The sequence below is a fragment of a genome, unplaced genomic scaffold, assembly GCF_019419815.1.
Source record: "Pyrus x bretschneideri cultivar Hongxiangsu unplaced genomic scaffold, Pyrus_bretschneideri_v1 Contig20, whole genome shotgun sequence".
Classification (NCBI taxonomy): domain Eukaryota; kingdom Viridiplantae; phylum Streptophyta; class Magnoliopsida; order Rosales; family Rosaceae; genus Pyrus; species Pyrus x bretschneideri.
This window is the reverse complement of record NW_025999502.1, coordinates 3916013-4203353: the sequence shown is the minus strand read 5'-3', so window position 1 is coordinate 4203353 and position 287341 is coordinate 3916013. Positions and strand designations below refer to the sequence as shown.

Sequence of the window (287341 nt, the reverse complement as noted above, 5' to 3'; positions counted from 1 at the left end):
CCGAAGTCTTCTGACAGCTACTCAAGATTAAGGTAACGAATATCAAATTTAGCAGCAGTCAGTTGACATCGAAGGCACAATAAGGATTCAAATTACATGACCATGAGATTCAAGTTAACGTATTTCAAGATCGATATGTCAGAGCGTGTAGATGGTCTGAAGATTACCAAGGATTAACAACTCTGTAGTTTCATGTACTAAGCATGTAACTGTATTTGAAAAGTGATATCCCTGAGCATCGTAATTGCTTAGCTTTTTGTCCTAAGCTTTTACGATAAGCAAAAAACAGCAGTGAATAACATCCAATCCAAACCAAAACAAAATTCAGCTAGACCTGTGACATGACACTTCTGTAGCTGTAAGACTGCGTGGGAGCACCGTGAAGAAAGACAACTGTTCCACGTTCGCTCTCAGCTGATCCTGCAAAGTAAAAAAATCTTGTAAAGTTACAAAGAGCAGAAAGAGGATTTTAACTAATGTCGCAGTTGAAATATTTTTACCAGTTTCTCTCACAAACCATACATACTCCCCTGCTCTGAAGTATTTACCATATTCCTTCCCCTTGTCTTCTATCCTCTAGATTCAAAAACAAGAAATTAAATGTCTCAACGATGATATAATAACAACATTAAGAAAAAAGTTAGAGTACACTTCAAGATGAGTAGAAATTTAAGGACTCCAGTCACGATGAAATTGCAATTGCATACTCTTTCATGGTGCATTAATGGACAACCAAAATCCAATTTTGAGCTTTCAACTTTCGATCAAGCTACGAGTGATTCCAAAAAAAAACATTTCCTCAACTACAGTCCACATTTAAGACCTTGTGTAGTTCCTTGATAAAGTGCAGAAGATTTATAGCATCTATTGTAATCACACGAGTCTGACTGAAAGTTCAATAAATTAAACGATGAAATCGATATCCATGTTTTATAGACCATCATGCAAACACTTGCATCAGTAGCTTGTGAAGGAAGTTGTTCCACTCCAAAAACCAATTGGCAATAGGCGGAGTAGCACATCTCCTTGTAAGCACATGCAAGGTCACTAAACTTTCTGATGTTGGACAACATTCCAACATCCTCACAGTACAATTGTCCCAAAATGATACTATTTTAATTGAAACGCACTTGATGAATTGACAATATAACAAAATATACTCATCAAAATCCACCAAGAAAAAACCAGAATAAAGTAAATAATAACAAGGAATTCCAGACTTGGAAACTGAAAACAGTGAATTAAGTAAGAGCAGAGCTTACATAAAGCATTTGGCCAACATTGCCAGACTCTGCAGGGCTCTCACTGATCTGAATGGCACTACGGCTTGATGGGTTATCGGTGACAAAGCCAAAGGGGTTGAAAGCCGGTGAGTCTGAGTCTGAGTCTTTCTCTGTGTCCTTGGTTTTTTCTTGGTCTGCAGCACTGGCTGTGACTCTTGCTCTTCTCCTTCTGCTTGTAAAAAGGGGGATGTGGGATTTGGGTTTAGGAGAATTCGGTACGGCGGAGAGAGGAGAAGAAGAGGCTGGGAGGTTGAAGGGCAGAGAGAGCAGAGCCGAAGCCATTCTCACTAGTTGTGGCTGTTGGAGCTTGGAAGTTGAGAACCAACGGTTTTGAATCAATAGATTAAGGGCTGGTTTGGTATTGCTGTGCTTTGAAAAAAAGCTGCTGTGAGAATAAGTGGCTGTGCTGTGAGAATAAGCGGCTGTGAAATAAAGCCAGCAAAGTGTTTGGTAAACTTTTTTGTAAAAGTGCTTTTGGAAACAAAAAGCAGTATCATAGTGTTTGGTAAACTTTTTTGTAAAACAGCTGTGACTGTGTGAAATGACCAAAAAGGGTATATTACTAGATGTGTTATTAATTTAATTTTCTTAATAAATAAAAGTGAATTACTAAATATATTTTATTTTTAGAAGAAAAATATTTATAAACTTTATCTTAAATATTAATTAGTATGACAAACCACGTGGCATGTTGTTCCCGGCACACCTAAAAATTTCTCCCTTCCGTGACACCTTTTTCTTCTTCTCCTTCTTCTTTTTCTTTTCTTTTCTTTTCTTTTGTTTTGGTTTGTCTGCATCTTTCTTTTTCCTTTCTTTTCGAAAACTCCTCCCTTTCTCTCTTCTTCTTCCCCGTGACAACACACACACACACACACAAATACCCACAGTCGCACAACTCAGGGAGAGTCACCATCATCGCCGTTGAACTGCTTCTCTCTCTCTCTTTCTCTCTCCCCTGCTCGCGGTGCCGGAGTACGCCGAGCATCTCCGGCGAATTTTAGCTTGTTTTCCGGTTGGGTAGGCATGGTTTCTCCCTTCTTAGTCTTGTTAGATGTTGGTTAAATGTAGTTACTGAGTTGGGTTCATGAATTTTCAAGGTTTTGGAGTGTTTTTGGCAAGGGTGGAGGTACACCCAATTTTCCGGCGAGTGCGTGTTTTCCGAGGGATTTTCCGGCCACCACAAGCCGTTTCACGGCGAACCCAAGGTATAAAACTACTCCTCTTGGCTAGTGCTTCATTTTGATACCTAGATCGGGGTCTAGGTTGTAGTTTTGACGTGCGAGAGAGTTCTGGAGAAAGGTCGGTATATTTCATTAAACCTGGACACTGTTCACCCGTGTGTGGGTGAAAATAAGCTGCTTTTGGAAGCTACAAATTGCAGCTTCTTGTCATCTCTTGGTTTTGGGCTTTTTTTCACCCTCAACTTTGAAAAAAAGCTGCTTTTTAAAGTTTACCAAACACCAAAAATTTTCATAGCTTTTTTTCATAGGAGCTTTTTTTTTAAGCACCTCAATCCCAAACAGGCCCTAATACATTAGACACCACTTTGGTCTTTTGCCACGTTGGACTATACTCATCTTTATTTTTGGTGAGTGGTGACCAATATTTTGCTATTTTGGTGATTCTTTCTTGAAGAAATGATAACGGACACTCTCAAAAGTGATACTTCTTATGGATTCTCTGTTACCTCACAATTTGATGTCAATTCTCGTGCCAAAACATGAGGTGGCAAAGAATATATGGAGAGTCTCACTTTTGAGAAAATCTCATTAACAATTCTTCATTTCTTGAGTGGATTGGAGCATAGGTCATGAAACATTATCAATTTGTATATGAATTTCATAAGATGTGAAATACTCGTTTTTGATGTTAATTTCCTGAGAATTTTTGTGCGTTAGATTTGATGGAAGTAATCATGAACTTGACGTGAAAGACAATGCCCCGGATTTTGTCAAATTCATATACTTAAAATAAAGACTTAATTCATGAACCAAAACTACAATATAGTTCAAAACAATGCTTAAATGTTCTCTTTTTTCTCAATTATGTCTGTAATATGCAATAGGGTGACGTTGTGGCAGTTTCTCGAACTAATCACATACACATATGGAAAAGTTAAAATGCGTTATTATAGTGACCAAAATTTATCAGCCAAAGATGGGACGTGTTAATTTTAATCTCCCTTAGTTGATTTTGAGACTAGTGTTATGCAAACTTATAAAATGATACTCTGCTAATATATGAACAATAAGTAAACGCACCACACTTGCATACTCCTTGTATGATCTTTGTTGAGAAATCACCAGCACTATGGAAAATAACAACTTGGTTACAAGAACTTATTGAAAACCCATGGTAAACCCTGGAACCTTGCTTTAGATCTCTCTGTCACTCTTGACTCTCTACTCTTGTATTCTCTCTTGTGTGAATAAATAGCCCCAACAAACCTATTTATAGCATATAGACCGATGGATACATACCTTTTAAATCCTTTTAGTGTAGAAAAAATTAACTTATTTTCTAATCCTAAACTGATTGGGCTTACAAAGAAAAATTTATTTTCCTACTCCTCACTCATCAAAATTGGTGGGCTCCAATGACTTAGCCCATCAGAGGGTGAGGAGGTAGGGATTTAGCTCAATAGGGCAAGATTAGGACGATCTAACATGATCATTAATGGTAGGCTTGTTAAAAGGGTCGGGACTCGATTGGCTGGTCCGAGCCCAACCATGTATTTTGGGTTGCGGGCTGGCCCAACTAGTTTTAGGGTCGAGCTTTATCCAACCCGATTTTAAATGGGTAGGGCCTAGATCTTGCATTTTAGGCTCTGGGCTGACCGTTAACACTGTTCTTAGGCCTGGCTCAATATGTCCTGGTGTAATTTAAATACTTTTGAACTTTCTTTACAAATAATTAACTTTTTGTTAATACTTATATATATATTTTTTAATACATTGATATTTTTATACTAAAGGGAGAAGAAATTCAGCAAACAAATACTTATATAATTTAGTTGACTATATTAACCAAACAAATACCTTAGTTCAGATGATAATTGAAAACTAATTAAAATAAAAATTTTAGGCTCAATTCTCAACAACATTACTTTTTTTATAGTTAAATGTAAATGATTAATGGGCAAAAAATTGGGTTGGGCCGGGCAGCCCGCTCATAGGCTTGAATTTCCAAGCCCACGGGTTGTCCAGGGCCTTACATATTTGACATAGAGTTGGCCCAAAAATTAAGGTCTGGTAGCGCTTAAGCCTTGACCTTTTAGGATCGGGTCAACCCTACTTGAACTAATTTACAAGTGTGACTTAATGTGGAGTTGAAACAACTACTCATGGAACGACATGCGTGACTTAATGAACCATCCTCAAGTTCATTCTTGCTACTCTATAAAGGCATATTCACCACCCATTGATAGGTAATTATTTCTTGTTTGAAATGATAGCGATTCGGATACTACTTCTCTTACAACAAATCACATATAATTAGTATTAGTATATCATAATTTTATCACCATAATTTATTAAATAAAATAAACCAAATAAGATAAAATACTTATCTTTTGTAGGTAAAGAACGCTCTTTGTTGATCCTTGATTAGAACATGATTTTAGGTTGAGGCGTGTAGTCACTGTCCTTAAGAGTAGATTTCACATGTCTAAGACAATGTCTCGGTATAACAGGTTATGGCGCCTTACCCTCCAGGATACAACAACCTATGATCCTTGTAAGCGTACACTCAATACATGGATCGAGTGAACAACTCGATTCTTTCCCTTGGCATATAAGAGGTGGAAATTATAATAGCATTTGAGAGAATACATGAGATTAAGAGAAGAAAGGACGATGAGATTCTTTTCAACTAGTGGAATTTGTAGGAAAGAAAGAATTTGAAGTTCAATGGCCAAAATCTATTCAAGGGAAAAAACAAATAGAATCTATATATATATGTGTGTGTATGTGTGCGCGCGCGTGTGTGTGACAAATTACAAAAGGACATTGGAGGATAAAAGAGATGATTGATTAGGCAACACCACAATTGTAATTCAAAGTCCATCAATTGTGATTCAAAACCATTCATTATACCTCAACGTTATAATGCATCATTTTTCAGTTTTACAAATCAAAATTGAAATTAGGAATTTGAAAACAAATTGAATAGTATTAAAGTGACCAATGAAGAATTGTATTTTGAAATACCTAATTAAAATTCTAACAATCCCCCACATATTTCAAAATATAAATCAACTCGCAAGAAGAAGGGAATTAGAGAAACACAAGTATAATGAGAGGACAAGTACCAAAGGAAAAGGAGAATCCAACACATTAGAACTGGTGTCTTTTGGACTATGAACCAGCCTTAGGACGAAAGCCGTAACTCACAAAAATTTGGTGAAAATTAAATTTTCTATGAACCAAGATTTCTTTGTGATGAATCATAGAACTAACCATCCACAGTGAATCCTTGGAATCGAGCTTGTTCTAACGGGCGCGCCCACCTGGATATTCATGAGTGCTCTAGAGGACCTGACTAAGCTCTCATAGGAAGTGGTCAAATAGGTGAATCCATTAAGTGTGCACTGTAGTCAAGCACATCACCTATATATCGGCTATGGTATTCATTAAGAACACAAGTTCAACCTTACACACTACAGTAGTTGCACTATCTACACCATAGGGATAGACGCTCAATAAAGTTATTGACATAAATTGATAATGCACGCCCAATCAACAAGCGACTTGTTCTTACCCATATGAACCTACTTCATGGGATCTCCATTCACATAGGTTGGGTTACCATCACTCGTGATCGATGTTATAGGCACAAGTCTCATCCCCCTTGATGTACAAATCATCACTATCATTTAGCTTAGTGGATTTGTCAGAGGATATCCTAGATCCAATTTTGACCTCAAAATAATTATGTAAAATATATATGCATAAGTCATTTAGCTTACACTCTTATAGCTATGATATCACAGATGATGAACCGGTTTATCTCTTCCACAAATAGTGGGATATCTCAAACCAAATAAATTGGTCTATCCACAAAGGGATATCACAATATTAGATTCAAAGAAAGTTGGTCTCTTCCATATAAAATGGGATATAACAAAGAGGTTGTTAAGCCTCAAATAAATATCTTTTCCAACGAGTGTCAACTCATGTTCCAATCCAATGTGAACCTGCATATCTATTTAAGATATCTCTCCCTAGCATGACATCTCAACATATATGGCATTTGCGCGTATAACATTACCATAAAAATTTACCATTCATTTCTAATTAATATAAACTATAGTACCTCAAATATGTAGCATTCAGAATATGCCTCTGCAATGGTCGATGGAACTTTTCAATACATTGCCTAAATCCTTTACATCTCACTGAGTGTTAGTATCATAGATTGGTGAGAACAAAATTAGTTCCTAATGTATTCAAGATAAATCTAATGCCATGCATATGAACAAAATTTCTAAGGCAGATATGTTTGCCAGGGTCACTAACAAATCTAAATCATACGTTTTATAGAAACTTACAGAAACTTAGCATACTCCCACATTTTCAAGCATGTCAAAATTTATCTTGCATACCGGGCTCTCCTAAAAGATGTATAGTAAAGCTCATTTATAATATTCACAATTACACAGCACAAAGCATCTAATTAATTCCTCCAAGCAAAATTGAGATGGAGAGACCCCCACAATTTAAAGATGTTATAAAATTTATATGTCAATATTGTTTCTTTATTAAATTGTATTGAAATTGTGGAAAACAATATAGCGACCATGAAGACCAATGAGGAAATGCGAATTAATCAATTTAAAATGTAACCTGTCTTATTCTCTTAGCCTCATTACCAGAAAATAAGAGAGAAGGAAGATTCATATTAATTATATCAAGTGCATATGCATATGGTAAATAAATTTATATTTAGCTTAATCTATCATAGATAGGCTATCAATACACAAAGACTTAGATAAACTTGACCTCTTCCGTAAAGGGAGATACCTTTTATGTATTTTGTACCCAGAAGCTGAGATGTACCCCCACATTTTTCTAGTATGTCACTATCTGCAAAAGGACTTTTTTCGTGAAGGGGCTCTCCACCCCCACAAGTTGAAGATATAGAAATAATAATTTGCAAGTATTGAACATATATCTCAGAAATATTATAGCTTGTTAACCATGAACACCCCCACAAATTCATAGTAACAAAATTACAATATAATATCATGTCATATTATGTTGTAATTCTTATTCAATATATACTCAATATATGAATATAAAATATCACTTGAAAAATAATATTAATCAACATACTTAATTGGCATAAACTAATTAAAAAATTTGTAACTCCCACATTAAAGCTTTTTAACCAAAATTTGTAACCCCCACAACTGTAACAAGCATCCAATTTTTCAAAATGTTGAACAGAAGCTATCATTTTTCAATAGCTCATAAATTACCTTTACGAAGTAGAATGAGTTTGTCTACTTAAAAAAAATAAAAAAAAATAAAAACTTTTGATCCCAAGTTCGTTTAACCATGAGTAAAGTTAAAGACTGGAAAAAGTTTGTATAAACAGACTATTAACAATAATAGCACTTAATAATTGAATGGCTCAACAACAAGAAATTGAAAACTCCATTAATGGACTAAAACTTTTGCCCGAACCGTAAATCCAGTCGAGAGCATTTTCCCTTTTGTTACCAATCATGATTAGAAATTAAAATCATCCAAGAAATAAGAACATTGATAAAACAAAACGGATAGGACCCTCGTGAATTCTCATTTGAATTCAAAACTAGATTATATTTCACATGAGTGTTAGGCATGCAAGATATGATGTCAAAGTAATGATCATGAAAATATGGAGTACACCTGTTCAAGATATATGCATAATTTGTTAGCCAAAGAAGCTATAAGTACCAAGTATTCTAGGATGGACTTGCTCCCTTATTTCTCACTTCAAATGAGTGTTGTTGGCATCAGATCATGACTGCAAGCTAAGATCATCTAGGTATCATTTTGGTTCTTAGTACAAAGATTATGAGAATAATAATATCTCCACCAAAAATTTCAATACCAAGAACGTAATTAATCACAACCAATTTTCATATATCACAAAATATATAACAATGCCAAAAATGATTTTCCGTATTTGATTCCTCTATCCCATTTATAACCATGAAGTCAATAAAATTACTATCGATATCCTTCATAAAGCAAGCAGTTAAATTTCGATAACCCCCACAATCTAGGCATACACAAGTTTGACTACTGACCAACAAGTTTTATAAAACAAAATTGAAATATAGTGCAATTAAACCTAGGGGTGGGCACGGGCTAGGGCCTGCCCCAATTTTGAAGCGACCTGATCGGACCTGGGTTTAAAGAAAACAGGCTGGGGATTACAATTTATAATATAGGAACCGTACCTTATCCGGCCCGGTTGAAATGAACCGGTTCAGGCTGGGTCCACAAGTCCTTTTTTTTTTTGAAAAAAAAAAAAAATAAAATTTGCATTGCAAACTGCACAGATTTGCACAATTTGCAAAACTGCACATATTGCAAAACTGCAAAACTAAAACTGCATAGATTGCAAAACTGCACAGATTGCAAACTGATTGCAAACTGCACAAATTTGCATAGATTGCAACTGCACAAAGTAACAGACTGCATTTATGCAGATTTTGCACAAATTCACCATTATTCACATCCAATATAAAATTCTAAATACAAAGTCCAACATTCAATGTGACATCCCATATCGCCTAGGGGAGTGATCCTTATATATATATATATATATATATATATATATATATATATATATATATATATATATATTCCCATCTCTACCTAGCACGCAGCCAGGGTTAGGCTCTGATACCAAATTGTCACATCCCGCCCGCGGCCTGGGGCGAATCACTTCTCGGGCCTGCTCCACCACCGTAGCATGATATTGTCCGCTTTAGGCTTATCATTCCCTCACAGTTTTGTTTTTGGGAACTCACGAGCAACTTCTCAGTGGGTCACCCATCATGGGATTGCTCTAGCTCTCTTCTCGCTTAACTTCGGAGTTCCTACGGAACCCGAAGCTAGTGAGCTCCCAAAAGGCCTCGTGCTAGGTAGGGATGAAAATATACATATAAGGATCACTCCCTTGGGTGATGTGGGATGTCACAATCCACCCCCTTAGGGGCCCGACGTCCTCGTCGGCACACATGCGGCCAGGGTTAGGCTCTGATACCAAATTGTCACATCCCGGCCTGGGCGGGACCATTTTCCGGGCCCGACTCCACCGTAGCACGATATTGTCCGCTTTAGGCCCTCAGCACACCCTCACGGTTTTGTTTTTGGAAACTCACACGAGAACTTCCCAGTGGGTCACCCATCATGGGATTGCTCTAGCCCCTTTCTTGCTTAACTTCGGAGTTCCTACGGAACCCGAAGCTAGTGAGCTCCCCAAAGGCCTCGTGCTAGGTAGAGATGAGAATATACATATAAGGATCACTCCCTATCACATTCAAGTTCATAGATTAACAATACATCCAAAATAACAATATTACATTGTCCAACATCTAAAAATCAAATCAACATACAAAATATCAAGACATCCGTAATAAATTCCAAATTAACATCCAAAACTACATCCAACGTCAAAGTTCCAACAACAATCCTCATTGAATCTGTAAGCAAAAATAGAATATAAACATGATATTTTTAACGTCCAACATCATATTATCCTCATTGAATCATTGAAATTTAAAGTTTATTCATTTGAGTTTAAAATATTACCACAATACCTTTTCCTTTATTCATTCGAGTTATTTGAGGAGCTTCAATTTCAGGAACACTTGGTGAGATGGTTGAACTTGTAGATATAGTATTTGCTCTTCTTCTTTTATATTCTACAACAAAGAACAAACGTTAATTGTAAACCAATTAATATAAAGTTATAAACCAAACTATACAAAACAAAATAATTACCTTCTTCACACTCTTGATAAAATTCAAGCTCTGCGGAACTTGATTCATACTCAATGTTGCTATTGGTTCACTTCTTAACCAGTTTTGGAGACATATCAATGACTCCACTATTTGATGATCTAAAAGGGTCAATTACTCTCTTTCCTCCACTAAATGCACTCTCACTGGCAACTGTTGACACTTAAATTGGCAAGATATCTTTCGCTATCAAAGCAAGCGTGGGATATGTGCTCCTTCCTTTCAACTTCCATCATTTCAAAATGTCAAATTGTGAACCATGCGGTACTTTCTCTACAGTGTCAAGGAGATACCTATCCACCCTATGTGCAAGCATAATATCCTCGGTGTCTTCTAGTTTCTTCTCTCAATCATTCATGATTTGACTAAATATCATTGGATTTTCTGTTGGCACACTAGAAGATGATTGTTTTACCCTTGAACAAGTAGTGTCAACAACTAAATCTTCTCTACCCTTTCATTGTGTTTCTGAACTGAAAGCTTGGTAAACATATTCGTCACACATCGCCTTCAACAATGTCTTCACTTCATTACTTTTTTATTGAATCTCTTCTTCATGAGCTGTAATTGCTTTCTACACAAGTGCATGTAGTGCCTCAATTTGAACCTTGGGTCTAAGATAAGGGCAACTACAAATATTTGATTAAGGGACTCGATTGAACCAAAATACTTTCGATATTTGGCTTTCAGTGCTAAATGCCATATCACGTAGCACCAACTCTACACTTCCTCCAATAGGCTTTTCAATCTCGTTTTCCACAACAATTACATCATGAACAACTGTATTAGATGTGGGATACTTACTTGCACTAACTTTCAAAGTTATAAGATAAAAGACCTTCAAAAATTTTACAAACACTTGTACACCATCCCAATCTTCCTCCTTAGGTGGTCCAACCCTCCCTTTACTCGCCACTTCTTCTGCTTCATCATTAAGCACCTTTTCCCTAAAATAGGTGGAGTATATATTGGCTTCATCATCTTCGGACATCCTTTCAAATGCTTTTTTAAACTTCAAGCAAGATTCTAACATCATGTATGTGCTATTCCACCTAGTAGGCACATCCATAACAACTAGACCCTTACTATCCAACTTCTCATTCTCCACACATTTCTTGAAATAACTAAACCTTCGGGGACTTGATCTCACAAACCGCACGACATTTCTAAGAACATCCACACTTGTATCTAATCTTTTCAACCCATCTTTTACTACCAAGTTGATAATATGAGCTAAGCACCTCACATGCATAAATTTGCCATTAATAATAATTTTACTATTAGGCCATTTCTGCATTTTACGAACAACATACTCAATTGCCACCTTATTAGCCGATGCATTGTCAACTGAGATACACATTACCTTTTCAATCTTCCACTCAACCAAACATTGCTCAATCATCTTCCCTATTTCTTTGCCTTCATGACTTGAAATGAAACAAAAGTTTAGAATCCTTTTGTGCATATTCCATTCATCATCCACAAAATGAGCAGTTAGCACCATGTAGTTCAAATTTTGCACACTTGTCCATACATCAGTAGTCAAGCTCACTCTATGATTGTGTATCTCCCTTTTTAACTGATCTTTCATGGTATCATACATATTGAATAACTCTCTCACGATAGTTCTCCGAGATGGAACATGCAATCTAGGCTGGACTTTGCACATCATCTGCCTAAACCCTTCACTCTCCACAACACTAAAAGGTACCTCATTGATCACAATATACTTAATAATACCTTCCACACTTTCTTCTTGGCTCCACCCTTTAGCAACAAGCATGTTTTTGACATCCCCAGAAGGTCCAGAACTGCCTAGAACCTTTTGCAACTCATCAGTTGGTTTATATGACTTGCAATGTTTATTGATATGTTTGATGTAAGTACTAGTTCCACCCCCACTAGTATCATATGCAAAAAAGGCGTAACAAATTATACATAATTTGTTAGCCAAAGAAGCTATAAGTACCAAGTATTCTAGGATGGACTTACTCCCTTATTTCTCACTTCAAATGAGTGTTGTTGGCATCAAATCATGACTGCAATCTAAGATCCTCTAGGTATCATTTTGGTTCTCAGTAGAAAGATTATAAGAATAATAAAATCTCCACCAAAAATTTCAATACCAAGAATGTAATTAATCACAACCAATTTTCATATATCACAAAATATATAACAATGCCAAAAATGATTTTCCGTATTTGATTCCTCTATCCCATTTATAACCATGAAATCAATAAAATTACTATTGATATCCTTCATAAAGCAAGCAGTTAAAATTTCGATAACCCCCACAATCTAGGCATACACAAGTTTGACTACTGACCAACAAGTTTTATAAAACAAAATTGAAATATAGTGCAATTAAACCCCCACAATTTAAGTGTTGGTCTCTTATAAAATTGTATGGCCACTGCCTCCAAAATAACTCATAATGTGATGAACCGTCCCTAATTCTCCATGTAATTTCCTTCCCAAGTGTGTAAAATGATGATTATGCCCTTATTGGCAAAGTGGAACTTGACGTGGATGTAATAATTTGGCTTTTAATTTATTTTTCCTATTATTGTAATTAAATGGTACCCGTTGTTACGAATAGGTGAGCATGAGTAAAGCCTGAATCGGATTTGTAACGAAAAAGTTACGTTTAGTTAAAGTGCATTAACAACGGGTAAAATTGTACATGTATGTGTTAATTATTTAGTGTTAGAATGACTGTTTTTGATAAAGTGCACCAAATCTTATCACTTCTCTCTTTAAATTTGTCCCGTGACCTGCTCTTCCTCACCAACCAATTAATCACTCTCCTCATTTCTCTTACCCAATCAGACAGCTTCCCTCTCTATTTTGTCCAATCAGAAAACCCATCTCTCTTCTTCTTCTCTTCTTCACTCTGAGCCTCTCTCTTCCTTTTGCAACACAAACACCATCACTAAACCTCACAAATTGGACCTCAAACCACCATTATCATACTCTCCTCATCACCAAGAGTTCATCCGTATGAATCGATTCTAAAATGATTGAGCTTTGAGCTTCCAACTCAGAGCAACTCGGAGCTCCGACTCGGGTGTAGGTTCACCGACGACTCTCTGTTCGAGTTACAAGGTTGTGGATGGTGCAACTACATAACTCCCTGGAGTCCCTAGCTTAAGTTTAAAGTTGAGCCAACGTGTAAACACGTGGTTTTGAGACGACAAAAATAGGTGCAAGACTTTTGAGGCTTTTTTAGTCCATTTCCGTCCACTTTTTAGACTCTCAAGAGGTACAACCTTGTTCTTCTTTTCCCCAGCTTCATTTCCGTATAAAGTACGTTAAAATGGTTGAGAAATAAGAAAGTTATGAAGTTTTGATGTTTTTGCAAAAATTTGACCAAATTTTCCAAAATTCGGTGAACCAGACGGTGGCGGAGCTCTACCAGAGAAGAAGGAAGAATATTCCGTTAGGCTAACGGAATATTCTAACGTCGTTAAGGTATTTAACTGATGCCGTTAGATTTAACGAAATATTCCCTAGGGATCTGCCAACACGTGCAGGCACGTGGGTGCGCTTGTGGCCGCCACCTGGCAGCGAGTGAAGGCGCGTTCGACATCGTGGCGGCGCGTGGTAGACGTGTATGGGTCCGTGACGTCGCATAAAATATTTTCGTATATTTAAACCCTGCGTTTGAGCAAACTATAGGAGATTTTCCTAGCCTTTTAGTGTATGTCCTAATTAATTAATTAATTAGTATAGTTGTTTCACATATATGAGAGAATTACCCTGGGGAGGTACCAGGACAAGCAAGGCTAGGAGGCTACGATCCGACTACGTATTAGTGAGTGGGCATTTGTTTTTATATATTATATATAAAGTTTTATAGTTTCCACAAGTGCTTTTGGATTGATTTTATGCCTATTATGCCATGTTTTATTTAATTTTAAAAATGCCATTATATTGTTGAGTTTTATGTATTGTCATGTCATGTTCATATATATTATACTTGCTCATCATGCACGCTTGCACCAGTGTAGTACTCGCCCTGGGCCAGGGCTAGGCTTCACATGTATGTTCACATTGCACTACAAGCTCACCTTAGATCCATTATAGGTGCCAGTCATGTCCTAGTTTGCAATAGGCAACTAAGACTTGTATTTGATGCGCCTGGTGCCAGTCTTCACGTGATTGTAATACTATAGTGTATATTATGATTACACCCAGTCCTGTTCATGTCAGAATCCCTTTGCATGAACTCTTGTGTTAGCATAGATTGATAAGCACCTGATTTTCTTATGCCACGGTTGAGATATAAGTATTTGTGTATTTCTAGAATTATTGTTGATTTACATTTGATTTCATACTTATACGTAATATGACTTTCTGGAAACTATACATGTTTTACAGCGAGGTTAGTATGTTTAGAAATAAATGTGTTTTATAAACCTTTGTTTTTGCCCACTCACACCTTCTGTTTGTGCCTCTTCAGGACTTAGTTAGCTGAATTCTTGTGGCGTACGAGGAATCTCTAGCAATTCTGACATATCCCTAAATAAATGTAGGAGCCTATTTTCGGTTGTGTAATAAGTACCTTAACTAGATTCGACTGCTTTATTTATGTCGTATTGTCATCTATACTCTGAACACTTGTGTTTATTGGGTTCTTCCCACCACTGCACACTCTCTGTATTAGTTTAAATAAATCCTAGCTTTGGTTTAAATTTATCCATATTTTATACATCACATTCCTTTTGGCTACGTTACCTTTGGGTGTTGGCCGACTTCGGTCGGGGTGTCTCAGTTTGGTATCAGAGCATAGATTTTGGCAATCCTGTGTTCCTCATATGTGTTATAGGTCTTAATAATTTTTGATCTTTTATGTTAGAATCATGCCACCTCGTAGAGTGCCACCTGTCCCTTCTGAGACAAACTTTCCTGGTTTTGGGCAACTCGGTAAGGCTATCACCAGCGCCATTCAGACAACACTTCGTTCTCCCCAACGGACTACTTTAGAGACCGTATCTTATCTTTAGATAAATAATTTCTTTAGCAATGAGTGACCCGAGAAATCTGAGGCTTGGATCGACCATGTTGAAAAGACTTTTCGCGTTATGCAATGACAAGGGAATCTTCTAGCCGAACGATGGGTTGAAACAGTGACGTGGTTCTTTTGTCTGGGAGCAGAATCATGGTGGGCTCAGGAGTCACGCCTGTTGTCTGCTTAGGATGGCATGAGCTAGGATGTTTTCAGACACCTATTTGAGGTCAGATTCACACTTCCTGAATACAAGGATTGAAAGAGAGGCGAGTTCACGGAGTTGAAGCAGGGTAAAATATCAGTCACAGAGTATCAGTGGAAGTTCACCGATTTATCTTGTTATTGTTCTGTTATTGCTGAGAATCCCAAAGAGATACTTCGTCAGTTTAAGAAGGGGACTCGTAAGCGACTGCGTTCTTTGGTGGCTTCTATATGCTCCACCTATCAAGAATTCTTTGAGATTCTGCTTCGTGTTGAAGATTCCAAAAATGGCCTTGATAATGATGATGATGAAGAGGATAATAGTAATACTCAGTAGAATAACAATATGGGGCAGTCATCCTTTGGCCCTCGAAAGATTCAAAATTTCAAGAAAAGTGGTAATAGTTCTAGATCGTCTAGTAGGGGTTCAAATTTTAATACACCTCGAAGGGGCGGCAAATCCACTGGTAGTTCACGTTTTCAGAATCAAAGGATCTCTAACAATTCTTGTGCTCAGTTCTGTCACCGGTGTAATAATTGTCATTACAGTGAGTGTAAGAGAGAAAATAGTAGATGTTACACTTGCGGTCAGATGGGGCACAGGTCTAATCAATGTCTTCAGAATAAAAAAAAATCAGCCTCCTACACTACCACCTGCAGTTCCTCTACAATAGATTCCTGGACCTGATACCTACTAGCAGACAGGTTATGGTGGTGTTTTCCATTATCAGGGCGACGTATCCCGATATTCCAGAAGAGCATACCAGTACCCACCTAACGTCCCATATTACCAGGGTGGCTATCAACAGTACCAGGGATGTTATACATGACACACCCCGATCACGATCAGGGCGTGCTGGCCGCCACGTGGAAGTGACGTAGCTATGTGCACGGTGCGGAAGCTAATAAAATAATAATAAAAATAATACGAATAAATAAAATTCGGCTTAACACAAGGTAATGTCAAACATATGCAAGCAAAGTGTGGAACAACGTACAGAGCACGACAACCTAACGCAGTCCAGAAGAAAATGACAAGACAAAAGTACACCCGAAGGTGGTCCTACATTAGTGTCAGTCTGTCAGATATGCCGGGGAAGTCCTCGGGGAAGCCACCAAACGTGCTAGCCAACTAGAACCTAAAGGGGCGCAAAACAAAAGCGTGAGTGGGCAAAAACAAAGCTTTTTCAAAAACCATTTCAAAACAAATTCTAAACCCTCGTCGTAAAACCTGTATACTTCCCAGAAACATAATATACATATATAGATATAATCATGCTCGGAAAATGTGCCATGCCAAATGCCTCAAATATATGCAAGTGCTCATGAATGTCAAATCAAATGCCCTGAAAACTGTCGGCTGGAGTCACCTAACGTGACCTGTACGGCTGAATCTAGAGCTCAAATCTCCATCTCACTAACTATACCTGCACACGAGTCGGAACCACCTAAAGTGGTCTGTATGACATGCCTGGGTGTAATATAAGTACGCTCAAGTTCTACGATCACGTGAAGGCTGGGCGAATAATCGCAAGTCACCTACGAGTCGAAACCACCTAAAGTGGTCTGTACGATAGGACTGTGCACCTAACTTGGATCCAAGATAAGCGTGTGGTGCGGGAGGTGAACATCACGTGAAGGATTGTGCCCAACTCTGGGCGAGAGCACTAACACCAGGGGTGCAGGTTATGAGCTCACTATGTCTCTAGAATCATTATTGAACGTAAATGTAAATCATACTCACCTGGCACTTACCTGTGCGTCCGCAGCGCCAAACATATATATATATATATATATATGCAACTAATAATGCATAAATGATGGCAAACAATAAACATGGCATATAAACGAATAAACATCTCAAATCAATTTCTGGGAAAAATGAGTATATAGGTATATATACGGAAAACCAAAAGCCCACTCACTGGTACGTAGAAGGGTCGTAACCCCCTTGCCTCGAGTGACCACGCTCGTCATCGGGGTACGTCTCACCTATATGCGAAACAACTACAAAAACGTTAATTTTAAAGCACATAACAAACCTTATGAAATAACTTCTCATACATTGCTCAAATGGTGTGTATGAATACACCAACGTGATCTACTCAACCTCAGGAACATCCCCAATGCTAGAAAAAGACTTGCTTAAGATCTACTTTCAAAAAGACTTCATTGACAGTCGATCTTCCTCCTAAAGATCCAACATGAACACAAGTATGCTTGAAGATATTAGTGCTAATAGGGACCAAAAAAAAATAATTATCCCTCAGATGATCTTCCGCGAAATGTTACTAAGGAATCAAGACTAACTAAGATTTCCAATCTCTAAAGGATCAATACTAACGGTGGTAGGACAATGATAGAATTAATTGGTAAAATCTCTGGCGATACATGATTATCAAAACATTAATTTAGGTCATCAACTTGCCTCAAATCTACACTTTCCCCCCTCAAGGGAAATCCTCGTTTTAATACTAAGGACATGGCCAAAATGATCATCTAAAATGTCGTGAAGACAACATAATTGTCCAAAACTTAAGAAAAGTTAGCATATTTTTCCAAATTTGACGAGGTGGCATCATTCGAATGTCAAACACAAAAACCAAGAGTGCTCACATCACGCGTGTAATGAACACAATACTGCCCAACATATGCTCTGATACCCGGCCTGGGACGGATCACTTCCCGAGCCCGCTCCACTACCGTAACACGATATTTGTCCGCTTTGGGTTGGATGTGACAATACACCATATCAAGGTGGCAAAGAACAGTGGTATACTGGATGATAGTATCAGAATCTCGATGTAGCTTCTAGCAATGGTGGCTCAGGCAGGCAAACTAACCAAACAAACCAAGGTCGAGGCAATCAAGGACGTGGCAATTTGAATCAGGCGAATAGAGGTCATAGAGGTAGACAACAAGTACAGGGTCGCATCAACAACATCACTATACATGATGCTCAGAGTATTCCCGACTTAATCATGGGTATGTTGAATGTTTTAGGCCACTTTGCTAGAACTTTAATTGACTCGGGTGCTACTCACTCGGTTATTTCCCATATGTTTGCTCAAAAGACTCAACCTCACCCCCACCCCCTTCGGTTATGATTTGGAATTCTTGATGCCTAGAGGTGAAATTTGCTATGTTAGTTGGGAGTATAAGGGATGTCCTGTTCTTATCGAGGATATGGTAATGCCAGCTAATTATGTTCCTTTGGACATCTTTAAGTTCAATGTTATCTTAGGCATGGATTGGTTAGATTACAATTATGCCATGTTGAATTGTCGCTAGAAAATTGTTACTTTCCATCGACCAGGTATGCCTATTGTAACTTTTGTCGGTGAACGTAGTGGTCTAAAACACAAAGTTATCTCTGACATGAGGACGAAGTGAATGTTGAGAAATGGTTGTCAAGGCTACTTAGCTCATGTAATGATGACCGAGGACACTCATGCGCATGTGGAAGATGTTGGAGTAGTCAAACATTTTCCTGATGTTTTTCTCGATGATTTACCTGGCCTACCACCGGATCGTGATGTAGAGTTCATTATCGACTTGATTCCAAGTACCGACCTTATCTCTCCAGTACCTTATCGTATGGCTCCTGCGAAGTTGAGGGAATTAAAAACCCAGTTGCAAGAACTTGTTGATAAGGGGTTTATTCAGCTGAGCATTTCCTTTTAGGGAGTTTCAGTCTTGTTTGTGAGGAAGAAAGACGGAACATTAAGGCTATGTATTGATTACAGATAACTGAATCGGGTGATGATTAAAAACCGTTATCTGTTGCCTCGTATCGATGATCTTTTTTATCAGCTTTGTGGTGATTGTGTTTTCTCAAAAATCAATCTAAGGTCCGGTTATTATCATTTGAAGATTAGAAGTGATGATGTTTTGAAAACAGCCTTCTTAACTCAATATAGTCATTATGAATTTCTTGTGATGCTATTCGGGTTAACTAACGCTCTAGCAACTTTTATGGACATGATGAATCGGTTATTCCTTCCATACCTTGACAGGTTCATAATTGTCTTCATCGATGACATTCTGGTGTATTCCAAGGGCGAGGCTGACCATGTTAGACATTTGCGTTTAGTCTTAAAAAAGTTAAGAAAGAATCAACTGTACGCTAAATTTATTAACTCCCAGTTCTGGCTGGATCATGTGTCATTCTTGGGACACTTGATATCAACCTAAGGTATTTTCATGGATCCTTAAAAAGTAGCAGTAATGGAAAACTGGGAACAACCACAGACTATCATTGAAGTAAGGAGTTTTCTTGGTCTTGCTGGCTATTATCGACGCTTTGTGAAAGACTTCTCGACCATAACACTGCCTCTAACAAGGTTGACCAGGAAAGAAGTTAAATTTGAATGGAGTGATGATTGTGAATAGAGTTTTTAACAGTTCAAGTATTATCTCATCATACGCTTGTTTTGGCACTTCTCGATGACAGTGGAAATTTCAAGAGCTACAGTGACGCATTTCTGAATGGTCTAGGATGTGTGCTGATGCAGTATGGAAAAGTGATTACGTATACTTCGTGACAATTAAAACCCCATGAAATGAACTATCCTACTTATGATCTTGAATTAGCAGCTATTGTTTTCGCTCTAAAAATTTGGCAACACTATCTTTATAGGGAAACATGTCGAATCTTCACTGACCATAAAAGCCTCAAGTATATCTTTACTTAGAAAAAACTTAATCTCTGGCAATATAGATTAATGGAATTGATCTGCGATTATGACTGCACTATTGAATATCACCATGGTTGTGCGAATACTGTAGCAGATGCTTTCAGCAGGAAATTTCACAGTCGACTCAATGCTTTTTTATGCATGTCGTGTTCCTCTTCTGACCGACCTAAGATCTACTGGAGCGGTTTTGGGAGTGAATCACTAGGGAGCCCTACTTGCCAACTTTCAAATTAGACCAGTTTTATTGGATCGTGTTCTCGAGGCTTAGATGAATGACTCAAAATCCCAAGAGTTAAAGCAAGCAGTGTTGAATGGCAATAAGGGAGATTTTGGGATTCAAAAGCCTGATGTTATGCTCATGCAAGGCGATCGAATGTATGTACTGAATGTGGAAGAACTAAAGAAAGAAATACTCGATGAGGCGTATATCTCAGCTTATGCGATATATCCCGGAAGTACTAAAATGTATCATACTATCCGACCCTTCTACTATTAGCCAGGAATGAAAAGAGAAATGGTTGAGTACGTGAGTCGTTGTCCTGTCTGTCAGCAAGTCAAAGCAGAAAGAAAGAAACCATTCAGGTTGCTACAGCTACTTCCTATACCTCAGTGAAAATGGGAAGATATCACAATTGATTTCGTGTACAAGCTGCCTTGTACACGTAATGGCTATAACGGTATCTGGGTGATTGTGGATCGACTTACCAAGTCAGCACATTTTCTACGTGTTCGTGAAAATTACCAACTAAGTCAGTTGGCTGAACTTCTCGTCTCTGAAATTGTCAAGTATTATGGTGTTCCAGTTAGTATTATTTTTGATCGGGACCCCATATTTTATCATGCTCCGATCCCAACATACGTCTAAGATCGACCCGTGACATCACCAATTACATGTATATCTAACATATCCTGCCTTCGAAATATGTACTATGCACAGTTTAAGATTCGAATTGCGTAGAAATTTTCGTATACTTTATAGTTGCATTTAACCTCCTCATTAGACTGCCTACATACCTAGACATGGATCAAGCCATTCATAGTTCGTCTTTGCTACACTCGAACATTTATCACATAAACCACTATGTCCCAACATAATACCACAATTCAAGCATGCAACATCTCAAGGAACATTCGACGAAACACAATAATATTCTCTAGTCATCTTGGTCAACGAGTCTAATTATACTAATAACAGCCATAACCAACGTCATCTAATAATCATACCAATAAATAACACATACAATACATAGAAATGCAGGCCTAGAGCAACACAATTTGACCAAAGCCTACATCTCTGAAGCTGAAGTCAAATCCAAGGAACCAATAAGTCAAGTAATGCAATTTTGGACCACTCAACGAAATTCATCAACGTCGGGTTCCGAACCATTCAACGGAACCAAAACACCAAGTGAGATTCCGGACCACTCAGCGGAATCCAAACCAGGATATGATTCCGGACCACTTAACGAAATTGCAGAGTATAAGGATTCAGGACCTCTCAACGGAATCCGAGTGGATACAATTTCGGTCCACTCAACGGAATCGTGGAGTACACTAGATATTAGACCACTATACGAAATCCAAGCTAGATACGATTCTGGACCACTCAATGAAATCGCGGATCACAAGGGATTCCGAACCACTTAACCGAATCCAGACAGAGCAGGAACTGAACTACTCAATGAAACCCCAGCAGAAACCCAGTTTTGGATCACTTAACGGAACTAAGCGGAAGTCCAAGGAATATAGCAATGCTCGAAAAACAAGACATGAAACAAATACTCAAAATACAAAAGCTCAACGAAACAAGAAATGGAACAAAACATAATGTACATAATTAGAACGGCTCAACAAAACGAGATACGATATGTGAAACAAGTCTCGAAGCAACAAATCCCATGATGATGGGTTCATGGTCCACTCCTAGCCCTCACATTTCATCACATCAGGCCAATCATGCAAATCAAATATCATTTCAAATATGCACGTCAAATTACTTTTCATCGAATAATTCAACAAACACTTCGAATCACATTTCACAGATATCATCAATACATAAGTCAAATCACGTTTAATAAACATAGATCAATGACTACTCACATTTCAATAGATTCACGTTATAAAATCAAGTGATATCCAACCAAATTATGATCGTCTATCGAAATATACCAAGTACAACTAATCTTCATCACCCCTATAATGCATATGGTCCCCCATCGCGGATATACCAAGCAGAACCATAAGCATAATCTCATAATGCAGGCAATGATCACCATCGTGGATATACCAAGCATGATCAACCCTAAAATACATACGGTCCCCCATCGCGGATATACCAAGCGACCACATCTTAACTCTAGGTAGTGATCACCCATTGCAGATATACCAAGCATGATCACTCCTAGAATGCATATGGTCCCCCATCGCGGATATACCAAGCAAAACCATAAGCATAGTCTAATCATGCAGACGGTGATCACCCATCACGGATATACCAAGCATAATCACCCCTAAAATACGTATGGTCCCCTATCGCAGATATACCAAGCAAAACCATCCATGTACCATTGCTACATGGTGTAGTAAATTCAACACACTACCTACCCATACCTCTCAACCCTTATGAATTACAACGTAGTCATCTACACCATCATCTTCTCATGGCCACCAACTAATATGTCACACAAGCATATAAGTTCTACAGAATACTTCTAATAGGATTCTAGGATCATATTGTCATAACATTTATCATACTTATCATTCACATTATTAAGAAGTTAAATAAACACACACACACACACACACACACATATATATATATATATCACAATATGACGTCTTATACACATAAACCGATGTATATATTATCGAGGATAACTCACTAACCAATATAGGCCCACTAAGCCCTACATAGTCCCTAGTAATACTGATTTTAATATTTAAAATCAATCCGTAATATATTGACCAAAAGTCAAGTCTCTGTCAAAGGTGGGGTCCACAACCCTATACAAGTCAATCTGGAACATCCGCCTATGGATTTTCGATCTGTAACTTTCTAAGGTTCTCATTTATCTTCTAGAACAATATTCTAAAATTTCGGAACGATCCAACGGTTAGATCTCCACCAATTACTAGAATTATGTTGTTATCAACGTTTGGTTTTACAACTTGGAAATCCAATTCGGGAGGATCCGTACGTTGGATTTTTGATCCGTCAATTTCTATTGTCCTCCAATATTACGTACTATTACATATTAAAGTTCTGTGTTGATCCAACGGTTGGATCGTCAATTCATATTATTATCAAGTGACGGCTAACTAAGCGGTCAACTACGAAACTATATTAAAACATTGGGATTTCACTAAATGGATGTCAAAAATGGAATTGGGGCATCAAATTTAGCCTAGGATGGATAGGTCAGGTCTCAGCCCCCCAGTGCCGCCGCCACACGTCGCCCAAAAAATTTCACCTACTTTAAAAATTACCAAATTTTACAAGCAAGTAGATCTCAGTAAGGGGAGAATTTTTCATACCTGGGCCAAAGTCCATTCAGCCGAGAAATGCCTAGAAACCTCCTCAATCCGCTGGAGCCCTAGAATTTGGGTGTTCTCAATTCGACCTCCATACAAGCTTCGACGCCTCTATCATTGCTTGGGCTTTGTTCCTGAGGTTGAGGGGAGCCTATTGGTAGTGATAATCGATGGAGTAGACTTCAAAAATGGTGGATCACCTCCGAGACACCATCGCACCCACCAGTGCATTTCATGTGAATCCAAGGCCAAATTGTATGAATTTTGGGATGGAATTGGTAGAATGAGAGGCGAGATGATGATTGGGAGTGGTAGATCGGTCCAAGTCGTTAGAAATCCGATGGAAACCTGTTGGAAAATATGGAGGAAACGGGTCGGTCACATGGGTCAGAAAAAGGATCCGAATTGGGTGTTTTCTTCCCCTCATCCTTTCCTTCATTTTTCCTGTCGCCTATTCGTCAGTTCCTCTCCCCCTTCTCTCCTAATTGGGCAATCCATTCCCCCCATCTCTCTTTTCTTTCCTCTCTCATCCATCCATCTCTCTCATTTCTCTCCTCCACTCATCATCATAACCATCCACGTGGCTCAATTAGATTACTCCAGAAAATCTGGAGCCTTTTAGAGTGAAGGTTCAATTTACTAAAATGACCCCAACTTTAAATGTTAATATCTCTTTTGTTATAACTCTAAATTACGTTCTGTTTGCGCTCATGCGCTCGTATCGACGAGTACTATCCAAATACGTAAAGAAAAGTAGGAAATTATATGCAAATCAAATACATCCTTGAAAATTCTGTTTAGTCCATTAAGGGTGTTTTCGTCCTTTTACTTATCGAAAATTTTATACGCCGTAAATATATAAACATTGAAACTACGAATACGAATATGAAATAAGGAATACATAATTTTAAATAGTGAAATCCAGGACAGGATTTCACAAATTTACTTCAAAATTTTGGGTATCTTTTCAAGAAGCTATAGGTTCGAAATTACTCTACAACACCGCCTATCATCCTCAAACCAATGGACAATCAGAGAAAACTATTCAGATGCTGGAAGACATGCTAAGATCTTCAGTCCTGCAGTTCAAAGACAAATGGCACAAACGCTTACCTTTGATAAAATTTGCCTACAACAACAGCTTTCACTCCAGCATTGGTGTGTCACCATTTGAGGCGTTGTATGGGAAACCTTGACGTACACCATTATGTTGGTCTGAGGTCGTCGAAAGAGTTTTGGTGGGTCCTGAAATTGTAGATGAGACGACGCAGAGTATCCAAGTGATAAAGGGCAATTTGAAAGCAGCACAAGATCGACAAAAGAGTATAGCAGACAGACATTCGACTAACAGGGTATATGTAATTGGAGATTTGGTGTTCTTAAAACTGTCACCATGGAAGGGTGTTGTGCGTTTTGAGAATAAAGGAAAACTAAGTCTTCATTACATCGGGCCATACCAGATCATTGAGCGTTGGTGAAGTTGCTTACCGACTTGATCTACCTCTGGAATTTTCAAGAGTGCATAATTTGTTCCACGTGTCCATGCTCCGGAAATACGTCTCTGATCTATCACGTGTGATTCCTCCTTAGCCGTTAGAGATTAACCTAGATTTGACTTATGATGAGGTTCCAATGACAATTCTTGATTGGAAAGACAAAGTTCTCAGAAACAAAACCGTTCATATGGTGAAAGTCTTATGGAGAAACCACTATGTGGAGGAAGCTACTTGGGAGACAGATGAGCGTATGCGGGACCTTTATCCACGTTTGTTCTGTAACTATGATCTTGAGTAGTGTTGACATTTAAGGGATGAAATTTTCTTAAGGGGGTAGGTTTTGACGACCTGTCCTTAATTCTATATGTAATTTCCTTTCCGAGTGCGTAAAATGACGATTGTGCAATATTAGCAAAGTGGAACCTGACGTGAATGTAGTTATTTGGCTTTTAATTTATTTTTCCTATAATCGTACTTAAATAGTACTCGTTGTTGCGAATGCGTGAGCATGAGTTAGGCCTAAATCGGATTTGTAACCAAAAAGTTATGTTTAGTTAAAGTGCGTTAACAACGGGTAGAATTGTACACGTGTGTGTTAATTATTTAGTGTTAAAATTACTGTTTTTTATAAGGTGAGCTGGATTGTGTAATTTTATCACTTCTCTCTTTAAATCTTTCCCATGACCTGCTCTCCCTCACCAACCAATCAATCACTCTCCTCATTTCTCTCACCCAATCAGACAGCTTCCCCTTTCTCTTTTGTCCAATCAGAAAATCCTTCTCTCTTCTTCTTCTCTCCTTCACTTCGAGCCTCTCTTTTCCCTCTGCAACACAAACACCATCATCAAACCTCACAGATCGGACCTCAAACCACCACCATCGTACTCTCCTCATCACCACGAGTCCATCCGTACGAACCGATTCTAAAATGATTGAGTTTTGGTGAGGATCCGTAAATCGTGTTCGTTCATCGTACATCTTGTAGTTAGTTTTGTTAAGTACTGTTTGTGTTTAATTTTAAATAAAAATATATAAAATGATTTCTGAACGCACGATGTACGATGAGCGAACACAATTCATAGATCTTCGCAATTTTCACAAAAAGAATTCTGCGGGATCAGGATTCCAACTTCACCCACGCAATTTGAAAGGACTATCTAACGGAAAATCAAAAAATAGATAAAAATAAAAAATAAAAAACAAATAAAAATCAGCGGTCCCAGCAGTTGGGGCAAACTAAGGTCACACAAGTTTGACATAAGGCGAGCTGAAAGCTCTCCGCCAAAACCATGAACGGCGATGGCTCTTTCTCTCCGATCGTCCAGGGTTTGTCAGAAGACCATGACATCCACATCACCGTAAGTTTCCTAAGTCAGATCATCTTCTTCGCCGACTCTTCTAACAATCTCTCTTACATTGTTCACTCTCTGTTTGATTTGTAACAAGATTAGGGTTCAGAAGTTGAAATTGGAAGTAAAGTTGGGTCATTTTTTTCAAATTTGTTTGAACAACATTTGGGATTTAGAATTTGAAATTTGTTTTGTGGTATAGGATTGGGCACTAAAAAATTTTAGAATTTCAGGTCATAAGCAATTGAGCAGTATAATTGGAACTCTAATTTGTGAGTTATTTGGGTATTATGACAATTTTGTTAGTTTGGGGAGTCGAATCGTAAGGCCTAAGATTTTATTGAACTTGTTCATGAATACTGTATGTGCCAAGTAGTGGTAGAGCAAGTAAAATCATACACTTTGGAAGAGGGGGAGAGGAGGGTAACAAGGAATGTGGGTGACATGTAAAGTTCTTAATGATGGTTGAGCAAACGCTATTTGAGCTACTGAAAGAAGCACTGCAGAGTAAAAGCGCTTTATAGAGAAGCACGAGGTGTGTGGTTTAGTGAATTGAGCTCATTGTATCTGCAGATTGAGCTCTGCCTGAACAAACCTGGGGAGGTAATAATAAAAGCTTGTTAGGAAACCACCTGCGATAAGTTAATCAATTAAGTTTTGGAATTAGGTCCAGATAAGTGTTAGTATATTACACACAAGAAACTTCGGCTCAAACTGACGTAATGAAGCTTCAAAACTAAAGGATGTTAATGTTAAAATTGGATATTTGGAGCAGTTAATTGAGCTTGGATGGTGAAGCATTAACATATATACTTAGACAGTACGTTAGAAATGTCTGTACTATCAGTGAAGGATGAAGTAAGAGGATGACCATTAGCACACTCAGGTTTGGCTATTAATGGAAGTGGCAAACATGAATGGCCAACATATCAAAATGATGGTTGATAGAATAACAGCAGCAAAAGTAGAAAATGAATATTTAAGGGAGCTCGATACGACAGACAAGAATCCAAATTTTGCATCTGGTCTGTGTACATGTAGAGAATATAGATGGAGAGTACTGATCAACCACACTGAATATTCTGAATTTTTTGAGAAACTATATAAACAATCATAAAGTGAATAAGATTGTGACCTTGCTGTCACTTTGCAACAACAACATGCGTAATTTTTTTCAAAACAAAAGAACAGCCAAAAAACTATATTTAAGGGTCTATGAAGCATCATAGTTTTGCATATGGTTGGCACGCTATTTATTTTTTATAAGAAACAAGGTGAACAACAGGAACAATGCATGAAAAAGGCAAATAAAGAAACTTGGTTGGCAATCCGTTGCTTCATATTTCTTTGTTATCTTTCATAAATGCTGCTTGTATTTGGAATATCTTAAGATTTATTGGGTTGTTTGCTATTGCAGATAAAAGAAGGTTCTCCAAACAGTGAGCAACTGCTGGAGGACGAAAACAATGACCTTGAAAATGATTGCGAGCAATTGTTTGAGATTGAAGGCAATGAGGCTGAAAGTGAAAGAGATGATACAAGTGATCAATTTTTTGACATTGAAAGCAATGACCATGAGAATGACCAAGGTGATATCAATGAACAATTATTTGAAATTGAAAGCAATAACCATGAAATCAGCAGGGATGATAGAACGTTAATTGATGATCAAAATGGTGGATCTCAAGAAAAGGACTATCCCCCACCCTTTGTGGGTTTGGAGTTTGATTCATACGATGATGCTTACAATTATTATAATTACTATGCCAAGGCACTTGGGTTTGCCATCAGGGTGAAATCTTCATGGACAAAACGTAACAGCAAAGAAAAGCGTGGTGCAGTGCTCTGTTGCAACTGTGAGGGTTTTAAAACAATTAAAGAAGCAAACAGTCGCAAGAAAGAAACAAGAACGGGCTGTCTGGCAATGATAAGGTTGAGGTTAGTGGAATCTAACAGATGGAGGGTGGATGAAGTCAAACTTGAACACAACCATTTATTCGATCCTGAAAGAGCTCAGAACTCCAAGTCGCACAAGAGGATGGATTTTGGGGCTAAAAGAAAGATGGAGTCAACCCCTGATGTTGAAGTGCGTACGATCAAGTTATATCGGACACCTGTTGTGGATGCTGTTGGTTATGGAAGCTCAAACTCCAACGAAGGAGAAACAAACAACCAGGTTGATCGGTTCAAGCGATTGAAACTCAAAAAAGGAGATGCTAGAGCTATGTACAATTATTTTTGTCGGGCTCAGCTAACCGATCCGAATTTTTTCTATGTGATTGATCTGAATGATGAAGGACATATGAGGAATGTGTTTTGGATTGACTCCAGGTCTAGGGCTGCATACAGTTATTTCAATGACGTGGTTTCATTTGATACTACATGTCTGTCAAACAATTATGAGATTCCACTTGCTGCATTTGTTGGAGTAAATCACCATGGGCAAACTATTTTGCTTGGTTGTTGTTTGCTAGCTGATGAGACACCAGAAACATATACATGGTTATTTAGGGCATGGCTTACATGTATGTCTGGCCGCCCTCCACAAACGATCATCACAAGCCAGTGTAAGGCCCTGCAAAGTGCTATAGCCGAGGTTTTTCCTAGGGCTCATCATCGTCTTTGTTCTTCACATGTTGTGCAAAGTATTCTTGAGAATATGGGAGCTATACAAGAACATGAGGCATTTCAGCTGATTTTGAGTACGACTGTATATGACTCTGTAAAAGTTGATGAGTTTGAATTGGCTTGGGAAGATATGGTTAAGAGATTCAGGATTAAGGATCGTGAGTTTATTCGAAGTCTGTTTGAAGATCGAGAGCGATGGGTTCCAGCTTACTCAAAAGACACATTTTTTGCGGTGATGCCCAACATTCAAAACGGTGAGTCGACGAACCCATTTTTCCATAGTTATATCCATCCGCAAACTTCTTTGGAAGAGTTCCTTAGTGTCTATGATGTAATTTTAGAAAAGAAGCGTCAGGAAGAAGCTCATAATGATAATGAGTCCAGAGAATTGAGTTCAATGTTACGAACAAGATACTATTATGAGGTGCAGCTCTCTAAGTTTTACACAAAAGATGTATTCAGAAAGTTTCAAGATGAGGTTGTGATGATGTCTTCTTGTTTTAGTATAACTCAAGTTCACACAAATGGACCAATTGTAACCTACATGATCAAAGAACGTGAAGGGGAGGAAATTCTGAGGGGTGTTAGGAACTTTGAAGTCATGTATGACAAAGCGGGAGCAGAAATTCGTTGTATGTGCAGCTGCTTTAATTTAAATGGCTACCTGTGCCGGCATGCCTTGTGTATCCTCAACTATAATGGTGTGGAAGAAATACCGTTTCAGTATATCTTGTCGCGATGGAGGAAAGACTTTAAGCGGTTGTATGTTCCAAATCTTGGGAGTAATAATGTTGATATCACGAACCCAGTTCAGTGGTTTGATCATTTGTATAGAAGAGCAATGCAAGTTGTTCAGGAAGGGATGATTTCTCAGGATCATTATATGGTGTCTTGGCAGGCATTCAAAGAGACTCTGAACAAGGTCCGTCTTGTAGCAGACAAGCATGTACAGTAAAAAAATGTGAATATAGTCTTCCGTCATTCTCTTTAGTCCTGGAGAGATGCTATGTAGGAAAGACCAGAGACAAAAAGGCTGGCGATCTGCTGCATGAATTGAAGGGTATAACCAAGGAAGACAACAGAATGTACGGAATTCAAAAGGAAGGATCTCCATAGGTAATTGTGTGCTTTCTCTCCTAGCATTATTATTTGTATGCTTTGAAAAAATTCAAGCTAGTTGTTGACGATCTAGTGGTAACCAGTAAGTGGATGCCATCACTCTGCTTGGAGCCTTTACAGAGTTACTTGTACTGATTATACTAGTGAGTAGTGACTAGTGACCCGCCTAAGTTTGTTGTAGAAGTTTTTGGGATCAATAATTTGGCCATCCAAACATGCAAATTAAATATACCTTTTCTTGGATAATCACTTGTCTCGCTTTTCCTTTTCATTCCCTTTTTGTTTTGAAGCCGTGTTTGTATTACCATTGACTTTATGGCATGTGGGTTCGTTTAATGCTCTGCAAATAATTTTTCGGCTACATTGCTAACCCTGTGTTATAGACTGCAGGTGATTTTGGCAAACGTGCTGGAAGATATGGAAGAAGTCGTTTAACAGTATAGAAGGTGATATACCATAAACACAAAGTGCAGAATCTTTGAATGGATCAAACCATAATCCTACCCTTCTTGCCGATCCTCCGTCGCGCTTAGGGTAACCCCGTTTGACGTTTCTGTAGGTAGTTTGAGCTGACGTTTCTTCGTCTCTGCACTCTTCTTAGCTTCTTCCGTTGTAATTTGAAGATTGTGCAACTACTCTTTTGAACCCTTGTATATTGAAGATTGAGGATTGTTGTTGGATCGTTGCCTTTGCTGCTTCTCTTGTTCTCCATCTATTTATTTTTATTTTGAAAAAAATAATGATCCAAAAAAGTACCAATGAAAATAGTTCTTATAAAAAAAGGGTTCGCATTTGCTAAAAAGGTCTATTGGTTGGGAAAGTGAATTATTTGCTTATAAGCACCAAATTACTCTTTTTACTTTTTTTTCTTTTTCTTCGGATTACAAGCTATATTCTAAACTAATTTATTATGCTAAAAGGTGGAGGAGGGTTGAACAGAAAAAGCCCAACCAAACTTTTAATGTATTTCTTGCGTACCATGGATGTCCCGTAGGTTTTGCTTGCTTAAAATATAAAGAAAAAAGCTTCTTTTTTTTTTTTTACCTAATTGCTTTGAAGCCTTGATTATTATTATTTTTTTTTGGCAGAAATTGATGTCATGAAAAAAACAAAAAACCTTATTGGTGGTTAAGACTTTCCTTTTCAAATTTATTGCATCTCAAGTTTAAACAATATATTTCATTTTAATGTAAAATATTGCTTGTAATTAGAAGAAGAAGAAGAAAAAAAAAAAAAAAAAAAAAAAAAGTAAAAAAAGAGGAATTTTTATTAACGAGGCCCTGCTATGACGTGTCGAAGACTAAAATATACATCTCCACTTGTATTTCAGACTTGAGATGAAGGGGAGACCCAAGTGTAAGAAAACGAAATGCAGGGGAAACCGAACCCCAGAAACAAAATTCTCCTTCGCTTCGACCAGTGAAAAAAGAAGCAGAGTAATTCAGCGCTCTTGTTACAGGCGGACCGGCGAAACCGTTGGCTCGCGGGTTTGTGGATCTTCTCTTTCCGGTCCGAACCCGTAAGTACCCTCGACCAATTGCTCAGGATTTTGTTGTCAGTTGCTCGTATTAATTAATTTGAATTTATTGTCGCAGCTTTCTTAGGGTTTGGATTTTGACTCAAAATCTTCAAGGTTTTGTGAGGAATTTTAGGAGTTGTATGCTTGCAATTTTCTGTTTGGTTCAGTAGAAATTGAGATAAAAAGTTTGAAAATTTTGAAGTTTAAGAGGACAAAATGGTTGTTTAGAGCTGTTCTGAGTGTAGGATTGAGTATTGAACTCAGACTTAATTATGTATTTGGATTGAGTATTTGATTAAGTTGAAAATTTTGTTCATATCTTCCATTGTTTTTCTTTCCTGGGTTTTGTGTGATGCGAATGGGGCTTTCGCGTAATATGAAGACAAAGTTTAAATTTTTCAGGTAGAAGTTGATTGTTTTAAGTCCCCTTTGGGTATAGAGAATGATATAGTTCGTTTCCTGACAATTGAATGGAAAAATTATGGTAAAGTTTCAAACTTTGTTTGACAGTTTCTTTTCGGAAGCAATTTTGTGATAACATGACTTGTGACGGTTAAAGTGAGTACGTTTTTTTTTGCTCTAGTGATGGTTTGATCATTACTTGTGTTTGGATTGTTGGCTGGATGGTGTTTTATGTTCGCCGGATATCAATTTTACAGAATTATTTTTTTTATAAAATTAAAGATTATTTTACTCTTTTTGTGAAAGTTGGTCTATTATTCTAAATTTCTTGGTAGATGGTATATGGGATTTTTGTAAGGGTTCACTTGTCTTTCAGATGGAAGTAGCCTCTCTTGACAGCGAGCAAGTACCGGATGGTGAGTGCAATGAGATCGTAACTGATGGAGATGGTGTTTTGACCGAATCAGATGTTCAAAATGGTGTCACTGAAGGAAGAAAGGAATTTGTTGCACCTGCAGTGGGAATGGAGTTTGAGTCTTATGATGATGCTTATAATTATTACAACTGCTATGCTAAGGAAGTGGGATTTCGCGTTAGAGTGAAGAATTCGTGGTTTAAGAGGAACAGCAGAGAGAAGTATGGTGCCGTGCTTTGTTGCAGCAGCCAGGGTTTCAAAAGAATTAAAGATGTGAACCGTTTGAGAAAGGAAACAAGAACTGGATGCCCTGCAATGATAAGGATGAGATTAGTGGACTCCAAAAGGTGGAGGATACTAGAAGTTACACTTGAGCATAACCACTTGTTAGGTGCTAAAATGTACAAATCAATTAACAAGATGGGAAGCGGAACTAAAAGGAAGTCACAGTCAAGTTCAGATGCAGAAAAACGAACAATTAAGTTGTACCGAGCACTTGTAATAGATTCAGGGGGCAATGGGACCTCAAATTCGAATATAGCAGATGTCAGGACTTTTTCTGATCATCCGGATCAGTTGAACCTTAGAAAAGGTGATACACAAGCAATCTATAATTACCTTTGCCGAATGCAGTTGACCAATCCTAACTTCTTTTACTTGATGGATTTTAATGATGACGGGCTGCTAAGGAATGTGTTCTGGATTGACGCTAGGTGCAGGGCAGCATGTGGTTATTTTGGTGATGTGATATACTTTGACAACACATATTTGTCAAACAAGTATGACATCCCACTTGTGGCGTTTGTAGGGATCAATCACCATGGCCAGGCAGTATTGCTTGGTTGTGCTCTACTTGCTGGGGAGACGACGGAATCTTATACTTGGTTGTTCAAAGCTTGGCTTACATGTGTATCAGGACATTCTCCACAAACAATTATTACTGACAGGTGCAAGGCTTTGCAGAGTGCAATTGCAGAGGCATTTCCAAGATGTCATCATCGTTTTGGTTTATCACACATCATGAAGAAGGTTCCAGAAAAACTGGGAGGGTTGCGCAACTATGATGCCATCAGGAAGGCATTGACTAAAGCAGTTTATGAAACTCTGAAGGTGATCGAATTCGAAGCAGCCTGGGGGTTCATGATTCAGCGTTTTGGAGTCGGTGATCATGAGTGGCTTCGATCTTTATATGAAGAACGGTTTTGGTGGGCTCCGGTTTATTTGAAAGAGACGTTTTTTGCTGGAATGGCGGCTGCACGTCCAGGTGAAGCCTTAAGTCCATTTTTTGACAGATATGTACACAAACAAACTCCACTGAAAGAATTTCTTGATAAGTATGAACTGGCTCTCCAAAAGAAGCATAAGGACGAAGCTCTTGCAGATATCGAGTCAAGAAGCACGAGTCCCACATTGAAAACAAGATGTTCCTTTGAGTTACAGCTTTCAAAAGTTTACACTAGAGAAATATTCGAGAAGTTCCAATTTGAAGTGGAGGAGATGTATTCTTGTCTTAGCACCACACAGTTACATGTTGATGGGCCAATCATAATATTCTTGGTCAAGGAGCGTGTTGTCGTTGAGGGAAGTAGGCGAGAGATAAGAGATTATGAAGTCCTGTACAACAGAACAGCCGGTGAGGTTCGTTGCATTTGCAGCTGCTTTAACTTTTACGGGTATTTATGTCGGCATGCATTGTGTGTGCTTAATTATAACGGGGTAGAGGAGATCCCTTCGAAGTACATTTTGCCGCGATGGAAGAAGGATTACAAGCGTTTATATATTCCAGATCAAGGGTCCAGTAATGCTGACGCCACTGATCGCGTGCAATGGTTCAATCAGTTGTATAGAAGTGCCTTGCACATTGTAGAGGAAGGTGTGATTTCTCTTGACCATTACAAAGTAGCATTGCAAGCATTCGAAGAGTCGTTGGATCGGGTTCATGTTGTAGAAGACAAGCATGAATAAATTACCTGTAATGTTAAAGGTTCGAATTTTATGGAAGTAGAAGGGGTAAATGTAGGGTTATTTTCCTCCTCTGTTCCTTAACCTGTTTATGCAGTTGTAGATTCACCCTTGTTTAGGATTGTACAGTGATTGTCAAAGCGATTTTGCACATATTCTAAGCTTGCATTTTCAGGTCCTACTGAAAACATTTTACAAAGGTGAAAAAGGGAAAAGAGAGAGAACCCCTCATATGAAATTGCTTTTAATTCTTCTATGCCTATTTGGAAGTTCTTTTAGATAAAAATACAAACGTCTTCGGATTACCAAGAGCATTTTTTACAACGTTTAACATGAAAAATTAGAGCTCGTTTGGGAATGCTTGTAAAATTATTGGAAGTGCTTTTAGAGAAAATGTTTATGGGTTTAAAAATCACTTAAATGCTTTCTCGAAGAAGCATTAGTTATGTGTTTTTTTGTTGAAAACACTTTAAGTGTTTTTTCAGAATTCACTTGTATTTTTACTAAATATTAGTTTTAAAAATATTTTCATAAAAAATCCTTTCAGTAATTTTAAAAGCAATTCCAATGAGCCTTTAGTCGGATTAAAAGAAGCTGCCAATCGAGTCGCCACAAAGACATTAGCCACAAACTTTGACAAAACTAACTGCGGACTGAAGATTAAAGATAGTTTAGTGTCACAAATGATGGATACTTGACAAAACTAGCAAAGTCTTGGCATGGTGCCTAATATTTCAAAGCCCTCTTGCTGCTCATATTCTCCCTGAGTTTTCACCCTTCTTGCTCTCACATATAGATGTATGATAATTGATGGTATGTTTACGAATGAGCTCTCCACACTATTTTATAGCAAATGATGTGAAGTACAAACAAAATAGCTTCGTTAGTAATTTGTTGTAGGTGAGTTATCCACCACTGTCTTAGTAGTTTGTTGTAAGCTAATCATCCACCACTTTGATAGTGATTTATTGCAAGTGAATTGTTGATGACTTTGTCATCCACCGCTTAATTTTTCTTCTCTTTTCAATGTGTGGGCATCAGATTGTTACAACAAATTACTACTTTTATCCACTAATATTTTGGGAACATTGGTGGTGCAATGAAAGTGCTTTTGGCTGCGTTGTTAGAAAATTAACAAATCATTTTTGAGGACTCAGAGAGAAGCGAAAAGAAATATGGATGTCTAAGCCGGATGGCAGCCCAACGAAAGAGGCCCAAACCTTGCACAAAAGGCAAAACCAACGAAATCCCCACAAAGGAAAAAACTCGGCTCGCTGAGACAAAGAGATCGCCTTCTCTCTCGGCCAGGGGAGTTTCCACCGTTACATTTTCCTTTCTTTTCCATTTTTGCAGGTACAAAAACCATCACAGCTGAGGACGATGAAGATTTTAAGAAGCTGAGCAAGTTCTCGTGGGAGGTGGGCGAGGTGGGCACTGAATCCAGGTCCGTGTTATGTAGGCTCAGCTGGGTTTGTAGAGTTTTTTTTTTTTTCTTCACCTTTTAGTTAAGTTAAATTTATGTTTGCCAAATATACTAAAGATTTGAACTTTGTTTGGTTTCTGAGAAAATGAAGGAAAATCGAGAAATGGGTTGTTGCCCTTTTCGTTTTTAAACTTTGAAGTGAAAAGAAAATATGGGTTGCTGAAAAATACCCAGCTGAAGCTGAATTGGTGATTCTATATAATCTAAGAGTCAATGGAGGTAGCTGATTGCATTAGGAAATATTTTGAGAGATTATTCTGCAAGAGTTGGGAAGTGGAGGGCCATGAATTTTGTAGGTTAGGATTAATAGAAATTATTTATGCTTTTTTGTTAGGGTTCCTTATCAGTTGGTGTCTTGGTTTCGTATCGGTTTGAAGATGGATGAAGTTTCACTCAACACTGAGCCTGCGGGCCAGGATGATGCTGATGAATTTGAGATTGAAGGAGACTGCGCAATGACCGATTTTATCAGTCAAACCGGCATTATTCAAGGAGAGAACCCTCTCCCACCGGTTGTTGGAATGGAATTTGATTCGTATGAGGATGTATATTACTTCTATAATTGCTATGCCAAGCAACAGGGATTCGGGGTTAGAGTCAGCAATACATGGTACAGAAAAAGCAAGGAAAGATACCGAGGAAAGCTTAGCTGCAGTAGTGCAGGTTTCAAAAAGAAGAGTGAAGCTAATCGCCCGAGGCCAGAAACTAGGACCGGTTGTCCAGCAATGATAAAGTTTAGGTTAATGGACTCCAACAGGTGGAGAGTTATTGAAATTGAGCTTGAGCACAACCACTTGATCAGTCCAGCCAGTGGAAAGTTTTATAAATCCCACAAGGCCATAGGTGTTGGAACTAAAAGAGCGCTGCAGATGGATACTTCTGAAGACGTACAAAAGATCAGGTTGTTTCGAACAGTGATCGTTGATTCTGAGGGTAATGGAAGCATGGATGGTGATGAAGGAGAATCTGGGAATAGAGTTGACTACTCCAGTCAGTTAAAGCTAAAAGAAGGAGATGCCCAAGCCGTTCAGAATCACTTTTCTCGGTTGCAATTAATGGATCCAAACTTCTTTTATGTGGTGGATCTGAATGAGAAGGGATGCTTGAGAAATTTGTTTTGGGCTGACGCGAGGACTAGGGTTGCTTACAGTTATTTTAATGATGTGGTTTCCATTGACACTAAATGCGTGGAAAATAAATTTGAAGTCCCGCTGGTATCATTTATTGGAGTAAATCATCATGGCCAATCGGTGCTGTTAGGTTGCGGTTTAATTGCAAGTGAGACAGTTGAATCCTTTACGTGGTTGTTTAGAGCTTGGCTTACATGCATAATGGGACGCCCTCCGCAAGCCATCATTACTAGTCAGTGCAGAACATTGCAAACTGCCATTTCTGATGTTTTCCCTAGAGCTTCTCATTGCCTTTGCTTATCACATATAATGCAAAAGGTTCCAGAAATTTTCGGAGGACTGTTTGAGTATGAATCAATTAAAGAATCTTTGAGTAGAGCTGTTTACCACTCTCTGAGGGTGGAAGAATTTGAGGCAGCTTGGGAGGATATGGTCCAGCACCACGGAATAAGAGATCATAACTGGCTTCAAGCAGTTATATGAAGATCGGAAGTGGTGGGTTCCAGTATATTTGAAGGATATATTTCTGGCGGGGATGTTCCCAGTCCAACCAAGTGAGGTTGTCCCTTCATTCTTTGAGAATTTCTGGATAGAGATACTCCTTTGAAGGAGTTTTTGGATAAGTATGATCAAGCTCTGCAAACGCATCATCACCTGGAAGCCTTGGCAGATTTGGATTCAAGAAACTCGAGCTATACGTTGGAATCAAGATGCTATTTTGAGCTGCAACTCTCAAAATTGTACACTAACGACATTCTAAGGAAGTTTGAAAAGGAGGTAGAAGGAATGTACTCTTGTTTTAGCACTAGTCAACTAAATGCTGACGGGCCAGTCATAACATACGTAGTGAAGGAACAAACTGAAGTGATGGAAATCGGAGGGAGACGAGGGACTATGAAGTTTTGTATAATCCATCTGAGATGGAGATCCTTTGTTTCTGTGGCATGTTCAACTTGCGAGGATACTTGTGCAGGCACGCACTGTCAGTCCTAAACCAAAACGGAGTGGAGGAAATCCCGGCTCAATATGTTCTTTCACGATGGAGAAAGGACATCAAGCGGAATTACATTTTTGACCATAGCTGCAGCGGCATTGATATTAATAACCCAGTTCACAGGTATGATCATTTGTACAAATGCATAGTGCAAGTCGTGGAAGAAGGGAGGAAATCAGAAGGCCGTTACAAGGTCGCATTAGGGGCGTTGGATGAGATGTTGAAAAAGCTTTGTCTTACAGAGGATCCTGCCCTCTGAGAATCTGAGGTGATGAAATTATGTAGAAATTGAATGGTGTAACACAAAATTAGGGCAGTCTCTTGTATAGCTGGAATTTTGTGTACAATATATATATATATATATATATATAAGCAATCTCTCTGTCATTTTCTATTGATTTTTCTTCATGAAATTCATCGTCTACTTACCCGGTGTTTGGGTGCGGAAAGAAAAACTCGTAAAAATCAGAATTTAAGCTTGGAAGTCCTTTTCCCTTGTTTGGCAACAGCCCTGGAAATCAGCAAATGACAGAATTTCGGAACTGAATTTCTGAGAAAATAATCACCATTCTCAAAACCCTAAGACAGATTACTTTCAAATTTTCCTTGTTAGGCAATTTAAGACATTTATCCATTCCGAAGCACAGAAATATGGACACGAGCAATAATCTTGCAATACTCTTGGCAAGAAACTGAGCCACCACCACTCTTATCCTACGCTCACAGACACAATGTACCTGCAATTCTGCAAAATCGGATCTTTATTTTGCCAAACATGTTGAAAGCACAAGACGTTAGATAAATCTTCAAACTTCAACGAAATTTCTTTCCATTTCATCATTTCACGATTCATAAGCAGCACGTAGAGGGATGTGCATGCATACAGAGAAACTGATTCAGACAAGGATAGCAAGTAGAGCCACTGAAACGAAAATCACAAATTGCTTTCTCAAAGATAATACCAAACTGTCTATTTAAACCCGAGCAGTAAAACTCAACCATGAATGGCAAACCTGCATAACTCCTTTAACCCGATCCTTGGTCAAGTACAGGAAGTCTGCAGTGTAGACTGATGGACTTATCGATTTGATGAGAACCAGGAATGAAAAATTGGAAGATCACTGTCAAGCAAGCACCTTGTGCGGCAATCCCATAGAAAGCGCAGTCCGGTTTAGCCAAGTGGCACTGAAGGCTCTTACCAAAATGCTTCACACTCACTTGCACAGATTGAGCATCACCCCTTAAAATAGCCCTTGCCGACCGAGTCTGAGCGGTCAGATTTCGATCTTCAGATGGAGCATCAGCTTGCTCACCTATGACCAGCAGCTTCTGAAACTCTGCACCAAGTGTGATGAGTGTTGTTGAAATCTGAATGTGTAAATCCCCATACTTGCTTATGGTAACATTGAGCAAATCACCAATATGCCTCATCCGATCCACAAAATTTTGCAACTGATTCAGATCGGGAACCTGAACCAGAGTCTGAGGCAAGTCTTGAGCTGCATCAAGAGCAGTTTGAAGTTCCAGAACCTGAGCTCTGGACAAAGGTTTTGAGATTGGTACGTCCTGAATTACCGCAGATTTATAACCCTTGGTCTCGAAAGTAAGGAAAGGCAATGGTTGGGTAGAATTTGGAGGTAGTTTTTTAACCAATCTAATCTGGAGGCGGTTGGCTGTCGGACCATTTCCAAACTCAGTACATATGCTGACACTGCTACGAAGAGCACGGTGGAGAAGAGAGATGTCTACTGTAAAGGCAATGCGGTCCTCATTCTGGCTGGAGATGCGATAGTCATCAAAAAGAGCTTCTTTGCGAAACTGGGCAATGGATTGAATTCCATCACCATTAAGAAGGTTGTGGAGGAAGATAGCATGGTCTCTGTTGAGGTAGAGATGGCATATCTTTCCCATCTTGTCTAGGGCTGGTAGGAACCTCTTTTCCAAAAGATTTACACCATTCTCTGTAAGAAATGCCTTGAACTTCATCTCTTGGTGCGTGTCTGTTCTCGTCTCACTTCTCAGGAAAGATGGCTGAAGGCAAGCCAAGAAGGGGTTAGTACATGCATTCAATACAACAAAATGTGTTTAAATTGCAATCTTAAGATAGTTCTTAAAAATATCTATTCAGACATCGTAGCAATACTTCCTGTAGACCTGTCTTATCAATGAAACTGTTAATATGTTTCACAATTTTGGATATTGCCTGGATTTATTATCTCAGAAACTACACAGAGGAGCCCAGCAAGTAGCAACAAACTGCACAATTTCGGAAGTCTTACTGTGATATCATAGTTTGGTCAATTTAACCTCACAGATTATGAACTTCTCCCAACTAATTGAGAGTCTTTTAACACGGTACACCATTCACGGTCAGTATCAGTATCAATATACATTAAGGGCCTAGTTACAAAAATTGTCCTAGCACAAAGAAACCAATTTGCTTTCGACTAATCAGGCAGTTACGGTAGAATAAATTTCTACAGAGTCCGATAAGCGCTCTTCTGCATTCTATCTGCGCCTTTTACTCCCCTTTCAATCTATCTATCGTGCATCACACTCCAACAATATTATCTCCATTTTCTGAATTTACCACTATTTCTCTTCTCTTCCATGTTTAAGGGTGTCTCCATAAATTAGCAGTAAGCACAAAATGCCCTAAAAATACATATAGCTATAATCTTATACGAAAAACAATAATAAAATCAAATAATCGTCACAAAACCAACCGGAAGCAAAATTTCATTTTCTAAGTGACTCTTAATTTGAAATTCGACTATATATCATTACAAACAAAATTATATTGAATTACTGACTGACATGGATTTCTCTGAGCTAAGAAGCTAATACACAGATAAAGCTTCATTTATTTAGCTTCTGTTTGGGTGCTAAGAAAATTAAGCAGTTTTCGATTCTACTATTTAGTTTCAAGGGCTAGAAATTTAAAGAGAAATCTATTGTTACATTTCCATACATTTTCTAGGGAAACAAACACATCCGGATTTAGGGTTTTCGAATCTAACCTTTTGGAACTTGGGATCCGTCAAAAGATGGGAGGTTTCGCAGTCACCGCTGCCGCTGGACTCCGAGAGACTGGAGGGACTGGACTGGCCTGGCGCCAAAGCTTCTGGTAATTTATATAGGGCTTTGAATTTTACAAAAAATTACGCGTTCTAAAGGCTCCCTTCGTCTAGCGACAAGTCGTTTTGGATATTGACGAGTAAAATGTCGTTAATTTTAAATATGATTACAAATTAGATGGAAACGACAGAGAGGAACAATCTTCTCAAAGCAGCTCTAAGAAAGGTCGGAATAGTTTAAAGGCACTTACCAAGTGCTTGATAAGGTTAGAGAAGTTAACTTTAAGAGGAGAAAATTAAAAACTTTCAAAATTTTTAATACGTGTAGCATACTGTGTCAGACTCTAATAACAATATAACATGAGGTCATCTGTCATTTTTGTATTAGAAAACTGCACAAAATGACGTGTGTATTCATAGTTTTTCTATGATGAATGTATTTGTGTTTTTTTTCCATTCTATGGTTGTAGTATCGGCTTTTCAAATATTAATAATAATACAAGTATTGATATTTACAGAATCTTTACTTGCCGTGCTGAATATTATATCTTTAATACAGGTGAGACTTATAGGTTCTGTACATGCAAATTCTCTCTCTGAGACTTATAGGATTTATCAATTAAGAAAGCAAGTTAATCATCAAACATTTGACCTATTCTAATCCTAACTGATTCTCCCGCCTCCTTGGCCGCGTCGGCTAAACTGGCCAAAGGTCCTTTTATCAAACCGTCACCAATAATCTTTACACGAACACGAACCGTGTCTAAAATGGTGGAACCGAGTTCCATCCCTAACAATCACTTCTCTATCATAAACTCTGGAGACCAACTTTGCCATGCTGTGACAATCCACACAGATTCTAAGGTTCTTCATGATTCTAATTGTCGCCCCATCTCCCAAACTAATCAGCCCAAATGCCATTGCTAATTTCTCACTATGCCTGCAAACTGCACTCTCTTTATCCTCTCCCCTACATCAAGGAAAACCTCCGATGTATCCAGCGAATACCCGACAACCTTCAAGTCTTCAATCGTCTTATCCAACTTGGAATAGATTTTTTCGGATTGAGGGTGTGACCGGTCCCCGGCAACAAACTCATGAACATTACCATTCACCTCTATCGAGCTGCAACCAGGCGTCTTATTGATTCCCCTGTCCATCATCAGTTGTCTTACGTTGCGCAAATTGTCCCATTTACTGCAAGCTGCATATATATTGCACAAGAGAACATAAACAGAACTGTTATCGGGCTCCAACTCGAGCATATGTTTAGCTGCAATTTCAGCCAGTTCTACATCTCTGTGCATTCTACAAGCGCCAAGCAGAGCTCCCCATACAGCTGCATTTGGTTTCATTGGCATGTTCTGTATAACCTCAAAAGCTTCGTTTAGATTCCCTGATCGGCCAAGAAGATCCACCATGCACCCGTAATGTGAAACTTCAGGCTGGATTCCATGTTGGGTGGTCATACTATCGAAAAAGTTCCTTCCTTCAGCTACCATTCCAGAGTGATTACACGCAGAAAGAACACCGATGAAAGTTATCCTGTCGGGAGTTATCGAAGATTCTAGCATTCGAGAGAACACGTCAAGAGCTTCCTTACCATGTCCGTTAACAGCAAGGCCAACAATCACAGCCGTCCATGTAAATTTGTCCCTTTGAAGCATTGCATTAAAGACCCTCAAAGCTTTCTCAACATTTCCACACTTGAAATACATGTCTATTAAAGCATTTCGAACGAATACATCATTCTTGATCTTGTTCTTGTCAATGTAAGTTTTTATCCACTCTCCGAGTTCAAGTGCTCCTAGATGTGCACAGGCTGTTAGAATGCTTACCATAGTGTACTCATCTGGCCTTACATTCGAAGTCTGCATCTGGCGGAAAAGTTCCAGTGCCTCTTTGAACCGGTTCACCCTGAGGTACCCATCCATTATTGCAGTCCATGAAATGTAGTCTCTTTCAGGCATCTCATCGAAGTAGCTCCGAGCTAGATCAACTTGTCCAGAACTGGCAAACCCCTTAACAATGGTAGTCCAAGAAATTACATCCTTTGTTTTCATCCTTTCGAAAATCTCAAGTGCAACGTGCATTTCCCCACAAGCTACATACATATCAACCAAAGCATTTCCCAACACCAAATCAGGTTTGATCAGGCAATCCTTGACGTATTTATGAACCTGCTTCCCGGCATCTAAATTCTTCAATTTGGAGCACGCTGATATCACCGAGACAAGTGTGACTGAAGTGGGCAACACTCCTGTTTTCTCCATGTCACTAAAAAGCTTCAAGGATTCATCAAACTTCTTGATTCGATTGTACCCAGAAATCATTACATTCCAAGTTGCAACATCCTTCTCATGAATCATATCAAAAACGCCACATGCCATATCAATTAGGCCACAAACAGAATACATATGCACCAATGCATTTTGAACAAAAACATTAGTATCAAGTCCATACTTCAACACATGAGCGTGCAACTCTTTGCCACATTCCAGCGCAATTTCACGTGTGAATCCCTTCAACAAGAACGGAAACGTGTAACAGTCGGGCTTGACACTCATCCTCTGCATTGCTAAATACAAAGAGACCCCGTCTTGAGGGCATCGTATCCGACTATAGCCTCTGATCATGGTGTTCCAAAGAAACGCACCTGGTTCAGAAATTGTGTCGAACACCTGACGGGCATAGTTCACATCACCAAATTCATCAGTACAACAAAACACGATGATTCTGTTACGCACGATCGGGTGCGATGTGAGGCCTGTTTTCACTGCTTGGGCATGTATTTGCTTGATGTAGTCCATGGAATTGCAGTTTTCAAAGAGAGCAATTGGTGCTGGGTTTTCGAAAGACTGAAGCTGGGTATACGTTGACAAGTGGGTTGGAGTTGCAGATGCCATAGCGATCCTTTTCATGAAGTTCAAAGAGTCATAGACTGACAAGCTTAGAGATGAGAAGATCCAGTGAGTTCTGGAAGCAAGAAAGAACATCATACAAAGAGAAAAAGCATTCCTCTCTACCGCCGGCAGCGTGTTCGCACCAGCACTGACAGGTTATGGAAAATTGGATGGCTTCAACAAATTTATATGCTTGTATTCGAATTATCAGTCAGACCCAGAAATTCTACAATACAACGGAGGATATATCCCTCGACTAAGTAATGAGAGAGATACTAACAGCGGAATATACCGATGATTACAACAATTCATCATAAAAAGTAGACAGAATCAACTTTCTAAGAAGATAGGAAAAATGGAGAAAAAATTATACACTGGGGCAATTTATCCTGCGGCTAAATTACTAACCAATAATGTAAACAGTTGCTATACTACAACCATAAAAGTTGGAACCGTAAGCATTCTATGACTGTCGGAAAAGCAAAATTTAACTAGCACCGCTGTTTACCATCTAAAAACCACCGAAAAGGGCCCATCAATGATCTACCTAAAGGAAGAAAACAAATGAAACCTATGGCACTAGAATTCCATTTTGACAGCAGCATTAGACTCTTGAAGTGCTGGTGGTTGTGGTAACGGTCCATACTGAATCCAATCCTTGGCGCAGATAAGGGCTTCAAGAGTCGCCGTACCCAATGAAGTCCGGTAACTGTCCATTCTTTTTATTTCGGTGTCAAACACAGCGTCGGGGGCAACAGTAGACACGGGTATTGACAAGATATCGGAAGCCATCCTGGAGAGAGTTGGGTACTTGTGTCTGTTAAGTCTCCACCAACCCAGAACATCAAAGTCTTCCACCCCATCAACCAATAGAAATTCTTCCTCTTCCAGATACTGATCTAGTTCTGACTTCATTTGCTGGCCACCTGTGATATCAGGCATAAAGAAATCAAAATCTTGCAGCCCATCTGCAGAAGAGAGTAGAATCTCCTGAGATGGTATTTCCGGTAGCTCTGTTTTCATGATGCCGTCGTTCCCTTCTTCTATTGGTATTTCTGGTAGAGTAAGCATTTGCATCATGTATTCAAGGAAGAGATCATGAATACCACCGTCAACAATCCTAATCCATGTTTCGGCATTCTCACCATATATTTCAGAGAAGGTTGACTCTACATGTTTCATTTTGAACCTCGGATCCATAATAACAGCAATAGCTAAAACAAGGCAGCAGTTTTCCCAATACTTGTCAAACTTTTCATACAGAGGTCTGATCAAGTAGCTGACAAAGGGATCATCACTCATGGCCGCATGCATCAATGCCTTCTGAATTTCTGATACTTTTGGAAAGAATGCATTTGCAGAAGGGTATGTTGGGGCAGTTAAAATGTTGGCTGCATCGAAAAAATACATTAAGTATGTACATAGAGTTTCTACCTGCTTCCATTCTTCCAACGATATGTTTATGTTATAATCAGGATCATATGTATCCAAGCAAGCAAATACTTCCCTCAATTCACAAGCCGCAACCAGCATATGATATGTTGTGTCCCACTTAGTTAGGTTGTCAACTGAAATGTTCTTCGAGCTAGGAACTTGAAGTTGTTGCTTCAGCTGAACAAACTTTTCTTCACGGGATTCTGAAGTTTTCACATACTTGACGCTTTCACGAACTTTCATGATTGTCCCGCTCAATGCCCTCAGTGCATCTTGTGCAAGACGACTCAGAACACGAGCATAGCAATTTCGTATCAGTAATTGACTGCTGAGCATGTGTGGGTTCTTGACTGAAAGAAGCCCTTTAAGATTTCCAATTATGGTTTCATTCGATAGGGATTGATCAAGTGTGATGGTAAACAACCGACCTTCCAGATGCCAATCGGACAAGCAGGTCAAAATAGCTTGACTAAAAGTGTCACCTGAATCAGTAGACGGTACCATTACAACATTAAGGATTTGACGATATGAATTCCAGTCACCATCAATGAAGTGTCCTCTCAAGAAAACATAGCCCAGGTTCTGATTTGAAGTCCACAAGTCCACTGTAAGGCTGACTCGTCCAGGAATTCCACTGATATGATTCAGAAGATTCTGCTTTTCTCTATGGTAAATAGCCACACAATCATCTTGAACAGCCTTCAAGCTTACCATATTGAACTGAGGTTGCAGTGTTCGAACAAAACTAATGAATCCTTGTTGTTCCACAATGTGAAGTGGATACTCATGCATAATTATCATCTTAGCAATCTCATGGTTGCAGCGTTCCTGATCAAAAGAAATTTTCGCATATCCAGAATTTGCTCTGGGGCGTCGTTTTGGTGCATCAGTAGCACCAGTCTTGGAGCTTGGCGTAAAGGGAGTCATCTGATTTTTTTGACGACTTACTGGGCAGATACCCAGGGCAATATGTCGTTTTAGATGGCTTGTGCCTGCCAGCTTTGAACCAGTGATGTAAGCAAAATATTTCTTGCACTGCTTACAGCAAGCCCTAGTATTTCCAACCCCAATAGTTTCAATTGTGAAGTGCTCCCAGACAATAGACTTCTTTCTCCTGCGCTTGTTTGGCTGGGTTTCTGAACTAGGTATGCCATTATTATCAGTTGGGGTCAGAGGAGTATTCATCTTCCAGTAAGCAGGTCCAGTCCTAAAACAGGTCGACATGACCAATAAGTGAATTACAAGATTTCACAAAAAAATATGAAAAAAAAAAAAAAACAGTTGATCTAGCAGTAAAGGAAAAACAGACAAATTCAGCATCGGAAAACTTAAATTAAGAAAAGAAAAATAAATTTCACAACAGGCACATGTAAGAGGGGTTGGGGACAAACGGCTAAAGCCATATTTCACCTCTTATGACCTGGTAAGCAACTTGGTTATTCCTTCTCACTCACAATCCCAGTCTCATAATCCTAAACATTACACATTATTAAAACTTAAACATTTTCATCTAAAAGCCCAAATTTCCTACTTTTAGATCATGCTAAGTTCCTAATACTAGTCTGATTATGTCAACTATTTTGCCACCATTTTGTTTTAAGCAGCAGACATGGCGAGTTTCAGTAACCAATATGTGCAACACTGAGAGTATTCACAGTGAAGGATTGGTCAGTAGAACTATGCATGAAAATGAATCCACAAGAGCACTTCCCAACAATACAATAGGATTATCCTTTCATCCCACAGCAATGAATTTTCATGAGCATAACTCAACAAAGAAAGAAACTTTTTTTTTGGTTATTACATTAAGCTACATCAACAATCAACCCTGAAGTACAGCAACAATCAACCCTGAAGTACAGCAGAACAAATCCAACATAAATCGTATGTTTCATCTGCATGCTTACAATAAAACCAAAAAGTAAATACGTGCCAACTAAATACAGACCAAGGATTTTACCTACATGAACCAAACTACATACAGATGATTTAATTGGAAGTCAGAAAATAGCATATTCTAATAGTATCAGATAAACCCTATTAAGACTCAACTGAAAAATGCAAAATGCATCACAAAAAGCAGAATAACAAACGACGTAGAAACAGTTCTTGAAACAATAAACATCACCGAAAATATTACAATTGTCATATTTTTTTTTACAAGTCACAAAACTTCTCCATCCTATAAAAAGTTAAAAACCCAGCCCTGCTGCACATGAATTGTACCTAATGCAGCAAGTACAATCTGCTTTATGCTGAAAGCAATTGTACCTTGAAATGTTCAAATAATATTATCACTAAAAACAGATTAAAAAGAGCAATCCGAGGTTACTTTTGAAGTTCACGACTGACAGTAATAAAAATAAAAAATAAAAATAAACCCTAATTAAAGAAATTAACAGATAATTGGGTCAGCAGCAACCAAAACTATAAGCTTTAACCCTAAAATCACAATTACCCGTAAACACATACAATAAAAACACAATTACCCGTAAACACATACAATAAAAACACAATTACCCGTAAACGCATAGATTACGCACAGATATACACACATACACACATACATACGCACATACACACATACGCGCACATACAGATACAGCCAAAGAAACTGAACAATGACAAAACCCTAAAAAAATTTAAATCCAAAATTTCAAAGAATGCTAAAGAAATTGAACAAACCCAGAAAGATCAACAGTCCAGAGGCATCTAATAAATCAGAAAATCAACAAATTCAAGATCCAAAATTTCAAAAAAACCGAAGGAAAAAAAAAAAAAAAAACCTTACCCTAAATCGCAGCCCCGAAGACGAAGAACCGGCCTCTGCGACACGAAATTTGGAAATTGTTTACTTTCGGGCAAAGAAAAAAAATAAAAATTTTGAAAATTCGAAGGTTGAAGACGGAGTTGATGGGCTTGAGGTTGAACGTACAGAGCTTTTTGGGGATAAACCCTAATGGACCTAAACCTCGAGAATTAGGGTTCGGCCTGTGAGGATTTTAGGCTTTTTTGGGGGGGTGTTTTTATGAAAGCGAAGCGAGAAGGAATTATTAATTTAAGTTGCGGCCTTCGGGTCCAATTTATAAAGGGTGCTGCCTCCCCTTGGCTTCTTGCCCACTCTTTTCTATACTTCAATATTTTACCAATAAAATAAATACTTTAATATTTTTACTTTTTTTTTTTTAAAGCAATTAATATTTTTACTTTTTAGCATGTAAACTTGCTTATACTTTCTAAATCACTGATCCTAAATGTTGAATTAAGCACATAAGAGCAGCTCCACCGGAGCTTTTTTTGCCCAGCACCAAGTCCAAATAACAGCCCGGCATGCTCCATATGTGCTCCAGCCCGCCAACTTGCCTGGCACCCAGCCCGTGCCAGTCAAGAGCCCAGCCCAAAATGGACAGACTCATTCCCCGGTCTGTTTCTGGCGCGTGCACAACACGCGGGGGGCGCGGCGCGTAGCCGACAGCTTTGCAGGCGCTGGGGCCCGCGTGCAGACCCACTTGCAGTCGTCCGGGTGAAGGAAACGTGGCCTCCTCAGAGCCGTTGGATTTCCAACGGCTAGTTTTTTAGGCCGTTGGATTTCCAACGGTAAAAAATATTTAAATTTAAATTTTAAATTGGACCGTCCGATCACAGATCAACGGTCCACGTTTATTTCACCAAAAATTAAAAAAAAAAAAAAAAAAAAAAGGCCCAACGGTCAGAAATTTGACCGTTGGCCACGTGGCGTAATGAGTGCTGTTGGATTTGATTATTTTTCAAATCCAACGGTCCCGATTAATTACAACATTAAAATTTATTAAAAATTAATTAAAAAATGTCAAAAATTTTTAAAAAAATACAGAAAAATTTTAAAAAATTAATTTTTTTTTTCTATAAATACCTAACCCTCATCTTCCACCTTACACCACATTTCAATATTTTTTACACTTTCTACATTTGAATATTTTGTACACTTTGAGAGAAAAAAATGACTTCGTGGAAGCTCAGTGAAGATGTTACGTTGTGTGAATATTGGGTTTGCACTACTCATGACCCGATTACGGGTAATGAGATGGATAAGCGAGAAATGTGGAGTAAAATTACGAAATCGTTCAACGATGTACATGGAAAAGATGCCAGATCTAGTCAAGGTCTTCAAGGTCGTTGGAAAAAACTCAACGCATCCTTTACTTGTTGGAAAAACGCCCTCTCTCATGCTTCTGGTAATTTGCGTAGTGGGACAAGTTTAGCGGATGAGGTAACAATATTTTTATTTATTTATGTGCATTCCACCCACATCAATATTTTAATTTATTTAATTTCTTATATGTAATTTTTATGTAATATGCATTCCAAATACTTATGTAATTTTTATATAATTTTTATGCATTCCACAATTCTTATTTAATTTCTTATGTAATTTTTATGTAATATGCATTCCAAATACTTATGTAATTTTTATGTAATTTTTATATAATTTTTATGCATTCCACAATTCTTATGCAATTTTTATAGACACTACAAGCACAAGCATTCTACAATGCAAAGAACCATAACAAATCATTCAACAAATGGGAATGTTGGCAAATTGTCAAAGATTGCCCTAGATACAAAATTGTGGCAACCGGTCTAGAAGTTGTCATGCACGGTATGGGTCTACACAGTTCGCCAGAAGCAGACACAGCCGAACAAGAAGCCAACACATTTGAAGACACGGAAGGGATGCCTGAACAAGTGCCAGAGACCCAACTGACTCGTCAGTCCCTCAGGCCTCAAGGTAAAAAGGCATCAAAGAAAAAAGGTAGTTCTTCCAAAAATGATTACACTAAATATATGGAGGAACTTACTCGTCAAGGTGAAATGAACATGGCATGGGAAAAGGCTAGAGATGAGGAAAAAGCTGCTGCTGTGGCAGCAATTATTGCAGCTACTGAGGCTCGTGATGCGGCGTCTGAGAGATAAAGAGAAATAGTTAATCGAGAGAACGAGATGATTAGAGAAGCACTTCATCGAGAGAATGAGATGCTTAGAGAAGAAAGGATGGCTCAAACAGATCGTGACACTATGAACAAGTCTCTAGTAGGACTGTCTCCGAATTCAAAATATTTTTGGACATCAGAAAAAAGAGATGTCGTGCGAATGAGGCGTGCAAGAGATGCCGAAACAAGTCAAGGGGGTTCCAGCTACAGAAATCCTAGCAACCAAGATCCTAGCACCACATATCCTAACTCCACAGACTTTATTTAATTTCTTATGTAATTTCTTATCTATTTTTAGAACTTTATTTAATTTCTTATGTAATTTCTTATTTATTTTTAGAACTTTATTTAATTTCTTATTTATTTTTAGAACTTTATTTAATTTAAAATTAAAATTACATAACCTCACCATTTAAACTTAAAAAAAAACCATTTAAACTTAAAACACCAAATAAAATTACATAAAACACCATTTAAACTTAAAACACCATTTAAACTTAAAATTACATAACCTCACCATTTAAACTTTAAAAAAAAAAAAAGCAAACACACTAAATAAGATTACTTAAAAAACAATACACTTTATTCTTCAACCACAAGCCTTATTTTAATTATCTTCGCCTTCGTGCAAGCTCCACTGATGCTCAATCAAGTCATTCTGGCGGGCTATGTGCCAGTATGGCTCTTGCAATGAAGTGTATCGTTGAACGATCAATTCATTGTAACGTCCATCCCGTTCCAACGGCTCGTGTTGCACGGGATCTTCGGTCCGGTCATAAGCATAGTAGATTTGTGTTCTTGAGTTGTTCATCGGATCCGGCTCGTATTCATCGACGGCATCATAATCATACTCGTCTTCAACAATCATGTTGTGGAGAATAATACACGTCATCATGATGGATCGAAGAGCCTCGACATCAAACATTCTAGTTGCAGCCCTGACAATGGCCCAACGAGCTTGCAGGATACCAAAACAACGCTCGACATCCTTCCTACACCCTTCTTGACACTTTGCGAAGTGTTTCCCTTTTTCACTCTGCGGGTGTGGCACTGTTTTGACAAATGTTGACCACCTTGGGTAAATACCATCTGCAAGGTAGTATGGTCCCTCGTATTTAGTACCATTAACCCAATATGTGCATCTCGGCCCACGCCCTTGTAGCAGTTCGTCAAACACTGGAGATTGGGCAAGGACATTTAGGTCATTCTGAGCTCCTGGAACACCAAAAAAAGCATGCCAAATCCATGTATCAAAAGAAGCCACCGCTTCCAGAATGATGCTTTTGGCTCCTTTTCTGTCGCCATAAGCTCCTTGCCACGCACTTGGACAGTTTTTCCATGTCCAGTGCATGCAGTCGATGCTTCCAATCATGCCAGGGAAGCCTCGCATCTCAGCCTTCCTCAGAAGCCTTCGCATGTCCATTGGCGTGGGTTGCCGAAGGTACTCATTGGTGTAGAGGGCTTCAATTGCAGAGCAAAACCGCATCAGGGACTCCAGAACTGTTGTTTTTTCCATCCTTGCGATCTCATCCACTTGATCTGCAGATGCTCCATATGCAAGCATTCGCAAGGCAGCCGTAATTTTTTGCTCAGGAAGAAGACCTAGAACATGAAAAGCATCCTCTTTTTGCACAAAATATGGATCATGGTTGCAAACATCACTCATGATTTTAGCGAACAAACTTCGTTGCATTCTAAAACGACGTCTAAAAACATGATCAGGGTAAACGCTGTTGGGAATAAAATAATCTTCCAAGAGATCTTTACCTCGTCTTTCCCTTCTTCTATCGATGTTTGCCGCACGTCCGGGTTTGGCTATCTGACCCATAGCTTGCATGATACGGCGGGAATGTGAGGCCCTCCGCCTTCTATGGTGATCATCGTCATCCTCCTCCATTGCGAAGGCCTCATCTCCACCTCCACCTTGGTCAAGATTGACCAATTCTTCCTGTTGTGCCAACAACCTTTTCTGCTGCTCTTGCAACTGTTTATACGCTCTCCTTGAAGAAGACATTGTAAGAACTCAAGATTTGAAAATGATAAAGAAGAATTCTGAGCTAAAAAAAAGGATTGAGTTTAGTGTGAGGATGGATGTAGGGATGTAGGGTTTATATGGACAAAAAAAAAAAGATGAGGTTCAGGACAATGCCACGTGGCACTACGTGATTGGTTGAAAATCTTAGCGGAAATCTATTCAAAAAATAGTACGTTCGGATAATGACACGTGGCGTGATGAGATTGGTTAAAAATCTTATCGAAATCTTGCCTAAATTATTGTAAACAGGAAGTGACACGTGGGTTGTCGGGATTGGTTGAAAATCTTAGCGGAAATCTATTCAAAAAATAGTACGTTCGGATAATGACACGTGGCGTGACGAGATTGGTTAAAAATCCTATCCGAAATTAAAACTATTTTTTTTTATTATTTTATAAAAAAATTATTTAATATTTTAAATGGACTGGGTGCCAGCGCATTTTGTAGGGGTGAAGATCGTTTGTGCCAGCGCATTTTTAGACTAGGTGCCAGCACATTTTTTTTTGGGGTGGAGATGCTTTGGCCTATTACTGTTCATTGAGTTTGTTACTGTTCAATTAAGTGGATAAATGGGCTGGGTGCTGGCGCAAAGTGGATAGGGGTGGAGTTGCTCTAAGAGCAACTCCGTCCCACTACAGGAATAATTGCCTATTAATTAGGGGAAAATTTGTGTGGAACTCGGCATGCTACTAAACTTTGCTGAGTGACACTCCAAACCACTCAAAAGTTACCATGTGGTAAATTTTAAATAAAATTTTTCATTATTTTTTATATTTAAATTACATGTAATTATTTTTCCTATTAATTAATATACATCATGAGATTGAATGAATAATTTATTCATTTTTTTCTATTTCTCCTCCCTCTCTTTTTTCTTCCCGGACTCTCTCCGGTATGTAGCCTTCTCCCCAAACCATCTTTCCCTTCTTCATATCCAACTATTATGAAATGAAAAATAAAATTCCGGCAAATTTCTTTTTGTTTTTTTGAAAAAAGTTGTATGTTCTTTTTTTTTTTTAATTATGAGCAATATTTCGTTGAAATTTGTTATATATTAGAGAAGTTGTAATTGTTTGTTTCTTGAATTTTGTACCTGGGTTCTTTGTGATATTTCATTGCAATTCCAATCCATTATTTCATCATAAGAAAACTAACGTCCATGACAATTCTAATCTATTATTTCGTCAAAATATATTCCTATAAAAATTTCTAATGAGTCGTTGTTAGAGAGTGATCAATATGTTCTCACCTTGTACACATGGAACTCTTTATATATTATTACCAAGTCTGAAATTTAAAACCAGTGTATTAAAAGGCCGAGGCGTTCGAGGGATAGACCCGCTTAGGCGTGAAGTGAAGCCTCACGGGATTAAATTTTTTTAATACATATGTTTTATATATTATACATATGATTGTATAAAAAATAATATTTTGTAAAATAAACATCCGTTCTCAATTTATCATTCAAATACATAGTCATTCAAAAGATAATATCATCTAAATTTATGTTACACCCCATATTCGAAAATAACGATGATAATCGAATTAGGGCATGAATAGTATCTTAGTAAAAAAAAATTTGAAATATTACAACAAAAGTAGGATGGAACCAGGGACATCTAAAAGTTCATTTAGATTTGTTTATTTAATACATCTTGAGTTTAAAGAGTTCCACTCTTACCACACACTCTTAAGATACTAAGACACATTATTTTAATTACAACTAGGAACCAACACACATATGATATGGCTATTCATCTAGTGATAGGTCATCCTCATGGTCCTCCATATCGGTACCTGCAATAGCTAATAGGGCGTAAGCATTTCATGCCCAGTAGGAACCATATACCCTTCAAGTTCATTTATCACAATTAATCAAAGTGTCATGCATCAAACAATATGGTAAAAAACAAATGATATGACAAAGAAGTACCCATGAACTCACTCCCTTCTAATCCCACTAACTTATATTTATGGCATCCAAACTCACACGTCCTATACCATGCTTATACCACCTGGTTTTGAACACCATAGAATATAAGTTAACTCTCATTCCTCCCTTAACCCCAAATTTTATTAGTAGTTTCAGTTTCACTAATATGGGCCCTTCCCCCGACGCCCAACTATATGTTAAAGCCCTTCCCCCCGATGCTTGAACATATATATAATTTTCCAACACTTTGTTTAACCAAAACTTTACACAACCCAACACTTGACTCTATATCATGTAATGCAACCTGAGCATTTCAATTTCACATATACAATTGTAAACCACAACATATTCAATCCAGCAATTTTACATAGCTCAACCATTCATCAAAACATAACAACATTTAACATAGTTGATATATAAATTTCATCGGAAAAGAAACTATCAACCCATAACACAACCATGACAATCAAATGATTCAATTTCATCCAAGCATTTCATTACTACTGTATTAGATATAATTACTAATATCACAAAGATTAAACATGATATAAACCTATCATCGAGAAATAGAGCCCATACCTCGTGTCCAGCTAACTAGAATACCTCTCTAAGCCTCCGAAGTGTTCAAAGTCACTACCAGGCATAAAATCACATAAATAATAACAAAAGTTAGCATAAAAGTGGAATGAAGATTCATTTTCAGCCTATCAAAAGTTTACCCAAATTTACCCCTATCACAATCTCGTGATGGACCAAGCTTAAATCCCCATATTGTGACCCCATTTTCATCCCTCAAAACTCCATGGAAAAGGATGAAATTACTTGGATTTTAAAGTTTAACAAACCTAGTTTCTAATCGACTAATAGTTTCTCAAAACGGATTTAAGAGAAGAAAATAATCAAGCTCCAAAGTTGAGTTCACAAACAGTTTTTCTGTAGAAAATCTGCATATTTCTAGATTTTTTTTTCACATTTTCAAATCATATTTTTCCATAGAAGATCTCAACCAAAATCGGTGAAATAAATTGGGCTTTGTTCCTTGTCATGTCTAATTTCAAATATATAAGAAGACCTTTTAAAAAGGTGTAATGGATTGAGAGAAAACAAGAGCCAAAGTGAGGATCATGAACTGCAGTTTTCTAGAAATCAAAGTTGCAGTGGTAAGAAAATAGAAAATTAACTAATTTGAGCTAACCTTTTGTACCAATTGAAAAACATACCAGGCACCCTCTCAACTCCCCTCTTTCCGTTTTCCTACTTTTCCTTTCTAAAACCTATTTCTCTCCTCTAGTTCTTCGGTGAGAGTTAGAAATGCTCTCACTAACCCTATCATTGCTAGAATGCTTACTCACCCCTCTAGACTACCCACATCACCCCCAAAATTTATGAACAATATCAGATTCTCTTGGCTCCCCACCGTGTGATGGTTGGGAAGGAGAATAAGAGTTTAGGATGTCTACACATTAGCTCATCATTTGTCTGTTTTGTTTTGTTTTTTTTTATTCTTATTTAATATTTAAAGGCTAAAATAATTTTACTACTATTATTTATATGCGCACACACACACACACACTTTCCAAGTGTTACAATTCATCATTCAAAGGTAATATCATCCAACTTCATCATTCAAAAGGCAATACAAACAAAGAAATCATTCATCCATCCAAATCCTCTTCATCTAAATCAAAATACAAACAAAGAAATCAATTATTCATCCAAATCCTTTGATCTAGATAAACATGTACGGTATGTCATCAATTCATCAAAAGATTCTTCTAAATCATACTCCAAATTTCTTCAACTTGAGGATCCTTCATTACCTCGTTTTCTTTTGTACGTAATAGGACCTCGAGGTTGAGTATACTGGCGTGGAGTAGTAGGCTCACGAAGAGGAGAAGACTCTCTAGGCTTTTGAATGTATGGGCCACCTTCATAAACAGGGGGTGGCACATTCCTTACAGCCTCAACATTGTACAATGACTCATCCTCGAGCCATGTAGGATCTTCGGGAAGAATGAGATCTTCTATCTCCGTTATCCATTCATCATCGAAAGCAATTTCTTCCACAACAATGTGATTATGCTTCTTCCTCCTTTTATGACTTGTCTCTTGTAAAGCTAAATTGTACTTCACATAGGCTAAAGCATTAAGCCTTTTGTGTTCAAGCCTATTCCTTTTTTTGTATGAATATACAAATAAATCAATTATATTATTCAAGTCTAATCATCTTAAGCAAAAATGACACTCAAGATACTAATAATATATTTACTTACAATTTGAAATGTGCTCCAATTCCTCTCACATCCCGACGCACTACAAGTAAGGCTAAGAACTCGGAGAGCAAATTCATTAACTCGGGTGTATTAGTCCCAAAGCGCTCCCACCAAGCCGCTAAAAAAAACAATATTAGTAAGGTAAGTAATTTAAGGGTTAATGATTAAAATATATTAACAATTGACTAATTAAATCTTACTTGGTGTTCGCCTCTTAGTTTGCATAGCCATAGACTTTGTAAATTCACCAAGCCTACAATTATATAAATCCAATTGAATATTGGTCTCTTCACGTTCTTTCCTTTTCTCAAGCATCCTATCTATACAAGCAAACAACTCATTTCGCACTTCATTACTATCTGAGAAATTTTCCTTACATAGAAATTGTCGGTTTAAGTAATAAATGAAGTTGATCGTTCAATCTACGATTTATCTTTCTTCAAATAGGCATATATTTTTTCTCCACTTTGTTAAGATTGCAATTTTCCTTTTTGCGGCATCCATCAACTCATATATAAAACTCATGGAGGGTCTCTTCTCCGAATCAACCTCTCAACACCCAAACTCACGATCATGTAGCACATGATGCTTTAGCCAACTTTGCTTCACGAGATTTTGCATAAGTACTTTCTGACCATTCTTGAGAGGCAAACTAAGCAACAAAATTTTCCTTTTGCTTTTGTAAGCTTTGAAGTGTAAGGAAAGAAGTGGCAAACCTAGTGACCGCCGGACGAAGAATTTCTGAATTGTTGGTGTACTTTCCCATCAAAGCTAATACCTATTGATGCCTATATAAATACTTTGAAATACACCTAGCACGTTTGAGTCATCAAATCAATGCCATGAGCCGCACATGGAGTCCACCACGCCTTATATTTCTTCTCCATAAAATTTTGCCATGGCATTTTTGTAGTTTGAAGCATTGTTGGATATAACTTGAACCACATTCTCCTCCCCAATTTCTTGAATAACATCATCCAAATAGCCATATAACAAATCTCCATTCTTAATAGAGGCTGACACATCAACCGATTTCAAGAACCAAATACCTTGCAGGCTATTGACAAGAAATTTGATTAAACATCTACTTTTGCCATCCGACCATCAATCCGACATAATAGTGCATCCATCTCTTTCAAGCATTTACATGTTCTTTCATCATGCTTTGTACATCCTCAAATTCTTCTTTAAATATCCAAGTCCTATATTCATGGCTTGGAGGAGCATCAAAGTTAGGACCAAAATTGGATACCGTTTTCATTACTTTAACATAATATTCATTGTTTGCCGCATTGAATGGAATGACACTAATGTAGAACCATCGCGCAAGTGCTCGGGATGCTTGTTTTCATTTTGCTTTTTTGAAAGGCGTATTCAATGTGGTTTGGTCCCTTTGACCTAGGTGGGAGAAAAGAACCGGTTTGTTGTGAAGGTGTGACACTCACACTCCCACTCCCACTACTTACATATTGTGTCCTTGAGTCTATATCAACACTTTCACTTTCTTCTCCACCACCACAATACAACTCATGTCTAGCTTTATTCTTTTCTTTAGTTTTGAGAACATTAGCAAAACATTGTTCCTTCACATTGGGTGAGACTTTTTAACAACTAATCATTCCTCCCAAACTTACACCACCCAAGTGATGTTTGAATCTAGAAATTGAACTCGTGCATTTGTGGTTACAAAAAACACAATAGAAGTGCTTCGTGATAGGATCCAAATCTTTTGTCCATGGCCAAGCAAAATCTTTCTTAAAAGAAGCCATATTCTTCAAGGCCTAAACAATAAACATTCGATGCATACAGTTAATCCATTTTTGAATAAACAATAAACATTCCAATGCATATTATTCAATGCCTAAATAATATATAAACAAAACTATATAAACTATATAATTAGGCATTTATATGTCTTGACTTCACACTTGCATAGGGACCATGAAAGTATATGGCTTGACTTCTTATAATTATATGAACATACTATACAAAGTTACAAACAATATTAGGCTTGTTTTGTAAGACTTATATATAAAACCTATATATTATGCACAAACTATATACAAAAATTAAAAAATCAAATTGCAAACTTTTTCAAAAACCTTAACCTCTTTAAAATTAGGGATTTGTGGGCTTGTTGACGACGATGTTGCTAGGTGACAGTGGCGCTGCCCTGAAGGTGGTGACAGTTGTTGCTCTAAGCGGGCGACAACTAATGCTACTGTGTGTTCTGGCATGCGGGAGAAGTAGGAGTGAAGAAGGTAGATGACGTGATCGAAGGAAGAAAAGAGATGAGATAAGGTCCGTATGGATTCTGGAATTAAAAACCCCTACCCAATTAAATGGTGTCATTTTGGGTTTGGGAGGTTTAAAAAAAAAAAAAAAAAAAACCAAACAAGATGCCTGGAGACCTTGAAACGCGCCTCTGCCGCCTCGTCGTTTCTAACAAAGCCTTCCGTCCATTCCCTCAAAACAAAGGCGAGAACACTGAAGCCCAACCTCAGAGGCCACCTAGGCGCTCCCTGAGGCGAGCCTTTTAAAACACTATTTAAAACACATGTTCTTAATATAAAATTTACTAATAGCTCTGTAGTATATTAAAACACATGTTCTTAATATAAAATTCACATGAAATTTGAATTTGACAAATGGATTCACATTTCCAACCAACCAAACTTTATGTACAATAGATTTATCAGTAACAAGGTTTGTGCCACAAAGAAAGCAAATTACATTTAACCATTTCGTCCAACACAACCAAGTAGCCCAAGGGTGTTGATGGTGCATTTTATCTTATGTATGCAGTTATGCACATCAATTAGATAACAACTAACAAAAATCACTCAATTGGTTATATGCATTTCCTATGGCATTTCTAGTATATACATCATGCAAAATTCACAAAAAAATTTTAGCTAACCTTTCACTTAGTGATGCTAGTGACATTTGCCATGCATTGATGATATCTAATCTCATCATTCACGGTAATATGCTGCATCACAACAAAACATTTATCTTCAACATCTTCATTTGTTTAGGTCTCCAAAGCAGCCCTTAGTTCAGTTATATTGAGACAAGCTTGAATCACATCAACTCTATTTGGTTCTACCATGTCTCCATTGACATTTTTCTTCAACGTGTGCATAATCACAACCCTTGTTTCACACTTCATGGTCTCCACTTCCAAGTCCATCTGCCTCTTATGTGCCACCATTGAATCGGTCTGCACTTTCCTCAATTGTGCAAGCACATTTGCTGACTTAACCTTTTGCCTTTCCTCTTTCTTAACGGCCGCAATCCGAAGTCTCCCATTTTCAATATTAACTAGCTTGGTTTGCAGTTTCTCTTTACTCATCATATGATGCTTTAAGTGCTTAAAGCTCTCTAAAAAATTTCTTTTTTCTCAGTTATGATACCTGGCACATTAGACCACACAACACGTATCACAAACCCTCACAGTTGCTTCTCTCAAGCCCTTATAAATCAACGTATAAAGAACCTCATTAGTTACCATATCAAACATGTCCTTTTACTTTTTTTAGCCTTTTATTGAAATTATTAAACAATTACGTGACAAGATTAACTACTAATGTATATGCACTCCATATAAATTTGTAATCTATTAAATCATAGATATTTCAATCATGCTTCCATATTACTTGATAAGTAATATGAGTGATTGTTTTGTTTTTAGGCCTATGGTGCATACGAATAAATTCATATACATGAGAATCTATTTCACAACTCCACTGTATTAACTAATGCAAGTTGATTTTGACTTATGATCTCTATTTACGCGTTATTTCATATCTTAACAGCAATATTTCACCTTAATCACATTTGCAATAATATGTATTTAAGTTAACATAGTGCAAAACAACTGGGAAAGCCTTACATATGCATGTCTGATTTGTGCAAATCCTGGTTCATTTTATGTGATTGTTTAGAGTCTTTCTATCATTTTTAGATTATGTAGCACACTTTTGCATGTGTCAAACTCATCATTCATTAATTAGATTTTGTTGAAAGAAATCTTTCCGAATCCCTAATTCATATAATCCAGACATTTATAAACATAATTTATACCATAACTGAATCAAGCATGTCTGGTGGCTAAAAAATGAAAAACATTTGTTGATTGCATGTGGTACATGAGTGTTTACATTTTCCCATAGTTGCACTAATAGTTTCCATTGGCCTTGGTTGACACGACCATCATCACAATGGAACTTCTTCGTTGAGAGTGGGTGCAAAAATGACGTATAATATGTCTTCTTGTAACTTGCATTCTAATGCTTCCATCTATCATTTAACTTCAACTCACAAACCCAATGAATTTTTTGATCTAATTCTACCATTATAGAATCAATCCAATCAAGAGTCACTATGCCAATTACATATATATGATATTAATTGTTGACAATCATTCAATATATGAAATATGAATATGTACAGTCACTTTGTAATGCCCCTTCATTAGGTTTCAAGTATTTTTCTACTAATACATACGTGAAATAACTAGATATATATATATATATATATATATATATATATATATAGGAATACCACTCATCTTGTAATGCCTCTAGTATTTATTTACCATAGTCATTTGCCAAGCACAGTCTATGTTTAAAGTCTTGTAGAAACTCTTTCAATTGACTACGTTAGTTGGAAGGTATGATGATTCTTGAGATAACATTCTTAGAAACCTGGAAAATCTTGCAACAGTATGAGTAGACTTTATCACCTGTCATTTGTCATTAAATTTCATCAGCTCATTTGTATCATTAGGTGCCTCCTTAACCTATTTATTCCCCTAGGACTTTGTGTTCTATGCGTCATAAGACGACGTTCATCCACGGCCCCTTCGACATTGTTTGGAACCCTTAAATGATTTTCATGGTTATGTTCTATCAGGTCGTTTGGCTATGGTTGAGCTTCAATGCCATCACTAAGCGACATTGATGCAGTTGAGTTACTATTCCTGAACCATATTAGCTTTGTCAACTTCCTTCATGTAAATAGAAGACAAAAGTGTTAAATACATATGTAAACAAAAGCATTTCCATTTAAGTCTACAATCAATTTTCAGGTAAGAAGAGAATTGTAATAAATACCTTTTGAAGTTGCTTGAATAGAACCTCTCTACCTCATATGTTTTCTTGTTTTGGTTGATAGCCTTGAAGCAACCGAACAAGATAATTTTATGTAGGCTGACAAGTATTTTTTTCTCCAATGAGTTAAGGTGAGCACGAAGTTTTCCTGCTCAAATGCCCCAATGTTTTATTAAATGTTATAGCTTCATAATTGGAAAGCTCATAGCCACACAAATGGACAACATAAAGTGCCATGTTTTTTTTACTGAAAAAAAATTTGGCCAGTTGTCTGTCATTTGGTAGGAATTGAAATTTATGATGGATGAGAATAACATATATATTGTGTGATGAAAATAATATGTATGTTGTGTGAATAGAATGATCATATTCATGTATAGGAAAAAACAACTTCAATCTCTTTTATCTTGATTTGTAATTATTCCACTTGGAGCATGACTTGGCATATATGAAAACCATATCTTAAACAGCCAAATAAAAGAGTCAGTATTTTCTCTTGAAATCAATATGTATCCTAGTAAGATTGATTGACCATGATGATTAACAAAATGAGGAAATGACATTTTGTACTTATTAGTCAAGTACATCGTGTCAAATAGAGCAATATCACCAAATTCATTATAAGCTACCTTACTATTTGCATCTATCCAAAATACATTTATTAAACTACCATGTTTGTTTAAAATCAATTACATAGAAGAAATTTGCATTTTGAGCCTACACTCTTACAAAGTAGTTTTGAACTGCAGTAGCATCCTCTTCCCCAAGTTGTAAGCGTCGTACCTTTTCGATATAACTTCTACAATTTTTTTTTTCTAAACATTTCAATGTCTCATAACTTTTGTTTACCCTTCTTCCAACTTTATCGTTCACTTCAAACTTTTTTTTAATGTCCGAACTAATCTCTCGGTAACACCTCCAATTACGAGCTTTTGTTTGACTTAAATCATGATTATTATCTAGCTTTATAGTATCTACTCTTCACTTTCCAGTACCCAAGTGTAAACCTACTCTAAGAATATATCAACCATTCTTTATATTTGGATGTGGCTTAAGAGGATTACTTAAAGTAATTTTTGATGTATCTGATCATGCATATGCCATAGTAAAATATTTCAATTTATCATCTCTCTTCATTGATTATCCTTATCGCTGGAAACCCTGTTTGTCTTTCATATCTCTAGTAATATCTAAGCACCTCATCTAACTATCAAAGAACATTCGAACTTGAGGCTCTTGTACTTTTTCTTCCACATTCATCATGTTCTCATTGTCAGTCTCATTATTTTCTATGTCACATTTGTTGCTTTATATTTTAATGATATTAGAATTCACTTCGATTACATTTTCTTCTTCTTCTTCAATCATCTCATTATAAGATGTCCATGTCGTACAAAACATAATTATACAAGCTGATATAATCCACCCAATCATCAAGAGTACATGCACAATCAAAACAACGATTCTTCTAATAAAAAGTAAATTACCTTGATGTATTGTATTGTTATTCATGTGGTTAATGCTCTCTAATTCATTGGGGGATGTTTCAATCTTCATTGTCATCAAACCAATTTAGTGAGAAAAGCAAACTAAAGCAATTGGGGATGCTTAAATTCAGTCTACAATGATACTGGACTTCTCATTAACATTCAACAGTTGACTAGTATAAAATAATGATAGCCAATAGCAACTCGCAATAGTAGAGATTAAGAAGACGATTGAAAAGATGAACTCAACAAAAGTACAATAATCAACACGATTGTGGATGAAAAAACAATAGTCTGCAACAATGAAGAAGGAAAGAAATTGCATACAGACCCACAAAGGGGAAAAAAATTCAATGAAAAAATAACAATCAATGCTTACCAATAATTAAAGCATGGAGCGTAGTGGAAGCGGTGTTCTCGTAGGGCATAGGGAAGATGGTGACTAAGAAAGCGTAGAATGAAGGAGATGGAGAGGACAGCAGAAAAAGAAACATTAAGTTTTACGTTTGCTAGGTTTTACTGTTTTAGGGCTTTTCCTTTTTGTTTTTTTTTTTTTGTTTTTTTGTTTTGTTTTGTTTTTTTGTTTTTTTTAATTCTCTTTAATTGAATAAAAATTGATATCATTTAAATGTGGTTTTCCACCTAAGATGCCACATAAAATGGTATAATATTATGATACTGTTTGGGCCCAAAATAATATTGTTGGGCCGAGTGTAGGTTTATGCTCGGCCCAAAGCTGTTTTAGATATACTATGGGCTGCTTGGTAATCCTCGGCCATTCAGCAAGGATGGTCGAGTCCTATCGCAAGAAGGAGTAGTTCGAATAAGCAAAGGGGTTGAAGAAGTCCTAGTGTAGTTTGGCTTCTCGACCAACAATGAATATAGCCTCAAAAAGGGGGAGAGTTCAAAGTCCTAATAGGGGTAGGATTGGTCGAAGTAGAGTTGGAGCATAACAAGAAGTCCCAATCCAGATATGATTTTGACTCGATTTCAAGGAGGATTTGGTGCTATAAATACAAGACTTCATGCAACAATTGAAGGACCTCCAATTCAACACACAATTGCCCTGCGCAAAACCTCTCAAACATCTTGAGATTTTTTTTATTTTATTTTTCTCGCCGACACATCTTCAGTTTGGATAAACAGCACTGTGAAGGCAATTGGCGAACATCTTCAGTTTGGATAAACAGCACTGTTACTGTAGAATCAGCCGACCGAGGAGCACCTTCAGTTTGGATAAACAGCACTGCGTTGAGGCCGACTGGTTACCTATCCAAGTCTCGGTCGAGGAGGGTTTCCAAATCCTTATTGGCAGAGGTCATCTTATTAGCCTTCTCGGAGAAGTAAGGTGTTACGAGTTACGACATTCGACGTATTGAACGCCAAGTGATTTTATGATTGGATACTCATAAGTGAGTTTCAGAGTTCGGCATTCTGACGGCCGAATCACATTCACCATCAAGACATACATCACTTTTGAATACTTGTGTCCATACAGTCTGGTGTCGATTCAACGTGCTTATACTCTCACGAATATAATCACTGTGACCAAATCCGGCGTCGACGATTTGTGAACTTCGCAGAACTAGTAGCCTTGTCTTCAGGCTCGAGAATCCAAAGGCCGAGATTTGTTCTTTCCCCGGCTGAAGGCAACATCAACAAATTTTACTCCTCGGCCAAGTTCGGCCGACGAGTTGGCACGCCCCGCATTCAACCGAAGGACGTAATTAGCTTATTAGTTACTCGGCCTGCGCGCCACGTAGGCTTTGTAATTTTTAGGATCAACATATACAAATAGATAGTAAATGTAACACTATTCTTATTTAATAGTAAATTGTTTGCTAGCATGTGATTTTATTTAATTAAAACTTAGCACTAGTTGACTTCATAACATTTTTGTGTTGAAAAAAAAACTTTAATCTTTTAATCGAATTGAAATACGTAAGATGTGTGAATATGCAAAAAAATTAAAACTCTTAAAATGATAAATGTTTTTTCTTAAATCTTTTATGTTTTAAAATAGGCTTAACTGTTCGAATCAAACCAGTTAATTGAAAATAAAAATCAATAAACAATAGTTTGATTTCGTCCGGTTCGGATCGATTTCAATGATAAGATAAACAAATCAGACCAAATTGAAGCGGTAAATGCTCGTTGATCCGGTTAAATTTTTAACATCAAATCGGATCGCGTCCACATTACATGGCTTCAAGCCTTCGTAGTTCGTACTAATTGCGGTAACACCAGGAACACAGACAACAACGAACCGAGAATGAATCTGTACGCGCACGATCTCTCTCTCATGGACTTCAACTCCTACGATTTCTCCGATCCTTATTCCGATCCCTTCTCTCACCGCCCTACTTCTTTACTCTCCGATTCCCGAACTGCCCCTCATCTCACCGACGACGTAGCTTCTGATGCCAGGGACGATTATGACATCAAAAGCACCACCAAGCGCGTGGAGCGCAGTCGCAGCCCTCCGAAATACCGCCACGACGGCACTTCGCCTCTCCCTCTGGGCATGGATTGGAGCCCTCCTCCTCGCAAATGGGTACTCGAACTTTTCGTTTTCTGATCGTGTTTTGTTTAGTTTATGGCTTTTGGGGACACCCAGTTATGAAGCTTTAATTTTGCTTTTGAATTAATTATTGGATTTGGGTTGGAATTTAGGTAAGTAGGTTTTGGTGATTTTTTCGACTGGTTTTGTGGATTAATTATGTGTTAAAAGTTTGAAATTTGATGAAGTATATGATTGAATTTAAGCACTTGATCTCAGACCTAGGTGATTGAAGTTATTTTAATTATGTTTTAGAGGACATATCATAACTAAAAGGGAAAAGAAAAAAAATAAAGTGGACATATAATTTGTTTACTGAAAATACGACAATTCGGAGTGGCGATGAGAGAATAAATTTTGATCCATACCAGTAGTGATGGGGTGCAAAATAATGGAATAGGTATGTCTGGGCTTTTGACAGTCCCACAAGCCTTAAGTAGGAGATGTTTCTCACAGTCAATGGGTGTGTATGTTGACAATGTTTCTCTAAGGGTGTTAATGATATGGTATGGTTGGTCGGTCTGGGATGGGATGGAAGCTCGGGAAGAAGTTTTGGGGGAGAGGACACTGTTGGATGTAAACTGAAAGATATAAATGGGAAGGTGTAAACAGGTGTAGATGATTGTAAAGTATTTCCAGGTGTGGGAGAAGGGAAGTGAAATAGAAACCCTCTGGAGAATAATTTTATATTTTTTATACTGCAAAAGAGGATAGAAAGATCGAATTGAAGTAATATGTTAGGATGCTGCACCTTCTATGCGCATTTCACTTGGGGAAAAAGGGGGGTTTTAGAACAAACAATGTCACAGGAACCCTATGAATTGGTTGTATGCTGCTTCTGAAATTCACAATTGAAGAGATCTACCAAAAACGGTGTTGAGCTATTATGTAGGGTTTTGGTGGTTCACCTACATAAAGAAGTTGAGGCCTAAATTACTGTAAGACCTGAAAATAAGTATAACAGATGGTATTTAAATCTGGATTTTCATTTTCACTGAGAATTACGTTTTGCTGTAGTTTTTGCAGTTATATGCTTAGATTTTGAAGGTCCAAGTTTAAATATCATTGATAAATTTCCATCTTACACGACTCGAAATGTTGGTATAATACTTTTTTTTAATCGTGTATATTTCCATCTACGTCAGGTAACTTATTTAGTTCAGTTTTCTCTGTTAAGACAAACATACCTATTGGTGTCTGCCAATCATCATAAATATGGTGAAATACAACATGGGAACTGTTAATTGCAAAAAGGTAGAGGTTACCTCCTCCCATTTGGCCTTATTTTTGTGGGGTTAACCTAGACCAGTACTTCAACTATATAGTGAGTGAAATATGTCACTGACATGACCTGTATGCTGTAAGTTAATCAGTTTTGTTAGTATATGACAGATTTGGTTTTTGCGGTACAAGATTCTGCATGATTCTAATTTAGATGATTCTGTTTTTTTCCCCTTCTTGTAATAATCTATTTTGGGTTTTGAATGAAGGATGGACGATACTCTGTTTGGCCACATAACCCACATACAGGATGGAGTTACTGTGTCACTGTTCCTTCTTGGATGTTCCTGCCCAAGTCAAGAGGTTCAGATCCTGTGGTGGTATATATATTTTTTTAATGAGAATTTTTAGTTTTAAATTTTATACTTATTTTCTGTTCTCGATTGTGACAACATTATCTAGATTCTTGTACATTTACTTGTGCACAACTATTCTTCCATTGGCATTATAGTTACTAATGTGTGTTAAAGTGATCATTTAGTTTGTACTCTGTTCTTGCAACATCTGAGTTGTTTACTTGTTACTTGTTTTGTTCAATTGAAAATTTTCATTTGTATCTGTCATAGCTGTTCTTGACATCATCTATAGGTGACATGAATCCCCTAATCACGACAAATACAAATTGTGGAAATAATTTAAAAAAGTAGTCAGAGATGAAAAGGCATACCAATATTTATGTGGTTCAGAGTAATTATGCCTACGTCCAGACTATCCAACTTCACTGGAAGAGAGAACAAACAAGTACAAGTAAATACCACTCAAGAGTTAATCTCTAGCCTGGACCTTGTATCCAATTGGATACTCTCATATATCATGAAGGATCCATGAAGGACACTCTTGCTCCGAACTCTCTCTTTAGACAATTTTAGTTGGAATGCTGGTATAACTCCAAGGCTCCTTTCATAGTCTTCCAAATTGAAGATTGAGAAACCCTCCACTTAATGCTATTATCAGCAGTATTATTCCAAATTAATTGGCCAATGAAATTGGAAGATTTTCATTGTCCCTAATAAGGAGGGATTAGATCCAACATCTTGGGTTAGGCAGATAATAGGCCACTGTCTATTGTTTACCTGCAAATTCTCTCTCTTCACCTTCTCTCCATACTTTTGTATTTTCTTATAATTTTAAGTACAGATATGTATCAGTTCTTAACCCATGTTCTTTAATTTTATAATTTGATAATTTTAAGTTTATCTTTATCTACATTTGGACTTTCCTGTGTAGCAGTCCATTACTTAGTAGTTTGTTTATTATACGTGGTTATACTGAAGCACTTTGCTTAAGCATATGGGATTTTCTTGTTGGTTCTTGGACCATCCTAGTTTGATTTTCCACCATAATCAGCAAATCTCTTAGTTCTGTGTCTTTTGCAAGGTTTCTTGTCCTTCATTTTTGTCATATATTGTTCCTGTTTTATTACTACTAGTATAATTTTTATCATTATCAGTATTATCATTATTTTATTGTTAATTTTTAATTTTTATAGCTAAATCATCATTGTAACTCACTCTAATTTGAAGGCACAAAACTACTTTGAGTTGATTTTTGGCTCGTTAAGTAATGCATTTAATGATTGATTTATGGTGATAAATTAGGAATATGTGGTTGTGATAAATGATTATGTAAAGGCGAGGACAACTTTATTTAAAACTCACATAGAGAATCTAAAAGTGTTCAGCTTCATTGTCGAGTGCCTTAGTAATTTTCTCTGAGAACTTTGCTTGTGGATTTTCAACAGTGTAGTTCCCGTCTTATTGTGTTCGATATACGAAAATAAATATCTCTAGGGTACCACCTTAGTAATTTTCTCTGAGAACTTTGCTTGTGGATTTTCAACAGTGTAGTTCCTGTCTTATTGTGTTCGATATACGAAAATAAATATCTCTAGGGTACCACCTGCATTTTAGTGATTCCAGTAGTTGTAATAGCTTGTTATCTAATTTTTCAAAAGAAACAAAAAATGTAATTTGATATTTATATTTCGAAATTATGTGATTAGAAATGGCTGGAGATGCTAATGTAATGTTGGTGAGGATTTCTATTTGTTCTCTTGCAATGTTGGTTGTGCTTTATTTTCTGTTAAATGTGTACCTGTTTTAGTTAGTTTCCCTTTTAACATTTATAGAGAACAGTTTTATAGGGTTCAAGTTGGTATACAATCGCCTGAAGGAATCACCACTACTCGGGGGATATTACGAAGATTTAACGATTTTTTGAAGCTATGTTCCGAAGTAAGTGACATTTCTTTTGGAAATTCCAAAGTACATGAAATTTCATTTTGGAAAGTCTAAAGTACATGACATTGTTTTTATGTTAGTCAGAAGTAAGGGATAATTCTATTCTGTGTATCATCTTAAAATATATGTGGTGAAAATTAATAGAAATGTAGATAGTAAAATCCTTTACAATATTGAGGATATACGATAAAAGAATACTAAGTACATTATAAGTGTGGTTCTATTGAATTCTCACACGCCTATTTATTTTCCAATTTCCATGCACATTGTTCGGCTTAGTGGAAACACTGTGAGTGGCACCTATTAGTGATAATACAGGAGATATCTGGCTTAGTGGTAGGACATATGTAACTTAAGGCTAGAAATGCACTTATGATTTGTAATCAACCTTAGATTTGTTAAAGTAGAAGGTAAATAACGAAAAGGGTAACCACGACTAAGACTGACTCTGAAATAAATAATAAACTATGATGCATGGATACGGCAACTTGGTCGCCTATCTCGTATCAGATACTTGATGGGATATGATAAGTTACCGGTACGCTCGTACGTATTGGGATCGATGGATACGTTGTTAACTGATGGATATGAGTATCCAGCATTTAGGATTCGGGTATCCGACTTTTCGGATACGTATGATGTTGAGGAGAATAAAATTTTAGGCTTTTAGCCTTGAAAGCGTGATTGCAGATCATCGCGAGGAAGAAGATGACAGCCACTTCAAAACGCTCCGTTTGAATTTCATGTGTTGGACTCTGTTATTTCCCACCGGCCCACTAATCATACCCACATGGAGAGGTGGAAAAAAATAAAATGCAATTAACATTAAACTATGTTATTTCATCGTCCAATTTAAAAAGAAAACTATGTTATATATTTAAATTTGTATGACTACATCTTGTAAATATAGGCAATCATTTATGACTTGTAAATTACCAGTAAATTCTTTATGATATCTTTTAAATTATCATAATAATAATAACAACTAAATGTTAAATGTTTAATATTAATTCCCGTATCCATGCTGTATTATATCCTTGTTTTTTAAAAATTTGTCATATCGCCGTGTTGTGTCATATTGTATCGTATTGCCATATCCATATCCATGCTTCATAGATAATAAATGATCAAGAAAAATTAGGAGATGTGCAGATCATTCCATATGACTGGAATAACGGTAAGGATGATCTTCAATTGTGCCAATTTCTTATCTCTTATTGGCATAAGGCTGAGATGCTGTTACTAAAATTAGCTACTTCTTCGTATAGACAGGCAGACACGTTTATCTTTATATGTCTTTTGTGTCGTAGATATTAGAAATTTCCTTGTTTGTTGGACTGTTGAACGATTTCATTTGGTATTGTCTTCTGTAGCTTAAAAAGGAGTTCCCCACAAAAGATCTTCCCCCAGCTCCTCCAAAGGGGTTTCTGAGAGTGAAAAGTCGGACACTATTGGAAGAGGTGGGCTACATCTGTCTCTGTCTCTGTCTCTCTGTCTCTCTCTCTCTCTGTCTCTCTCTGTCTCTCTCTCGATCCAAATATTAGTATATGTATATTGGAATCAGAAGTAACTTTAGTGTAACATACATGTTGAGATACATTTTATAGCAATACCTCATGTCAGAAGTTTTAATTGGATCATTGGTTTTCTCAGTATCTTTATAGTTAGTTGCGAGGTTACTTGCACACAAAAATGGTAGTTACAGAGCTATTTTGAGACTTAAGCCAGGTTTTCACTGCACCCTTTAAAATCTTGAAATCTTCTATTGCTTGGGCTTTTTATCGGAGGCCAAAGGTTTTCTTGGTAAAAACCTGCATATTATTCATGTGTAAGCAACAAATGATCTAAGCATTTACCACAGAAAAATTACAAATGACCTAGGCTAAGAATTTGCATATGAGCCGTTAGGTCATTTATGGATTGATGCAAACCATCCACTGTGCATCTCAGCAGCCCCTATTTGTTGTAATGGCTGAGGTTCAACCACTCAAGTCCTTAACTGGAGCCTATATTTGGACTGTTATGGGGGCTTTTAACCAGAATATATGCTTGCACATGTTTTGCATAGATTTGTCAACTTCTATATATGACCAAGTTAATGGTTATTTAATCATCACCAGTATAGCTATACAAATATCTACACACACACACATCTACACAATTTGGATCTGAATAAAATACGTTGATGCAGATGTAGCTTTACAAACATTAGGTTTTTCTTATTGCTGAAAAAGATTTTGTTATGCCTTTTATTTTTCTAAAGTGTTCATCCTCTTATTCTCAAATTGGTTAGTCTGTTGCAGCGAAGGCGTTCTTTGGAGGATTGGATTGAAAAGCTATTATCGGACATTGATTTATCAAGAAATGTCTTGGTTGCAACCTTTCTTGAGCTTGAAGCTGCTGCAAGGTCTTGTATGTGTGTATCCTTTGTGCATCTTAGAGATGGAAATCCTATCATGTATAATATATTGATTTTGTCCATTTGCTTATATTAATTTTTGGCTGTCATACTTTACAGCATTCCATGAAGTCAATCAGGAATCTGCAGATGTAAACTCTTCGACTAGTGGCGCAGCTCCATCATTTCTGTTACAAGCTCATTCAGATCTTTCCATTGTTGCTGCTAGTTCATTTATCACATCTAGATTATGGTAATGATACTCCCCTTGATGTATCTGAGAATGGAACACCAAGGCATGGAGATGATAACCATTCTGATCTTGGCATGGAGCATTCAATATCTGAACATGACTTAGCTGATTCAATGGAAAATTCTAAATTTGGCATATTCAACCGGAATTTTATCCAGTCAAGCCTAGAAAGGCTGTCCTAGGCGCAAAATGCCTGGCAGAAGTTATGCCAGTAGTACAGATAGGGACCGAGTAAGCGAGAATAACTCTTATGCCAAACCTCTTTGTATGGATGGAACAGAGTTCTTTTCAGAAATAGAGGATGACAACCGGGATGGCCATGTTCGAAGGCTTTCAACGGAGAGTTTTGGTAGTGACTCGAGTTCTATGAGAGTTAATGAAACATCTAACTTGGGAGTGGCCAATTTATTCGGTGATGGCTCCCTTGATCTTGCAAAAGGTTCTGAAGCTCCTAATGCTTTTGTCAAATCTGATTTAAGGCTTTCAAGGGACTTAGTAGTTGCTCTTCCATCTGAGGAGCGACATAAGTTAAACAGGGTTCTAACTACATTGCAGCAGAGACTAGCCACAGCAAAAACGGACTGTTGAGGATCTTATTGCTAGATTGAATCAAGAAGTTGCTGTGAGACAATTTCTCACAACAAAGGTATAATCTATGACAGCTAATAAGTCTTTGTTGCTAATATGGTACTAATTGACAATTAACCTATAACAGTTAGTAATTGTGCTGCTAATGTGGTACTGATTGACTGTATTATAGAACAAAGTCTGCTTCTATTCCCAGCCATTGGTTTCTCCATACTTAGATGGCTGCAGTTGGGTTATCCATTAGTTGCAGCTTTTTCTTTCTTTTTTTTTTTTCTTTTCTTTGGAAGATATATATTAGTATTTAAGATTTTTAGTGGTATATGCACCATTATTATTTTAGGTCATATCCCAGCCATGTGGGGAAGTAAGGAATCATATTCAATAAACAGGTGAGTTAGTAAGAGCAAAGCCAAACCTAAGTCAGATGCCACATTAAAGAATGAATTTTCTGACGATTAATTAGTAGTTGTAAGGAGTCCCACAAGTGGCAGGAAATAATTATTGATTCAGTATAGGCTTGCATTAGGAAAATTGTTACATCACCAAAAAACTCAAGTAAACCTTTATTTTTATTTTTATTTGTGCTGTTTCTGCTGTTGTTTTCAATGTAAAAAGGCTGATGGATTTGCAAAAGAGATAGAGGGTTGAGAATGATTTTGAAATCATGAATGATTGTTTTCTTGTTCTGTTATATTTTTGTAACTTTGCTGAAATTTTGTGTTGCTTTATGGGAATTTTCTCTTGTAGGTCAAAGATTTGGAAATTGATCTTGAAACTACCAGACAGAATTGTAAAGAAAACATGCAGCAGACAGTTTTAACCGAAAAAGAAAGGTTTACCCAAATGCAGTGGGATATGGAGGAACTCCGTAGGAGATGCTTGGACTTGGAATCAAAATTAAAATCTGAGCAGGTTTTATTCGTTCTGCCACAAATTATTTATTTGTCTGTGTTATTCAATGCTGAGGTCCTTATGTGGATGATGTTCACGAATGTTCCAGGACGAAAGGATGCATTCAGAGTCAACAAAAGTGTCCATCCTTCATGAGAATGATGTGTTACACCAGGAGTTGGATGCCTCTAAGCAGCAACTTGAGAACTTGCAGAAATATCATGAAGAGTTTGAGTCAAAGTCAAAGACAGATGTAAAGCTACTTGTTAAAGAGGTCAAATCTCTTCGGAACTCACAATCAGAATTGAAGCAGGAACTTAGTCGATTGATGAAAGAGAAATTAGAAGTAGAGGTAACGTCGCTTATGCTTCATTTGATTTTTGTAATAGGTTCCCAAACTTCTCACATATTTTAATATGTTTTGGCAAACCTTCGATAATTTTTCGTTCTCTGCATAGATTCATTTAATTAAAATTGCGTATATCTCCTAACCTTGTGGATTTAAGTAGGGTTAATTGCACTTTTCCTTAAAGAAAATACAATTTTAAATCAGCCAAATCTTGTTCTGTTTTTGTCTTTCAGAGAATTCTTCACAAGGAAAGGCGAAGGACAGAGTCGGCAAATACTGCTAATGCAAAGTTGTTACATGAATGTGAAATTCTTCTCAATCGGCTTCAAGAATGTAGCGTTAATTTCCTTGTTGAAGAGGAAGATAAGCTCATTATGGATACTTCATCTCCATCTGATGCTATAGATTTACTGACAACTTCTGACAATCGAATTGGTCTCCTTCTGGCGGAGGTATGTTATGTACCTTTAGTTCTCGTCCTCGTCTTTTCATCCATTTAGTGAGTTATATTAGGAATCTGTATCCATTAACAATCGCATGCTGGTTCATGACGGCATTTATATATATGACTAAACTACATGTTCATTTTTTCATTTACAAGTCTTATTTGCTTATAGTACTGGTGCCTCTGGTCCAGATTATAATGGTTTATGAAACTGGAACAGGCACAGCTCCTCGCCCAGGATGTGGAAAACACTGTTATGGCGGTAGATGAAACTCACAACGTCAATGGTAATGATAGGAAGGCTGATGATGAGCTGAGGAAGATGCTGACAGATCAGTTTGTCGACAATGCCAGATTAAGGATGCAGGTCAACTCGGTAATCCGCTGTGCGTTGTATACAAATATGAAAGCTGAAGAAGATGATGAAGACGGAGATACGCATCTAAGGAAAACTGTTCTAAGCAAATTCTTGGAAAGATGACATGTGAGCAGTAATACTTTAGATATATATATATATATATATGTATATGTATATGTATGTATGTATGTATGTATATCCAAGTTTTCTAAATCCTTGTATACGGTGGTACAAGTTGCCAATATACTTTGTACTTCTATACGACAGGTGGCTGCCTGGATAACATTATTTGTAACATATTATTAATTAGGCTTAATTGTTGCAATCGTCTCTCAACTACACTATGCCTGGAAAACAATATGATGTGCATTTGCGTCCCTGAATTTTAAATATTGATCTATACCTTCTCCAATTTGAACAGTTGCGCTTTTGGTCTTCTCCGTCAAGTGTCGATTTTTCCCTTAGAAATGATCCATTCTTTTAGATTAGATAATATCCGTGTGGTATTCCTTTTCACTTGGAAGTAAGAGGTGTTAAGTTCGAATCTCGTGGATGACGAAATTGATACCAAATTAGGCTGCTCATTGTATGGTTTTGCCGAACTCTTCTTTCGCTTAGTGTAAAAATGTCGATGTACTTAAAAAAAAAAAAAAAAAAAAAAAAACCCACCATTTAAATGATTAGATAAAATAGTAAAAAAAAAACACAACTCAAAACATATGGCTTAGACCTAGTCGCCGATTGGGGAATGCCGGGAAGCGTGAGTCGCCACACAGCCTGTATCATAAGCGGCTGCGTTTATATTGAATAAAACAAAGTCACATTGGTCATCTCACAAAATAAATCACAACTTATATCAAATAGTTCCACTTATAGTTTGTTTTTTTCATAAAAACCTCGTACTTATTTTAGAGAGACGGACCCATTAATTTTATTTACCACACTAATCAGAACCAAAAGTAGTTTATCCGCAACAAAGGAGATTTTTGTTGGCGGGACCAGCAGTTTATGCATTGTATCTTGGCGAGAGTCTCTTCTTAGAGTATGGGAAGGAAAAACCAACACATCCCGAGCCCCCGCCAATGTCACTGATTGCTGGCCACAAACTTGGGCCAGACACATTTCAAGTGGCAGTTGCAGGAAGGCCGGAAAATGGAGACTATGATGCATACAGAGAAGAACACGTCCGGTAGAAGAAGTGTCCTAAACAAGACAATAAGGTAATGAATCGCAGTTTGCTAAAAACGTATCATTGAATGCATTGCGAACATTGATGACTCCCCTTTACATTTATCGGTAAAACTTACAAGGATTGCTTGTATGGAAGCCTTATCCCGTGCCTCACAAATGCGTTGTTAACAGTTTTCGGATCCTTCTCTTTGAGATTGTTGAGAGGAGAAGACATCTTCCTGTAGATGCAAACGAGCCACGGGAATGGCTTCCAAAGCGGACATGGGAAATGCATAACAAAAATGAATGTTATAGACGACTCACATATATTATAGTATTTCAGAAAGGCATGTGATTCGTCTCTACAAGCAATTTTAATGTCGCGTTGTGGGATCAAAGAGAAGACATGGAAAAATCGGAGAGGATGTTATTGGTAGCTCTGCTGTGCGTTCAGAATGCAAGACCTCTCATGAGCAATGTGGTGAAGATGTTGCAGGGCGATAAAGAAATTACTCCACCGCCTTCTCCTTCTCCCCATCGAAGTTTAACCCAGCAGAGTGAAACAGATGAAGACTCGAATACTTCTGAATCAGGAATAAGGACTTCCGAATGCCCTTATCAAAGTACTTTCCATGGAATAAATGAGATTGAGCTAGCTACCGCTAAATATGATTCAGAATTTCATGTATTCGTGTTAGTTTTTGACATTTTGATGGCACAAGTTTTGTTTAGAACTGGTTGCGGAATGTAATGAAATGTATTTTATTGGTGAGATACGTGTACAAGAAGAGATCACCGCAGAAGCGACAGAATTCATAGTTGTATCCTCGATTTTATCTTATGTAACTGAAAAGGTTGATACAGAAGTTAAATAGCTTTAAGGAAAAACGATAACAGACGACTATCAGAAGATTAGGCAAAAGAATTACATGATCAGCATCGTGGAAGTGAAAACTATACAATGAGGATGAAATTGTCTGGAGAAAAATATAGGAGATAAATTGGCACTGTATTATGCAGAGGGCTATTGCTCTATATTTCCTGCTACATCAGATTACGCCGTTGCTCTAATAAAAAACGCACACAAGAAAAACATGACGGCTGAATCAAGTTACAGTATACACATCACAGAAAACTAGTGATAGAGGTTAAGGTTGATGCCGATTAGCAAATAAACAACAAAGACTTGGATACATGAAGTGAAGGTTAGACATGTAATTGAAGATTTACACAAAGAAAAACATGATCAAGTCAATATTTTTCCCGTAATTCAGAGTAGAAACAGACTACATAACTATCATATGCGATCGAGAATGACTAAAACAAATCAGATTTCTCCTTTGTAACCACCAGACCCAAAATACATCCCTGATCTAGAGGCGGCAATGGCCATTCTTTTCTGATTCTCTAGTTTGGGGCAGTCACCAATCCGATGACCAAGCCTACCGCAGTTAGCGCAGCCCTTATCCCCGCTTTCATTTGTTATTGCAACGTCCACGTAGTCTCCAATTGGATTGTTAAGCTCTGCTAAGACCGGTGGAATCCTTTGCTTTGCCTCTTGCAGGAGGTGCTTCAAGTCGAGCAGTGTCGTCTCACTTGTGATTCTTGTTTATAAACGTCGTTGCAATTCCAGTCTTCCCACATCTTCCTGTTCGTCCAATCCTGTGGACATAATCTTCAATTTCTGGCGGCATGTCATAATTTATGACATGTTGAATATTCGGAAAATCCAAACCCTTTGAGGCAACCCCAGTGGCAACCAAGACATCCTTCTTCCCTGCCTTGAACGAAGAAACGGCATGCTCTCTCTCCTCCTGACCCTTCCCTGCATGAAGGGCTACCGCGTCCACTCCTTTTAACAAAAGATACTCATGAATGTCATCCACATCTGCCTTGTTTTCGCAGAAAATTACCACAGGCGGTAGGGTCTTTTGCAGACACTCAAGAAGGTACACAATCTTAACCTCTTGCTTCACGTACTCAACCTCCTGAATCACGTCAAGATTTGCAGCTCCGGCTCTTCCCACATTTACGGTTACAGGCTTTACCAAAGCACTTTTGGCAAAGTTGAGAATTTTCGCCGGCATTGTGGCTGAAAACAAGAGTGTCTGCCTTTGATCTTTAAAATGGTCGAAAACTTCTCGTATATCATCCTCAAATCCCATATCCACCAATCTATCAGCCTCATCCAACAAATCCCATATCCACCAATCTATCAGCCTCATCCAAAGTTAAATGTCTACAATTATCGAGATTCAGCTTCTTCTTCCCCAACAAATCCTTCAACCTCCCCGGAGTAGCAACAACTATATGAACGCCTTTCCTTAGAATCTCCAACTGCGACCGCATGTCAACTCCACCAATGCAGAGCAAAGGCCTAATCTCTGGATATCCATCCTCTCTCATAGGAGCCAAATACTCCTCCACCACTTGATAAGTCTGCTCGGCTAGCTCCCTGGACGGGCAAATAATCAATCCGAAAGGGCCTTCACCCCGAACAATTGGCATCATCATCTCCTCCTGCAATGCCACCATGATCAACGGCAAAACAAAAGCCAAGGTCTTTCCCGAACCTGTAAACGCAATGCCAATCATATCCTGCCCGGATAAAATCACCGGAAGACCTTGCACCTGAATGGGGGTCGGTTGAACAATCCCCTTGGCTTTCAACTTCTCCAAAATTGGTTTCGGAAACCTCATATCCTTGAAAGTCTTAATAGGCAGCGGAACATCTTCACCACTAACTAGAATATGCCATTGCTTTCGAATCAAATCACATTGCTTCCTCGCCATCCTCCTTATATGCAATGGAGGCTTCCAGCCCGTCGGTATGGGATCCGTATAAGTGATTCCCTTTGCCAATTCACCAACTGACAGCAGCGCCTTGCGATCGGATAAGCTTTCAATGATCTCTCTCTCTTTTTGCACCATCTCTTGTGCTGGAGTGATCTCCGGAGCATCGTGCTTCAACTGTGATGCTTTGACAACAAGACTAGGAGGTTTAGGGGGCTTAGGCTTTTCTTGAGCAGCAAGTTTCGACAACTTGTACAATTCCTTTACCTTCTTTTTCTTGGTTCTGGCCGGCTGTAGCTCCTCGCCTGCGGACTTTCTCTTCCGCTCAAGTATTTTCTGAGCTTCGATTGCTCGCCGCTTCGCCACCGGCACACTCAATATAATCATCGTCTTCTGCTTCCATCGACATCTCGTGCCTCATCACCGTGCATGGAAACGAGAAAATGACAATTATTACAAGCTTTATCGTAGCCTTTCCCAATAACAGCGCCCTGTGGCTGTGGGACGTGACTCCCATGCAGATTTGAGATTTCACATCGACCGCGGTGGTACCAGGGTTTTGGTTGGGTTCTAGCAGTTGGTTTCCATTTGGATGCGGCCATGGCTTCATCCGAGCCATGGCCGTTCAAGAGAGCGAGAGAGACGATGGAGGTGCAGGTGGCTCCTGATGATTGATAAAAAAACGCTAAACCGATGAAGTTCAATTTCATTGCCTCTAAATCATTCCAATTCTTTCAATCACGAAAACGACTAACCTTTTTTCCTTCCTTTAACCAAATACATACAAAAAGATTTAAACATTGTGGACCCTTCAGATTACAACTAATGCAACCGTGATTAAAAAAAAAAGTATCTTAATAGATGCCGGGCCTTCTGGCAAACTAGTGAGTAGTGTCAACTTGCGGACAGACGTCTGTTAACCTCTCTGGTTGACAAAGGGAAATCCTTGGAAATAAACTTGAGATCACCACCGTAACTGTCATTTTCTTCATCAATATCTACTTGTCGCCACCTCCGAACATCCCCATCATGTCTTTACCAGAACCCATTTGCTTCATCAAGCTTTGTAAGCCGCCCATGCCACCAATCTGCTTCAGCATCTGCGGGGGTAGGACTTTGCTCATGTGCTGTGCATTCATGTTTCGGGATAGTGCACTCATGTCGCCCTTCTTCGGAATCTTGAGTCCTTTCATTTTGCTCCATATCTTGGCAAGGCGCTTGTACTCTTCCATCATGTCCATTACATCTCTGACCTGGCGACCAGAGCCTCGTGCTATTCGCATTATACGTGATTCATTCATGAGTTTTGGATTTGTGCTATCCAACTCTGCAAGATTAGTTGAGATATTCAGAACAATCAAATCAGTTCAGCATGATGAATTCAGTAAAAACTTAAAAGTGAGGTTTCTCATGGCTTTTTCCCCCCCGGAGGAACTAAACATGACAGTAATTGCTCAAGCTATGTGGCTTATTACACAAAAACAAAAGGAATGGCCTTTACTTACCTTCATTCGTCATTGAGTCCATCATGTACATGTAACGCTTGATCTTTGCCTGGCTTTCCTTTTCACGGCCCTTTGGCATTAATTCAGCACTAAATCCAGGAAGCATTGAGAATACCTATACAAACCAATTAAATTCTTAGCATTATAGCTACTTTTCAATTGTTTTATGAGGCTCTATAACCACAGAAAATCATGAATGTGACTCCGAACTTCCCAATCTTTTATTATTTGAGACTTTTCCATTGTTTTAAAGGCTAATAACATTATAACTACCTTTCAATTAGAATTAAAGCTACTTATCAATTGCTTTATAAGGCTAATAACCCACATCACTGCAGTCGTTTTTTTTTTTTTTTCTTTTCTTTCCTTTGGTTGATATTGTTGGTTAAAGAATTTTACTCAGTGCACCACAAACTATTCATGATTTCAGTATATGGTTTCTTGAATCCAGTTACGACATTTTGGGGAGGGGAATTTGAAGACTACTTTTATAGAGAAGCTGTAGCTACTGAGTCGGACTAACAAGCAGCATTTGAGAAAAGGGAAACACCCAACCAGATTTAGAGCAAAATTTGTTAATTTCTCAATTTTGGGAAAGCTGTTGGGAAGATATAAGGTGGTTTTTGCTAAAATTTAAAATTGGGAAAGAATTTAGGATGAGAATTGGTGAAGCTAACATATAAATGAACCAACACTGAAGTCTAGAAAAAGGGGCAATAAGAAAAAAGAGGCACGTTCTAGATAAACTTCAACAAAAAAGAATGATAACCTGGCCAATTGGACCCATTTTAAGTATGTTCTGAAACTGCTCGTACATAATCCTCATCGTAAAGTTCCCTTCTGAAAGCTTTTGTAGAAGCTCTGGCTGTTGGTCCATAGGAACAACTTCATGAATCTTGTCCATAAATCCAGACCAGTCTCCCATGCCTAGTGGTAAAAACCCATTGTTATCAAAATTATTTAAAACATTCATTGCTAAGTCGTAAGTGCAACAAAAAAATTGAAGTTCCAAGAAAGCAAGAGAGAGTGACCTAAGAGACGGCTGACAAATGGTTTAACATCAAAAACTTCAAACTCGTCCATGTGCTCTCCTGTTCCAATAAATATAACAGGACTCTTTGTTGCAGCAACACTGCAGAGTAAAATAAAATCTTGTTGTCAAACAGTTACAGATACTAAGGAGACAAGACCTAAAGAGTTCAAAATCAGCATTCCCAAAAAGGTCAAAACCCAAAAGTTCAAGCTTCTTATACTCTACAATCTCAAGACTTTACTTGAAATTCCATCCTCAGAAAACATGGAGAAACTTTGGAAACTAAGCTGCTTATTAGTAGATAACCCACTGATGATTTGGTTACATACAGTACAAATTCTACAAAGCTTGGTACTAAAGATAAGTGTTTCCAAGTGAGAACTTTGGGTCCCTAAGAATATTACAATATACAATCTAGAAGTTTCAAGGGTTGGATCATAATATGAATGTCAATGTAGTTCGGCATGGGTACAAAAGCAAGGTTTTGAAGATTTGGGCAAAACAAGTGGCTAGAATTTTATTTACTTAATTATTAGTTATATCTCATTTCTCTAAACTATTTCAAAAATTTATAACTATAAGAGATTTTCCCATGCATCCAAGAGGTTGAAAACAAGTCTAAGAACAAAGTTAAATACTGAGTTTCCAGAGTGAAGCTTAACAAAACATCTTCATATGAGTTATACCAATGCTTAAATCAAACTAAAAATTATTAAAAGATTGCAATAGTTGTAGCAACACTTACGCACTAAGAGCTCCACCTCCCTTTGCATGACCATCCATTTTTGTAACAATAACAGCCCCAACTGAAACACTTTGCCTAAAGGCTTGAGCTTGATCAAATGCAGCCTGACCAATACTGCTATCCATAACAAATATAACAAGATCTGGTTTCTGGAATATGAGAGAAAATATAAGAAGAGAAAGATATTATCAAGCAAATGGAATCAATCAGAAGGTTAATGTAGTGTTGAGTATGAAATTCCAGAAAAAGTACCGTTGCTTCAGAAACTTGACGCATTTCTTCAAAAAGAGCAGCTTCTTGTTTGTGACGCCCACTGGTATCAACAATTATAAGATCACAATTCTCCTTTTTGAACGTTTCCACACCTTCAACCGCAATTTTCACAGGGTCTGACTCCATATAGCTGCAGGGGAAAAACACCAACAATCACTTGAATGCTAAAAAGCATTAACTGCAGAAAATATGTCAGGTGGTAATGCAGAAAGAAAGAGGGATACACAAGAGCAGACCAAGGGTGGCTGCTTTTAAGTGAAAATGACCATTCCCAACCAGCAACCTTCGTTTTAACTTCCAAAACAATAAATTGGAGTCCAGACCAGTGGAGTATGAGAACAAATATAACCACTGTGGTACTAATCTAATTTACCTTCTTTCTTTAACTTTCCCTAAGAAAATGTAACAAATATCTGGAATTCAACTAATTACACAAAGGAAAATTCAACATTCCAAATTTCACAACTGTACAAGGCTTGTAATTGTCCTAAGAAATAACCAGTAGAAAGTAAAAAGTACCTTCCATAAAATGGAATCTTAGCCTTAGTGGCATTCTGCTTCAACTGATCAAATGCACCAGCTCGAAATGTATCTGCACACACTAGGGCAGGCTTCCAACCTTTTTTCTGATGATAATATGCATACTTTGTACACGTTGTGGTTTTTCCAGACCCTGAATGTCGTAAAAAAAAAAAAAAAAAAAATAGAATGAATTGGTTAAAACTGTAAACAGAAAAGATAAGTGCAATTGAAGTTCAACAGAAAATAAGATATAAACACAGCACGCTACTGCTAAATGTACATTTAAAAGACAAAAGAAGCTTTTTTCCTTAACATAAATCAACCATTAAATCTTTCTCCAGACAACACACTGACTAAAAGTTTAAAAGTTGCAGATAATAAATGCCAAATAATCCAATCAGTGTTCAACGAAAAAGAAGAATCAAATCAGCACGAAAATAATCCACTAGCCAGGAAGCATACCTTGTAAACCAACAAACATGACAACACTTGGTTTCCCTTTTTTGGGTGCGAAAGAAGGTTTCCCTGGATCCAGCATTTTGCAGAGTTCATTAAATATAGCCTATAAAGAAAGGAACACTACATTAGAAAACAACAGAAAACCAAGAGAAAATAACAGTGAAATATATTGTCGTACATCAACATATGAAATTTGCTATATCAACTGAATACAAACAGAAACGAGAGGTGTAATGTGCCCGGATTAACAAAACAAAATCCCGCACTGTAAAATGTGTCCAATCAAAATAAAGCCTTTCATCATACGCACAAGAGAAAACCCAAAACAGTACTTGTTCAAATGCAGGCCTCGATGCACGCATTGTAGGCTACACAAGATAGAAAATTTACGATCCTATAAACTCTTTTCTTGACTAAATTCATTGTATCGCTAAAGTTCTCAAGGTACCAAACTGCCAAAGGCTTCATACAATCTTGCAAATGCTGCTAACCAACTTCCGAAACAGGCAAACCAGCACGATTATCAATAGCACAATATAATATTAAATTCTTTAGCCCCAAACACAATATAACCAACAAAATCACAACAAAAAAAAAAAAAAAAAAAAAAAGAAGTTAAATGCGTGAGAGTGAATCACAGAACACGTACGTACCTGCTGAATAATCTTGCGCTTGTTGTGACCGGCGGCGAGATCATCGAGATTGACGATCTTCTTGATATTGGTCTGCATGTCGCGGACGAGCTTGAATTGAACATCGGATTGAAGCAGGGCGCGAGTGATCTCGTTGAGGCACTCGTTCAGGACCTTCTCGTCGATTACGGTCGCATTGCTCATCTGCTGGAGAGCACGCGAGATGCTCCCTCCCAATTGCGCCAACACCATCTTTGCTGATTAGAGGGGAAAACTTGATGGGTTTGTTGGGGATTTGGGAACGGATTGGGGACTCTGGGATTGGGTTTGGTAGAGATTTGGGGATTTAGGGTTTGGGTGAAAAAGTAGGGGTAGGGTTTGAGCAAAATCAGAGATGAAGTGATGTGTTTCTTCTCGAGGATGTGTGATTGTCGTCGACTCTTTATTTCTGAAGAAACTGTAATTGAAGGAGAAGAAACCCTCGAGACCAAAATCGAATTCGGTTTTTAAACGACATGCTACCCAATCTTGACTAAATTTCATGTTGGTCCCTGGACTTTCATAAGAGCTAATTTTGGGTCCCTAAATTTACGTAGCAGCTAGTTTTGGTTCTCGTTGTATATGAGATTTGACCACAATACTTACATAAAAATATACTTACAAGTATATAATTACCATGGCATCATCTGATAGTTATATATTGTAACGACATAAATGATTGTCAAATGGTGATAGTTTCTTATAGTTAATCTAGCTAGCACCATATGATTGGATTAGTGGGACCATGTCGGCACACTAACAAAAATATATTGACGACATTTTAATGAAATGACTAAATGGATGTGCAATAGTAAAGGTTTTGGACCAAATTTATCGATTTTTGAAACTCATGGATCAAAATGAGAAGATTAATCAATGTCAAGAATCATTTGCAATAAAAATATTAATTTCGTGCAATCCACGTGTCCCCATTTTATTGAATTTGTGAGTTGTCACGTACAAATTAATAGAATAGTTGACGGAATCTAAATGGAATGACCAAATTGATGTGTGGTAGTGAATGTTAAGGACGACATTGATTGATTTTGAAAGTGAGGCACTAAAATAATATGTTCAGTCAATTTCAAAGATCATTTGTGATATTTTTTTTTTCCCCTTTCAAAAAATACGTCCCAGTGTGCAGCATTTAGGCGGTAAGGTATTTGTCGAGTCTGAAAATGCTGGCTCATGTCACAGATGATGTCCATGTCATCTACAAAATGGGGTCTCATATTACTAGATGCACATAACTTTGGCCAAACAGCCAATGCGACGAAACATTTCATGCATTAGGTATGTGTTTGTACACGATTTTACACTATCAGCTCAAACAATCAAGGTCGTTGAGTGAGCAAAATTTGAGTCGTTGGATTTAATACTGAAGATTAATGTTTATCTAGGTTGAATTACCATGGCAATATTGTGGAATTCTCTGTTGCATGGCGGATTAGCGAGAAGAGTCCAAGAGCTGCAAGGAGTGCTAATATACATTTTCATGTGTATTATTTAAACTTAGTTTTAATTGCTCTCCATATTGCATAGGAGGGATGATAAGGGGTGTAGTCAATTTGGATTCACAGGATTTTCATAGACTTCGTTAAGTGGCAGATTTTGAAGGGTTTTAATAGATTCTACAATTATATATGGATTTTGTAAGGTTTATATGAATTACCATTATAGATTTCTTTGGATCTGTATGGACAATTCATAGTAAGATAATTCATCTTCTCTGGTCTAGTCGGAAAAGAAATCAGAGAGGGGAGGGTTGGATTTTTTTTTTTTTATATAAAACATCGATAGCTTCATTCATAGAAAAAGTGGTTACGATCAGACCAATTACAAGAGAGACTCCTCAAACAGTAAATCAGAAATAATATAAAGGGTTCATCGAACCAATTACAATTTGAGCCATTCAAAATAGCAAAATGTGTTAAGCATTGTTAGCATGACGACATATATGGGTAGGATGAACTCCAGTGATCGTAGACATGAGCACCTTCAGATCTTCAATGATAGTTCCCACATCGAAAAAACATTGAGAAGAGTCATGAAAGACAACCACAATCTGGAGCAAGCCGCTCTCAAGAATAATGTTTTAAAGACCCCTTTGCATCGCCAGTAAAATCCAGATCTCGCAGCCACCGCCTCCACCAGCACTGGAAAGGTAAGACCATCTTTAACTGATCTAGCCTGAGGGCCGAAAATAGCTCAAAATGACACGAAAACCGTCTCCAACGGAGGGCTAAGCCAAAGGGCTCGTGAGCCCCACCAAGCCAAAAAAAGGAGAAAATGGCTAACCGGCTGGCCCAACCCAGTTAGCCAGCCAGCCCCAGGCCTGGCCTGGATTTGAATGCAACAGTAACATGCTAACGTTAGCTAGCCGTTATATTTGAATTTTTTTTTTTACAATTTTTTTTTTTAACTTTAAAAATTCTATTTTTTCCCTATAACTTCTTAAACCATTAAACACCATTAAATAACATTAAGTAACATGAAACAATATTAAATAACATTAAATAACATTAAACAACATAAAAAAAACATTTAACAACATTTTTAAAAACATTTAACAACATAAAATTAAAACGCCTACTTCATGCTTCTTTTGGCCCAAAGATGTGCAACATGATCCTATTGTAGGTGCTTGTTTGTGGTACGGGAATGTATTATCCCATAGCACCTCATTTACTCATTTAAAGAGATATTACCAGTTCCTGGACAAGTGTCGCCCATTTTGGGTAGATGCCATTTGCCAAGTAATACCCTATATTGTACTGACAGTTGTTGATGTAGTAGTCAAGTTGAGGTGATTTACCTTCCGTCAGGATATTGAAAAGGGGTGAACGCCCGAGAACTGTAATGTCATTTTGGGATCCAAGGACTCCAAAGAAAGCATGTCAGATTCATGTGTCATATGAGGCAACCGCCAACACAATAGTTGGCTTTCTCGACCTTCCACTAAAGCCTCATTGCCATCTTGTGAGACAGTTCTTCCAATTCCAATGCACGCAGTCTAATGACCTTATCATGCCCGGAAAGCCACAGTTTTCAACTTTGCGAATGAGCCAATCCAGATGTTCTTAATTTGGGTCACGGAGGTACTCCTCTTTGTAAAGTTGAACAATTGTGTCACAGAATTCACTAAGAGTATCAAGGCATGTAGACTTAGACATACCATATGTATCATCCATAAAATTGGTTAGGGAGACATAGGCCATCATTCGGAGTGCAATAGTAACCTTCTGATGAGGTGAGAAACCAGGGCGGCCTGCTCTGTCCAGCTTCTGTCGAAACTATAAATTAACCTGCTGGACATCATGAAGTAAATGCTCGAAGACATAACGCTTCATCCAGAAGGGACATTTGAAATCATCTTATGTGTACACCTGAGTTGGGGTTGAAGTAGTTGTTCATTAGATTGGCATGTGTCATCGCTCTGTTTCGTGGTTTGTAAGAGCGACCAACAACATAGCCACCCTATTGAGGTTGTTCCTCAGCTGGTTGACACGCTATGACTGCAGTCATGTCTGCCACATATTGTGTGTTGCGCCATGCTTCAACTTCTTCATCAGACTCCTCATCTTCTCGTCTCATCTGCGCCTATTTTTCTTCCAATTCAGAATGGATGGGACCCTCAGTTGGAATCCAAAGATGATCCAAAGTTGGAATTCATTGCAAACTTAAATTGAAAGTGATTGAATCTGAAGGTGTGTGAATTATAACCCAATATCCACCATATTATGGACATTGGATCAGTTGAATCTGAAGGTGTGTGAAACCAACGACTAGCTGACGTCAGTTACTGTTGGATTTGATTTTTTTTTTTTGGCCAAAATTTTTTGGATTTGATTTTTTTTTTTTTGGCCAAAATTTTTTTAAAAATAAATTAAAAAAATCTCATTTTTTTCCTATAAATTTAATTTGTAGTTTTTAAATTTAAGTTATGGTTTTTAAATTTAAGTGGTTGTAGTTTTTAAATTTAATTTTTAGTTTTTAAATTTAAGTTGTTGTAGTTTTTAAATTTAAGTTGTAGTTTTTAAATTTAAGTTCTTATAGTTTTTAAATTTAAGTTCTTGTAGTTTTTAAATTTAAATAATAAATTATCTTTGGCCTTATGACCCTTTGGTCCTTGGTTGGAGATGATTTGTTATCACAGGGAGATGGTAAAAAATATGGCCTTGCACTGTTCATTAAAATATTAATTTCTTAGAGGACTATAGGGCTTAAACGAGTCCCTTTGGCCCTCATTCAGTTGAAGATGGCCTAATAAAATCTACCTTTGAGACAACTATAGCCACAAAATACCCTTGGTCATTCCGAATAATCATACCACCCTCCTTTTTTCGAGGTGTCATTCCAGGCACCGTCAACATTCATCTTCAGAAAACCCGAGGGAGGAAGAGTCCAAGAAGGCAAATGAGGAGTGCTGCCATTTGACCTCACACAAAGGACACCTTATTGAACTCCAACCACCAGGAAATACATCTCACCGAGATGATGTCAGAAGGCTCCAAGATGTCATTCCAGAGCTGATTATTTCTCGCTTCCCAAATTGCCCAGATGATCATCAAGCAGATAGAAAAGTTTGAGATGTTGAGCTCAGTAGCCCAAAGAGACATCCATTCCAGCATAGAGGAGGGGGGAATCGTACAAGGAGGAAGACTAATGGGGGAGGCAAACCAAACATGCTTAGCAAAAATACAATCTTGCATCAAGTGTAAAGTTGATTCACCTCAAGCCCCACACAAAGCACAACAAGCATCAATATTCACATGTTTCCTTCCAGATTATCATAGGGACCTTAGCTGCCCATAACTTCTTCCAAGTTTCAGCAAAGTGATGTGAGGATTAGAAGAGGAAGTCTCATTCACCTTTTCTAGAACCCAGTTTCGAGCAACGTGATACTGCATTCTTGACCGAAAATACACCTTCTTTTTTTTTTTATCGTAATGCCAAATTAATTTATCTGACGGCATTCGAATGCTCAGGAGAAGGGAGCGAATAACATTTACTTCGACATTAGTAAAAAGTGAATGAAGAAGGGGTAACTTCCAGCAGCGTAAATTAGGTCAGAGACAAAACTAAACTCACAGTCGGGAGGTTTGGGAGAGAAAACCCGAAACCTTGATGGAGTGGAGAGCTAGCGGTCATCCCAAATCCCCACAGATTCATCGTCTCCAATCCACCACCTAGAGCCCAAAATAAGGATAAGCCTTGCATCAAAATCCTTCCGTAGCAAATCTTTGGCATTCCCACTACACTTATACCACCTATCCTCAAATCCATCAAAATTCTTCATCCACAGAATTCCTCAGCAAATCTTTGGCAAACACTTAGATTTGTATAGACTTTTTAAATTTTAATTGACTACCATAGATTAATTTGGATGTATTCTTTAAATCCTCTTGAATCCTAATTTGACTATACCATGATTTTAAAATCCACCTTTAAACTTCTAATTAATTAATTTTAAAGTCTATTAAAATACCATCAAATCCTAATTTGATCACACTCTTTAAGCTAATGAAACTCTTTTTGGTCAGCAATTAACGAAAAGATTTGAAATCCACCAAATCATGAAGTAATCAGTTGCATGCGGTCTCTTCTTTGGATAAGGATCAGGATGTGATCAGTGAGATGCAAGTTTTGGTGGAAAGATGAAGATGATTGATTTATTGCCGTAGAATTAGCCGACCAAGAATCACCTTAAATTTGGATAAATGGTACAACTTCGAGACCGACTGGAATAAAATGGTAGTAGAATCAACTGATTGAAGATCAAAGTAATTTTATCCAAACTAAAGATGTGGCTATAAAATTGCATGCTAATTATTTGCATGCCTTGGTTCCAGCATGTGGACTTGGAGGCCATCAAATAGTTGGATTAGGATTGATTTCCACAAAATAAGGAGAAAAAGATGGCTTCCGAATGGATATGGTCTCTTTGAAATGCAATATTCTTAGGAATATTAGTAGATGTGGGATTCACAACAACAATTTGCCATGTGGCCATCGAAGTCTTGTAGTACTATAAGTACAGAGGTAAATTTGTATTAACGTGGTTCTTTGATCTAGGGGTGGGCACGGTGCGGTCGGTGCGGTTCCACTCCTAAACCGAACCGAAATCAGAAAATATCAACGGTTTAGGTTGGATCAAACTAATGGTGGAGGGAGTCCAGAATTTTCAATAACGAAGGTCAACCTAACTTTAATATGCAAAATCTTACACATGAATAACAATTAGGCTTTTAAACTAAAATGATCATGGAGAATAACTCATCATTTTGTTCTCTGAGATTCAAATTCAATAGAAGTAGTTCTTGAGTTTGTCCACTAGCAATCATTTTGGTCATTCCATGAAAAATATGTTAAATCCAACCAAAAATTATGTTAAATCTAAATGATTTGAAAAAAAAATTGAGGGATGGTGGACAAACAGAGACCAAAGTGAGAAGTTATACAAATCTCAATGATCATTTTGATTAAAAAAAACATTTCAATTACTAAGAAGATTATAAATTTAATATTTACAAACTAATTGATTTATCATTACAAATTCATATGATAATAATACTAATGCTAGGTATAATTAAATTTTTTTTAATAGGGAATTGTTATTAACACTCCAAAAATCTCATTTGACACTCCAAATTTTCTATAATTAGAAAAAAAAATACACTCAGAAATGTAGAATAAGATTTTTAGAATATTAATAACAATTTCCTTTTCTATACTAATATCAAATGCTGATTTAAATTTACGAAAAAATGAAACAAATTCAAGGCACACATGGATAAATTAAAAAATTGAGGCAATGAATGGAGTGACATGCACTTATTAAGTCCTACGTGTCAGCCACATAGAAATGGTGGTGGCAACTGCCTCAGCTACGGCGACTGGAGCCTCCAACCTCCGATACTCGTCCGGGTTGGATCAACGGCGGCTACGGCCCCCACAGAAGTTCACGAGTTACACTAAATTTGCTATTCACTACCCCAATTGCTTATCTTCCAAAAGGGTAAAAGGGTATTTCCCTATCCGAGCTCTTGACCCTCAAAGAGGAGGCGAGGAAGAAGAAGTGAATTCAAAGGTGGGTAACAATGGCAGCGGTTTGATCTCTGAGGTATATCCATTTACCCCTTTTCTTTTTTTGATTAATTTTGGCTACTGCGAGTAAATATTGAGGCTCCAAATTGAAGGTAAATTGGTACATCTACTGTTGTTTTAGACAGATTAGAAACTCTGCCCTATATATAAACGTCCGAAAAGCTATTGAATTTTGATGGTTGTTTAATAATTTCTGGGTTTTTTTAATTTAAATATTGCACTATTACAAGCTAGGTTCTGCAGGGGAATTAATGTGTTAATTTCTGAGATAGAAAACAAGTTTGGTCATTTGGTATAAGCAGATTATCACTAGATCGTAGAAGGGTGTGTTTGGAAGTGCTTTTCAAATGACTGGAAGCGCGTTTGATGAAAATGCTTTTGAAACTAATCCTTACTAAAAATGCAAGGAATTTTGAAAAGCACTCGAAGTGTTTCCTGCAAGAAGCACGTAACTAGTGCTTCTCCCAAAAAGCACTTGAAGTGCTTTTGAAACCCAAAAACATTTTCACACAAGCGTTTCAGTCAAAGTCGTTATGATTAGTGGGTTTAATGTTGAATATGAATTCTCCAGATTCGGTGTTTATTTTCTTTGGTAATTCACTCAAATAGTATGAAAAGAGATGCAAGCATCAGTATGTGCATGAGAAATCTATGTCCACTGTCCAGTAGAGTTTTAGGCTCAATTAAAAGGTATGATGGTTTTGTTAGCATTATGGACATGAATTTGTTTTCCTCTAGGGATTTCACTTTCTTGCGAGTTTTTTTTCTGATCAGCCTTGCTCTATTTTGCTTGCATATCTAAACATAAACAATCAGAGTGTCAAGATTATATTGTTTATAAGCGTAAGTTTGTTCTCTTCATGAATGTTTTCAAATTTCGTGTTCAGTTGTTTAGACAGTTCTAGGGAAGTATTTTCGACAAACCTATCTTACATGTTTGAATTGTCGTAGTGCATTTTGAGTAGGTATCTCATACCAGGGAAAATAGAGTGAAGAAAGCGACATCCTTAGTAGTTTTGACTGTTTTGCATTTTTGAAGAATAGGGTTGCTTAATATGTCTTCGGAAAAATAGAACAGAAACTAAGCTGCATTTCGATCTAATACCACGGTCATAGTTTATGTCTTGGCATCAAGGATTTAGTCTGGTTGCCAAAGCGAAGGGAATAGATGGAATATCAGTGGCCAACAAGAGAACGTGATTTATGTGTAAAGAAGTTATCTTAAATCTGCTAAAAATTGCTTCCAGTATGAACTAATCAGGAAACCGGAAACTTAAAAGACGCCTTATGTCTTCTGTTATCTATGAAATTATGTGGTCCCGAAACATAGAAATGATGTTATCTATGAAATTATGTGGTCCCGAAACATAGAAATGATTTGAGAATACTCTGAATGGTAAATATTTCCTTTTGTGTAAACAGGACGATTTGGAATATCTGGGGAAGGTGGTAGCCGGTTCCCTTGTGGCTGCAGCTAGTAATAAAGTACGGAAGCATAGTTTTGCCTGAGATAACTAGACCTAACATCGTCCAGGCTCTTGTCATGATTATCATGCCTGTTGTTGTAGCTGTTTTGCTTTTGATCAAGCAAAGCCGTGCGGAGGGACGAAGCTAGGAGTGTAGTTCACCAATTTAGCACAGATCCTAGTCGTGGTACATTCTTATTATTTTTTCATGTTATCGGAGCAAGTCTGTCTCTGTTGTGTACTTCCTCAATGCTTGTCTCTGTTGTGTACATGTCAATTTTCTCCTCGATTCCGGGCTCTATTCTGTACTTTGTTCTTTTATTAATTTTTCCTACCTTGATTTCCAAGCTTCAGCGCTTTCATCGAGATCAGCTTGCCAGGGCATGATCGAAATGACCTGATCAGTATGATCAATCAAGTGGTAGAGTTAAACCAATGAGACTACTTCGTACGATTCGGCAAATCATCAGTACTTCCTCACAACCAAATTATGCGTATTTGTTAACATCACCGTAACATCACCGACCGATGGTAAATACTCTTGACAAACAATAACTAGGAGAGAAATTCATTCATCAAAAAAACATGAAATACAATAAACGTTGAATCTGAAATTGAGTTTCATTGACAAGAATTTGATGCCCCTCTAGCCTGCTAGACGATACAAATCAGTTCATGCAGCGCAGACGCAGCAGCTGATTCTGTATATTATTTGACAAATGTTAAATTACAAGTGCAAAAAATAAAACCAACATCGCCTACCGCACAATTCAAGATCTTCACTGCAACGCTGGCAAGTTAGGTTCTGTAAAACAGTGGAGACATTTTGGCTGCACGGCCTCGTCCAGTACCCCTTCTGGGAGGAAGAAAAAAATATATAGCCGAATTTTTGGGCAAATTTGGAGCAAACTTCATGAACACACCAGACTAGAGGTTGTCTCTCAGCCATTTTAGGGCACCATTTGCAACAGACCTTCAAATTCGACATACTTTTTTGGTCAGTTGTCGTGCAGATGATGAGTGCTTTAATGAGAGAAGATAAAAGCAAATATGACAGAAAATATACATCTGAAGCGACTATTAATTTACACATAAAAAAAAAATAAAAAGAAAGCATCTCATGAGCTTATACATATCTGGATATGCCACACTTATAACAGAGTACCTCCAGGAAATTAATATCAACCGCATTTTCCATATCTTTTTATACTTTTTAGAAACAGATATAGAATTTTCACTCGGTGATTAGTGACCGCAGTTAAGTAGCATAAATACTCAGTACGTGAAAGATATCATTGTGCGTGTGAGAGAGAGAGAGAGAGATTTACCCTGCAAAGTCTTTTAACTTCTTCCATGGGTCATCTTGATCTCCTGCTTCCTCTGTTTTCTCCCCATCCGATCCCACCTCAGTTTCCATACTAGTTGCTGCAGAAGCAAAAGCATCAAAGTCAAGTCAGATAAAACATAAATCTGTACACTGAACCTGAAACTAAAGCTGTTTGTAACATGCGCAAGCAAAGAAAACATCTCAAATGACAAAGCGATTACTTACTAGCTGGCTGCACTTTAGAGCGAGTACGTGAACGTGTGCAGCAGTATTACTCAGTGAAGCAAGTTCTTCCAGCAATTCACGCTCCTTGGAACTATAAATGAATGAAAAATGTCAGTTAATATTTCAAAAAACTCCCATTCTTTAGAGATTACATGTATACAAGAAAATAGAAGCTTAAAGATCTCTTTGATGTTTATTATTTGTGAATCGAGCAAACAACCATGCCTCTTCTCTCCAACCAATACTCGTTTCTGTCTTCATGAGTGTGCTTCCACAGCACAACATGTACTGAATGATGATAGCTGACAACCTTCTCAGTAGTGTTCATCCACCTTTTTACATTTCCTTTTTACTATCCAAGTTAAGTCATTTAATATATTTACAAGCTACTATCATATTCATGTTTCTTTTATATTGTCTCTTAATGATATTCGTGCCTTTTTAATTTCTCATGGATGTTCTACCACTAGAAGAGCTGACATTTTGCCACAAAGCATACACCAAAACTTTTGAGTATTTGAAGTCAGTAACAATACATTTAAGTTGCGACAATACAGGGAGATGAATTTGTGGCAAATCCGCTACAGCTACCCAGTAACAATGAAAATAGAAAGAAAAAGAGAAAAATGTATACCTGATACGATTTGGTATTGTTACTTTAATTGTAAATATGTGGTCGCCACGTATTGATGGTTTGTTCAGCTTAGGCACTCCTTTTTTTGCCAGGACAAGAATATCCCCAGGTTGGGTGCCTGGTGGGATTTGTAGTGTGGTAAGCCCTTCAACTGTGTTGACCTGTTTTAGATGCCAGAAATTCAATAGATTGGTCATGAAAAACCCGTGAGCAATAGAATAATTTAAGCATTTCTACTACCCCAAGGCTTGTGAGATATGTTTTCTGTGAGATACAAATAACAATTAAATGGAAGCAGGAGTTTGTCTAATGTTATGCTGAATAAAAATAACAAACTATACCTTAACAACAACCCCCAATATTGCATCCAGATAGCTGATAGCAACTGTTGAGGAGAGATTTATGCCATCTCTTTGAATTCCTTCTATTTCTTCAACATCAAGATATACATAAAGATCCCCGGGAGGGCCCCTGATGGTATAACATGATCAGCAATTGGTTATACAAATAAGATGAATAGGTCTTTAATGTCTCAATCATCTTCACATGACTTTTGTTTTAGATGAGAATCTTCACATGATTTTACTGTTGTAATGCTTTTTGTGAGCCTACTATAAACTTCGTAGCATCTATAGTGCTCCCACAAAGTAGTTAATGTTGTATCGACACAACCAAAAAAAATAAATTGTAACAAATTTTTAATTGAAAACATTGAATATGCACCTTGTATATGCTTGAAAGCATGAATGAAGGAGAACTTCATACTTTTTCTATTCATATATTACAGAATATCTACCTTACAGTTAAACAAAGACGGTACCTTGAAAATGCATGGTAAAAAACAAAATGAAATTCAGCCACCTACCCTTTCGGCCCGGCATCTCCCTCTCCAGCAACTCTCAGAATGCTTCCTGTGCTAACACCAGGAGGAACTTTAACTTTAATACTTTTCTTAACACGAACACGTCCTTCACCAGAGCACTTCCGACAGTATTCAGAAATAACTTCCCCATCTCCACTACAATTTGGACATACGGAAACCTAACATAAACAAAAAGATAATTCAAATAATCATGTAACCAGTTTTGCATAGAATACAGGGTGCTTATACCCGAGTGATGCAATATAAACTTAAATATAATCCGGTGGCCACAATTAGTTGCTGACTTGAGCAATCAGTTCCACATAGAGCTAATACATAACTTAAAAACGAACCTAACATGTAACTACATCAAATGTATCGCAGATTTTTTACATTCATGAACATGTAGAACTAAATGAGGCCACTTGAGCAATCAGTTCCATTTATGAGGTCAAGAATTGGCTATAATTTCATTTCTCACTACCACAAACCATTCAACGTTTGGCCTTCCCATGTGCAGAATACCACCTGAGTAAGCCATACCTTTCCTACTGATGTATTCATCACATCCAAATTTACCTCAAACAGTGTTTTCTTGACTTATAGCCAGTTGGTGCTATCTAGTGCAAAAACATTTATCCAGTTCGATTGTAAAATAACACCAACAATCAAGCTACTCTTTAGAGATGCAATCAGTCATTAAAGAATTTAAACTGGATTGAATGCAAAACCAGACAAATTTCTAAACCATAGGCAACTAAGCAGTTAAAACACTAGGAGATAACCCTTGAGAAATCACACTAAACGAATGTTTCTGATTTTGATTTGATACGAATATGCACAAAATATCAGAAAAGTGCAAAAAGAAATCAATAGAATAGAAACCAGAAGCCCTTACCTGGGAAAACAGGCCAAAAGGTGTCTGTTCTGTTCTCATAACTTGACCCCTCCCACCACAAGTAGAACAAATCCGCATTTTAGAGCCTACTTTACCGCCAGTTCCAGCACAAACTTCACATGTTTCCAGATGGGAAAGTTCAAATTCTTTTTCCACTCCAAATATAGCCTCAGAAAATTCTAAAGTGAAGTCATAACTGAACATAATTGGACCAGGAGTCAACTAAAAAGCCGTCAATGGTATATTCATTTTGTATCACAACAATAAATGAGCAATAGGACAGTAAGAAATTTTCTAACACAGTGAAGACAAAATAACCACAAACCAGTAGAGAAAAACCACTTTTTCAAAATTGTAAGTGGTCGTAAAAGATTATACATGTGATCAAGTAGCAGCAAGGCTCTAATATTCTTTATCATTATACTCGTAAGGCACAATTGTGCTTATCACATAAGTTTAATAAAGGACACTAAATAACTGTGCTACTGATTACTGAAGCTACTCAAAGCACATCCTCAAAACCAAAGAAAATAAAATTCCCAGACATTTACATGAAGAGCAAAGGAATTGAGCTGAAGTAAGAATATCTCCATATGATATCATTTTATAACCATAAGCCACTTTCATTGTAATGAACAAAAGATATATTCTCTCTCCTGATCCTGAGTTGAATGTGTGTTATAACTAATTAACAATTTATTAGAAAACTTGCTTACTACGTAGCAAATCGAGAGCAGATATAATCAGGCCACACAATTAACCAATATGTACAGAAAGTTGTTATAAATATGATTTCCTAAGTATCAAGTGAATATTAGTATTGTATGCAGGAAGAGAATGGTGGTGGTAAAAAAAAAATACGTGTATTGTCTGCAACATTATAACTCACCGGATGTCTTCACCCTTAGTAACAGTGCTACGACGACGCGTTCCAAAACCAGAATCCATACCAGAGAATCCACCCATACTCGGCCCGAAAAAAGTCTCAAATAAATCAAATGGATTTGTCTGCAAAATAGGAGTAAATGTTTGTAATTTAAACTTTTAATAAGCATCTGCAAAAAAAATACCAAGCAACAATCAAGTAATTTAAGCTTTAATACATGTTATCATTAAGAAAACGATTACGAAAACCTTGCACAGCTCTATATTTGCTTATTCATGTCTACTCAGATACCTAATAATAATGTTAAAAGGAAAAAACATCTTGTATCCATGTGAAAGAATAAGAACATAGTACTTAATGAAATTCAACATTCAGCAAAGAACTCAGATTAAAATCGGGGAAACAGCTCTGATTGCAAAACTTTTCCAACAAATAAACATTGTCATGAGAATATAGGATATCGCACAAAAAAAAAAAAAAAAAAAAAAAAAAAAACTGGGATGACAAGTTCTCTCTCATTGATTACAGTGAAAAGGAAACTAGGCATGCAATTCAGGTGATCAATATACGGTACTAAGATATACACATTCTGCAACCTGTTCAAGAGAAGGCAACAACTGAACATATAAACCCAGAAAGAATATTGACCAATAATCTACGCAAACACCACACAGGCATGGTTTGTCACATAAACAAAGCAGCAATTAACTAAAAGTACCATAACTTCTCTAAAATGATTGGTAGGTTGGGATTGTCTGCTCAAATAAATATGCTATATAGGAAAGTTGCAGAGACAGTAGCATATACCATTTTAAATAATACATGTATATAAAGAATGTTGCAGAGGAAGTAGCATATACTTTTGAATATCAAGGTTAATTAGGAGATACATATTCTCTGTTTTTTGGATGAATCTGGGGCAAAGTAGCCTCTCATTATCTCTAAAATATGTGTGTGCAAGTCCATGTCTGTTATTGTTTACTGTGATTTTAGAACCTGAGTTTCAGAAAGGAGAATGACCAAATGGAGGCCATGTTGCCCCAAAATACATCCAACAACTGGACGCTGCATGGTGTGCAATGATATGATTGACGTGCAAGTTTCTACATACATCAAGTGCCTGCCACAATTCACATTTATTTATTTATCATGCAAAAAATATATTTGACTGCATCCACTACCGTATAGGCACTTGAACCTCCCCCTACGGCGCTCTTAACCCCGGCTTCACCATATTGATCATATAAAGATCGCTTCTTATCATCTGATAGCACCTGACAAGGTTGTACTTCAGAATTCAACAGACGATATTAAAATGTGAAAAGAAAAGATAAGCAAGATAATGTGCTTCGTTGGAGACTAAGGAAACAAAAAGCATAAATCCTAATGTTAAATGATTGCAGACTACAAGAGATCATACATGTTCAAGCTTAACACCCTGGAAATGAAGGAAAGCCAGAAAAAAAAAAAAAAAAAAAAATCAATTGCACTATTGGTGATGTCATTGATAAAGACGGAGGTCATACTTGGTTAGATTATGAGCATATGCGCCAATACAAATAACTAAGGTGAGTTTGGATTACTGTTGCTCACGGATTCAGAGTCTAACTTAGATATGCAGCATACGCTTCTATGGCAGTTCTGTTAACACCAGTATCTCCAATACAGTTCACAAGGGAAACCATCGTTGGAAAGACCAAAGGTGAATGCCAATAAAAGATAACTGAACAATGAGTACCACAAGTATACAGATAGAATGCACCGACTGGATTTTCAAAAGATTCAACTTAACAGCACAAACTATATATTCAATCATATATTCTAAGTTCATTGCTTGCTACAGAATGTGATAAGCATGTCATTTGTATAGATGAGATAAAGAAAAGCAAGTTTCGTACCTCATATGCAGCACTGATCTCTTTAAACTTTTCGGTTGCTCCTGGTTGCTTGTTGACATCAGGGTGGTACTTGAGAGCATTATAATACATAAGAAGGTCAGAATTACGTAAATATTATAAACATATATTGCTAATTACTAAGTCAAGATGGATAAAATATAGTAACTATAGACACAAACATAATTCCAATATAAACTGATTATGATAGTTTCACGTGTGAAATTGCAGTGGCATCCAAATTTTTGTAAAGCTTTCTCCTTTTAACATAAAACTAAAGCATCACCAAAATTTTAGTAAGTACGTACAAATGCTTAAAAAGCAAGCCATAAGTTTTGATAAGTTCCTTAAAATATGCCAAAACAAAAGCATGGATTTTGTGTCATTTAATCTATAAAAACTATACTATAACTTTGAAAGACACCAGTTGTTTGGCTGCTGAGAAAATGCACACAATTGCATAATGCCCACAATTGAAAGTTGAGGTTTTTACAATTTCCAGAGTAACTTGAACAAATTTACTCCAAAAATCAAGTAGGGTGTGAAAATAGTTACCTGGCGAGCCAAACGTCTATAAGCGGCTTTGATTTCCTTGCTGGTGGCAGATTTGGGAACCCCAAGAGTGGCATAGTAATCGCCAGAAGCAGCAAACACTCTCCCAACGCTGCGTTTCGCGCTGAATTTCCATGAAGAAGTAGACGAAGAAGATGACGATGGCCAAGAAGAACTAAGAGAAACGAAGCTCTTGTGGGTCTTCAAATGGGTCCCACCGGATACAAACAAAGAAGAAGAGGAGGAGGCGGAGGAGGAGGAAGAAGAGGGCGGGAAGAGGAGGTGAGGAGAGGAGGAGGGGAGGAGGGAGAGAGCTGCGGCCGCCATTGGAGGTGGGCGAATCAGTTGTGGGACGAAGGGAACGTGGGTGCTGCAATGTCCATGGCTGACTAGCGAGATTGAGTGTGGGTGCGATTGGCAGCGTCTTTGGTGTCCTTAAGGATATTATGTGGTGTGAGTTCCCCACTTCAATTTCTTTTTCTTCTCATTCTTTTTTCTCCCTTTTGCAAAGAAAATTGAAGAAAATAAATAGTTAAAACTACAAAAAATAAAAAATAAAAAATATTATATATATATATATAGAGATATATATGTATGTATATACCAATACATGCCCACTCGAGTTTTGTTTGAGCATTTTTTATTTTTGTTTTTAACATGAAAGGAGAGTGACAGAAAAGTGAGAAGAAAGGGGAGAGTTTTTTTTTTTTTTTTTTTTTTATTTTTTATTAGAGATATCTTAAAATCACATTAGTTTTTTGATTTCTTTTTTAACAAACAATATTGTCCGGAAAGGAGTGAGCTTAACCTCACAATAGGTTAGCAATAACCAAAAGCGTAAGTTCGTCGTTGATTAGTTTGTGGCTATCACTTGGCAAAACACAAAGAAAATATATAAAGTCCTTGGCTGCAAGGCACATAAAAATGACGTAGCATAGACTTAACCACTCTATGGCACGGTCTCTTGATAAGAATCTTGATTTACTTGTGGCACAAGTCAAACGATCTTAACAATAGCATAGTACAAATCAATGTGTTGTTCTGGAATTTTAATAACTATAGTATGTATTATGAGGTAAACCGTAAATCAAAAGAAGTGGGGTAATGGAAGCGTTAAGGTCCAGTTTTGAGAGTTTGAATTAGATGCATTATTTGCCCTAAATGTGAATCGGAGTGTCTCATGTTCAGGCTCGGACTGCGCTGAAAACGAGGCGTTACACGATCCTTCTTTGTTTCAAACTATAGCGGTTTTCAAGATGGGAAAATTAATCAAAGGTCGTTTTACAATTAAGTAAAAAGTATGAACAAAACGTAACATAGAATCATATTACTATGCCAAACAACCGTTAAAAATAAAACATATTTCATTGATAGTATCTTTCAATACTTCAAAACTGACCCGACCTGAGAAATGATAGCATCTGCCTGAATCTTGTAAGATAAACAGTGCTAATTGGTCTCTTAGGTCAATACCGGAATCACGGCATTAGAGGAATGCAACTCAACTATATCCACCAACGGTAATCATGTTCTCACTTTTATGTTAAATTCCATTACAAACTTGATAGAAGCAAAATACAAATTCACCAATACAAACCAAAGTATTCAGTTGCGGGATTTCAGTTTGACAAATTTCCACTGACCTGAGACTGGGAACATTAAAGACATAGAGCAGCAGCAATCTACAAACGCTACACGTACTTGGACAGACAAACTTTCAAACTTGGACGGACAACTTTCAAACGGCTCAAGACGCAGCATGTATTGCTGACTCTATATCATCAATATGCTACATTTTATTTTTATTTCTTCAAATTAAAAGATGTCAGGGTGGAAACGTCCAGGGATGGAGTTGCTTTGCTCCGCCTGCTTCAGACGGATTGTCAAAGCATAGTTGTTAATCTGTCATGAAACCACAAATGAATTCTTATGATTAGTTAAAATGCCAAAATGTGATTTTCTACAACGTTACAATGAGATAAAATGCACCTTCTTTGCTTAGTCTAGATACAAAGGCAATGTTTTCTCGCCAGATAAGATGCTTTAGTTAATATGAATCATTGACCATGTGGATTCTTCCCTGAACTTGTGGTTCAGAGATTGGCAGTCTAGCAGGACTCTATGCACGAGAATCCCTTAGTACAAATTCCACAGCTTTCTCCTTTTTTGTCCTTAATTTCTGTCAACTGTTTTCATTTTTATGTTTCGGATCTCTTACTACATCAATCTTAAGACATAAGAAATCTAACAGAGATTAGTATTCATGGTCAGTAAGGTTTCTGTAAATCGTTATCACTTTTATGTTTCAGATCTCTTACTACATCGTTCTTAAGACATAGGAAATCTGATAGATATCAGTATCCATGGTTGGTAAGTTTTCTACCACTACTTCCTCATACCAGCTTTAGGAATTAATTTTCAAATCATTCACAATAGAGGACCCAGCAACAGCTTCTACTAACCAAATGAGGATTTAGGAAATAAATCATGCATCTTCAGATATTTTAAAAGTTCTACATTCCTTCAAAAGGATATAAATTTCAACACACTCAAATTTCTTATGTTTTGAACCAGGATTATGGATATTATATACCTTTTATGTGCTCCTGATATTAATGCCGCTAAAATACTTTCACTATCATGCTTCTAGACAATAAAAAAACAGTATAAAAAAAAATATTTGAGCAGCCAGAAAGTTATGATTCTGACCTCTAGTGTTCTACACTGCTCCTGATACTGAGAAACTAGCTGCTTCAGATGCTGTAATTCCTGGTTCCTCTCTTCAAATTCTTTCTGACGTTCATGCTGGATAGCTACAGCACGCTTCAGAATGGTATTCTCCCTTACCAATCCTTCAATTTGTTGTTTCAGCATCATATTTTCCTAATAATTGTAAATCGTAAACACATATCATTATAGAGAAAGATAATCATCCTTCATATAAGCATCTGATCTACACCTGTTATCCAGAAGCTACAGGTTTGGAGCAATAGCATAAATGACACATTGATCAATTATCACAAACATGGCCAACACATACCAGAACAAGAAAAAGAATAATAAAAGATATACTCGCCTTCTGAAAACTTTGGGCTGCCTCAGCACCAGCACGTTCACTGATGGATTTTTCTAAAACCTCTAAAACTTTAGCAGCACGGGCTCTAGCATCATCCACACTACTGGCACTCATCATTTCCCTTACAAACAACTCAACCCATTCTGCACCATCTGCAGGAAGGTTGTTTTGAACCAATGGATTCTCAGTAGTGGCTGCAGCTTCATCATTAGACAATAGACCTGCAAAATTAGAAGGCAACAATAAAAGTCGTACCCTTGAAAAAGATTAGTTAAATGCAGTTTGAAGTATACCATTGGCAAACAATAAAAACTGTACAATAATTGATAAAAGAATGTTCAATCTAATGGAATTAATTTCAGGTAACAACATTCAAATTTTTAAGGAACAAGTTGAAATGACAGAAATAGAACAATATTCCTATGACTTTTTTCCTTTTTCTTTACTATCTTTTTTATAAGAAATACAACAAGCTGAAACATAGAATACTGCTTATAATGTAGCAAGATTTGTTGATTTAGAGTGATGTTTATTACCCTGCTACTAACAAAATAGATGAAAGGCATAAAACAACTGAAAAAGTGTTGAATTCAAAATACAAACACGAAGTAATTCTTTAGAACGTTGATATAAAGAAACAATAAACGATTTATAAACTCCATTCACTATTCCACTGAGAAAGAACTTGACTGATTAGCAGTGTAGTAATCACAATAAATAGCAATACCCCTCACAACGAAAATATGCACAAGCCATTCTGCATCTTCAAGAGAGAAAGCAGTACGTATTAACCACTTTTACAATTAGGCAATCATGCTAATGAACTTTCTCATTTATCAGTCCATGATGGACCTTTTATAGCATCCCATCCCATATGCAGAAGCAACCACGAACTAAATCACAAGCCTAAACAACAAAACAAAGTATAGCACCAGAAAATGCACAAATGATATCATACCATTAGCTACGGCATCAGCTGTTTGTTCAGCAGATGCAGAAGTTTCCTCCGCAGATCCTAGGCAAAGTTCATGCAGCCTCTTGATGGCAGCATCCATATCGTTGCCACATTCTTCCAATGCTCTCTCAAGAACCTAAGGATCATCAATGCAAATCAGTTATTGGTTTCCCAACATACAAAATGCTGAAATTAGATTTTGAAACTTAATTCTACATTGCTCAACCTTGTAATGGAAAATCAACCTTTATATAAACTGGACGGTCTAAACTTCAGGCCTACCGTGAATCGGAGAAAAACAAATCCTTTTTATACCCAACACCATGAAATAAATCTAAGCCACTCCAAAAAATTTATAAACAAAATTCTACAACTCCAAAATTTTCAACCTTTCTTTTTCTCAGCAACCAAACAAACAATAGGAATCGAAAACTAAACGCAGCATCGAACCAAAACACAAGCACAAGGCAATATCTATTGATACCTGAGGGTCCATGTGAGGGAAAAGAGAGCGAAGCTGCTCGAGAAGATACGGAGCAGCGAAGCGAATGGGAGAGGTAGAAGACGAACGGCGCTGCCTCTTTGTGAGGACCGGCGACGGAGGAAGCCTCTGTGCGAGGGGCGGCGATTGATCTTCGAAGAAAGACCTCTTGCTTCCGCACACCGCCGCAGACATCCTTCAATCTATCTCTCAATTTCGAACGAATCAACCAGACCACCGATTTGAATCCGATGATTTTACTAGATAAATTAGGGTTAGGGTTTTTTGAGGGATTGAGAGGGATTTTGGGTGCGAGGGTTTTGTCTTTGGGGATGGGTTTCCTGTTTGTGCTTTGTTTGGTTTGGCCTTGACGAAATACTACGCAACTCTACGTTTTTATATATTTGAGTGGCGGAGGAGAAGGAGAGGTACTGCACGCGCTCTGTAGGCGCGTCTTAGGATTTTTGGTTTGAATATTTGGGAACTTTTTCATTGTGACGGAAATATGAATGGTATAAATAGTGGAAAATTTTTATTTTTATGTTATTAACTTTTTAACACATACAATCCCACTATTTGTATGATGACACTTGTGTACCACCGTGTTCCGGTCATAATTTTTTTGGTCAACAGTATTAGGGATCTGTTAGGAATTAGGCGTTAGACGATTGAATTAAAATTTTCGGGAAAGAAATCATATTTTTAATTACTTATTTATTGTAATTAGGGAAAGAAATCATATTGTAATTACTTATTTTGGCTAAAATATCTATTTATTTGTTTTTGGGTGATGATTCTTGCATTTTATTTCTTTTATCGTTACATGTGGCTTTGCCAAACTTCCTTCTTCTTAATGTAAAAATATCGATATACTAAAAAATTAAAAAAATTAAAAACAAGAACGTAAAAATCATTTACACTTGATAAATTTAATTATGATGTGGGTAAGTTAAGGTCACTCAGAATTAGACACTTGAATGGTTAAACGAATATGTAATTTTTTTAAACGTGAGCAATCTGACACTTATTTTTTTTTTTTAATGCGGAAAAGGAAGATCGAACTCAACCTCGAGTACAAAAGTGAACCTGCATAACCAATAAAGCTTAAAGCCGTTCACAACAATTTAACACATTTTAGTTCTTTCACAATCCAAACTAATCTCAATTTGTAATTTTTGTACAACACTATCGTACATGACATTTGAACTCCGAATCTCTTCTAACAAAGTAGAAACTAAGTGCGGCTATATCAAATGGTCAACAACAAACCTCATGTCAAATTGAGAATGTATTAAACTATCTTCATCTTACAAAGCTTTATACATTCACTACAAATATAATATGTTCAACTTCCAATCACAGCAAATGCAAAATTCTCTTTCGAGTTTCCGCAAACAATGTTTAGACAACACACTATTGTCCCACAGGATTCTGCTCATCTGCTACATTTCTGCTGGAGCTGACATGATGACAAGATATCATACCCAAAAAAACAGGTTCAGTAAAAATGGTAAGTTGGAAAGGTCTGTTATCTCTTCTTTCTCTGTTTGTTTCTGATTTGGCAAGAAGGTTTCACATCTCTTTGTTCTTAGCTAGACCCCAAGGACTTGACAGGCACCGTGACTGGACCCTTTTGGAACCTCTGGTTTGCGGCAAACTGGTGAATTGCTTCTTGAATTCCCTCGAATGCAACCAAGAACTCTGCCGCATCAGTTTCATTCAGTACCTTCTTCAACACCAACTCCAGTGCCTTGAACCTGTTATGCAGAATCACATATCTTGTAATTATTTATAATGGCATGTTCATTTTAGAATTGCATTTCAGGTAGGAATGGAAAGAGGGAAAGCCAAGACACGAAAACAAACACTAGCAAGCACAGCAAGCAGAAACCCTACAGCACATGTTCTGTCACGTATATTGTACTAGACTTGATACTAACTTAACAATGATCGAGTCTATCATGTTTCTTAAAGTCGTAACAGTTAAGTAATTCAGAAAAATAATCAAGGGAAAGTAAACAAACCTAAGTTGTTGAGCTTTTGTGATCACCCTTTCGATCTTCTTGAACTCTGACTGAACAGAAGCCAAGGCAGCTCCACCTGATTGGATGTTTGCTGGAGCAAATGGAAGGTAGAAGATACATGTTGATTGAATTTCAGCCATTTCCTCATCAATTATTGCCTCTTCAATCCGAATCTCATAAATGAGCTGCGATAAGAGCTGTTCAGTGCCACTAGAGTTCGAAGAGGATGATGATGATGAGCAGGAACAGATGGGCAAGCTACGCACAAGCTCCAGAATTGCAGAGGGACGCCAATCGCCAAGCCAAGCTGTGGAGATCAGCTCATCAGGTGGAGTCCAATTGGGCATGAGCAGTTGAGCAACATCCTTAAGCCGGGTTGGGACCATATCCAAGTTGTAGTGGGCGTGGAACCTGTTCAGTTGTTCTTCAATAAGCTCATCAAGTTCCCACCTTATCCTGAGTTGTTTCTCTAGCCTTGCAACTCTGCCCTTCTGCTCTTGCTTCCACAGACATTTCTTCTGAAAAGAGAGCTCTTCACCTAAATGTACATAATGTATTTTTCAATTTTTCAGTAATCACGAAAGCTGTCTTGTGGATTGAAAAAAGATACACCAAAGAAAACGAGCAACCTTTGCAGGCAAAGACGTAGAATGCATCATTCAGTGGAAAGTGTACATCGTGATGGTCTTCCAGGATGTGGCTTTTTTGGGTTGAATGCGTATCTTGGTTCTTTACACAAAAGACTCTAAACTCTCCCATTTACTACTAAACCTACTACCATTGCCAAACAATCGGGGTCAAAAGTACAAACGGGCCTTTTGATTGGAGACATTTTACCAAAAAATTTCACTTGATGTTCCTGATTCAATGACTCTTACTCATCATTTTTGTCGGACAATGTGTACTTTGGACAATGTTTCCAAGCTTACCACAACTAGGGGTCTAGTTCTAGTTATTCCAAGCAAGTACAAACACGGAATGCCCAGAAATCTTGTTTTTGTTTTCTTAGTCGAGAAAAGGTTTCTTTTTTTACTGTCGTGGGAACAACGAATGTACGATTTTCTTGATCTAGCTTTTCAAATGTTCAGCATCTCTCCTCTTTCTACATACAATTTTCTTGATCTTCCCACACATACATGAGAAGGAAATTTATTGGCTTTTGTCTACTTTGATTCAAATATATCTTAACATCTTGATTTCGGACAAAAATAGCAGGGAGGGTTACCTCGTTTGGCAGCGTCTCGTTTGTGAATGCTCATGCACTGAAACTTGTCTGCTATACCATCAATTCCACGGCAGCCTTCTACTATGCCTCTCCTTAACAATCCTTCATTTTCTTCTTCTAGTTCGTAGTAGGCGTCTTCATTAGCGTAGTTCCTGTACAAATTCCAATTTCTTAGCAAAAATAATGAAAGAAAATAAAATAACGCTTCAATTCTTCAGCTTAATTGTTATTTTCTTGGCAACAGAATTGAGGCAATGCCCATTTGTCCTTTGGTCAAGAAAACTTGAAAGAACATCTGGGTTGTCATTAATCCCACATTTTCTTTTGTCTTAATTGTTATTTTCTCGGGAACCAAACAGAAAAAAGAGTTTAGTTCTTCAGCTGTGGTGTTTGTGGAATTTTCTTTTCTTGATTCAAAAGAACCAAACAGAATGTGAGACGGAAGGAAGAAACTACTTACATGGAGGATTGAGATGGCATCATCCCCTTCATCGCTTCCCTTTCTGGTATATTGCACTTCTCTGCGTCGATCGATTTCTTGGACTCTCTCTCTTCCTGATCCGGGAAACTGAACCGAAAGCCTACAGTGACCACTGGAGGGAGAAAGTGTAAAACCAAAAGAAAAGGAAGCCTTATAATTTATAACAAAATCAGGGCTAATTTTGTCATTCACTAGATAAACCGTAAAAGTCAAATTTAAGGTTCTAAACTTCCTCCAACTTGCTTCAACCCTTAGGTAAATATGAGTTTTAACCTAAAATTCATTTATGGGGCAAATTTAGCTCAGAATTCTTCTCGGTTAGTGGGGCTAGCTCACCATATTTGTATTTTTTTATATATTTTATATTTAAAAATTCATAGAATCCAACAACTAAGATCTAATATAATTAAATTCAATCGTAAAAATAAAAAAATCCAACGGTCCAAATTTAAATCCAACAGCTAAATTAATTAAAAAATTATTTTATATGTTTCATATTCTTTCATAATGTTCCACAAGTTTCATGGTGTCAATTTAATAATTTTTTAATATTTATCAAAATCTAAATATTTTTAGGTTAAAATATTGATAAACTTAATTAGAATAGTTTACATAAGATGGGTTATTCGGACATGGTGGTACGTGTCCAACTTTAGTTATGAACTAGGTTCATAAAAGGAGGTACCTGTATGAACACAAAATACAATATACAACTAAGTGTAGTGGATTTTGGTTGTTGAGGAACTCAAGTGTGAGCACTACGAGACTATGAAAGAGAGTCAGCAATTCAAAGAAAAGAAATAAAATATTGAATCGTTAATGTCCAAAAGTAGGCTTCAGGCCAATAATTTTGGATGTCATATCAAATTAATAGACTGCTAGTCACTTTTAATTAATTCAATAGATCGAACAACACGAGGTCGATCGTAGAAGCAAGATAAAAAAATTGTCTAGGCCCATATATGATTGAATGTGGGAGGCAGGCCACACAAGAAAATTAGGCCCAAATTGGGCTCAGGTAGGCTGCAATTGGCAGCCCAATAATATGCAAAGCAAGCTGCTTGCTTGCTGCAATGTCACGGGCCAAGAAAATGAGCAGCCCAGCTGCAGGTAAGCAGGCCGAAGAAAAAGGAATAAATAAGCCTAGTTGGGCCTTGGGCCGAATGAACAGCAAGCCCAGAAAAAAGGTGGGTATCCTGAGATAAGGGCCAGCGAAGCCGGGTGTGGACTAGCCGAAAAAATTCGACGGCGCCGCCACAATTGCAGTGGTTTCAGACTGGAAAACTAGCCGGAGATATATGGATACTCGACGTTGGTGGTGTTCTAAAATCAGTGAAATTCCACAAAATCTCCAAATCAACATCGAGATTTCTAATTGAATCTCGAAATTTCGAGGTCGGGGACGAATGAACAGAAAGCCCAGAAAAAGGTGGGGTATCCTGAGAGAAGACCCAGCGGAGCCGGGTGTGGGATTGCCGAAAAATTTGACGGCGCCGCCACAATCGCAATGGTTTCAGACTGGAAAACTAGCCAGAGATACAAGGATTCTCGACTGAGAACCTTCTCGACGTCGGTGGTGTTCTAAAATCAGTGAAATTCCACAAAATCTCTAAAACATCATCGAGATTTTTAATTGAATCTCGAAGTTTCGAGGTCGGGGACGACTTCCAGTAATTGTGGGTCACCGGAGCTCGATTGCAAGCGAGCTGGCGTCGGGTGTGCCGAAGAAGACGACGTAAAAAACGACGTCGTATGTGCTCTGCGTCAGTGTTCTGTACTCGGCTCAGACTGAGTTTTTCGGCTTAGCTTGGCGTGAACAAGGCTTCAAGCCGTGGCTCCAGGGCCCTTTCTTTTTTCTTTTTTTTTTATGTTTAGGGTTTTCAGAACCCAAAGGGAATCAGGGCTCAAAGCCCAGCAAATACTGGAGGCCCAGTTAGTGGGCTTGGTTCTCGGCTCCAAAAATCTCATTCTACATTCCAAACTTTCTATATTTGGAAAGAAAAATACACTTGTGAAGAGTGTAGAATGAGATTTTTGAAGTGCTAATAACACTTTCCTATATATATAAAATCGAATCCAGGATCAACTCGGTCTTGTGCATTTTCTCGAGGCAGTCCCAAGTCATGCTTTATTAACCCTACAAACATGACACTTTTTCACCATTTTTGCCTTGGAGGCCTGGCTTCACCATTTTTGCCTCTGTTTTGTGGGAGTGGGCGAAATACTTGCCTAGGCTCGTCTGGGCGCGCCTAGGTACCTAAGGCTTCAATTGGGCGTCTGTTTTTCATTTTTAGGTTGCAGAAATTTGAATTTCTTTTAGTTGCAGGGCTATTTTTGAGTTGCAGACCAAGAAGCCAACGAAGGATATGAAGATGATAGCTAGGGTTTTTTAGGCTGAGTTTGTTTTTTAATTTTTGTCTTTAAAGCTTTAAATGCCCCACTTTGTTAATATTTATTACCCCACTACCTTCACTTATTGACATTTATTACCCACCATCTCCTTACTCTTCACTTTTTTAATATTTATTTCCTTATATACAAGATACATATTAGGTAATCGTTTTTTTTTCCCTAAATATGCTTATTGACACACCCAGACCCAGAATGTCCGCTAAGACTCTGAATCGAGTTGTGTTGGCCGACACCTAGAAGGTGACGAAGCCATAAAGTGTAGTGATGTAGAAAATATGAATAAATTTAAACCTAAAAGTGCCTAAATATAAGAGTGTGCTGTGAGCGAGAATGAACCCATTTCACATGTGATTACAGAGCATAAATAAAGTACAGTAAGGTAAGATAAGGATTATACCATCATAGATAGCCACCTATACTGGGATATGCCAAGAATCCTTGTCGACACGAAAGCTCAGCTACTAAAACCTAGAGGGGCGAAAAATAGAAAACGTGAGTGGGCAAAAACAAATCTTTTTAAGACCATTTCTCTTTCCAAAAATAATAACCCTTCATCGTAAAACCAGTATAATTTTCCAGAAAATAGTAATACATACGTATGTAGAAATCATGCTCAAGAGTAGTGAAAACCAAGTATATGCCATGTCAAGTATCTCAGCAATGAAATAAGTAAGTCAGGTGAAATAAATCAATTTAAACTGATATCTCAACCGGAGTCACCTAACGTGACATGTACGGCTAAGCCTATAGCTCATCAATCAATTCTTGCACACAAGTCAGAACCACCTAATGTGGTATGTACGACTGGCTACGTGTAATTAGATACGCTCAACTGCTACAATCACGTAAAGGCTGTGCGAAGTATTGCAAGTCACCTACGAGTCGAAACCGCCTAATGTGGTCTGTACGACAGGCTAGCACCTGCCTTGGATACCATTCTGTCGTGTGATGCGAGTGTGCTGACGAGGACGTCAGGCCCCTAAGGGAGGTTGATTGTAACATCCCACATCGTCCAGGAGAGTGGATCTTGTAAGCCTTATATGTATATTCCTATCTCTACCTAGCACGAGACTTTTTGGGAGCTCACTGGCTTCGGGTTCCATTGAAACTCCGAAGTTAAGCGAGTTCGGGCGAGAGCAATCCCAGGATAGGTGACCCACTGGGAAGTTCTCGTGTAAGTTCCCAGAAACAAAATCGTGAGGGGGTGATCGGGGCCCAAAGTGGATAATATCGTGCTAGGCGAGCGAGCCCAGGATGTGGTGGAGCCCGGGTCGAGATGTGACACTTATGATTGGCAGGTAAAAAAACATCTTTTTATTATAGTTTTAATGTTATATTATTCTTTTTTTTTTTCAAGTCTTTATATTTAGGGAATTTTAACGAAAAGCTCCAGGTACTATTCACTTTAACGAAAAACCAAATTTTTACACTAAAAAGTCAATCCTAGTACTATTTACTTTCCCCTTTATTTTGTCTTTTTCGTTAAAACTCAAAGTTTTCAAACCCTTTTCATTAGTTTTACTTTTTATCCTTATTTCTTTTTTTTTACTCATTATAATATATATATATATATATATATATATATATATATATAATAAGGACACTCTCTTGACCTTGGCTTGCCTTTAATAAAATTGTGTGGTTGAGATTAAATCACAGGCCACACAATTTCATTAAAATCAAATCCAACGGTTAAGAGAATGTTTCCATTTTTTTAGAAAAATAGGGATCCCTCTTGTTAAAGGATTCATATACATATATATATATATATATATATATATATATATATATATTATATAGGCATTTACTTAAGTAGATGCTTGAATATTGATTAAACTTGGTCATGTGAGTTATACTTGTATATAACTTGTGCACTTTTGAATAACAATGAATGTTTGTTTTACAAAGTATTATAATATATACATATATATGGTACAAAAATTAAGTCTCGTGAGGCAAACACCTAGGCGGGGCTATCCATCAAACGCCTCGCCCATGCCTTTTAAAACATTGGTTTTAAGTCACATAAGAGTAGTTTACTTTGTGCAGAACATGTTGATAGAAACTAGGTTCTGTAAATATGAAGAGAACCTGTTCAATGTTTGGGTTTTGTAGAGAAACTGTGCTGAATCTTTCTTTTTGGATTCGTTTGCAGCACAAGCATGGGACCACTAATGTTGTTATAGTTGTACAAGGAGAGCTTATTCTTGCAATTGATTCAAGAGTTGCCAGTTTCCTACTCGGACTTGAATCCCATGAATGGGTGAATAAAGTCCGTTGTTTCACACGTAGCAATCTATTCATGACTTTGTGCGGAGATAGATGGACAGCCATGGCTCTATATAACTTTTTAAATAGGGTATTGAATACTTTATAACCTTGTGGTTTCTTTTGAAATAGTCAGTATCTTTATTTTATTAATTCTAATTATTATTTTTTCAATTTGACCAACAGTTTCATGGCCTAACTCCCTTAACAGTCGTGATACGAGCTCGAAGTTATATTAGTGCAGCAAGGAGATCTAGTTTAATTAGATCAATTACGGTGGAAAACTTGTTTGTGAGCTTTGCTGGAGGGGTATGAGAATAATGTCTCTACTTAATTGTAAACCTAATTCTATTACATTGGTTAATGAACTTTATTTTGTGTTTGTAGTTCCTTGAAGTTTATGTTGCTACACAAGGGTTGCGAGGGTGACTACTTTTGAAGTAATTGGGTCTGATTCTCCTCACGCCTACAACATCTTGGCTCCTGGTTACAAGATGGATTTGAGCAGGGTTCAGAGCTTGCTTACCGAGCTATGATTAATACATCATTGGGAGATAGATGTACATGAGATGTTCTGAACCGCATATCAAATGGCTGTGACATTGATACATCCATTCATTTGGTATTGGATGCATACCTGACAAGATTTCTGGAGTTACGAGTTCTTAATCACAGTGCGTTGTATGCACTAGTTCATTTGATCTCAAACTAGTACTCTTTATTCATATATATATCTATTTAGTTTTAACATATGTATATACATGAATTAAAATGCATGCATTTCAGAGACGTCTTGTATTCCCATTGCCTCGAACTAGTGTGTGGAAATGCAGGACAACGATGTCATTTGTTTCGGATTGAGTTCGTAGACCAACGAACTGCCGTCTGCCAGTAGACTTTATATGATGGCAAGGAGTCATCTACGTCCTCAAATGTTGAGGAATGATGTGCAGTTTGGCTTGGATAAGATAACTCCCTATGTTGAAGGCACACTGAAGAAAGATACGAATGGTAACTTCCATATTTAGTCCACGATGAACGATACTGAGTGCAGAAAAATTATCCCTACTAATCCTACAAATATGCATTCTGAATGGATTAAAAGGGACAGAAAAATTATCCCTACTAATCCCACAAATATGCATTTTGAATGGATTAGAAGGGACAACTCTTTTAGTTTAGGGGGATCTATGAAGGAGAGGTGAGGAGTGGCTTTAATTTCATATGTTAATTTGTCAATTGAGTTTATAGTTATTTCAGTTTCTTTTTTGCCCTCTGTTTAATGGAAATTACTACAACCTAACGGGAATTGAAAATCAATAGAGTAGTATAAGTATTTAACCCTAAACGATAGCAAGTTTTTTAAACTCCAGATTGATAATCTCTTCCCAACAAGAGTGCACCCAAATCAAATCGGAAATTCCCAAATTGCAATGGGGTGACTGGAATTCCAATTATTTGGATTAGGAATTCCCAAATCCGAAACTTTTAACACCTAATGAGTAATCACAAACAAAAATCAAAAGCATAAATAAAAGTATGTCTGACTGTGGCACTTACGAGTAACTCTTAGTCCCCTTATCATCTGGTATTCCACCATCGCTGTTAGATACACGCACAAAATTCAAAATTCAGGTATTAAATCAGACCAAATTCAAATTCCTCACAAACCCTAATAAAACAAAATTAAAAATCGAAAGAATACATGTCACGTCCCGATCCCGACATACGTCCAAGATCAACACGTGACGTTACCCAATTACTCATATATCTCACATACCCCGTCTCAGGAATATGGCAAATCATAATTCGAGAATCAAATTGCAAAGAAATTTATCGTTTACCTTATGGCTGCATCTAAACCTTCTCATTAGATTGCCTACGTACCCTTAATAAGGATCAAGCCATTCGTAGTTCACTACCACAAAATCAGACGTTTATTCCACTAAGTTCAAGTAGAAAAGTATAGAGTGACACAGTTAGGTCAAGCCTACTTCTCCAAACAATGGGATTTTAGGCCACTCCACGAAATTCAACAACCTCGGGTTCCGGACCACTCAACGGAACCAAATCAAATATGATCGCCCAAAATGTACCATGTACAACTAATCATCATCACCTCTAGAATGCGTATGGCCCCCCATCGCAGATATACCAAGCAGGACCATAGGCATAAACTCATCGTGCAGGCAGTAATCACCTATCGCCGATATACCAAGCAGGACCATAGACATAAACTCATCGTGCAGGCAGTGATCACCCAGCGCAGATATACCAAGCATGATCACATCTGAATACATATGGTCCCCCCATCACAGATATACTAAGCAGGACTATCCATGTACCACAACTACGTTGTGCAATCTCATCATCACACATGAAACATAATTATACGTATACATTCTATCGATTCCACAAATCGACCATCAAGGAATTCCCTTAATTACTATTTCTACCAAACATCTAATAAAGTACCTAACTCATCTCCTGACTTCCATCTTCATCTCATGCTAAGTAATAGTTTCAAGTTTAAATAGGTATTCAGTTGGCAAACATATCCAAATAATTATCAAACAATATTTAGATCCCATAATTGTCATAGCATTCATCATAATTAGCATTCACATTATTAAAAAGTTAGGGTAAAGTACAAAAAATTATCTCAACTATTGGGGTCACGACAGTTTCATACCTCATCTTTTAAAATTGACAATGTTATATCGCATCTTACGAATTTGTGACAATGTCATACCTCCGTCAATTTTTCTATTAGTTTTTCTGTTAAGTGCTGACGTAGCTTGATTCGGGACCTACTTTCTATTAAAATATTATTACAAACTAAAAAACAATTATTTAATAATTTTAAATATTAAAATAATAATAAAAAGTAGAAAAAAAAAAAAAAACTTTAATTTCGTCCCTTCCCTCCCCCTTCCTCCCTCCTCTCTCCTCTCTCCTCTCCCCATCTTCATCTTCTTCCCCCACCTGCAAATCCCAACAAACCAAAAAAAAAAAAAAAATCCAATTTGTCTTCCCCCACACCCACACTCTTCTCCCTTCTGCAACCCAGAAAAAAAAAAAAAAAAACCCAAATCCCGTCGACAGGATCTTGGGTGCACAGAGAAAGTGGAGGATGTGGAGAATGGATGAGAGTGGTGGATTTGGGGTTTGATGGGTTTTCAAAATTTTTTTTTTTTTCCTCTACTTCTTCCTCCTTCTCCTTCTTCTTTTTCTTCCGCAGGGGAGTTGATGGTTTTCTAAAAAAAAATTTTTTTTTTCCTTCCTCCTTTTTTTCCTCTTCTCCTTCTCCTTCCTCGTTCTCCTTCTCCTTCTCCTTCTTCCGCAGGGAGGGTGTTGATGGGTTTTCAATTTTTTTTTTTTCTTCCTCTTCTTCTTCCTCCTCCTTTTCTTCCTCTTCTTCTTCTTCCTCCTTCTCCTTCTCCCTTCTTCTTCTTCCGCACCGACCAGGGGGTAATTTTTTGTTTTCCTTCCTCCTTTTTTCTCCTTCTTCTTTCTTCTTCTTCTTCTTCTTCTTCCGCAGGGGGGTTGTTGGGTTTTCAAATTTTTTTTTTTTTTTTTTTTTGGGGTTTGCAGGTGAGGGGAAGAAAATAAAGATGGGGAGAAGAGAGAGGAGGGGGAGGGGGAGGGAGAGACGAACTGATGGTTTTTTTTTTAATTTATATTTTTTTTTACTTTTTATTATTATTTTAATATTTAAATAATATTAAATAATTTTTTTTTTAGTTTTTAATAATATTTTAATGATTTTTTAATAGAAAGTGGACCCCGAATCAAGCCACATCAGTATTTAACTGAAAAGTAAACGGCCACGTCAGCATTTAACTGAAAAGTAAACGGTCAAATAACGGAAGATATAACATTAGACCAAATTCTAAAGATGAGGTATGACATTGTCAATTTTAAAAGATGAGGTATGAAAGTGTCATGACACCAATAGTTGAGATAGTTTTTTGTACTTTACCCAAAAAGTTAATTAAACACATATATATCACAAACATCAACAATACACAAGCCAAATCATAGTTAATTAGTATAGGTCTATGACTAAATATATAAAATTCACATTTCAATAGAAATCATAATTATAAGACCAATTCATATTCACAAATAATACCAATATAAAAATTTAAGATAATAATCATATTTCATATATTCAAATCGCTATCTAACCAATATAGGCCCACTAGATTTTCACTAGTAATTCCTTAAGGTCCGTAAACCATATCTACAATAGCATACTAAATTTGGTGTCAATTCAATGGTAAGATTCTCAATTGTTAGAATATTCAAGTGGCGAACCTTATCGAAAATATACTCAACCAATAGCATTTCATAAATTGAATGTTCCATATCGGAAAATTCGACTTTTTCCAAAAATTCTCAAATTTTACAAAAATGAAGATCTCATCAAGTAGAGTAAACTTTATACCTGCGGCCAAGGCCAATTTGGCCGGAAAACACTTTAAACTGGCCACGAACCGCGGGAAACCCTAAGGTGGGTGTTCTTCCATTCGACTTCCTCGGTGTTCCAACGCCCCTACAACCTGTTAGGTCAAGTTCCTGGGTCCAAGGGAAGTTGATTAAGGGTGATGGTGAATGGTGATACTTTCCGGAACGACAATTCGTCGTCGAGAACCCCCGGTTTCTCATGTGGAGTTCTACCCAAATTAGGCCTTAAAACCCTTGATTTTTGGTGGAGATGGAAGATGGAAGGTGATGGAAGATGTGGCAGGTGTGGGATGGTTGAAGATTACCTGAAAATATGGTGGAAGATGGATGAGTTTGGACTGGCTAAAGATGTGGTGTTGTGGTGCCCAGTTAGCCGAATGGAAACAAATCCCCCCATCTAATTTTTGCCTATTTCCATTTATAATGGCCGGTCCTTTCATCCCAAAAAGTGTTTGGGCCTTTTTACCCCTAAGTGGAAATTAAAATAATTCTCACAATCTATAGTTTCATAACTTCAAATGTCTGTAACTATACCGATATAATTCGGACTCGCCAACGGCTTTTGCCTATGCGCTCGTGGCTTTGAGACCTATTCGAAAACGTTACTTGTGACCTCAAAAGGTCAACGAGTAAATAATAATTTTCCAAAATTCACTCTTCATAACTAGTTTAATTGAAATCTAATTTCAAATAAACTAATATAAATTATCAAAAAATAATATAAAATCTCAATAATACAAATACATAGATTATAACAGTGAAATCTGGAAATGAGATTTCACAATACCAGCCATCTGAGCATTAATAATTGACTCATGGACAATACTGATGTGGTCCTCTCCGAAATCGAATTCTTCCTCATCAATAGCATCGTAATTTGGCAAGTAGGGCAAATAGGCGTCAAGTTCGTCGTAATCTTGAAAGTCGCGATCGTCCAATGAGGGCAGGTCGCCTTGGCTGGTTCCTGCTTCCTGGTTGCTGAGATCAATGTTCATCCCAAGAGAGGGCGGGGGACCATGGGTGGTTAGCTTCATGGGTTCAAGTTTCTTCCATACAAGGCTCGTTCTTGGTTCCTGGATCATGATCGCAGGGAAGGGGGAAAAAGATGGCAGCGGTTTGGTTTAGGGTTTGGTCTTTGGTAGCGAAAGAGATGGGCACGGAAAGGAGAGGAGAGAGAGAGCGCAAAGTGGATTTGTAAAACAAAAAAAAAACTGAATAAAATAAGGCCTTTTATATTAGCACTTCACATAATGTTGAAGGCTAAATAGCCAAAATGGTCCATGAGATTTGCATAACACATTATTTTGGTCCCTGAGATTGAAAATCAATAAAAATAGCCTCTGAGATTGTCCACCATCCATCATTTTGGTCATTCCATTAAAAACTCTATTAAGTGTCATAGAGCTCTTGGCCGGAAGTTTAGGCAATTTTCAAAGCTTCGTAACTCAATCGTTTCTTAACCAAATTCGACCCATAATATATCAAAATGAACATAGGAAAGTGTAAAACAAGATTATATCATTTGGAAGCCCAATGGTTATCTGGAGATGACCGTAAATAGCCTCAAAGTTGACTGGTCCGCTAGAAAAATGGAAAACTCGCTGGAAATTGGGTAAACTTCAAACGTTCATAACTTCTTCAATACTCAACAAAATCGAGTGATTCAAAAACAAAAATCATACTTCTTAACTAGAAAAAGAGAATGGTACCTTCTTTATGGTTAAATCATCGTGATTTGGCCGGAAAACGGCTCGAAAATTGCTAACTCATTTTTGAGTTAGCCACTTTCGAGCCGTTTTCCAACCAAACCACGACGAGTTAGCCTTCGAGAAAGGTACTATTCTCTTCGTATCGTCGAGAAGTATGATTTTGTTTGTGAATCACTCTATTTTGTTGAGTATTGAAAAAGTTATGAACGTTTAAATTTTACCTAGTTTGCGGCGAGTTTTCTAGTTTTTCCGCGGACCAGTCAACTTTGAGGCTGTTTTCCAGCCATCTCCAGCAACCATTGGGCTTCCAAATAGGTATAATCCTGTTCTACACTTTTCTATCTTCATTTTGATATATTATGGGTCGAATTTGGTTAAGAAACAATTAAGTTACGAAGCTTTGAAAATTGCCCAAACTTCCAGCCAAGAGCTCTGAGACACTTAACGGAACGAATGACCAAAATGATGGATGGTGAACAATCTCAAGGACCATTTCTATTGATTTTTAATCTCAGGGACCAAAGTGATGTGTTATGCAAATCTCAGAGACTATTTTGGCTACTTGACCTAATGTTGAATCTATATTAAATTTTAATATTAAATGACTTATGTATCCTACTAGGCAACCACACTTTTAACCTTATTAGGTATTAAAAAAAAAAAAAAAACCAAATCACTTTTAACGTATTATTTATTTTCTTCAACTATCAAAACTCATTTCATCCTCTATTGTTGAATAAAACCCTAACCAATGAAACTACAAATACGTTGATAGAAAAAAAAAATTTGATGAATGGAACACGAAATCGATGTTCGGAAGCTTCACATGAGATAGGACTTCATATTTTTCATTCTTTTAGTGATTTCATCGACATCAATAATTATTTTAGCCTACTTTTGTTGGATTATTTAAGCTTCTCCGTTTTCATCAAATCCCAATTGCTTTATTGATTAAATCCCAATCGCCATTCTTGTTAAATTTAAAAGCTTTATTGATTAAAACATAAGACTAACGCCCCTCTTTACTAATTAAAGCATAAGACTAATGTTGATCTTGAGTTGTATGATTCTTAGCCAATCATAATTTTTCATATGAAAAATGCCTACAAATTCGTAAGAGCATTTGGGTTCATTACACAGGCTAAATATTGCTTCTTAAGATACTAAAGCAAAGCACAACTTAAGAGTTCACATGTATCAGAATTCCAATGAAATCAATAGGCTACACAAGCAAGCCCTTGCCAGAACAACAGAGTAGAATGGAAAAAACAAAATCATAAGACGTTTAATTTCTAAGATGATAGAGCGTGATTCGAATGGTAAAGCAGTAAACTCGAGTCACAATTCAATGAGCCAACTAAGCAGTTTAAAAATGAACGAAAAACAATTGGGTAGAACGAAAAACAAAATCATAAGACATTTAAAAAGGAGTGCTATAAGATTTGAAAAGTGTGGGGTGTATAGAAAATGTGGGATGTATGTAGAAAATGTAATGTGTATGTTGAAGATGTGGGGTGTGAGGGTAATATAGGGAAGTACATGGAGTGTATTAAGATAATTTTAATTAAAAAATCAAATGTGGGGTGTATATAGTATGTAGGGTTTATTCAACAATATGTGGGGTGATAATATAATAAGCCTAAAAAATAAAGGTGGTGTTGTGGCCTTATAATTAAGATGAAATTGTAGCAGTAGTCCATCAATTTTAACTTAATTAAAGTAATGGTCCATCAACTAAAAATTCATGACCATTAGCCTCTTAACTCCGTAAAACATGCATCTATGGTCATTTTTTTCAATTCCGTTAGAAATTCCGTCAAATTGAGTCGCAGTTCATGCACATGAGGCTGAATGGAAGGGCAAATATGGAAAATCAAATTAGATAAATTGTAGCAATGGTCCCTCAACTTTAACTCAACTAGAGAAGTGGTCCCTCAATTTTAACTCAATTGAAGCAATGGTCCCTCAACTTTAGCCCAATTGTAGTAATGGACCTTCCAACATAACTCATTTTGACAAAATTCTGACGGAGTTAACGTAAAGGACTACAAGCGCACGTTTTGATGAGTTAAGGAACCAATGATCATGGATTTTTAGTTAATGGAATATTGTTACAATTTTCACTATAATTAATTGAGGAGAGAGGGAGATGGTGCACGGCAAAGGGGAGAAAGAAAGGTGGACAATAGCCAATAGGCTTGAGGAATTGTGTGTGATATTCATCAGTGCCCTTAATTTATAGTATTGCCTTTCAAGTAATACAATCCTAGAGGAAAAAAAATCTTCTAGTATCCTAAATACATTCTAATAACGATTTACATAATCACACAACAGTTAAAAGTATATTCATAACAGTCCCCCTTGAGTGTAAATACTAAAATGGATGGTGCATTAGATCTTCAAGAAAATGTAGAAACAGTTGATGAAGTCATCTCGTCAAGTCAGTCACAAGTAGCAAATGAAAGTTTCAAAACAAACGGAAGAATGTATGGTGATACATCCTAACCCCAATAACACATGTAATGAGCCCAAGATGTGATGACCACTACTAAATTGACCATGTGACCCTATCGAAAGACATCACAAGCCAACTTGACAACGAAGGCCATAGTAAGATAATTACAATGTGAGGGAATTTGAAACAGAACTTTCATTATTAATAAAATAGAAGCTGCTACAAAGTTGCCTAATCCACCTCCCTACTTTGAGACACATGTTCAAGGATTAAACCCTATTATTATCATATCACATCAGAGCAGTTAGAAGTTTCACACAACAGTAAACATATAAAATGTCAATGCTTTACATAATCGAAAGTTTGATTATGCGATTATTAAAAACTAAAATAAATTGTAGTAAATGAATCATCACCCAAAGTCCAAAAGATGAATGTCTCACTGCCACACCCACTCATCAACTCTGGGGTTCTCCTTATTCTCGTTACGTCTTGAGGGGTCAAAAAACAAAACATGAGCGGATCAAAGTTTATCTAGTTAAAATCATTCGAATACATTAACCCCCTTTTGAAATCACATATACAAGTAAAAACTACATACATATAATTCAACAATAATAGTAGTCAAGTTCACATCAAATCGCTCGTCCTATCAAAGAAAGTTATATGAGTCAAAATATTCGATGTAATCCAAACATATAGCAAGCAGGTGAAGCACCATTTACCTGATCAATGATTAGCGTCTGCTAGAAAACTAAGTACCTGCAAATAACGTACGACCGTAGCTAGCTGTGATGTGTATGATGACCATGTGGTGAAAATAAATCACCAATGGTCTCGAGATATCAATATAATTTTAAGTCTCCTCAAAGACAAACAGTCATGCGCAACCACATGTAATAATTTGAAAACATTTAGTTTTGAAGGGAACCACTCTCAGGTAAGCAGAAAGCCCTTCCTTGATAGGCTCCTTAGCCTTATTCATTTCATTCAAGCTATGAAAAATAATTTAAAAAACATAAAACCATAATTACCCTTTTGCGTATCGACCAAACTTGTTAGATCTGAACTTGTTGCGAGCCGATTTCTAACCGCCACCTCGTTGATTTGTACGGAAAGAGCAGGAAAAAAAGAAACAGGATCCGCAGATAGAGGTGAGTGGAGGAGTAGCAACTGCAGATTTATATATACACAGAAATATTTACATTGCAAGCAGAGTAGCAACTGCAGATTTATATATACACACACACATATATCATCAGTCTTCTAATTACACAGATTATTTTTGTTTTCGGCCTAACCAGATTCGGACCATCCATTTTCGCTGGCGCTAGGTACATTTGGCCTCGTTTCATACTTCATTTCTTGACCGGATAGGTATAGCAAACGTACCACGGCCACATGACACCGGTAAACTACCTAGCGCCTGCAGTAGGAACGCTTTCTTTGAAAAGAATATTCGCAACTGGTGGAGGAATCCAACCTGCACCGCCACCACTCTGACCATCTTGGTTATTCCCATCCTTCCGTGTTGATCTTCGACCCTTCAGCTTTGCACCTACATTCTGTCCAACAAATAAGCTCACCTTCATGGCTGTAAATAGGCCAAACGCAACAGCAAGAGGCCTCACTGCCCAGTGAAAATCCTCAATATGTTGATATTTTCCGACCACTCCAGGACAAGTATCAAAGGATACTAGTTCTACTTCAGCTGGATCTGCCAAGAAGCTATTAGATTCATCTCCAAGCACAAATCTTCCGGGAAACCTCACAACCAGACAGCCATTCGAAAGGACTTGTGAGATCCTTCCAGATGCCCATGCTCCTCCATTCTTACGAGGCCACTCAAATCTAGGAGAGAACACACTAGCCTTCAGCCTCACAAAGTCTCCGACAAAATATGAATCTGTCATTTGAAGGTCAGATGACTTCCCTCTCCATAGAGTCTCTAACCCAATAAATCCAACTGCAACACTACCATCACGCTGTATCGAATGAAGAACTCCAACAGGAGAGTGCCTCCTGCCTTCACCCTTCAAGCGCACCCAATCACCCACTGCTAAGCCAGATGTGACTCTCTCCACTGTTGACACCAGCACTCTTACAGGGTTGCGCACTCCGGGGATCTTCACCAGGGCAAAACCTTCTCTATCGGAATCAGTCTCCAGACCAGCGACAGTTCCTTCAGGGATATCCATAGCTTGAGGCTTGCGTGCATTTAGGGGCTTTCTTGAGCGAACTATATCTCCAACCTGAAGATGATCTTTTGAGAGATACCATGTAGTATAACCACCGCTATTATGTTTTCCAGCAACTGCACTGCTCCCTAAACCAAGCCACTCGCCTTCACTTTGAACATCATTCTGTGAGCTGCATGTTCAATTGCAAATAATCAGCACAGAACAATATTTTGTTCAACCAAAAAAAAAGCATAGGACAATAAAAGAAAAGGCAGGATGATCAAAATGCTGAATTCTCATTTTGGGTACAGAAGAGGCCAACAAGGAATCAAAGGTAAAAATCCGATTAAGCACCACCTTGAACCAGAAACAGTAATTAATAGGGCATGAAAAAGAAGTCTGTAATGCAACAGCTCCTTAGGGTTCTGTTCATTAAAAATGGATTCAAGGTTTGTAGTGTGTAACAAAAATAAAATACAACGATGGGTTCCGCAGAAATCTGAAGCAGCAGCAACTTCTTGACAGCAACAAAAGAATGTAACTGGTATCAATGGGTTCACTGATAGCTCACTGGTAAAAGTAGCAGTAAACTCCATGGATGAAGCTCAAGACTAGGGAAAATTTCAGGCTGGGGTTATACGATGTATAAGAAGACTGTAGGTTTTGGCATGGCTACAAGGCTGGAAACTTAGGCTGTGCACAGTCGACTACACAGGGAAAGTAGATTTTGTGTCTCCAGGTTGTTAAGTTGACGAGAAAAGGTTTGTAAAGTGAGATCAGTAGATAAATGAGAGTGGATACCTTTCAAAAGCATGTATTATATCATCCATTGAAGGCCGATTGCGGAAGTCATACTCAAAGCAACCACTTATAACATTCTCAACTGCAGGAGGCAAGCCGCTTGGAACTGGTGGTTTTTCTTGCTTTATCACAACTGAATGATATATCTCTTCAATTGACCTCCCAAACCATGGTTGAACGCCAGTCAACATCTCCACAAAGCAACATCCAAAACCCCAGGCATCCGTTTCTAAGGATACAGGGCCCCTCACTTCTGGTTCCCACTGTTCGGGAGCCATGTAGTTTGGGGTTCCAAGTCTGAGAGCCATATCTGAATTAGACAATGAAATCCCAAGAAGTAGATATGGAATCCCAAAATCTCCAAGGACCGCCTGGTCATGTTCATCTAAAAGGAAGTTGGAAGGTTTCAGGTTTAGCACCAGAATCCCAAGTGAGTGCAAGTCTAAAATTCCTTTCGCCAACTCAATCCCATACCTGTAAACATTAGCATTATTGGGTCAGTAACAACACTTTTATGCATCACGAAGGAAGATATATGTTCCCGATAACATAACCTTAAAACATCAGAAAGTTGAAGCTTTCCGCCCTTCATCCGAGCAACTCGATCACCAATTGATCCCTCATAAAATTTCATAGCAATGCAGACCTACCACAGCATTAGAATGAGCACTAATCAAGATATATCCATACTAGAGTTATGCAAGGTAAATAAACAGGATAATCAACACAAACGAGTATTTTCAAAATCAAAACAACAAATAATCCAAAATTATTTTCCAGGCAGTCACCTTCCCATCAATAACTGAGATGCCGTGAAGCCAACAAAGGCCATAGACTCTGCGGAACTTGAAAAATAACCTTTCAACCTTATGCACAAACTTCTCAGTGTCTTCCTCCTTCAAAGGATGCAGCATCTTAACAGCTACCTCATGATACTCATCATAATCATCTGCAGACTGATGATGAGTTGCTAACCAAACATCACCAAAGGGGCCTCGCCCAATTCGGTATTTGAAGTTCAACGAATCAGGGCTGATCCATGGATTAGTAGGAGTAAGCGTTGGCGTGAGTGTAGCCACTACAGTTCTTAGGTGGTCCGGATCTCCCTCAAAGAGCTCATACTCAAAAGAGACTGCCGGCTTTGCTTTTCCCATTTGCTCATCCATTTTCCCTGCTATAAATATATATCTCAAAAAACAAGCTCAAGTCAATAATTCGCGCATCCCTAATACGTCTATATCGAAGAACATGGTCAAGACCCTAACTACAGAAAGAGAAAGTAACAATAACGAGTTGGGAATTTTCACAAGGGCTTTTGGCAGTAGCAAGAATCAATATTCCTTTAACATAATTCGTGATTCCTGCGAAGCCTATAATTGGAACTTCATAATCACTAGGTCGAAAATCAATTGGAGACAACTGAACAAAAAGTTACTACAACAGGCACGATCATACGAGCTAGACAAATGGACAAGTAATTAGATGATGCAATGAACTAGCTCTACGTCTACGTCTAGCGGTACTTCTCTTCCCAATATTGGAATGGAAGGGATCCCAAGTTCGAATCCCCTCCCGTTGATACAAATTTGCCGATCAAGGGGTTAGAATTAACCCCAAGACACATCAAAGGTCATAATTTCAGCAGTTTAAAGCTTTCAACCAACTTACTGCCTAAATCAAATTAATCACAATTATCATCAAAAAATCGAATTAAATTCGCTAATTATTCACAATTCAAGTGGGATTGCAACGAATTAGATTCAAAACTCATCCAAAATTCATATCACTCAGTTCTGATACAAATAGAAAACAGTAAATCTTTACAGCTATGCATCCACACAACACATCAAAAATGGAAATATATATTAAAAAATCACCTGGATTAACCACGATTATTGTATAAAGTATAAACACTGTTTTCATATATCTTCTGTTGTTTAATTCAACAAAGCTAGTGAGAGTAAAAGCGAATAAACAGTTTATTTTCCTCCTTATTTTCCCAAATTTTCTCGGCAACCAAACACGTACAGAAAAACACAAAACTTACTGGTTGGGGAGAGAGACTCTGTGACGTCCCACAACGACACTCTTCTTTTTTATAAAAGGAAAAAATTAAATTAGATTTTCTGATAATGTGCAATCAGTTGAAGAGGGATGCAGCAGAAGAAAACAAAATTGGAATCGTTACGAGAGTGGATACGGTATCTTCGGTGCGGCCTGCCTAATCTTTTGCCACGTCATCAAAATTTCAGAAGCGAAAGCTGTCTATCGAGACACGTGGCTTGAAAGCAGCGTGCCTCGCGTTAGAAACTGGATCAATTATCCAAAATCGTGGACCACCCGATAGGTTGAAGAAGATTTTAATTGTCGGGCTCACAAATTTTGGTGACTGGTTTCGGATCGTTAAGAGTCTCACATCGGTCGGAGATTGACGTTTTATTTTTAGTAAGGAAATGATTTAGGGTTGATAACTACTTTTGAACGATTGAAAAAGTTTTTAGAGAATTTTTTTTGAATTTCAAAAGCATTATAAGTGCTTCTTGATAAAAGTGTATGTTATGTACTTCTTGCTGGAAGCACTTTAAGTGCAGAATTAACTTACATTTTTATTATGGTTTGGTTCCAAAAATATTTTACCTAAAACATCTTTCAGTTGTTTAAAAACACTTGTCAAACAAGTTCATATAATATAACCGGTATCAATTCATTGATGATAAGTAGGAAATTATGTGCATCGGTTACGAAGAAATTCGAGTATGTATTCTTACTCATAAGTGAGTAGCCAAATATTTAATTCGAACACATCCCCTTTTTGTGGCGAGTGTTTAATCTGTCAAATACCTTATTTATATGTTTTGTTCGAGTAGTGCCCGTGTGAAAGGGCGTGTTGAGAGACGTACAATGGAGGAGTCAAAATATATCGAGAGAACCCAACTACCATTTACAATAAACTTAGTGCTGAACTTGTGGAACATCTTGAGGCCTTAGCATGCAACAGCTTCACAACACACAAAATGTGAGACAACAAGTCATTCTACATCGGCTTCCTAAGGAAAGTAGGCTGAATTTCGATGGACGATTCCTGCCTTCGGATCCCTTTTTTGAATCCCCCGATGACCTTCGAGTATGAGAGCCACCCTTTCAAGAAGTGAACTGCCTTGAATTCGGGCACTGGACCTGCCTCCAGATCTTCTACATTGGGATAGTAATTGGAGTTGTCCTCCTGTATTGCTGCATTGCTGCCATTAACCTCCACTCCACAATTTTCTTCGTCCTCGTGCACGAATTCAGGCACATGACCTGCCTCCAGATGATCTTCATTGGGATAGTAACTTGGCCTGTACGTCAACCTGAAGTCAATATCCATGCTTAAGTTCCCTATCTCAGTTAAATATACATGAATCAACTATAAAGAAATGGAAAGTACGAGAACTATGTGCCGAAAGCTCTGCCTATTTTAGTTTCACCGTTTCCCTCAGAAGCTTCCAACTTTAGGTAAACAGTAAGCAACCCATAAGGCACAGGTAAATAGGCTTACTGCAGTGCAGCTTTGAGCCTGACGTCCTACCAAATTAAATCACAAGGAAAAGTATGAACGATTCTTACATAGGTTGCTGTTTGTATGGAACACTCTCATTCTTCGACCCTTTTTTCAATGGTGAGTTGCTGATGGACATATGCCTAATGAATTCAAGCTGCATGCGCCAGAAATAAACATCAGGAATATATGCACTCATGGAGCTTCTATATCAGCTGTCAGGAAAAGCAAGAAACACAGCAACGGCACAGTCTAATACTTGAATACGAAAGCCCCCCACTTATACAAAAATTGCCTATATTCTTACAAGAGATTTCAGATAACTAAACTGAGCAAGGCAACAACAGAAATCCTAATCACTTCCAGAAATACAACATAGTGAAGACTAATGATGAAACTAAAAAAGATTAGCCAGATTGAAGGCTGTTATAGAAATTCTAATGAGGATGAGGGAGACGAGACGACAATTTGGGAGTTCATTAAACATAAATGAAATCAGTTGGCTAAGGTGAAATAATTTCACTACAGCGTGATAATAAGTTAACAAATTTGGACGGTATGCACAAAAATAGCAACACTAAACATTTCTCTTCATTCAATGAGAGCATAAACAGATGAGATATAAAAGAGCTGAACTGTAAACCAAACATACAACATGTATGCTACGGGCTTTTCACCTAATGCCACCACATAAAATTAACTCCCATGCCTGCTTAAATCATTGTAATTCATTTAGAAGCATAAATTCAAATTAATCTCCTGTACAGCATGTCAACATGCATCCCAATCCCATTTAAGGGTTCTTTTATTTCATATTTTACATAACTAAAGTTCTACAGAAAAACCAAGTTAAAGATGGAATGGTATACAAGTCGCTCATTATATGTGTTCCAACTTAATTTTACCGTATATGTTCAGATAAATATGTTAGACACAACTGTTTCTCGCAACGTTGAGAGTTGGGTTTCGGAGTTTGAACAAAAGGGAGCTGCCATACTATCCATTTCGATGAGTGATAAGTTTTTGTAAAATCAAAGCACAGGAAAAACAGAGATACTACAAATTTGATACTTGAAGGGAAAAGAGACACAGACTTGATCACCGTCCTTAATTCCGAAATTCCGAATGTACGCACTGTCATTAATCAACTTCTGACCAACATGACACAAGCAGAAATGCCCCCAAACCAGTGACCTGAGAGCACAAAATCAAACAATCTTAAATTAAAACACAAGTTTTTCATTTATGTCAATTTTGCAAGGCAAGGGATTTACCATGGAATCTTGTCTTGGGAGGGACCAAAGAAATCTTCTACTGCTTGTTTGAGCTCTGCTATTGTAGCATGTCCTCCCAACCTGAATTTCTGCACAATTCAAATTCACTACTGAAATTTACATGGGACCCCAATAATTTTGATAAAATTAAATTTTACAGAAACAGAAAAATTAGGAAAAAAGCCATTTAGGGTAGTAATTTTAGCATATGATCAGATTCTAAAAAGCAGCACCACTATAACCAAACTAGCTTTCCAAAAAAGCAGATTTTCTATAATTTCATATAAAGGCATTTTCTATCCAGGATAGCTTTTCCAAAAGCACAATTATTCACCAATTCGAAAAGCAGAACCTAAAGAGAAAGTCAAAACGAAAAATGGAGGTAAATTTGAAGTGAATTAATTACCGAAAACAGAGCCGTCGAGCTTGAGAACGGAGAGCTTGAGGAGCGGAAGCTGAGCGAGCTTCTTGTACGAGCTGTGGCGGGAGGAAATCCGCATGCCGTTTTCGCGAAGGTCGTCGTTTCGCTTGAGCGGTGCCAAACACCGCCTCTCGATCAGATTCAAAACCCTCATCGTTGTACTAGTACCAGTGCCACCACTACCATTTTTCCTTCGCATCATTACAAATATATATATATATATATGATCAAATACTTTAAATTTGAGCTCACAGCTGCCGTTTGCAAAGTTTAAAAGCCTGATCAGAACCAAATTTCAAAAAAAATTCAAAAAAATTATGGAAAATTCGGAATCGATCACAGTAGAAAGTTGAAATTCAAATCGTGCTGTCTGCTACAGAAATTGAATGCACTGTGGCTAATGGTTTGTTGGGGTTTAGAGTGATGAGTGAGAGTTGCAGAGAAGAAAGAGGAAGACGGAGAGACCGTTACGGGATTTGGGGAAGAGGGATTGGTTTCGGGTGTGGCATGGCAGCGCGTGTCTTTTGAGAAAGAGTGTGGGGGTGGACTCCCAAGTCCCAACCGACCAACGCCAACGGTTCGATTTTCCCTCTCTTTATGGTGGATCTTCAATTTTTATTGCTTTTTTATTTTTGTTTTATTTGGGATCAGATTGTACTTTTGTTTGTTTGTTCGCAACAACTTGTATTCAAACGAGTTTTTTACTTTACTTTAATATCACAACTTGTAAACTGAGAGGTTTTATAATCGAATCTTTTAGTTGGCGAGTTTTAATGTCAATGTAGTATGCTTAACTAAATAGAATGATTGAATCAATGTTTATGAATCATAACATATATCCAAATGAATCGAAAAATTAGGTGTTATCCATAGCTTTTTATCAGCTTAGCAAGCGAGAGATAAGCGGACTCAGACCGATAATATTCCATGCATGGAAAGCTACCGCTTTTCAATCTTCCTACTTACCATAAAGGCCAACTATCAACAATAGCTCTTCCCGAACACAACTTACAAATGAGAATATTTAAAATAAATAAAAAAGTTTGATGGGATGAAAAATGGGGTTGATAGGGAGATAAGTTGCGTAAATTTTATCTTTATTCGAGAAGTGATATCAAAAGGCTAAAATTACACCATAATTATGGTTTGGGATTCTTTCACAATTAGGGGGTGTCTTCATGAGATTTAGGTTATGGCCGTCGATCTTCCCCCATCATTTTACGCTCCCTCAAAAGCTAATCATCTTTTATCTTAAATTTTGATTTTCGTATATATACACGCATATATCTTAACTCGAAAGTTCCAACCAAATATTTTCTGGCTCCTCCCCTGAAAATTATGAAACAACAGCTCAACAACAATGCGAAAATAGTGGCAAACTCCTTAATATTGCACCGTGTTTGCCTATTTGAGAATTAATTCAAAAAAGCTGGCAAGACTCTCTCTGTCAGCTCAACAATCACGATAAAAATGGTTAAATAAGGGATTAGCACTGGTAATTCTCCATGCATACACATTAATTTATACGTTAACAGAATTAACAAACTCTCTTCTGTTTCATTATCTCAACAGAAGTAACCAACCATCTCTCTCCCACGCACAGAAACAAGAAGAAATAAAAGAAGAAAAAGGAAAATGGTTTGGATCCCTCCTGGCCTCTACAGGACTCAGATAGAGCGAAACACAGATTTCCGTTGTCGGTTTTGTCAGTTTTTATCTGAGTTTTTGCGGAGCGAAGAGATGGATTCTTGACGATTGCGATATCTGCAGCTAATTGGTTTCAGTTTTTGTTTTGTTGAAGTTTGTTGTTGGGAAGTGCTTGAGAGAGGAGAGAGGAGGATGGGGATGAGAGCATCGAGAAGGGAAGGTTCAGAGAAGAGAGAGGTGGCAGTGGCATTGGCAATAGACAAGGATAAAGCAAGTGAGTATGCAATCAAATGGATTGCTGATCATCTTTTTACCAAGCCTGGACAACCTCTCACTTTGCTCCATGTTCATGTTAAACAACCTTCGTCTCCCCTAACTTCGACCCAAAGTAAGCACCATACCAACTCTCTCTCTCTCTCTCTCTCTCTCTCTCTCTCTCTCTCTCTCTCAAGAATGAATGAATGAATGGTGTACGTGGATGGTTTGGAAGTACTTTTAAAATGACTGAAAACGTTTTTGGTAAAAGTGATCTTGAGTTCTAAAAGCACTTTAAGTGTTTTTCCATGATCCACTTGAATTTTTATTAAGAATTGATTTTAAAAACATTTTCAACAAAATTGTTTTCAGTTATTTTAAAAGTACTTCTAAACGAGCCCATGGTTAATGTTTTTACAAAAATCAGATCTTATACCATGTCGTTTTAAGGTTATGACTTTATGTACATTGGCATAAGGATAATGCTAGGGAAATCAAATTTTTAGACCAATTTTGCAAACCACATGATGCATAGATAAAAATAAGCACATTTATCAACGTTTAAATAATAATCAAATTAACAATATTCACATTATTTGATTTGCAAAATTTGATTTAAAATTTTGGTCTCCTTGCATTACCCTTAGCACAATATCAATAATAAATGTACACCTTGTGACTTGTGAGACACATTCTTTTCATAATGTTGAAAAATATCTCAAGTTCAAATCTCCTTCTCAAACGATTAAAAATGCGACCTAATAAAAACTAGTATGAGTCTATGATTACCTACATTTGCTCCCAATGCTTTCTAGCTAAATAGTAAATTCCCCCATTTTATTTCTTAAATATATAAAATATTGAAAATTTCCCCATTTTCCTTCTGTTTTTTTTCCCCTGATATCTTTTTAGTTGCAGGTGGGCAATTGACAGAGGTGAACAAAAATCAAAATGAAGATCAAGCCAAAGACTTGTTCCTCCCATTCCGTTGCTTCTGCACCAAAAAAGCTGTGAGTCCTCCATTTGCTATTTTCCCCTTTTAATTGATTAATTAATTAGTTAATTTTGTATCCGAAAGATCACAGGTTCGAAACTTCCAAGGGTGAAAACAGTTTCTTTACAAATCAATAGTAAGCCTACATACTATAGACGTTCTTCACCCTCGCAAATCCGGGAGCTTGTTGGCTTGGAATTGCCTTTTTTTTAACTAATTAGTTAATACAACCATCATTTTATTCTTGTTTCAGAAAATTACATTCTCCTTATGATATATGATTTGGTCATTAGTCAAATTCAATTAATTTATCATGTCTATTTAATTGTATTGATTTGTTACAGATTAAAAGCAATGAAGTGATAGTGGAGGATGCTGATATAGCAAAAGCACTCATCAACTATGTTGCCGCTAATTCTATTCAAGTTTTGGTGCTTGGTGCACCATCCAAAAACAGCTTTGGCTTCTTCAGGTGCTTTTGATGTGAATTTTTTATGCACAGAGTATTTCTGTATACGAAGATGTATGCATATATATACCTTAATTACTTAGTTAATTAGAATCCTAACGTCAATCTTGTTGTTTTTACAAAAAGATTCAAAGCGAAAGACATCCCAAGCACTGTGTCAAAAGGGGCACCAGACTTTTGCACTGTGTATGTCATTGGCAAAGGAAAGATCACGCATTGCCGACCAGCTACCGCCGAACTACCCTCAAATGGTTCGAGAAATTCGCAACACATGAGGCTCCACCAGCACTCCAGAGGTTTGTTTCTGTAGCTCTAACATCAATGTATGCATGTTTATTCCTCACCACACAAGTAGATTGGTTAGTTTTGGTCATTGGTTACTGAGTTTTCTTTAATTGGCACAGAACCGGAGAGCGCGCTGAAGAACAAGTTCAGGTAAGCTCTGATACTGATCCAGTGAAACTACGTCTTACCACATTTTTGAACTACTTGTAATCCAAGTTACTAGTAGAGACGAGACCCGCCTAATTATGGGTCAACGGTACCACCATTAGAGATGCGATCCACACTGTGGTCCGAAAATGTGATCCCTCTAGTGTTAGCATTACTCGAGGTTTAGATCAGCAACATTTTCTTCCACCATGTTTGAGTTCGAACTCTCGATTTTAATCTTGCTTTCTCCAAGTAGTCTCTACGTAAATTTTCGACCAAATGTGTTAAAACTTAAGACGGTGAGAATTAACCTCTGATAAAAATATACAGGCCAGCATTAACAAGAGCAACACCTATAGTGAAGAAATCATATGAGCCCTTGCCTGACATTGATTTACCGCCTGTGAGCAGCGAAGTGCAAACCATGGATCGCATCTTAAATTATGATAGCACGCCGTCGAAAATGACCCATCAAAGTTCAAGCGGCTCAGAGTTGGACAGCAGAAGCTCTTTGTCATCTTACTCCGGAACCAAGTTCATTGACATGACATCAGCGCCGAATGGTTTTTCATCATCCTCATTTGAAAGTGGAAGGTCATGGTCATCACAAAACAGGGTAAGACATTGTTCCCAGCATAGTAAACTTGAAAACACCACCAACTACAAGCTTTGGAGCATGCCCCCAACTATTTGCGAATGTTTTTCACGACACAGTGCATAAAGAAATGCGTTGAGTACAATAACATACGATTCATCCAGAAAAGTTCAAAATATTGATATACTTAGTTTGCCTCGAAAATAATAGGATGACATGGAAGCTGAGATGAGGAGGCTCAGGCTAGAGCTCAAGCAAACAATGGAGATGTACAGCATGGCTTGCAAGGAGGCAATCTCAGCAAAACATAGAGTATGGATGCGACATGTTATTTGACTATATACTTTGTTTAAGATAGGCACATTCAAGCATAAAATTCTTCACAGGAAAAGGAACTTCAGCAGTGGAAGTTGAACGGAAAGCACAGATTAGAAGAAGCACGACTCGCTGAGGAAGCTGCATGTGCACTTGCACGGAAGGAGAAAGCAAAAAGTAAGGTAGCGATTGAGGCAGCACAAGCAGCTGAAAGGGTTGCAGAACTGGAAGCAGAAAGACGGAAAAACTCGAAAATGAAAGCTCTTGAAAAAGCTAAAGGAAAGAAGTCGCTAGAATCAAAGGGGTACGATCTGAGGTACAGGAGATACACAATTGAAGATATTGAAGCGGCGACGAATTATTTTTCACAAGCCTATAAGATTGGAGAAGGAGGCTACGGTCCGGTCTACAGAGGTGAACTAGATCACACACCGGTAGCAATAAAAGTTCTGCGTCCGGATGCAGCCCAAGGGCGGTCGCAATTCCAGCAAGAGGTTGAAGTATTGAGCTGCATTAGGCATCCAAACATGGTTCTCCTACTTGGAGCCTGCCCAGAATTTGGTTGTCTGGTCTATGAGTACATGGCCAATGGTAGCTTAGAAGACCGTCTCTTCCGGAAAGGCCACACCCCGGTGATTCCTTGGCAGCTAAGGTTCAGAATTGCTGCAGAAATTGCCACCGGACTTTTGTTTCTTCATCAGACCAAGCCAGAGCCCGTTGTACACCGTGACCTAAAACCCGGCAACATCTTGTTAGACCATAACTATGTGAGTAAGATTAGTGACGTAGGTTTGGCCAGGCTTGTCCCTCCATCAGTAGCCAATGCTGTCACTCAATATCACGTGACATCAATGGCCGGAACATTCTGTTATATCGACCCAGAGTATCAGCAGACCGGAATGCTTGGGGTGAAATCTGACGTTTACTCACTGGGGGTCATGCTTCTACAACTAATAACTGCCCAGCCGCCAATGGGTTTGACTTTCAAAGTTGAGGATGCTATTGAGAGTGGGACTTTCGCGGAGATGCTTGACCCTGATGTTCCCGACTGGCCTGTTGAGGAAGCATTAAAGTTTGCGCAGCTAGCCTTACAGTGCGCTGAAATGAGGAGAAAAGACAGACCGGATCTTGGCAAGGTTGTGCTACCGGAGCTAAGCAGATTGAGAGCACTCGCGGACGAGAGAAGGGATCCTTTCAGGCTAGGTGGTAATGCACTATACTCACCAAGACAAGTAAGTTACATAACATAAGCATGAAAGATTTTCATTGTTTTAACTTTTTCTGCCTATGTTCTCAAAGTTTTTCGTTTTGTTTTGTTGTTTGGTTTCAATGTAGGATGTTATGAGCGACCGCCTCTCTGGATACCATAGCCGTTCGAGCACATCATCGTATGCTGAAAGAATGTTCTCCGGTTCCGATGTCAGGCATTAGCTTAGAATAGCAAATACAACCCAGAAGTAGCCAATTTACGTGTGAATAGAATTTTGTATTGTCAAATTGTTACTTTTTGTAATGTCATGTTTGCCAGACTATTTGATTCTGGCCAAAGACAAAGCAAGGCAATGAACAAATACAACAGAAAAATTAATGACGTGAACCGGCTGAATCGCCTTCGCATGTTCCGTAATCTTGGTAACAGATTTATGGGTTTAAATTTTAGACACAAAGAAACCACCCGAAACCCTAAACCGTAAATTGAGTTATAGGCCGCATCAAATTTTACGAGACTTGTAACTCAAGTAATTTACAGGCCGCATCCTCGAGTCATTGCTAAAAAATTGTGAATGCTTGAACTACAAGCATTCTACTTTCTACCACTTCAAGGAGGAGAGCTTATGAGTATGACTAGGAAATTTCATCTTTCAGCAACAAAACTAGTACTTCGCTACAAAATCAAATATTTACAGGCCTCGTCTGAAAACACGAACATACTAACGTCACATGTAGCTTTACAGGTGCACAAGCATTTTCATCCATAAATGGATTGTTACAACAAAAAGCTCCATTAGAATATAACAGAATTGGTTTTTCTGAATGCGAAAGTACTCCTGTGTCACTTTTGCATTACATCTTACGACACAAGTTTATGTGAAAGTGTCATCGCGATCTCCTTCCACCGTGTCACCCTCCTCCAGGTTGCTGAACTCAAGGTAATGGGTAGGCCTGTGGTCCTCGTGATAGTACTCCCTGGGTGTTCCAAGCTTGATGCCGTACTTCATGCTAGGTGTATGCTTCACCCCCATGAAGTTGTAGTTCCATGGACCAGTGTCCGGAATCTAAAAACAAAAAGGAAAATGAACAAATTAGCCCAGTAAAAGTAGAGACCCTCCCACAATATTAGTGGGAACATAAATAGGCCGAACTAAGGGTATTAACGAATCTCACCATATAGAAACCAAGGAAGCGGTCACTGAGGAGCATCTGAACCTTCTCGTAATGAGTGGGAAGGTATCCATGAGGATTGCTTCCTGTGTCTTTATTGACACGTCCCCATTCATAACCAGATGGAGTAAGTTTGTATGCGGTTAAAGAGCAGGAACCTGGAGTGAAACTGCAGGTTAAAATGATGCATTTCTCCCCATCCCATTGCTTGGTGTTCTCTAAAATCTTGGCATGAGAAGTGAGATCCTGCGGGAGAAAAAAAAAAAAGAACAAAAAGAGTTATTTTCTTGTCCACCACATTCCTCCATAACGGAAGGCAAACCCCAAACAAACAAGCGTAACAATCGATCAAAGATCAGAAGGATTAATAGATTGATTGGGTAAAATACCTGAGGAGAAAGCTGAGGAAGCTCATTTGGCTGCGTGTGCATCCATCCCAGAGGCTCCAAATCGTTGAGGAAATCATGATCAGGAAGAGCTGATGGAAGATGAACTTGTTGGTGGGTCCCCCATTGTGGTGGCATTGCAATGCAGCGGATTTCCTTGACCTGAGGGTTGTCGGGTGGGCTTATGCCATACAAGTAACCAGCTATTTGCGTCCTCAGATCCGCAATGCAGATGAACTTTTTCAAAATGTTCTTAGGCATAATATAGGTGTAACCCGTTTCCTGTAGCACCATTCATGCTCCCATGTCAATGAAAAAATAAGGATAAGAAAAGATCAAAGCACAAAAGCTACATAATATCATATTTATTAAAAAATAGAACCCTACCTTTATATCTTCTGAATTCACATATATATGATTGACACGAAGATATAGATTTGTAGCTGATATTGCTCTCACACGCCAATCAGTTTTGGAGCCAAATGCACTTTGCTCATAGGGACTTGTAGTGGTGACAATGAGTTCATCACCATGCACATTTGTAGTCCTTGTTGTGACTGCTGTCAGCTGACTGGCTTCTTTGGCCTAAAAATGCAAATTGAACAGTATAAGTTAACTCGTAACAAAACCACGTATATAACTGAGTCAGGCAAAAACAAGTCTACATATAAGTGTGGGTGTTGTGTGTATCAAAATTCAAACCACCAGAAGAAAAACATCACCTGTTTTTCTATTTCTGCAATTTGCTGTCTCTGTTGAGAAGGTGGGGTGATCTCAGCTCCGAGTATAATGTCACGGATCTCAGATTGTGTTAGGGCTGATGTATTCACATTGTTCTTTTTTGCGTAGTCTGACAATATGAGATCCCTTAGAGCAACCTCAACCTGTACCATTCATCGTATTCAGAAACATTATTAGATTGACAGATGCACGCATAAGTATGAAAAGTTAACAAAATCTACAAAAGTTCCATTCGAATAGACCTTCTTAACCTTTCAGAGTACAAAAAATCAAAATCATTTTCAGATTTCTGGACAGATCAATAAAGGTAACAGATGATGACTATAGGTTATCATAGCAACTCTGACTAGTGTGTGTTTGATACCAAAAAGATGCTAGCAGAGCAACATGTACTTAAAAGGAATGCACAAGCACAATGACATACCTTCATCCATTGATCATCAGAAAGAGAAGGCCAGATGTGATGCGGCTCGGTAATGACAGTTTTATCAGGCTTCAGTAACATCTTTGCCTTCTCATTGTTCACATGAAGTGCACGAAGAATCAAAATTAACCGAGAGAATGCAGTGTATGATGAAATACTCTTCAACCAGTCATCATAAATATTGAAAAGAACCATCTGTGGTTCAGTAGCCTTCAATATCAGATCACCAAATTTCTCGATCTTCAAACAAGCTTGGAAAGGAAGCTGCAGCTCACTTCCTTTTATGACTATGTTGGGGAAATCGAGCAAATGAACCTCTAAGGGATCCAACATTCCCTTACGAGTCACAATAATTTGTTTTGGCTGTTCTTCCACTGGCAAAGAACGCACAAGTGCAGCAACTTCTTCTGCAGTTTTCCACTTAGCCAACTGACCAAGACGCTTCTGTCCAGCCCACACACTTGTGTGGATAACCTGCAAAATATGAACTTATGACATGAAGTTCAAAACCTCCACAGAAAGGTTAAAGAAAAGAGAGCGAGAGAAAGAAAGGCTAATTTCCAAATATCACAGAAACAAAGACATACCTTCAGGAATAGCTGCCCCGTCCTTGGATTGAATATGAAGATAGCACCATTGATTGGTTTTGTAGTGAGATTTCCTTCAAATGTCTTATGGATTGTAACACGATACACATTGGTATCATCAACAAACCAAATGATTTGATTGCTGAAGATCTCCCCATAGTTTTGGGATGACAAATATGGCTCTGTAGGCTCGGAAGAATATAGCTGCAATCCTTTCCTTATTCGCTCCCTCAGGACATACAAGGCTGGATTTGACTGCAAGAACATGAAGAATAATTAGTTAGCTGCATCTGACAAATTTTAATCTAATAAAAGTACATCATAAAACTTCAATAGTGACAATTGACATACTTTCATGATCTTGTTCATTGCCTGTTGAAGCAGCGGTTTTGAACCAGGAAACCAGTTACCAAATGCAGAATGCAAATTATATGCCAAATCAAGACCAATCATCACCCCTGCATGAAACAAGCACGATTACATTCCCAAAAAAAGATAAATGGAAGACAAACAATATGGCAACCAGAAAAACCACAAACCTGTGGGAGATGGATAGATGGACATGTTGTCAGTAGTGTAGTCCATAAACTTAGCTCGGGTGTAACGCTCAATATCGTGAGAATCATAATCTCCCCAACGGAGTTGTACATCTATCCAGTACTTATTGCTCGCTTTCTGGTCAAACACATCCTTTGGCTCAGCAACAAGACTAGGTTTCGACATTGGCCATCTATGGGCAGCAAACAGAAGAATGTCAGCACAAGAGCTGTTCATTTTGTAACTCTTCCTGGGATGTATCGTTTCCTTCTGCACGGTTTCAATTTCCAAAGCATCCAACTCTTGATCCAAAACCTGACAGAGATCCATGACAACACTTTCATGAATCTTCTGCCACAAGTGAGCACGGAATATCTGAATCAGTGATATCTTCAAGGTTGGAATCTTCCCGTGCATAAATATTCCAGTTAAATCTAGCTGCACTTGGAAACCAACATATACATTGGCCCGATTTATGGTAGGTGACCACCAGAGAGTAAACCTACGATTGGGGATTTGATTGAGCCCAGATCTCTGTGCATTTGTCAACTTTTTATACTTCATCGACTCCTCAAAACCAGATGCTTTCTCCCAGAAGAGCCCCTCCCAGGTAGGAAAGCTGAAATTAGAAAGAGTTCAGTAATGTGCAATAACTATCTGAATCAACAGGAATACAGACACTTCACAGAACTTATTTGCAATCCATAACATGATGTGAGTCACTAAAATATGAAAACATATGTTAAAAATGATATTTATGTTTTCCACTATCATATATAAGTTTCACACGATATAATTGAGAACACATAAAACAAATGCTAGATTATAGAAAGCCCACATAGATCAGCCACAATATGAATTTTATTAATTCGATGTAATGATGGGTTCTGATTAGTTGTATCTCAGCTGCACTTGCGTAGGTCAATATCTTTCATTCACCTATCACCTATGCAATCTGTATCTACGCAATAAAGGGTAGTATAATGTTGTATAGGCTTATGGTCTGGAATAACTTTATAAAATATTAAAAATTGATAGCTAACTGAGCAACATAGAGTAGCAAACTTACTATGTTCCTTTGAATAATGTATGCTCAAGGATTCCTTCAACACCTCCAAGGGCTTGAATCACATCAGTTCGGTAGTTGTTTAAGTTCCACAATTTCCCATCATGCCTCTGGTGTGTCCACCAGAAAGGATTTTGTTTCAACACTTGGTACTGCTTAAAATCTGTCCGAACTCTCCAACCTTTGTCATATGCTAAAGTATGCCGGTCCTTTTGGAACAAAGTATTTATGCGTGGTATTCCCCTATCCCATGAATCCTGTCAACCAAATGAATAAGTGTTTAGAAATAATGTACAGCCCCAGATAAAAGCAAAGGAAAAAATTTAATTTTCACAAAAAAAGAAGGATATAACAGGGGAACAAACAGTAGGCAATAACAGAATGCTCACTTCCAAATCTTCAAGAGTCAGACGCCTATTTTGTGCCTGAGCTTCCTGCCTTTTCAGTGCATATTCTGCCCAAACACGTTGTGAATCTATAAATTCACTCTCCCATGGTTGTATGTAACGGTAAAGATTTGGAATCAGCTGGTCCCCTTCATGACTCATTCCACTCCTAAAATGACTCACACCAACATCAGTCTGCTGACTGAAGCGGAGGTCACTTTGTGGAATCAATATGTGCCCCATAGATAACATGCCAAGACCTCCAATTTCCTTTGGCGTGTAAAAGATGACAGGTGGAAACCTGCTAGGCATCTTTGAATTCAACCCAATCTTAATACGGGTCTGAATCTTATTTTCACATTTGACAAGCAAATCCAACAGTTCTTGTGTATGAACAGTTGCTTCACGGAAGTAAGTCATTAGACCAATAAGTGCTGTATTCCACTTGTTGACAATTTTTGTAAATGTTGTAGACCCTGAAGACATAAGAATCTGCCTCACACGATTCTCAAACACCTTCATGTGTTCATCATCAACACGTAAGAAAGCAACTGCAGTCCTCTCCTTTGTTTGCTCATTCTGCAAATTCCAAACCCCATCCCTAGTGTTGCTGAATGCTTCTTGACTCATTCTTATCTTGGGAAGTATCCGAACTTCAAATCCACACATGCTGAAAAGCAAATTTGGATTATCCTTGCTATAAACAGAAACAAAGCTGTTCTCCCACTCCAAAGTTGTGATGCTTCGAGGGAGACGGTTCTTCATATCCCAGAAAACACTCCTCCCAAGATTGACATCATGTTTCATGAGCCTCATTCTAGCATCTCTTGGCCAGCATTTCTTATTATTGTATCCAACCATATTTTCATTATTGGGGTCCGGATGCTCAGTAAGATATCGCTGAATAAGATCACGAGCCTCCTCGTGGGTGAAGCGGAACAAGATATGCACCCTGTCTATGTATCTAGAATACAGCCTGATAGGATGCCGTGTCTCAACCTTTGTGTCCCAATAGGTGATGAATTCATTTGGCATCTGGGGTGGACCGGCAATTTCACTGGCCCGAGTCAACCCAAGAAGTAACAGATCCAACACAAGCCCATAATATTGCACTACAAAAGATGCAAACTGAAGACCACGTATGAGACCATACGAATTTGTATGACTCATATCTTTGTAAGACAATACCACATTGTTCTTTGCAGTGACATAATCAGCAATATTATGGTCAAGAACAAGACGCAGGAGCCTATTTAGCATTGTCAAGTCAATCTTCTCAAAAAACTTCTCAAACTTTGTTTGAAGCATCACCACACACTGCCCCTCACTCGTGTCCCATATGCTCTGTAAATTGTTTATTCCCTGACACCATTTATAAACCAAGAGTGGAGGTGGCTCTGAATCTGCAGGCTTGATCCAGTTTGGAAAGAGATGACGTTTGTCACCCTCATACCATAAATATTGATCAAGATATGCATCTGTAATCTTCTCAAGAGGCTCTATCTCATAAACTGGAATCAGATAGCTATACAAATCCATGAACTCTATACCAACTTCTTTGAATGCACGCTGAGTGAGCAAGTGGCGCTTAATTCGTGACAATGCCTCGTGAGGATTGTCATAGGCTTGTTCAATGAGACCCAACTCTTCTCTTTGAAGCTGGTTCAATCTTACAGCCACACTATAAGACTCCTTTAACCTCTCCAGAGCAAGGATCAGAAGCTTGGTGTCATGTTTGTATGACAATGGAGGGAACGGAATGGGTGTAAACTTTCTTGATTCCAACCAGTGCACGGTTGTGGTGTAAATTGCAACTGCCTCTTCTGGTGTAACATATGGACCATCTTTCAAATAATTGTGCTGACGCTCCTGCTCTGCCTTTAGCCAGAGACGAGTTAATCTTCCTAGATTCTTCCGACAAACTGTCTTATCTACAGTAGCACCCCTTCTTATACGTTCACGATTGTAGTGAGCAACATTTGTCCACCAGTCTGCCTTCGACTTCACATAACGAAGAATCATATTTTCAATAGGAACAGGCAAACCAGGAACCTTCCAAGGGATGTTAGCTTTCCAGCAGCGCCATGCCTCGCTGAGATGTTGCAAGATAGTTCTGGCTTTATTTTGCTTGATACCCTCTGGCATGGCATCAAGAACATCATGCATCACAGCAGCTCGAAGCTCCAAGTCAAAATGGCTTTCAACACGCTGCTTAGTAACAGTCTTTGCCACTCCTTTTGAATGGCGCCCTTCAAACTGTCGTGCAAGTAAATTTCCCAGCCACCGTTCCAGAAGAGGTACTATGCCACGAAGGAAGAACAACCACACCCTCCACATTGGTGCCCAGAACCCACATCCCGGTCCTTTTCCCACAGGCCCAGTATTGAACCGGTAGTAAATCAAGTGTTTCAAATCTTTGCACATTCTAATCTGCCTCATCAACCTATACTTGTAACGGTACATTCCAGTCAACTGACCAACATGAGAAAACGTGTATTGTAGGCCATCAGCCAATTGAAAGGCATCAACATTACCCAAACGGAACTGGATATTGGCATCAACTACAAGCTTTGTCAACCGCAAGATTTCACGGCACAGATGAAAAGCATTACCAAACCGGGATTTCTTACGCTCTTTTGTTGTCAAAGTCTTCACAGGCTTCAGATTGAAATTATAATCAAGGTGAAGGTAATTCAAATTTTTCCTGTGGATCAACAGATTAAGCATGTTATAACCCTGCTTACAGACTTGAAGACCCGCTTCAGCCCAATCAAGTTCTGTAGTTTGGAAGAACTTGGTAGCTTGAAGAGATCGAAACAAATGTTTCTTCTTTTGAGCTTTGGGTGGTCTATGATGCAGCTCGTTCAATACAAAACACTTCAGCAATTTCTGATAGCTGACCCGAACTTTAACTGGATATGAAGGAGGACAATGTTCCTTGTACCACTCAGACACAAGGGGTATATCTTCTGCTCGACGGGTCCGACCAGATCTCATGTTAAAAGGGCGTGGGGCAAACAAAAGAGAGATTCCAGCAGCTGTGGTGTCAGTATAAAGCTGAGTATCTTTAAGAAATGGTTCCACCACATCCGGCAATGTAAAGATATCATCTTCGTCCTCATCAGAAGTTTTCTTCTCACGCCTATCCTTATTAGTGCTGGGTATTGGGTGTATCAATGGATCATAATAAAACGCAGGTAGATCAGGATCCTCGGTTTTTATGTACATCACCATGGGTGTGTGATACACACAAAGCTTGACCTTCCTGGGTCTATTGTTGTAGAGATGAGGGAATGCAATCCTGTACTCCGTTCTGAGAGGTGACCGAATAATGAGTTTGTTGATGTCATTAAACTCATTCCAGTCCTCATCCCCTTTCTCCATATCCCGATACAATGGTTCAAATTTAGGTCCACCTGCAAATGGTATAGCAAAACAAAAGAGGCGCATATAAGTTCAATGCTAAATACAAAAACTGAACAACACACATAGATACAACTTAGCAGCTTAATGGGCCTTTTTAGTTACTATAGGCTTTGGAAGTAATATTTTGACTGAGGAAAACAGTGACCAGCTGAGCACTATTTAAAACCGTAAACATAACCCTGGCCTGGCCCCAGTATCCAACATGGCAAGTGAAAAATTAGAAGGAACCACGACTGCACCCAAATGTTTGAAGTGAAGAATTAAAGCATAGAATGTGCCCAACACAATACTCAAATGGAGTAATAAATTGATACCATAATTTCCCTAGACTGCATATTCAACATCTTAAATCATGCAATGTGTGAAGATATAATGTCAATCAGAAACTGGAAATAACACAATTCCGCAAGCAGACCCCTTGGAACTGACAACAGTCTAATGCATAAAAGGCTGACACCAGAAAGACACCACTAACAAACAAAGAAAAACAAAAACAATGAAATAAGAGTAATTTTTCTTCCAACAAGTGGCAAGCCAACAGAGAGAAAAATACGGATACCTGGAATGCACATATTGAGTGCTTTGGCTGTAAAAAAAGACTCCATGTCAAAAAGGTAGAAGTAATTGCGGTCAATAAGATCAGAAAGCAGTTGTCCAGCTAGTCGATGAAGAGTTGCCATGATCGGAAGCGACAGATGCCACTTCCTATAACTTGGGCCGTTTATGAGCTTTGTCTTAACAAGAGGTTTATGGTCATAAAACCATGTATACACAGCAGAATCTTCTTCTTCATCCAACTCCAATTGAATTGGCTCTAGGGGATCAACGTCTAACAGATTATCAGCATAGTCTAACGGAGGTTCCTCATCATCAAATGGTGGAAACCGCATTCTTTTGAAATGCCGACGATCCCTCTTCTCCCTTCTCATCATAATCCACATTGAACCCCACTGTAAAAATAAAATACACCAAATCCACTAAATATCATCCAAAGGAGGAAGAAAAGACTAAAACCTTAAAGAATTGAATAGCACAATATATAAACTTAAGCAGCATATAAATGATATAAGAAAGATAAGCACCTGAGCCAAATAGATGGGTTCAACAACCCAAGGTATTTCATTTATAAATGTAATTGCCCCAGTTATATGGTACAAAACCTTCACATCCCGGACCTGTTACAGAAGTAATTGATAAAATCAGTGCCACATCGGTAAAAATCACACAACGGATAAATCTAGACATCAAAAATGAAAAGTTTGCAAGGATATGAGAGACGTAGAACAAGTACCTGCTCCCATGGCATTGGCATGTTCTCAAGGAGCTTGTAAACGGCATGGGGGACAAACTTAAGTGCTCCTAGATACACTCGTTTATCATGACGAAATTTCTTTGAGGACATATCTCCATGGTCCCTGTCAAAAGACACCAAATTAAATACTATTCAGGTCAAGATCTACCTAATGCAGTAAAGTACAAGCACATCATTATGTGAAACCATGAAAGGGGGCAAAGGACATCAGTAAGAAGCGTGAAAAAACATATATCATGTCGATTCTAAGTAGTGATAACAAAAAAGAAATCATACTAGTGAATTAAAAAAAAAATTCTAATGCAGCAACATTTGTCAAACCAAATATGTATAACAGAAATTAAAAGATGTCTCCAATGAGAAACTGAAGCTTCTCTATCTCGCATATTCCACCAAAACAAATCCAATTTTATACTGCTTCTTCTAGTGTTCGAAATAAATTGACAAACGCTCCAAAGATTTTCTCAAACAAAATAATCAGAATTCAACAATAACCATAAATATCAAACGCCTAAAGCAACCTAACCTCTTCAACAACCTCATACATAACCTGGTTCCATGCTTTCGACTACAATACACTAGGTCTTAAGCAAATCTATTCTTCACCCTTCTTCGTATAAATTTTCAAATCAGTTCATTGAAAAAATAAGCACAAAAAACCCCAAAACAAATCCTTTATCCGAAACCTAACCTACAGATATTCGACGCCGAAATTAAAACGAAAAACCACACAAAGATATATACATCACAGTGGAGCAGAAGCAAACTAACCTAATGATCTTCCTGACATGTTCAGGAGGCATGTCCTCCTTCTGCGACTCGACGAAGCCGAACTTGCGCTTATCGCTATACCGCTTGGAATTAAGCTGCTGCCATTTCCGGGCCTTCTCTTCAAGCTTAGCCTCGGCATCAGCTGGAGAAGGCAACACCGTGTAAGATGGCTGAGCCGCTGGCGGTGGCGGAATCGACGAACCACCGGTGCCAGGCGGCGCAATCTGGCCGTTGTTCCACATACTGTGGAACCAGAAACCGAATCGAATGCCAAACCCTGCCCAAGGCTTGTGACAGAGAGCTTTCCTGCTTGTGTTTCCGCTCGAAGAAGCTTTTGAGGAGCTTCAATGGCGGTTCGCGGTTTCTAGGGTTTTCCGGGCTTTGGCTCTCGTCTCTTCTCTCAGAGCGCTAGTGAGAGTGAAAGATGTAAATAGCCAGCGTTGGTGTTGAGATGTGATTTTATACTTCGAAGTTTGACCATAACATTTTAACAAAAAAAAATCATATTTTTACACTAAAAATTCAATCATAATCTTAATTATTAATTTTATTTACTATTTATTTTATACTTATTGATAAAATTTAAAGTTTTTAAATCTTTTTTATTAATTTTTTTTTTTATTTTTTGCTAGAAAGAGAGAGAAAGGCGGTCGCATCGCACGTGACGGTAGTGAGGGGTGAGGATCAGAACGCCGTTCAGGATGGGCTTGTTTCGGTAGTTGGTGTGAGCATTTGAACGACCCAAATTGTATTTATACCCACAATCCTAATCCAATTTTACTTTTTAGTCTGAACCCAATCATTTCCGGCATGTCAGCACAATAGATCGATCTATCATACGTGGGAGTTGAATTTAAAATCTTGTACTTACTTATAAATGAAGGATAATATTAACAGATTAAAGGAATAGTTGCATTTTAGGAGTTAGAGCATCTCCAAACTTTCACGTCAAATTTTAAATTAAACAACTAAAAAGTTATCTTGGAAGCTCCCTAATGAAATTTAGAAAGAAATTTGGGTAAAAGCTTACTTCTTATCATCTATTGTTGTAATGCACTAGAACATAATAGAATTTTCAAAGAAAATGTAACCCACGTGAGCAAGGAAGATGATTGGAAAGGTTTAATCGTTACAAGGTTCAAAGTTGAGACAAACTAAGATTAGGTTGTCACATGTAAGAAACTGAAATTCAACTAAATTTTAATTAGTTAAATCTTAACTCTTCACTCATGAAAAAGGGTAAACCGTTGTTTAACCCCTTGAACTATTACCCCAGTTGAAACTAACCCTATAAACTATTATTTTTTTGGTAAATTAACTCCCTTAACTATTTGAAATCAGTCAATTAACCCCTTGTTGATAGATTCCATCACTATTTCGTCAAATTTAAGAGAAAATTAGTCTTTCCTTCATCAATTCTTATTTGTCAACTATAACTACTAATGAACTTATGATATTTGAAAACAAAATAATGTGGGATGGTCCGTTATGCAAACGTTTTGTTTTTTTATGTTTTCTCATTATGCTATATGTTTTTTTAATTATTATGTATCCATGTGTCAAAATTTTATTGGTAGTCATAGCTGGCAAGTAAAAATTGATGATGAAATGATTAATTTTGCCCTTGAATTTGACAGAATTGATTCTCTAATTTTAAATAGTTCGGGGGTTAATTTACCAAAAAAATAGTTTAGGGGTCAAATTCAACGGGGTGATAGTTCAGATGGTCAAACCACAATTTACCCCATGAAAAAAAAAATGTGTGGATAGTTAAATCTCTATAAACTAAACAAAAATCTATTAATTTAGCGAATATTAAATAATTGATCAATTAATGTTGGAACCAAATTTGCCCATTGCCGTGAAGAGTGGAAATGCATAAACTTGAGTAACCTGTAAAAGAACAAACAACCATAAGCAATCAAAGACTGGGGCTGTCGGCTAAAGGCTTTCCTATCGTCAAGTTAGTAAACAAATATATAGGGGTAATTCGATATGGAATCCCAAACCAAAAATGGGATCCTGAAATTTGAGATGTGGGCTAAAATTTGAGGTTTGGGCCTGAAATTTTGTTCTCAATTTCATATCAATTGAAAATTGGGTTTTTTACCTCATACCAGTTGCAAATTTTATACAAATTGAAATACCAATTCGTTCATACCAAATCAAATTGATGTTCTAAAGTTCCAAACTACTTAATTTCATACTTCTATTTCAATAGAGTCTACTATCAAACTACTTAAATTCAACATTCAACATGCATGCAATCAAAACAAATATATATTTTTTCGATTTGGTTTGGGATTCCCGCACCATTGAATATGTAATCCTAATTTCCATACCAAAAGGTTCAAGATCGTTTCAGTATAGATCCCGAAAATTTCAATATTATCAGTTTGAGAATATTTTGGTATGGGATCAAAAAAATTTTGGTATGGTATAGGATTTTTGGGAAAATTTTCTAGTCATACAAATATATGAGACATAAGTAGTAAGCAAGATGGAGACCCAGATATGGAATCCGTATTAAAATAGTCACAATCTTATGTACTGATTTTAATCATTATTTTTTTAAATTTGACCCAACAGTTTCATGGCCTAACTCCTTTCGAGCAACTCAGGCAATTATTGCTCAGGCTAATGAGTTAAGGAAATTACTGCCTTAATAAACAGTAACTGCTCGAGTACATATCCACCCCAAAATGAATTGCCCAGTCAATTGGTATTAAAAGATCATTTTATATTTAATTTCGGATAGAATTTTTAACCAATCTCATCACGCCACGTGTTATTGTCCAAAAATACAATTTTGTGGATATATTTCCAAGTAGATATTTAACCAATCTCGTAGCGCCACGTATCATGATTCTATAAGAATTTTGTGGATAGATTTCTAATAAGATTTTTAACCAATTCTGTTTCGCCATTTGCCACTGTCTGTTCAGAATCCTTATGGATAGATTTTCGATAAAATTTTCAACCAATCATAGGGTGCCATGTGGCATTATTTACAATTGCATCCTTTCTTTTACTCCATATAAACCCTACATCCAACCTAAACTCACACACCAAGTTCAAAATCACTCTCAATCCTTCTTGATAGTGTATAAATTTTGAGTTTTTACAATGTCAGCCTCGCGTTGTACTGCCTCAAGCGGACGTGCCTCTTCAGATCAATGATGATCACCTAACACATAGAGGTACGCTCTCAAAAGCGATTCCCACTACTCTATCTGTTGGGTTCTTCAATTGTCATCGTTTATTATTGTGATTGAATTCCTCTTTCAAGAATTCTAATTCTTGTTTTTGTTTTCAATTGTTGTTGTGATTAAACTTCTTGGGGTATTCTCTGATTTGGGTTTGCAATTGTTTGGTTCGGGAAATCGAAATTTAACTAAGTTGGGTGTTCGATTTTGTTTACGATTTGAACCATTAAATTTGTGATTTGTTCTATGCCAATTCAAATGGACCTTGAATTTAATTGGTTTGATTCGGTTGTTGTACCTAATTTATTATTATTTTTTAATGTTGTTAAATTGTGCCAAGAAAATGTGGGTTTGGCACAAATTTGGCCTAAATGTTTGAGAACTTGTAATTGGATCCCTAAAATTTTCAATTCTTTGATTATACGTGTGATGTTAATTTGGTTTTGTTTCGAAATTTTGCTTTGGTAGCAGTTTTTCAAAAACAACATGCAGCTAGATACAATTTTGTTTGTACCGAACACATGAACCTGTATCTTAAACGCTACAAAAATTGTGTTTGCTTGCTTTCCAGTTTTGAGATGTCTCCAACATCATCTCGACCTAAGTCCAGAGACAAGAAGACCCGCAAATAAACCTTCGACTGGGCCTGCTACTGCAAGTAGTGAGATCCTTGCTAGTGCATAAAATCCAATTTTGGGATCTTTCACATGCAGGAACGGAGGAATGATAAAAGTTTAAGTTTTAGGCATAAATTCTGATAGATTTTACCACAAAAGTTTAAATCTAAATTTTTTTGTCACCTTATGACCATGGGAACCATTTATCTAATTTGTCATTAGAAAAATATTAGAATAATGTCTTCACTTGAACTGTAAACTTATCCAACTAAATTGGTTAATAAACTTTATTTTTGGTGGAGTTCCTTGAAATTTAAGTGGCTACACATGATCGGTTCACAAGGGTGAATACTTATGGACTACTTGGCTCAGGTTTTGCTTATGCCTATATCATCTTGAGTCAAAGTTACAAATTTTATTTGACCCCTTGGTTAGGGTTCAGAGCTTACCATGCTTTTATCAATGCATCTTTGGATGACAAATGTACTTGCCATGATCTCATTGTCTACCGCATTTTAATAGCGGTGAAATTAAAACACCCACAAATTCGACATTGCATGCATAGATGACAAGATTTCAACACTTATAAATTCACCATCGCAGTGTATTGTATGCTCTAGTTCTTGAACGTTCGCATCCCACAAGTCAAGAAATGCGTTATCCATTGAGGTAATATATTGACCTTAAATTAGTAATCTTTATTCTTTTCCTTGTCATATATATGTTTAGTTTTAATATATGTGAATAAAATATGTAGTAATCACAGAGATGTTTTATATTCCCACTACTTGGGGCTAGTCGATGGAAATGTGGAACAACGATAATATTTATTTTAGATTGAATTTAGAAATCAAACAACTTTCAATAGAACTTATATGTATGGGAGGGTGAATAATCGTGCAATATTAGGGTTAGGCTGGGGAATTACGTACATGTGTCGTTTGACATTTTCTTTTTAAAAAAATGGGTAGTTGTGAGGCATTTCCAATCCTTATATGCACCGAAAGCTATAAAAAAATTTATGTAATTATCTATGTTTCGGTTGATAAATGGCCCAATGGATTCTTCAATTAATGAATGGCCTTTCACTAACTTTACTCATTAAATTATGCATTGTGTCATTCATCAATTACTTTATAAGTATTCACCCTTGTGAGTCGATCATTTATAGCTAGATAAACTTCAATAAACTGCAAACAAAAATAAAGTTTATTAACCAATTTAATTCATTTAGGTTTATAGTTCAAGTCAAGATATTATTATTATACATCTCCAATAAGGCCCACAAAGAAGCCTTCCATTGTAATTGTTCTTCTTAAATTACATCTTGCTACAATAATAAAGTTTACAAACCAATTTAATTGAATTAGGTTTGCAAATCTGTTGTTAGAAATTTCTCCTGATAGTTTTCTTGTTTTTGAGCCCAGCATCTAAATATGTAAAAATTTTGGAATTCCACAGTGGTTTTTAAGATAGTGAAGGAAACTCCAGCAAAGGCTAGAAGAAATGTTCAAACTGAGTTGTACAAGAAGGATATGTGTTTTTCAATTTTTTTTTTTTTCTATATTTGATGATAATTTTTTTTTTTCTTTTAGGTCACATGCTTACTTGAATTGGTTTCTTTAGTGAATCATAATTCATATGTGATACTTCTCATATTATTTTATATCTAAATTCAATCCAAAATAAATATCATCGATGTCCCACATTTTCATCGACTAGTAACAGGCAATAGGAATATAAAACATGTCTTTAATGAGTGCATATTTAGTTCATATATATATATATATATATATATATATTATAATTAGGGATGGGCAAAATATCTATGAGTTTGGGTAACCGCGGTTACTCACCCATTTAAAGTTCACAGTTACGGTTATGAGTAATCGTTTAAACGAACAAATGGTTATGGGTATAACTGTTTATCTGTGAAATTTAAATGGTCAGTTATAGGTATTATCCGCGGTTATAACGGGTATTCATCGATTATAAGTATTACTCGCAGTTATAATGGGTATCCATTTACCCATTTAATTTAATATATGTAAAATTTAACAAATGGGTGTGTGAAAAATCATGCTCTGTGGTCACTTACCTCTGTAGGATTCATGCTAATTGGTGTTGATGTTCCTAAATGGGATACCAATTCAATTTATACATTTCTTTTGTAGGCCTCTTTTGGTGACAAAGAGTCGATGAGACTTCGTGATTGAACGTGCTAAAGCCCTAATGTTCGAAAGTGTTTAGTTTCGGAATATTTTGGAGCTTTGAATCATCTAGTATTCAAGATAATGACTACTTTTTGTTTTTAGAAGCTTTACTTTGTAATCATATGGATTATAATTAAAGACTTGCTTGGGTGTAGTGGAAAAATATCATTTGTAAACTATTATTTCAATTATTGGAATTGTATTATGACTTAAATGATTAAAATAGGAAAATGCATGCTAAAATATACTTATAACGGTGTTTAATTGTCAAAAAACGAAAATTATGACAAATTTTTCTTTTGTAATTTTCAAGTTGTTATAAAAAAAAAAAAAAAAAAAAACATGTAGACGGATGAAAAAAGGGTTAAATGGGTACACAGTTATAGATATGGTTAATCATTTATAAACGGTTATGGGTATGAGTATGGGTATAAATATTTATGCAATTACCCAACGGATAAACGCTTATGCGGGTGTGAACATAAACGGTTATGGGTAAATAACCGCGGTTACCCGCCCGCCATAACCGTTGCCCATCTCTAATTATAACTAAACATATAAATGAAAATGACAAAAAATACTACTAACTTAAAATCAAATATATTACCAAAATGATTAACACTATTCGTGACTTTCGGGATGCAGATGTTCTTTGCTTTTTGTATTTGTTTGCAGCAGAAGCACGAGACTACCAATATTGTTATCAGAAAATGTGATTTTAATCCTTGGATAAGTCTATAGTTAGAAAATTGTCTTATGCAAGATTAAATATTGTTTATAGTCCTTTGACTCTACATCCATGTCAACATACATTATCCACATCAGCTTTTATTTGTTTGGGTGGTTTTCTTGATTCTATTTTTCCTACATTGTCCTTATGTGATGTTAGAAAATCACCACTTTTAAATACTGAGTTATGAGTGCTGCATTTTTCATTTTAAACCCGAAGGTTCAGTTGTATGAATCTTTCATTGCCCCTTTCTATGGTGTCATGCAGATTTGCTTCTTTGTCTCGCATTTCCACTAAAATCGTGTGGGTGTTTTTTAGGGTTTAGCTTTGTGGTGGGTGTTGTAATTAAGTTTTTAGTATGTTGAATACATGATATATTAGTTTGATTTTTGTATATAATTTGCATATTTGTGCTGCACATGGTACACTAATCCATATTTTGGCACACTGTAGAAGTGAGAGGTACACTAATCCAACAAAGGTGCCATGGTTTAGGTACATTAAAATTCTGATTAGGTCCTTTTAATTTGGAGGTACCATGTATTAGGTATACTATGATATGGGTACCATGATATAGATACTGTGATATGGGTACCATGGTTTAAGTACATTATATTACTCATTTGGTATTATGTATTCATTAAAATTTGATTTCTTGAGTTTTGTTTCTTGGTGATATAATTTTTTTTTTTTTGAATTCTAATCAATAATTACATTCGTTTTTTTAATTTGATATGTAACTGAATTTCTTATTTGGTGTCTCTATTATTTTTAGATGTATCTTCATAGCAGGAAATGAGGCACTCAAATCAACCCCTAAAAATCGGCAAGAAAGTCATATATTTAATTGTGGGGTATTTTAGGAACTAAAATACACATAAAAACATTAAAACCTATAAAATAGGAGTTTTAATGTTAAATATGAGGTGGACATCCCGTCAAAGGACTAATTTAAATTTTTAATCTTATACCAGGTTTTTATGAAAAGTTGATCTAATCCAAGGATTAAACTCTATTTGCCCCTATTGTTTTCTTATTAGGAGAAACGGTTATTCTTGCGGTTGACGCAAGAGCTACAAGCTACTTATTAGAACTTGAATCCCATTAATGGGTGAATAAAATTCGTCATTTCACACTGAACAACTATGTTTAACTTTTTAAATAATTATTTTACACATTTAATCTCCTTAGCTTATCCTTTCTTGTAAATAGTCACAATCTTTATGTTAATGATTTTAATTATTATTTTTTAAAATTTGACGCAACGGTTTCATGGCCTAACTCCTTTAAAGCAACTCCACCACTAAAGTAATATATTTGATCATAAATTAGTAGTCTTTATTCTTTTCCCTTACATATATATGTTCAGTTTTAATATATGTGAATTAAATATGCAGTAATCACATAGATGTTTTATATTTCCACTGCTTGGGGCTAGTCGATGAAAATGTGGGACAACGATGATATTTATTTTACATTGAATTTAGAAATCAAACGACTTCCAATAGAACTTATATGTATGCAAAGGCGAATCATTGTACAATGTTGGAGTTGGGGGCGGGGGAATAATGTAAATGTGTCGTTTGACATTTTCTTTTGTATCTTGTGTTCATGATGCTATAGACATGAATAGAACTTGAGCCAATTACTTCATAAGTATTCACCCTCATGAGTCGATCATTTATAGCTAAATAAACTTCAATAAACTGCAAACAAAAAAAATAAAGTTTATTAACCAATTTAATTGATTTAGGTTTATAGTTCAAGTCAAGATATTATTCTTATACCAGTCCAATAATGCCTACAAAGAAGCTTTGCACTGTAATTATTCTTCTTAAATTACATTTTATTGCTGCAGTAATAAAGTTTACCAACCAATTTAATTGAATTATGTCACATCCCGGCCCAGGACAGATCACTTCCGGGGCCCGCTTCACCACCGTAGCACGATATTGTCCGCTTTGGGCTTACCATTCCCTCACGGTTTTGTTTTTGGGAACTCACGAGCAAATTCCCAATGGGTCACCCATCATGGGATTGCTCTAGCCCCCTTCTCGCTTAACTTCGAAGTTCCTACGGAACCCGAAGCCAGTGAGCTCTCAAAAGGCCTCATGCTAGGTAGAGATGAGAATATACATTTAAGGATCACTTCCCTGGGCGATGTGGGATGTCACAATCCATCCCCCTTAGGGGCCGGACGTCCTCGTCGGCACACACGCCACCAGGATTAGGCTCTGATACCAATTGTCACATCCCGGCCCGGGGCGGATCACTTCCCTAGCCCGCTCCACCACCGTAGCACAATATTATCAGCTTTGGGCTTACCATTCCCTCACGGTTTTGCTTTTGGGAACTCACGAGCAACTTCCCAGTGGGTCACCCATCATGGGATTGCTCTAGCTCTCTTCTCGCTTAACTTCAGAGTTCCTACGGAACCCGAAGCCAGTGAGCTCCCAAAATGCCTCGTGCTAGGTAGAGATGAGAATATACATTTAAGGATCACTCCCCTGGGTGATGTGAGATGTCACAAATTAGGTTTGCAAATCTGTTGTCAAAAATTGCTCTTGGTAGTTTTCATCGTTTTTTGGCGTAGCATCTAAGTACGTAAAAACTTTGGAATTCCAACAAGTGGTTTTTAAGATAGTGAAGAAAACTTGAGCAAAATTAGAATAAATGTTCAAACTGAGTTGTACGAGAAGGATGTGTTTTTCATTTTCTTTCTTTCTATATTCGATGATAATTTTTAATTTTCTTCCAAGTCACATGATTACTTGAATTGGTTTCTTTAGTGAATCATACTTCAGACGTGATACTGCTCATATCATTTTATGCACATAGCTTGGCAATTGATTGGTTTCTAAATTCAATCCAAAGCAAATGTCATCGATGCCCCACATTTTCATCGACTAGTGCTAGGCAAAGGGAATATAAAACATGTCTTTAATGACTGCATATTTAGTTAATATATATTATTGAAAATATGACTTTTGCCCCTAAATTTTAATTCTCTACATAAAACCCGACATAAGTTTTTTTTTTTTAATAAAACTCATTGACTAGATTTCACATCAGCAAATTCATTAATTGTGTTTGACTTCACACATTAAAAAAAATTTGGATGCCTAAAATACCCCTATTTGAATTTTTTTTTTATAAACCCTATTTGAATGTTTGATGTACATAATTAATGTCATGCGGATGGATGGTAAGGGAGACTTAATGATTTTACTAAAAAAAACATTAATGTTATAAATGCATTGCCTAATATATAATAACATAAAACATGTCTAATATATGTTATTATACATGCTTAATTAAATCAATAAAATTATATTTTATATATTAATGTAGGTAAATTATTTCTCACACACACACACATATATATATGCCTAATATATGTAAAATTCATGCAAAATAATTTACTTACAAAAAAAAAACATTTGATTCAAATAGTGCACCTACTATTAAAATTTTAAAATGTTAGATTGCTTAAAAAAAGAAAAATAATCCACCCCCCTCAAGATAGGGATGGGAACCCGAAGCCAGTAAGCTCCCAAAAGACCTCGTGCTAGGTAGGGATGAGAATATACATATAAGGATCACTCTCTTGCACGATGTGAGATCTTACTGAAGGAAGATTTGTGAAAAACATGTTCATTTAAGCAACATCAATAGCATGCAATTAACAATTAAAGGCAGAATCATGCTTGTATGCACTTAAAACAAAACATTTACCCATGAAATTCAAAGCCTAGTAGATAGGTGAACCAAGACTCAACTCAAAACAAAGTGAGTTGAGAAATCAATACCTTTGTAGATTCCTCTTTGCATAAGCAAAGGCTAATCACCCAAAGAGAGGGCCTTCATTCCTTGCATCTTGGATCCATGGATTTGGATGGATGAAAAGGTTTCTCCAAGTTCCCAAAATTGAGAACCTCTAAGTCTCCACACCAAGGTATATTGTAGAAGAAATGAGTGACCTAGAGGAAGTAAGATTGCTAGCTATTCCCCTCTAGATTGGCCAAAATTTTTGAGAGAAAGGAGAGCTTGTGTTCTCATCCTTTCCCCAAAAATAACCCTTAGTAAATTTTAGGCTATAAAGTCCTTTATATAGTCCCTTCAAATAAGTGACCTAATGGACCAAAAGCCCTATTCGTTTACACATGGCTAGCCTATAGGTTTATTGGGCTTTCAAGCCCTTTGTTTTATTCAAGTTGTCATACAACTTGAGTTAATGGGCTCGACATTCAAATCCCATTGGGCCTTGCGGCCCAAAACTAACCCGAGGTCTTTAACGAACTTATTCGTTTGATTAATTAACATATTAATTAATTCTAGCCTTAGATAAATAATTAAACCATTTAATTATTCTTACTCATCTCCGTTGAATCTTCAATCTCTACCTTACACGGTGTACGATCCATTAGGTTCCTTTTAGCGAGGCAGTGGGCGATTCAAACTCTTTCAAATCGATTGTGAATTGAAACTTACTTTCAATTCTCCCGTTAGTGATAATACACTTTTAGGGCTTCCACAAACCATGAGTGACACCTAGCAGCATATCATGGTTACCCAAGCTAATCAGAAGAGGTGGAGAACCTATTCAGTTTAGGATTACAAATGCAATACGGTCTTTCTCTAATACAATACTCTTGACCACATTGTTTGGTTTGATAGTTTATTCATGTCTACTATCCAATGTGAATCTTGTACTTATATGATTACCTTGAATGTGATCTGGAACGCATTCCAACATCTCATTCATACTCTGGCCAGAGATTCTAAATCATATCATAGAGTATTCTCCCTCAAATAGTTTGAAGGTTAGAGATCCCTTGTTGCGCATTCACTTGCCTCCATGGCTAAGTGGCTTAACCCCAACGATGCCGTGGACACCCTGATAGAGTGACGTTGACATAATCAAAGATTAAGGACCTAACCACAAGACAACTGTGATGCCTCAGGTCAAAAGACTAATTTGCATTATCCCAACCATGAGTTCTCATGTGACATGAATATGAGAACTCTTCGTTGATCGTGTTCAGTGAACTCATTCTCTATTGAGCACCTACGTACTTGTCTTGATGTCACACACACCAATGACTCGAGACTAGTCACTCTCCCTAAGAGAAGACATAGCACGTACTGATCTTAACGGACTGTCAATGCCCAATTGACAATCCTATGATCAGGAACGTTTAGAATGTGTCAACGAAAGAATGGTCTCATGAATCTAACTTCTTTAGATCGCATTCTTCCAATCACATATTCCTTGGACTTATCGTTTAAGCATATAACATTTATATGAGACGGCTCAAACAATAATCTTTGCCCTTTACATTTAAACTACATTAGTTTGAAATGAACTACATTAGTTTGAAATGTCCGTAAAGTATCATCATATGATTGGTTTTAGGGCACATTTCCAACACTTACAATCCACCCCCCCTCAAGGGCCCGGCGTCCTCGTCGGCACACACGCAGTCAGGGTTAAGCTCTGATACCAAATTATCACATCCCGGCCCGAGCTCCCACCACAACCCGGGCTCGACTTCACATAAAACTCGACATAAGTTTTTTACTGGAATAAAACTCATTGACTAGATTCCACATCAGCAAAATTCATTAATTATATTTGACTTTACACATTTAAAAAATTTCGATGCCCAAAACACCCTTATTTGAATTTTTTATTTACAAAATTAATTCCATACAAATTGTAAGGGAGAATTAATGATTTTACAAAAATAAAAAAATAATAAATTCATTGCATAATATATATAATAACAATAAAACATGCCTAATAAATGTAGTAATACATGCTCAGTTAAGTCAATAAAATTATATTTTACATATAAATGTGGGTAAGTTATTTCACACACACACACACACACACACATATATATATATATATATATATATATATATATATATATATATATATATATATAAAACAACAACAAAAACATGCATGATATACATAAAACGTCATGCAAAATAATTTACCTACATAATAAAGCAAACCCAAATATATGCAGAATAATATACCTACATAAAAAAATGTTATTATTTTATTCAATACTAGTTTACCTATTATTTGTACATATAATAATAAAATGTGCCCAATATATATGATGATACATACAAAATAAAATACCTACATAATGCAGAAATGTTATTTGATTCAAAATTAATTTACTTGCAAATTGTATTTTATTCAAGATTAATTTACCTATTATTTGTACATATATCTTATAACAATAAAATATGCCAAATATATGTAATAATACATGGAAAATAAATTACCTACAAAATATATGTTATTTGCTCATCATAAATTTAAATATAGGTAGATTAATTAGTTTAATATGTTTGATCGTATATGTAGTACTGTGCATGTATATGTATGTGTGTGTGTGTGTGTATATATATATGTGAACATATAGTAGTATTATATATATATATAGGGAATTGTTATTGGCACTCCAAAAATCTCATTTTGCACTTCAAACTTTCTATAATTAGAAAGAAAAAAACACTTGTGATGAGTGTAGAATGAGATTTGTAGAGTACTAATAACAGTTCCCTATATATATAGGTAAACTATATATATAGTACTACTATACGTTTATATAGGTAAACTATATATGTGTACATATATATATATATATATTAAACTTGTGGTCGTAATATATACATTTGAAGTATATATGTGTGGGGTAATAATATGTGCAATAATTATATTTTTTATTGTAATTAAGATGAGTAATAACATTTATTGATTTTATTTTGAATATTGTGGTACAAATTGTAAATATTTTGTAATAATAGGTCAATTACTTCTATACTTGGTAGTCATTTTTTAAATTTGGTTTTGTTAAGATGTTTATAACTTGGTGGGTTTTTGTCTAGGAAATAAGAGTTGTAAGGGTCTATATCTAAAGAACCCTTTATTTTATTCTTTCCAGATCTCTGCATCTCAAGCACATGAACCAAAAAAAAAACAAAGACCCAATTCTTAATAAATGACAACTTGTAAGTTTCAAGGAGCAAAATGGGATCAAAATCAAGTTTCAAGGGGTGTAACTAAAAATAAGCCTATGATATTATATTTAACCCATCCACGTCAACAACTTTAACGGCTATTTGATAGAACATAAACATGGTAAAGTGGAACAAATATTAAGTTTTGGGAATAAAATGATGACTTTTGAGTTACAGGTGTCAAAGTGGGTCAAAATCGAGTAGCTCAAAATAAGTCTTAGCTTGGTGCACTAATTCAGACCCACATAATGGAATTTGCTCCAATTCCATTGATAGCAAATCAATCTTAGAGAAAGAGTGAGAGGGAGAGGCTGGGTTGATAGTGAGCAAGAGAGGGGGGAATCCTCACGGCGAGATGGGGTCGATAGTGGCAGCATAAACGATGCCAGGAAGTTGTTCTCCTCCTTTTGGGTTTTGGTTCACCATTTTACTATATTCCTCTTTTTTTTTTACATATGCATTTTTTTAATCCATGTAAGTATATTTGATGGCTTTTGAACGGAATTAACAGAATTAAAGCAGTGTGAAGCGAGTTTTGAGTTTCATGGAGTAAAATGACGATTTTTGAGTTTCAGAGGTCAAAGACTGATCAAAATCGAGTTGCAGGAGTCAAAGAGGGATCAAAATGGAGCAAATTTGACCGAAGAAATGAAAACATAGTAAAGTGGAATGAATTTTGAGTTACAGAAAATAAAGTGAGATCGACATTGAATTCCAAAGGGCAAAGCTAAAAATAAGCCGCCCACCCCCCCCCCCCCCCAAAAAAAAAAATTTGACTGAAGAAATGAAAACATAGTAAAGTGGAATGAATTTTGAGTTTCAAGAAGTAAAGTGATGATTTTTGAGTTACAGAAAATAAAGTGAGATCGACATTGAATTCCAAAGGGCAAAGCTAAAAATAAGCCGCCCACCCCACCCCACCCCCCCCCCCCCCCCCCCCAAAACTTATTACATACACAATTCTAATGGATGGTAAGTATGGCCCCGGCCCTTGCTGTACATAAGCAAAAACCCGCTCAAAATGACGAGATTTTGTATGACCGAGTTTGGCAAGGTCCCTACAACATGTACCACCTACCCTTACTAAGGTAGAGGACCTTCGTAATGAATGGATATTTTTTACATATGGTGTACATAGCCACCATATGGATGATGGTAAGCAAGCAAACAACGAGAAGACATGGGCATATAAATCCACGCGTCCTTCCTTATTTATAAGAACAACTAGCATAAGCCCCTTGATAATATTGGGCTTTTCACAGTACCTGCTTTATGCCTTTCCTTCTTACCTTCCTGAGCAAGGAAGGGAATCACTACTAATGTAAAACAGCAAATTGATAACATAGATAAGAACTCAGGATCAACGAAAAATAATAATTCCTGTTGTGTATTACTGCACTAGGTTGCCAAACAAATAGAGATGTAGTGACTGATGAAAAATGACGGCCAATAAACACTAAAACAGTTATCGTCTCATTGAGATGTTCAAACCAAACCGAAAAGAAAAGGGTGAAAGGATAACACGGCACTCACGAAAACACGAAACCAATGCTTGTAGATAAAAGGGCAGCTATAATCCCCAGCAATTCTTACAAATTGACAGCCAGTTCAACCTTATCTTAAGCTTAAATCCAAACCCACATCTATCTACATGTTTTTCACACTCTCTCAGCCATTATGAGCAATCTCAGGCACAGCCTCCTCTTTCAAATCCTTTTTTTCGTCTTTCTCCTCTGAGATAAAATCTGAGCTCTCTCCTTCAGCTGCTGTTGCCCCATCATTCCCCTCATTATATTCTGCAACCTGGGGAGTTTTAAATAGTTCATCATTCTCTAGTTGGGCTAACTTCTCTTTCGATTCTCCCTTCAGAAGATCTACCACCTCTAGCATAGTCGGTCTTCTCTCAGGCCGACTATGAGCACATAGTAGACCCACAAAGACAACTCTTTTCAGCTCATCCTCTAAATACTTTCCATTGAGTTTGGGGTCCGCTATTTCATCAAACTTCCTCTCACAGGCCAATGGCAGTGCCCAATCAGTAACCGTACGTTTCATTCCTTGACGCACTTTTTCAATGGGTTTCTTGCCACTAGCAAGCTCGAGCAGGAGAATGCCAAAGCTATAGACATCACAACTCTCTGATGCTTTCCCTAACATTGCATATTCAGGTGCAAGGTAGCCAAGGGTACCTTTAACTCTTGTGGTCACATGTGTAGCACCATCGGGGATTAGCCTGGCAAAACCAAAATCAGCAACTTGAGCCTGGAAATCTGAATCCACCAACACATTGCTAGCTTTGATGTCTCTATGGATTATATGTGGGGTTGCATGATGGTGAAGATAGCTGGATAAATCAAGTTAAAACATTAATATGAGAGAGAATTGCAGAGAGAGGAGAAACAGCTTTTACAGTTAAAGAAAGGAAAAACTTGGGTTCGGCACTTACGCAACTCCTTCAGCAGACCCAATTGCAATATTCATCCGCCGGGTCCAATCAAGAAGGCATTCAGCTGAGTGCTGGCCATGAAGGTGGGAAAGCAAGCTCAAATTTGGCAGGTAGTCATATACAATTAAACGCTCTTGCCCTTCTGCACAATAGCCGCGTAAACTGAGCAGATTCTTGTGTCGAACTCGTGCCAGGATCTCAACCTCAACAGCAAACTCCATGTCTGCTTTGTCACTCCAGACTTTTAACCTTTTAACTGCAATCTGCATACACGTGCATATGCAATTGCACTGATTATGATCTAGCGAAGAACAAATTTAGGGAAAGTCAATCAAGCATACCACAAAATTGTAAGTGTACAAAAGTTTAATGCCTGAGAAAATTGTTAAGGTGGTCTTTTGAGGAAACTGCTTTTACAACAACCTGGCTGGCTCTAGACAAGATGCTATGCGTTCGCCAGTTAAGAGACAAATAAACAAAAAACATTATCAACTGCTTTTAGAACAACCTGGCTGGCGATGCTATGCATTCACCACTTCAGAGACTCAAACCAAAAAAAAGTTATCAACTGCTTCTGAAGGCTGACTCGAGATGGTAAAGAAACATCCAATGAAAGACTTATTTGATTCTAGTCATAAAGAAAATCAGGACAAAGAAAGGCTTCCCTTTCTCCTATATTTAATATTTTTTAGGCTTAATAAAAGCTTTGATTTCAAATCTTTGGTTTTTGAAGGCAGGGTATCTTCACCTACTCAATAGAGTCAATACTTAATCTTTAGCATAGAGTCGGACATAGTAAATATTAGAGTGACTCTAACTAATTCTACATGGAATTAAACTGGCTTAGATTTATCATTTGCATGATTTTTTCAGAAAGAGTAATGGACTTTAGTAATTGTGTACATGATATAATTTTTTAAAGACATGTTCTCTCTCAGATAGCTAGATCATCATGACGGTGGAATGGCTTGAACCAAGCAATCTGGTAGTTGCAGGTGCTGCAGGTGCAAACCGCAGATATAGCCTCTCTAGATATAATATGGCTGAAGGCAGCATATGCCCTGCTCTCCCAGACCCGGCATTGGCAGAAGCCTTGTGCACTTTGTCACCTTTTAGCTAACAGTATGTATATCTAATATACCCAAATATTGGAACTGTTGATGTGGTTCTCAATTGGAAAGTGACACTGATGGGTAGAAGATAATGATTTGAAAAATCATTATCAACATACATCAAGCATGCCTCATTGTAAGCAGCTATTAGTCAACCTTAAGAGTTTGCAGCATTAGCGCTCATCGGCTAATGACAATGAAAATCGGCTTGCTTCATTTTTAGTAAAATTGGATAGGCATAATACCCCACCCATGGTACATGTATAAATACTATCTCCGTATTATATCTTCCTCTCAGAGGTAGATTCTACCGGCTGAATATAAGGAAGATCCTTGAAGTATCATGCAAACATTTTGCACAACAGCAATAATGGTTTCACTTGTTTTGAGGACTAATCAGCACCATAACTCCTGTACTTCCCTAGTAGTCTTCTCTTTCACAACCTAATGTTTTCACTATTGCACAGACAGTTTCTTTGCAGAGGCAAATCCTTATATTTTATCAATAAGCCATTATAAAAACGTAAAAAAGAAACTCCGAAAATCAAGAGTAGGGCTTGAGAGAGAAGAAAGAAAATCCTATTCCCTAATAAACTCACCCACACAAAAGAGGACCTTAACTGAGCAGTTTTCAGATGTTTGTTGGTTGTTACAAAAAGAAAAACCTAACTTGAACTTTCACAGTTTACAAATCAACATTTATTAAGAAGATCATATCAGTGGTTCATAGATAGAGCATATGAGTGTTTTGTCCTTACAAGAAAGAGTCCAAATCTTGACATCCCTATACCTATGTCATCCTCCTATAGAGAAAAATTGGTCACGTCTATCGTTTTTCAAAGATGAGAGTATATTTCTACGAATTCTGTTATATCTACAAGCTCTTGAACACTGAATTGGTCCCTTCATTAGGCCTAATCCAAACATTTGATCTAAACCTAGCACTAAAACGTCATGAAATTATATTTAACCACATAAGCCAGCTTTATGTCATCCTTCTAAATTCATAATAATACCAATTCAGAAATTGAATTACTCCAGAATGCCAAAAAAACCTTAAATTTCCTCTAAATCAAGCAATATAAGAAATAAAATTACATTTCCAAAATCTATAAATTTAATGGATTAAACAGTAAATATACTAAATGGGACTTCAGCCATCGAAACTAAAACTCAACCAACAGTACCCCTTTCCATTATGGACGCTTTTATAAATCAAGAACAATGCCTAATCTCTGTTCTTTCACAAAAAGACAAAATTACCAAGATTGATAATTATATACTGTTAAAGTTAACTAAGTAACCAACAGAGATAAGAGTAAAAATATAAACATAAACTGAAAAAGTTAGTGATTACTTGTGATCCATCCCAGAGCTGACCCCAGTAAACACTTCCAAATCCCCCCTCTCCAAGTTTGTTGTCAGTAATTAAAATTGTTTGTTGCTGCATGCAGTTCCTTCAAGGAAAAGACCCTCCATGTTGGCTGCTTCTTTCCTCGTACTTTTCTGCGCATCAGATTTCCATCAAATCAAATTGAATGGGAGATATATACCAAATTAGGTGTTTTAGTGAATCAATATTCTTCACAGCAAACAACCAACTGCTCTAAGCAGACGTATAATAGCAGAAAGCCTGCTCTACTACTAATAAACGAACCAAAATCAACCCAAAATCCATAGCAAAGAGGCCAGCTAATAAAAGCCTGTTCTACTGCTCTACTACTCGATACCCTTCTCTTGGTTGCTGGAGAAAATGGAACTAAAAAGATGCATTGACTGCTAAATGATTGTCTGTGGCCAAGTCATTAGAAACAGGACAGAACAAAAAACCAAGCATAGTCAATCCCTAGATGCCTGTTTGTAATATTTTTTACTGGGTTGTTAAGATCCCACTCAACACTAATTCTTTACCCTATCCTTTTCCTTTTCATTCGAAACCGACAATTCGACATTTGAATTAATAAACTCCCCTTTCCTTCTCTGTTGATCTTAGCTAAACCCAGAATGCAAATCCTCCATTCAAATCGCAAACCCATAAAAATATTAAAATCTGAGAGAAACCCAGAACCTAAAATCACCTCAACTTTCATTGTATCATCCAAATAACCCTATCACAAGATTTTCTCCAAATTAGAATCGACTACTAATTAAATAATAAAACAATTTTCTTAAAGCAAACCAACCAACATAAATAATCAAAACCAAAATTATCTACTTCAGCTGGGAAATAAACAATGATTAACATACCGAGAAAATCCCCCCTTGCAACAAAACATTAGACGAAAAGCCATAGCCAAACTCCCACCAACAAAACTCGATTATTCAGTCAATCAGAAAACGACCCACAGACCCAAATCAACTCATTTTTCTTCTCTCCTACTTTTCCAAGCTCCCTTCTGCTTCTTCTTCCTCTGGGTCTTCTCAACTCTCTCTCTCCTCCCTTCTCTCTCTAGCTTGTTGCAGAGTGGAGCTGACGGAAAATGTAAAGCCGAAGCCGACGAAGAGGATGAGACGATACCAAGCTTGGAGCTTCGGTCATTGGGTCTGGTTCGGTGGGCAAAAAGCTGCAGTCTTTTTGTGCGAATGCTGCGCTTTTCTTTGAGAAGCTGAATGATAACCCCTTAACAGACGGGATTTGCAGAAAGTCCAGACCCTTCTTCCTGAAGCTTTCTTTTTCTCTCGTGTGTTTTTTCAAGTTTTTGGTCCACTTGTTACCATTTTCTTCAATTTCTTTTATTTTCAAACCGCATCCAATTTATTATTTTTCAAACCGCACCCAATTACGGTTTGTATTTAATAATTTTACTTAATTTATTTACGGTTTTGCCATTTTTCTAAGATTTACTAGGAGCATTTTTACTCACCACTTATAAATTATAGTGTATGCTCACTATACACCTAATATTTGTCACGTGTTATTTCACTTAATTCTAATTTTTTTAGTTGAAAAAGTAACATTTAAGGGAAAGTTAACTAGAATTCGATGAAATGACACGTAACAGATGATTAGTTGTATGATAAGCTTACACTACAATTTATGGTTGTGAGCAAACATGGTCCTCTTTTCTACTTTTTTTTAGCAGTGATTACTAATTTTATAATCAAAATCAAAATAAGAAGTTAAAAGTCAATTACATTTATGTATTTTTTTACTAGTGAAAACTCAAAATAATTATGACTCCCATAAAATAAGAAATTATAAGTTTGTCCAATATTTTAAACCAAACCACTGTCGTGTAATATTTATATTATAATATGTTTATTTATTTAGTCATGTGATATTCATACTAAAATATATGTATCTATTTAATAACATTATATTCATATTATATCACTAATTTATTATAACTAATAATATTGCGGGTTATGACACTCAAAGATGTGTCTCAACTTCTTTCATAACAAACACTCACTCACTGTCATTCACCACTCGATTTAAGCTCGGAGAGAGTGAAGCGAAACTTTAGTCGCATATTACTTTTGACTTAAAGGGTGACTTTCTTGGAAATAATTGAATTTGGGGCCGATACATTACTGTTCCAACTGCCAACTCATAATTAAGGGTTTGTTTGGAATAAAAGAAAGAAAGTAGTTATACATGACTGTTACAATTAATACCATTATTAAAATATGTTATTATTCGTTTGAATTTGGCTTTAATCTAGAAATTTATGTTTTAACTCAAAAATTTATGTGTTAAATTTTTAGCTCGAGATTATTAAAAAATAAATTTATGATAATATCTTTCTTGAAGTAGATTTAAAAAAAATAATTATGTAGACTATCCTAATTTAATTTTATGAACATTTTAACCTAAAAATATTTAGATGCCGATAAATACTGAAAAATAACTAACCGACATCATGAAACTCGTGGAGCATTATGAAATAATATGACACACATAAAATAAGTTTTTTACTTACTTTAGCTGTTGAATTTAAATTTGGATGGTTTTTTTTTTTTTTTTTTTTTTTACCGTTAAATTTTATCATATTAGATGTTAGTCGTTGGATACAATAAATTTATAAATAGAAAACTAAAAAAAATGCACATATTTGGTGGGCCAACCCCACTAACTCATAGGGAATCTTTGTAACAATCCGTCTCTAATTTACGATTTTATTAATTTTAAATGTGTGTATTGACCAAAATGCCCCTAGAGGCAAGATTGTTGACTTTAATTGATCGTTATTTCATGCCGCGTATGAGCTATTATTTTACCGTATCCTCTAAGTACTCGACGTCACGAGCGCGTAGACGCAAGCAAAATCAAATTCGGAGTTACGATGAAGATTTTATGAAATTATGAAGGGGAGGGGTAATCTAGTAAATTCACTATTTTGGATAAATTGTCCCTCATCATTTTATTAATTTCTGTTGATATTTTTGTAAGCCAACGGGGCCCACGCCCATTCCTCCTATGTCCCAATTTCTCCAAATCACCACTCATTTTCTGCCACCTCACCTTACTCTCTTCTCTCTCAAGCTCTCGCTCTCATCTCTTTTCCCTTTCGTCTCTCTCTCTTCCTCTATTCACTGGTGAAGGCATATTAGGACTAGAGTGGTCCTAGGCTTACCCTCACTTGTAAAAATAAGATTATGCCTTGCAACCTGTGAAGTCTAGACTTTTAGGTTTGACTTTCCTTGATAACGTTGTAATTATACCACATGCTCAATTTAGCTTTAGGCTTTTCTCTATTTATGGGTTGTGTCTGCTAGGAAGAAATGTTCAAAGATGTGGCACATCTCACTTCAAAAGGTTTGTTCATGCATGTGCATTTCACGTCTACATTCCTGTTTCATTCTGACTAGCTTAGTTGTCTAGTCAGCCGTGTGCACGAATTTCCAGCAAGCTAGGCACGCAATTTAAGACTTGCCCACAAGTGCTAACAGACAGCTTTATGGCGAATGTCTATTTTTCACCCTTGATCTTTTCAGATCTTTTTGAAGCTTGCCATGTGTCCTATGGGTTGAAAAACGAACCAAAGCGTTTTGGGTTAAGATCCTAGCTGGTTCATTTGTTTCTTTGGGGGTTTTAGATCAAATTTCCTAGTGAGAGAAAAAGAGAAATGGCATTAAGGCCTCACCTTCCTCCTTGTTCTTCATTTGTGAAACCCTAGTTGCAAAACCTTCTTACATGCATTAAGCACCCAATCATTGAAGAATAGGGTTGCATTGTCTTTGGTTTTACATTAAATTTGTGGTCAAGTGTTTGTAGTTTCAAATCTTTAAAATTGACCCATTTTAGGATTCTCGTCGGTTTCTTCCTTCAACAGTTTGACTGAAGAAACTGACTATATATCATTGCCAAATCTTTAAAACTGACCCATTTAAATCCAGATCTATATATCATTACCATATCATCATATGCATAGTTTGTGTGTTGGTCTCAGTGCCATAAGGTGAAGAGCTCAGGAGGAGCTGTCACTTCGTGAAGACTGAAGAAATCCATCTTGTGTACAGCAAGGTTGCATAAAGGTACAAGCAGCTTCGTAGATTAGGATCTAGAATTGAGCTTGTGTGGTTACTTTGTAAGAACCTTGATTATACTAGTGGATTGGACTCAGTGGAGAGTCTCCGGTTTTTTAACCAAAGGTGAGTTTTTCCGACCAAAAACATCTTGTGTTCAAAGTTATTTATAGTGTGCCACATATCTCACATACCTACATGCTACATGTATCACTGGAGTATTTAATTAGTATGCGCTCACAATCTTGCTCACTTGACAAGTTAATAACTTGGAACGAACTAAGGTCATGTTGACTTGGATAGATTTTGGTATTTGAAATTGGTTATTAAACCTTTGATTTATCAACTAACAAATCTATCTTAGTTGACTAGCAAGCTTGACTAGTCAATCTAGCAGATTATCATTTTTATATACAGGATATTCCGTCTGGTACTGATTTCACAACCCTTCCCAACACTTTAAAGAAATCCAATCATTACTTATTTTTAATCCAACAAATTTCATCCCAAATTAAGTATAATATTTTAAATCGTCATTTACCACAAACTAATAACATTTAAATTAAACCCATTATTCACTTTTAATTATTAAAAAAAAAAAAAAAGTGTCTTTCACTTTTTGTTTTCCCCTATTCTTCTTAAGTGTCGTATATTTAACCATTTCAAATCTCAAATTTATAGATTAAAGAACAATACAGTATGTAAAACTCTAATATCCTTTATAAAACATTTGTTTCTATTCTATCCTACCTCTTACCTTAGTTTTAGAGTTGCAAATTTTTAGTAATTCTCTTTATTGAGTTTAATAATTCTTTCAATAGTGCAGATGACATCATGCAACGGTCTTAGAATATGAAATTTATCGAGGATAATTATGACTACTATGAATGAATAAAATTATATGGATATGTTAATTTTGACTATATAATTACTTGGATGTATATTATGATGTTTTGCATTTGTAATTTTATAACCACTATTCATTTTTTTCTTCTATATTTGTGTGAGGTCCCTCTTCACAAGAAATCCTAGCTCACCAGTGCCTCTATTAGCCTTTTTTCCATCTCGGACGTAGGCCGAGACCGAGCCCAACAACCACCATATTACCACTCTTCCTCTAGCGAACCACCTAGACCACCATCACTTCCCCTAATGTGCTCATGACACCAGGTTGATGGTTCGAACTACACAGTGGCCACTACCACTATTCATGATTATTCTGGCGATTTCTCATCGTTTTCGACAAAGGTGAGTCTCAGAACTCCCTCAATCTTTCTCATCTCACTATCCTAAGTCTAATTAGGTTAGATGTGCGTGTTGGTGATGTTTTGGTGCAGGAAATACCTTAGGGACCCTTCCTCTGTTTTAGGGTTTAGGATGAGAATCCAACGGCTTTCAACCCGTTTTCCAACCATCTTTGGCCACGACAGGACCAAATACTAGTATAACTCCTTTCCTCTCCTCTTAAGCTTCAATTTGGTATGTTGAATATGAAAAATGGTTGAGATTCGAAATTTTCGGCCAAACCAGCCCAAATCCGGCCTTCTTTTTCGTTAGGTTCGGCAGGTGTGACCCACGAGCCCAAACGGGTCAACCCGACCCAATACAAAAAAAAATAAAAAAAATAAAGCCCAAGCCCAAACCCGAATCCGACCCCATTTAGGAATCTGGCTTTAACAGAACATTCCATCCTCACATGGAATATTCCGTTAAAGTTAACTGTTGGTCGTTAGTTGACTATTTTGAAATTTTCTCAGAAACCCTTATAGGCTAATTTCAACGCCCTAAGTCTGTTTTTGACATCTATTTAGTGAAATTTCAAAGTTTTAACGTAGTTGACTATCGGGGCAGTTCAGTTGACTTTTTAGGGTTGATCATTAACTTTTCATTGACTTTTTACGAAAAGTTGTCTGGGACCCTTCTTAGCGTATTTCAACGCCCTAATTCCAAATTCGCACTTCATTTTTCCAAATTTAATCATTTTGGTTGAGTTTTACTAATTGGTCCCAATATTATGCTTAGGTGCAATTACTATCGAAAAGTATGGCTTTCCTAGTTCGAACGGGTTGCAGCCTCATAAGTATCTGTGAGTGGATCTTTTCTTTTATATAGTATATATATTTGTTTAGTTTCTACATACATATTTAATAATGAAGTTTCTACATGGTTGCCATAATTAAATTAGCATTTATAAAAAAGGTCGTAATGTTGAGAATAATGAAATTATTCTAAATCCTATGAGATGAACATGTATGCGTACTATTATAAGATGCCTTAATTATATTTGTGGCCAGGAATGTTATGTTGGCTATAATTATCAATTTACTATTACATGATCATAATTATGTTATCCGCTCATCGTATGCTACATTGATGTTTGTACTCGCTCGGGCTAGGACCAGGCTTCACGTGTATGTTCACATCGCACTAACAAATTCACTTTCGATCCATATCTTGTCCTAGATTGATATAGGCAATTGGGACTCGTATGTGACATGCATAACGCCAGTCTTCAGGTGATTGTAGTACTAGAGCATAAATCATTTTTACACCCGGTCTTGTTCATGTCAGAATACTTCTGCATGAATTCGTGTGTCAGCATACGTCGATGAGCACCTGTTAGTATATGTTCGTTTATTCGAGATATTGTGATTATTGAATGTTATGTGTTTATTTACGAAATATTATTAAGTATTGCATTCTCGATGATATTTCTATTTACGGTAAGTATTTTCATGCTATATGTAGTATGCTATATTTGGAAACTATACTTGTTTTACGGCGAGGGGTTATACATTTTCGAAAAAGATTTTACTAAGCTTTATTTTTAGGCTCACTCGCCCTTATTTTTCGCCCTTCTAGGTTTAGTGGCAAAGCTTTCGTGTCAACAAGGATTCTTGGCAAACACTGGTTAGGAGAGTACCTTTGATGGTATAATTCTTATCCTACTTTTACTATACATTACTTATGCTCTGACATCATGTGTGAATTAGGTTTAATCAGCTCACATGCGCACTCTTGCATTTAAGCACTTTAGGTTTAAATTTATTCACATTTTCCACCTCGTTACATTTTATAGCTTTGTTACCTTTTGGGTGTTGGCCAGCACAGCTCGATTCAGAGTCAAGATGGACATTTCGGGTCGGGGTGTGTCAATTTTGGCCTAAATTTGCCCCAAAAATGAGTTTTGGGTTAAAACTCATATTTGCTTCAAGGGTTGGAGCAAGTTGGGGTAAGTTTAGAGCCTAAAATTTGAGTTTTACTCCAAAGGTTCGAGTAGGTCTTAGTGAGGTTTCCTTTGTTTCTAATAGTGACCAAATATAGAAAACTTTATAAAACAAGGGCAGCGTCCCACAATGCTAAAATGTTTAAATGTATACATTTCATAACTTGTCAATTAAATGACTAAAAAGTCATTATGTACTTTGTCTTTCTCTCCAACGCAAGGTTCTAAAAGACATTAGACACTTGTTGGGTGACGGGTTAGGGTCTAGAGTCTAGGCGGCTGGACGGAGCTTAAGCGGAGTCTAGGCGGCTGGACGGAGCTTAAGCGGAGTCTAGGCGGATTTAAATAAATTATAATGTATTGTCCATCGGTTGAGACATTAGTAAGACTAAAGAGGGCCAATTTGACTTTGGAAAATTCAGAATTGTGAAATAATGTGCTAATTTGACTTTGGAAATGCTGTATGGCAGATAATTGATTGGATCACTGACATCCATTTGTTCTGGGGTTTAGGATTGTTTCTCTACCAGACAACCTAGACTTCATATCTTCAACCATCGTGCCAGAGTGTTTCCCGTGGAGATGGTTTAGAAGCTGAAACAGTGAGTTCCTTTTTTTTTTTTTTTTTTTGGTGAAGAACGGGGAGTATAACCCAAAAGAGAAAACTATAAAACAACAGCAAAACTAGGTCGAGGGACTCTAGCAGCATCATCAATGAGATCTGGTCTAATCCAAACGGGAGGCTCATCGAAGACAAGAACGCAAATATCCATATTAAAACTCCAGTTAACCAACTAATCCACTACAATATAAACACCGAGTTTTTTTTCAATCAAGCGAACTGGGGTAATTCAAGCAGAGCACCGATTTCATGTTTCTTTCTTGGCCATTAGGGTAGAATGGCAGCATTCGGTAGATCTGTGCTGTTTCTGCATATGTTTTTGTACATGTTTTTGCTGTGCTGGATTGTGTTACTGTATTTTTCTCTAAAAATTTGTAGCTCCTTACCTAAAACAGATAACTGCTGACTTTATTGTTGCCCCGACCTAGTCATCCAAAGTAAATTATACATGGAGATGATTCAGCTTGTGCGCATGCGATAAGGCTTTTTTTTTATTTTTTTATTTTTTTATTTTTTTATTTTTACGGCACTACGTTCCCCTAATAGCACCCCTAAAGATCTTTCATTTATGTTAAAACAACATATGCCATTTGGTATTGAGTACTCTTTTCTTTCGGTCTCGAGTACTCTTTTGTTTGTTTCTTACAATTTATACATTTGGCCAGTGTTGGTCTGGTCATTCTCTTGTTTGAATATAAATAAGGACATTATTTGACCGTAACGGCACCATGAAGATGAACTCATTCCATGCAAGTTGCTATCAAGCCAAAGAGGCATGAACGCTCAACAAATGTCAGTCTGGTTGAGCAGCATATAAGATCTCTATATGGTATTGTCGTTGACAAAACTATTCCTTTAAGTATATAATAATGCTCCACGTTTAGCGGGATATATAATTGTATCATAATTGAAGGAAGATCAAATTGCTGGCCATCATGCAGCATATGGAGTTGTTGTCGATATGAACATGAAAAGTCCTGGCTAGCACATGTGTACAACGCTCCTCTCATAGATCACGTGACCCCGACGTGAAAGATATGGCTGTGAGAGAGAGATTGTACACGTAATACGCCCGTTGAATGAAAGAGTTTTCAGGTGCAAGGAAACAAAATCCATGTAAATGTGTACAATGATGTAAAATAGCAATTGATAAAATAGAAAAGAATTCATGATCAACGAAATTAATCGTTTCTTTTGTGTATTGCTCCACTCGGTTGCCAAACTAATAAGATACAGTGACTGATGAAAAATGACAGCCAATAAACAGTAGAAACAGTTCTTCATCTCATTCAGATGCTCAAACCAAACCGAAAAGAAAAGGGTAAAAGGCAAAAGAAGAATGCACACAGATAACACGGCACCCACGAAAACACGAAACCAATCCTTGTAAATGAACCTCGGCAATTCTTACAAATCGACAGCCAGTTCCACCTCGCCTTAGGCTTCAATCCAAACCCACATCTATCTACATGTTTTTCACACTTTCTCAGCCACTATGTGCACTCCCAGGCGCAGCCTCCTCTTTCAAATCCTTTTTTTCGTCTTTCTCCTCTGAGATGACATCTGAGCTATGTTCTTCGGCTGCTGTTGTCCCATCATTCCCCTCATTATATTCTGCAACCTGGGGAGCCTTAAATAGTTCGTCATTTTCTAGTTGGGCTAACTTCTCTTTCGATTCTCCCTTCAGAAGCTCTACCGCCTCTAGCATAGTCAGTCTTCTCTCAGGCTGACTATGAGCACATAGTAGAGCCACAAAGACAACTCTTTTCAGCTCATCCTCTACATACTTTCCATTGAGTTTGGGATCTGCTATTTCATCAAACTTCCTCTCACAGGCCAATGGCAGTGCCCAATCAGTAATCGTGCGTTTCATTGTTACACTCACTTTCTCAATGGGTTTCTTGCCACTAGCAAGCTCGAGCAGGAGAATGCCGAAGCTGTAGACATCACAACTCTCTGATGCTTTCCCTAACATAGCATATTCAGGTGCAAGGTAGCCTAAGGTACCTTTAACTCTTGTGGTCACATGTGTAGCCCCATCCGGGATTAGCTTGGCAAAACCAAAATCAGCAACTTGAGCCTGGAAATCTGAATCAACTAACACATTGCTAGCTTTGATGTCTCTATGGATTATATGTGGGGTTGCATGATGGTGAAGATAGCTGGATAAATCAAATTAAAACAATAATATGAGAGAGAATTGCAGAGAGAGGAGAAACAGCTTTTACAGTTAAAAAGAGGAGAAACTTGGGTTCGGCACTTACACAACTCCTTCAGCAGACCCAATTGCTATATTCATCCGCCGGGTCCAATCAAGAAGGCATTCAGCTGAGTGCTGGCCATGAAGATGGGAAAGTAGGCTCAAATTTGGCATGTAGTCATATACAATTAAACGCTCTTGCCCTTCTGCACAATAGCCGCGTAAACTGAGCAGATTCTTGTGCCGGACTCGTGCCAGTATCTCAACCTCAACAGCAAACTCCATGTCTGCTTTGTTACTCCAGACTTTTAACCTTTTAACTGCAATCTGCATACATATCGGTAAACATTGTAATATATGCATTGATTTCAAATCTTTGGTTTTTGAAGGCAGAGGGTATCTTCACCTACTTAACATTTCATCTTTAGCACAGAGTTGAACATAGTAAATATTAGAGTGACTCTTAACTAATTCTACATGGAATTAAACTGGCTTAGATTAATCATTTGCCTGATCTTTTCAGAAAGACTAATGGACTTTAGTAATTGTGCACATGATATAACTTTTACAAACTTGTTCTCTCTCAGATATCTAGATCATCGTAACAGTGGTATGGCTTGAACCAAGCAATCTGGTAGTTGCAGGTGCGAACTGCAGATATAGCGCATCTAGAAGCCTTGTGCACATCGTCACCTTTTAGCTAACAGTATGTATAACTAATATGCCCAAATATTGGAACTGTTGATGCAGTTCTCAGTTGGGACGTGAGACCGATGGGTAGAAAATAATGAAACGAAAACTTATTATCAACATACATCAAGCATGCCTCATCTTAAGCAGCTATTAGTCAATCTTAAGAGTTTGTAGCATTAGCGCTCACTGCCAAATGACAATGAAAATCGACTTGCCTCATGTTTAGTAAAATTGGACAGGCATATACCCCACCCATGATACTTGTACAAATACTATCTCCGTAGTATATCTTCCTCTCAGAGGGTGGATTCTACCATCTGAATGTAATAATGGTTTCACTTGTTTTGAGAACTAATCAGCACCATTCAACCATATTTCAAATGCACTGAACAGCTTATTCGCAGAGGCAATGCTTTATATTCGATCATTAAACCATTAAAAACATAAAACAGAAACTCCGAAAATCCTATTCCCTAATAAACTCACCCACAACAAAGAAATACCAAACTAGAACTTTCACTGTTTACAAATCAAGATTTATTAAAAAGATCACACCAGTGGTTCATAGATAAAGCATATGAGTGTTTTGTCCTTACAAGAGAGTCCAAACAATGCCTACACCTATGTCATCCTCCTACAGAGAAAAATTGGTCGCATCCCTAGTTTTTCGTTAGGCCTAATCCAAACATTTGATCTAAACCTAGCACTGAAACATCAAGGAATCATATTTAACCACAAAAGCCAGCTTTATGTAATCCTTCTAAATTCATAATATAGCAATTCAAATATTGAATTACTCCAGAATGCCAAACAATATTAAATTTCCTCTAAATCAAGCAATATAAGAAATTAACTTACATTTCCAAAATCTATAAACTTAATGGATTAAACAGTAAATATAATCAATGAGACTTCAGACATTTAACTAAAAATCAACAAACAGTATCCTTTTCCAGTTTGCACGTTTTAATAAAATCAAGAACAATGCCTAATCTTTGTTTTTTCATAAAAAGAGAAAATTAACAAGATCGATAATTATGTACTGTTTAATGTTAACTGAGTAACCAACAAAGATAACAAATATAAACATAAACTGAAAAAGTTAGTGATTACTTGTGATCCATCCCAGAGCTGACCCCAGTAAACACTTCCAAATCCTCCCTCTCCAAGTTTGTTGTCATAATTAAAATTGTTTGTTGCTGCATGCAGTTCCTTCAAGGAAAAGACCCTCCATGTTGGCTGCTTCTTTCCTCGTACTTTTCTGCAAATGAGATTTCCATCAAATCAAATTGAAAGCGAGATATATACCAAATTAGGTGTTTTAGTGAATCAATTTTCTTCACAGCAAACAACCAACTGCTCTAAGCAGATGTATAATAGCAGAAAGCCTGCTCTACTACTAATAAACAGAAACCAAAAGCAACCCGAAATCCATAGCAAAGAGGCCAGCTACTAGGCAAATTCCAGTTGATACTTGATACCCTTTTCTTGTTGCTGGAGAAAATGGAACTAAAAGGATGCATTACTGCTAAATGATTGTCAGTGGCCAAGTCATTAGAAACAGGACAGAACAAAAAACCAAGCATAGTCAATCCATTGATGCCTGTTTGTAATTTTGACTGGGTCGTTAAGATCCCACTCAACCTCAATTCTTTAGCCTATTATTTTCTCATTCGAAAGCTACATTTCGACATTTGAATTGAAAAATTCCCCTTTCCTTCTCTGTTTATCTAGCTAAACCCAGAATGCAAATCCTCCATTCAAATTGCAACCCATAGAAATATTAAAATCTAAGAAAAAACCAGAACCTAAACCCACTTCAACTTTCATTTTATCATCCACATAATCATATCATAAGATTTTCTCCAAATTAGAATCCACTACTAATTAAATAATAAAGCAATATTCTTAAAACAAATTAACCAACAGAAATTATCAAATTCAGCTGGGAAATAAACAATGATTAACATACCGAGAAAATCCCCCTCCGCAACAAAACATTGGACGAAAAGCCATAGACAAACTCCCACCAACAAAACTCGATTATTCAGTCAATGAGAAAACGACCCCACAAACCCAAATCAGCTCCTTTTTCTTCTCTCGTACTTTGGCCAAGCTCCCTTCTGCTTCTTCTTCTTCTGAGTCTTCTCAACTCTCTCTCTCTCTCTCTCTCTCTCTCTCTCTCTCTCTCTAGCTTGTTGCAGAATGGAGCTGAGAGAAAAAGTAAAGCGGAAGCCGATGAAGAGGATGAGACGATACCAAGCTTGGAGCTTCGGTCATTGGGTTTGTTCGTGGGCAAAAAGCTGCAGTATTTTGGGCGAATGCCGCGCTTTTCTTTGAGAAGCTGAATGATAACAGACGGGGATTTGCAGAAAGTCCACACCCTTCTTCTTCTTCAAGCTTCCTTCTTCTCTCTTCTGTGTTTTTTAAAAGTTTTTGGTCCACCTGTTACCATTTTCTTCAATATTTATTTTCAAACCGCACCCAATTTTTTATTTCAAACCGCACCCAATTACGGTTTGTATTTAATATTTTTCATTTAATTTATTTACAGTTTTGTCATTTTTCTCATATTTATTAGGAAGCGTTTTTGTTCACAAACCATAAACTATGTTCATTGTATGTATAATTAGTTGCCAAGTATCATTTCACCTAATTCTATTTAATTTTTTTTCAAAATTGAAAATGTAACATTTAAGTGAAGGAACACGTAACAAATGATTAGGTGTATAATGAGTATACACCATGGTTTATAGTGATAGCAAAAATGCTCCCTATTTACTTCTTTTGTTTAGCAATGGTTACTAGTTTTGTAATCGAAATCAAAATAAGTAGTTAAATTTCAATTATGGATTATTTATGTATTTTTGGGCTAGTGAAAATTCAAAATAAGTAAGATTGATATAAATAAGAATTCAGTTAAAATATGTCTATCTATTTATATTCATATTATGTCTCGAATTTATGATAAATCAATAATATAGTTTACTTATATTATAATATATGAATTGATAAAGCTATCACACTTCAGATTTATCTCGACTTATTTCTTAAATGAACACTCTATCACTCTGTCATTCACTACGAGAACTAATCTTGGAGCATGAAGCGAAACTTTACACCATATTACTTTGACTCAAAGGGTGACTTTCTTGGAAATAATTGAATTTGGGGCCAATACATTACTGTTCCAACATCCAACTCATAATTAAGGTTTCGTTTGGAATAAAAGAAAGTAGTTACACATGCATGAGCTTTACAATTAATTGCATTAAAATATGATATTATTGGTATGAATTTGGCTTTAAACCGTCCACTTCCTTGGTGGGGTTTCCTTTGTTCCAAACGGTGACAAAAGACATAAAACTACATAAAAGAAGGACAATAGTGGTTGAGATTTGCATGACTTCTCGCTGTGATTCTTGAGAATTGAAATCAATAGAATTAGTTCTTGAGATTGTCCATTATCAATCATTTTAGTCATTGGGTGAAAAATTATATTAAATTATGAAAAATTATGTTAAACAAAACTATCCTCAATTTAATAAACAATAGGCCAAATGATTTGACCAAAATTGAGGATATTTTTGTTATTTTATTCTTATTTTATGGAGATTTTTTACGGAATGACCAAATTAATTAATTAGGGACAAACTCAGAGATCAATTCTATCTATTTCAAATCTCAGGGACTAAAAATGAGGAGTTATCCAAATCTCAGTGATCATTTTGGCTAAAAAGTCTATTTAAATATATACGAAGAAAGTTAAAGTTGCACTATAAAATTAATTGGTAATATAAAGAGTAACTCACCTTATTTATAAATTCATGCCTCCCATCAATAGGAGATTCATTCTCAACATGGCCCTCACGTGTGGCGAATTTTCAAGCCTAACACGTGGACTACACAATCAGGATGACGTGGAGCACATGTGGCTGTTGGGCTTCACACGTGAGGCAACCTGTTCTAATACCATGAAGAAAGTTGAGATTCTATCATAAAACCAATTGGCAATATGGGGAGTAACCCAACTTACATATAAATTCATGCAAGGTCCCTCGTCCCATCAACGTAAGATTCATTCTCAATAGTATACAAGTAGCTGTTATTTTCAAGTGATGACTCTGTTGCCTATTAGTTTTGCATACATGTCATAATTTAACATTTAAAAGACTAAAATGTCATTATGCACTTTGTATTTTTCTCTGATGTCTCTGTGAGTTTTCCTAGCCTTGGCAATGGTGGATTGCAGTGAGAAAGCCACTAGCTGATCCACTTTTTTTTTAAGGAAAAAAAAAACACCTACATTACAAAATGTGGTAAGCGTAGATTTCCTCTCTAGTTTTATTTTTCTTTTAAATTCCTTCACGAGAATACATGTTAACTATTTTAGAGTGCTAATAATAGCACTCACCCAAATATTTGATTTGTTTTGACGTCTACAAAAGTTAGTATCTAGTTTAGTATGTAAAATCAACCAAAAGTTGTACAAAATGTTTTGAAATAGTCTCATTTTCACTATCTATAGATAAATTCAAAAAAGATGGTGCTATCTCATAAGATTAATGTTAGAGACAACAAATTTTAAGATGTTAATGACGTGCTAATGTTTTATTTGTTCTCTGTATGATCCTCTTCTGACCTTATTTATCCACAAGAAACAAGAAATTATCAAGTTAACTGGTATATAAAGAGTATGTGTCATTTGTGTCATTGATCTAGACAAAAAAGATGTGAACATTGCATGATTGCAATAAGAAGGAAGAATATACAAAAAGCAAGAGATCTCACATTCTCCTTCAAACTATATGATAGATTGTGAATAGGTTCAAAATCTTTTACTAGTGGAATAATAATAACAGCCTTTTTTCTTTTCTTTTTTTTCTTTAAAAAAAAATGATACTATTTACATTAAAAAGGAGTAAGTGATTAATGGAATAGCAATATTTGTGATTCAAATTTGTCTTTGATGATAATCGAACTTAAGATCTGTTATTTACAAGTAAAGAGAACTACCACAAACTAGTGGCAAAATAATACTAACAGCTAACACCTTATTTTGTGGAAATACTGTTCAGTCGATCTCAAAACTTTCTTGAACCAAGTGAAAACAACTTTCACTAAACCAAATGATCGTTGGTGAATAATTATTGATTTACCAATACGAATCAACCATTTCATCTGCCCCAGAAGGTTTTAACTTTTCTGTAATTATTTTTCAAAGTGATTTTTAACTTTTTAATTGTTCATATTATGCTGCATTTTAAAATTGAACTACTTCATTGACTGTTGTTGTTTGCGAAATTCCCCTGCAAAACTAATGCAAGAAGAAGCATCAAATAAGTAATAGAATATGCCAAAGTGGCTGGAACAAGTTGATTCTCCATCTCTACCTATAAATAATTGATCAAAAAAATTTAAAAAGTAACACAAACCAAGTGATGACAATAATAATTAGCCAAAATTATATAAAATCTCTTCGAGAAAGCGACAAAAATTATTTAAATACCTTGAACACAGTGATGTGATTACGCTTATGGTGCAATAAGCAATACGTTTTTTGTAAGGTGAAGCTTTAAGTCTTAACACGTTGAGGACAATAGCCGTACTCAAGTTGCGAGATTTTTTGATGTATTCAAAATATAGGGTATTATGCCATATATTATTATATAAGTGATGAAATTTTTTATATTTTTTCTTTCAAGTATCTCTTAAATTATATAGTTAAATGTAATATATCGTCTCTTGTTCTGAACACACTGAAAAATCTCTTATCCAAATCTAACTTAAAATTTACAAAACTAAACGTCTAAAACGGTAACCTACAAGTCGATGTCGTACCAAAGTGGCAGTGTTTTTGGTGAGTCCTAGAAGACAAACCTTTGTTTGATTGGAGCTTTCATAAAATTTGGCAGTTGTCGATCAAGGTTTATATGGAGTGACAGTTCTAGAAGGATGCACTGCTATTCTTGGATTATATGTAATGCATTATTTCTTCTTCATTTGTTGCACTGCTATTCTTGGATTATATGTAATGCATTATTTCTTCTTCATTTGTTTGGTAGTTTGTAGAACAACTTGTCGTTGATTGGAATATATTCTGTTTGAGAGCATTAATTTCATATCGAATAAAGTGTTTACAATGTCAATTAGTTTTATTTCGAAACGCATCTCAACTTTCTTCATTTTCTCTTTTGGTTTTTTGTTTTTTATTGTATTTCATGTAACATAGTAGATGTGGGCTGTTGGTTAGAGAAGCTCTCTTCTATGCACTCAAGTTTGAATTTCCCTCCTCGCAATGTAAATAAATTTAAATTAAAATACACTTGTATACAAAAGACTGTATTTCCTAATAACTTATGCTAAGTTGTCACTCAGTACTATGATATGGTAGTATTCTCTTTACTTGGAAGTGAGAGGATCTTAGGTTCGAATCTCGTTGATGATGAATTCGATGCTAAATTAGATTGTCCATTGTGTGATGTAGCCGAACCCTCATCTCTTTAATGTAAAAATATTGATATACTAAAAAAAATTTGCTACGTTATTTTCAATCCACCGAAAAATTTAGAATAAAAGGTTATTTTTGACTCTTTATTTAACACCTTCCTACCAATGTACACGAAATAAAAGGAGATGAAGGAGAAAGATACGACATGTCAGATGATCTTTCCCAACCAAACCCAGCTAATACCACAAAAGAGGCAAAGACTTTGAAATATAATTTAAAGTACGTAATTCATTAACCAAAATATTAATTAAACTTATTTATTGGGATAAACAAAAATAGTAATACACACTTAAACTATACAATATATATTATTATCTACGACAATAAAAATAGAGCTCAAGATCTTTAAACTATATTAAAAGAAAAGTTAAGTCAGTACATTTCGATGTGTCAAACGAAACCGAGAGTCTTTATGGTCTCGGTGTATCACATGTACCAATGCCAGAATTGAATGACGAGTCTAAATTGTCTTCCAACCCACTATTAGACTTGTAGCAAAGCCCAGAATTGTTATAGAGCCTGAGCTTCCTCCTCATCCTCCAAACCATTTCTCTTCCAAATGGGATTGGACCCATTAGCCAATTGTCATTCAATCTCAATTCACTCACACTTTTCAGCTCCCTAAAACTAGCTGGGATTGAGCCGTTGAAATTGTTCCCGTCGAGATGAAGCACGCGGAGGCTCGGCAACCGACCTAGTGATGCTGGTAGAGGACCATGCAAATTCATGTTTGACAAAATTAGTGTCATTAGCCCCTTCATACCATCGAACAAGTCACTTGGAATTGGAGTGGGCCCCATTTGGTTTCCCTTGAGGATCAAGGTTTGAAGGGAGATTAAGCTTCTAATCCACATTGGAAGGGGACCCTTGAGTCGATTGTAGCTTAAATCCATCAGCATAAGGCTTTTCAGGCCGCCAACGGAGTCGGGAAGTGGGCCGGCGAGGTGGTTGTGGCCCAAATCCATTTTGATTAGGGCATGACAGGCTCCAATGCTGGATGGGATTGAACCCATTAGAAGATTTTGGTTCAGATCAAGGATGCTCAAAATTGGGAAGGTAAAATTGGGTATTGAACCGGTTAGCCTATTTCCACTGAGGTCTAACGACCTCAGACCGGTGATCCGGCTCAATGACACTGGAATTGAACCGTTGAGATTGTTTTTGTGGAGGTCAAGGACACTTAAACGGGTGAGATTGCCCAACTCAATAGGAATAGGACCCACATGCTCGTTTTCTCTAAGAACTAATGTCTGAAGTGTGGGACCCAAACGCCCCAAAAACGATGGGATGGGCTGAGGATTGTAGGTAAAACAACGGTAGAAAAATAAGGTCCGGAGGTAAGGAAGTTTAGTGATGGAGGGTGAAATATGAGACCGGGTCGGGTCGCATGTCGGGAATGCGGTGTCATCGGATAGGGCCCCGAAAGAGAGTGAAACGATGTGGTAGACGTTGTTCTTGTCGGGCTTGCACTCAATGCCGTGCCACCGGCCACGGCACACGTCAGGAATTTCAGTGGCCCAATCGTTTCCTGTTGCCCGCATGATGTCATAGACCGCTTCTTGCTCACGGGCATCGGTTTGGGCTCCGTCTTTGTTCATGGAGAACCCGTTTTGTGGTCCGTCCACAAGGTCGGACGGCACGCCGGAATCCGACATGATGACGGTGAAAGGCATGGCCCCTAATGTGCAAAAACACAAGAAAGATAGAAATAAGAGTAGGGGTGAGAAGATGGGAGCCATTGTAAGAAGAAGTTTGGACTAAGTTTAGGAGTGGATGAGTATGAGTGGCAGTTGGGAGGTATATATAAAGGTTGAGTGCGTTGGGGGGGGGGGGGTTGAAGTTAATGTTATTTGGGTCGGGTTGGTGAATGAGGTATTTAATGGTTCACGGGAAATCGGAGCTCTACTGATCCAGTGTGACAAAGTGGAAATAAATACATGAAATTTTGTGCATTAATATGCTTCACGGGATTTATACCAAAGTTTTTTTATTTTAATTTTTTTGGGTTGGGGGACACTGAAATTTGTTGCATTAATTGTTATTGAAATGCTTCACTTTGTAACCACATGTTCTTGCAGCTTCAGTCTTAGAATTCATAAATATGAATGTCCCAAAGGTAAATATACACACACAGAGCAATGTTGCACAGAAAGAAATGCCATGACTCAGTAAGCTCAATCAGCTCCTTTCTTTTCTTCTCCAAAATTCTCAAGCTCTCTCTCTCTAGCTTGTTGCAGAGTTTGAGTGAGAGAAAACGAAAAGCTGGAGAAGACGATTAGACGAAGATATAGGAGGTGATTAAAAAGGAAAAGCGCTTCGAGAACCAAACAAAGACATTGTTTGGTATAGAGGATTGGATTGGAATGAGAAGAGACTGTTTAATCAAAGATATGCTGAAAGAAGAAATGAAAAAAATTTGACCAACTTAGAGGTAGAAGAATGATTACTCATATCCGTTCGTAATCTTTTCCAAAATGGTAGGACAATGAGAGGTTTCTTTCATGTTTAATCCCTTTCTACTCATCTCAAAATGAAAAATTATTATCCTCTCTACCTAATATACCTTGAATTTAAAGAGTTTTTCATTTTAATCCAAACCTTTATACCAAATTACCAAAGAGGATTTTCAGTGAGCAATTTAATATTTAATAAGATGGCCTTGTTTTCTTTTTATCTTTCAAGTTTTTGGTCCTGCAAGTAGCCTTCTTATTTTCTCAGTTTCAAGATCAATATCTTTGACTTGACAACCAATAATATTAGAGAAAATTAGTGAAAACTCCAACAGGAGGAAATTTTTTTTATTGTGACCGGAACACGAGAGTACATCCCATGTTTTTATATAAGTAATGGAAAATTTTATGTTTTAAGCTATTAACTTTTTAACACACATATACCACTATTTGTTTAGTGACATGTGGTGTACAATTCCGTGTATCGGTCACACTGAAAAATCTCTCTAACGAGAGAGAGAGAGAGAGAGAGAGAGAGAGAGAGAGCGCGCTACATAGGAGGCCGGAATTGAGAGGAAGGGATTTGTGGTACGTGGTTTACAGTTCACACAAGCACGTTCTTTATAGCTAGTTAGCTACCAGCCCAGCGGTATCGTACGCTGTCTCAACTTATGCTTGAAGTTTTGCTGAATCAAATCAAAGACGAACTAATACATTAACATCGATATGATGAATGCCAGTTGACGTGGAGTATGCATCGATATCTATGCCAAAGCCTAATTACAATATTTCGAAAAAATTGAGGGACAAATCTTGGCACAAAAATGTAACAATCGAATCACCAAATTGTATCTGCATTTCTCTATCGATTAAGAAGACAGTCTCTATAAACACAATTAGAGACGTTTCCACATCTGTAGCTAGTGAAGCTTTTTCCTTGTAGTGCAAAGATCCATAGAGGTTTAGACCTATTCCATGAAATGCTACCGTTTTCTCTAACAGAACGCAGCTGAAAAGCAAACTTAAAAACTATAGTATGTAAATGTGAAGCCAAGAATTTGATGTTATGGACCATTCCTTCCACTGACGTATCCAAGATTTCATCCATCATTAGCATGTCCATATATAGTTACTATCGCGTTCGTCTCTATCTCCAGTTTTAGCCATCCTTGTTCCACACTACACTGTAAGACCAGCCCTAATAGCCTCAGTAGCTCCGCCATAATGCTAGAACAACATGGGAAACCTCCAGCCCACCAACAGCAACGAAGCAGCCAACCGGCGATCGTGCAACCCAACCAAATCCTCCCTGTGATATAAAGAAGAAATCCATGCGCCGTCACAATTCACCTTCTGTCCTTCAGTGCTTCACAAATCCCATTGCCGGCTTACCCCACTTAGCAGGAGCAATCATCTCTTCCCAGTCGTTAGTTTTGCCTCAACATACTTAAAAATTGATATCTGCATAAAACTTACATCATTGCGACATTAACATATTCTGTTGGAAAAATTGGGGTCTAGTTGCTATATTAAATCATATAAAAATTTAAGAAATAATTCATGCAATTATATATCAAAATTAATGCATGCACATGAGTAACCAATGTTAAATGAACATGACATAATGGATTTGAAAAACCTGAAAATTCGGTCGAGGCAAGTGTTAGACACTTTGTCCTTAAGACAAGTTTACGCCCCACTATGGTGCTCATGGTTGATTGGCGCATGTCTCCCAATATACAACGACCATGTCCTTGTAATAATAGCACTCCAAATCATAAGGCTCCATGAACCACGATTGTGTTGAAAACTCTTTTATATGGATTCTATGAAACTCTCTAATATTTAATGCACTTTATGTATGATTATGTAAACAACGAAAAGTTATTTTTTGATTATAGGGGCTTCCTTATTTATAAAATGTGAGATGCCTCTTTGGAAAGTATGTGACTATTCATGAAGAGTCAAAAGTTGCAACTCTTCATTTGAGTAGACACATCTTTCTACCAAAAGGCTCCACTTCTAATTTCCATTCAATTAATAAATTTAATATAATAATATTATTATTAAAATTTCTAACAATCCCCCACATGAATGGAAATTGACTCAATACCATGCAAATGACAATGCAAACACTAGAGATAGAATTTAGTAGGAAAAGTACTGTATCGGGATAGGTGGCTTTTGGCTTTGAACCTTTCGTAGTGAATTACTATCGGATTTACTTGGCTAATCAGTGAATGCGATGTCTTGAACTACTTAGCCGTTTGTGTAAACCAAGACAATAGTAATCACACAATACCCTTCCAGACACCTCGTGGTTGCTCGGTTGTGTTCATTTTGACCTTGAACAATTCTTGGTTTCTCATGAATGCTTTTAGAGAACTAAGCCCTTCAAAAAAATTCTCACAAGAATGGCCCAATTCCTCACTTAAGATAGGTGACTTCCCATTAAGAGTATCCTGCAATACCTCACTTGTTATTTCCAAGTATATGAATCATTAAAAGCAAAGCTTATCTTAAATACGTTGCAGATAACACTATTTCATCATAGGACATAGGGCAGGAGATTATCTTTGTAGTGCTTCCATTGAATCGTCCACAAATTGGTTGTCCCCTTGAACCTAGATCTTGGGATCTCTAGTCAGCTAGGTTGGGTTGCCATTATGGTGATTCTTAAAGATGTAGGTCCTTTAACCCATTCATCTCGATGATACAACTTACTCTCTAATCAAACCTTTAAAAATTGGTACCACTAGGTTAACTATTCATTATATGGTCATCACAAACTTTATATCCATGCATGGAAATTATTTCCTTTGAGAGTAGTTGTTTTCCAATGTAATTCCTCCAAACATGCATTCGGACTTGATAAGTAATTTGCTAACACTTGAGTAAACTCCCCCACATTTAAGGTATTTATAAGAATGTCTCCAACCTTACCATACCTTAAACAATTACTCATTACAAGAGATGTCATTTTAATTGTCTCATTCAATTAGCAAATTATATTTCTATTTCTCAAAAATAGCTAAGCCACCTCCACAATTTCCTCACATTATGGTTGCTTTTTAATGCTATCAATTACTCACTTATCAACCTTAATACTTTTTGTAAAAATATCAATAACCTGTTGGTTTCATGTACAAAAAAAAATTCCATTCATGATTGACTAGATCATTGATGCCACAAATATCCAAATACCAAATTCAACCTCTATAAAACTTCTTCAAAATATAAGAAGCTCTTGGGAAGAAAGATCTCCCTCCAAGCCGAACATACGAATTTCATTGAATACAACTTTCCACAGAATTCTAGAAGTAGGAAACTATGAAGATAGTCTTTCTTTGTCTATCTTCAATTGTTAGAGATTTGTTTGTAGAACTTACACAGTTTCCACGGTAACCCTCACCCTAGAGTGCTTAAACCTTTCAAAGCAGACTTTGGCCTCCACAACTAAAGCGTCATCTTCAAGATGAATAACTCAAACAAAATGAGTTCATGCTTTACAATTTAACTAAGGACAACATCACTACTGATTGTCAGAACATCACGACTGATTGTCATTACTCAAAATCAAATTTCATCGTCTTATCGTGACAAACATAGTTCCCATTATATTACTCCTCTTTCGAGAAAGTACTCATAATTCTCCATAGTACAACACTTGATATACACTAGAGAAAAACAAATATGCAATTATGATATGTCAAACGATAACAAATGCATTTCTATATACCTTTTATTGCAAACATGGATTTTATGAACATACACATAAATCTGATAAATATATGCATACAGACCTTAATTTTGCTCGGCAACCGCTATCCAAATTGATCAAGCAAGGCATCTGTTGAGAAAAGTCATTGGGGATGCCCAAATATCCACTAGTTTGATCACAAACCATTGGACCCTTGCAGTCAACCAATGACTTTCTATTGCAATGTGGCAATGCCCATAAAAATTTTCATCTAGGAAGTTCATCTATTCGACTTATATCAAATCCTTTTCAATTATGAGATAATATGTTTAACACAAATTCAAATTTACACTGTTGCATACAGTCCATAGAAACATATATTTATTTCTCACCTAAATAAAAAACTAACGAGAGTAAACTCACAATATAATGCCAAGAAACATTCAATTCTTAAAAGAAAACAATTATGATATCAGTATTATATATAGGCAAAATTGTCAAATAAATGGCGACATGCATGCAACTAAAACAATGCAACTTTTCAATCAATACATAACCCCTTTCATGCGTAACTATTAAATAGAATATATATATATATATATATATATATATATATATATATGATTGTTACAGAGAAAGAAATTCAGTTTCTCAAACCAACCTTTGTTAATCAAATATAGCAAATAAACCATAAACTTTTCTTAAGATTGATGAGTGAGTAATTGATAGCATTAAAAAGCAATCATAATGTGAGGAAATTGTGGAGGTGGCTTAGCTATTTTTAAGAAATGGAAATATAATTTGCTAATTGAATGAGACAATCAAAATGACATCTCTTGTAATGATTAATTGTTTAAGGTATGGTAAGATTGGAGACATGTCTTAAGATTGTTGGAAAAATTAGGGTCTAATTGCTATATTAAATCACATAAAAATTTAAGAAATAATTCATGCAATTATATATCAAAATTAATGCATGCACATGAGTAACCAATGTTAAATGAACATGACATAATGGATTTGAAAAATCTGAAAATTCGGTCGAGGCAAGTTTTAGACTTTGTCCTTAAGAAAAGTTTAAGTCCCACTATGGTGTTCATGGTTGATCGACGCATGCCACCCAAGATACAATGACCATGTCCTTGTAATAGTAGCACTCTAAATCACAAGGCTCTATAAACCACAATTGTGTTGAAAACTCTCGCATATGGACTCTATGAGACTCTCTAATATTTAATGCACTCTATGTATGATTATGTAAACAACGAAAAGTTATTTTTTGATTATAGGAGGCTTCCTTATTTATAGAATGTGAGATACCTCTTTAGAAAGTATGTGATTATTCATGAAGAGTCAAAAGTTACAACTCTTCATTTAAGTATACACATTTTTTTACTAAAAAACTCTACTTCTAATTTCCATTCAATTAATAAATTTAATATAATAATAATATTATTAAAATTTTCAACATATTCCCCGTTAACTAAACACTAGCTGATAGATGCAAACAACCTTTGGCATATATTTTACATAATTGTGAACCCAGCATGCTTAGAAATCCCCACTATCAACTCTTTGGATATTTGTATCTATCCGCCACCACCAGCCATGAATGACGACGGAGCTAGCTAGCTAGCTTATTCCAAGGCAGACGTGACATATGTGGTCAAAATCAAGAAAAGAAAGAGGAAATTAAGGAACCGCCATGAAATGACGTCCCTAAACAATACAGCAGCTGCAACATTCATACATCTCAATCCTCAGCTCAACTGGATCATGTCATTAGATATACAAGGTCAACTCTGCTTTCGCATTCTCTTTTGCATATGCTATCAACTTCGGGCATTCCAAAGCGTCATGTTGTCCAAACTCTTTGCTTCGGGCATTCTCTTTTGCACTGCTACGCACCACAGGACCACACAAACAAGCTACTACATAGCCCTTGCCAACCTCTGTTACGCCATCTGAGACACGTTTGGGAGCAAGGGCAATTGGCACTCCTGTGGCCAACCCTGAGGCAAACTCGTCAAACATTGTTGAGGCATTCGTCAATTTTCTTCTCCGAATTTGTAGTATCCTCAAGTTGTAGTTTTTTAAGTTGATCCCCATATCCTTTTTTTCCTTTTTTTTTTATTATCTATTTGTTTGCGGAAAAGTTCAGATAAAGCAATCCATATGTTCGATTACACTAGATTCGACTCTACATTAACTAGGGAGGCGTTTGATAATTATTATGTTTTCAGTTTTTGTTTAAACTTTTTTGAAAATTGAAATCTTGTTTAGTAACTATTTTTAATTTAAAAAAAAAAAAAAAAAAACTATGAACCACAAATTGAAAACTGTTTTCTTGAGTATTGGCCTTGAGTTTTCACTTTTTAATTGTTATTTGAAAAGTGAAAGTGGTTATTAAACAAGATTTCAATTTTCAAAAAGTGAAAACTAAAAACCAAAAACTAATGAAAAAAAAATTGGTTATCAAATGGCCCCTAGGATAATAACAAAGCCCATGCATATTCATGCCACACACTGCATACATATAGCTACTTGAAACTAAATATCACCCCCCCCCCCGGGGGGAAATTTATTATTTATTTTATAATTTTGGAAAAAAATGATTTCAAGAGCGTTTTGGTCATTTTAAATTTCATTTGGTGTATGGAGGTGGTTTAGAATGTATAGATAGATTCTACGAGTGCATAGGCGTAAACGGCGCCTGATTCCTTAGAACGAAGAAGTTTTGAGCATCAAAATTGAGTGTTTAAGGTTTAGGGTTAAATTTCTCACTAGCCCGTTTCCTTTGAGATTTTCGATGTGAATTCCGGCCATATCAGGTAAAATTGGTGGCGCCATTTACCTAGAATTAGATTCCTCACTTCTCTCTACAAAACTCACCCAAGAACCTCCTTGATAAGCCACCACACGCAGTGGTGCGAGGATGCAAATTTCTTAGGTTTCAACGGCCCTATTCTTTTTTCAGCGGATTGCTTAGTAGTGACCGACTCCACCACCTGGAACTTGTAGCCCATCATCCCAAGAGGAAAACCCAACCAACCTAGGCCTCTTTGGACCCACCATAGGCGGCAAATTGATGTTGTGGCGTATAAGGTACCGATGACCTTCACTGGCAATTTTGGCTGTCTTTTGTCTACTTTAGGACTTACTAGAAAGTATAAAAGTTGTTCCTCGTGTTAAGTTTTACATGCTTGAAAATTGGTAGGAAAACTATGTTTCCGTTCGCCAAAAACCAGCTCATGCGACAACCAGTGGCGGATCTAGGATTTTAGACTCGGGGGGTCCCAATAATAAAGAAAAAAAAATTTATAGTGAAAAATGTCCTCTTCACGAAACTATTGATCTATCATTTTGTTGCGGAGTAGACCCTCAATGATATTCATAGCGAAAAATGTCTTCTCTACTGCTGCCTGCACGTCCATGGAGGCAACAAGCCTCTCCATTGCACCCAATGGCAAATGCAGGATTTTAAGATTGGGTGGTCCCAATATAAAAGTTCAAAAAAATATTAGACGAAAATATAAATTACAAAAACTAAATTTGTCCATGGCGAAGTTTCATACTAAAAAATGTGTCATTATAGATTTATTGTAAACTAGAGCGAAAATATCTAGAATATAATTGAAATTATCTAAAATTGGAATTGAACTAGTTAGTTTGTGAAGATGGGGGAGGAGACTGGGGTTGTGCCGGTGGGTGGGGAGATGACTAGAGAATGGGATTAGCCAATTAGGAGTTAGAAATGGAATTGGAAAAGTTCCAACTCTGTTTGAAAGTTGAACCATTTTGTTTAATAAAAAATTGCAAAAACTATATATTAAAGTTGAACCATTTTGAAAGTTGAACCGTTTTACTCATAAGGTTTTTTTTTCAAACCATACATCAAACGCACCGTTTTCCCAAGTCATTTGAATAAAAAGTAGTCTTCTTTCTTCTTTCTGGTTTGCAAAATACCAGAACATTCTGCAGCTCCGCTGTTCTTCTCCTCCACCATATGCCCAGACTTGGGTGATCCTTGGAGGACCTCACATAAATTTATCCCCATTTCCGGTGGTGCTAGGACCACCCAGGCCTCTTAATAGATGCGTCCCTCTGGACTTGCCCAAATTGTTGGAGGGTCCCTAAGGTTGATCACAAGTGTTTCTTCAGACTTTCGAAGGGTCCCGGGACCTCTCAGGTCCCTGTATGGATCCGCCACTGGCGACAACGCATGAGAAATTCCGATGATTTGGATTTTGGGTTGCTAAGCGTTCTCGATGCCCTGAGCCCATATCCAATATCCGTGTAGAGTTTCAATTGTTTGATCGTAGAATGTGACGATCGTTCGACTTTTGTGAATAGTGAGGATCCGACCATTGGATCTTTGTGAAATTAGAATAGGATGTTGTTGAGGCTTCATGGAGCTTAGGCTCATCACGATGATGTGTCAGTATTGGAGTGTTGTTATGATATTAGGTTCTATCGGAGTACTGGTGGCTCATCAAAACATGTGATGTGTGAGTGACATGTACATCGTTTGTGTGATGATTCAGTTGTGTGGATTTTGGAAGTGTGAAAGAAAAGATTTCCTTGTCATATACTTTGTGGATATAATACATCAAGCTCAAAAGTATCTTATTTCCACGACTCTCTATACATCTAATATTATACTTTTTTGTTGTTCTCATTTCACGTATGTTACATATTCAAGAGAATAAAATCATATTTAAGGATATATTGTAGCAATAACAATTGAAACATGGGAAATATTTAAGGATATATTGTAGCAATAACGAAAAGCTCACGGTATTATTTACTTTAACAAAAAATCATATTTTCATATAAAAAAGTCAATTTTGATATTATTCACTTTACCCTTATTTTTATTATTTTCGTTAAAACTAAAAATTTTCAAGCCATTTTCATTAGTTTTCCTTTGAAACATATCCTATATCAATTATGCATGAGTGAGTGTATCTAACAGAGGAAGGCTCAAGTTTTGGAAAATTTTCAGATCGGATTTTTGACATTTTCCAATTCTTATATAGAGTTAGGAATTTCGATTTCGGATTTAAATTGGGCAGAATATTTTGAAACATTTTGTCTCGGAATCAGAAGCTTAGATGGTAAAATACACCTTGTAATCCAAGTTGCACCCTAACAAGAAATTAAGATGATACATTGTAAAAATAAAATAGGGTAAAGTACAAAAAACTACCTTAACTATTGGTGTCACGACACTTTTATATCTCATCTTTTAAAATTGACAATTTCAAACTTCATCTTTATAATTTGATCCAATGTTATACCTTTTGTTACTTGGCCGTTTACTTTTCAGTTAAATGTTGATGTAGCTTGATTCAGGTCCCATTTTCTATTAAAAAATTAATAAATATTATTAAAAACTAAAAAAAATCATTTAATAATTTTTAAATATTAAAATAATAAAGAAAAGTTATATATATTAAAAAAAACCAGTATGCAAAAGAAGAAGGAGGAACAAGGAGGAGGAAGAAGAAGAAGAAGAAGAAGAAAAAAAAAAAACCCTGAATCTGCAAAAGAAGGAGGAGGAAGAAGGATGAGGAAAAAAAGAAAAAAAAACCTAGATCCTGGAATCGGGAAACCTTCGTGATCTCCTTCTGCAATAGAAGGAGGAGGAAGAAGGAGGAGGTAAAAAAGAAAAAAAAAAGGAAAAAAAAAACCTAGATCCCATTAAGGTGGAATCGGGAAACCTTCATGTTCTTCTTCCTCCTTCTTCGGGGGTTGTTACTGAGGGTTTTTTTTTTTTTAATTTTAATTTTTGTTACTTTTCTTTTAATATTTAAAAAATATTAAATAATTTTTTTTAGTTTTTAATAATGTTTTATTAATTTTTTAACAGAAAGTGGGTTTCGAATCAAGCCACGTCAGCATTTAACTGAAAAGTAAACGGGCCAAGTAATGGAAGGTATAACATTGGACCAAATTCTAAAGATGAGGTATGACATTGTCAATTTTAAAAGATGAGGTATGAAAGTGTCGTTACACAAATAGTTAAGGTAGTATTTTGTACTTAACCAAATAAAATACTAAAAACAGCATCATGTATAATTCGGGACCGTGACACGTGTTATGCCACCGAGTCCTATCCTTTCTCTTAACGTGGCTACACAAACACAGCCATGCAACTGCCGCAGCTCTGACTTCGACACGCACCAGTCCGAAGCACCCATCTTACGGATAAATATCAATAACACCACCACTCATTATTCAAAAAATAAACAAAATGCAGCAAACAAAGGAGCAGTACAACACCGGCACCGCCAAGCAGCCTTCTCACGAGGCTGATCAGAGTAGTACTCAACGGCTAAGTGACAAGAAGGTCGGGGACCTGATGGTTAACAAGCGGAGGCTCGTGGAGGTGCCGTACACGGCGACTCTTGCCCATACCATGAACGCTTTGGTGGCGAACAAGGTGCTGGCCGTGCCCGTGGCAGCACCGCCAGGCCAGTGGATTGGAGCCGGTGGTTCTATGATCATGGAAGCTGACAAGCAGACCGGGACTGTGCGGAAGCACTATATAGGATTGGCCACCATGCTTGATATCTTGGCTCATATTGCAGGGACTGAAGATCAGCTGATGGATGAAGAAGTTAATGATGGGTTTGATCTTGATCAGAAGATGTCAGTTCCGGTGTCTAAGATCATAGGGCACTGCCTTGAGGGTTTAAGCTTGTGGACACTAAACCCCAACACAAGGTGACTAATTTCTTTTTAATTTTGAATTTTAGCAAATGTGTAGATTATCTAATGTGTGGACTTTTAATTTACATCAATTTTTCTCTTGTAAAACATGTTATGTTACAATCTCTCCTAGTCTCGGAGTGAGATTATCTAATGTGTGGATTAGATTTACAGTCAGTTCTACTAGGTCAGCCGCAACGAGTTATTTTTTAAATTAAAAAAATTGGGGTTAATGCAATTGTGGGATATTGCTCACAATCTTCGAATTATAACTATAACCACTTTCGATCTTCAGCATCATAGACTGTATGGAAATATTTAGCAAAGGAATACACCGTGCTTTGGTACCCGTAGACAGCCACATGGACAACGTCGCTGGAGTTGAACTTGTGGAATCCGCTTCCAGCTACCGGATGCTCACCCAAATGGATGTGTTGAAGTTCCTCAAGGAACATGCCAGCTCCGGATCCGAACTCGATGGCATCCTATCACGGACGGTGTCTGATTTGGGAGTGGTAACTGAACGAGTTTTCGCCATCACTGACCGCACAATGGTTATAGATGCCATAAAGTGCATGCGGATAGCTTTGCTGAATGCTGTTCCGATTGTCAGATCCTCAGACGCCGACAATGAAGATGATCACAAGCAGCTTGTAAATGTACGTCTCATTGAAATTTAATTTTCTCTTTTTCTGTTTGCGACATGTACTGTTTGAAATGATTGGTTCATATTGCAAGTGGTTAATCGTACTTTGGTTTGCCTGTAATACAAGTACGAGTGACGTTTTTTCAGGATATTTGACCACGTTTACCAATCGACTATGTAGACTCTAAAACTTGGTGTCACCACTATTAGAGAAGTTGTCAGCAATGTGGTCATTAAATGTCTACAACTAACATGTGGGAGTATAAGTTTAGTGGCATTGATTTTCTTATGCCTTTGACTGCAGGGCATAGGTAGGGAGGTTATAGGAACATTTTCGGCAACGGATTTGAGGGGTTGCCACTTTGCGACGCTGAAAACATGGCTGCCAATGAGTGCCCTGGACTATACGGAGACTGTCTTTGCAAACCCTCTATTGGCATCAATAGCATCGAACACAGCGGGTCCAACGTCGAGGGAACTGGTCGTATGCAAATCCGATACGCCCTTAGGTCAAGTGATTGACAAGGTGGTCACCAAACATGTGCACCGAGTTTGGGTTGTGGATCAACAAGGCTTGCTCAAGGGCCTCGTTTCTCTGACGGACATAATCCGAGCGATGAGGTTTGCAATAGTTGCTGAACCAAACCCCTGAAAGAATCAACTAATTCTGTAGCCATTTGGAGAGGTTAATATTTTGTGTAATATTTAGGAGTTTTTGTAGATGTTGGGGTATAAATAGATTGTGCTTATTTACATGCTTTTAAAGTTGTTCCTATTAACTTTTAATCGTATACAGTCCGTGCTCCAAATGTCTTTTCCTTTACGTCTGCCTGTAAGAGTAAATGTTAATTTCAAGTAATTTGTGAATGACCAGTTTGTAGTTTTTATTTCTTTATATCTTTGTGTATTCTGATTTTCATTTATTTCTTAGGAATTTTGTATTTATTTATTAGGAAAGCAAATTTAACACTGTTCGTAATTTTGTTTGATTTATAATTTATTGAATCCATTCGACATGGAGGAGAACCCAAACGACAGAGAGGAGTTTAAGGCGAAATAAGAAGAAGAAAACAATGTTCAAATCATTGCACTAGTTCTTATTTCTTGCAAATAAGACACTATCATATTTTTTTTTTTTTGAAAAAGATTGATAGAGGTATTATTTCCAAATACTTTTGTCAAACAAGTATTGTGTTGATCTGCTTCGACTTTTATTGACGATAACCAAAGTTGGTTTTAGAATATTCCGCTACGCTCTCCCGTATATGAATTGCTATTAGCCTAATAATTTGTGTAAACTGTGAATTGCTTCACCGGGAAGAGAGGCAGCTGTAATATACAGGATTAGTTGTCTTCAGTTTAATTTCTTATGTGCATGCACTGCATGGAATCCATCATGTGCCACGGTTTGCTATTTACTTATTAATTAATCAATAATTAGAACTTGTGGAGTTCTCTTTACTAATTAATCAATGATTAGTGTTATGTGTGTTCATTTCTTCATAATATGGTGAGAGCATGTACCGTCCCTGCAACACTATCATGCGTTGATTAACTACTGTAGTTTAATTAGCTTTCCTAGGTATAACACTACGTTTTTAAATTACCAATCTTCGTGAAACCGCCATGCACAAATCTGGTAAATTGAGATGCTAAGAAACACTAAGCCCCCACGCCTATGTTTGCTATGTCAAAATATATTTTAGACAAGACGAGACATGATAGGTTATGAATTTAAAATAAAGTGGATTATCTAATTCAACTTCACACACGGGTTACAAATCCTATATGCACAAGCAGCAATCTCCAGACCTCGCTCGTCGTGAGCAGTGATCTCGTCTTTCTCCAGATTCGTCGCCAACGGCCCTTACCTCGTGTGGTCATCGGAACGGCGTCGTCAGACCGGTGGAGCAAGGACGTGGGTTGTTACTTACACCAAACAATAGTTAAGCATCCCAACCTATCCCTTTCAACCCTAGCCTAACCAATCTTAAATGCGAGCTTATCCCTTCCAACCCACTAAACGGCCGATGAGTACGATGGGGAAAGCTATATGTACCTACTAAGATCGTAATCTTTATCAGAGATTTTTCAAGTGAAGGAAGCATCAGCGAAACTTTATCGTAAGAAATTGATTGCATGTGTTTCAGTGTTCTATTTTGTTTTCGTTGTTAAACTGTAGTTAGTACTCTACGTTGTTTTAGATGAATGCTTTTGAAGAAAAGTCTTTTTCTCTAATGTCTGGTGGATGGTGATAGATAGGTAGTATTAATTGGGATGAAAGAGTTAGGATTTCGTATTCTTTTCTCCACGCACATTCCAAAACCGTATTTCTTTCATCATAATGGATTCGGTTGGATTGGGGACTTTACCAATGATGAATTTTCCGGTCGATGAGTTTAAGTTTCGAGATTTGTTTAGTAAACAGGATAAATCAAATCATCAAATAGTAATTATTAAATTGATGAGCATCACCATCACTTTAGAGTGGTGCGCAAAAAATATTTTCTAAATTACTATTACTAAAGGCTAAAACACGTGACACACCATCATCATCATTAAAGGCTAAAGTCTAAAACACCTTAACAATCATTGCTACGTATCATTCAAGCCACACAGCTTATCAACAGAAAAAATACATTTTTCAAGGAGTAATGTTACACTTACCACCTATTTTACCATAATTTGTATCATCTCTCTAATAGAGGTAGAGTCCGCCAATGCATGTGGGGTCTCATCTCTATTAAAGAAATGATACGAATAGATGGTAAGAATAACATTTTTGTTTTCCAAGTTAAAATGCTCAATAATACACAATGACGTGGTGTAAGCTGATTCGTACGTTGAATCATGTACTGGTCGCTTACACATGCAATACCTACGCTCCGTCCTTTTACGCTCCCAAAAAAAAAAAAAAAATAAAAATTCACGTTTGATAAAAATTGTGAATTACTTATATGTGATCACAATGGACATATATAGCAAAACAATCCATAAATAAGTATTGCACTTAAAATTTATGTGAATCGAATTTGAACTTGGTCGAATTAAATATGGAGTAAAACTATAATAGGTTCAGTTTGTACTTCCACTTTGTATTGAATTTGAACTGGTCGAATTAAATATGAAGTAAAACTATAACAGGTTCAGTTTGTACTTTCACTTTGTACCTAAATTCTTTAATGGCCCATAATATTACTATTGCATATGATATTTATCATAATGGTCAAAATTAATTATGCCTATGTACTATAAGCGCAAGTGAATTTGTTTCTTTTCATTTTTAGTCGAGTAGGTGAATTTACTTCCATACCTAGTTGGGCATATGATGGCATCTCATAAATTTAAAATCAAACACCCTAAATCACGAAAACAACCAATCAAGAAAAACGATGTATATACCCAACAAAAAAATTGATTTTCACATACTCGTTTTTTACACACTCATATTTAATTTTGACTGTTGATTACGTTTTATTTATTCAATCAGTTGACCACAATAAAGAGCGATGTGTGAGAATTTTAAAATGATATGGAAATCATTTCCCTTTTTCATGTATCATTATGAGTAAAATTTTCACCTTCAATGATAATTAACTTGTCTCGCATAAATTGATCCCTTATTTACATATTACAAATATACCACCATGTGATAGTGCATGCTAATAAAACAAAAACATATGAACAAAAAAACTTATACATGTCTTTTTCTTGACACAAAACATCACACGGTATACGGGACCATGTTAGTGTCCCTATTTCACAAGTCACGAGTCACATATTACAACGTTTGATGACCACGTGTCCCTTTAACCCACTTGCTCATGCCCCTTCCTTTTCTCTCCACGCACAGATTCTCAGATCCACCTTCTCTCAACTTCCAACACTTTTTCACATTGGATGCTCCGCTCTCCCCGTCCCTTAACAATCCATTTAAATTAATCTAATTTCCAATTAACAATTCTAATCCTGTTTAGAGAAATATCTAAACCTCTAGTTATATATAGATCACCGCATCCCACAATCTCGCTTGCCCCAAAAGCCTCTTTAACTCCAACCCCACTCACAATGAACGGCGCCGTTTCGTCCCTCAAGCCTCGGCACAAAAGGGTCCCAAACGGCAAGCCCATTCGCGTCGTTTCCCCTTCGCCCGCAGACCACAACGAGGAGGCGATGTATTCTTCTTCTAAGGCCAAGAAGATCGGTCTCAACGGCGGCGGCAAGGCCTTCTTCATGACGTGGAGGCTGCATGACGCCGCCCACGTGGCCAAGCACCATTGGATACCCTGCCTCTTCGCAATGGGGGTCCTCTTCTTCATGGGCGTGGAGTACACGCTCCGGATGGTGCCGTCGTCGTCGCCGCCGTTCGATATCGGGTTCGTCACCACCCGCTCCCTCCACCTCCTCCTGGCTTCCAAGCCCAAGCTTAACACCTTGCTCGCTGGCCTTAACACGGTACTAAATTGCTAACTCTAATTGCGTTTTAATTATATTTAAAGAAATTGCATTTTCTGGGTTTGTGTTGTAATCTGTATTTTTCTCCGTCGTTTTTTTGTTCTGGGTTTGGTTAATTTGTCCTGATATGTTTAGAGTTGTAATTTTTTTGTGAATTTAATCGAATAAATTTGGCATTTTTTGGGCAATTGGGGTTTTTTGTCATATTAAGAACAAAATCGCATTTCTGACAGAGCGTGCATTTCCACTTATGTTTTGGGTAATCTTATCACCCTTTGAATTTAGACACCACATTTAGGGAAAAATGAAAAATCTAACTTCGTCGGTGGTCCAGATTTACAGTCTGACAAAAGAATATTTCTGTTTATTTATTTATTTATCCGTCGTTGATGTGATTGAAGTTTTGGGTGCCTAGATATCGAGACTTTGATCCTCTCCAAATCCAATGTTTGGTTTTTGGGGACATTTGATGTGCTTTGAAGTAGTGCAAAATTGAATGGCATTTTTATGTATTGTTTAGTGTTGAATTGGTTTCTGGCACTCTAGGTGTTTGTGGCAATGCAGACCACATATATACTATGGTCATGGCTAGTAGAGGGCCGCCCAAGACCCACAATCGCGGCCGTCTTCATGTTCACATGCCGGGGCATCCTCGGCTACTCCACCCAACTTCCATTGCCTCAGGTAATACCCACACCATCGTTATGCATCGCGCATCAATAAACCTCACATTTTGCGCGTTGTGTAATAATCCATGTTTTGACAGGGGTTTTTGGGGTCAGGAGCGGACTTCCCAGTCGGGAATGTGTCGTTTTTCCTGTTCTTCTCGGGGCATGTAGCCGGGTCTCTGATTGCATCCTTGGATATGAGAAGAATGCAGAGGTGGGAAATGGCATGGACATTCGATGCCCTCAATGTCCTGCAATCGGTGAGGCTGCTGGGGACAAGAGGGCACTACACGATAGACTTGGCCGTGGGGGTTGGAGCCGGTTTTCTGTTTGATTCTCTGGCCGGAAAGTATGAGGAAAGCAAGAGATCAACTTCTACCAAAGAGGCTCTGTTTCCTTGAACGGATGGGAATGTAGGCAGGTTGTTTTGGGGTAGGAATTTGAGTATGTTTTTCGATAAGAAAATGAAAGTAGGTGTATGAACTTGTATAGAGTCAGAAAGAGAGCTCAACCAGCTCAATTGTCTGGGGACCATTTGTTGTTAATTTCTTCAAGAGTGTATTTCTTAACAGAACTTTCCATTCTTAAACCGCAGTTTGACATGTATGCAAACGTAATCATCTCCTCACCATAAAACGCAGTTTGACGCATAAGCAGAAATAATCCATCATAAACTCGGAGAAAGTACTTTCCATACTTAAAACTGATAGGGGGGGTGGGTGTAATTTTGTCCGATATTAGATATCGAAGAGTGCTTTTTTGGGGTTAGAATTAGAAGTAATTTTTTCTCAATTAATTTGTTTTCTTTTCAAAAAGTGAGTTTATATGATTCTTCTTGTTGACTTCCAACCACAAAAGGAAATAAAATGGTAATTAATAACACTCCTAATTCCTTGATTTGGTTAACATATAATGACTAATTGCTAATGAATAAGGGAGAAAACGAGTATTAGACCTAACAAAGTGAGGATTTGGGAAAAGGGATGATGGGGTTTGGCTACTAACCACTTCCAATCAATGTTTTTTTTAATAGTTTCATAGTATTTTTGCTTAAAAACAATTTGTGGTCAATTAGTAGGTACTTGGTAGTGATTTGATGGTTGGGGCATTCTAAATAATTGGTGCCTCATGAAATATCGTGAACAAATCCATAGCGGAGGGTAACCTAATTACCTTCAAAACCCATTCCCCCTGTGGTAATGAAAAATCGAAAAAATTGAGAAGGGACCTAATCCATATCGATACAGAACCGAAAATACTGAAAAACTCAGTAATTGAAATTGAAAATTTCGGTCAGGTATTGGTATGACACATAGGTTACTTTGTTAAGATTGAACCGAATGGAATATTTTTTTTTTTTTTTTAATATATCGATATTTTTATACTAAAGGGAGAGAGAGTTCGGCTAAACCACACAATGAGTAACCTAATTTGGTATTGAATTCACTATTTACGAGATTCAAATCTAAGACCTCTTACTTCTAACTGAAGAGAAATATCACCAAACCGTAATACATATATATATTTATATATAAAGCGTTTAAGGAAAAGGATTCTCATTTTTTTATAAAAATAAGGATTAGTTATGGGAATTGTTACGGTCCGACTCTGATCAACTTTCCTTCATAAAAAAATGAATCGAAATCCGTACATATAATATGGATTACTTCTTTTAATTGTAATTATTATCACTTCAATCCCGCATTCTATGCCCCAACATATTGTGTGCTTATCCCGATCGAAAAAACCAAAACCATTTTGGTATTACCGAATATCGGGAAACCACAATAATCATTTCGGTTTCGGTTTTTCACTCATGTAAAAGTTTATTTGACCTTCTCCAACTGTTTGGTTTGGCTTGATTTTTGCGCCGCGCATTTCGGATAGATTCGGAACCGAACCTACCCCTACCTATTCCCATTCAAATCTCCTCCTGCGAATTTTACCTTCCCACCCACACCTTTTGGAACAAAAACGCAAAACAAATGGCCTCACAACATTCACATGCCTAATTCCTTGCCGTAAAGCGATCAAAATCCGCGTCGGTTGGCCATTCGCAAAGAATTCTTCCGTCTTCGAAGAATCTATCATGACAACGGAAGGCACCAAATCAACATGTCCAATGTGATTTGCATGAATCTTTCTTTTCAGTTTTCTTATTCAAAGACATACAAAAAATGTTTAAGTTATGCAGCTAGAAAACGTTCGGAAGCTCCGACTACCCGAATTTCTTTAGGAAATCAGCAAAAGCGGCTTGAATACTTTGGATGAGATTGCAACTATGACTTGTATAAACTCTATGAAACCAACAATCTCAGTGTAGTTTCCTCAATAAGACAGGCATTTTCTAGACAGATACCGTATATGTACTACACACCGTGACATATTTACGAGTAAGATGGGCATGTATTACTGACTGCACTATGCTACTCTAGCTCCATTGGGCATGATCCGTCATCCACATTGGCAAGCGGGTCGTAGGATGGTGAACTGGGATCTGTGCATCCTGGTACGAGATTAAGGTTGCAACGATCGCCCTGCAATGGCGGAACAATTAAATTTACAAATCATTTTGGCACTTTCACTTGAGAAAATAATGTTGTTGTGAATATGAACAATTTGCTTACTCCTTCAACTGTCAAATTCCCAATCATATTGCATCTTGTTACGACAACAAACGTATCAGGAAAGATTGCTCTCTCACATGCACCGTCTTTACTCAACTCTTCTGCTAGTCCCTGCCATGAACGCATCATCCAAATACAACGATGCAAAATTTTCAGTTACAGTTGTACAGAATAAACTTGTTAGAACTGATTCAACAATTCTGATAGCTGATATCATTAGTATTTCATAGATTCTTTGAGCACCATATAGTCCCGATTTGAACTTTGACAAGATGAGTTTTACCTCGTTAAAGAATTCAATCGGTTTGTTCTTCAAACCGTTGGGAACTTGAAATTGTAGTCTGTAAGGACCATCCCAATCAACTCCGTTTGTAAACGAAAAGATTAAGTTCAGGGCTGGAGAATTTAGAACAGTTGGTTAGGAAAAACAACGTTATATGGCCAAGAAATGAAAGATGAACTTAACTGAATGATACTAACCATGCCGGGGAATACATATTTGGATGGAATACATTGGGGAATCGGCTTTGCCTCGGTTTATACTAAGCATTGCCCTTGGCTCACCGCCGCACATTATAGGCTGATTAAAACCTCCTGTGAAGACAAGAATACAACCAAGTAAATAAAATGCAACTGTGACCAAGAATTGAAAGGGCAAAGGCATATTCAGCTGATTTTTCAGCCACAGAAGTAGGACATTTCCGATCAATGAGTTATAACATAGGCATGAAATCCTGGAATTTGGATTTACGAAACGAAATATATGAAGGGAAGGGGAAAGGAACTAGAAGAGAAAAATGAACGAGGTAAATGAAATGTGGGAGGATTTCGAAGCTCCAATGGCATAGAAGTAGCACAAGGAGCCAAGACATACTCCAAACTGTTCGTTTCAGCATTGTTCCATATCCCTAATGGCTTATATGCGAAGTCAAGAGGCAAACAACAATGCTGTTAGAAATATAATGGGACTTATGAAAATGATTATGAAACTACCATTGCACATAAACTTTTTAGCAATAATGGAATCTAGGAGGAGTAATTTTGAGAATGAATCCTACATTGATGGGAGGAGGGACCTTGCATGTGCTTATAAGTAATCTAGAGAAAATACGAATTGAGTAGATAAAATGTAGGGAGAATTTCGAAGCTCCAAAGCCGGTAGAAGCAGCACACGGAACCAAGACAATCTCCAGATCATTCATTTGAGCATTGTTACGAATTCCTCATGGCTATTAAGTAAAGTCAAGAGGATTGTCAATGCTGGAAGTCGGGGAGAAAAACTTATGAAGGGATTAGTAGTTTAGACTATCATTGCGGTTTAAAAAACTAAAGTAGTTAGGCATTTCCGATCAATGAGTTACAACATAGGCATGAAACCCTGGAATTTGGATTTACGAAAGGAAAGATATGACGGGAAGGGGAGAGAAGCTAGAAAAGAAAAATGAACGAGGTAAGTGAAATGTGGGAGGATTTTGAAGCTCCAAAGGCATAGAAGTAGCACAAGGAGCCAAGACATACTCCAAATCATTCGTTTCGGCCTTGTGTAAATGAGATATGAGTACAAAACTACCATTGCACATCAAAAACTTAGCTGTAAAGGAATCTGGGAGGAGCAATGTTGAGAATGAATCCCAGATTGATGTGAGGAGGGACCTTGCATGTGCTTATAAGCAAGTGGGCTACTCCTTGTACTGCCAATTGGTTCTATGATGGAACCTCAACTTACTTCAAGTTATCTAGAGAAAATACGATTTGAGTAGTTAAAATGTGGGGAGAATTTCGAAGCTCCAAAGCCGGTAGAAGCAGCACAAGGAGCCAAGACAATCTCCGGGTCATTCATTTAAGCATTATTACGACTCCCTCATGGCTATTAAGTAAAGTCAAGAGGATTGTCAATGCTGGAAGTCGGGGAGAAAAACTTATGAAGGGGGTTAGTAGTTTAGACTACCATTGCGGTTAACAAAAAAAAAAAAAAAAAAAAAAACTCAAGTTGTTAGGAATCCCGACAACAATGTATGTCAAGCCAACACCCTCATTCAAAGTAGCATCACATAGCACATGAAGAGGCAAACAACGCACAAGGTTAACAATAAATAATAGGACATTGTGTTCAAGTACCATTAAATGCAATCCCATATTCTTCATTTGGGACAATTTTATTTGCAGCTGGGTTGTAGAAAATCCTTAGCTTTTCTCCCTGCCAGATTTTGCGAACGAGTTTATCGTAAGAAAACGACGATTAAGAAAACCCAACTAGTTTTATTACAATGCCATACTTACAGCGGTAGGAGGAAGACCGTTCACGGTTTTCCAATACACAGGAGCTCTCCCAAGTTCAAACATAGCCCATGAGGGTAGTGAGAACCTGAAAAGACGAAATTTACAATTTTAACTTTACCAAGGTTAATTTTAGCCTTTCAAAGAGGAGAAAACAAATATTGACAAATCTTATTTCAATGAAAGAATTCTGCTTGTACGACACTGTCATGCAGGTGATGTTTAATTTCATTAGTTTTTTTTTTTCTTTTTTGCTCAAAGAACGACTAGAAATCCCGAAAAATAATACCAAAGTAAAGATTTAGCGATAGGTAAGTAAATGTAGTAATGCAATTGCAGTAAGAGGGAGTGAACGCTCATACTCTTTGGGTTCCTCTACAGGGAGTTGGTGCAAAAGTTGTTGCAGCAGCACTGACTTTCGCATTGCCCTTCACAACTTTCTTCCTTATCGAAGGACACCTCGCCAACGATGAACCCCGAAAACTGCTAGCTGCATTACATTGCTCAAGTGTTATCCATTTGGTCTTAAAAAGTCTTATGATCCGATGTTATGAACAGAAAACATAGATACTTTGCGGCGAACTATGGAAGTTAAAATAGAACATGTAATCACAGAAACACTTTCAAAATTATGAAAATATTTCTTCACAAACACCAAAAAAATGAATGTATAATCAAACCTGCTCAAATTTAACTAAACTCTTTGATGGCTTTAGCATTTTAGCATATTGAATTACACCTTGCCTGCTTTAGCTGATGTTGGATACATTTATAGTGGTATCTAACTAAGTGATTAAGATAATATCATTTAAAAGCCACGTAAACAGCATAGACATGGACACACTTCATAGAACCGTTCTAATTGCCAGCCTTTTAAGGTATGAGTTCCGAATTTCCAGCTGAAGTAGAAACAATCTTCCATAATTCCCTTTTTGTTGTGGCATATTAAAAGCTTTTAAAACTAACCCATGAACAATTATGGTAACTATACCATCTATATTTATTTTCTCTTTTCACAATAAGATATTCTAAATTCCTCTAATGGACAGGGTCGGGGATTCGAACTTGAGTGCAAGGGCCGGACTCACTGGCCAACTGAAATAATCCACATCTGCATCTATATATTTCGGATTTGGCTACAATACTTATAAGTACTTAATATTATCACCATCTGACGGTTAGATATACTGTAACGACATCCAAGATTCCAAGGTGCATATCGGTGATGGTACTTGCAAGTACTATAGCTAGTTCCTTGTAATTCAATCTAGAATCCCACACAAAGGAAACCGATTAAGGAGAAGCATACCAAGAGTGTTTGAAACAGGTGGGCTTGCTTTGCTACCAAAAATGGACGGTGTGGTAGGAAAAGGTTGTGTGGACGCCGCAAAGATCGAAGATTTTGTTGCTGCAGCCATTTACGACTCTTTCCTTCGTTCTTTCTTTCTAGCTCATCAGATGGGCAAGTGTACTATGAAGAAGACCAGAAATAGATACTTCTTTGAGGGAGATGATGACAAATAAGCAGACGAGCAATCAGAGACACAAATTTTACACAAATATCTCTCCACCCCTTTAACCAATAAGAACAAATGTCACAAAAATTATTTTTTTTAAAAAATGAAAAATTAGGATAAAATATAACTGGATCCTATACATTCTGGTTTCTACAACCCAAACGGCCCAAAAACCCAAACGCCGCCTTATCTCCATCTTTCTTGTCTCTTTCTCTCCCTTTCAGTCTACAACTTGAACAAAATCTAACAAATCTTGCAACGACTACTCCACCACAAAGTCACAAACTCTCTGCCCCACCAAAACCCTCCAACCCAACTCTGCAGATTATTTAAACTTTTTGATGGTTTTGTGAAAAACCCAATTTTGTATCAAACTCTAAGACGCCCTCCTCCTCCTCCTCTTCCTCTTCCATGGATTTGATCACATCACCACAGTCGAATCCCAAAACTCACCATTGTTTTCATCTTCGCCGCACGTTTCTCCGGCCGGGAAGACCAGTTTTGGGTCTAAGGCCATTGCCCCAGAGCTCCAAGCTCCTCACTTTTGATCATTGTAACTCAAAACAATCACAACCCAATAAGTTTTTAACAAGCACAAAGCTTTTCAGCCTTTTTCTTACCAATTCTAATAGAAAAGCATCAGCATTAAGCACCAATGCAGCATTGTCTGAAGCCTGGAACCAGAACTAACAGAGACAGGAGAGTACAAGTTTAAGAGAATTCTACTTTCTGATGTGATTGTGAAGAGGCCGAAGAATGTGTTTATGGGTAGAAAGTGGATTCCAATGGACGTGGCCACAGCTGGTGTGGTGGCGGCAATGCATTTGCTTAGCCTTTTTGCACCTTTTCAATTCAATTGGGGAGCTTTTTGGGTGGCAGTGGCACTTTATGTTGTGACTGGTCTATTTGGAATCACTCTTTCTTTTCATAGGAATCTCTCGCACAAGAGTTTCAAGCTCCCCAAGTTTCTTGAGTACTTATTTGCTTATTGTGGATCCCAAGCACTTCAGGTGAGGATTTCAATTTTGAATTTGGTTGTGTTTCAAAACACTTTCGGTGGTCACTTTTTTTCTACCATTCACAGTTTGACACGATTGCACTATTAACTCTGAACCTTTTTTTTTCTCATATGTGTCAAACTATTATTAGCAGAAAAGTTGAATTTTTGGAATGCCTACCTCCAAATATTTTTACCTATTTTTAATGATTTTATTTATTTAATTTTTTTTTTTGTGTTCGATTGATTGTGTTTTTTGGGTTTGTAGGGGAGCCCAATTGATTGGGTGAGTGTGCACAGGTACCACCACCAGTTCTGTGATTCTGAGAAAGACCCACATAGCCCAATTGAAGGTTTCTGGTACAGTCACATGAGTTGGCTCTTTGATACCAAATCTGTGAATGAAAGGGTATGAATTTCTTTTTCCTTTAGTTCTACGTGGGCTTTTTAGCTAAAATTATCTCTAAAATTGGAATAACTCTTTAGTTTGGTTTCTGACACTAAGAATCAATAGAAGTTGTCTTTGAGTTTGTCCACCGTAAATCATTTTGATCGTTTTATAAAAAATCTATCAATATTCTCGTCAAGTTGAGGGGTTGGTTTGACAAAAATACCCTTGTAAAGGTAGTCACGTGACAATTTAACGAGAATATTGACCGATTTTCCCGAAAGGACCAAAATGGTTTACGATGAACAAACTCATGGCCACTTCTATCAATTTTCTTTGTCAATTACTAAAATGAGGAGTTAAGTGAATATTCAAGACTATTGTGGCTAAAAAGGTCTTTTGCATACAGATCAAAACGTATTCATTGTTTTTTTTCCTTCTAAAGAAAATATATATTTTATGCTTTTAACATTTGCAGTGTGGGGGATCAAATAATGCTGGGGATCTACAGAAGCAGCCCTTCTATCAGCTCCTGCATAAAACTTACATTGCTCACCCTATTGCTCTTGGACTTGTACTATATGCAATGGGAGGATTCCCATTCCTTGTGTGGGGAATGGTAAGATGAATTGAGAGCCTTTCATTATTTGCTCTTGAACTCCTACTAAATGCAGTGGGAGGATTCCCATTTCTTGGACATAAACGTGCTTCAATTTTAATATTGCAGGGTGTGAGGACTATATGGGTATACCACATTACTTGGCTTGTTAACTCAGCTTGCCACGTTTGGGGAAACAGAGCATGGAATACCGGTGACTTGTCTAGGAACAATTGGTACTACTATTTGTCCACAACCCCATCATCTAGAGAAAATAATTGGGTGGAACTTCCGTGTCATGTAACAAATTGAGTGCTAGACACCATTCAGTTGAAGCATCACGTTTATTCTAATATTTTATAAAAGTTATAGAACGTGTTAAGTTTTAACTAAACAATGTCTGATACTCAATGTGCGCCACATGGTAAGGAAGTTCCCACCAAGTTTTTCTCTAGTAGTTCCTTTACATTTCTCAACCTAAATTGGTTAGAAACTTGTGTATGACAATGTGGGCTGGGTTAAAGCATTATTGGGCTGATTGCGTTGTTCAGTTTTAGATGGAAAATTCTGAAGGAAATGTGGATTTGTTCAGGTGGGTGGCAATACTAGCGTTTGGAGAGGGTTGGCACAACAATCACCATGCATTTGAGTACTCGGCTAGGCATGGCCTGAAATGGTGGCAGCTTGACATGACATGGTATGTTGTAAGATTTCTCCAAGCTATTGGATTGGCAACTGATGTGAAGCTACCAACTGAGGCCCACAAACAAAGGATGGCTTTGAACTAAAGAAAGCTTTGACCACGTTATAGCCATGCTTCAAATGGTGTGCTTTTGGTTATAACCATACATATAGAGTTATTACTCACCCGAATTTCATGCAAAACATGGTGTTTTGACTGCCTTTCAAATACAAGATGGCGTTTTGAGTGTTCTTTTTTCTCCTATGATCAAAGGGGCTTTGAGTATTGAGTTGTCTTTTTCCTAGAGACTTGTGTTGGTTAAGTAAACTCCATGTATGATACATACAAAGATAGGAATATTGTGTCCTTACAACTTCAATATGCACCGCAATCTTTATTTTGTATAATACGGATGCGAAGCTCATTGCATTGAACTACAAAAAAATAAGAATCACTCTCATTTTACTCAGATTTTTTGTCCACTGTAGCAATTTGATTCCTATATTATGGGTATCACACTCAATTTTTCTACCCATTGTGAAGGGCATTAGTCATGTAATAGATAAAGTTTAGGAAAGTTTTGAAATGTCAGATGAACTTACACACTTTTTTCAATTTGTCAAATAACTAAAGTTGTAAACGATTTGTCATATCAACTTTCCAAAATCATTAATTTGTCATTTCATCCTAACACCATTAAGTTTGATATTTACTATTGTTTTAGAGGACAACTATACTTCAAGAACATGTTATATGTGTTTTGAGGACTATACTGTTAAAGAGAATTAAGTTTCATTTTTGTTTCTAGAAATCTTAGATTTTTGTTTTGTCGAAGATAACTTTTTAGAAGGGGAGTGGAGAATTTTCTAAATAGCCCTAAACACAAGTCATGTGCAAGAAACACCACTTATTTTGGATGGAGAACCTAATGGTGTTAGGATGAAATGACAAATTAATATTTTCAGAAAGTTGATATGACAATTCGCTTAGAATTTTTATTCATATGACAAATTGATAAAAGTGTATAAGTTCATATGATATTTTAAAAATGTTCCCTACTTTTTATATTTAACTGATACATACATTGAAGTCTTTTTGTCCATATTTTCTTGTCATTTGTCACAACTTTGGGTAGTAATATATGACAATAATAGGACTAAATGGATTGAAATTTTTTACTATCTCGAGCAATGAGTTTCCAACTCTAATGTAGTATAAAAATGTCCCCTAATGATCACATTCCATAGCTTTCTGATGGAGTGCATGGGTGCTCTTTACACACTAGGTTATATGTTGCTTCGTATTAACTTTAGGGACTAATCTCTAAAGAATTAGGAATCTTTGTACCATAATTTGGAACTTCAAAGCTGCAAGTGTGAAAAGTTTTAGTAGTAGGACAAAAAAGAAGAATGTGTCTTGAATGGATAAAATTCAGAGTGAATAAGCACGGGAGCTCAAGAAGCATGGTTATGATTTAGGAAGTCTAGGTATAGTTTTGCATTTTATATATGCAAAAGTACCTCATGTTTTCATGGAGCATCAAAATAATTGCCATAAAAAGTACTTCTATAAAGAAACATTTTTTGTTCCTAACGCACATGATTTAGGCACTTGTTTATTAATTATTGATTTGAATACTGAAATTTATGTATTAGTAATTTGTAGTGATATAACAACATCAAACAATCCTCTTGATTTAGGCATAATTTTACGTAAGCATTGGTTATTTTGTCGCTCATACTCATTAGAAATAAGAAAGAAATTAATCAAGTACAACTAATGAAACTCACCCAATCCAACCTGCTTAAGAATGGTTTGGGTGAATTGGTTTGCCTATTTTCTTAGATGGAAATGGGTCTGAACAATTCCAACCTGAGCATGTTGGATTGGCCAATGGGTTGAAATCCAACTAGACCAACCCACTCAATGCCTCCCATTTTTTTTTATGAACAAACGATATTATCTACACAAGAGGTGGTTGGGTAGTGGACTAAGCCTCACAATGGGCGAGCTATAATAATGTTGTTCAAATTCGTTTTTGGCGAGAATCGAACCTAAAATTTTTCATTTACAAGTGAAAAAAATACCAAAAAATACCACTAGAGTCCTAGATCGTAGTACTAAGTGATTTTCTTATTGAATTTTGTTTGTATTGCATGTAACAAAAGGAAAAATCATTGTATTAAACGAGAAATTTTTCATTGTAACCGGAACACGAGGGGTATATCACGTGTTTTTATATAAGTGGTGAGAAATTTTATTTTTTAAGTTATTAACTTTTTAACACACATATCCCAACATTTGTATAATGACATGTGGTGTACTACCCCGTGTATCGATCACACTGAAAAATTTCTCGTATTAAACAATACTGATAAGAGTTTGCTTACGTCAAGGCATGCTTTTTATGTGAGCATGCAAGTCGAGGTAGTTATTAGCAAATTAATTAAGTAACATGCTTCACATATAAAAATAAGTTTTACTACACTTAAACCCATCACATAGGCTAGGATGGTTCGTGCGCACTTTGTACTACTGTTAAAGTAAAAAATATGTCTTCCATTTCCTGAGACACATATGCCACATAAAGTAATGTTATCACTGCATGTTTAAGCAATTTTTTTATTAAAAAAAAATTAGTAGATGACTTCGTTACAGTTGAGATTAGCAAGACTTACTTAGGCTTTTCAGCTTATCCGTGGTCACCATCATATGATTCACCAACGTCAGAATTTGAGTCCACTACATACCGTGTGGCATATGGGTCTAAAATTTGACTCCAACCACTGAGCTAAGCCGTGGTGGTTGCATTTTCATGCATTTCGGTTTGATAATTCTTTCATTGAATGAATAAAGCTATCGTGTTAAGGTAACTTTGATCAGAACCAATTAGCTTTTTAGGAGAGACTTTTCATAACATAGTCCGGTATATTAAATGTAATAATACAATTGGTTCTAAACTGAATTTTTTTTTCTTCAATAAATTGTATGAGGACATTTGGGGTACCAGATTGTGTTTCAGACATACTAAAAAAACTTCGCTCTCTAGAATGCACAACGGAAGAAAAAGGGTGAACAATGAACATAGATGGCTTTGCTGCAATTTTCTGTTACTTGGTTACTCATTTGTTTCAAAATTTTAATTTAGTTTTAGTTCACAAACTCTCTTTCATTTAATCAATTTAGTAATTACTTAGGCAGAAATTCATGCCCGAGCAGCAGAAGAGAGGCCACCTCTTCTCAGCTGGAAACAAAAAATTTGAGTTGCTACAAACGTTACAACCTGAAATTTGAGAGTTTATTTAATTTCTTTACATAAAAAGGCATCAACACTCCAAAAACATCATGATAAACTTCTCGTAACAATTTTCCTGGTGCAATACAGGTTTCGAAAGAAATTTTTTTTTTGAAGTTCATGAAATTATACTTAGGGCGGGATCCAAAATTTTGAAATTAAAATAGCCACCATATATAACATTAATTATTACTAAACTTTTGCAGTCATTATGTATATATGGGCCCCAAAAAAAAAAAAAAAGAGCCATCATATAAACCTTTTTGATCCAAAATTTGCTACAAAGTTTTGTAATTCATTACTCATTAGTAGCTAATGAAGAGAAGAGAAATGGGAAAGGGCAACAACTTCAAGGTTGAACGTCACCACTCTACTACGCCAAATCATATTAGTCCCATATAGAAAATGAGTGCTTCTCTTTTCTCTTTTTCTCAAACAATAAGAAATTAAGAATAAATTGAAATGATGGCCTATAAAATTATGTGCTTGTTTTTGTTGAAATGTTAACCTGACCGAGCAGGGTCCAATGCCCATCACGCCCTTTTGAAAAGTCCCTTCATATTCATATGCTTATGTGAGACCCTTTTTTTACATAGCGGGTATTCAAGTAATACACTACATATAATATAAGTGAACGATGTGATATATGTTTTCGTATTTTTCTACTTATTTTATACCACGTTAAATATCTGTTTAAATACCGAACATTATAACATGTTTCTCCTCATCCTCATCCTGTAACGAACCCCTTTTCTTCGTACATACACCTACACATAGATTAAACAATGAAAATCCATTTTGTGACGTGACCACCTAGGTCAGTGTTTGTCACCACCGTGATGTCCAGGTGTGTTTGCTCTGCGAGCCTTGTTTATCGGGGGTGCGAGAAAGATAGCTCTTTCTCAGATCCCAGTTTCCCAGAACCAAAAGTGTCTGCTTCTTTAGTTCTTTGCAGAGCAGCAGCAGGCTTCAATTCTCTGCAACTGAGTGAGCCAAAAAAGAAAGTAACAACAACCAGCCAACATTTTCTCAAGAAAGTGACAAAGAAAAAGTAGGGAAAAAAGTGAAGCAAAACCATAAAATATGTTGAAAATTCTAAAGTGCAGTATAGGTTCATTCAAATGATATGGTTTAGTTTCTTCTCTTTCTTGTTTGAGTAAACTGTGGGGGTGTGTGTGCGTGGGGAATATTGGAGTGAGTGACTGACAAGTAACCGGGTGCAGGCAGTTGTCGGGTGAAAATGAGGCTTCACCGCCGCACCAACCTGCCATAACAGACAGCACGCGAGCTCACTGGCAACGGGGACAGCAGGTCACCACCTCCCTCACCTCACTTTTTCACTCATTCATCAGTCACTCAATCTTAATTTATTTTATCAAAGCTTTTTTTTATTAACACCTCATATTTTATTGACTATATTTCATATAATAATTTAATATTAAATAGCTTATAAAATGGTTATTTAAGCCCTAAGTTGTTCTAAAAATTAAAAAGAAGATTCTAAATACATCCCAAGTTCTTTCTTTGAGTCATGCCTAAAATTTACTTCTATGCTCTCACATAAGCAATATGACTATTTTTCCAGAAAATAATGAACCGGTTTTCCGTAAAAGTTTGAAAACTCAATGTGAAACTCCATCACTTCAATATATATGCATACAATTGCAAGACTCGAACCCTTTTGCCCTCGAGTTAGTTTGGGTGAGGCTTGTGTCCTTTTGTCTTTGCTTTAATGAAAACCCATTTCGACTAAAGGAAATATTGAAGAATTATATAGGTTACTGATATGAAAATTGAAAAAAAAAACTGGTGGAAACAAGTTTGTGCAGATGAATACGTGAGTTTGATGTGGGGTGTATGTGAAGAGTTTAGGGTCTGAGGGTAACTTGAGAAAGAATGTGGGATGTATTAAGATTTTTTTTTTAATTTAAAAAATAGATGTGGGGTGTTTTTAGCATGTAGGGTGTAATCAACAAAATATGGGTGCCAATCAAACAACCCTTTATCAAATGAGTAATGATATTCATACCATGTTTTTGTACCAGATTTTCATACCACCTCAGGTGGCATTTGATGTGGACAGCCACATCATTTGAATTAATCAAATTTTTAAATTTAGTTCATTATTTAATAAACTAATAAGTAAGAAAAACGAGTTAATTAAATGATGATTGTGGTATACGATGAGTCTTTCTCCCTCATTTTCTTGGGTTTTGCAAATTTTTCAAATGATGTGGTTGTTCATATCAGATGTCATCTAAGGTGGTATAAAAATATAGTATGAACAACATTACTCTAATCAAATATTAGGGTTAGGATGTTGAGAGCTGAGGCCTGTGGTGTATAGGCTGGTCCGGTTGATACCCCACATTTCGCCTCGGTATGTTACCCAATGCATGCTCGAGGTTTAGGGTTTGAAAATTAATTTATATTAAAACAACTTTATTTAATTAATTTAGGCAAACAGTGGGGTCCAATTCAATCGGTACATTGCTTTGAATCCCAGGTGGCCTTCCCGCTTGTATATATAGAACAATTGAAAGAGCAGAAGCACAACAAAATTATAAACACAGAACCTAAATCCTAGAGGTGCTGGTGTGAAGCAAGTAAAACCTCTCACTATAATATTATCAAATTCTTGTTTTGTGGGTGAACCCAGTGTTTAGCCAAGACGGGTCTGCCAGTGTGGATGTTGGGGTTGGGTGTCGATCAGTTGCGAGCAGACATGAATCGTTTGCTCGCGATGCTCTTTCACCAGGTAACTGCTGATAAAATAACTTGTTTTATTTTAATGTTCTTCATTGCTATTGAAGATTAATGTTTATGAGCGCAGTTAATTGTTGTTTATCGGTAATTTGTTGTTGTTGTTAAATGTATAGGGAGTATTGGATGAGCAATTCTTGCAGCTTCAACAACTCCAGGACGAGAGCTCCCCAAACTTTGTTTCTGAAGTTGTCAACATATATTTTCATGAGTCCGAGAAACTGTTGAGAAATCTCAGAGGATTGTTGTGAGTTCTCTCTCTCTCTCTCTCTCTCTCTCTCTCTCTCTCTCTCACTGAGCGATTTGATTGATTAATTTATGGTTGTCGGTTTGGTGGTTGGTGAAACAAACTGAACTGAAATGAACATGTAAACAACAGGATGGATAGGGAGTTCTCGGACTACAAGAAAATGGGAACACATTTGAATCAGTTTATGGGAAGCAGCTCAAGCATTGGTGCCAAGAGAATCAGAAACGTCTGCGTCGCTTTTCGCGCTGCTTCTGAACACAATAACCGTGCTGGGTCAGTCAGTTACTCTCTTCCTCATTTTTCTCTCCTCAGTAGTCGCGCGTTCACATATTTCATTTATTCTTCAATAAATCACCGTCTCAACTCTCAACCGTCTTATAATTTCTCTAATAAACGTGGGCCTTATTTGTATTGGATTCATTTTATGAAACGGTACAAATAATAGTACTCGTTATTTTCTCGCTATATTATGTTCCACATTCTGGAAAAGAAACATGAATCGTATTGCCTATGCATTATTCAGGTGCTTGAGAGCCTTAGAGCTGCTGGAACATGAATATTGCTACCTTAAGAACAAACTACATGAATTATTCCAGGTAATTATAATCAAACCTACCACCTAATTAACTTCTCCTTTAACATTGATGATACCGTATCTATCTGGAGCCAAACCATTGATTATTCTTCTGTATGGCACTGCAGATACAGCAGCAACGAGTCTTGGCAGCTGGGGTTAGGTACCCAATGCAAAACAATTAAAGAAATGTGTGTCCTTTGTGTACGGCTACCTTGTTAGTGTTTCAAAGTTTTACTCAAAACCAAGCTAATTTGACCCACTGCGACTGTACCAGTTGGGAGTAGCTAGTTGTGCATTTGAGAAGAAGAAAACTAGACATGGAGAAAATGCTGTGATTTTATTTCACTGTTAATCGATCTACCTGCCTTCTACAAACCTGCCTTTGTAGAGGAGAACATATTATATGGAATGGTTCACTGCTATGTGGTGTTTCGATCCAAAGGTACATTGTGATCATGTGGAGGAAAACTTGTACATGAAATGTATCAATGGATAAGGAACGCCATATGACGGTGAACTCATTTCATGTAAGTTTTTCTCCCCAACTAATTGTAACTTTAAATGAAAATGAATTCTACTTATGATTCCATGCGTATGCATGGCTAGTTGTTCTGAGTCTCATAAATCAAATAAATGAAAATGAATTATAGATTAAACCTCTCTGAATATTGACTCTCCACCAACTAGTTCCTCGTTTTTGAAGTAATTAATGCTCAACAACTAGTTCCTTGTTTTTGAAGTAATTTTTGAATGCTCAAAGGCATTTTCAGATAAACAACGACGTTTCTGACTGCACTTTGTAAAAAAACATTTTTGAAACATAAAAGCATTTGTTAGTGTTTTTTTAAGAAAACACTTGAAAGTGATTCCAACAAAGACACTCATAAGCAAAGTGTTTTTTACAAAAAAGTTTTCAAATGGTTTAATCTAGTAATAATTTTTTTTTTCCAAGTATTAAGAAGGATAATATTAAGAAGACCTAATTTACAAGTTTGATTTAAAATTTTGGTTTCGTTAATATAACTTATTATAGATTGTCTTGAATTTGAATATCTAGTCACATTAATATAAGAAATATAGTACAAATTCTCATCTTGATCTGTCAAGTTTCACAACCATTTTGATTAATTGTAATTCATTGCCCAATTGCTATAGTCTACAATTTTGTACCAAAGTAAAATGCTAAAAAGATAATAAAAAAAGATACAATATTTTATAATATTAAGTATCCTTAGTATTTCTCTTGTACCAAAATATGCTCAGAACTATTAGGAGTCAGGACTCTACTTAATATGATATGATTTGATTTTTTTTTTTTTTTTGGTCAAATGATATGATTAGATTGTTCAGTCTCTACGTCTCAGCGAATCAATCAATCTGAGGAGCTTCTGACCATGATGAGCGGTCAACATAAAGACATGCAGTGGGGCTCCGGCATCCTTTTGATCGTCGAACATTCAAATAGTCAAATGAGAAAACTTCCCCTTAAATTTTCGGCTGATTGATTGATCCATTCATCAACTCATGCACACGATCATAGGGTGTCGTTATCAACGCTAACTCTTTTTATCTTTTACACGTTTATTTTACATTTTTTAATGTTAGATTTAATGAATTAAAGAAAATCAATGAACATAAATAAATATGTGTTATATAGGGGGTAAAAATATGTTTATAGATAACAATACCCATAATCATAATGCTTCAAAGTTCTCAAGATTTATTGAGATCGGATATTTTTTAACTTTTGGAAATATCCCTTTTTTCAACAATTTCTTTGATTTAAGGTCAGTTTAGGATTGTTGGGTGTTGTTGGTAGTGGCGGTGGTAATGACAATGGAGGTGATGTTGGCAGTGGTTTAAGGTTAGTGGTTGCAGTTGTAGGTAATGGCAACAACGGCAGTAACCGTGATTGTGGGGGCAGAAGTGGTGGTGATGCCAATAGTGAAGTGTGAATATTAGGGTGCTGAGATAACAATCGTGGTAAGGGTGGTAGTAACATCGGTGGAGGTTGTTGTGGTGGTGTTGGAGGTGTTGGAGGTTTTGTGTTGGTAGGTGGAGGTTGTTGGGTGGTTGTGGTGGCAGGTGTTGGCGATTGTGTGTGGCGTTGACAATTGTGATGTTAATGGAGGTAGTGGTATACGTGGTTAATGGTTGTAGAAGAAGGTAGTTGCAGTTATTTTGTCCTCTAAAGGATAAAAAATGCATAGAATGATTGATAATGTTATTTTTTAAAGTAATTGAAAATAGTAAAGGCTAATTCTGCTTCTTGTGAAAGTAGGTTTTAAAAGCAACATGCAATATGCTTTGAAAAGCTACTGTTTGGAGGTCATTACTTTTAAAATAAGCATGATATTTTAGTTTAATTAAATACTTTTTTTTTTTTTACTTAACTTTAAAGTTAAACAGCCATTGGTGAAAACCAATATCTAACAGGGCCTTAGTCTCATCTTTCACCAATTTTTCTAAGTTGAACTTCGAAATTTTCATAAAAGTATTAGGAAAACATGAATCAAATTCTACACAAGAAAGTTTTTCACCCAAAGAAAAAGCACCTAAACAAATTCCTAATTCCGCCAAAAAAAAAAAAAAATTATAAGTTCTGAACAAAAATACTTATGTCACATTCCGGTCCAGGGCGGATCACTTCCCAGGCCCGCTCCACCACCGTAGCACGATATTGTCCGCTTTGGGCTTACCATTCCCTCACGGTTTTGTTTTTGGAAACTCATGAGCAACTTCCCAATGGGTCACCCATCATGGGATTGCTCTAGTCCCCTTCTTGCTTAACTTCGGAGTTCCTACGGAATCCGAAGCCAATAAGCTCCCAAAAGGTCTCGTGCTAGGTAGGGATGAGAATATACATTTAAGGATCACTCCCCTGGGCGATGTGGGATGTTACAATCCACCCCCTTAGGGGCCAGATGTCCTCGTCAGCACACACGCGGCCAGGGTTAGGCTATGATACCAATTTGTCACATACCGGCCCGGGGCGGATCACTTCCCGAGCTCGCTCCACCACCGTAGCACGATATTGTCCGCTTTGGGCTTACCATTCCTCACGGTTTTGTTTTTGGGAACTCACGAGCAACTTCCCAGTGGGTCACCCATCATGGGATTGCTCTAGCCCCTTCTCAGCTTAACTTCGGAGTTTCTATGGAACCCAAAGCCAGTGAGCTCCCAAAAGACATCGTGCTAGGTAGGGATGGGAATATACATTTAAGGATCACTCCCCTAGGCGATGTGGGATGTTACACTTATGTTTTCTGTACATCTTAATAATTTGTTAAATTACATGTTTTCTAAACTGCAACATACTATACACGTCTATACAAACTCTATGCATTTTTACACAATTTTTAATATTAAATATAAATTTCACGTATTTAAGCATATTTTTAAACCTTTTTTAAAAAGAAAAATATTAAATATAAAAATCACCAAAATCTTTTTTTTTTTTTTTTAACAAACGACAATATCTACACTCAGAAAGTGGGAGAGTGGGCTAAGTCTTACAATGAGTTTGTCATAGTAATCTGATTCAACTTCGTTTTTGACGAGAATCAAACCTAAAATCTTTCACTTACATTTAAAGATAATACACTAGACCATAGTCCTAAGTGACAAATCACCAAAATCTTTAAGGTATTATATAAATATATAGTTGAGAGCATGTTAACAAAATCTTAAATTGAACTATATACGTCTATACACGTCTATACAAACTCTATGCATTTTTACACAATTTTTAATATTAAATAAATTTCACGTATATTAAGCATTTTTAAACCTTTTTTAAAAAGAAAATATTAAATATAAAAATCACCAAATCTTTTTTTTTTTTTTTTTTTTTTTTTTTTTTTTAACAAACGACAGTATCTACACTCAGAAAGTGGGAGAGTGGGCTAAGTCTTACAATGAGTTTGTCATAGTAATGTGATTCAACTTCGTTTTTGACGAGAATCAAACCTAAAATCTTTCACTTACATTTAAAGATGAATATCACTAGACCATAGTCCTAAGTGACAAATCACCAAAATCTTTAAGGTATTATATAAATATATAGTTGAGAGCATGTTAACAAAATCTTAAATTGAACTATATTTTGACGAAATAAATTGTACAATTGCATTAAAAGATATTCTATATACAAAGCCAATGAAAAGGGAATAGTAATTTGGTGTCACCAAGACAAAAAACTTCAAAAACAAATATTTATGATAAATATGAATGGTTATCATCTTAATAATATATATTAGTTGAACAAGCATTAATCGCTTTTAAATGTGTTAATTAAATACACATCATGCAACATGTGTCGTGTTTGTAATTGACATTTTTGTATCCTATAATAACATATCAGTTTAAGAATAGCTTTGGTTGGTGAAGATATGGCAATATGCCTTGCATACACACAGCTGAAAAGTTACCAATCACCTTTACATTTACCGAAGTTGGATGCTTTTGTCGTGTTTAACATGTCCCACCACAGTTCTTGTACATATTTTGATTCTTGTCGTCCACATATCTGAAAAATATATTTTAGACCATCTTTAATTCATGAGATAAAACTTAAAATATAAGTTTTAAAATTCTCCAATCATCTTTAACTATTGGTCTAAAATAAGTCATGAGGAGAAAATATATTTATAGGCTAGATTTTCCTCAGGATTTAAGCTTGACTTAAATTATTCTGAACTCACAAAACTATCAAATTTCAAACATTTTTGTTTTTGTTTTTTACTTATAATCTAACGGCTATGATTAAATGAGATCAAATCTAATGATAAAAAAAAAAAAAAACCTTTGATGGCCCAAAATTAAATCTGTTGTCTAAAATAATTTAAGAAAATTATGTAAATCAAACTTTATAAATACTTATGTATTTGTATGTTTTCTAATTACTTATCGGAATTTGTTTATTTTTACATTAAAATGTTCATAAAAATAAATTAAGATAATCTACATAAATTTTATTTTCAAAAAAGTTATTGAAAAAAAAAATACTAAAATCATTATTTAATAATTTCAGACTAAAATTTTAAGCTATAAGGGTTGGAGAAGAAAAACAACTTTTGGGTTATGGCTTAAATTTTTAAGTTTTATCCCCAAGGGTTAGAGATGGTCAAATATATTTATATGAGTAAATTGACAAAAGAAAAGTCAAATATTTGAAGTAAATGAATAATATTAGATCATGCTAGAAGAACCCCTCATAAACTAATTAAAGCAGCTGAATTCACATAATAAAATCGGTTTCCAAAGAATTTACATTAATAATAGAGAAAATAATATTTAATAAGCAATTGATTGAATCACATTATTGTTAGCCCATTATAAGGCTAAGCCCATGTCACATCCTGGCCCGGGTGGGACGACTTCCCGGGCTCGCTCCACCACCGTAGCACGATATTGTCCGCTTTGGGGCCCCACCATGCCCTCACGGTTTTGTTTTTGGGAACTCACACGAGAACTTCCCGATGGGTCACCCATCCTGGGAATGCTCTCGCGCGCTACTCGCTTAACTTCGGAGTTCCCATGGAACCCGAAGCCAGTGAGCTCCCAAAAGGCCTCGTGCTAGGTAGGGATGAGAATATACATTTAAGGATCATCCCTGGGCGATGTGGGATGTCACAATCCACCCTCCTTAGGGGCCCAACGTCCTCGTCGGCACACACGCGGCCAGGGTTAAGCTCTGATACCAAATTGTCACATCCCGGCCCAGGTGGAACGACTTCCCGGGCCCGCTCCACCACCGTAGCACGATATTGTCCGCTTTGGGGCCCCACCACGCCCTCACGGTTTTGTGTTTGGGAACTCACACGAGAACTTCCCGATGGGTCACCCATCCTGGGAATGCTCTCGCGCGCTACTCGCTTAACTTCGGAGTTCCCATGGAACCCGAAGCCAGTGAGCTCCCAAAAGGCCTCGTGCTAGGTAGGGATGGGAATATACATTTAAGGATCACCAACCACCTCCTCCTCCTTAGTATAGATAATATCGTTTGTTAAAATAAAAAAAATAAAAAATCATTTGACAACTAATTTGATCACATTATTGTCCGTGTGCGAAATGCTTTTTTTTAAAACCGGCATTACACGTCTCTTAAGATATTTTGAACGTGTTTAAAAATAGAAAAATAATATTTAATAAACAACTAATTGAATCACATTATTATTAGCCCATTATGAAGCTAGGCTCACCCCTCTCCCTTAGTGTAGATAATATCGTTTGTTGAAAAAAAAATCATTTGACAACTAATTGAATCACATTATTATTCGCGTGCAAAATATCTTTTTTATAACCGGCATTACATGCCTCTTAAGATGTTTTGAACGTGTTTAAAAATAGAGAAATTGAATCAACTGATTGAATCACATTATTGCTAGCCCATTGTGAGGCTAAGCTCACCCCCCTCTCCATTAGTGTAGATAATATCGTTTATTAAAAAAAACAATCATTTGACAACTTATTTAATCACATTATTATCCGCGTGCGAAATATCATTTTTATAACTGGCATTACATACCTCTCAAGATGTTTTGAACGTGTTTAAAAGCAAAGAAATTGAATCACATTATGGTATGATTAGTGATAACCTAATAAATGGAATGAAATAAAATATGGTTAATCTCAGTTTACTGCCCTGAAATTTCTTGGTTTTCAACATTTGATACATCAAGTTTTTTTCGTCCCAGATTGGTACCTGGAGTCATAATTTTGGGACATTTTGATACATCCGTTAAGTTTTCAAATAGAATTTCTATTAACTGATGACGTGGCACCCACGTGGATAATAACTGGGCACCACATGGCAATATGTGCCCATGTGAATATTAAAAAATTAAATTTTTTTAAAAGTTAAAATATTTTAAAAATTTAAAGAATTTAAAAAAAATTAGAGGCTAATGACTCTCTTTGGAGCTCCGACAATGGAGCTAGCTCTGCACATGTTCGCAACTCTTCCCCAGAAAAGCCCACCTCACCCATTACCGCCACTTCAAATTCCTCACAACCCAAAACCACTACACTTCTCTCTTCCCTCGTTTCTCTAAACACCCACAATTCTAGTCAAGATATCGAAGAAATTGGACCATAAAACTTGTGTCTGGAGCCACAAATCAACGACTCGAGATTACCAAACAAGAACAAACCCAGGAAGAAGAAGAAGATGTATATAAGGAGGAGATAGAAGAGCTTTGAGAGAGAAGTTAAAACCCCTATCCTTCATGCCACACGACTTCCAAAACTCGCATCCCTCATTCCATCAAGGTTGCCAAAATCCTAACAGCCAGAACCATCATTAACAGGCCCACCAAATTTCATCATCTTCTTCTTCCTCCTATCTTTTAAATTTGGGTTTTTTTATTTATTACTTTTTCAAATTTAGGGTTTCTGGGGATGGGTGTAATAAGTTTGGATGGTTGAAATTGATTGGATTTGGATGGAAGTCGAAGATGGGAGATTTGTAGAATGAAGACAGAGAAAGAAGAACTTCGAGAGAGAGGGAGGGCTTTGCAAAATTGGGATCGGGGGTGAGAGGGTTAGGCAATCTCCAACCGAAGGGTCTAGAGGGTATAAAATAGCCCGAAAACCGTCTCCAACCGAGGGCTAGGCTAGAGGGCTTGTGGACCCCACGGAATCTGAAAGGGCCAGAAGGCCAAAGGGTTGGCCGCATGCAGCCAGCCAGCCCGAGGCTGGCCAGAAATTCAAAAAATCTTGTCGGATATTGTAACGACCCAAAATTTTTAATTCGAAAGCAAAACACATAGGTAGGCCACAATAAAATAATGGTTAATTATAATTCTAACTAATCATACAAAAAAAAAATATATAATCATTTTTTTTTAATTTATGGATGCATCTAACATCCTGGTTAGACTGCCTACGTACCCTAAACGAAGGTATCAAACCATTTGTAGTTCACCTTACGCTTCTAGAACAACATACCAAAATTTCATTCTGATCCAACGGTCGGATCTCCGCCAATCACAAAATCAAGTGGCGGTCAACGTTTTATTTTACAAACTTACAAACCTAATTTGGAAAGATATGTACGTCGGATTCCTGATCTGTAAGTTCCTGAGGTCCTCAAATATTACATACGATAAGGTCTCAAAGTTTGGTGACGATCCAACGGTCGGATCGTAGGTTCATATAATGACTTAGTAACGTATCGTGGTGAATTTAGGTTCAAATGATCAACCTATGTCATCCGAATATCGCAAATGAATTCAAGGCATCTAATTTAGCTTAAAAATAGCATCGACGGCCCTCTGGCCAAGCGACGCCACGGGTGGTGGTCGATCGTCCTGGCTCGCCGAAAAATTCAACTATTTCAAAAATTCTTAAAATTTACAGAAATGAAGATCTCAACTAGGGGAGCAATTTTCATACTTAGGCCGAAGTCCAATTTGGCCTGGAAAACCTCCAATTTCACTCAAACCCGTCGGAAACCCTTGAAATTAGGTGTTTTGGATTTGACTCCAAAACAACTCCGACACCCCAACCAATGCATCGGCTATGTTCCTAAGGTTAAGGAAAGTCTATTGGTGGTGGTGGTTGACGGTGAGACTTTCGAAATCGGCTAATTGCTGTCCTTGAACCCGCCGCACCCCTGTGCGGTTTTCACACAATCAAGGCCAAATTTGTATGAAATTTGGGATGGATTAGGTAGAGGGAAGGCCATGGAGTGATTTCCCAAGGTTTGATTGATATGGTTTGCTGGAAAAACTGACGAAAACCAACGAAGAAGACAAAGGAAACAGGTTGGGTCATACAAGTCAAAGGGAGGACTCGGTTCTCACCCTCATTTCCTTGTTCTCTCATTTCCCTCATCCCCTGTTTTTTGATTGGGCAGTGCCCATTTCTCTCCCAACCACTGCCATACACGTGGCACCTCACAATTTCTGAAGAAATCCAGATTATGGTCAAATGACAATTTCACCCCTAACTTCGCTCGTTCATATCTCATTCGTTATAACTTTGTTTCACAAATAGTTTGCGTTTACACGTTTGTGAGATTGAGCTCTCTCCAAATATGCCAAGAAAAACGATAAAATATATAAGGTTAAAATACGTCCTCGTATTATTATGTTTAGTTAACGATGGATATTTTAGTCATTTCACTTTTTGAAAAAAAAAAATCCACTTAATCACATATTTTAATTTTTTTTTAGGATATTACAGATATAACCGACATGAATGCTTAAACAAAATTTTGAGTCAACGGCTAGCAGACTGGCCGTTGTATTCAATTTTTTTTTTTTTGGTTTTTTGGGCCAATTTTTTTTTTTTTTTTTAAATTCTTAAAATTCTATTTTTTTTTCCTATACATACCTAAATCATTCATTAAATTTAAGTTCTAATTTTTTTGGTTTTTTGGTCTAGTTACCGTTGTAGTTTTTAAATTTAAGTTGTTGTTGGATTTAAATTTAAGTTGTTGTAGTTTTTAAATTAAATAATAAATTATGTTTGGCCCTATGGCCTTTTGGCCCTCGGTTGGAGACCGTTTTTTGTGACAGGGCTAAAATGAGCCTTGTGGCCCTTTGGCCCGAGATGAAGGCAAATATGAACATATACTGTTCATTAAAATATTAATATCTTGGAGGGCCAGAGGGCAAAAACGAGCCCTCTGGCTAGCCCTCAGTTAGAGATGGCCTTAGAAGAAATCCCAGAGAGGTGAGAGGCCTTGAAAAATGTGGAGGTTGGGGATGAGAGTCTTCGAGACTTTTATTAATATTCATGTAGGGCCATATTGACACATGGCGTGCAGTTATTGTCCACGTGGCCGCCACGTCATCAGTTAACAGATGTTCTAATTGAAAACTTAACGGATGTATGAAAGTATCCTAAAATTATGACTTTAGGTATCAAACTGGGACGAAAAAAACTTGATGTATGAAATGTTAAAAACCAAAAAATTTCAATGTAATAAACTGAAATTAACCCAATAAAAAAAAACAGAAAGGAGAAAACTATATAAAAACTAAAAAACAGAGGTATTTTGAAATACCTCATTTTGTTTCAATGGATAGATATATACGAGAAATGCTAAGGAAACTCATTGAAAAGTGAACTCTCCATAAACTCTCTAGCACCATAAATCATCAAACTCGCCATCTTAACTGATACCAGCCTTCGAACCTAACACCTAATGGAAGCCAGCTTCTGCTCTCATCCACCAGGCCAGGAAGAAGGCCAGTGCAATTTTATGCAAATAATAGGATTTAATAGTTTGGGGGCGTAACCAATTACAATATTATTTATTCATTGTTTAAATTTGACCCTTTGTAACATGGCATATATTTGATGTATATGTTTGCCGATCTATATGCATATGAGAATAGAATTACTAGAAATTCAAATGCTTTTGTTATGTTGTTTTAATTAACTGATTTGGAGTGCGTACTTGTATATTTTTGCAGCTATATTATATGTCTCACCAAAATGCACATAAAATGTTACTAGAGGGACATAACCTGTATAAATGCATATCAATTAAATTTCTCTAAATTAGTATTTTATAAGGTCTGATTTGGTACATAGGTATAATAACACTAAATAAGACTATAATATGAAGCCAAGTGTTTGGTACCCTAATGTATTAAATAGTACCCGTACTAAATATTCATCTCACCACTTTAGTACTCTCCGCAAAAGTTGTGTTTTATTAGTCCGACTCGCTTCGTCAAGGTCCTTCCTTTTCCTCTTTCTCTTCTCCTCTTTGTCAAAGCAACGCCCCTTCCTTCGTCCTTAGATCCATTATGATTTGTGAGGTTGATCCATGGCTTCCAAGAAGATCTTGGAGTAGCTCACATATCTCTAGAAGGACCCCCTGACCTCTTGCAGCGCATATACAATCTCCTCCTTCGACCCTATTCTTATTTACCTGTTTTATGTTTAGTTTTACCGTTTACTTTCATTTTTCATTGTCCTCAGCATGTTTCAAAGCCCGATATGTGAATTTTAATCCTTTTGGCAATATGGGTAGTTCGTCAAATTGTAGATTTCGATTTGAGTTGTTCTCATTTTTTGTGCTTGTTCGCTTGTTTGGTTTTGAGTTTTTTGTAGCTGAAGTCACCTTTTTCAGGTGAATTTTTGTTGAGAAATTAGGAGAAAAGTTTGCAAATACCTATAAAAAAAAGTATTTTTCCTCTTTTCTTTTTCATTAATCAACAATTTTTCTTTTAAAAATAATAATAGTTTGAAGTTCTCTTATCCGTACATTATCACACACAGTATAAATAATACGGTTAGTAGTTCGATAGCGTTATACCCCCAATTAATTTAGTCAATATTATCTAATGACAAATTATTCTATTAGAAATAATCAATATAGTTTGAGTTGCTAAACGAGGTCCAAACAAATAACCTCATAAAACATTCTAATCCCAACTTGGGAAGTTATGTATAGGAATAAACTCCACATTGTATTAAGCTATCGTTTTTCTTGGTTCCATATTAAGAAAACAGACCTTCACATAGTAATAATCGTTAATGACTACAAAACTATGGAATATCACATATAAAAGTTTAAGAAGGACTAAATATCTCTCTAAAATATTGTTCGATATTAAAAAAATAGCATATGCTTGTTTATTAACAATGTAATTTGACATAAAACAGAGGTATTTTTCAGAATACCTCATTTGGTGGAAACTAGGGTTTTCGTTGGATTATCATTTTCTTTCTTAGCAGCTAAGAACCCGAAACCATGAGGGTCAAATGCTAACGCACTTTACCACAGGGTTGGAAGAAGACGAGTGAATACTTCTTTGAAAGGAAAATAACTTGTGCGGTTTATACTTCCATTTCAACCATTTGGATGTGGGCCCACCCGCAGGCAGACCCCTTCAATATCCAATATATATATATATTTTTTTTTTTTGTCAAATCTTGGCTACAAATATTTAATTTGACAATTTGATTCCCTAAACACACAAATTAGGATGAAAAGAAAAGATTTCACAGTAGTCCAATTGTCCTCAATATATGGATATTGATTTGATAGTAATTTTAGACTCACAATTGTTCTCAATATGTATGTTTTCATCTCATACCAGCATTTTAAGAAAATCTTGAGTTGAACTATATTTCAAAGAATTAAAGTATGCAATGCATACAAATATAAGTATACAATGGTTTTATTAGGAGTGGACACAAAATTGACCAAATTATTCAAATTGGTGTTAGTATACGTGATTAAGGTGATAATTTCAAATGACTCGAAATTTGCAGTAATATAAATCTTGACATGTTGGTTAATAAGTTTTCCGGAACTATTACCGTAGGAAGTTAAGGGACTCATAGATTTTTAGGAACTTTAACGAAAATCTCCTGGTACTGTTCACTTTAACGAAAAATCACATTTTTACACTAAAAAGTCAATCTTGATATTATTCACTTTACCCTTTATTTTGTCCCTATCATTAAAAGTCAAAGTTTTCAAGCCTTTTTTGTCACATCCCTGCCCGGGCCCCCACCACATCCCTGTCTCGACTCCACCGTAGCACGATATTGTCCGCTTTGGACCCCGACCAAGCCCTCACGGTTTTGTTTTTGGGAACTCACACAAGAACTTCCCAGTGGGTTACCCATCCTGGGAATGCTCTCGCGCGCTACTCACTTAATTTCGGAGTTCCGATGGAACCCGAAGCCAATGAGCTCCCAAAAAACCTCGTGCTAGGTAGAGATGGGAATATACATATAAAGGTTACATGATCCACTCCCCTGGACGATGTGGGATGTTACACTTTTTATTAATTTTCCTTAGAGTTTTAGCTCAAGGACCAAAGCTCCAATTAAACTAAAATTCAGGAACTATTTATGCAATTAACTATTTTCAACAAATGTAAAATGCATATAGCCAAGCTTTTTTAATGTTTTGTCTTATGATCGGTGTTTTGAAAACAATGATATGTTTACATGATGCAGCGAAGGATTTGGACTAAGTTACTTAAAATATTACGTTATAAGTAGAGAAGAATATCATTTGACAAGTGACATGATTGATGTTAATCTTTTAAATGAAATAACATAAAATAAAAAAAAGGGGAGTAAAATCTCTGCTAATTAATGAAACCTTCTTTGTCATCCAAAAAATGGTGAAAAGACAACTTAGTCTTCTATCACACACAAAAAAAAAAAAACGATGGGAAATAATGTAATTTCACAGGTCCAAATTTTATTATTTTTTTATTGAAACCTCACCTACATGTGATGTTAAAACTACCTCCAATATTTATAAAAAAACAAAAACAAAAACAAAAAACAAGGCTAAGGTGGGCTAGAGCCCAGGGAGCTTTTTATTTTTTATTTTTATTTTTGTCAAGCAATGAGGTTTTCTATTAGGGTAGTGCTATCCATGCATTCATTTTTACTTCTTACACACATCTCTCAATTTTTGGCTGTTGGATCAAATAAATTAAAGATGATCAATGACAAAAAATTAATAAGGGGGTATATTGGAGGTAAAAATAGGTGTGTGAATAACTATTCTTTTGTGTGAATAGCACTATTCAATAGAGGTTATTATTTAATGTATATTTAGTAGACGATAGGTAATAAATAATACGTTTCATGCTAAAAATGAAAAATTAGTTCTATCCTCTGTCCCCTTTATCATATTCGTAAAACAAAATGATCATTTATTTAACCTATGTGCTTCTTTCAAGAAAAGAAAATTAACTTTTTTAAACCACAATAAAATCTCTTATTTCCGCAATTCCTTAATTACTTTTCGTTGCGATTTTTCAATGAATATCACCTTTGATACATTCTTAATTTCTTTATTTACTTATTCTTGATTTAATTAGTAGGTTAATTATTTACATGGTCCTTGAATTTATCAGTTAGGGTTATGATTTTAAGGTACTAATTTCAGCTAGCTTACTCAAGAAAAAATCCTAGCTTCGCCCTTGCCCCCACGTTCTCTCTCTCCTTCTCATTTTCTAAAAAAATGTGTTCATACACACAAGTGTGTGTAGACAAATGTTAGTATGTATTAAAACAAAAAAACAGAGGTATTTTGAAATACCTCATTTTGGTGATATATATATATATATATATATATGTACGCACGCATACACACACACATACAGCATATTGATGCATGCATGCTTTATGATCATAATCATTCAGCACTCGCCATCTCAGTCGATACCAGCATTCGAACCTGAAACCAAATGGAATCATGCTTACGCAATTATCCATCAGGCTAGTAAGAAAGCCAGTGAAAATGTTCGCAAAAGTTTTATAATATCTATATCTCTACTAATTAATGAAACCCTTCTTGTCAATCAAAAGAGTGTGAAAAGATAACTTAGTCTTCTGTCACTGTTTTTTATTTAAGCCTCAACTACATGTGATGTTAAAATTTCTCTAATATTTAAAATTTATTATAAAAAAAAACCAAATGACATCAACCATTTGGATTTGAGCCCAATCAATCTTTTACATACATACATACATATATATAAGGCATCAACCATTTGGATTTGAGCCCAATCAATCTTTTATGGTCTGGAAAATATATCCAACCATTATTTTGTGGGTATAAAGGTAATATTATTACGAACCAGAAACAAGCAAACTTACAAGCTGTACAAACAAAAGGCCCATAGATTAAAAAAATATAAACACGCAAAATGGACCAGCCGAACAAATTAAACCAGAGCTCAACCGACAGCATAGGCCCAACACGGAAGAAACTAAAGAAAGTCGAAAAGTCGACTGCAACCGCAACAATGCATCTCGATTCGCCTAATTCCGCACCTCCAACCTCAGGTTGACTCGCCGATCATAGCATCCAACCTCAAGCACCACTCTGCCAAAAGAAATAAGTTAATGGAAATCCACGAGCAACACTGCTAGCAAAGGTAGACAGAGAAAAGGTGGTGGTGTTGGGAACACCCGAACCGGTGCAAGCATCAAAGCTTTACAGACCATCTTAGTCAAGCATGATTGTAGATCGGAGCATGGATGAACAGGAAAGAGGGATGCTAGTTGGATAAGAAGAAAATGGGAAATCGGTATAGAGAGTAGGGAAAAAGACCAACCCTGGCTAAAGCTAGGGTTGGGGCCACTAGTTCAGAACGAAATCGAACAACTCACACAAACAGTGAGAAAAACTCTCAAGCAGAGAGAAAGGAACTTAGCTTTCAAGAGACTAAAAAAATTTGAGCTAAACTACACGATGAATTAGTTATAATTAAGTATCAACCTCGCAACTAAAAAAATTGATTCATGTTTTCACTTTTGTTCCTTTATCTTCTTTTGTTTGGTTGCACAACATGCACTTCTGTTCTCGAACGTTCATTCTACATCTTAGTCCAAGCCGTCAAACGAAAAGATGTGCACAAAAGAGAAGGACAAATTAAATTAGTCGACAAGACTAAAGTGAAAACAGATTTAAACTACAGGAATAAAAATACAAGAAAAAAAAGGCAAAGAAAAAAATGAAACTATATCTTAAAATGAGACATACCAACTTATGGATTGATTGTGGAAGCATGATTCCATTTGGAGTGAAAATCGGGGATTAATAGAAGCACAATTTGTCATGTGGATTGATTTTTATTTTATTTGTTGACATTTTTACTGGGTCACTGAATATGTGGAGAGTCATTAAAGAATATATCTTAAAATGAAACATATTAACTATATTATAATATGTAGTGTACCATCTCGCGTTCCGGAGATATATTGAAATTTCTTGAATTTGTGGTATGCAAATGAGGCTATAGGATTGGTTCAACGAAGGATCAAGTCAATTGGCTTGTTTTGGATTTAGGATTAGGCATTGAGCTTGATGAGACAACGAGAAATAAGATAGGGTGCTGAGATTCTACTAATGCATTCCGAACTCAAAACTCTCACCTCCTTTAAATTATAGTAAATTCTAAAATAAATAAAAAAGAATAAATAAGGGATACTTTTGTAAATGGATTACAGATTGTCTTCATTCCCTTTTCCATGTGGAAAATATAGAAAAACAGAGGTATTTTTAGAATACCTCATTTGGTTTAAGGACCTGCTTGTTAATACATCCATTCATCAATTCATCATCATCACCATCATCATCGCCAGTACCAGCCTTCGAATCCAGTACCTTGAAGAATCATGCTAGCGCAATTAACCACTAGGCTAAGAACAAGGCCAGTGCCAACGTACGCTCAAAAATGAACTTAGTCCTCAGCATTTGAGTTTGGGCCCAGCCAATTTTATATATATCATATTTAATTCGACATTTGTAGCTTACATTTGGTGAAGCTGTATCCCCAAGTATTTGGAATGAGATACTATATGTTTATGTGAACACGAAAGTTCCTTGAAACAAGAAACAGGAATAACGTGTACAAAATAATATTTTGTGTTTAATGATTTTGGGGTTACGATCTCTCTCAAATTTGGTCCTCTGATTCTATCTTCGTAGGGTGTAGGTTTGTGGATGAGTTGTTGATCCAAAGGGCCGTCGGGGCTTGATCTTGAATAATGGTTGTGTGGATTTCTTCAAGGGCTTTTGGGCTTGATCTTGAAGGTTGATGGATAAGCGGATCTTCAAGGGCTTTTGGGCTTAATCTTGAAGAACGATTGGATGTGTGGATTTGTTGAGGTTGTTGATCCAAAGGGCCGTTGGGGGCTTATGCTTAGGATGAACGGATGAACACTTTCTTCAAGGGCCGTCGGGCTTGATCTTGAAAGAGGATTTAACGAAGAACGAAGAGAGCTTTCTTGATCCTTCGGAATTCTTGGGAATTTGGATGGTTGGAAGCTTTGGAGTTTCAAAGCTTCAAGGATTTGGGGAATTCCTCTTCTAATTTTGGAGTAGAGAAATGTATTTGTGAATTCCTTGATGCTTGATACCTTGATGGAGAAGCCTATTTATAGGCTTTGAGAATGAATCACCACCACAAAATATTTTTTTCCTTTCCAAGCACCATTGCCTAATTTTCCCACTTAATGCAATATTGAAATTGAAGTGGTGTAACTTATGGCCTAATTTCCCACTTAATACCATTTTAAACTTGAAGTGGTCTAACTTATGGCCTAATTTCCCACTTAACACCATTTTAAACTTGAAATGTGTATGCTTTGTCATTGCCCAAATGAGAAAAACTTGCTTTGATCCGTAATGGATTGAAGTGTGCTTGCCTTGTCATTGCCCAACATGAGAAGAAAAACTTGTTTTGATCCTCAATGGATTGAAATGTACTTGCCTTGTCATTGCCCAAAATGAGAAGAAAAACTTGTTTAATCCTTCAAGGGTATTTCTTCCTATTTTGTTGAGTCACACGCCATGTGTACAATTTGTACAACACGTGGCGTATGCCATGTATGCCTTGACACGTCAAAACTTTAATGCATTGGTGAACATTTGTTTTACTGAAATTTCGATGTCTACAGTTTATACTCATATTTTTCACTCCAACGTTGTTGTATGTCTCATTAAAGCATACACCAATAGAAATCACATTTGACGAAGTCGCCGGAGACAATTCTTCCAATCCACCAATAGAAATCACGGGACCACATTAGAAGCCTTAAAAAAGTGAATAACCAACATGGAGTTTGTTTCAATCTACAAATGTTTCTAATCTCTGACCTAAGCTATACATATGGTCTCAATGAAAGCAAGAATTTTTGCAGCAAATAAACTTACAAATTTTGTGTTTCATGCAAAAGCACCAAGTGCTCCATGCTCCGATGAGCGAATCCCCCCAAATCCAGCCCGTTCATTGACACAAGACCAATCAACCTTGAGCCCCCTGGCCATTAGCAACCTCCAGATGACTAGAACAAAGGATGAAGTCACAACAGAAAATGGCGAGATACCCAATATTGAGACAATAGGAAACCAAAGAGGAAAAATTACCACTCGAAAAGCACAATAGAGCCGCACGAATCAATTCTAAAGTGAAAACAGATTGAAACTACAAGGATAAAAATGCAAGAAAAAAAGTGAGACAAAAATAAAATATATCTTAAAATGAGGCATGCCAACCTATGAATTGATTGTGGAAGCATGGTTCCATTTAGAGTAAATATCGGGGATTAATATCACAATTTTTCATGTGAATTGATTTTTATTTATTTATTGAGAGATCTATTGGGTCATTAAATTTGTGGATCATTCAAAAATATATCTTAAAATTGGACACATCAACTTTAACATCTATTTATATTATAACACGCAGGTTTACCATTTTATATTTCAGGTATACATAAAAATTTCTTAAATTTGTGGATACATGCGAATGAGGGTATATGATTGGTTCAATGAAGGATCAAGTCAATTGACTTGTTAGACTTGTTAGGACTTAGGATTAGGGGTTGAACTTGATGAAACAAGAAGAAATAAGGAATATGGCATTAGGTTTTTACTCAAGCGGTCCGGGTTTGAAATTTCTCCTCCTTAAAATTAAAATAAAGTTTAGAACCCTTCCCTTCCCTTTAATAACGAATATTTTAAAAATATGGGAAATAAGGACTACGTTTGTAAATGGATTTCACTTTGTCTTCATATTGTTTCCGTGAAAATAAAGAAAAACAAAGGTATTTTAGAATACCTCATTTGGTTTATGGACCTGTTTGATAATGATAGTGCAGGTAGCACCATCCTTGATAAATAATTATCCACAAATTTAGTCTCTTGAGTATAACTCGGGTTCATCATAATCACCAAAGCCGTTACCAGCCTTCGAAGCTAGAACCTTATGGAATCATGCTAGCGCAATTAACCATTAGGCTAAGGAGAAAGCCGGTGCAAACATGTGCTAAAAAATGAACTTAGTCTACCATATGACTTTGCGGCCAGCCAATATTTTCTCTCTACATGTCATTTTCAATTTGGCATTTGTACCTACATTTGGTGAATAAGTTTCCCCATGCATATGTATATGAGATCAAAAAACTAAAAGCTCATGCGCCATTGTTTTGCTTTTTAAAATTATTTAGAATGAGATACTATTTTATATCTCACTAGAATATACGTCAGTCTTTGTGGCCTCTACTTGGATTTGTCCATCGATTCATGAGGAAGAATGAAGCGAGAGTGGTGGGGGAAAAGAAGGAAAACTGAAGGAGAAAATACGAACCAAAAAGTTAAAAGTGAAAACAATTTAGAACTGTTTCTAGATTTTAATTTGCAAGTTTGAATTTGTATATCATTCCATACACTTCCTCAACATCTCTCCAAGCTTCCTTCTTCTACCATTTATATATCTGTCTTCAATGTATTTCTTTTCTATTTCTAGTAATACTAAAACTAAAAACAAAATGGCTATTAAATGACAATGTGAAGTTGTTTTGACGCTAAATACAATAATAAGTTATACCATTGAATAAAAATAGAGTGCTGATAGGCTCATCCCATTGTCGTATTTCTATGCCTACATTATAATATCACCAATCACAAAAAATTAAAGAATTAAAATGTTATTTCTACACCCATCCTTATTCCTAAAATAACCTCTAATGTATTTTTTTTCTTCAAAGAATAATATTAATATGTTTTTAAAGAAAACCAGCATGCTTTCTTAATTACCTACCCTAGCCTGCACCAGAATGGCAGAATCTCCTCCCACCCTCATCAAAAACCAAAACATTTGACACCTGCTTGGCGGCATCTCCTTAAAGAGTGAGAAACAAAAGGGGGAGAAAGAGAGAAACATGGGGGAGATTGATCTAATACAGAGGCAGATTGCTCCAAATGGATTTCTATTCCAATTGGAATTGGATATTTCTCGATTTGAAAATGTAGGTTGTCGTCGCTGTTCATCTATGAGGAATAGGAAGAGAGGGTCGAGGTGGTAGTGTCAGAATTCAAAAAGAGATGGGGTGGTGTTTGTGGTTGGGGAGGGTGATGGATGATTGCGCACTTGATAGAGCCCGTCGTGGATGATTTGGGAGGGTGATCGGGGTGGTGTACCACTTATATTATAACACATGATATACCTGTATTCCGGGTGTACATAAAAATTTCTTGAATTTGTGGATATATGTAAATGAGTCCTGAGTTTGAAATAATGAGGAATTATAGATAGAGCGTTAGGTTTTTGCTCACGCGTCTCGAGTTTGAAAATTTCTACTCATACATCCCGAGTTTGAAAATGTAGAAAAACAAAGGTATTTTAGAATACCTCATTTGATTCAAGTTCCCTTGTGTCCCAAAGAGTCCCTTAACATTTCTCTTGATAGTAATAATCCTGTCATCAGTTCATCAGCATCCACATCGCCGGTACCTGCCTTCGAATCCATAACCTTGAGGAATCATTGCCAATGCAATTCACCACTAGGCTAAGAAGAAGGCCGGTGCAAACACATGAGAAAAATGAATTTAGTCCTTACCATTGGAATTTGGGCCCAGCCAATTTTATCTCTATTTATGTACCATTTTTAATTTGACATTTGAGCCATATTTGGTGAATAAGTTTTCCTGTGTATGTATATGGATGAAATAAAAAAAAACTCTTACGCTTTTATTCTACTTTTTAAATTATTTGGAATGAGATACTATTTTTGTTCTTATGTTTTTTACTCTTATTTCTCACTAAAACATACATTGGTCCTTGTGGTCTCTACTTGGATCTATCCATCGTTTCGAGAAGGAGGGCGAAGCGAGAAAATTTATGAAATAAAAAGTTGAGAGTGAAGGCCTCTACTTCCTTCTTCTACCATTTATATATTTTTTTTGGAAAACTGAAATAAAATATATGAAATATAAAGTTGAGTGTGAAAACAATTTGGAATTGTTTCCAGATTTTTGTTTGTATTTTCAAATTTGTATATCATTCCATTACATGTGCTCAATATCCCTCCAAGCTTCCTTCTTCTACCATTTATATATCTTTGTTTTCAATATATTTCTTCTCTATCTCTAGTAGGAGTAAAATTAAAAATAAAATGGTTATTAAATAAGAATGTGAAGTTGTTGATGCTAAATACAATAATAAGTTATACCATTGAATAAAAATATAAGTATAAAATGGTTTATTTAGGAGTGGGCCAAAATTGACCGATTCATTAAAATTGTTTTTAGTATATGGGGAGTTGGTAGACAAGTTTTACACGACTCATAATTTGTACAAATATAGGTCCATAAACAGAGATAAATGAATTTCCTCAACACATATTTCTTTTACTCATACCTATACAATGATGTATCTTCTAATTCATATAGATTGCATACAACTAAGCTTTGTATTCCTTTATCTCAATGGAATTTGGTATGGTTGGCGTTTTTTTTTTTTTTTTTTTTTTAAATAAATGATATTATCTATTCTAAGGGGGAGGGATGTGCTTAACCTCCCAATGAGTTAGCAATAATGTGGTTCAAATTTGTCTTTGGTGAGAATTGAACCTAAAACCTCTTATTTATAAGTGAAGAGGAATACCGTTAAACCATAATATTAAGTGAAAAATAAAATAAAATAGTGGAATGAAAAACAATATGTATATTAAGAAAACAGAGGTATTTTGTAATACCTCATGTTGTTGATATATATGTTTCCTCTGAGGGGGGCATGATGAAGAACATCAAATTCACATGATACCAACCCTCGAACCCAGACCCCACGAGGATCATGCTTGTGCACTTTCCATTAGGTTGGAGGAAGGCCGGTGGTTGATTTGCAAAAACGATTTATTTGAAGCTTTCTACTATTTGGATTTGACCCCAACCAATGTTTTCTCTAAAAAAATATTGTCCAACCATTAAGGAGAAAAACATATTTGAAACAGGTTCATTGCTGCGTCGCGGTTCTTGTACCAATAATGCATTGCCGTGTACAAGTTTTTTTCTACATGAAAATGTATGATTGGGTCAAGAAGCTACGTGGCGATGAACAAAAAATTTAAGGAAAATAAAAAGCGGCAAGGCAAGTTTACATAAGTGATAGGTCCAAGCTGTAGTACTAAAGGTTGAAGTTCTCAGAATAAAGAAATTTGGCTTTAAAGAGATGGAATCGTGTCCTTATTGTCTCTCAATACCCTAAACAAACAATGGATAGATTAAAAGTTGGATTACTCTTGCTCATGATCAATCACATTTTGTGAAACAAAAAATAATCAAGAAAATTATGGAGGCGACACGTGGACTTTTGGGTGAAAAAGACAAAATTACTCTTAAGGCACACCGGGACTTCCACGCACATACAATGGAGAATAACGGCTCAATTGAGGTCAAAGGTGATCAAAATGGTATTCTTTTAAAACTCTCTCGTCACTCCTCATCAAGTCTTCACCCATAAGGTAACTCCTAATTATTCTTTTCAAATTGGGATTAATTGCCAACATTAATTGATTAATTTCCAAATTAATTGTAAGATATTCTTTTACATAATATCTTGCAATCAATCACACAAATCAACCAAATGTGGCCGGTCCCAATTCTCCTATTAGGGCCGGCCACACTCCTATATATAGCCACTCATTTTCTCCAAAACCTAAGTCCAATTCTCTTCTAAAATTCTCTAAATTTCTCTGAACACTTTTCCCTCAAATTCTAACTTTGGCATCGGATATTATTCGACCAAAGCCCCCCATTCATTGTGGGCGTGTGAGGCTATTGGCCTTGATCTTAGGTGTTAATTGTTTGCAGGTGTATTGTTGTCCAAGAAAAAGAAGGTGGAAATTTGCATCCACAAATTGGTGCTTTCATTGAGAGTCCTTGATTCAATGCTCAAAAGAATACCTCTCGCATTTAAGGTTTTTCGTTTTCTTGTTCATTTGTAGATTTTTCGTACGCTCTCATTCCTAGAATTTTTTATAAAAATTCTTTGAATCAACGTAAAAGAAAAGTACAATGACAAGAAATTCAAAAATCACGACGAACGGAAATTCCAATATTCAAGAATTGGGACCACAGCGATCCACGAGGCTTGACGCGACGACAAGTAGAGTGGCACCACCACAGCAGCTACCATGGCAACAACCACAGTGGCCACCCACGGTGAACATGCCACCTCGCAGCAACAGGCCCAAGCCTGTGCCACAAGGTAAACAGGCTAGATCAAGTAGGCCACGGTCCAAAAGGCATAACCCTTGAAGGTAGCCTAACTTGCTACCACTTCAGCAGTCTAGGCCCAGACGCCAGCAGCAAAAGCATGGCATGCCCATGCCCATGCCATGGAGCAATGGCAAGCCCAGGCCCGAGCTATTTTGCAAAGCCTGGCCCAGGCCCGCAATACACAACAGCCAACCCAAGCAGCGCCGATGAGAGGGTAGGCCTAATGCACGTGGCCCAACCCACGCTAGTGATTCGCCCACTTCGAAATGCAGCCCACTTCTGTGGAGTCCTAAGCAGCCCAAACCAGTCCAAGACTGGTTCAACCATCCCGGCTCCAAATTTATGGGCCGACAATTGAATCGAGGGCATTTTCACCACATTTCTCCCCAGATTTGACATTTCCCAACTTAGATCTCGTACCCGGAGTTTACCACACTTCTACTACTCAAGGAGATGAATTTCATCCAAGCTCTTCCAACCCTAATAGAGAACAACACTTGTCTTGACAAGTCATAGAGTTGACAAGCGCCCTTTCACAACAGACAACCTTGGTGAACCAACTTTTGCAGCGCACCGAGATGCAATGTGCCCCTGACGAGGTGTCCCGAAGTAGGACAAGGGCAGATGATGAACTTCTCCAGCAGCGTCCTAGCAAGCAATCACTTGACCAGTCACGAACCAAGCGTTTTGGCAGTGTACACTCCCGACTGGGCTTCCAAGATAGCGTATACTCTCGTCTTAGCGTGCGGATGAGCGTGCACTCTCAGTTAGGCCCACAAACGAGCATACATTCACGATTGGGGCCACACACTGATAATCAACATGAGTAACTTTCCAGGTGAAGTGTTCATTTGTAGCTAAGCCTGCAAGGAGCATCATCCACCTCACATCGGAGTAGGCAACACAATGGACAAAAAGAAGCAGTCACTCAATCTTGCTCAAGTTCAACCGGTAATATGCGAGTAATTTGCTCGCCTGCTAAGAGCATACTACATGCACTGCAGCCGCATCATAGATGAGTCGAGCATAGAGAAGAGTAGCCTAGGCCAACAGGTCAAGACCGAGGGAAAATTTAGGAAGAAGTTGAGAGGCTCTTGATTGCACGATTGTGTGATTTCCAACGTAACAAAGCGTGACGAGCCATGACATAAACATGTCAACTTTCATTGACAAGATCAAGCAGACAGAACCATTCCACATACACTGAAGGATACAATGATTACTTTTGTTCTGATAGAAGTAGTAACTCAGCCTAATCGCGCGTCGGGGGTAGGTTGGTACCAGAATGACACATTAGCCCAACTACCAAGAACCAGAAGCATGTCTTGTTTTTATCACAACTCTGAGCTTAAAGTCGTGCCTACATGCTCCATGGCTCCCAATTGCCCTTGATTTGTCACCATGACTCTTAGGTGTGCCAATCTTGCACCACAGTTCCCAATCATACCACCTTGTGGCTCCTATTTGCGCCGACCAAGCCTATGGCACTTCAAACTTCAAAGTATCCAACGATGGAGCAAAAGACAAGGCTTTATTAGCAGCCCCTACTAGTGAAAGACTTAGCTGTGAGGAACTTTACAATCTATTCAGATTCTCAGCTGATCACAAACCAAGCCTTAAGATGGCACATGACGAAACATCTAACGATGGCACAATACTTGAATAAAGTCTGGGAGCAGCTCGATGCGCTTCCCACTTACACCCTATAGCGGGTTCCACAAACAGTTCGAAGTCTTAAGCAGATAACCAAACAAGACCTCGCAGGCTGATGTTTATTTTAGTTGTTTAGCAGTGCAGCTTTCTTTAGCTGCACCCACGACAATGACTTCCAAGCTTTCCAGTGTGAGAGGGTAAACTAATTGCATTTTAGTGCAAAAGGGTAAACCAATTCCCCGACACCCATATGGGTCTGCTCTCTAGTGCGAGAGGATAAACTAATTGCTCACCAATGCAAGAGGGTAAACTAATTCCCAGACACCCATCTGGGTCTGTTCTCCAGTGCGAGAGGATAAACTAATTGTCTCTAGTGTGAAAGGGTAAACTAATTCCTCGACACCCATCTAGGTCTACTCTCTAATGTGAGAGGATAAACTATTACTCTCCAGTGCTAGAGGGTAAACCAATTCCCCGACACTCATATGGGTCTGCTCTCTGATGCGAGAATTATACGCACACAAATTAAACCCTCTTTTTGTCAAATTGTAGTAAAGATGTAAGTAGGGATCGTTCTAGACCGGGGATTAGGAGGGATTGCTAAACACTTGGAAACTGACTTAAAAACTCAAAAACAAAGTTTAAAACACTAAACTCGACTCAAAGAATGCAAAACTAAACTTTAAAACACTAAAACAAACCAAAAGACTCAAAACAGCACCAAAACACTCAAAACTGCCTTAAAAACACTTTCTGGGCAGTTTTGAGCACTTTGAGTACTTTGGACGAATTTGGGTAACAAATTGAATCAAAACACTTATAAACACAAACTAAGACACTTTCTAACTAATTTGGACAATACAAAGACTCAAAGGACTCAAAACAAGTTCAAAAGACTCAAAACTGCCTAAAAACACTAACTAGGCAGTTTCTGACCTTAAACCCAATTTTGGACGAATTTAAGTTGTAACTTAACTCAAGACTCTTAAAAACACAAACTAAATTGATTTCTAACTAATTTGACAATAAAGTAAAGGGGGATTTAGGGTTTGACGAAATTAAACTAAATGAACAAATTGCAATTAAAACAGAATGTAAAGATGAATGTGATGGAATTGAATGGATGGAATGGCTAGCTAAGGGGTTCATCTCCACACATGTTACACTTGCATAATAAAAAGATTTCCAATTGCATTTCAATAAACCATGAATTCTCAACACCCCAAGTTAACCGTGATGCACTAATTAACCTTCAAATCTTCCTAACGTTATTGAATTGGATGATTGCATACGACAACCCAAAACATTCCCCACAAGTCCCCTACATGATTGCATAATAGAGATACAAGCAAGAATCATTACGCTCTATGAAAATTATAAGTGTTGACGAGGCATTCGTTACTATGATTGCATGAAACTTATGCCAAGAATTCGTTTAACGCGATTGTTTATAAGCAACCTCCACTACTTGTGAATATAAGTTCGTAACTATTAGGTGAAACTCACTTATATTCTAGCGTCATATTCATGCATGAAAATTAAGCGTATACTCTCAATAAACATACATAAATAAGTTATCAATCAAACAGTTAAACAAATTGAATCCACAACTTATGAAACGCAATTAGAAGTAATCAAATCAAAATGCAAGCATAAACATATATTTCGAATCCCCCCTAGCCAAGGGGGGAGTTTAGTTCCTCATACGTACAAAACAAAGAGAATTGAAATTAAACATTGGAATCGAGGAAAAGAAACACCTAAACATTCCAACAACTCAAACTTGAATTGTATGAACGTTTAGGCACTCTTCTCCTCCTCTTCGTTGTAGCACAAGGTCTAAGGATAGGTTTGGAGGGATGGGGAGTTATGGATGGTGTAGAATGATGTGTTTAGGATAGGGATGGATGTAGGGGACCTCAAGGCTTCTTTTTGGGCAGAAAATATGAAGAATGGTGAAGTATGGATGTGTTATAGAGAGGGGATGAATTTCTGGCGTGAATGGTGAATGAATTGTGTATGAATGAGAATGAATGAATTGTGGCTGCAATGGATGCTTATTTATAGGTGAAAAGGAGGGAATATGACAGCTAGGAACTTGGTGGAAATCTGGAATGGTGATGGGAGATGCATGTGGCTGATTTATGCATGTGATTAAAGGGTAATGACAGCTAGGTTATGATGATGAATGCATGTGCAAAGTTGGTTGAATGATTATGGGTGCATGTGGCTGATTTATGGTGCAATGATGAAAGGCAAAGTGCATGTGGCTGATTTGTGAAGGGAATGCATGTGGAATGAATGTGTGAATGATGGCAGATTGTGTATGTGAATGATTAGGGTGAATGTGCATGTGCTTTGACAGCTAGGTTGAATAAATTAAAGGGAGTGCATGTGGCTTGGCTGGAATGATTGGAATGCAATCTGAAATGGGATGTGTTGGTGTGAATTTCTGGTACAAAGGGCCTCATTTGGTCTTCAATTTCGTCCATCTACTTGGCTTCAAGTATATGCAATCCATTTAACGCCCCAAACTACTCAAAAATGCACCAAAATGCACCATTTTGCATACTTTGCCCTTAGAACCTGAAAACACACAAAAGAAGCATAAAGGACTAAAATAACTAAAGAAACATAACGTAAATGCACGAGAACAAGCCATTTAAGTCGCATGAATATGCTCCTATCAAATACCCCCACACTTATCTTTTGCTAGTCCTCGAGCAAAACAGAAAGAAAAACAAAACAAAACGAAACGAAATAAAACAAGTAAAACACAACCTAAACCTTCCAACAATCGTCTTAGGGATTTCCAATGCACATGACATGTTAAAAATCATCATTCCCACAGATTTTAGTCATCTTCACACTTAATTACATTCTTAATCACAGTCACCACATACTATTTCACAATTAAGCATTTAAAACCATGTTTTGAATGTAGTAACATGCCTTAGAGAATTTGCTCAATTCCTCACAAGATATGCACTCAATTTTTACTCAGATTTTCTGACTACACACCCTACACTAAGTATATGTGAGAAGATTGATGTAAACATGAAACCAAACACTCACATATATGTATCACAAAGAACGCAATTTCTGGAGTTAATAAGCATGTTTAGATATGATCTCATGAATGGAATGCTACTACTTAGACGCGAGAACTAGTGACACCATATGCTCATACCAAGTTCAAACTCCACAAATTGAAACACATAACACTCAAGATTGAAGTCACGGGTTGTAATGGGGTTCGGGGCGTATGGATAACAAAGAAGGGATATGGAAAACAAAGGTTCTTAAAGAAATAGTGAGCAAAGCACTTGAATCAACTCAGAATTCACTTTTGAATGAAAACTCAACTTTTGAACAGAAAGGGAGAATTTAGACAATTTACGGCCAGAATTGGTGTTTTGGACCCTTTCTTCAATCACTCATTCTTTCATTTTTTTCAAACTTTTTTTTTTTTTTTTTTCTTTCTTTTTTTTTTCTTTTCTTTTGAATCTCAAAACATACATAAACACTTAAACATTCTCTCCCCCACACTTATTTTCTTTCATAACGTAACTCAAAAGGAATTCAATTAAGTCATGCTCACTATCTTTTAAGAACAAGGGTGGGGATTGTCCTAAACTAGGCTAGGTGAGGAAAATGTGGGTAAACAAAGAATAAAGGCTCAACGGGGTTAAAACTTACAACATATACGAAATATGGGAAGTAAGGCTATTTGGCTATGGTGGTGGTCATTACACAACTTCTTCTTGAATATGTGTTATGCAAATCAATAACATGCTTTGAATGAAATGGGCATGAGTTCTAGCATTTGGAACTATATGATGAAACGCCTTCTAAGTAGTAACCAAGCAAAGAATAATGAGATCATGCAACGACTTTAGAAAACAAGAAATCACAGATTATACTCTCCAAAGAACGTTATAGGCTCAAGTCTCTCAGGGTTGTAGCGTTTGTTTGAGTTCCTTCCTTCAAGCATGTTACATAACTAATTTTTTCTTTTATGATTGCATGTGAAGTCATACATTATAACCATAACCAAGCATATACCAAGAGTAAACTTTTCTCCATGTTTATAACTCTTTTTAACAGTCATGCAATTAAAAACCAAATCCTTATCATTGTGTTGGAAGGTGACCTACGACACAAACACACAAAAATGACTCAAAACACTCTTTTTAGGCTTTTCAAAACATGTTTTTCAAATTTTTATGTGATTTTCAGAGTTATCAAAACAAAACATACTAAAACACTCTAAAACAACTTAAAAATACCTTAAAACAGCAAGGAACAACATTTGAAGTTATGGGTGATAAAATCCCACGAATTTGCATCAAATATACTTAGTTACCCCCCCACACTTAAATCACACATTGTCCTCAATGTTTTAAGCATAGATTTACATAAAACATAAGTAAAAACACAAACAGCATTTATACATACTAAACATGGCAGAATGTAACTAACAAAGAGAAGAGTTTAGGGACGCAAATCTGGAATTGGAGTGCTTTCTCGGTCTTCCTTTGTTGAATGCATGGGTTGATCTTGGTGATTCCACAGGCTTACTCTTGAACTGGGCTGGAGGATTCTTTTTGGTCTCCTCCACTCGTTGATTTTCCTTTGTGCTACTCTTGAACTGAGCAGCAGGATTCTTTTGGTCTCCCCCGAAGGTCTGAGCTTCCTCCTTTTATCTGTTTCTTTGTTTAATCTCTCCAATTCGTATTGAAGAGGGTTAGAGGATAGCTCAGCATATGCAGTTGTAGCTTGTCTCCACATGCTTCAATGTATCATTTTCACTTGCCTTACTTGCTCCCCTTTGCAGAAGTGGTCCCTTCTCTGGAAGTGTATCAACCGTTGAAGATGACTACTCGAGAGCAACGCTAGGTAAGCAATCAGGGAAGGGATTCCAGGCAGTTGGTTCCAGATCGGAAGATTGACTCCAAGTGCCGGCTGATTGCTTCTTTCACTTTGCCATGCGAGTAAGAACAAGGACAAAGAAAAGGACAGGGAAATAGCATGATATGAGATACTTTTGCTTTTGACCTTGATGATATGAGATACCTTTGCTTTTGAAGAAGCGGTGAATGAATCAGCACATGCTTCCATTTACCGTTTCCTCCTGGGTCATCTGTACTCCAGGCATCTGGTATCATCTTTGGGGAAGAAGAAAAAATTGAGTATTTCGAAAGGCTTTGCTGGGAGTGCGCCCTCAGAGGTGAGGAAGAGTTGGGCATTTTCTTCAGGTCTGCCTTGCCATAAAAGATGAAGGTCGACATATATAGGGATTTCCCAATAGCAAGTGTTGTTCTTTTACCCTTGTCGACAAACGTTTTGATCCCGCAAATTCGGCTTTTTGAAATAGTGACGACTCTTCGATCTTTGAATACGCCTATTTGCTTTCTGAACGACGCCTCTTCGATTTCTGAGCAGGCGCCCCTTCAATTTCTGAACGACGCCCCTTCGCTTTCTGAACGACACGTAGTAGTGCGGATGCGGCTCTTTTGACAAAGCTGCACGCGTTTTCTGAAAAGCAGAGAAAGCGTCGCCGAACTTTGCGCTTGTCGGCTAAAGATGTGTAGTTTCGATGATGGCCTCCACGTGTCTTCAACTTTGTCAGAGATCTTTTGACAAAGTTGAACTCGTTTTCTGAAAAGCCGAGAGAGCGTCGCCGAAATTTACGCAGGAAATTCCGGCTTTTTGACTCGGTGGACGCGTCGCCTTGGCTTTTTATAGAGCTATCGATCACCACCAACATACACATTCTGAAGACTGCCCATCTGTGAAAATCGTCTCCGGCCCTTTGAAATTTAACTCCATCCAGCCCTTCTCTTTGAACACTTTTGAAAAATGGCAAACCCATCGAACCTTAGCTTAGAATTGAGTCTCAGCAGTGATACGGGCGCGCCGCGTCAAGGTAACGTATGGCGCCCTTCTTTCTTATCTTCTAACGGTCCTCTTACAGGTGAAGACTCAGTGATGCAGGATGCAACAACAGCTACAATAGTAGCTAGGAACCTCCTTACTCCCAAAGATAGTCAGCTGCTTTCAGGACGGTCCGATGAGTTGGCCGTTCAAGAATCCCTCGCTCTCAGTGTTCAGTGTGCGGGCTCTGTGTCCAACATGGGCCAACGCCTGCTTGCTCGGTCCCGCCAAGTGGAATCGTTGATGGCAGAGGTGGAAAATCTTAAGCAGGAGATCAACCAGCTTAAGTACGAGAATAGAAGTTTGCACGTGCTTGCAAATAACTATTCGTCGGGCATGAAGAGGAAGCTTGATGAGCTGCAAGAATCTCAAGGTCGAATGCAAAGTGACCGTCAAAGGCTTGCGTCTTTCTTCCAGATGCACCTTTTTCCTGGGTCATCCAGCGTTCCACCCAGTATTGAGGCCTGGAATGCTCTAGCTCCGATGCCTCTCGCTCCGATGCCTCCTGCTCCGATGCCTCCTGCTCCGATGCCTTCCGCTCCGATGCCTTCTGCTCCGAGAGTTTCGCCACGTAGTGGGTCTTCACGTACACAACCTTTGTGAAGGCTACATTCTTTTATTTTATTTTTTTTTTTTCTTCTTTTTTTTTTTTTTTTTTTTTTTTTTTGTTTAAATCAAACGGCATGGACTTGATCTTTGAATGGAAGGTGATACTTGAAATGATCCGGTAATGGTTTAAATTCTAAAGTGGGTGCCTGAATCATTAACAACATATTAGTATAAATCAAAATTGAAATTCGGGGAGGTGGCTTACCTGTGTGCTTCGACAAGAACTTAATGACAAACACCACTCCCTTGAAAGTTTCAGGGATATTGGACTTGGCCAGATTGCATGTGATGGTTATGACTTGTCCAATGTCGTCAAATTCAACTTCTTTGGGTTTTGTGGTTTCAAATATGTCCTCTTTGACGAATTCTTGATATTCCCCCCGTCACATCTTGCTCTTGATTCTTTGGAAAGGATTCGAAGATGCCTTTCTCACCCTCTTCTTCCTTGGATTGCATGCTTCTGCAAGGAATAGGGACATTCAGTGGAACGGGGTTAGAAATAATTAACTTTGGAACAACCTTACCTGAATTGGATGGCGTATGAGCAATAGGTGCCTGCGGCAAAGGTGTTTCCTCTTCCTCAATTAGCAGCTCCTCATCCACTTCTAGGCTATGTTTGGACATTTTTAGGTCAGCTCCAACCTCCATAGCACTTCCCAAAGTGATAGCATTATGGATTTCAAAATCTTCCTTCGAGTTTTCAATAGTTGAGTTGGAGAGTTCACTTTGCTCTTGAATTTGTTTCATGAACTCCATAATCTGCCCAATTTGCTCCTCCAAGTTGTCCAACCTTTTGTCTTGATTTTGCCTTGCTTTGTTTTGATCTTCTTGCCCCTGAGACAAATTGGTGAGTAACGTACTAACCGTATCATTATACAAAGACTCACTTGAATTTGTTTGGGCAGGTTGTGGTGGCTGCATAGGTGTTGTATAGAACTCCTCATATGGCTGCCAATAACCTTCTTGTTGAGCCTCATTGTCTTGATTTTGTGAGCCCTGCACCAAACAAAGTAATTCATTAAGCTTTTGATTATAATCTATTGACGAACTTGAATTTGTTTGGGCAGGTTGTGGTGGATGCATAGACGTTGAATAGAACTCCTCATAAGGCTGCCAATATCCTTCTTGTTGAATATGTTGAGGTTCCCACCACATAGAGTTTGAATGATCACTCCAATCCGAATTGTAAGTATTGGAAAACACGTCGTTCCTTGATTGATTATGATCAAATGTACCAACTCTTTGCGTTTGGTACTCTTCCATAAGCTGTGACAAAAGAGAAGCACTATCAAGTGCCATGTCTTGCTTCTAAAATCAACAAAATAAAACTAAAAATATATACACACAAACGAAAATAAAACAATCCAAGAGATTAACAAAGTTGCTAATCCCCGGCAACGGCGCCAAAATTTGATGCGAGAATTATACGCACACAAATTAAACCCTCTTTTTGTCAAATTGTAGTAAAGATGTAAGTAGGGATCGTTCTAGACCGGGGATTAGGAGGGATTGCTAAACACTTGGAAACTGACTTAAAAACTCAAAAACAAAGTTTAAAACACTAAACTCGACTCAAAGAATGCAAAACTAAACTTTAAAACACTAAAACAAACCAAAAGACTCAAAACAGCACCAAAACACTCAAAACTGCCTTAAAAACACTTTCTGGGCAGTTTTGAGCACTTTGAGTACTTTGGACGAATTTGGGTAACAAATTGAATCAAAACACTTATAAACACAAACTAAGACACTTTCTAACTAATTTGGACAATACAAAGACTCAAAGGACTCAAAACAAGTTCAAAAGACTCAAAACTGCCTAAAAACACTAACTAGGCAGTTTCTGACCTTAAACCCAATTTTGGACGAATTTAAGTTGTAACTTAACTCAAGACTCTTAAAAACACAAACTAAATTGATTTCTAACTAATTTGACAATAAAGTAAAGGGGGATTTAGGGTTTGACGAAATTAAACTAAATGAACAAATTGCAATTAAAACAGAATGTAAAGATGAATGTGATGGAATTGAATGGATGGAATGGCTAGCTAAGGGGTTCATCTCCACACATGTTACACTTGCATAATAAAAAGATTTCCAATTGCATTTCAATAAACCATGAATTCTCAACACCCCAAGTTAACCGTGATGCACTAATTAACCTTCAAATCTTCCTAACGTTATTGAATTGGATGATTGCATACGACAACCCAAAACATTCCCCACAAGTCCCCTACATGATTGCATAATAGAGATACAAGCAAGAATCATTACGCTCTATGAAAATTATAAGTGTTGACGAGGCATTCGTTACTATGATTGCATGAAACTTATGCCAAGAATTCGTTTAACGCGATTGTTTATAAGCAACCTCCACTACTTGTGAATATAAGTTCGTAACTATTAGGTGAAACTCACTTATATTCTAGCGTCATATTCATGCATGAAAATTAAGCGTATACTCTCAATAAACATACATAAATAAGTTATCAATCAAACAGTTAAACAAATTGAATCCACAACTTATGAAACGCAATTAGAAGTAATCAAATCAAAATGCAAGCATAAACATATATTTCGAATCCCCCCTAGCCAAGGGGGGAGTTTAGTTCCTCATACGTACAAAACAAAGAGAATTGAAATTAAACATTGGAATCGAGGAAAAGAAACACCTAAACATTCCAACAACTCAAACTTGAATTGTATGAACGTTTAGGCACTCTTCTCCTCCTCTTCGTTGTAGCACAAGGTCTAAGGATAGGTTTGGAGGGATGGGGAGTTATGGATGGTGTAGAATGATGTGTTTAGGATAGGGATGGATGTAGGGGACCTCAAGGCTTCTTTTTGGGCAGAAAATATGAAGAATGGTGAAGTATGGATGTGTTATAGAGAGGGGATGAATTTCTGGCGTGAATGGTGAATGAATTGTGTATGAATGAGAATGAATGAATTGTGGCTGCAATGGATGCTTATTTATAGGTGAAAAGGAGGGAATATGACAGCTAGGAACTTGGTGGAAATCTGGAATGGTGATGGGAGATGCATGTGGCTGATTTATGCATGTGATTAAAGGGTAATGACAGCTAGGTTGATGATGAATGCATGTGCAAAGTTGGTTGAATGATTATGGGTGCATGTGGCTGATTTATGGTGCAATGATGAAAGGCAAAGTGCATGTGGCTGATTTGTGAAGGGAATGCATGTGGAATGAATGTGTGAATGATGGCAGATTGTGTATGTGAATGATTAGGGTGAATGTGCATGTGCTTTGACAGCTAGGTTGAATAAATTAAAGGGAGTGCATGTGGCTTGGCTGGAATGATTGGAATGCAATCTGAAATGGGATGTGTTGGTGTGAATTTCTGGTACAAAGGGCCTCATTTGGTCTTCAATTTCGTCCATCTACTTGGCTTCAAGTATATGCAATCCATTTAACGCCCCAAACTACTCAAAAATGCACCAAAATGCACCATTTTGCATACTTTGCCCTTAGAACCTGAAAACACACAAAAGAAGCATAAAGGACTAAAATAACTAAAGAAACATAACGTAAATGCACGAGAACAAGCCATTTAAGTCGCATGAATATGCTCCTATCAAATACCCCCACACTTATCTTTTGCTAGTCCTCGAGCAAAACAGAAAGAAAAACAAAACAAAACGAAACGAAATAAAACAAGTAAAACACAACCTAAACCTTCCAACAATCGTCTTAGGGATTTCCAATGCACATGACATGTTAAAAATCATCATTCCCACAGATTTTAGTCATCTTCACACTTAATTACATTCTTAATCACAGTCACCACATACTATTTCACAATTAAGCATTTAAAACCATGTTTTGAATGTAGTAACATGCCTTAGAGAATTTGCTCAATTCCTCACAAGATATGCACTCAATTTTTACTCAGATTTTCTGACTACACACCCTACACTAAGTATATGTGAGAAGATTGATGTAAACATGAAACCAAACACTCACATATATGTATCACAAAGAACGCAATTTCTGGAGTTAATAAGCATGTTTAGATATGATCTCATGAATGGAATGCTACTACTTAGACGCGAGAACTAGTGACACCATATGCTCATACCAAGTTCAAACTCCACAAATTGAAACACATAACACTCAAGATTGAAGTCACGGGTTGTAATGGGGTTCGGGGCGTATGGATAACAAAGAAGGGATATGGAAAACAAAGGTTCTTAAAGAAATAGTGAGCAAAGCACTTGAATCAACTCAGAATTCACTTTTGAATGAAAACTCAACTTTTGAACAGAAAGGGAGAATTTAGACAATTTACGGCCAGAATTGGTGTTTTGGACCCTTTCTTCAATCACTCATTCTTTCATTTTTTTCAAACTTTTTTTTTTTTTTTTTTCTTTCTTTTTTTTTTCTTTTCTTTTGAATCTCAAAACATACATAAACACTTAAACATTCTCTCCCCCACACTTATTTTCTTTCATAACGTAACTCAAAAGGAATTCAATTAAGTCATGCTCACTATCTTTTAAGAACAAGGGTGGGGATTGTCCTAAACTAGGCTAGGTGAGGAAAATGTGGGTAAACAAAGAATAAAGGCTCAACGGGGTTAAAACTTACAACATATACGAAATATGGGAAGTAAGGCTATTTGGCTATGGTGGTGGTCATTACACAACTTCTTCTTGAATATGTGTTATGCAAATCAATAACATGCTTTGAATGAAATGGGCATGAGTTCTAGCATTTGGAACTATATGATGAAACGCCTTCTAAGTAGTAACCAAGCAAAGAATAATGAGATCATGCAACGACTTTAGAAAACAAGAAATCACAGATTATACTCTCCAAAGAACGTTATAGGCTCAAGTCTCTCAGGGTTGTAGCGTTTGTTTGAGTTCCTTCCTTCAAGCATGTTACATAACTAATTTTTTCTTTTATGATTGCATGTGAAGTCATACATTATAACCATAACCAAGCATATACCAAGAGTAAACTTTTCTCCATGTTTATAACTCTTTTTAACAGTCATGCAATTAAAAACCAAATCCTTATCATTGTGTTGGAAGGTGACCTACGACACAAACACACAAAAATGACTCAAAACACTCTTTTTAGGCTTTTCAAAACATGTTTTTCAAATTTTTATGTGATTTTCAGAGTTATCAAAACAAAACATACTAAAACACTCTAAAACAACTTAAAAATACCTTAAAACAGCAAGGAACAACATTTGAAGTTATGGGTGATAAAATCCCACGAATTTGCATCAAATATACTTAGTTACCCCCCCACACTTAAATCACACATTGTCCTCAATGTTTTAAGCATAGATTTACATAAAACATAAGTAAAAACACAAACAGCATTTATACATACTAAACATGGCAGAATGTAACTAACAAAGAGAAGAGTTTAGGGACGCAAATCTGGAATTGGAGTGCTTTCTCGGTCTTCCTTTGTTGAATGCATGGGTTGATCTTGGTGATTCCACAGGCTTACTCTTGAACTGGGCTGGAGGATTCTTTTTGGTCTCCTCCACTCGTTGATTTTCCTTTGTGCTACTCTTGAACTGAGCAGCAGGATTCTTTTGGTCTCCCCCGAAGGTCTGAGCTTCCTCCTTTTATCTGTTTCTTTGTTTAATCTCTCCAATTCGTATTGAAGAGGGTTAGAGGATAGCTCAGCATATGCAGTTGTAGCTTGTCTCCACATGCTTCAATGTATCATTTTCACTTGCCTTACTTGCTCCCCTTTGCAGAAGTGGTCCCTTCTCTGGAAGTGTATCAACCGTTGAAGATGACTACTCGAGAGCAACGCTAGGTAAGCAATCAGGGAAGGGATTCCAGGCAGTTGGTTCCAGATCGGAAGATTGACTCCAAGTGCCGGCTGATTGCTTCTTTCACTTTGCCATGCGAGTAAGAACAAGGACAAAGAAAAGGACAGGGAAATAGCATGATATGAGATACTTTTGCTTTTGACCTTGATGATATGAGATACCTTTGCTTTTGAAGAAGCGGTGAATGAATCAGCACATGCTTCCATTTACCGTTTCCTCCTGGGTCATCTGTACTCCAGGCATCTGGTATCATCTTTGGGGAAGAAGAAAAAATTGAGTATTTCGAAAGGCTTTGCTGGGAGTGCGCCCTCAGAGGTGAGGAAGAGTTGGGCATTTTCTTCAGGTCTGCCTTGCCATAAAAGATGAAGGTCGACATATATAGGGATTTCCCAATAGCAAGTGTTGTTCTTTTACCCTTGTCGACAAACGTTTTGATCCCGCAAATTCGGCTTTTTGAAATAGTGACGACTCTTCGATCTTTGAATACGCCTATTTGCTTTCTGAACGACGCCTCTTCGATTTCTGAGCAGGCGCCCCTTCAATTTCTGAACGACGCCCCTTCGCTTTCTGAACGACACGTAGTAGTGCGGATGCGGCTCTTTTGACAAAGCTGCACGCGTTTTCTGAAAAGCAGAGAAAGCGTCGCCGAACTTTGCGCTTGTCGGCTAAAGATGTGTAGTTTCGATGATGGCCTCCACGTGTCTTCAACTTTGTCAGAGATCTTTTGACAAAGTTGAACTCGTTTTCTGAAAAGCCGAGAGAGCGTCGCCGAAATTTACGCAGGAAATTCCGGCTTTTTGACTCGGTGGACGCGTCGCCTTGGCTTTTTATAGAGCTATCGATCACCACCAACATACACATTCTGAAGACTGCCCATCTGTGAAAATCGTCTCCGGCCCTTTGAAATTTAACTCCATCCAGCCCTTCTCTTTGAACACTTTTGAAAAATGGCAAACCCATCGAACCTTAGCTTAGAATTGAGTCTCAGCAGTGATACGGGCGCGCCGCGTCAAGGTAACGTATGGCGCCCTTCTTTCTTATCTTCTAACGGTCCTCTTACAGGTGAAGACTCAGTGATGCAGGATGCAACAACAGCTACAATAGTAGCTAGGAACCTCCTTACTCCCAAAGATAGTCAGCTGCTTTCAGGACGGTCCGATGAGTTGGCCGTTCAAGAATCCCTCGCTCTCAGTGTTCAGTGTGCGGGCTCTGTGTCCAACATGGGCCAACGCCTGCTTGCTCGGTCCCGCCAAGTGGAATCGTTGATGGCAGAGGTGGAAAATCTTAAGCAGGAGATCAACCAGCTTAAGTACGAGAATAGAAGTTTGCACGTGCTTGCAAATAACTATTCGTCGGGCATGAAGAGGAAGCTTGATGAGCTGCAAGAATCTCAAGGTCGAATGCAAAGTGACCGTCAAAGGCTTGCGTCTTTCTTCCAGATGCACCTTTTTCCTGGGTCATCCAGCGTTCCACCCAGTATTGAGGCCTGGAATGCTCTAGCTCCGATGCCTCTCGCTCCGATGCCTCCTGCTCCGATGCCTCCTGCTCCGATGCCTTCCGCTCCGATGCCTTCTGCTCCGAGAGTTTCGCCACGTAGTGGGTCTTCACGTACACAACCTTTGTGAAGGCTACATTCTTTTATTTAATTTTTTTTTTTTTCTTCTTTTTTTTTTTTTTTTTTTTTTTTTTGTTTAAATCAAACGGCATGGACTTGATCTTTGAATGGAAGGTGATACTTGAAATGATCCGGTAATGGTTTAAATTCTAAAGTGGGTGCCTGAATCATTAACAACATATTAGTATAAATCAAAATTGAAATTCGGGGAGGTGGCTTACCTGTGTGCTCCGACAAGAACTCAATGACAAACACCACCCCCTTGAAAGTTTCAGGGATATTGGACTTGGCCAGATTGCATGTGATGGTTATGACTTGTCCAATGTCGTCAAATTCAACTTCTTTGGGTTTTGTGGTTTCAAATATGTCCTCTTTGACGAATTCTTGATATTCCCCCGTCACATCTTGCTCTTGATTCTTTGGAAAGGATTCGAAGATGCCTTTCTCACCCTCTTCTTCCTTGGATTGCATGCTTCTGCAAGGAATAGGGACATTCAGTGGAACGGGGTTAGAAATAATTAACTTTGGAACAACCTTACCTGAATTGGATGGCGTATGAGCAATAGGTGCCTGCGGCAAAGGTGTTTCCTCTTCCTCAATTAGCAGCTCCTCATCCACTTCTAGGCTATGTTTGGACATTTTTAGGTCAGCTCCAACCTCCATAGCACTTCCCAAAGTGATAGCATTATGGATTTCAAAATCTTCCTTCGAGTTTTCAATAGTTGAGTTGGAGAGTTCACTTTGCTCTTGAATTTGTTTCATGAACTCCATAATCTGCCCAATTTGCTCCTCCAAGTTGTCCAACCTTTTGTCTTGATTTTGCCTTGCTTTGTTTTGATCTTCTTGCCCCTGAGACAAATTGGTGAGTAACGTACTAACCGTATCATTATACAAAGACTCACTTGAATTTGTTTGGGCAGGTTGTGGTGGCTGCATAGGTGTTGTATAGAACTCCTCATATGGCTGCCAATAACCTTCTTGTTGAGCCTCATTGTCTTGATTTTGTGAGCCCTGCACCAAACAAAGTAATTCATTAAGCTTTTGATTATAATCTATTGACGAACTTGAATTTGTTTGGGCAGGTTGTGGTGGATGCATAGACGTTGAATAGAACTCCTCATAAGGCTGCCAATATCCTTCTTGTTGAATATGTTGAGGTTCCCACCACATAGAGTTTGAATGATCACTCCAATCCGAATTGTAAGTATTGGAAAACACGTCGTTCCTTGATTGATTATGATCAAATGTACCAACTCTTTGCGTTTGGTACTCTTCCATAAGCTGTGACAAAAGAGAAGCACTATCAAGTGCCATGTCTTGCTTCTAAAATCAACAAAATAAAACTAAAAATATATACACACAAACGAAAATAAAACAATCCAAGAGATTAACAAAGTTGCTAATCCCCGGCAACGGCGCCAAAATTTGATGCGAGAATTATACGCACACAAATTAAACCCTCTTTTTGTCAAATTGTAGTAAAGATGTAAGTAGGGATCGTTCTAGACCGGGGATTAGGAGGGATTGCTAAACACTTGGAAACTGACTTAAAAACTCAAAAACAAAGTTTAAAACACTAAACTCGACTCAAAGAATGCAAAACTAAACTTTAAAACACTAAAACAAACCAAAAGACTCAAAACAGCACCAAAACACTCAAAACTGCCTTAAAAACACTTTCTGGGCAGTTTTGAGCACTTTGAGTACTTTGGACGAATTTGGGTAACAAATTGAATCAAAACACTTATAAACACAAACTAAGACACTTTCTAACTAATTTGGACAATACAAAGACTCAAAGGACTCAAAACAAGTTCAAAAGACTCAAAACTGCCTAAAAACACTAACTAGGCAGTTTCTGACCTTAAACCCAATTTTGGACGAATTTAAGTTGTAACTTAACTCAAGACTCTTAAAAACACAAACTAAATTGATTTCTAACTAATTTGACAATAAAGTAAAGGGGGATTTAGGGTTTGACGAAATTAAACTAAATGAACAAATTGCAATTAAAACAGAATGTAAAGATGAATGTGATGGAATTGAATGGATGGAATGGCTAGCTAAGGGGTTCATCTCCACACATGTTACACTTGCATAATAAAAAGATTTCCAATTGCATTTCAATAAACCATGAATTCTCAACACCCCAAGTTAACCGTGATGCACTAATTAACCTTCAAATCTTCCTAACGTTATTGAATTGGATGATTGCATACGACAACCCAAAACATTCCCCACAAGTCCCCTACATGATTGCATAATAGAGATACAAGCAAGAATCATTACGCTCTATGAAAATTATAAGTGTTGACGAGGCATTCGTTACTATGATTGCATGAAACTTATGCCAAGAATTCGTTTAACGCGATTGTTTATAAGCAACCTCCACTACTTGTGAATATAAGTTCGTAACTATTAGGTGAAACTCACTTATATTCTAGCGTCATATTCATGCATGAAAATTAAGCGTATACTCTCAATAAACATACATAAATAAGTTATCAATCAAACAGTTAAACAAATTGAATCCACAACTTATGAAACGCAATTAGAAGTAATCAAATCAAAATGCAAGCATAAACATATATTTCGAATCCCCCCTAGCCAAGGGGGGAGTTTAGTTCCTCATACGTACAAAACAAAGAGAATTGAAATTAAACATTGGAATCGAGGAAAAGAAACACCTAAACATTCCAACAACTCAAACTTGAATTGTATGAACGTTTAGGCACTCTTCTCCTCCTCTTCGTTGTAGCACAAGGTCTAAGGATAGGTTTGGAGGGATGGGGAGTTATGGATGGTGTAGAATGATGTGTTTAGGATAGGGATGGATGTAGGGGACCTCAAGGCTTCTTTTTGGGCAGAAAATATGAAGAATGGTGAAGTATGGATGTGTTATAGAGAGGGGATGAATTTCTGGCGTGAATGGTGAATGAATTGTGTATGAATGAGAATGAATGAATTGTGGCTGCAATGGATGCTTATTTATAGGTGAAAAGGAGGGAATATGACAGCTAGGAACTTGGTGGAAATCTGGAATGGTGATGGGAGATGCATGTGGCTGATTTATGCATGTGATTAAAGGGTAATGACAGCTAGGTTATGATGATGAATGCATGTGCAAAGTTGGTTGAATGATTATGGGTGCATGTGGCTGATTTATGGTGCAATGATGAAAGGCAAAGTGCATGTGGCTGATTTGTGAAGGGAATGCATGTGGAATGAATGTGTGAATGATGGCAGATTGTGTATGTGAATGATTAGGGTGAATGTGCATGTGCTTTGACAGCTAGGTTGAATAAATTAAAGGGAGTGCATGTGGCTTGGCTGGAATGATTGGAATGCAATCTGAAATGGGATGTGTTGGTGTGAATTTCTGGTACAAAGGGCCTCATTTGGTCTTCAATTTCGTCCATCTACTTGGCTTCAAGTATATGCAATCCATTTAACGCCCCAAACTACTCAAAAATGCACCAAAATGCACCATTTTGCATACTTTGCCCTTAGAACCTGAAAACACACAAAAGAAGCATAAAGGACTAAAATAACTAAAGAAACATAACGTAAATGCACGAGAACAAGCCATTTAAGTCGCATGAATATGCTCCTATCACTCTCCAGTGCGAGAGGTTAAACTAATTGCTTTCCAGTGCGAGAGGGTAAACTAATTCCCCGACACCCATTTGGGTAAGCTCTCCAGCGCGAGATGATAAACCAATTCCCAGACACCCATCTGGGTAAGCTATCGAGTGCGAGAAAGCCACACAGCTCAAAAGATCGAATACTTGAAGATCAGCTAAACAACAAATGATCAAGGGTAGCAGCCATTTTGCACTTAACAATTCGCTCATTCGACATTTCATCTTCAGCAGCTTCGATCTTGGCAACTCCATCCTTGGTTACTTCATCTACGGCAACTGAGAAATCAAACTCAAGCAGTTTCATCATATTTGGCAAGTAGCCTAGACGTGGCAGTCCAAACTGTAGCCCATGCCAAGCCAGCCCTTGGTTTCTGTAAAGCCGAGCAGCATAAGCAGTGGCCCCTGCCACACCACTTCCTCGGCCCATACCAAGCGAACTCATGGCCCCTGCCAGTTGACATGTTGCACTACCTCGACGACTACCCTGTGGCAGCACCACCCAAGAAGAAGACAAGGAAAATTAAGTTTTTCTTACATTGGTGTGGCGCGAAGAAGACAAAGAAATCAACGGAAGACGGTTCTTTGCACAGGCAAGCAAGTAAGAGTGTTAGAGGAAGGGGAACAAATATCCTCTAGTTTTCTCTCTTTCTTGTAGGGATAAATAATTGCCCTCCGAAGTTGATTTAACCCCCTACTTAAGGTAGGCTTAAATAGGATTTAGAGGCGATTTGTTTCCCTTTCCTGGAAGAATCTAATTACAAGTCCAAGTGGGAATATGCATCAAAGTTGGAGATATCTACACCTGCTGCCCTTTCCTGCGAGCAGCCCAGCAGGTGTAGGGACATTTATGAAGCAAAAAATAATCAAGAAAATTATGTAGGCGACACGTGGACTTTTGGGTAAAAGACAAAACTACCCTTGAGGCACACCAGGACTTCCACGTACATACAACGGACAATAACGGCTCAATCAAGGTCAAAGGTGATCAAAATGGTATTGTTTTAAACTCTCTCACCACTCGTCATCAAATCTTCACCCACAAGGTAACTCCCAATTATTCTTTTCAAATTGGGATTAATTGCCAAAATTAATTGATTAATTACCCAATTAATTGATTAATTTCCAAATTAATTGCAAGATATTATTTTACATAATATCTTGCAATAAATCCCACAAATCAACCAAATGTGGTCGGTCTCAATTCTCCTAATAAGGGCGGCCACACCCCTATACATAACCACTCATTTTCTCCAAAACCTAAGTCAATTTCTCTTCTAAAATTCTCTAAATTCTCTAAACACTTTTCCCTCAAATTCTAACTTTGGCAGTGGAGATTCTTCGGCCAAAGCCCCCCATTCATCGTGGGTTTATGAGGCTCTTGGCCTTGATCTTAGGTGTTAGTTGCTTTGCAGGTGCATTTTCTTCCAAGAAGAAGATGGTAGAAATTTGCATCCACAAATTTTTTTTTCCCCTTCGTTTTTTTTAGCATGAATAATTGCTAGCTTGCGCAATTTATAGGTAATATTGTAACGCAAACTTGTTGAACCTAATTTCTAAGGCTTGGCAGACTTTGTCAAACGATTGTGCATCTTCTGGAGGCAACGAGGTTTTACGATTTAATAAAAGGCCTAAAATGAGTTAGTTTTTAGTTATATCTACAATATCTTTCAAGAAGTTGCATCACATAAAATGGATTAATTGGGAGTAGATAGAAAATTGACCAAGCATTCATATTGGTTTTAGTATATGGTGAGTAGGGTGATAATTCATGACATGACCGAAATTTGTACTAGTATAAGTCTCGACACATAAATGAATGAGTTTATGGAACACAACCCATTACCAACCATCATCATTACTTTAGTCTAAAGTAGGGAGATGTGGCACTGTGCAATTTTGAGTGAATTTCAATTTATTTACAAAATTGCCACCGAGTTGATTTCAGCCCAAATTTTGCTTAATTTACAAGATTGCCACTAGGCTTAAGAACGATTTTTAGTGTTTAGGCTGGATCTGGACTTTGAGTCGAGGAGAGAGAGGGAAGGAGGACATAAAGGTTAAGGGGTTGGAAGGAGAGGTTCGCCGGGATTTAGGGGAGAGGGGAGAGGATTTTCGGCAAGGAGGTATGCGTTTAGGGAGAAAAAGTAAGGGAGAAGTATGGGGTAGGCTGATTTCCAGGGTTTCTGTCTCACAAACCCTTTTGTTTCTCTCAAACCTCTCATTGCCTTGCTCTCCGAACAACCAACAACGCCCAACTCTCTCTTTCTATCTCTTTCTCTCTCTCTCTCTCTCTCTCTCTCTCTCTCTCTTTTCTCTCTCTCTCTCTCTCTCTCTCCAAAATTCCTGGCTTTCATTGCTCTGCAAATTTCCTAGTCGGACCAAAACTTCAGACCTGAAACCACCCCAACGAAGGTAAACAAAAAAAACAGAGGAAAATCCAGTAATTAATTTTTGTATGGATTTCCTTTTTTGTTTTTTTTTTTTCCTTCTTCTTCTATTTATGGTAAATAATAAAATATTGGACAATTGATTGTGGTTGGTGGGTTGATCTAGGTTTTGTTTTACTTATTTAGATTTGAAATGCTAGGGTTTGTGGTCAATAATTCTTAAAAGCGTAAATCTCAGTTTATTACCCTCAAGTTTCGTGATTTTCAACATTTGGTACATAGAGTTTTTTTTGTCCCAAAGTCATACTTAAAGTGTTAATTTTGGGACAGTCTTATACATCCGTTAGTCTAGCTGTTAAGTCTCCCGTTAACTGATTATGTGGCACCCATGTGGACAATGACTGGACATCACGTGTCATTAAGGGGTCTATGTGGAAATTAAAAATTAAAAAAAATTTAAAAAATAGAAAAAAAATTGGTTAAATCTCCGGAGAAGATGACGAAGTTTTTTGATCTAGATGAAAGCTTGCGGAGTTTCTCGATTTTCTTAAATTTTCGACCCTTGCAAAAACCCCAATCCCCAAAATCTTTCAATTTTCAAAAAAGTTTCCACAAACCAAACAATCCCAAAACGAAAAGAAAGAAACCCCCAATTCACCTGCAAGAGAAGGTCATCCACCAACGACTCACAACCGGACTCCGTCCCCTAAATATCTAACACCCCAGACCCATCCAACGACATCGTATCCTTCCGTTCTCGCTCTTCCATTCTATGCTGTTGCTCCTCCTCTCGTTCCGCTGAAGCTGCTGCGCCCTCTCCTCCATTACGCGCAACGTGCTCGACAAAAGTTCCCACCGCTCGATATCCACATGGTACTTAGCTCTGAGTTTGAGAACGAACTTCCTCCTTCGCTCTCTCCGGAGTTTTTGGGGATAACAACTAAATCCTATCACAACAGCACCATATCAACCTTCTGGTATTTTTTAATAAAAATTGAAATTTTGAAATAAAATTTGAAAAACTGAAAGAAACGAGAAGATGAAAGAAAAGGGTTGTTTGGCCGTGATTGGGACCCGACCGGCCCACAAATGGTGCAGAAGTAGGTTCAGATCGTGGATCTGAGCTCTTCGGTAGGTGGTAATACCGATGTGTACGCTAAATCGTAGTTCTCGGTGTCGCTGGAGTCGATCTCCCTCTTGTTGTGTCGTTTTAGAGGAAGCAGGTGCAGATGGTACGAGAACAAAAAAAAGAACAGAAAAAAAAAGACGAGGATGAGGAAAGATATCCTCTTATAGATCCGCGGCGGACGAGGACGGTGGAGCCGGGACCAACGAGTTGGCATTTGGGTTGACTCTGAGCCACTTCCTCCGCTTGAAGACAAAGCCGTCGTCGTTGCAAACCTCCCACTCTTGGGCGTCCACCCAAGCTGCTGCAGACTCCATTACCGCATGAAGCTACGAGCGGGAAAAATGAAAATGGATGGTGGCGGATTGAGATTTAACCCAATTTTTTTTTTTCTATTTTTTTAATTTTTTTTTGAATTTTTAATTTCCATGTGGACCCTTGATGACACGTAGTGCCCAGTCATTATCCACATAGGCGCCATGTCATCAGTTAACGGAAGACTTAACAGTCAGATTAAAGAATATATGAGACTGTCCCAAAATTAACACTTTAGATATGACTCTAGGATGAAAAAAACTTCATGTACCAAATATTGAAAACCACAAAACTTGAGACTAGTAAACTGAGATTTACCCTTCTTAAAATTATCAAAAACCCAGAGAATATAAGTTTTTGAGTTTGTGGACATTTATATATGTAGAAATTCGAGGTGGTTGGTTTATTTTATTTTACTTGAATTATTGTTTCTGAAGGGGTAGGAAGAATTGGAGAAAATGATGAGGGAGAAGATCAAGATCAGGATGATCGACTACTTGCCGGCAAGGCAGGTGATCTTCTCAAAATAATGGTATACTTTTCTGTTTGATTTTGTATGAAAATGACTAATGCCAATAATTATTCACATTTAAATGCGTGCATTCCTGGTTTTATTGAATACTTTGTTAATCTTGAGTTGATCAACTTCCTCCCTGTGGCAGCATTAGATTTTCATTGCGTTGATAACAGTGATAACAATTCACATATTGTCAGACCAGAATGTTAATTGACATGCTTTATAGGTTGGTAATGGGCTGGTTAAGGTTCTCAGAAGCTGGAAATGTATTTGATTGCATAAATAGCCCAAACACAATAAGAATGGATCTAATTTGATTTTTTTTAAACGATTTGATGATATCTTCTTCATTGTCACCTTACTGTGTCTAAACTTAAAACTTTGCATCTGGTTCACATACAGGCCTTCCCTGTCCCTATTCATGTTGAAGAGGTCAAAGGTATCCAGATGATTAAGAGAGAATAATTAAATTTCCGTGTTTAGAAACAATGTTATTCAATTTTGATAATGCAAATGTTATAAACGCATTGCTAATCCTTATAGACCAACCCTAAGTGTCCACGTCAGTGTAGCTCGGTACGTACTTCTTGTGGAGAAAGAATCAGGTATACTATTTTTTTTTGTAACTCTGACGCTTTAGCATGATAGAGCTTGATTTTGATGCGTGCTTCTATCAACAAACCATCATTTGTTTATATATTTGGTACAGTTTTTCAACGATTGGCAAATGTCCAGTTTTGCAACAAAAACCATTGCATCGTTACCACTGTAAGCATACACCTTTTGCTTTGTCCATATTAACTCTCTTGGATCTTTGCAACAGCTTTTATTATTTTTATGGGTGTTTTTCTTCACAGGGGCGTGGCTATCCTGATATTCCCACAAGAAGGTAAAGAGTCCCCTTGAAACTTTAATTGGGAGAGATATTTAGAGGGCAGAAAGCATGGTTTCGACTGAGTGGGAGAGATATTTAGAGGTTTTGTCCACTTTTTGAGAGAATGATGGACAAGGAGAGAGAGAGAGGGCAGAAAGGACTTTTTGGAGTTAACGGGTTACCCCACGGTAGGCCTGGCAAACGGGTCATGTCTGTCGTGTTCGTGTCGTTTTCGTGTAACACCTGTTATCTTAACGGATCGTGTTGTGTCATACCCGTTATTTTAACGGGTTCCTAACAGGTCGATTCACTTTACCCAACGGGTAAAGTGACCCAACCCGTTATGACCCGTTATGACCCGTTAAGAAAAAAAAAATTTTCTTAAATTTGCACATACCAAACATTGCCACATAAATATTACTTCAAAACATTAAAACACATTTGTCGTTTAAGTACTACATCTACACTTGAAAATAAGAGCCTAATAAACAAACATCCATACACTACTAATCTATTACAAAATATTAAATGTGCAAGGATATGCAAAATGAAAGAGTTTTTGTTTTCAAGGTTGTGAAGCTTTTTCTCAAAAGTTTAAACTTTGCCAATGGAACTCAAAGCTTGCATGTTATTCATTTTACAAAATCCTCAATTTTCATCGATCATCATGACATAAGATTTTGTGGTATCCACTAGTGTAAATATTTTAAATTGAAGATCGAATTCATCTCTGAATGTTTGTTTTTGCGATTTTTGGCGTATGCGATCTTCAAGCATATACAAACAAGTTTGACGGTTGGATCATTGAAATTATTTTCGTAGAATGCGTATTCCATCAAAACGATAGATTCACTAACACTTGGAGTTTATTTATACTTTCATTAAGTATAACATAAGATTTTGTGGTATCTACTAGGGTAAATATTTTAAATTGAAGATCGAATTCATTCATTGTATTCATATAGGGTCAAGGACTGTAGCTGTAAAAAATCATTAAAATCGGAGTTAAAATAACCGTTAAATCATGATTTTTCGTTGATAATCGTCGAAAAGTTTTGTTCCATTACTTGATCTCTGAATGTTTGTTTTTTGAAATTTTTGGCGTATGCGATCTTGAAGTATATACAAACATGTTTGATGGTTGGATCATTGAAACTAGTTTCATAGAATGCGTATCTCATCAAAACAATAGATTCACTAACACTTAAGAGTTTATTCATACTTTCATTAAGTATAACATAAGATTTTGTGGTATCCACTTGTGTAAATATTTTAAATTGAAGATCGAATTCAGTCATTGTATTCGTATAGGGTCAAGGAGTGTAGCTGTAAAAAAACATCAAAATCGAAGTTAAAATAACTATTAAATCGTGATTTTTCATTGATAACCGTCGAAAAGTTTTGTCCCTTTACTTGATCTCTGAATGTTTATTTTTTGCAATTTTTAGCGTATACGATCTTGAAGTATATACAAACAAGTTTGACGGTTGGATCATTGAAATTAATTTCGTAGAATGCGTATCCCATCAAAATGATAGATTCACTAACACTTAAGAATTTATTCGTACTTTCATTAAGTATAACATAAGATTTTGTAGTATCCACTAGTGTAAATATTTTAAATTCAAGATCGAGTTAATTCATTGTATTCACATAGGGTCAAGGAGTGTGGCTGTAAAAAATCATCAAAATCGGAGTTAAAATAACCGTTAAATCATGATTTTTCAATGATAACCGTCAAAAACTTTTGTCCTGTTACTTGATCTCTGAATGTTTGTTTTTTGCAATTTTTGGTGTATGTGATCTCGAAGTATATACAAACATGTTTGATGGTTGGATCGTTGAAATTAGTTTCATAGAATGCGTATCCCATCAAAATGATAAATTCACTAACACTTAAAAGTTTATTCATACTCTCATTAAGTATAACATAAGATTTTGTGGTATCCATTAGTGTAAATATTTTAAATTGAAGATCGAGTTCATTCATGATATTCATATAGGGTCAAGGAGTGTAGCTGTAAAAATTCATCAAAATCGGAGTTAAAATAACTGTTAAATCGTGATTTTTCGTTGATAACCGTCGAAAATTTTTGTCCCGTTACTTGATCTTTGAATGTTTGTTTTTTTAAATTTTTGGCTTATGCGATCTCAAAGCATATAAAAACATGTTTGACGGTTGGATCGTTGAAACTAGTTTCGTAAAATGCGTATCTTATCAAAACAATTGATTCACTAACACTTGGAGTTTATTTATACTTTCATTAAATATAACATAAGATTTTGTGGTATCCACTTGTGTAAATATTTTAAATTGAAGATCGAATTCATTCATTGTATTCATATAGGGTCAAAGAGTAGTTGTAAAAAATCATCAAAATTAGAGTTAAAATAACCGTTAAATCGTGATTTTTCGTTGATAACCGTAAAAAAGTTTTGTCCCGTTACTTGGCCTCTGAATGTTTGTTTTTTGAACTTATTGACGTATGCGATCTCGAAGCATATACAAACATGTTTGATGGTTGGATCGTTGAAACTAGTTTCATAGAATGCGTATCCTATCAAAACAATAGATTCACTAACACTTAGAGTTTATTTATACTTTCATTAAGTATAATATAAGATTTTGTGGTATCCACTAGTGTAAATATTTTAAATTGAAGATCGATTTCATTCATGATATTCATATAGGGTCAAGGAGTGTAGCTGTAAAAAATCATCAAAATCTGAGTTAAAATAACCGTTAAATCGTGATTTTTCGTTTATAACCGTGGAAAAGTTTTGTCCCATTACTTGATCTCTAAATGTTTGTTTTTTGCGATTTTTTGCTGATGTGATCTCGAAGCATATGCAAACAAGTTTAACGGTTAGGATCATTGAAATTAGTTTCGGAGAATTTGTATCCCATCAAAATGATAGATTAACTAACATTTAGAGTTTATTTATACTTTCATTAAGTATAATATAAGATTTTATGGTATCCACTTGTGTAAATATTTTAAATTGAAGATCAAATTCGTTCATTGTATTGATATAGGATCAAGGAGTGTAGTTGTAAAAAATCATCAAAATCGGAGTTAAAATAATCGTTAAATCGTGATTTTTCGTTTATAACCGTCGAAATGCTTTGTCCTGTTACTTGATCTCTGAATGTTTATTTTTTGTGATTTTTTGTTGATGTGATCTCGAAGCATATACAAACAAGTTTGACGGTTGGGATCGTTGAAATTAGTTTCGGATAATTTGTATCCCATCAAAACAATAGATTGACTAATATTTAGAGTTTATTTATACTTTCATTAAGTATAATATAAGATTTTGTGGTATTCACTTGTGTAAATATTTTAAATTGAAGATCGAATTCGTTCATTGTATTCATATAGGGTCAAGGAGTGTAGCTGTCACATCCCGGCCTGGATGGCACCACTTCCCGGACCCGCTCCACCACTGTAGCATGATATTGTCCGCTTTGGGCCCCGACCATGCCCTCACGGTTTTGTTTCTGGGAACTCACACGAGAACTTCCCGATGGGTCACCCATCCTGGGAATGCTCTCGCGCGCTACTCGCTTAACTTCGGAGTTTCTACGGAATCCGAAGCCAGTGAGCTCCCAAAAGACCTCGTGCTAGGTAGAGATGTGAATATACATTTAAGGATGACTCCCCTGGGCGATGTGGGATGTCACAATCCACCCCCTTAGGGGCCCGACGTCCTCGTCGGCACACACGCGACCAGGGTTAGGCTCTGATGCCAATTGTCACATCTCGGCCCAGGGGGGACCACTTCCCGGGCCCGCTCCACCACCGTAGCACGATATTGTCCGCTTTGGGCCCCGACCACGCCCTCACGGTTTTGTTTCTGGGAACTCACACGAGAACTTCCCGATGGGTCACCCATCCTGGGAATGCTCTTGCGCGCTACTCGCTTAACTTCGGAGTTCCTACGGAACCCGAAGCCAGTGAGCTCCCAAAAGGCCTCGTGCTAGGTAGATATGTGAATATACATTTAAGGATCACTCCCCTGGGCGATGTGGGATGTCACAATCCACCCCCCTTAGGGGCCCGACGTCCTCGTCGGCACACACGCGACCAGGGTTAGGCTCTGATGCCAATTGTCACATCTCGGCCCAGGGGGGACCACTTCCCGGGCCCGCTTCACCACCGTAGCACGATATTGTCCGCTTTGGGCCCCGACCACGCCCTCACGGTTTGGTTTCTGGGAACTCACACGAGAACTTCCCGATGGGTCACCCATCCTGGGAATGCTCTCGCGCGCTACTCGCTTAACTTCGGAGTTCCTACGGAACCCGAAGCCAGTGAGCTCCCAAAATGCCTCGTGCTAGGTAGAGATGTGAATATACATTTAAGGATCACTCCCCTGGGCGATGTGGGATGTCACAGTAGCTGTAAAAAATCATCAAAATCGGAGTTAAAATAACCGTTAAATCGTGATTTTTCATTTATAATCGTCGAAAAGCTTTGTCCCGTTACTTGATCTCTGAATGTTTTTTTTTTTGTGATTTTTTGCTGATGTGATCTCAAAGCATATACAAACAAGTTTGACGGTTGGGATCATTAAAATTAGTTTCGGAGAATTTGTATCCCATAAAAACAATAGATTGACTAACATTTAGAGTTTATTTATGCTCTCATCAAGTATAACATAAGATTTTGTGGTATCTACTTGTGTAAATATTTTAAATTGAGGATCAAATTTCATTGTATTCATATAGGGTCAATGAGTGTAGCTGTAAAAAATCATCAAAATCGAAGTTAAAATAACCGTTAAATCGTGATTTTTCGTTTTATAACCATCGAAAAGCTTTGTCCCGTTACTTGATCTCTGAATGTTTGTTTTTTGCGATTTTTTGCTGATGTGATCTTTAAGCATATACAAACAAGTTTGACGTTGGGATCGTTGAAATTAGTTTCGGAGAATTCGTATCCCATCAAGTTCAATGGTGTGTGTGTGTATATATATATATTTATTAAGTAGATTTAAATCCATTTATTTTGTACGTATAATTGATTGGTACACGGAGTAGTACATCACTTGAGTCATTATAAAAATAGTGAGATATGTCATATGTGTGATAAAAAATTAATAACTTTAAAAAAAAAAATTTTCTCAACACTTCTTTTAATTTTTATTTTTCCCTCTTTTTTTTGTTTCCTTTTCAACTTTTCTTATAATTTTCATTTTTCCCTCCGGCAACCTACGGTGCCTACCCATCTTTCCCTAATTCCCTCTTTTTTTTGTTTCCTTTTCAACTTTTCTTATCATTTTCATTTTCCCTCCCTTTTTTTTTCAAAAAGGGCGGCATTTCAAGGAATGGAATAGAATTATCAATTATGGAATCAAATCAATGGATGCATATTAATTAATAATTATTATATTTTTTTATAAAATTTAATTCAAAATTTAATATATATATAATTATTATAGATAGTTAATATTTTGGGGGTATAATTATTATAGTTAATTTAATATATATATATATATATATTTATTATAGTTTTTAGGGGTATAAAATTGTTAAATTAATATATATATATATAATTATTACAATATTTTTTTAGGGTTATAAAATTATAAAAATAATATTCTGCTTGTCGTGTATCGTATTACCCACGTGTATACCCCAATCAACCCGTTATCTTGACAGGTGTTTATTGGGTTACCCGATAACGACTCGATTCGTTATCGTGTCGACTTGAACACCTATTAATTTCGTGTTGTGTCGTGTCAGGTTGGGTTATCGGGTCGTGTCATGAATTGCCAGGCCCACGAGGTTGGTGAGGAGAGGATGGCTGAGGGAGGTATGGGAGAGAGTGGGTTTTCAGTTTTGATCTCTGATTCAATAGGTAAAACATTGTTTGGAAATCATTATTTATTGTTTGGTTTGTCATTTGCTTTGTTAAAACTGTGATTGATATTTTGTTGTTTCAATAAAATTGTAATGGATGTATAGGCTATTTAGTTGGGTGTTAGGAAGATTAGTCTGTTGAGTGCACTGTTTCGTACACGGTTAGAGTCAGGTTTGTATCTTTATAACTTAGGAGGTTGCACCGTGCTCATTTCTTTCTTCATGCTTTGCTGCTGTTTCCTTCTCAACAAATCAAATTGAGGTTCCTTTTCTGCTTCACATCCTTTGAATATCCCTCTGTTGCTAGATTGTTTCCCCAGACTTTGTTGCTTCTGTATTTGTGTGATAAGGGTGTTAGAAGGCTGTTTTAGTTGTTGTTTTGCTCCTCTGTTGATAGATTATTTTTGCAATTCTTGGTTGCTTATGTATTTCTGTGACAAACTTTTTAATTTTTTTCTTGACATGTATGTAGATCAAACACAAATCTTAACAATTGGTTTTAGGAAGCCCTCTGTGCTCAAGGTTAACAATTTCAACTTTTTACTTGATAACTTCTCTGTTCCTGAGAAAGAGAGAGACACACAGAGATATTCAGTCATTTGGGTCAAAAAGTTATATATTCCCAATTTACCAGAGAGTGCTAACTAGCTAGATAGATAATCTATGCATGTACACAAAGACAAACTAGATAAGGCAGAGAAGAAAGGCTAGAGAATCCAAAACTAGAGAATTCAAAAGCTTAGAGAGAGAGAGAGAGAGAGAGAGTGTGGTGAATGAATTTGATTGGTTTTGTGTGCCTACGCTGTTAAAGAAAAGCCGAAACAAAACGAAACGAAAAAAAAATAAAATTAACAAGAGTGATCGAGCAATAATGAATAACCTTAACAGCGTCAGTGACCCTAAGCAGTGTGAACTCGAATCATAAGTACTGACCTTTCCTTTTTGTGTTGAATTTTTTTTAGTGATTTAGGGTCAGATTTGAATGGGGGAATTGCTGCGGTTATAGCAGAAAATTTGGAGCCGATAAAGGATCACGTTTCTTGATGCCGATTTGGTGTGGGTAATTTTCTACTTTGAATGTTATGTGCTTGGGAGTGTAAATTTGGATTTATAAATGGGTTTTTTGTTTAAATTTTCTGGTTGTGATTTTGGGGATTTTGTTTGTGGGTTCGGATTCAGCTTTAGGAGGTCATGGTTTTTCAGATTTGGGACTTTTCTTTGCATTCTATGAAGCACTCTGTATTTAAGGTGAGCAGTTTCAAAATTCCAGAGTTTTGATATAGAGTTTTGTTTGGTTTTTTTTTATTATATTTGACTTGAATTTGGTTTTTTTGTTGTTTGATTTTATTGAAATCATAGTTTGGGTTTGATTATAATTTTCTGTGCCGATTAAATTTGATAACTCCAAAATTGATTATTGGTTTGAAAGTTCGATTTTTCTGTAAATAGAGTTATTTAATTTGAAATCCCAAATTGAATGAAATGTAATTGGGTGATTAATTTGTTTGTGTTTATGTAGAAATAGAAAATAATTGTTAGATAAGTACTATGTAATTTTTCTTACAAAAAAGTTCTAACAAAATGATAGGAAGAGTAATGCAGTGAGGGTTGGGAATTGTAGTATTGGTTCATTCCTTATCATTAAGCAAGAGATTTTCTTTATTTTTGAATTAGTTTCTGTAATTTTATACTCTAGAGAGTGAGCTATTTTATAATTTTGAGTGAATTGAAGATGCATTTTAATTTAGGAAATCAAGGTCATTATCGTTTTGTAAATTTCATCATAGTAAGCTAAAAGCTTGACGTTGTGGGACGATGGAATGGAATCATGTCGAAATAGTTTTGGTTGATAAGGGTTAAGGCTCTGTGTGGATTAGTAAGATTGTTTAACTTAACCTGAACTTGTTACGGTGATTAGTTAATAAAAATTTGTATGTCAAGCTGAGCTGACTGCCTTTTCCCACTTTTTCAACTTTGAGCAATTGCAGTGTTTTAGCCCTATTTGCTTAAATTTTTGTTTATTTTTAAATGAATTAAGTATGAATTTACTTGGAAATGTTATATGAATTTGGTATAAACTTGAATAGAACTTATATCTGCAGGTTGAATGTGTCCTTTGCCAACTATTTTTTGGTATAAGAAAAGATTACATTATATACACACAATGCAATATGTTACCCATCTTTTTATATACATGTTATATTGATAAATATAATGTTATATGTTGAACAGATACATATAATGTTATATGTTGAACAGAGGCAATAGATGCCAAGCCAAAAGTAAGAATGGGGACGAACACATAATCCATATCACCAAGTGTACTAATTCAAGGTTCATTGTTCTAATTCTTAAATTAAAATTAATTTTGTCTTGACTCCAATTGTTTCATGTCTTTCTTAACTTCCCATACATAGATATTGATAAAGAGCTTCAGGAGGGTCATTACTAAACATCTACAAATTTATCTAATTAGATTGCGTATGCCTTAGATTTTTTATTTAATTGTTCTGTTTGCATTCAGGTGTGATGATCTAAATTTTATAAGAACCCAGTTAGGAAATTTGAGACCTTTAGCTTGGGGAGTTAGTTAAATTTGTTAGATTTTTCATGGATTTTGGGATAATATTCTATTTTTGTTCTAATTGCTGCATGAGCTTTGTAGCAGGGAATTTGGCATGAGCAGGAGTTTAAGGTCGAAGTGGAAGCGATTGGCTGTGTTTGCTATAGGAATTTAGTGAGGTTGTTTGGTTATTGTGAGCTCATAGGTAATTTCTCTTAAGGAGTCATAAAAGTAATTTTGATCTTCATTTGCTATATCGTGTATACTTTCGAGTTTCGGTCTTTTGTTTAATGCATGACCTTCTCTTGATGGCTAATTTGTTAAGAATCTTTGTAATTACTTCTTCTTTTTGGATTAACTATGATATTTATTTGCCTCAAATTATTGCGCTAATGCAGTAGGGCTTTTGTAGGATGCTTGAAGAAGGAATTTCTGTGAAAACATGTACCTTAAAAATTTGTCTACATACTTTGTGTTGACAATAAAAAAAGTACAAAATTGGTGCTCCTTCTTCTGTAGCATGGAATGACTCTCTCATGTTAAACTTCTACTGTGACTTTTATTATTAAATTTTGGTTTAACCATTATTTAGTATAAACCTTATCACAATACAAAATATTAGGAAGAGAGATTAGAAATAAAGAGGTGTTAATTTGATTTTATATTTACTTTGGAGTTTTGGATAATGATCATGAATTTTGGTGATATTGCATCTCTTATTTTTAATAGCACGTTTCTGCTTAGTGTTCATTTCAAGCATGTCAATGTGGTAGCTAAATAATTCAGTTTGTAGAACATGCTAAGAAAAATTCTAGCTTTAACTATTCACTCATCTTTCATCTCTCTCCCTCTCTGTCACTCTTGCAGTAACTCCTGTTGTATTCTGTTTACTTTGCTGTTACCGGTTTATAGGTAAATCTTCATTTTCCATGTAACGTTATATATATAGTTTACATTTTTCTATTCCTCGAGCAATCATTAAACACTACGTTTTCTTTCAAGTTGGTAAGTGAGTGCATTTTCCACTGATCTTTCTGTTGAACTTCCAACTGAGTTCTTATTTTGATCACAATATTTTTTGAATTTTCTCCTCTTACCTATGTCGTTTTCCGCTTATTTCAACTTCTAATTTCTCCACACTAAATGTTCATGGTTTAAAGGAATTGTTCAATATTAAATAATTAATTGTTTGATGTGTTTGATTTATGACAATCTAATTGTTAAGTCATTCTCACTTGAAAGTGAAATACACATTTGCAAAAACATAATATGTGTCTGTACGGTTGGTTGAAAATGAAAATTGCCTGCATTATTTGTTAATTAACCAAACTGTATGCAGGCTTTTAATTATATTGGCCGTCAGAAAGCATCTTACCGTATGTTGAATTTCTTGAACTTCCCTTTATTTGGGTTTCCTCTATCCTTTTTGGGTTTGATCAGGAGTTTATAAATTAGGGTTTTTGGGGATTTTAAGGTTCTCTGACTCCTTTTTTCAGAAATGCTCAAATCAAAACTGACCTTTTTGTTTCCGGTGGCCTCTGCTTGCTTGCTCCCTTTCTCATGAGTTTATAACAAAGGTATATCTTGGTTTGATGCATTTTCATTCTACAAAACATCTAAGATAAAAAAAAAAAAACACAACTAATTGGCATAATTTTTATTTTCGGTTGTCATTTTTATTACCGAGCACCCACTGCAGAGATTATTACTTCCCTCCCCAACTTTTTACTAATCTCCGTCTACTTCGTCTAATTATTTAAATGTCTTAATCTCTTGAATGCTTCTTCTTTGCTTTTTTGCCCTTTTTCCGTTTTTAAGACATTTTGTAATTGTGAAACTTGTATTGGATTGATTTTAGCAAGTGGGATTTTTTGTTAACGTTGATAAGACCTGGACCTTTGTGTCAATCGAAGTCATTGCTGCTGGGTTAGCTGAAGAATGATTGCTAGCTCTCTCTTGGACCTTTAGTTTGCGCTGACCAATCGACCTAATTTCCTTTATTGTTTTTTGTTTTGCTTTTTACCATGTTGAATGCTGGACTTGGGGACTCAAGAAGTGAGAAAGGACAAAAGCCAGTAGCTAGATAAGTGTTCTTTTTATTCCTAGCTATATTTGCTGAGTGGAGGCTTTCTTTTCCTGAGAAAAACCCTGAATGCTTTCTATTTCAAACCCTAAATCCATTCATTGAAATACAAAATATAAGAATTAGTCGTTGAAATTTGTAAAGGGGTTGTGATGGCGGAGAGTAGTAATGGGTGTCGATTTGGTTCAACAAGAAAGAGGTCGATCCCCTCCTCGAAATCCTCCGCAGGCACCCTCTCTCTCTCTCTCTCTCTCTCTCTCTCTAATTTTCTTTTTCTATTTCAGATTCACACATTCTGTTTAATCCAATTAGTTGATAGCTGATAGCTCTAGATGTGTAATTACATAATAATTAGCTCCGCTGGTTAATCCAATTAGTTGAGGTAAGGAATATATTTTGACTGATACAACTGCATGCTCTCATGGATTTCTCCCAAAGATTGGATTTTCAATTTTTGGGAATGTTAAAAATTTAGTTTTTGAAAGGATATGAAATTGGAAATCCAAAATATCAAACTTTTGTTGAATTTATTTGACTTTTGGGTTCAAAAATTTGAATGCAAGAGGTCCTGTTGGTCCATTTTTGACCTTATTTTGTTGTTAGCAATGAATCTATGAATGTATGAAAACAGTGGATGCTAAATTTAGGGGTATATTGCTTAAATGAAGATATTTTTGTATGGATATTTAGTATTAGTGCGATTTCTGCTTCTTGAATTGGGGCAAATAGCACTTTGATATTGCTCTTGGACTTCAGAAAAAGTTTTCCCTTTTATGAACACGTAGCTGGGTAATTTTAGGAAACATGTGAAATTATAGAAGTTTCTATGTTGAATTCACTTTAGTGCACCATTAGTTGTGCAAATGTTTGAGGATCTCAGACCCAAGGTAAAAGGTTAAAATCTTTGGCTTCCTTTACTGATGTAAGCTTGCATGAAAGAGAGAAACAATAACCAAAAATTTATCTGAACCCCCATTTGGTTCTGTTTGATTGATTGTCTATTTAACGTGTTTTTAAGTTGTGCTTGGTGGGTTCAGATTCATTTGGGTTTATATGTGATTTCCAATCGATTACTTCTTTATTTTGCTGATCGTATTTACTATGGAAGTTTGAATCTTTGTGGTTGTTTCAGTGTAGTTCTTGGGTACACACACATTTATCCTATAAATAAGTTTGTGACATTGTTTTCAGGGGATGGACAGAATACCCAGGCAACAATCTCTCTGTGATCATTGCTGGGAAAATATTGTGGTCATTTTGAGTTCGGATTCAGTCAACATGTGGGAAGCGTTTCTTCCGATTACTTTCATTTGTTTATTTGTGAATCAATAACTTTTTTAGGAATAATGAATGTCACAATTGCTGATAAATTGATACTTTGTTGGGAGCTTGAATTGTAGATCTATGCAAGATATCCATAAATTGATCAATGCTATGGACTCTTCTCAACATATGGACCTCAAATTTCAGTGCGTCTTCCATCATTTATCCTACCTAACTATGTATGGAGCTATTACATTTGCAATCATATTAATTCCTTGAAAACAATATTTATATTTCTTTATAAACTGCTAATTTTGGAATATACTATCGTTTCCTTGCTAGTACATTAAAATGAAAATATGAAAAGTAGTCTCAATCTCGCCTGGGGGTGTTGCAAGCCGATTCAATGCTACGAGGCACTTCATTTAGGGCTATCTGAGGGAGAGAGTTGTTGGGTGTCTGAGACAAGGGGTTTTAGGGATTAGGTTTGGGTGGGATTTCAAGGATTAGGTTTTGGTGGGATTTGAATGATTATGTTTGGGTTTTTGTTTGTGCGATTGGCATAGAGATGAGGAGGGTCCAAGATAGGATTTGGAGATTTGGTTTAGGGTTTGCAGAGTCAGAGATAAGGGTGTCCAAGAGAGATGTGGGAGGATTTAAGCGAGGGATTTCAGGGATTTGGTTTAGGGTTTGTTTTCTGTGATTTGAACAGACAGAGAGATGGGAGGATTTTCTGCAAGGCTTGAAGGGAACGGATAAGGGAGGTATGGGTATGGGTTTGTTGTGATGGGGTTTAGTAATTTTCAATATTCTTAGACTCTTTTTAATCTGCAAAATCAAATTACCTATGGAATTTATAACATGCAATTAGTTTCTTTTTAGTTGAGTTCAAATAATGTTGATTGCGCTGTTATAAAGCTATTTTTTATGGTTAGGTTGAAAATTATATTGATAGATTCTTTATTTAGTTGGTCCAATCTGTAACGGATGAGATTGTTTTCTTTGATGTTTCAATCAAAATTTGATCTTTTTTGTGTGTGAAATTATAATGGAATTGCAAATCAAGTATAACTTAGATTCTTGGTTGCATACTCACCTTCCCACAACTATTCTGTTGTCTCTTGACTGGATGAATTTTTATAATTTCCTAGATCTATCCTTTTTGTTCGTTCATGATTATGTTAAATGTTTTTCAGGTTAAATATGTCTTATTCATGTAGTTAAGGCTGGTGCATTCAAATCCCGCAATATCGTGCAAACATATTACTAGTCTATTACTATGACTGAACCTCAAATAATTGAAAAGAAATAATTAGCATTGTGTTTAGATGAAAGAACTGCTAATTAATAGAAATTCAACACTAATTCTCTTGTACTTCCGTTCCCAAACCGAGGTAACGAAGGTACTGATAGCATTTAAAAAATGATAGCCTAGTAAATAAAATACATGTAACAATAGAATGCATATAACCAAGCTTTTCTCTGTTGTTTTATTAAAATGTGATTTGGTTAGATTGGTGTTAACCTAGTAAATAAAATAAAATAAAATAGAGGGCGAAAAAACAAATATGTTATAAAAAAAAAAAAGAGGTATTTTGAAATACCTCAGGCTGTTGATATATATACTCTTGACTGGATGAATTTTTATAATTTCCTAGATCTATCCTTTTTGTTCGTTCATGATTATGTTAAATGTTTTTCAGGTTAAATATGTCTTATTCATGTAGTTAAGGCTGGTGCATTCAAATCCCGCAATATCGTGCAAACATATTACTAGTCTATTACTATGACTGAACCTCAAATAATTGAAAAGAAATAATTAGCATTGTGTTTAGATGAAAGAACTGCTAATTAATAGAAATTCAACACTAATTCTCTTGTACTTCCGTTCCCAAACCGAGGTAACGAAGGTACTGATAGCATTTAAAAAATGATAGCCTAGTAAATAAAATACATGTAACAATAGAATGCATATAACCAAGCTTTTCTCTGTTGTTTTATTAAAATGTGATTTGGTTAGATTGGTGTTAACCTAGTAAATAAAATAAAATAAAATAGAGGGCGAAAAAACAAATATGTTATAAAAAAAAAAAAGAGGTATTTTGAAATACCTCAGGCTGTTGAAATATATACATATATATACGTACGCACGCACATACGTACATACACACATGCAATCATGATTCATCAAAGTTGCCATCTCAACGGATACCAGACTTCGAACGTGGAACGTAAAGGAATAATGCTTCCACCAACACAATTTTCCACCAGGCAAGGAAGAAGGCCGGTACAAATGCCCGCAAACTAAATTCAAATAACTGCAACCATTTGGATTTGGGTCAATGGTATGAAAAATATTGAACTAGGGTTTTTATAGGTCGTGTTTAAAGATTAATTTGCATTGAACCAAGTACCTTGGTTGTTGATGTTGGTGCATTTAACCACGAGGCTAGGAATAAGTTTGCTCGAGTTTGAACTCTCACAAATATAGTTTTAGAGCCACTGACTTTGTTTGGTATATTGTTGACCCAAAGGTAAAAAAAACGTTGTTGTCTCATAGTGTACCGAGGCTGCATGAAGATGAGGATTAATATGTGATCAATGTGTAGTGAGATAACTCCTATGTTAATAGAACTTATAAGCTTTTGGTTTGTGTATTAACTTACATGGAGTGAGATACGTTTTTGTAATTATATTTTTAAACACTCATATTGTGCGCTTGTTAAAACAAACATGGGAAACTTGTGAAATATAAAAATGAATTTATATACACACCTACTGATCATGAGGAATGATTAACATAATAAAGTTAGCTAAATTTACGACCAAAAAGTAAAAGTGAATAATCTTCACCAATGATTCAACAATCTTCGGTTTGGTTGAAAACGTAACAATGGATTTAGTGTCCTACTAATATTGGCTTTTATCATATTTTATCCATAAATTGACTAAGTTCATAAAAAAAAAGATAAAGAAGACAAAATACAAACGTTTTCTTTTTCATTTCATTTACATCATTAGTTCAATATGTCAAATGAGGCATAAATCCTTCGAATATAGGCTCCAAATAAGAATATATGCACAAATAGATAGAGGAATTAACTTAAGCAACGATTGTACTAATATGAAGGATGAATGAGACTAGAGCCCATGGATTGATGGAAAGAGAAATTTGGTCTTTTCCATCACTAGGAAATTTGTGAAATGAATTCCAGGCATGCAACAAATTGAGGTATTCTTTTTTGGACAAACTAAGTTACTTTTTCATTAAACAAAAAGACTAATACAAGAAAAAGAGAGCCCAAAAGGTATCCCACAACCTAAATACAAGCTCATCAAGAAATAGTAAATACAACTCAAGGCCCAAAAGGCATAACTGAAAAACAACAAAAATCCTAAAATTAAAGAGGAAACTAGCAGCCACCACCAAATCTGACGCGCCTCCATTGAAAGGCCACCATCACCAAAAAACGAACCAAACAGAGCAACAAGATCAACGGAAAATGGGGGTGAGCGAGCCACCAGCGCAGTGAGCGCTCCCATAATCCTACCAAATAGTGTAAAAAGCACTTTAACAGCCAACCAAAACCCAAGCGCGTCACTGAGAATAAGCACCTGGGGCCGAGTAGCAGTGGTTGGTAGTTGTGGACGCTCGACGGAAGGAAGCATTAGAGCAAGAGAGGTGTCTAAAGGTTCCGATTTAAGACAAGCTCAGGGAATTGAGACAAAGCTCAGAGATAGCCAAAAGGAAAACCGAAATAAAACACCGCATGAGAAAAACAGAGGAGGGAAAGGAAGGGGGAGGACTTGAGGGTGTGGGTAATGGGTTGGGTTGCGGCAAGAGGAGGCGGAAGGGGAATGAGGAGGACTTGAGGGTGTGGGTAACGGGCTAGAGAGTAGAAAGAAAAAGGGTAGCAGCAAGAGAAAGTCGGCCGACTCCAACCAGAGGAGACCTAAGAGATTCATTACCCTCACGTGTGTTCCTTGGGAAAAATTTTCTTTTGCTTACAATTTCTCTTAATTGCCTCATATTGTGAAAAGGAAAAGTAGTAGGATATAATCATCCCTGGAGTTTGACCGCTGCTACAATAAAAGGGTATTTTTGTAATTTAAATTCTAGAGAAAAAAACTAATGATGTCATCTTTTATATGTTTTAAGTTTTGTACTTCCTTGAAATGTTCAAAAAATGTTGTCTTAATATAAAATGAAATATTAAAAGTATATTTTATGTGTAATTTTTCTTATATTTGACGTATTGTAAGAAATTTTTTAAAGTTTATTAAAAAATAAATATTAAAATTTAAAAAATTTAAAATTTTATGGTATTATTTTAGCAAAATTGCCGAATAACACACACACATTTTTATGTGCTATACTTAGTTGATAGCATGTTAACAAAATCTTAAATTGAACTACATTTTGACCAAATAAATTATACAATTGCATAAGAAATAAAGTATAGAATGCAAAATAGTATAATTGGTGTTAACCTAATAAATGGAACGAAATAAAATAAAACAGAGGGGAGAAAACTATATAAAAAATGAGTAATGCTAGATAGATTAAATTTCTAAACTAAATGATGTGTTAGCAATAAGAAATAAGCACGTTAATCAACATTTGAGTAACAATTCAATCATCAACTTTTATGTCATTTAATTTACAAAATTTTATCTATAAGTTTAATTTCTGTAATATGTAATCTAATACAATCTATCGTTTGAGGAAAAAAAAAATATCTCACTAACATTACTTTAAAAAAACAGAGGTATTTTGAAATACCTCATCTTGTTTTTATGTATAGATATATTTGGGAAATGGGAAAAGGATCTGAATCCCTTGAAATTTGATCCAACGACTTTATGCCACAACACACATACATATACATATACACATGCTTGTTTGACCATCATCAAACTCGCCATCTCAACTGATACCAGCCTTCGAACCTGAGACCTAATGGAAGCAAGCTTCAGCACTTGTACACCAGGCCAGGAAGAAGACCAGTGCAAAATTCATGCAAAAATCGTATTTAAACGTTGTATTTGAGCAAAACCAGTTACTTATTTTTTAATCAAAATTTATTTTTTTAATTTGACCATTTGTAACATGGCATATATTTATTTCTACTTATGCGTTATGTATTCGAAACTTCCTCTCCTTTTAATAATATCAAATTTAAAAAATAAAAATAAAAAAGAAGAGAGATATGGGATACTATTTTCATATCATTTTCCATGTGGAAAATATAGAAAAACAAAGGTATTTTAGAATACCTCATTTGGTTAGTCTATTCATTGTACATCGTACGGTTAGAAATTATCATTTAGTTAGTTTATTCATCGTACATCGTACGGTCAAAAATTATTTTAAATTATCAGCCTCTCATCCATTCATCGATTCATCATCATCACCATCACAAATACCAGCCTTCGAACCACTAGGCTAAGAAGAAGGCCGGTGCAAACATATGCCCAAAAATGAAGTTAGTCCTCACAAGTTGAGTTTGTGCCCAGCCAATTTTTGCTCTATTTGTATATCATTTTTAATTTGACATTTGTAGCTACATTTATGCATATCTATATGTGATTAAAAAAAAAAAAAAGAAAAAAAAAACACTCATACGCATTTGTTCTGCTTTTTAAATTATTTGAAATGAGATCATGTGTTTTGTACTCAATATTTTTCACTCCAATTTTATATCTCAATAAAACATACATGGGTCCTTGGATCTATCTATCGATTCGTGAAGAAGGGTGAACCAAGAATGGTGAGGGGAAGGAAGGGAGAATATATGAAACAAAGAGTTGAAAGTGAAAACAATTTAGAATTGTTTCCAGACTTTGGTTTGCAATTTTTAATTTGTATATAATTCCATTAAATTTCCTCAACATCCCTCCAAGCTTCCTTCTTCTACCATGTATATATCTTTGTCTTCAATATATCTTCTCTATCTCTAGTAGTAATAGAAGTACAATAATAAGTTATATCATTGTAAAAAAATATAAGTATAAAATGGTTTAATAAGATTATCTCCACTCTTTGGGTTAACCTATAAAATTTAGGTTTTAACTCAGAAAATAATTTTTCTTCACCAATGGTCCTGTCCTGGGTTAAAATTCTGGGTAAGTGAAAAACATTAGGCTAAATATATTTTTTTAGCCTAATAATAATGAACAAATACATAAACATTTATAGAGTTAATTAAATACATAGAGGGAGAGAAAATAGTAGGTACATAAAAAAACAGAGGTATTTTGCAATACCTCATATTGCTGATATAATATGTTTCTTCTGAGGGTTCATGAAGAACATCAAATTCGCAGGATACCTGCCGTCGAACCCAGACCGTACAGGGATCATGCTTGTGCACTTTCCATAAGGTTGGGAGTAAGGCCGGTGGTTAATTTACAAAAACATTTTCTGTGAATGGCTTTCGACTATTTGGATTTGGGCCCTAACAATGTTCTCTCTTAAAGATATTGTCGAGCCTTTAACGGGTTTATTGCCATATCGCGTTTTTTGTCCAATAATGCATTGTTTTGTACAAATTTTTCTCAACATGATAATGTACAAATTTTTCGACTATTTGGATTTGGGCCAATGCTATTTCTTGTCGTGTAATATTTAAGTGAGGGTTTTTTAGGTCGTGTTTAAAGGTTAGTTTTGCATTATTAGTCTAATTCGTCAAATAAAAAGATGAGTACAAAACTAGATAGAAAAATTTGACTTACTTGATTAATTGAAATAATATGAATACATTGATTGAAACAAAAATACAAATATGCAAGAAAAGACTCGAGAAACAAGAATGAAAATGTAATTATTGGGAGACCTATTGGGTCATTGAATTTGGGGGTACATTAAATTGAGAGTATAGGAAATACAAAAACATTCACCAGTTTTATTTACCAAAGTATTCTTCACTTATTTTCAAGTATTTTCTTAAGTGAATTTCAATTACAACTTGAAATAATTTTGCTCACCATCACTCTTAAAAGGTGTTGATACTTACTACCTCATTGATTGTGAGTTTAAACTAACATCATCATCGTCGTTCGTCATCTTCAATACCAGCTTCGAACCCAGCACCATGGTTGTTAATGCTGGTGCAATTAACCACGAGGCTAGGAATAAGTTTGCCCGAGTTGAACTTCCACATCATTGTCAAATGAGAGTACTGGATTTAAAAAACATCCAAAAGTTTAGAAGCAAGGAAATGAGAAAAACATATACCAACAACCAAACCAACCAGAATAAGTACTCATTTGCCTCCTATGTACTTTGTTTTATATATTATTCAAAGGCAAACAAATATGGAGAAAAGTTTGCATATACCTATAAAAATTTTACTTTTCCTCTTTTCTTTTTCATCAATTTTTCTTGTAAAAATAATAATAGTTCGAAGTTCTCTTATCCGTACATTATCACACACAATATAAATAATACGGTTAGTAGTTCGATTGTGATATACCTCCGATTACTTTAGTCAATATTATCTGATGACAAATTATCCTATTAGAAATAATCAATATAATCCTAGTTGCTAAACGAGGCCCAAACGAATAACTTTATAAAACATTCTAATCCCAACTTGGGATCAATTATGTATAGGAATAAACTCCGCATTGTACTAAGCTATCATTTTTCTTGGTTCCATATTAAGAAAACAGACCTTCACATAGTAATAATTGTTAATGACTAAATATCTCTCTAAAGTTATTTGGGACGGTGCTTTAGCTTTTAGAATTTATTCCATATCTTTGAGCTTGTGGGTACGTAATATTTCGTTTACATGAACACCTTCTTGTTGAAGCTAAAATGTTTCTAACTTCTCAAGCATGTTTACAGCTTGTTGGCATGAAATTGGAATTTCCATACAACATCATCATGAATCCTATTTAGTAAATACAACAGTCATAAATGATAAATAAGTTAATAAATAATATTTTTTAACTACACCTCTATTAAGTAATAATCAGTTTAAAATTATAAAAATTTATGACTTTATAGAGGTCTTATAATATTGTTCGATATTAAAAAAAATGCATATGCTTATTTATTAACAATGTAATTTGACATTAAAACAAAACAGAGGTATTTTACAGAATACCTCATTTGGTGGAACTAGGGTTTTGGTTGGATTATCATTTTCTTTCTCAGCTATACCAGCCTTCGAACCCGAAACCATGAGGATCAAATGCTTACGCACTTTACCACAAGGCTGGAAGAAGACCAGTGAATACTTGTGCGAAAGAAATTAACTTGTGCGATATATATTATCATTTCAACCATTTGGACCCGCAGGATGACCTCCTTCAATATCCTCTCTTGTTTGAGTTCATCTGGGCTATATATATATATATTTGTGTCAAATCTTGGCTACAAATATTTAATTTGACAATTTGATTCCCTAAACACACAAATTAGGATGAAAAGAAAATATTTCATAGTTGCCCAATTGTCCTCAATATATGGATATTAATTTCATAGTAATTTTAGACTCACAATTGTTCTCAATATATATGTTTTCATCTCATACCAACATTCTAAGAAAATTTTGAGTTGAACTATATTTCAAAGAATTAAAGTATGCAATGCATAAAAATATAAGTATAAAATGGTTTTATTAGGAGTGGACACAAAATTGACCAAATTATTCAAATTGGTGTTAGTATACATTGATTAAGGTGATAATTTCTAACGATTCGAAATTTGTATGAATATAAATCTTGACACGGTGGTAAATAAGTTTTCTGAACACAACCCAATACCACCCATCATTATATATTTTGGTTAATACAAAAGACATAGAGTAGTCCAATACTATGGTTGGAACTCATGTTCTTGTATAGTCGAGCTAAAACCTAAATAGTTAAAAAAGAAGTATTATTACTATGTTTAATATATAGTAGTAGGAGAAATTCGACCAAAAAAGATATAGCAGAGGAAATTATAGATAACAAAGTAGGCATATGAAAATTTGAAAATGAGCATCCAACATTGTTTAGTTGTGTTTTGTCAATAGAAAAAAAATTGAAAAGTCTTTTTTATTAACGTTGGTAGTTATTTTATCCGAAATAAAGCATTTCAAGAGCAAAAATGAACTAAAAATTCTACTGGAGTTATCAAAGAGACCATTATCACATATTGTAGGAAGTTAAGGGACTCATAGATTTTTAGCTCAGGAACTATTACTGCAATTAACTATTTTCAACAAATGTAAAATGCATATAGCCAAGCTTTTATAATGTTTTATCTTATGATCGGTGTTTTGAAAACAATTAATGATATGTTCACATAGTGCGGTGAAAGATTTGGACTAAGCTACTTAAAACATTACGTTATAAGTAGAGAAGAATATCATCTGACAAGTGACATGATTGATGTCAATCTATTAAATGAAATAACACAAAATTAAGAGAGGGGGGGGCGCGGGGTAAAACATGTATTAAAAAAACAGAGGTATTTTGAAATACCTCATTTTGGTGATCCGGAGAGGATCCCTTTCCATATACGTACGTACGTACACACACACACACAGAGAGCATACTGATGCATGCACGCATGATCATGCTATATGATCATCATCATTCAGCATTCGCCATCTCAGCCGATACCAGCATTCGAACCTGAAACCAAGTGGAATCATGCTTATGCAATTGTCCACCAGGCTAGGAAGAAAGCCAGTGTACATGTTTGCAAAAGTGATTTATTTATTTACTTATCATGCTTATGCAATTGTCCACCGGGCTAGGAAGAAAGCCAGTGTACATGTTTGCAAAAGTGATTGATTTATTTATTTATGGTCTGGAAAATATTATCCAACCATTTTTTTTTGTGGGTATAAAGGTTAGTATTATTACGAACCAGAAACAAGCAAACTTACAAGCTGTACAAACCAAAGGACCATAGATAAAAAGTTATAAACAAGCAAAATGGACTAGCCAAACAAATTAAACCAGAGCTCAACCAATAGCTTAGGCCCATCACAAAAAAAAACAAAAAAAAAAAAAAACTAAAGAAAGTCGAAAATTCGACTGCAACCGCTACTGCAATTGATTCGCCCAATTCCATGCCTCCAACCTCAGGTTGACTTGCCGATTGTAGCATCCAACCTCAAGCACCACTCTGCACGCAATCATAAGTGAAGAAATCTAACAACTAGATAAATAGATCCAGCTACCATAAGTAAGAAGTACGTGGAAATCCACGAGCAACATTGCCAGCAAAGGTAGACATAGAAACGGTGGTGGTGTTGGGAACACCCGAGCCGGTGCAAGCATTGAAGCTCTACAGACCATCTTAGTAAAGCATGACTGTAGATCAGAGCATGGATGAACAAGGAAGAGGGACGCTATTTGGATAAGAAGAAAATGGCAAATCAGCATAGAGAGTAGGGAAAAAGCAATCGAAGGGAGGAAAAGAGGAGACAAAGAGAGGAAGGGGAGGCCACTAGCCCCAGATAAAGCTAGGGTTGGCGCCACTGGGTTTGGACGAAATTGAACAACTCACACAAGCAATGACAAAAACTCTCAAGCAGAGAGAAATGAACTTAGCTTTCATTTGAGACTAAAAAATTTGAGCTAAACTACAAAATGAATCAGTTATAATTAAGTATCAAACTTGCAACTCATGAAAATCGACTATGAGTTTTTTCTCATTTATAAATGAATAGAAATACCTCTCAATGTATTAATGACCTATATAAATGTATTTATATACATCTACTGACCATGACTAATATAATAATGTTTGCTTAATTTTTCAACCAAAAAAAAAACAAAGAGAATGCTTTCTTTTTACGCTTGATTCAACTACTTAATTTTTCAGAAAAAAAGAGAGTATGCTGTTGCAGGCATAATTTATTGAACAATTACGGAGGCCCGAGAGAGGGGGTGCGGCAACAATAGAGAGAAAGAGACAGATGTCTAATTGTAAGGTGTGTTCTATTCCATCTTATTGTGTCTTTATTTATAGTAGTTGGATAGTTAAAATCCTTACCCTTTTAGGAT

The 287341-nt window shown here is 36.9% G+C and overlaps 25 protein-coding genes, 4 long non-coding RNA genes and 1 pseudogene across 41 annotated transcripts in view; 12 read left to right on the top strand and 18 right to left on the bottom strand.

Annotated features, from left to right (window-relative positions):
- The window catches only part of LOC103928918 (cis-3-alkyl-4-alkyloxetan-2-one decarboxylase), a 4143-nt gene extending 2534 nt beyond the window's left edge, over positions 1-1609 (bottom strand). For both annotated transcript variants that reach the window (XR_007258299.1, XM_048583914.1), the window contains exons 1-4: positions 1263-1609; positions 501-576; positions 335-420; positions 1-17 (exon numbers count right to left, since the gene is read on the bottom strand). The exon at positions 1-17 is cut by the window's left edge and continues 83 nt beyond it. Coding sequence is in view for 1 of the 2 variants with exons in the window: in XM_048583914.1 (XP_048439871.1) it covers positions 1-17; positions 335-420; positions 501-576; positions 1263-1565 (482 nt within the window). In the remaining variant the exon portion in view is untranslated. The remainder of the gene's footprint in view (positions 18-334; positions 421-500; positions 577-1262) is intronic.
- Positions 1610-26445: 24836 nt separating this feature from the next.
- LOC103928917 (protein FAR1-RELATED SEQUENCE 8) lies at positions 26446-31032 on the top strand. 2 transcript variants are annotated; one of them, XR_664430.3, is made up of 3 exons: positions 26446-26597; positions 28006-30332; positions 30726-31032. XR_664430.3 is itself a non-coding variant. In XM_009338035.3 (2 exons), exons 1-2 carry the CDS (start codon positions 26529-26531, stop codon positions 30169-30171), a joined length of 2235 nt encoding a protein of 744 aa, XP_009336310.2. In that variant the 5' UTR covers positions 26446-26528; the 3' UTR covers positions 30172-30581. The 2 variants fall into 2 exon arrangements, 1 of the variants encoding a protein (XP_009336310.2); XM_009338035.3 differs by lacking the exon at positions 30726-31032 and having other exon boundaries at positions 28006-30581.
- Positions 31033-31663: 631 nt separating this feature from the next.
- LOC103928916 (protein FAR1-RELATED SEQUENCE 6) lies at positions 31664-34788 on the top strand. Its single transcript, XM_048583912.1, has 2 exons — positions 31664-31854; positions 32633-34788. Exon 2 carries the CDS (start codon positions 32633-32635, stop codon positions 34634-34636), a length of 2004 nt encoding a protein of 667 aa, XP_048439869.1. The 5' UTR covers positions 31664-31854; the 3' UTR covers positions 34637-34788.
- Positions 34789-35894: 1106 nt separating this feature from the next.
- On the top strand, positions 35895-38597 carry LOC125477092 (annotated as a pseudogene).
- A 455-nt stretch (positions 38598-39052) lies between these two features.
- Positions 39053-41408, bottom strand: LOC103928914. Its single transcript, XM_009338030.3, has 2 exons — positions 41261-41408; positions 39053-40271 (listed from the first exon to the last, which is right to left on the bottom strand). The coding sequence occupies exon 2, from the start codon at positions 40224-40226 to the stop codon at positions 39267-39269; it is 960 nt and encodes a 319-aa protein (XP_009336305.1). The 5' UTR covers positions 40227-40271; positions 41261-41408; the 3' UTR covers positions 39053-39266.
- A 442-nt stretch (positions 41409-41850) lies between these two features.
- On the bottom strand, positions 41851-45058 carry LOC103928913 (putative pentatricopeptide repeat-containing protein At3g15930). Its single transcript, XM_009338029.3, is given in 2 exon segments — positions 41851-42291; positions 42294-45058. Coding segments are annotated over 2 exon segments (2268 nt in total). The 5' UTR covers positions 44317-45058; the 3' UTR covers positions 41851-42046.
- Positions 44800-48745, bottom strand: LOC103928912 (zinc finger BED domain-containing protein DAYSLEEPER). Its single transcript, XM_009338027.3, has 2 exons — positions 48446-48745; positions 44800-46861 (listed from the first exon to the last, which is right to left on the bottom strand). The coding sequence occupies exon 2, from the start codon at positions 46837-46839 to the stop codon at positions 44800-44802; it is 2040 nt and encodes a 679-aa protein (XP_009336302.2). The 5' UTR covers positions 46840-46861; positions 48446-48745.
- A 16955-nt stretch (positions 48746-65700) lies between these two features.
- Positions 65701-75168, top strand: LOC125477090 (PX domain-containing protein EREX-like). Its single transcript, XM_048583911.1, is given in 13 exon segments — positions 65701-66020; positions 67517-67627; positions 69443-69541; positions 70921-71007; positions 71851-71959; positions 72066-72190; positions 72192-72377; positions 72379-72780; positions 72782-72844; positions 73534-73698; positions 73787-74029; positions 74260-74478; positions 74692-75168. Coding segments are annotated over 13 exon segments (2352 nt in total). The 5' UTR covers positions 65701-65738; the 3' UTR covers positions 74953-75168.
- Positions 67817-69436, bottom strand: LOC125477091. The gene is made up of 2 exons (XR_007258298.1): positions 69207-69436; positions 67817-69105 (listed from the first exon to the last, which is right to left on the bottom strand). It is a non-coding gene; the product is annotated as an uncharacterized LOC125477091 (long non-coding RNA).
- Positions 75169-77190: 2022 nt separating the features above from the next.
- LOC125477143 (DEAD-box ATP-dependent RNA helicase 35-like) lies at positions 77191-79427 on the bottom strand. Its single transcript, XM_048584079.1, is given in 4 exon segments — positions 77191-77596; positions 77598-78182; positions 78220-79165; positions 79167-79427. Coding segments are annotated over 4 exon segments (2046 nt in total). The 5' UTR covers positions 79412-79427; the 3' UTR covers positions 77191-77326.
- A 51-nt stretch (positions 79428-79478) lies between these two features.
- LOC125477142 (signal recognition particle 54 kDa protein 2) lies at positions 79479-84221 on the bottom strand. The gene is made up of 9 exons (XM_048584078.1): positions 83983-84221; positions 83333-83432; positions 82868-83021; positions 82328-82478; positions 82076-82224; positions 81329-81429; positions 81067-81224; positions 80298-80412; positions 79479-80119 (listed from the first exon to the last, which is right to left on the bottom strand). Exons 1-9 carry the CDS (start codon positions 84211-84213, stop codon positions 79791-79793), a joined length of 1488 nt encoding a protein of 495 aa, XP_048440035.1. The 5' UTR covers positions 84214-84221; the 3' UTR covers positions 79479-79790.
- A 6559-nt stretch (positions 84222-90780) lies between these two features.
- Positions 90781-92862, top strand: LOC125477089. Of its 2 annotated transcripts, none has more exons than XM_048583910.1 (2): positions 90781-91090; positions 92530-92862. In XM_048583910.1, exons 1-2 carry the CDS (start codon positions 90866-90868, stop codon positions 92614-92616), a joined length of 312 nt encoding a protein of 103 aa, XP_048439867.1. In that variant the 5' UTR covers positions 90781-90865; the 3' UTR covers positions 92617-92862. The 2 variants fall into 2 exon arrangements, with proteins under 2 accessions (XP_048439867.1, XP_048439866.1); XM_048583909.1 differs by having other exon boundaries at positions 90801-91123.
- Positions 92863-93129: 267 nt separating this feature from the next.
- On the bottom strand, positions 93130-100305 carry LOC125477087 (chaperone protein DnaJ-like). 2 transcript variants are annotated; one of them, XM_048583905.1, is made up of 11 exons: positions 99856-100304; positions 99304-99372; positions 98587-98679; positions 97409-97527; positions 96520-96715; positions 95625-95800; positions 95101-95230; positions 94760-94920; positions 94126-94216; positions 93902-93998; positions 93130-93546 (listed from the first exon to the last, which is right to left on the bottom strand). In XM_048583905.1, exons 1-10 carry the CDS (start codon positions 100177-100179, stop codon positions 93915-93917), a joined length of 1443 nt encoding a protein of 480 aa, XP_048439862.1. In that variant the 5' UTR covers positions 100180-100304; the 3' UTR covers positions 93130-93546; positions 93902-93914. The 2 variants fall into 2 exon arrangements, with proteins under 2 accessions (XP_048439862.1, XP_048439863.1); XM_048583906.1 differs by lacking the exon at positions 98587-98679 and having other exon boundaries at positions 99856-100305.
- Positions 100306-101362: 1057 nt separating this feature from the next.
- On the bottom strand, positions 101363-104734 carry LOC125477088. Its single transcript, XM_048583907.1, has 5 exons — positions 104368-104734; positions 103887-104019; positions 102929-103149; positions 102562-102735; positions 101363-101754 (listed from the first exon to the last, which is right to left on the bottom strand). Exons 1-5 carry the CDS (start codon positions 104557-104559, stop codon positions 101668-101670), a joined length of 807 nt encoding a protein of 268 aa, XP_048439864.1. The 5' UTR covers positions 104560-104734; the 3' UTR covers positions 101363-101667.
- Positions 104735-105637: 903 nt separating this feature from the next.
- LOC125477036 lies at positions 105638-108216 on the bottom strand. The gene is made up of 4 exons (XM_048583782.1): positions 108074-108216; positions 107614-107765; positions 106389-106926; positions 105638-106121 (listed from the first exon to the last, which is right to left on the bottom strand). Exons 1-4 carry the CDS (start codon positions 108103-108105, stop codon positions 105953-105955), a joined length of 891 nt encoding a protein of 296 aa, XP_048439739.1. The 5' UTR covers positions 108106-108216; the 3' UTR covers positions 105638-105952.
- A 5140-nt stretch (positions 108217-113356) lies between these two features.
- On the bottom strand, positions 113357-117618 carry LOC125477037. The gene is made up of 2 exons (XR_007258276.1): positions 117225-117618; positions 113357-114376 (listed from the first exon to the last, which is right to left on the bottom strand). It is a non-coding gene; the product is annotated as an uncharacterized LOC125477037 (long non-coding RNA).
- Positions 117619-122567: 4949 nt separating this feature from the next.
- On the bottom strand, positions 122568-126590 carry LOC125477086 (E3 ubiquitin-protein ligase KEG-like). Of its 5 annotated transcripts, none has more exons than XM_048583902.1 (5): positions 126437-126590; positions 125178-125563; positions 124944-125035; positions 124390-124863; positions 122568-123778 (listed from the first exon to the last, which is right to left on the bottom strand). In XM_048583902.1, exons 2-5 carry the CDS (start codon positions 125553-125555, stop codon positions 122824-122826), a joined length of 1899 nt encoding a protein of 632 aa, XP_048439859.1. In that variant the 5' UTR covers positions 125556-125563; positions 126437-126590; the 3' UTR covers positions 122568-122823. The 5 variants fall into 5 exon arrangements, with proteins under 5 accessions (XP_048439859.1, XP_048439860.1, XP_048439861.1 ...); XM_048583903.1 differs by having other exon boundaries at positions 125178-125577; positions 126437-126564; XM_048583904.1 differs by having other exon boundaries at positions 125178-125560; positions 126437-126564.
- A 717-nt stretch (positions 126591-127307) lies between these two features.
- On the bottom strand, positions 127308-129754 carry LOC125476993. The gene is made up of 5 exons (XM_048583710.1): positions 129608-129754; positions 129202-129290; positions 129022-129121; positions 127996-128084; positions 127308-127739 (listed from the first exon to the last, which is right to left on the bottom strand). Exons 4-5 carry the CDS (start codon positions 128064-128066, stop codon positions 127424-127426), a joined length of 387 nt encoding a protein of 128 aa, XP_048439667.1. The 5' UTR covers positions 128067-128084; positions 129022-129121; positions 129202-129290; positions 129608-129754; the 3' UTR covers positions 127308-127423.
- A 3114-nt stretch (positions 129755-132868) lies between these two features.
- On the top strand, positions 132869-136020 carry LOC125477085 (U-box domain-containing protein 35-like). Its single transcript, XM_048583898.1, has 7 exons — positions 132869-132990; positions 133114-133283; positions 133392-133422; positions 133750-134035; positions 134225-134326; positions 134401-135561; positions 135665-136020. Exons 2-7 carry the CDS (start codon positions 133259-133261, stop codon positions 135758-135760), a joined length of 1701 nt encoding a protein of 566 aa, XP_048439855.1. The 5' UTR covers positions 132869-132990; positions 133114-133258; the 3' UTR covers positions 135761-136020.
- A 151-nt stretch (positions 136021-136171) lies between these two features.
- LOC103939626 (pre-mRNA-processing-splicing factor 8A) lies at positions 136172-146604 on the bottom strand. The gene is made up of 15 exons (XM_048583897.1): positions 146348-146604; positions 145556-145679; positions 145347-145439; positions 144824-145214; positions 140842-144254; positions 140456-140709; positions 139389-140005; positions 139201-139307; positions 138850-139104; positions 138263-138736; positions 137820-137981; positions 137485-137682; positions 137101-137379; positions 136715-136957; positions 136172-136605 (listed from the first exon to the last, which is right to left on the bottom strand). The coding sequence occupies exons 1-15, from the start codon at positions 146587-146589 to the stop codon at positions 136414-136416; spliced, it is 7044 nt and encodes a 2347-aa protein (XP_048439854.1). The 5' UTR covers positions 146590-146604; the 3' UTR covers positions 136172-136413.
- A 2731-nt stretch (positions 146605-149335) lies between these two features.
- Positions 149336-152701, top strand: LOC125477172. Its single transcript, XR_007258342.1, has 3 exons — positions 149336-149547; positions 150774-150839; positions 152345-152701. It is a non-coding gene; the product is annotated as an uncharacterized LOC125477172 (long non-coding RNA).
- An 8816-nt stretch (positions 152702-161517) lies between these two features.
- On the bottom strand, positions 161518-166244 carry LOC125468283 (PTI1-like tyrosine-protein kinase At3g15890). The gene is given in 5 exon segments (XM_048584077.1): positions 161518-162501; positions 162604-162866; positions 165073-165138; positions 165140-165221; positions 165963-166244. Coding segments are annotated over 5 exon segments (1131 nt in total). The 5' UTR covers positions 166007-166244; the 3' UTR covers positions 161518-161825.
- A 7918-nt stretch (positions 166245-174162) lies between these two features.
- On the bottom strand, positions 174163-178377 carry LOC103942794 (PTI1-like tyrosine-protein kinase At3g15890). The gene is made up of 4 exons (XM_009352997.3): positions 177898-178377; positions 177039-177186; positions 175297-175559; positions 174163-175194 (listed from the first exon to the last, which is right to left on the bottom strand). Exons 1-4 carry the CDS (start codon positions 177939-177941, stop codon positions 174519-174521), a joined length of 1131 nt encoding a protein of 376 aa, XP_009351272.2. The 5' UTR covers positions 177942-178377; the 3' UTR covers positions 174163-174518.
- A 4302-nt stretch (positions 178378-182679) lies between these two features.
- LOC103939084 (protein TOO MANY MOUTHS) lies at positions 182680-184193 on the bottom strand. Its single transcript, XM_009349137.2, has one exon. The coding sequence runs from the start codon at positions 184173-184175 to the stop codon at positions 182847-182849; it is 1329 nt and encodes a 442-aa protein (XP_009347412.2). The 5' UTR covers positions 184176-184193; the 3' UTR covers positions 182680-182846.
- Positions 184194-194819: 10626 nt separating this feature from the next.
- LOC103955285 (SNF1-related protein kinase regulatory subunit gamma-like PV42a) lies at positions 194820-196841 on the top strand. Its single transcript, XM_009367162.2, has 3 exons — positions 194820-195315; positions 195596-195959; positions 196251-196841. The coding sequence occupies exons 1-3, from the start codon at positions 194843-194845 to the stop codon at positions 196596-196598; spliced, it is 1185 nt and encodes a 394-aa protein (XP_009365437.2). The 5' UTR covers positions 194820-194842; the 3' UTR covers positions 196599-196841.
- Positions 196842-199828: 2987 nt separating this feature from the next.
- Positions 199829-201658, top strand: LOC103939076 (phosphatidylcholine:diacylglycerol cholinephosphotransferase 1-like). Its single transcript, XM_009349133.3, has 3 exons — positions 199829-200401; positions 200948-201085; positions 201168-201658. Exons 1-3 carry the CDS (start codon positions 200015-200017, stop codon positions 201468-201470), a joined length of 828 nt encoding a protein of 275 aa, XP_009347408.1. The 5' UTR covers positions 199829-200014; the 3' UTR covers positions 201471-201658.
- A 1679-nt stretch (positions 201659-203337) lies between these two features.
- Positions 203338-207573, bottom strand: LOC103955283 (protein POST-ILLUMINATION CHLOROPHYLL FLUORESCENCE INCREASE, chloroplastic). The gene is made up of 8 exons (XM_009367160.2): positions 207283-207573; positions 206336-206463; positions 205977-206061; positions 205815-205893; positions 204177-204290; positions 203980-204092; positions 203697-203807; positions 203338-203606 (listed from the first exon to the last, which is right to left on the bottom strand). The coding sequence occupies exons 2-8, from the start codon at positions 206395-206397 to the stop codon at positions 203496-203498; spliced, it is 675 nt and encodes a 224-aa protein (XP_009365435.2). The 5' UTR covers positions 206398-206463; positions 207283-207573; the 3' UTR covers positions 203338-203495.
- A 308-nt stretch (positions 207574-207881) lies between these two features.
- LOC103939078 (palmitoyl-monogalactosyldiacylglycerol delta-7 desaturase, chloroplastic) lies at positions 207882-210624 on the top strand. Its single transcript, XM_009349135.3, is given in 6 exon segments — positions 207882-208160; positions 208163-208500; positions 208756-208896; positions 209354-209494; positions 209603-209709; positions 210066-210624. Coding segments are annotated over 6 exon segments (1182 nt in total). The 5' UTR covers positions 207882-207901; the 3' UTR covers positions 210262-210624.
- Positions 210625-216028: 5404 nt separating this feature from the next.
- LOC103939079 (pseudo histidine-containing phosphotransfer protein 6) lies at positions 216029-217670 on the top strand. Its single transcript, XM_009349136.3, has 5 exons — positions 216029-216208; positions 216330-216460; positions 216593-216736; positions 216987-217059; positions 217166-217670. The coding sequence occupies exons 1-5, from the start codon at positions 216140-216142 to the stop codon at positions 217220-217222; spliced, it is 474 nt and encodes a 157-aa protein (XP_009347411.1). The 5' UTR covers positions 216029-216139; the 3' UTR covers positions 217223-217670.
- A 19912-nt stretch (positions 217671-237582) lies between these two features.
- LOC103955280 lies at positions 237583-277206 on the top strand. 5 transcript variants are annotated; one of them, XR_007258271.1, is made up of 5 exons: positions 237589-237766; positions 271387-271476; positions 271620-271664; positions 272649-273184; positions 276254-277206. It is a non-coding gene; the product is annotated as an uncharacterized LOC103955280 (long non-coding RNA). The 5 variants fall into 5 exon arrangements; XR_007258270.1 differs by lacking the exon at positions 276254-277206 and adding an exon at positions 273847-274006; XR_007258268.1 differs by lacking the exon at positions 276254-277206 and having other exon boundaries at positions 237583-237682; positions 272649-274006.
- Positions 277207-287341: the final 10135 nt, after the last annotated feature.

What these genes read in the sequence shown, in the direction of transcription:
- LOC103928917 (XM_009338035.3), top strand. Translation starts at nt 26,529, where the DNA reads ATGAACGGCGATGGCTCTTTCTCTCCGATCGTCCAGGGTTTGTCAGAA. An exon ending in ACCATGACATCCACATCACC is followed by an intron (nt 26,598 to 28,005) that starts GTAAGTTTCCTA and finishes TTGCTATTGCAG; the next exon opens with ATAAAAGAAGGTTCTCCAAA.
- LOC103928916 (XM_048583912.1), top strand. Translation starts at nt 32,633, where the DNA reads ATGGAAGTAGCCTCTCTTGACAGCGAGCAAGTACCGGATGGTGAGTGC.
- LOC103928914 (XM_009338030.3), bottom strand. Translation starts at nt 40,226, where the DNA reads ATGAAGTTCAAGGCATTTCTTACAGAGAATGGTGTAAATCTTTTGGAA.
- LOC103928912 (XM_009338027.3), bottom strand. Translation starts at nt 46,839, where the DNA reads ATGAATACTCCTCTGACCCCAACTGATAATAATGGCATACCTAGTTCA.
- LOC125477142 (XM_048584078.1), bottom strand. Translation starts at nt 84,213, where the DNA reads ATGGTGTTGGCGCAATTGGGAGGGAGCATCTCGCGTGCTCTCCAGCAG. An exon ending in AAGATTCCATTTTATGGAAG is followed by an intron (nt 82,479 to 82,867) that starts GTACTTTTTACT and finishes TTTCCCCTGCAG; the next exon opens with CTATATGGAGTCAGACCCTG. An exon ending in ATTTGTCAGCCGTCTCTTAG is followed by an intron (nt 81,225 to 81,328) that starts GTCACTCTCTCT and finishes TTTTACCACTAG; the next exon opens with GCATGGGAGACTGGTCTGGA.
- LOC125477089 (XM_048583909.1), top strand. Translation starts at nt 90,866, where the DNA reads ATGGTGGTGGCAACTGCCTCAGCTACGGCGACTGGAGCCTCCAACCTC. An exon ending in GCAGCGGTTTGATCTCTGAG is followed by an intron (nt 91,124 to 92,529) that starts GTATATCCATTT and finishes TTGTGTAAACAG; the next exon opens with GACGATTTGGAATATCTGGG.
- LOC125477087 (XM_048583905.1), bottom strand. Translation starts at nt 100,179, where the DNA reads ATGGCGGCCGCAGCTCTCTCCCTCCTCCCCTCCTCCTCTCCTCACCTC. An exon ending in AGATCAGTGCTGCATATGAG is followed by an intron (nt 98,680 to 99,303) that starts GTACGAAACTTG and finishes CAACCTTGTCAG; the next exon opens with GTGCTATCAGATGATAAGAA. An exon ending in ACTAAGGGTGAAGACATCCG is followed by an intron (nt 96,716 to 97,408) that starts GTGAGTTATAAT and finishes AATTATGTTCAG; the next exon opens with TTATGACTTCACTTTAGAAT.
- LOC125477088 (XM_048583907.1), bottom strand. Translation starts at nt 104,559, where the DNA reads ATGTCTGCGGCGGTGTGCGGAAGCAAGAGGTCTTTCTTCGAAGATCAA. An exon ending in TCCCTCACATGGACCCTCAG is followed by an intron (nt 104,020 to 104,367) that starts GTATCAATAGAT and finishes GATGATCCTTAG; the next exon opens with GTTCTTGAGAGAGCATTGGA. An exon ending in AGCAGTGTAGAACACTAGAG is followed by an intron (nt 101,755 to 102,561) that starts GTCAGAATCATA and finishes GTTTCATGACAG; the next exon opens with ATTAACAACTATGCTTTGAC.
- LOC125477036 (XM_048583782.1), bottom strand. Translation starts at nt 108,105, where the DNA reads ATGAAGGGGATGATGCCATCTCAATCCTCCAT. An exon ending in ATGCCATCTCAATCCTCCAT is followed by an intron (nt 107,766 to 108,073) that starts GTAAGTAGTTTC and finishes GAATTTGTACAG; the next exon opens with GAACTACGCTAATGAAGACG. An exon ending in ACAAAAGCTCAACAACTTAG is followed by an intron (nt 106,122 to 106,388) that starts GTTTGTTTACTT and finishes TCTGCATAACAG; the next exon opens with GTTCAAGGCACTGGAGTTGG.
- LOC125477086 (XM_048583900.1), bottom strand. Translation starts at nt 126,312, where the DNA reads ATGAAAACAGTGTTTATACTTTATACAATAATCGTGGTTAATCCAG. An exon ending in AATAATCGTGGTTAATCCAG is followed by an intron (nt 125,564 to 126,266) that starts GTGATTTTTTAA and finishes ATATATTTATAG; the next exon opens with CAGGGAAAATGGATGAGCAA. An exon ending in TCTCAGTTATTGATGGGAAG is followed by an intron (nt 125,036 to 125,177) that starts GTGACTGCCTGG and finishes ATGCTGTGGTAG; the next exon opens with GTCTGCATTGCTATGAAATT.
- LOC125476993 (XM_048583710.1), bottom strand. Translation starts at nt 128,066, where the DNA reads ATGTCCATCAGCAACTCACCATTGAAAAAAGGGTCGAAGAATGAGAGT. An exon ending in CCATACAAACAGCAACCTAT is followed by an intron (nt 127,740 to 127,995) that starts GTAAGAATCGTT and finishes TATTGACTTCAG; the next exon opens with GTTGACGTACAGGCCAAGTT.
- LOC125477085 (XM_048583898.1), top strand. Translation starts at nt 133,259, where the DNA reads ATGAGGCTCCACCAGCACTCCAGAG. An exon ending in CATGGTCATCACAAAACAGG is followed by an intron (nt 134,036 to 134,224) that starts GTAAGACATTGT and finishes CGAAAATAATAG; the next exon opens with GATGACATGGAAGCTGAGAT. An exon ending in CACTATACTCACCAAGACAA is followed by an intron (nt 135,562 to 135,664) that starts GTAAGTTACATA and finishes GTTTCAATGTAG; the next exon opens with GATGTTATGAGCGACCGCCT.
- LOC103939626 (XM_048583897.1), bottom strand. Translation starts at nt 146,589, where the DNA reads ATGTGGAACAACGGCCAGATTGCGCCGCCTGGCACCGGTGGTTCGTCG. An exon ending in CATCTATCCATCTCCCACAG is followed by an intron (nt 139,308 to 139,388) that starts GTTTGTGGTTTT and finishes TGTTTCATGCAG; the next exon opens with GGGTGATGATTGGTCTTGAT. An exon ending in TGAATTCAGAAGATATAAAG is followed by an intron (nt 137,380 to 137,484) that starts GTAGGGTTCTAT and finishes ATGGTGCTACAG; the next exon opens with GAAACGGGTTACACCTATAT.
- LOC103942794 (XM_009352997.3), bottom strand. Translation starts at nt 177,941, where the DNA reads ATGGCTTTTCGTCCAATGTTTTGTTGCGGAGGGGGATTTTCTCG. An exon ending in TGCGGAGGGGGATTTTCTCG is followed by an intron (nt 177,187 to 177,897) that starts GTATGTTAATCA and finishes TCTCATTTGCAG; the next exon opens with AAAAGTACGAGGAAAGAAGC. An exon ending in GGGTCTGCTGAAGGAGTTGT is followed by an intron (nt 175,195 to 175,296) that starts GTAAGTGCCGAA and finishes TGATTTATCCAG; the next exon opens with CTATCTTCACCATCATGCAA.
- LOC103939084 (XM_009349137.2), bottom strand. Translation starts at nt 184,175, where the DNA reads ATGGCTCCCATCTTCTCACCCCTACTCTTATTTCTATCTTTCTTGTGT.
- LOC103955285 (XM_009367162.2), top strand. Translation starts at nt 194,843, where the DNA reads ATGCAGCAAACAAAGGAGCAGTACAACACCGGCACCGCCAAGCAGCCT. An exon ending in ACACTAAACCCCAACACAAG is followed by an intron (nt 195,316 to 195,595) that starts GTGACTAATTTC and finishes TTCGATCTTCAG; the next exon opens with CATCATAGACTGTATGGAAA. An exon ending in ATCACAAGCAGCTTGTAAAT is followed by an intron (nt 195,960 to 196,250) that starts GTACGTCTCATT and finishes CTTTGACTGCAG; the next exon opens with GGCATAGGTAGGGAGGTTAT.
- LOC103939076 (XM_009349133.3), top strand. Translation starts at nt 200,015, where the DNA reads ATGAACGGCGCCGTTTCGTCCCTCAAGCCTCGGCACAAAAGGGTCCCA. An exon ending in TGCTCGCTGGCCTTAACACG is followed by an intron (nt 200,402 to 200,947) that starts GTACTAAATTGC and finishes CTGGCACTCTAG; the next exon opens with GTGTTTGTGGCAATGCAGAC. An exon ending in CCCAACTTCCATTGCCTCAG is followed by an intron (nt 201,086 to 201,167) that starts GTAATACCCACA and finishes ATGTTTTGACAG; the next exon opens with GGGTTTTTGGGGTCAGGAGC.
- LOC103955283 (XM_009367160.2), bottom strand. Translation starts at nt 206,397, where the DNA reads ATGCGAAAGTCAGTGCTGCTGCAACAACTTTTGCACCAACTCCCTGTA. An exon ending in CGATTGAATTCTTTAACGAG is followed by an intron (nt 203,808 to 203,979) that starts GTAAAACTCATC and finishes CGTTCATGGCAG; the next exon opens with GGACTAGCAGAAGAGTTGAG. An exon ending in GGAATTTGACAGTTGAAGGA is followed by an intron (nt 203,607 to 203,696) that starts GTAAGCAAATTG and finishes CCGCCATTGCAG; the next exon opens with GGCGATCGTTGCAACCTTAA.
- LOC103939079 (XM_009349136.3), top strand. Translation starts at nt 216,140, where the DNA reads ATGTTGGGGTTGGGTGTCGATCAGTTGCGAGCAGACATGAATCGTTTG. An exon ending in TCGCGATGCTCTTTCACCAG is followed by an intron (nt 216,209 to 216,329) that starts GTAACTGCTGAT and finishes TTAAATGTATAG; the next exon opens with GGAGTATTGGATGAGCAATT. An exon ending in AGAAATCTCAGAGGATTGTT is followed by an intron (nt 216,461 to 216,592) that starts GTGAGTTCTCTC and finishes TGTAAACAACAG; the next exon opens with GATGGATAGGGAGTTCTCGG.